Source organism: Manis pentadactyla, chromosome 3 (genome assembly GCF_030020395.1).
Source record: "Manis pentadactyla isolate mManPen7 chromosome 3, mManPen7.hap1, whole genome shotgun sequence".
NCBI classification, from domain to species: domain Eukaryota; kingdom Metazoa; phylum Chordata; class Mammalia; order Pholidota; family Manidae; genus Manis; species Manis pentadactyla.
Window position 1 is genome coordinate 136,562,965 of NC_080021.1, and position 288,358 is coordinate 136,851,322.

At 41.9% G+C, this 288,358-nt stretch overlaps 2 protein-coding genes and 2 pseudogenes across 9 annotated transcripts; 1 reads left to right on the forward strand and 3 right to left on the reverse strand.

The window, feature by feature from the left end:
* Window positions 1-31,592: 31,592 nt before the first annotated feature.
* Window positions 31,593-32,339, reverse strand: LOC118922044 (Y-box-binding protein 1-like; annotated as a pseudogene).
* A 25,965-nt stretch (window positions 32,340-58,304) lies between these two features.
* Window positions 58,305-152,871, reverse strand: LOC118922063 (procathepsin L-like). 4 transcript variants are annotated; one of them, XM_036904352.2, is made up of 7 exons: window positions 61,393-61,518; window positions 60,975-61,097; window positions 60,723-60,869; window positions 60,306-60,530; window positions 59,706-59,868; window positions 58,940-59,057; window positions 58,305-58,468 (listed from the first exon to the last, which is right to left on the reverse strand). In XM_036904352.2, exons 1-7 carry the CDS (start codon window positions 61,516-61,518, stop codon window positions 58,369-58,371), a joined length of 1,002 nt encoding a protein of 333 aa, XP_036760247.1. In that variant the 3' UTR covers window positions 58,305-58,368. The 4 variants fall into 4 exon arrangements, with proteins under 4 accessions (XP_036760247.1, XP_036760250.2, XP_036760249.2 ...); XM_036904355.2 differs by lacking the exons at window positions 58,305-58,468; window positions 58,940-59,057; window positions 59,706-59,868; ... (2 more) ...; window positions 60,975-61,097; window positions 61,393-61,518 and adding exons at window positions 149,739-149,870; window positions 150,350-150,467; window positions 151,097-151,259; ... (2 more) ...; window positions 152,337-152,459; window positions 152,746-152,871; XM_036904354.2 differs by lacking the exons at window positions 58,305-58,468; window positions 58,940-59,057; window positions 59,706-59,868; ... (2 more) ...; window positions 60,975-61,097; window positions 61,393-61,518 and adding exons at window positions 149,739-149,870; window positions 150,350-150,467; window positions 151,097-151,259; ... (1 more) ...; window positions 152,097-152,243; window positions 152,337-152,527.
* On the reverse strand, window positions 114,081-115,040 carry LOC130682778 (Y-box-binding protein 1-like; annotated as a pseudogene).
* LOC118922043 (serine/arginine repetitive matrix protein 1-like) lies at window positions 138,695-226,819 on the forward strand. 5 transcript variants are annotated; one of them, XM_057498510.1, is made up of 4 exons: window positions 138,695-139,588; window positions 142,288-142,407; window positions 180,331-180,391; window positions 226,497-226,819. In XM_057498510.1, exons 1-3 carry the CDS (start codon window positions 138,983-138,985, stop codon window positions 180,373-180,375), a joined length of 771 nt encoding a protein of 256 aa, XP_057354493.1. In that variant the 5' UTR covers window positions 138,695-138,982; the 3' UTR covers window positions 180,376-180,391; window positions 226,497-226,819. The 5 variants fall into 5 exon arrangements, with proteins under 5 accessions (XP_057354493.1, XP_057354492.1, XP_057354495.1 ...); XM_057498509.1 differs by lacking the exons at window positions 180,331-180,391; window positions 226,497-226,819 and adding an exon at window positions 147,059-147,655 and having other exon boundaries at window positions 138,697-139,588; XM_036904319.2 differs by lacking the exons at window positions 180,331-180,391; window positions 226,497-226,819 and adding an exon at window positions 152,534-156,778 and having other exon boundaries at window positions 138,798-139,588.
* The last annotated feature ends 61,539 nt before the right edge of the window (window positions 226,820-288,358 follow it).

Below are 288,358 nucleotides of genomic sequence, written 5' to 3' on the forward strand. Positions count from 1 at the left end.
CATTCTGCTTATAAACCCTTCCAGAGTTTGTTTCATTTCTGCGATCTCCTTTCTGGCATCTGTGATCTCCCTCCGGACTTCATCCCATTTCTCTTGCGTATTTCTCTGCATCTCTGTCAGCATGTTTATGATTCTTATTTTGAATTCTTTTTCAGGAAGACTGGTTAGGTCTGTCCTCTTCTCTGGTGGTGTCTCTGTAGTTTTGCCTTTTCATGGTGATAGGAATAGTTTGCAGAGCTGGGACTAGTGACGGCTGGAAGAACTTCCTTTCTTGTTGGTTTGTGGCCCTCCTCTCCTGGGAGAACAGCGACCTCTAGTGGCTTGTGCTGGGCAGCTGTGCACAGACAGGGTTTCTGCTTCCTGCCCGGCTGCTATGGAGTTTATCTCCGCTGTTGCTGTGGGCGTGGCCTGGCTCGGGCAGCTGCTCCAAAGTGGTGGAGTCGCGTTGGAGGGGGAGCGGCTGGGAGGCTATTTATCTCTGTAAGGGGCCTCCCTGCTCCCTGCAGCCCAGGGGTTAGGGTGCCCAGAGATCCCCGGATTCCCTACCTCTGGATTAAGTGTCCCGCCCTGTCCCTTTAAGACTTCCAATAAGCACCCGCCAAAACAAAACAACGACCACAGGAAAAAAAAAAAAATTTAAATTAAAAGAAAATTTTTTTAATTAAACAAAAAAAAAAGAAAAAAAAAGGTGGCCGCTTGTTTTTCTTTATTCTCCGGCACCAGCCTCAGGCATCTGCTCAGTGGTCTTGCTGCCCTGTTTCCCTAGTATTGGGGTCCCTATCCCTTTAAGACTTCCACAAAGCGCTCGCCAAAACAAAAGAGAAAAAAAAAATGGTCATTCGCTTTTCTGGTGTCCTCCAGCGCCAGGCCACCCGTGCCCACTCACTGTTCTTGCTGCCCTGTTTCCCTAGTATTGGGGTCCCTATCCCTTTAAGAATTCCAAAAAGCACTGGCAAAAACAAAACGGAAAAAAAAAGAAAATTGGTCGCTCGCTTTTCTTATGTCCTCCGGCGCCCGGCCTCCGGTGCCCGCTCACTGTTCTTGCTGCCCTGTTTCCCTAGCATCCAGGGCCCCCTGGGCACATACTGTGTCTGCGCTCTGGCCCGGATGGCTGGGGCTGGGTGCTCAGCAGTCCTGGGCTCCGTCTCCCTCCCGCTCTGCCTATTCTTCTCCCACCGGAAGCGGGGGGGAGGGGCGCTCAGGTCCCGCCGGGCCGGGGCTTGTATCTTACCCCCTTCGCGAGGTGCTGGGTTCTCGCAGGTGCGGATGTGGTCTGGATATTGTCCTGTGTCCTCTGGTCTTTATTCTAGGAAGGGTTGTCTTTGTTTTTTGTTTTTTTTTCTTTGTTTTTTTTTTTTTTAGGAGAGCAAGGTGAAGGCTTTTATTTAGCGATAAGGTGAAAGGACAGAGCTCCTGGCTCATGCCAGGAGGGGACAAGAGAGCCCCAGGGTTGTCTTTGTTATATTTTCATAGATATATGTGGTTTGGGGAGGAGATTTCCGCTGCTCTACTCACGCCGCCATCTTCTGCCCATCTGGTATGTATAATTTTTGAGGGAATAACAAACTTTTCCACAGTGACTATATCATTTGAATTTCCCACCAGCAACATATGAGGGTTCTAATTTCTCCACATCCTCACTAGTCCATCTTATTGTCCATTTAAAGTGATATACATGCTGGTAGGCAGAGGTGACATCACTGAGGCTTTGATTTGCATCGTCCCTAAGGAAGTGTGGTGTTGAATATTTTTGACATACTTATCAGTTATGTGTATATATTCTTTGAAGAAATGTCAGTTCAGATCATTTGCCAATTTTTATTGTCCTCTTATCATTGAATATTAAGAGTTCTTTAATATATTTTGGGTATTATGCATTTATGACAGGAATACCAGCAAAACAAAATCATTTGGTGTAACACTGTTGCAGATACTCCTGTTGAGCAATCTGAAGCATTGCACCCAACAGGCAACAAAACCTTCCTGGGAGTTGACCCCTCACAATAAATTGCTCCTTTTGCCCAATTGATGAAAGGTGAGAAAATTGGGACTTGTCTGAACTTCCATTCTGTTTCATCTTTTTAGTTTTCCTTTTGGATTTGAGATGCATGAAGTCATTTACGCCTTCTTTTCTTTCTCTTTATTATTTTGATTGAGATGGAGGAAAGCTATTGACATAATCATGTTTTGCTACAAATAGTAAATTTTGATAATCAAGATAACAGAATATCTCAAAGCTTTTGTTTTAAAGACTTTCTATGGAACTGCCCTGTCTGCATTAAAACAGGGGAAAAGTGACAAACCAAGAGAAACAACAGTTTTCTTACCTCTGACTTCATGGTCTGACTACTCAATTGCATGGCTTGGATGTGTAGATACTCCAGTGTCATCTTTGGTGACATTAACTTTGGGCCTATAACTTACCCCCTCCAAGGCTTGGCTTCACACACTAAAAATTCAGGTAATGCCAATGACTTCACAAGGTTGTGTTAAAAATTATGTGAGGTAACACCACCTGTGATAGAAGCAGACATTTCCAGAATTGCTTCCTCAGAAATGGACATTCCCTTGAGCAATGACATTCCATCCAAATGTGAGTTAACAAGGCAGTGACTGCTGCTGCCATTGAGATACTGTCCGTTGATCCTGTTGATTGCCCTTACCATTTGTCTAGAATCCTACTGTGAGGCATTAGGACATTTTGTAACTTGATTCAAGGAAACAGCATTCAATCACCATAAAACCATGGAGCTGGCATTTTTCTCATTCAGCATGGTCCTCTGCCAGATCACTTCCAATTTCATCTCATTGTCCTCGGAAGCTCCTGTCTCCAGGGATTCATTTGGACATTTGTATGGATTTGAAATCCTCTATGAAGGGTTTTGGTATTGTAGATTATGCTTCCCATTCCAACTGAAGAAATGTGGTGGGTGTGAGATGGCAGTTTTGTGGAATTTATGCTTCATTCTCATGACACTGGGCTAGATTCCAGGCCTAAGTCCAGAGTGACATGAGTGAATGGCCTTGCTCTTACCCATAGCCATTCAGTCAGATCTGTGGGACCAGGGGCGGGGGGTGGGGCTCCATTTCTTCCTTTGCAAATTATCTCTACTCTTTTCTTCCAAGGGGAATCTGTAGGTGTTGGAGTGGGAAGGGCAGGGGCTTTGGGATAATGACAGCACAATGGTGGGATTCAGGACATGATGTTTTATCATTGGTCCATTCTGCTGATCCTTATTGAGTCCCTTTTATGTCAGGCCCTGTGCTGAAGAATCAATGATGCACAAACACTAGTACATCCCTGGAGCTTTGGAGCTGACATTCAATGGAGCACAAATCCATGGAGATAATATATAGATTTGTTCCTCCTTTCTTCCACATTGACCTAATTATCTTGGAAGCGTCTCATTTTGTGGATTCCAAGTGGTGAGGTTTCCTTGTAACCATCCCATCTCCTGATGAAGGGAGTCTCAGAAAGCACAGGAGCCTTCTCTTCTTCAGATTTCATCAGGAAAAGAAGTCCTGAGCAACATTAAATACAAGCCATTCCATCCAAGGCTAATGTGCCCTTCATCATGAATCAAATGTGCCTGGTTGATCCAGGTGTCTCTCTCTGACCACACAGCCCTCCTGCTGCTGCCTGGCTCTGCTCTGGCTCAGCCAATTGGGACCTGCTGTGTGGTCTCAATCAAGGAGGTGTCTTGCTGCACCTTGACCCAGCCTTGAGGCTGTCAGCACAGTGAATTCCTAGGGAGACCTCACTATTAACTTTTGTGTGTACTCTTGTGTTTAACAGTAAGACAGGGCTGACATTCATATCAGAGAAGACAAGTAATGGCAGAGTGGTGCAGATTTTGAAGGTTTAACCAAAATGACATAAGCATGTTACAGTTGTTTCTAAAGAGGCAAAATGTTCACTCTAACAGAATAAGTACAGATGTCCACCCTTGAGGGAGTTAACAAAGTGTCTGGCATCATAAATGTCATCAAAGAATACAAACACCTCTGTTTTAGCTCCAGTGCTATTCTGTGGACATTTGTCCTTCTCAACATGGAGAACATTCCCTCATCCAATCATTTAAAAATTCTTTTAACCCTCTCCTTTTCACCCGCTAATGAACATTAAGATTATCTTTTGTTTTCATGCTCAAAACTGCAGAAAACGTCTCTGCACATATATCTTTGTAAATGTGTACAAATTTTAAAATGTAAAAATTTTAAAATTTTAAGATTAATTCCTAGAAGGACAACTCCTTGCTGAAAATAGTTATTCCAATGTGTACTCTGACCTATATTGAATGAGAATGTCCATGTCCTGAAAGTAATCAATCAGCTCATTTTTTATGCAAAATATATGTAACTTGCATATCTTTTCTGAAGTGCTCAATTTCACCTTTACCATTTATAAAATCAAAGTATTATCTTCACCATCCTGTTTCTCATTATCATGATCATTACCATAACTAATTGATGTTAACAGTATTTACCATGTATTGAGATCCACTCACCAGGCGCCTTACCTGCAGAGGCAATTTCATTTAAGTCACTTGTCACAACAACCATATGAGGAAAAAATTAGCCACTTTGCAACTGAAGAGCAAGTGTGTGTTACTTGCATGTCCTCAGGCAAGTAATTTGAGTGTCCTTGCTTCCACTCTTCCAATACGAAAATGGGAATAATACCATCCTAGCATGTTACCCTTACCTATTACTTTAACTTGTGTAAAAAATTAAACTAGTAGCTATCTGCAAGTTAATTTTTGGTGCCTGTGAATTAGTCAGGGTACAACCTGAGACCTGATGTGCTGTTTCACTGGGCTGGGAAGGATGGCAGAACCAAAAGAAGCCGAAGATGACACCAGGCCTGGGTGCCGGGATGTCTCCCTCAGCAGCAGCTGTGGGATTTTGAGTCAGTCATGTAACCTTTCTCTGGGCTTCAGTTTCCTCATTTATAGAACATTAAATATAAGAGGAAGAGTCAAACTTGATGGAGTTCAACCTTTTCTGGGTTTAAACACCTAGAATGATGAGTTTGTTGAATCTACAATTAGGCTTTAAAATCTTTTGTTTTGTATTGTCAGATTTACTGAGGTCTCATTACATCCAAAAAAATTCACCAAATGTAAGTGCAGCGCGATGAGTCTTGACAAATGCCTCTAGTTGTATAACCAGCACCACCACAATCATGGCAGAGAACATTCCCGTCACCCACAGGAGTCCCCTCCAGCCCCTTTGTCACCCTCCCTGCCCCAGCAATCACTGAGCTGCTCTCTGTCACTACAGCTTTTCTTTTATTAGAATTTCATACACAGGGACTCATAAACTATGTATTCGCTATGTCTGGCTTCTTTATTTGAGCAGAATGCTTTTGAGATCCTTATCATCGATTATTAGTTCATTTTGTTATACTTTCATATTGGCTATTGGTATTTCTTCTAAAACAGACTGTTTACATCCTTGTGCGTTTTCTATTGGGGCATTGATATATTCATTATAAATCTTTAGAATCACATTTTTTGAGTCAGTGAATAATACGGAATGGCACAAGCCACGCTACTCATGCTGTTTTCCTGAAAGTCAGGAAACCTCCTAGCTGGCTCCTGCTACTCCCTACTTTGATTTTTGCTGTTATGTTGTTAATAATTGGACTTATGTATGGGAAACATTATGCACGAAATAACTTGACCCTCCTGAAAAAGGACAACTTGACCCAGGGCTATACCTAGAACAGTGATTCTGAGAATAAAAGTAATATTATGGGACCTACCATTCCAGGCGTTCTGCCACAAGTAAATGAAGCAGAACAATCCCAGCTTCCCATAAAACCAGATGCAGCTTGTCCTTCTTTTTGTAATAATACAAACATGACAATGATGAATTTTTTACAGAATTAGCTAACAAAGAGTTATGGGAACCCGGTTCATGGAAAAACACAGCTTCCCCAGAAATCTATATGAAGCAACAAAGCAATAAAAAGAGACTGGTAGTCCCACCGCCCAAGGCCCCCCTAATGTTGCTTATAATATGGGAGGGTGTCTCTGCTATCCTCCTCAAGGAAAAATTTCTATGAGTAAGATAGGGAGATTTACATTTACCAATATTCCCTATACAGGAATTTATGATGAAAATATGATAAAATATTATGATATTAATGGAAAAGTAGTAAGAGCAGATTCTGTGTCATTGTTTGAAAGGATAAAGAGAGCTAGGAAATCATACTGCTTATGGACATGGGAGGAGAGATGCAAGGAATTAAAAATGTGGAATGAATATTATGATAGAATAAGATGCTCATATTGCATCCATAAGATGGATGAAGATTGTGGAGACCCAGGTGTCAGCCATTTTTATCCATCAATTTATTTTGGGTATAAACCTAAAAAACAGACACAGAGTATAGGATAGTATTAGAGAATAGTTTAAAGATGAATCATGTAGCCTGAATTCTATATAACCTTAGATATAAGTCTTGAGCTTTGTATAACCTCACACGCTTAAAAGCAAAAATGTAACCCACACCTGGCCGCACGTCATATTCTGTCTAGCACCTAGCATGTAGCTCACATGAATCACTAATCAAAGCAGACAGAGGGAAAGTTAAAAATTAAATGTTGGAAGGAAAGTGCAAGAGGAAAATATCTGATCATTCTTAAGGGTAATGAGCTGGAATTATGCAGAAATTGAAAGGAAAGAGGATTATATCATCAGTGATCAAAGAAAGACATTTTGCAATATTTGGAATTAAAATACTATAAAAATAAAGACACTGCTGGCTTATGCTAGGAGATGACTCAACCTGATCTTGAGTCTCATTTCTTCATTCACTGCCGCTGTCCTTTCCTTCATCATTTCCACCCTGGTTGGAGCTGGACTCTGACAATGGAAGTTGATTTAATTTTTTTCTAAAGCTTCTTGGGGTTTTTTTTCCAACTAAATGGCCCACTTGGGGCTACAGATGGCCGTACATACCACCATTCTTTCTCTCTTCTACCCTTGGCTGTGCTTCCTCCCTTCCCCCTCTCAGCCAGGTGTGCAGGATCACACACTGGCTATTTCTCAAGGTGCCCCCCACCATGGAACTGAAGGGCCATGGGAGGGAAAGGAGAGGACAGAACACTTGCTTCCAACCCCCACTCCCGGCACCCATCTGAAGAAGAGGTTTACCAGCCTCAGAGTCACAGCCCTGCCCTGCTCAATGTCCCCGAGCCTGTGCACCCAGTTTTGGGACCAGAGACTCACAGGACCAAGGCCTGGATTTGCTCTGACCTGAGGCCACAACTCATTTTAGTCCTGTGCACTAGGACGTACAAAGGAGCAGAGGGGAGAGTGCCACTCTCATCACATTCTGTCTACTTACCACCTTAAACAGTCAGAAACCCCTCACAGGTTAGGCATTCTACACACCGGCCACTTCCACATGCCTGGAAGAAAGTGGTGCTGGGTATGTGTGTAGGGTTTGGGCAGCAAAGGGTGATGGGGACCTCCTGGGACAGACAAGGTCATTCCTGCCCCACTTAGCCCCAGATGGGACCTGGATGCCACCCCCATATCGTCTCTTGCCTAAGCTGCACTATAAGGTCATGTGCTGGTACAAGCCCACACCGCTCCCTGTCTTGCACTAGGAGGCTAGGAGGACAACCTTGATCTAGTTGATCTGTAACTGTGTGCCTGGCTTCCATGGGGACATATCTATTGGCCTGGCATCAATTGCTTATTTCCTATGATATATGTACAAAAAAAATATTTTTGTTCATTTGTGTGGTTGATTATGTAGATTCCTGAGAAACTTACTACATGAATTAGTATGTCCATGAAAACTTCTGTAAACATGTTCAGTTGCCCTCCAAAAATACTGAACTAATTTATAATCTGGGAGACAGAGTGAGAATCTTCCCCACCTTTATCACCTGGCCCATAATGGATGTGTTCATGAAGAATTTATAGATTCAAACTGTCCTGGGGATTCTCGCTGACAGTAGTCAGTGCATGGGGACAGGTGATGTTTTTGTCTTTAATATTAAAAATAGTTTAGCACCATCTATAAGGATCTGTAGAGCATCATTAATTTGTAAAAACAGAATCATGTGGCATTTCACTTACTTCTATGGATGTTTATAATACAAATCAGTATGAGTAAATAGCAAATTTTCTTCCTCTTTTCTGCCTTATATCTATTTTATTAATGTATAGGGGTTCAGTGAAGAACAATTCTTGAATAGTCTCTAAAAATATTAACTTGTGTCATTCCTCCCACATGTTTCATTCACATGATTTTTTTCTGAACACAAACATATAATTGGCTGTTTATTATTAAAATCCCAGTGTTGTAGTCAGAAACCAGAATGCCAAGCAATAACTACACAGTGCAGGCAACAATTACAGTCATGTTCAGCTACATGATGGCCGTATGCCTATCACACAAGACACAGTCCCCTCCCAACACCGGAGCTGGAGATAGCAGTGACCAGAGGGCCTGGGGACAGCAGCTGGGTGGCAGGAGGGCTGCAGTAGTGGCAGCACAGGGGGTAATGGTCCTTGAAGCCAGTCTCCCCTGCATGTTTGTAACACAACAAACTTCTGTCTACTATGGCTGAGCACAAGGGGTGTGAGACCCAAAATGTGTGCCCCAGGGCAGGAGTGCTTTCTGGAATATGAGGTAAGAGGGTAGAAATGGGAAATCTGTGAGTGCTGTGCAGGTGAATAGGATGAGATCCAAATAGTAATGGGTCCTGAATATTTGACACCAATTTGTCCTGTTTACTCTATACCTTGTGGGTGAATACTGACCACTAAAGCTCCTAGGGCAGGGCTTCCTAATCTGATGTCCACAGACCTCTTGGGTTCATGGATAGACTTCAGGAAGCCCTTATTAGTCATGGTTCTTTAAAGAAAAAGAGCAAATAGGATGTATATATAGAGAAAGGGAATTACTATAAGGAATTGGCTCAAAAAGTTAGGGAGACTGAGAAGTCCCAAGATTTGCAGTCAGCAAGCTGGAGACCCAGGGGAGATGATGGTTCAAGTCAATCCAACTATAAAGGCCTAAGAAATAGGCTGGGGAACCAGACTTATCAAGAAAAAAAGAGAGTTTACACACAAACACCATCAGAAATGAGAAAGGAAAAATCACTATGGACACCACAAAAATACAAGTAATTATGAGAGAATACTATGAAAAATTATATGCTAACAAACTGGATAACCTAGAAGAAATGGGCAACTTTCCAGAAAAATACAATCTTCCAAGGCTGACCTAGGAAGAAACAGAAAATCTGAATAGACCAATTACCAGCAATGAAATTGAATTGGTAACCAAAAAACTACCTAAGAACAAAACTCCTGGACCAGATGGTTTCATCGCTGAATTTTATCAAACATTTAGTGAAGACTTAATACCCATCCTCTTAAAGTTTTCCAAAATGTAGAAGAGGAGGAAATATTCCCTAAATCATCCTACAAGGCCAGCATCACTCTAATACCAAAACCAGACAAAGACACCACAAAAAAAGAAAACTACAGACAATATCCCTGATGAACATAGACGCAAAAAATATTCAACAAAATATTAGCAAACCAAATTAAAAAATACATCAAAAAGATCATTCATCATGATCAAGTAGGATTCATCCCAGGGATGCAAGGATGGTACATTTGAAAATCCATCAACATCATCCACCACATGAACAAAAAGAAGGACAAAAACCACATGATTATCTCCATAGATGCTGAAAAGGCATTTGACAAAATTCAACATCTATTCATGATAACAAGCCTCAACAAAGTGGTTATAGAGGGCAAGTACCTCAACATAAAAAAGGCCATATATGTCAAACCCACAGCCAACATTATACTTAACAGAGAGAAGCTGAAAGATTTTCCTTTAAGATCAGGAACAAGACAAGGATGCTCACTCTCCCCACTTCTATTCAACATAGTACTGGAGGTCCTAGCCATGGCAATCGGACAACATAAAGAGAAAAAGGCATCCAGATTGGCAAGGATGAAGTTAAACAGTCCTTGTTTGCAGATGACATGATTTTGTATATAAAAAACCCTAAATAATCCATTCCAAAACTACTAGATCTAATATATGAATTCAGCAAAGTTGCAGGATAGAAAATTAATAAACAGAAATTTGTTGCATTCCTATACACTAACGAACTAGCAGAAAGAGAAATCAGAAAAACAATTCCATTCACAATTACATCAGAAAGAATAAAATACCTAGGAATAAACCTAACCAAGGAAGTGAAAGACCTATACTCGGGAACTACAAGACACTCATGAGAGAAATTAAAGAAGGTACTAATAAGTGGAAATAAAGTGCTCATGAATAGGAAGAATTAATATTGTCAAAATGGCCATCCTGCCTACAACAATCTACAAATTCAATGAAATCCCTATCAAAATGCCAACAGTATTCTCCAATGAACTAGAGCAAATAGTTCTAATATTCATATGGAAACACAAAAGACTCCAAATAGCCAAAGCAATCCTGAGAAAGAAGAATAAAGTGGTGGTGGTAGAGGGGGTGGATTACGGTCCCTGACTTCAAGCTCTACTACAAAGCCACAGTAATCAAGACAATTTGGTACTGGCACAAGAACAGACCCATAGGCCAAAGGAAAAGACTAGAGAGCCCAGATATAAACACAGGCATATATGCTCAATTAATATATGATGGAGGAGCCATGGACATACAATGGGGAAACGACAGCCTCTTCAACAACTGGTGTTGGCAAAACTGGACAGCTATATGCAAGAGAATGAAACTGGATCATTACCTAACCCCATACACAAAAGTAAACTCAAAATGATCAGAGACCTGAATGTAAGTCATGAAACAATAAAACTCTTAGAAGAAAACATAGGCAAAACTCTCTTGGACATAAACATGACCAACTTCATCATGAACATATCTCCCTTGTCAAGGGAAACAAAAACAAAAATGAACAAATGGGACTACATCATGCTGAAAAGCTTCTGTACAGCAGAGGACAACATCAACAGAACAAAAAGGCATCCTACAGTATGGAAGAATATATTTGTAAATGATATATCTGATAAGGGGTTAACATCTAAAATATATAAAGAACTCACACACCTCAACACTCAAAAAGCAAATAACCATATTAAAAAATGGAAAGAAGATCTGAACAGACACTTCTCCAAAGAAGAAATTCAGATGGCCAACAGGCACATGAAAAGATGCTCCACATCACCAATTATCAGGGAAATGCAAATTAAAACCACAATGAAATATCACCTCACACCAGTTAGGATGGCCAACATAGAAAAGACTAGGAACAACAAACACTGCCGAGGATGCAGAGCAAGGGGTACCCTCTTACACTGCTGGTGGGAATGTAAACTAGTTCAACCATTGTGGAAAGCAGTATGGAGATTCCTCAAAAAACTCAAAATAGAAATACCATTTGACCCAGGAATTCCACTCCTAGGAATTTACCCTAAGAATGCAGGATCCCATTTCAAAAAGACTTATGCGCCCCTATGTCTATCACAGCACTATTTACAATAGCCAAGAAATGGAAGCAACCTAAGTGTCCATCAGTAGATGAAAGGATAAAGAAGACGTGGTACATATACACAATGGAATGTTATTCAGACATAAGAAGAAAACAAATCCTACCATTTGCAACAACATGGATGGAGCTAGAGGGTATTATGTTCAGTGAAATAAACCAGGCAGAGAAAGACAAGTACCAAATGATTTCACTCATCTGTGGAGCATAAGAACAATGCAAAAACTGAAGGAACAAAACAGCAGCAGAATCACAGAACCCAAGAACGGACTCACAGTTGCCAAAGGGAAAGGGACTGGAGAGGATGGGTGGGAAGGGAGGGACAAGGGGAATAAGGGGCATTACAATTAGCACACATAATGTGGGGGGGGGGCAGGGAATGCAGTATAGCACAGAGAAGGCAAGTAGTGACTCTATAGCATCTTACTACACTGATGGACAGTGACTATAATGGGGTATGTGGTGGGGACTTGATGGTGAGGGGAATCTAATAAGCACAATGTTGCTCATGTGATTGTATATTAATGATATAAGAAAAAAGATTCAAAAGAAAAATTAACCATCACAAGCCCACACCTTGTCAACTTGGCTCTCATATACATCTCCTAAAACCATACCTAACCTCCAAATAAGGACAATAACAATGCCATAGTTTTGTCTAACATGATACAACTATCCTGGTGTAACCAAAGAACAACTCTACCCTCCTTAGAAGAGGGGGCAAGGTTCCTGAGTGATATCTACTCCACCTGATATCCCACAACTTAAGTACTATGATGTAAGCTCAACAATATTTAAATACTATGATATAAAGTCAATATGTCTTATGTTACACAATAAGCAAATAATACAGGGGAAAAGTAAGATATTTAGTGCTTGCACATCCACACATCCACACACACACACACACACACACACACACACACACACACACACACATATTTGTAACAAAAGAGGGAGGAGACGCTCATCATAATTGCAATTCACATTTCTGTAATGGGTCACATGGTTGCACATATCTGGTATTTATAATGACTTTCTCCCACTATCCATTTGATGTTCCCTCTGCCTTCAGCACCTCAGCAGCTTGTTGTCTTTACATGGGGTGGTATCCAAACCTTCATTGTTGAAGAGACAAAGCAATACTAGTCCTACCTGGACTGGCCCACTGTAATTTTTCCACTGACTTTCATTACAGGACACCATAGGGATCTCCTGTATTTCAGACCTACTCATCCTCACCTCACTTGTGGAGTAGTAGCCCAACTCCCCCTGGCAGTGAGGATCAGTCCACTCTGCCAGCACCATAACTACTCACTTTCCTATGGGATCAGAGGCATGAGGAGCCCAAAGAGTTGGGCAGCTGTCTCACATAAATGGACTCATGGTATGTCTTCTGGTGGAAGCATCCTTCCTTAGCAACTAAGACCTCTAAGCAGGCAGAGCATATGGCTGTGGGAACAGGAAGCAAAGAAAAGCTGTTGGTGGGTCACTAGGGTAATAGTGAGTGGTGTCACTCCCATTGCCCACATACCTTTGCCACAAAAATCCTTGTCACCAGTTTTCCACTTAGGTCCTTCCAACTCCCTCTCAATTCCACTGATTGACCACAGCTCATGAATCAATATAATTGCATGTCTGGCAATTTCTCCTTCCAGGCAGAGTAAACAACCAGATGCACTGCTGATGTATTGCCCACTGGGAGGATTTCCTTCACCATAGTCCTGCGGTTGTTCCAGAAAGAGCCTTTGTGCTACAACTGTTCGCCTTTAGGTGGTGTCTGTGTATCATGCTGCACCAGCTGTAAACCAGGCCCAAGTCTTCTCTTTGTCTACAGATTGTGGAGAACTCCATGGAGGTCATAGGTGTAGGCTGCGAGAGACAAAGCAGGTGTGGGGGCCATGAGTTTTTTGGCCCCTTCCTAAGGTAACTTACATTTGCTGTCAGGGCATGATTACATCTCATCATGCACAGACCACTTCCATTTGATGATGGAGTGTTGCTTTGTATGTCAAACTTTGTGGCTTGCTCAGTTAGATAACACCCAGTTCATGATGGCAGCTCAAGGTACATGATAACTTAATGACCGGTGGCTAAGCTTTCATTCTACTATGAGCCAATAGCAGGCCAAGAAGAGTTTCTCAAAAGGAAAATAGATTTGTTCCAAATCCTAAGGGCCTGTGCTTCACCTGTGGGTTCCTGCCACAGGCTCTGAGCAGCCTCCCTGTCTGCCACGGTCACTTCAAGCACCACCGATTATGCCCCATGTGGCAGAGCAGCCACACAGCAGCCTGGGCCTGCTGCACAGCCTCCTCCTCTGGCCTCAATCAAACTAGCAGGATTTCTTGTCAGTCAGTAAATAGGCTAGAGTACCATGTCCAAATGAGGAATATGTGGGCTCCAAATTTCAAAGATGTCCAGGAATGGTAGTACCACTCTTTGGCTGTAGAAGGGACCAGGTGCAAGAACATGCACTGGCCCTTAGAAGGAATATTTCAATCTGCCCCACACCTCTGGCTCCCTGGAAACTTTACTGAAGTAAAAGACCCTTGAGTTTTGTCTGGTTTATTTCCTACCCTCTAACACGTAAGTGTCTTATCAGTAAGCCTAGAGTGGTTGCTACTCTTTGCTCACTAGGTCCTGTGGGTGTAATGTCATCATTGTAATGGACCACTGTGCTGTCCTGTGGGAGGGGAAGGTGGTCAAACTGCCTGCAAACTAAATTAGGACATAGAGCTGGAGGGTTGATATTTAGTGGGCTTCTTGTCTATTTCACTCCTAGCAACATGGCACTCAACCATCCAACACAACAGTTTGCACGGGTCAGACTATTTTGATTGCTGCTTTCAGTCTGCTGTCCGTTATGGAATCCTTTCCTTCGGTGGTGAGGGCCCTCACTTGGCCGCTGCTCCCAGGATCCAGTTACTCCCGTCACATTTAGGTTTCCAATTCGGTGGCCACAATTCTTACTATGAGGTGCGGCTTACAGGGAAGAGAGATCACAGGGCTCCCCTTGAAAATGTATTTCACTCACGGTGAGAGCCCTGTCTTTTGAACTCTCCCAGTCTGGGTCAGTAGGTCTTAAATGACAAACACACTTTAACCTTCCCATCTCCCTATGCCTTGACTTCCTTCATCTACATAAACCAAGGCAGGTCTGGCATTTCCAGCTCATTCACTCAGGGCCACCTTTTCATCCAGGTTTCAGCCAACAAACCAGATCAGCTATTAGTGCCCTTTCTAACTCCCTGAGCTGCACCATGAAAGGCAGAGTCTCTTTTCATGAGCCCACCCCAATAATTTCATCCTGACCCAACTTAATGTTCTGTCTCCTCTCCATTATCTCTCACCCTCACTATCCATTCCAACGCATGTTCCTGTCTGTGTAAGTTAGAAAACTCCGGTCATTCTTTCAGAGTGCATGCACCTGCTCGTGGATCACCTGTGCACCTCCTGGTAGGAGCTGCTGGATTTGAGTCTAGTTATAGGTGTAGAAACACAGAGGGGGTGGGCAGGCCCTGTCTTAGTCTGCCTTACTCTATCTCAACCTGTCTTTTTCTGCTCCAGTGGCCATAACAAAATACCATAGACTGGATGACTTAAACAGCAGAAATGTATTTCTTACAGCTCTGGAGGCTGGGAAGTCTCAGATCAACGTGCTTGTTAACTAGGTTTCTGGTGAGGGCTCTCTCCCTGGGTTACAGGTGCTGCCCCCTTGTTATGTCCTTACATGGCTTTTCCTTGGTGTTTGTGCCTAGAAGAGACAGAGATATAGGTAGATGGATAGATAGAATATAGATAGATAGACAATAGATAGATAGATAGATAATAGATAGATAGATAATTGATAGATGATAGATGATAGATAGATAGGTAGATAATTGATAGATAATTGATAGATAATTGATAGATAGATAGATAGATAGATAAATAGATATAGATAGATAATAGATTGATACATAGATAGATAGATGAAGTAAGAAAGAAAGCTGATGCTCTTTTCCTATAAGGTCACAAATCTTACTGGATCAGGGCCCTAATCTTATGAGCTCGTTTAACAATAATTACCTTCTAAAGCCCTATATACAAATATAGTCACATTGGGGACTAGGTTCTCAATATACAAATTTTAGTGTGACACAATTTAGAGCAGTGCCTATGAATTTATAGGCATAGGGGAAATTACATCTTTATTTTCACTAATCTTGACCAACATCAGGGAAAATTAGAAGGACCCATGATTTTGTCATCATAAAAAATAAGATACTTCACATTACATTATGATTGGTTTAGGTGGCTTATAAAATTGTTATACTTGTCACTATTTCAAAATCACAGCAAAATATTTCCCCAATGGAGAGACATATATCATCATTTTACCAATGTGATTTTTTATATTTTTATAAATACATTTGGGTGTTTAAGCACCTTGCAATTTTGTGTCTGTTGTACTAGACATTTGGAAGCATTATATCCAGTGGCTCAGGACCCATGGGCATCCTCAGATGGCTAGAGGTGTCAGGGCTGACAGGCTTCTGCTGCAGAGACACCTGTGTACTCAGGTGGTTCGACTTTGGGTCATACTGCATGAGTTAAAAGTTATTAGAGTCACCCAGGGATGTCTCAGAGGTGAAGTGTTCAAAGTTGAGCTGACATTTAAACCTTCAGGTCCCAGTGACAAGAGAGGTGTCCAGTGACCAAGGCCTCAAAATACACTCACAGGGCAGTATGCTGCAGGCCAGTACAGCACAGTCATGGTCAAGAATTCTGGAACAATGTCAAGAAGTACTAATGCCTTCAAAATACATAGAAAATGAGCAGACTACAGACAGAATGATTTGCAACCTCCCTTTCCTTATAGACTTAAGCCCCATGGTTTTCTTTTGTTCTTATCTGACATTCATGGAAACTGGTTCTAAAATAGACTAGTGATTATTTTCTAGATTGTGCATTAAAGGTTAAAAACTTTTCCCTGTTGAACAGATATGTCTCAAAACAAGATAAGAAAGAGACTAATAACCAACCACATGACAAGGCACCCAACATTATTAGTCATTAAGAAAATACAAACTGAAACACTGAGATCTCCAATTACATTCACTAAGGTAGCTACATTACAATGACTGACAGCAGCAAATTTTGCTGAGGATACAGGGAAACTGGAACTCTTTTACACTGCTAGGCAAGATTTAAAACAGTATAATTACTTTGGAAATTTGCTTGTTTTTTAATAAAATTAAGTTATGTATGTCCCACATGTCTCAGAAATTCACTCTCAGGTATTTACCCAAGAGAAATGAGAACATATGGCAACAGAACAACTTGTCTAGAATGTGAATAGCAGTTTTATTGGTAATAGTGAAAAGGGAGAAACAATCAAATGGGCATCAGCAGGAGAATGGATGGATTAATGCTGATCAATCGGAGCAGTGGAATCCTATTCAGCAATGAAAAGGCTGAACCACTGACAGGCACCAGCATGGATGAGGCTCAGTGACATTCTGAGTGAAAGAAGCAAGATGCATACAGAGTGCCTACTGCAGAATTCCACTGGTATGAATTCAAAACAACACAAAACTTGTTTATGGAGAAAGAAATCAGGACACGGTGGCCTCGGATGGTGCAGGGGGTGGGGTGCTGCCAGGAAAAGCAGCTCAGTGGGTCTGGCTGTATTCAAGTGGGCTGTATCCTGAGTCTGGTTTTGTTCACACAAGTGAATATATTCATCAAAAGTCAAATGTAAGATACAGACATTTTATCTCGATTTAAAGCATACCTGCACTAAAAAACAGGTTAATCTAGTTTCTCTCAAATTAGAAATATATGGGAACATGTCTCATGCCTCAATTTTTTGTTCTGTAAAATCATATTAATATACCCCCTTCCTCTTTCACACTTATTGGGAAAGTGGACTGAATGATGTATATTTACATCCGTTGCGAGATGAACAACAAATATGGGGTCATCAGCTTATGAAAGGGTGGCTCTCAAATCCCACACAGCTGCACCACGTATCTTCAGTGACTCTTCAGCTTCTTTACACATTTCTTCTCTATGGAACTAGTCAGAACACATAGGCTACAGTTTAACTATGATGTTTGTATTTCTGTTTCTATGGAAGAAAATCTACACACCTGTGGGGTCCTGTGAGTAGAGGACTAAAATGTGGTACAATCTGGGGGCATGGAAGCCAGATCTTCTTCTTGACCATGAAACATGTGGTGTGTCAGGAGGATGTGGGGTGCAGTGGCCCCACACCCACAGTGACTCCCTCTGCTTGTGCCTTCTGCCCTGGGAACCTTCAGCTTCCAAAAGATCAGACTAGAATGAAAAGCAAATAGAACTCTAGAACCAGACCAGTTCCTGGGACTCTGTGTGAGGACTGAGGGGCACAGTAGGCCTTCCGTTTGTCACAGCCCTGTGCCCAGAGAGGAGGACCGGGAGCCAACACTCGGGCGCCCTCTGGTCCCTGGTCTTTGGTATCTCACTCCCCCACCTTCTAATGCTCATTATTTTTTTCCCTCCCCTTGGAAGATTCCTGCTTAGTACTCACTTCCTGGCTACTGGGGCCAAAATTCACCTTGGTTCTGGCATCAAAGATGCAGGATTTTGAGTGCTTCATGGAACAATTCAGATTTTCCTCTGGGGGCTTGGGCCTTACCTGGTCCATAAGGGTTTCACTAAAGGGGGCATGAGAGAAACTTCTGATATTGTCCCTCTGTCCCCAACACATACAGACAGAAAATTTAAGAGATGAGGAGATTGAGAGGGAGAGACTAAAAGAGAAAGATGGAGAGTAAGGGAAAAAAGAGGGAGTGAGAAAAATAGAAGGAAGAGGGAAAGTTGGCCTTGCTCTGCAGCATCCGCCTGGCCGACGCGTCTCAGAAGCTGGACTCCACCCTCCCAGCTGTCAGCATCACACCTGCAGCCTGCAGGGGGAGCATACGACCCTATTATCCATGGAGAAAGCAGAATACGAACCTGGAGATACGTGGAGAGCTGGAAGAACTGGTCGCCCCGCTGTGGGCCTGAGCAGCCCCCAGGCTGGGCTTTGGAGGAGAGTGGCTGTCAAGCCTCTGGTACCCATGCCAGGGGAGCTGCTGGCACCTGGAGGTGCTGTACACACGTGCTGTGAGCTCGGAGCTGACCTGCCACCTGCCAAAACAAGCCCTGGTGCTTGTCAGCTTCTTGGGAGTGGAGCACAGGCCAGGTTCTTGCTCTGGGAAGAAACCTCCAGCACCAGAAGGGCTCAGTGAGTCAGTGAGCGTTAGGCCAGCCAGCCTGAGCCTGGGGGGAAGAACCAGGGCCAGTGTCCCGACCCGGAGCCTGCGGACACAGAGCCACTGCTGACCTGCCCAGACAGACTCATGCCCACATGCTGGGCTGTAGCCATGAGGCTCCCTGTGACCATTTCAAACTTCCTCCAACAGAGGCCTGGGCTGGTGGTCTCAGTTCTCATGTCCTTTTTCATGCCAGCTCTGCATAACGTCTCCCACACTTGGAAGAGTTGCTGTAACAAAACTTTCCAACAGTAACGTGCACTGTAACGGTGAACTCAGGGAACAGGAAGGCTGATAACCTCAACTTCTTTGGAACCATTTTGTTTATACTTTTTACTTAATCAGATTTTCCAGCTTTAAAACAACATGGTCTGATTGATCTAGCTTATAGGATATTAAAAATGATAAAAGGAAATCCTACAGATGTCTCAACATGAAGTGTTTCTGCAGTACAACAAGGGGTTCCCACTCCTGTACCAGGGGGCCATGAGTTGTCTGGACTCCTTAGGGCCACAAGGCAGAACTGGTCCTGATGTTTCGATAAACTATGACACATAACAATGACCTGCCATTCTGCCATTGTGTCCCAATCCTTAGGTCTGGAGGGAAGAGAGAATTCATTCATTCAATAAATATTTATAACCTTCCACATGCCAGGTGCATGGTGAACATCATGGCTGGCAGACGAGAAAGCCAATAATCAAATAAACAATTATGTGCTGATTTAGGAAATTTATGCTGGAATCGAGTAGTTCTGCATCCAAATCTAGGTTCTGCTTCTTAACAGCCATGTAACTTTGCACAAGACCCTTAACCTTGTACGTCCTTCATTTTCTCATCTGTGAAAGGGAATTAAAACTCTTGAATTCTTGGGGGAAATAGTGAGGCTTATAGAGGAGAAGTTACATAGTACTTTGCATACATCCCTAGCAATTAAATACTATAATTCTTTATAATGCTCTGGAATTTAAGAGTAGCTTTTATCACCAAAATACCATTATTGAGGTCATACCACAAGATGTATCACTGAAGATTTTACAGCTGTCAGAACAAAGAAAAATAGTGGGCATGTGACAATCCCTTGAGGTCTGGGGAAGGTAAGACACCTGGCATCTTAGGACACAGTAAAGATGGACAGATTAGAAACACAAGGCCTCTCACATGGAGCTGTTCCAGCATGTTGCCTCAGGTGTGCTCTGTCCTCACGGTTCTATGTAGAGTTTAAGAATTATTGTGCCCTTGAGGGTCTTCAGCCAAATCAGGGCCCATCCTCTTTACTCTATCCCTTGTTGAGCCTCCTTGCTTGCTGAGACCTGAAATATGCACAATGCAGTGAAATAGGTCAACTGTGGGCAGATCTTGTGACAAAATGCAAGGCTGAATCTAGGCTTTGCCTTGGTGAACCTGACGACCAATGATCCATCTGAGAAGCTGGGCTGCTTCATCTTCTTCACTTTCAGATTCTCAGAAAAATAAGAAGCAAGTCAAAGACAATTTCCTTGACCTTTGATGGACTGACTCTCCAACTGGTCACATTTAAGTGGGTCTGTCAGCAGGGCAAGTCCCTTAAAATTTCAGTCTCTAGGTGCTTTACCTATTCATGATATTTTGAAAAAGGTATTGATTTGTTCTAAAACTATAGAGTAGGTGAAGTTTAATTACCACATTGACCAATTAACCTAACCAGCTCCTGGATCATGAGCAACCATGTCACATGTTCCTAGTGTCCTGCTCCTGGGGACGGGACAGGAAGCTCATTCTCTCCCTGGCTCACCTCCTCCCATTAGAGTTTTCAGTGAATAACTTGGTAGTGGCTGCTTTCAAGGATTCTCAGAGACCCTGTCCATTGTTCTTCCAGCAGTTTCTTCTGTACTTATTATTTATTTTACTTAAAAAACTAATAGAGTAATCATTATGAAATATTAAAAGTACAAATCAATAAAAATGGGGAAACTGCATCCAAGTGCTATCTTGCTTCCTTGTGGCTTCTTGGAGCCTGTAGAAAATCTGGGATGTGTTGCCACTCACAAACTCTGCTTGCATCACAGACTTTCATCACCATAAAACATGAATCCCCATCTTACAGGTGAATTAACTGAAGCTTGGAGAGGTTTGGGAAGTTCCTTAGCTGGTATGCATGGAAACCAGGATTCGTCCTCATACGGTATAACTGGACAATCCAGCAGGCAGTGCCACAGAGCTGTGCCAGACCTCCGATTGAGACTGTCAATCATCAAACTCATTAAGGGAATTACAGAAGGACAACACTGATGCTTTATGCTGAATACGACCTTCTCCAAGTCCAGAGGAGCAGGAACCAAGAGACCACATGCCTCCCAGTGACCCCACACAAGGTTGTTCCCCTCAGCTCAGCCCCTAACCCTCTGCCACTGTCTCCATTTAAGCGTTTTTCCAATGGACTCCCTGTGCTCTGTGACTCTCCCTGCAGTGAGGGGATCCCATCTTCTTCCTGCAGGAACCGCATCTACCCTCTTCCCCTAGCAGAATATTTCCCCACTTCTCAGTCATTTCTTCTAGAGCAGGCCCAGAGCAGGGTGAGTGGAGTGAGGGGAGACATCATTCAAATACAGAGGCTGCCCTGTAGCCACCCAGACCTGTGGTGGGCACCACACAGTGATACCTTCTTGAAAATGTTAGTGTTCTTTTCTTTTCTGTGTTCTTTTTATAGGGACCTTTCCTCTTCACAGGAAAGCATATGCTTTTTTCACAGACAATCAGGACTTAAACAAAAGGAGTGAACAAGGAGTCAATGCTCAGCATTTGACATCCCCCCAGAATTCTTGAGTCCACAGTGGACCTGAGAGCCAAACTCTGAAGGGAGTGAAGGATCATCTAACTTAACCATGACTGACTAGGCTCTCTAGTAGGTTTCCAGAGGAGACAGGCAGGGACCCAGCTGAAGGTCTGGCTTCGAAGCACAGTTATATTTGAAGGCTGGAGAAATGGGAACCTTGGCCTGAATACATGTGTTGGTGAAAAAATTTCTGCTACCCTTCAAGGTTCTCCTAACTGGTCTAAGAATCAAGTTAAAATGAGACAGATTTACAGGAGAAAAAATGAAAATGTAATTACATACATATGGAGAACTCACAGACAGATTCCAAGCACAGTCAGGGTTGATACCATATGTCATCCTGAGTTAAAGGGAAGAGGGTAGGTGTTGGGACTTCAAAGGAAAAAGAGAAATAATTTACAGGAATATAAAAGAATAAAAGGCAAACAAATGTTTGTTGGAGCCCATGAAAACGATGGGACAGAGAGAGGCATTTTGACAGGCTTTGCCAGCCCCTCTCCGTCTCCCCTCCCTGACGGCCTCACTGTGCAGCCATCTGTGGTGACGGCATTCCTCCCCTGCAGGCCCTCCCTCTGTGTCCTTTTCCTGCAGTTAGTGGTGGTGGAGGAGTGGTCTCTAAGGCCAAAGAAAAAAAACAAACAAAAAAGAAATGGACCCATATATACTGACAGCAGATTTTTGGTTACCAGTGTTTGGGGGGTGCACATGTGATATAGGTGAAGGGTTAAAGAGGTACAAAATTCAACTTATAAAATAAATTAGTCATATGAATGGAAGTACAATGTACAGAATATTACCAATAATATTGTATTACCTTGGCATTTAGTAATGTATATAATAATTGAGTCACCATATTGTACATCTGAAAAAATATAATATTGTATATCAACTATATGCCAATTTTAAAAAGTTATTATTCCACTCTTTTGAGACTTGATTGTTTTCAGCTCTGATGCAATGCCCATGCCACAGCGGCATACAGTGGGGAGGCCTGTCCTTGGCCCACACCCAGTGGAGCCCCACAGAAAGCTGAGCCAAGCCTTAGTGCGGCTGCCTCCCAGGGAGGGAACTGCACGCAGCTCAGGACATCGGCCCAGATGGACAAGCGCTTTGACCACACCAAACTGTCTAAGAGTGTTGACTATTCAGCAAGCCTCTCCCTTTCTCCTCCCATCCTGAAATCAGTGAGTGTTTAAAGTAAGTCTCAAGATGAGACTATTGATATGTCCTGATACCCTACAGGTTAGATATTAAAAAAGTGAAACCTGATGGAGGTTCCCAAGATTGGAAAGCATTCTTAAAGTTTACATGGCATTACTCTGAGCGAGTTTTGAAGATTAATGTTCTCTGTCGGTAAATGTAACTATTAACTATTAACACTTTTGCCTCCTGTGATGTTTGGTGGAAATATTTAAAATTTTTTGCTCTTGCCCAAAGAGTGATATCCTAATAGCTAGTAAGTATAGCAAAATAAAGTATAGTAAGAAAGTAATAATATAAGGCCTTTCAACAGTTAATGAATAAAAAATGTTCATAGTAAAAAAAAAAAATGAAAGTCTCACATCCAAAATACATTTTTAAAGAAGTGCATAAAGATGTCTTTCCCAGCTTAATTTATAAAGGGGAACAATTATGTGTCTAATTGTTTCATGGAGAACAGTGAAGTCAACGTGGATATGACGGCATGATTATAGGATTCTGCAGCCATCAAAACTGATGTTTCCAAAGACCTTCTAATAACATGAAAAATAGCTCTCTTAATATTAGATTAGAGAAAGCAGGACAGAAAGTTGTACATTTAGTATGATTTCAGTTACATTAAAACATGTTTGGAAAAGAGTTGAAGGGAATAAAAGCTTCCATTGCATTGAATCACACTGATGGGCAAGTGGGCCGCTGCCCGAGCTCCAGGAGGGGGGCACTGAAAGGGCTTGGGTTGGCCGGCTCTCCAGGCAGAGGCAGGACTAGGGACTGTCAGCAAGAAATGCCTAACTTCTACCACTCATTCAGATTTTTTTTCACAAAATCATGTGATTTAGAGGAAGCAGCCCTGCCCTCCATCCTAGTGACTGGCCCTCTCTCCTTGGAGGGCAGACAGATTGTCATCAGTGCTCACGTGATACAACCCAGAGGGCTCTGCAGACCCCATGGGGCTCACACAGGGAGAAGCCCTGGATGTTTGGGGAGGGGGCAATTCTCATGTGCTGTTAGTCACCCTGATGGTAGAAATGGGTGCTCAGGGCTGACCTGGGAGGATCAAGGCTCTTGGGCAGAAGAACAAAACCAATCTTCACAATTTGTCCAATAAGAGAACAACATTTTCCTTATGGCCACAGAATCCCTCACCTCATGAAACACACACACAGATACACACTTATACACAATACACATGTACACACATACACATATGCACACAAGCATACACTCACACATCACACACATATACATATATGCATACAGAAACCTACACATAGGTACACATACACATGGCACACATACACAAATACACAATTGTACACATATACTATTGCACACATATGCATACATACACACATATGCAATATACACATATGCATCAGCATACTCACACATACACACACACATTACAATATAAATGCTTAACAGAGGAGCATAAAGGGACCCAGCTGTGATCAGATGGCCTGCCACTCAAGCTGAAGGTTAATAACTGAACATTACAATTCTGTCTAAATCCCTTGAACTCTTTCCAGCCCCCAGAGACTATGGTTGAACCAACCCATCTGTAAGTCCTTTTGGTAGCCAGATTCTGTGATTTCAGGGGGACCTACATTCACCACCAAGAACTGATCTGTATACCCTCTCTGTGTCTCTGACAGGAGTCCCAGCCCTGGGTGCCTGGCCAGGTGCCCTCCAAAAGTATCAGCACCAAGAATGAGGACATTACAGCCAGTCTCAGGGTATCTCTGCTGTATATATTTGTGACACTTCTTTACTGTCCCTCACCCCTATGCCACACACTTCTTCACTCCTTTCTGAGCCAAGAATTACCCTTGTAAACAATAGTTATGGGCCAGCAGTCATCTAAGTCTGGGTGGTTCTGGGAAGATTGGGAGCTGTCTCTTGGGGTCATTTCCTGTTCTGCCACAAACATTTCCAGGGCTGCAGATGGAAGGGAGCTGACAACTCCTCAGTATCCCCTTTCACGAGCACCTCCCTCACCCACCATTCAGCCAGGGTATTCAGCAGGGACAGACACTCTGTCCCTGTCCTGGCCCTGGTCTGGAAGCTGCTGAGTCCTGGGCCTAAGGAGAGTGAGGCTCGGGCCTCTCTCCAGGGCATGACTTTTGGTTGCAAAGATAAAATCTAACCTCACCATCAGGTGGCTGACCAAATCACGGTTACAACCCTCAAAATAACCCCTGAGAAAAAAATTGTTCAGGAACCTGTTGAGGTGATGCATGTGGCCACATGGGTGAGCAGTCACAGTTCCCCTCAGCTCTGTGACCTGTTGAGATAGGTGCTCAGGAAACACCAGGGAATGAGGAAGGAGAGCATGTTACTCCTCATAAACATTTGATCTGATTAAATCCTCAAGAATCTAAAGTGCTACAAACACTATGGTGCATTCCATCTATGAATTCAAGCCGAAACATAATTTTGAACAGCAGATCGAGAGTAAAGAAGCCAAAAAAATTCTTACTTCTTTCTTTTATGATAACCACTTTAATTTTTTAAAGTAACTAATATCAAATTCTTCCCAAAAAGCAGTCTATCATTTTTGTCCCCCTTTGAGAGGCCCTGTTTTGTTCAGCTGCTTTGAACACAGTGGGGAGCCTTGTATATTGCTCTGCAAGCTTTACACTTATCAAGATACTGTTAGGTTCCACACTGTTTTCCTGGTCTTTTTCAGAAATCATGGTTAGAGAGACATTACAAAAATTTTCATTTTCTCCATTTTTACCTGCTCAGTGCAGTGGCATTAAGTGCATTTACATTTTCTACAACTCTCACCACCATCCATCTCCAGCACATTCTCATTTTGTAAATTGAAACTATATTTTTACTCTTAATGAAGGCCTTCCACTTTCAAGCTCGGATCTCCCCACAGCCCTCTCAGTGTTGCAGCCCAACTGGAATCTAGTCCCTGAGTATGCAGGACCAGCCAGGCACATCCCTGTTAGGGGGCATTGCTTATTTTCCTTGGTTCTTGTCCCCACCACAACAAAGAACTGAAGGGTAGAGACACAGTAGTGAAGCAGAGTAAAAGTTTTATTTAAAGTTACTTATTTAAAAAGAGAAAAAAAGTGGGTGACCTCAGGGAGGAGAGGTGCCCTGAAAGACTGGGAAAAGGCTAAGCACTTACAAAGTGTGGGTGAAAAAAGTGTAAGAGTATGCACTTAGAAAGCGTGGGTGAGCTCAGGGAGAGGAGCCCCCTGAAAGGCTGGGCAGAGGGTGCACACTCAGAGAAAGGGGGGTGCAGGCCACCTCAGAGAAGAGGCGCCCTGAAAGATTGGGGGAAAGTTTTAAGGCAAAAAGTTTATGCACTTAAAAATTGCGGGCAACCTCAGAGAGAGGTGCGTACTGGAAAACTGGTGGTTCCCCCTTCTAAGGATTTTCCAGGAATGTGACACAGGGCTAGGGATGTGGACTTGTTAAGTGGTCTCCACGTGTTTATCTTTGATGAGACATTGTTTCTTTTCTTACTAGTCCTCTGGGTAATTCTGCAAATTAGCTTAACATAAGAAATTTTCTATTCTAATTCCTTCCCAGGATAGCAGCTTCCTGGTCTGGGAGCATATCAATCAAGACTGCCTGCCCTGTCTCCAAGGTGGGCTGAGTTATTGTCTGTTTGCTAAAGAGTATGTTAAGAATCTTAACTTCTTAACTTTCTGGGTTTTAAAATGCAATCTTAGCCTTAAGGTGAAATCTTCTTGTTTTTATTATGCAGTTTACAGCTGTGCCTATAGCAGGCTAACGTAAATCTTACAATGGCATGATCTAATTGACACAATGAAGACTCTCTCGGGCTATGCTGAGATACTTTTCTTTATCTGGGGAATATTCAAACATTTCAAGCCAAGTTGCTCTTGGCCTTTTGAGCTTTAACTGATTAACTCATTTACTCTGAGTTTTTTCTGGCTCTCTAGTTTTAACTGGTTAACTTTGAGTCCCTTGTAGTGGGTTTTACTGGCCTTAATTCTCTCTCCACCCCACTGATATATATTTCCCTGCTTAAAGTCCCTTCCCTTTGGACTGGCAATTCTGGTCTCACACCTTCAGGGTTTAGGAAAACCAGTGTGGAAATTGATGGGCAAATGTAGTTTTACAGTTTCAGAGAACCCTGTGGTTGTAATTAAACCCATTTCTGCAAAAATACCTCCAGAAGACCACCCAGAGTTCTGATTCCTTGTCAAACTTGTGGGATCCAGTTGTTGGCCCCAATCAGAGTTCCGGGAAGTGCCCTCCAGGGCTCCACTGGGGCCCTGGGAAGCTCTTATCCATATGGGGACCTCAGGCACCCAGGGCAGCCCCAGGTTGTAATTTGTGTCAAAGGGCAGCACAGCCCAGAAGGGATGAGGAACATGTCCCATAGGAGGAGAGCTGTGGTCTGGCTTCTTCCCGCAGGAGAGATAACTTCCTACCCATGGGGTCTTCTGTCAGAAAGTCTCAGGCCAACCACAGGTTATGGCATGACTTCTCCATTGAGTGTCTGGAGTGTCCCCCATGGACTTTCCCAGGATGGGGCAGTGAGCTTGGTGGTCCTTAAGCTCTTCACATGGGTTGTAATGAATGACCCCTAAGTGTGGCATCCACATTCAGGACCCAGGTGGCCCCATAACCTCGTGTACAGGTAATGTTAGGGTCCAGGACTCCGGGGTTTCCCCAGAGAACAAACCACACGGACACAGAGATGTAAATCCAAGCAAAGTCTTTATTCAGCCAGCTAGCTGGGGCCGACAGCACCTCCCCTGACACGCAGGCCGAGTCCGAGCTGCCGACCCCCAGGCAACTTTAGGTATGGATTATATAGGGTTTTCACAGCCGTTGCACCGAAGCCCACACATTTCTACAACCAATAAATTTAAAACACATTCTATATTTTAACCAATGGAGTTGAAACGAGAACGCCCCGGTTACCTAACCGCTCCCCGTAATCTCTAGCTCACACAAGCATGTCTTCGCGCCTTATCACGGGTTACGTCCCGAGGCTACTGCCCACCTCTGGTTATCTAACTTAGGGCAGGCGTGTTAGCTTCGGGTAGTTTCTACGAAAACTGGGTGGCTCTTGCTCTAGGGTTTAGCTAGGTTTTATTAGTTCTTTTTCCTGACTTTTGATGCTCTTTGCACTCCTTTACAGTAGATGCCCATCCTGGCTCCTGCACACACAAAAGTACAAAAATGTTGCAGTTTTTTTGCTTGGATTTGCTGACATCCTCCTTTTTTTTGCAGTAGGTTTTCTGTTACTCCCATAGGTCACCATTACCTCCACTTTGTATAGAAATAGGAAGTTTCAGATGCTCCCCTAGTCCCAAGACTAAATGATTCAATTTGGTTTTTAGTGGAAGGGGGCTCTTTTCTTTAAAGTGAGAATAGATGTGAAAATTATCTGACTATTTCTTGCTTCCCTACCATTCCCAATTTTAGAAAAACTAGACAACCTAAACAAGGTGGGTTGTTTTATATCCCTGGGACTTTGTTTAATGACCTTGTGAATTTTAGCTTGGTTGTCTCACTATGTGGGGTATGTGCAAGGACAACAAAAATAGAGGAATTCCTTTTGAATTAAAGACCAACAAACAATGCAACAAGAAATAACTTATTTTTTTAAAAGGAAGAAGAAAAAAGAACAAAAAAAGAAAAACCTTTTACTGCATCTCATAGATTAATTAAAATACCTATACACACACACACACACACCCTGCGTAAATATGCCTATGTGGTATCACATTAAAGTTACGTGATTTTCAGGACATAAAGTTAGGGCATGTCCCCTCTTTTCAGTTCAAACTCTATCACAATTTTAACTCACTGCAGGAAAACTGGCTTCCTTTATTTTTTTCTCTAGCTAGCAGGGACAGGAAGTATTCTGTCTGGGAGCTCTCCTCCTAATAGGAGAAGGGGAGAAAGGGAGGATATGGGCAAATAAAATCATATAAAATAAAACTGGGACCTAAATGTGGGGAACTGAGGAACCACCTGCTGTGCACAAATGACACCAGACTGCCAGGAATCATGAGGCAGGAGTCCTCTCACCCACATTCATGAGCCAACAGCTGCATCAACCTTCTCACTGAGGGGCGAGGGGATGCTGGACCTGACAGGGTGTGGGGTCCCTGTGGACACCCACATGATGTTTAAACAAAAGCAGCAAAAACATGTCTTATCATAGCAACAGCACAGGCCATGAGTTCTGGCTAGAGGAGGACTCCTTCTCCCCTTTCCTGGCCCCCTGAAACACTAAAATTGCCAGAAAAAACTCCAGGTGAAGCGCCACTGGTGATGATCAGTGTACAGCCAGGGACAGAGAGGGAGCTTTTCTTTGCAAAGAGCTCTTGGGTGATGGGTATGATGCCGAACACAACCTCTTCCACAAAAGGCCCTCACAGTATTGTCTGCTTACAATCATACAGCAGGATCCATATGCAGAAGTCTTTCCTACAGATACATAAGGGGTAAGCTGCGGAAATTATGTAACAAAGAAAAGAGTATAAGGAATACACAATGCAGTTAAATAAACAAGTGGTTGTAGGGAGCTGGAAGTCAGTTGGGGCTAATGGAAAAGGAGGCCAAGGTGTGAGACTGGGATGGAGGCAGGGTGGCAGGATGGATGCCTCACTATTCATATCTGGAGGTGATTTCTCTGAGTACACAAAGAACCTTTCCAACACCTTCCCATCAAAAGCCAGCATGTTATGTTGGATGTCGGAGTGTCACATGGCTGTATCTTCCCAAGACCGTGGATTGGGTTGGGTTCTCAGTACTGTGCTTAAAACAAGGGAGGCCCTCGGGGAATGTTTGTTGATGAATAAATGAAAGAATGAATAAATAAATCATGAATTATCCAGAGTTGCAGTGACTCCTGGTCTCGTTGCAGGGCTGAGAAAGAAGAAACTGGAAAGGATATGGTGTCCCCTCCTCCCCTGCATGGCATTTAGCTTTGTTCCTCATGATGCCCCTTCTTCTCAGCACCTGGTCCCATCACAGGGGCATATGCACCCAGACCCACCACCCAGAGAGGAGCAGGTGTCTCTGGCCAGGGGACCGTGGGGTGACCGTGCTTCACTTTTAAATTGATCACTTCACAGGAATGCCTCCCCCCAGTTCATTAAGTATCAAAACACCATGGAAATGGGAAAATCCATTCAGACAGAGAGCAGCTTGGTGGTGCCAGGGCTGGGCAGAGGGGCAGGGAAGTGGCTGCTGCTGGGTGCAGGGCTTCCACTTGGGGTGAGGATAATGCTCCAGAATGAGACACAGTGACAGGTGTAGACACTGTTCATGCACCAAAACTGCAACACTCCAGTTTCAGTTGGTTAAACCGGTGAACTGTATGTCCTCTGCTCTTCACAGCAATGTGCTCTTAATGCAAAGAGTAGAGAACAAAATGCATCTCCTCGTGGGTGATAACTGTAAACCAGGAAGGAGGCAGTGGGGTTCTGAACCATGAGCAGCAGTGCTGGCACTCGGCTCACAGCCTTCTCTCTGTGTGTGCCTGACAGGTCCCTTTTGTCTGTGTCCAGGATGCACACTGAGGACTCTTCATTCAGCAACGGTGGCCCACACTGCACCTGCAGGTGAGAGTCAGGCTGTAGCTGTTGGCCCGCAGAATCTGGGAAAGTGCCCTGGTGGCTTCTCCCAGTGCAGGCTGCTGAAATTATTCAGAAGATGCCAGTCCAGACTCCCCTCCACCAACTGCACCCATTTCCCACCTTATTTCCTGGCCTCCAAGCCTGCAGGTAGGTGCCTCCCCCCTGCTCCTGTCTCTCCACTAGTGGCTTGCTTTGCCCTCTCTCCTGTCGAGGTCTGTGATGAGTGGTGGCTTTACTTTTGGATCCGTGGCTGGCTGTAACTATATCCCACTGCCTTGGTAGCCACCTGGTGTGGTCTACCTGTGGGCCTCACCTCCACCCTCTTAACGGCCTGCACTACAGACTGACCGGGAGACAGCCAGGGAAGGGCCTCACTGAAATCATGGTCACAGACACAAAGGCCACGACCACAAATGCACAGGTAGCAGAACTGTGTTGTTTACTATTCTGGGATGCTGCCCTTGAAGACACAAAGAGCCTGGGCCAACACAGGTGGTACATTGCACAGGTCGCATACTGGTCCCAGGCTGGCACTTCCAATCATCACTAACTTACTGAAAAGTGGCTGTAGAAACCAGCTACCACTTCTTTTATTTTTTGTTTATTTATTCTTATTACCTAATAGCTTTAACAGGTGCTTGATATTTGTTGACTTTTTGAAAAAATCAAGTTGTGAACTTATATTACAAATTAAAAATGAGGTTCTTAAAAATCTCAACTTGATCATATATGAAACAGCTTAAAAACCTTTAAAGATGTATTGAGAAAAATGAGGATTAAAAAAAACATGTTTGTCATTACCAAAAAGAGACATCTTTAGGTAAAAATAATTTTTAAAAACCCTTGCTGCACAGATAATGCAGATAGTTCTGGTTATCTGGTCAATGGGTAAAAAGCAAGCACTTAAGGGCTTTGGCTCCAATCTTTTGTTCATTTCTTCTCGCTAGAATTTCATATTCATTGCCTCTTGTCCGATGACTAAACCGGGTGGTGGTAGGGACGGTCACCGGCACTGACTCAGCCCCGCCCTGCGCGCCTCGGATGGATTCCCAGTTGAGGGATGCGCTGCTTTTGTCTCTGTGCCACCTTGTGGTTTAGGGTGTTCTGGGCATCTGTGTGGGTGATTGAGGCTGTGCAGGTACAGACCTTGAGGTGGCTGCTGGCCTTAGGTCGCACCCCCTTGATTTTCCTCTCCATCGCCGCCCTCTCTAGCCCGTCTGGGCGAGGAGGACCCCTGCAGGCCATGGTCCGTAACCCCAGTACATACTCTGTCTCGCTGGGCTACCTTTTCTCCCGCACCCCGGTTGTCAGCACCCTCCATCTCTTCTCCCTGCGCAGGAGGGCTGGAATGCTGCGGCCAATGCCCATAGGGTCCCGGTGTGTAGCGAGGTGGGAAGGTCCCTTGCGGCGGGGCCGTGCTGTGGGCCTGGGCTTCAGGAGCGCTCTCCGTTCCCTCGTGCTACCCCCACTCTCACTGTTCTGGCGGTTTTGCTGGTGACCGCGGGGAGGGCCCCCACCACACGGACAGTGTCTGTGATGGTTACGGGCTCTCGTGTGGCACTGCCTTACACTGCAGCGCCGCCAGGACCTGCCACAACATCTCCGTCTCTGAGGCTGTGAAGGCACTTCCTGGGGTTATTCTTCCTTATGGCAGTCTGGGGTACATGTACATCTCCCTTTGTGTCATTCCTATTGATGAAACCATATTCATTTCTTGCACTGAGCCATTTTATTCTTCCCCAAACCTGCACTGAGATTACCTTCTTGTCCCCACCAGCTGGCACCACCAAGGTGAGGCCACCAGAGCCACTCTTCCCTGCCCTGCACTGCTGCCCCTGGTGCCAGGCTTGGTGTCAGCAGCGCCGAGGGCAGGGCCAGCAGGTGGCTGCTGGGTCTTAGCCTCACCGCTCATTTTTGCAGTGACGGTGACTTGGGGCGGCAGGGGCAGCCATGGCTCCTCCTGGGGTGTGATGGCAGCTAAGCCAGGGAAACAGTGAGGCTGCTCAGGGCTTTCTAGGGTCTGCTCTCTGTTCCTGCTCCCAAACTACCACTCCTTTCATATGTGACAGATTAATGTATTTTACTGGTATAAGGAAAGGCAAAAAGATCTGAGAAAGAGAACACTAAATCATTGGCAAACTATGCTGTGATTTTCTGAGAAAAGGGTCATGGCCATGGAGGTTACTAACATAAGGTGGAGTTTTGAAGTCCCAGAACCACAGAGGAAGAAAAACAAAAGTTGAGCCCTTCTTTTTTCCACACAATGATATAAATCACAGATAATTTGGTGGAGAGGTAGGGGTTGAAAACAGAAAAAATACATAGGAGAATACTTGTCTTGATGTAGGAGAAATTCTGTCTAAACAGAAAAACAAGAGAAGAAAATATTGACTATAATGAATAATTTTAATTACCAAAAATCTACCCTGCAAAAAGAAAGGATGACACTGTATACAATATTAAAAGGCAGATGGCAATCAAAGAAAATATTTGTAATACATAAAGGAATTAATATCTTTTGTATTCAAAGAACTATTAATATCAGCAAGAGGAAGATGAATACCCTGGTACATCCCTGTCATTTATCTGGGAGTCCTAACTAATAAAGGTCTCCTCTTATTCCACAGAGTCCCTGGCAATCTTGCCCACAACAAATACATAGGAGAATACTTGCCTTGATGTAGGAGAAATTCTGTCTAAACAGAAAAACAAGAGAAGAAAATGAAACAGGCATTTTCAAAGTAAGAAAGAAAAATGGTCAATAAAAGTATAAAAAGTTTACATTGTTAAATGTAGAAAAAAGAAATAAAAACAAATGCATTTTTTCACTTATGAAACTGACTATGTTGTAAAGAAAATACTATGTTTACAAGATTGAATTAAAACAAATGCTCTTATGACTGATGGTAATGGTATAAATTAACGCAAACTTCTGGTGTGTAACCTTTTAATATGAATCTAAAGGCTTTTACCCAAAACTCTATTTGGAATTTCTCCTGGGAAAATAATTAGAGAAACATATTTCTTCACTAGATTGTTCATTTCAGAGTTGTTTTGATGTTTTTTTTAAAAATTGAAAACATCAAATGGATAAAGGAATACCATTACTAACTCTACAGACATAGATTGGATAACTTGGTTGAAATGGAGCAATTCCCAAAAAAACACAATATTATTACTAATCTACTGCAAAATAGCTAACTTGAAAAACCCTATAACTACTAAAAAAAATAGTATTCAAAAAAGAAATCCCAGACCCAGAAGGCATAGGCAGAGGCCTGGAGCTCATATGCAGGGTGGAATGTTCAAGAAGAGAAAAGAAGTTCATTGTTGCTTCAGTGTAGGGCCTGTGGTTAGGGGTCAGATTGTGGAAGACATGGTAAAATGATTTAAGAATGTTGGATATCAGGAGTGGGAAGTAAGTGGAGTGCTGTAAGCATAGAGGTGATATGGATGTGAGAGGGATAAGGATGGAGTCAGGACAAGACCAGGGTTGATGGTCACTGGGACCCAGGGTGGTGGTGAGGAAGGGGAACATGGACCTGTGAAAAATGGATGATAGGACTTACAGGAATTTGTGTCAAGTGGAGCGTGCAGTGAGGGCAAAGAGAGAGGTCGGAGGGTAGGGTGGCTCCCAGCATTCTACTGGGAAATAATGATACCATTTGATGAGACAGGGACCCACAGGAGAAGAGCCATGATTTTCAGGCTGAGGTGAAGCTGAAAAATGACTTCTTAGACCTGCTGAGTCTGAGGCATCTGTGGGAATCCTGAGTAGGGGTGTCTGGTGGGCAGGTGACTCCAAGGCTGGGCTCTCGGAGAAGGTGAAGATGCAGAACTGGGAGACAACTGCACTTGCGTAGGGCTTGAAACTTCGGTTGTGGGCAAGATTGCCAGGGACTCTGTGGAATAAGAGGAGACCTTTATTAGTTAGGACTCCCAGATAAATGACAGGGATGTATCAGGGAACCAGGCCAGCTGCACAGAGGCCTTGTCCAGAGAAGGATCTGACCTTGAGAGATTTTTTTTTCCATTTCTTGTCTTCCCATCATGTGGCTACATCACTCTTTTTTCTGTGTGCCAAGTTTTCTCTGCTTCTTTGACCAGTAGCAGAAAAAAGATGGTCCCCAACAGATTCCAAACTGACATCAACCCAAATGTTTGAGCCCCAAATCCAGATGTTGGGAGCAGATTCAGATTGGGCTAGTTTGCATGAGGAATTTATCCCAGACCCCAGTAAATTTGTGTGTCACAGAGCAGCTGAGAGTCCCCACTCTGGATAGGATGATGATGAAGAAAGTCCATTTTGGGCCAGTTAGACACCTTGAAGGCAGGAGAGGAGCCAGGAAGAGCACTGACATTTAGGAGGGGTTGGCCAAGGGAAATAAGAAGGTGCAATATAAAGTTAGAAAGAAGGCCATGAAAAAGCTCCTGCATAGCACCAAACAATTCTTAAACACAGTATGGTGTTCAAGAAGTCAGCTCAATTCTGCACTATCTACCTGGAGTTAACATCAGATTCCACAGTGCAAGGGGTCAGTCTTACAAAACTGCACCTCCCTGCACCACTTCAGACACCAGTCAAAAGCCCACATTGCCTTTTATTTTGTTTAGTTTTGGGTTTTTTAATATTTTTAATTGAAGTTTGGTTTATATCCAATATTACATTGGTTTCAGGTTTTCAATATAGTGATTCAACAGTTATCTACATTATTAAATGCTCACATCCGACTGGTGTGGTTACTGTCTGTCAACATAGAAAATTTTACATAACTATTGACTATAATCTCTATGTGTACTTGCATCCTTGTGACTAATGTATATTATGATTGAGATTCTGTGTCTCTTAATACCCTTCACCTATTTCAACCATGGTAAGTAATCACCTATCAATTCTCAGTGTCTATGAGTTTACTACTATTTTGTTGATTTTATTTTATTTTGTTTTGCTTTCAGATTCCACACGTAAGTGAGATAATATGGCAGTTGCCTTTGTGTGACTTATTTCACTTCACATAATTTCCTCTAGATCCATCCATGTTGTCAAAATGGCAGGGTTTTGTTACTTTTTGTTGCTGAGTAATATTCCATTGTATATATGTACCACTTCTTTAACCACTCATCTATTGATGGACACTTTGGTTGCTTCCATATCTTGACTACTGTAAATAATGTGGCAATAAAAATAGGGCTGCATACATCACTTCAAATCAGAGATTTTGTTTTCTTAGGACAAATTAATAGAAATGGAGTTACTATGTCATATGGTATTTCATTGTTTTATTTTTGTGGGAACCTCCATACTGATTTCCATAGTGGCTGCACCAATTTACATTCCCACCAACAGTGTAGGAGGGTTCCCTTTTCTCCACGTCCTCACCAATACTTGATATTTCTTGTCTTTGGACTGCCATTTTGACTCATGTGAGGTGATAGCTCATTATGGCTTTGATTTGTTTCTCCCTATGATTAGTGATGTGGAGTGTCTTCTCCTGTGCCTGTTGGCCAACTGTATGTCTTCCTTGTAAAAATGTCTATTCAAGTCTTCTACCCATTTTCTAATTGGGTTTTTTTTTTGGTGTTAATTCATATGAGTTTTTAAATACATTTTGTATGTTAACCCCTATTGGAATATATTATTTATGAATATATTCTCCCATACTGTAGGTTGCCTTTTTGTTTTGTTGATAGTTTCCCTTGCTGTACAGAAACTTTTTAGTTTGATATAGTCCAACTTCAAAATTTTTGCTTTGGTTTCTCTTGCCTGGGAAGATGTATCCAGTAAAAAATTACTCATGCTAAGGTTCAAGAGATTTTTGCCTATGTTTTCTTCTAAGTGTTTTTTGGCTTCATATCTTATCTTTAGGTCTTTAATCTATTTCAAGTTTACCTTTGTGTATGGTGTTGGGGAGTAATCCAGTTTCATTCTCTTGCATGTAGCTGTCCAGTTTTCCCAATACCGTTTATATATTCTTGCCTCTTTGTCATATATTAATTGACCATATATGTGTGGGTTTATTTCTGGGATCTCTACTCTGATCTGTTGATCTATATATCTGTTCTTGTACCAGTATCATAATATTTTGATTACTCTAGCTCTGTAGTATAGTTTGAAATCAGGGAATGTGATACCACTGGATTTGCTCTTCTATCTCTAGATTGGAATGCTCAGGTTGTTAACTGTACTTCTGATTGACTAGATATAAATTTGAGGTTCCCAGGAGCTCTCCCTAGGGTTCAATTAATTTCCTAAAGAGGTGCACAGAACTCAGAAAATCATGTTACTTAACAGATCACAGGTTTATTGTAAAAGGATATAACTCAGGAACAACCATGTAGAATAGATGCATAGGTCAAAGCTGGAGGAAAGAGAATGGGGCCTCCATGACCTCTCCAGGCATGCTGCTTACCCTGAATATTCATGTACTCACTAACCTGGAAGCTCTCTGAAACCATCCCTTTGGGTTTTTCTTGGAAACACCATTATAGAGGCATGCCTGATTAAACCATGGGGCTTTGGTAATACATTCACCATCCATACCCTCCCCACTCCCCAGAAGTCAGAGGTGGGTTGGAAGACTGAAGTTCCAACCCCCTAAAACCTAATTGGCTCCACTGATACCCAGCACCCATCTTTAGGCGCTTTAGAAAATTCACCTCATTAATATAATTTGTCGCTCTCAGCACTTTGGAAATTCTGAGTTTGGGAGCTGTGAGGCAGGAACTGTGGACAGAGACCAAATTTACCTGAAAGGTACATTTTTGTCATCTGAATGACCAAATATAACTTTCTTAACAGTCAGAAAAGAGGAATGTGGACCAGAAGTTCAGGAGAGAAACATCTTAAGAAGGCAGCAGCCAATGGGAACAATGATGCTGAGTGGTCAGGTAAGAGAAAGCTGGGAACATGTGTGCAAAATTTAGGGGGTCAGGCTGCAGTGGGAGCAGGAGAAGAAATATAACTAGTGTAGACAGGCATTCTTGTCTCCAGGATCTAGATGAAGACAGAGATAGGGCAATGGTAGAGGGAAGTCTTGGGATCCAGAAAATATTTTTTATAATTTGTTAGACTGTAGAATTCTACATATAATTTCAAGTCACTGGGGCCAGTCCAGGAGAAATGGACCTCTTCAAGCCACAGTGCAGGATCTGCAGACTAAGGAGAGGGGGTGATGCTGAGCAGAGGCCTCAGGATCGCAGCTCAGAGAAAAGCAAAAGTATCTTGACAGAGAGAGATTGGCAGAGCTCAGAGGAAATGGCCTTTCTGTTGGCTGAATGCAGGGGTTTCGGAAGCTTCAGTGGGGAAGACCAAAGACTTTGATTAAAAACGAGATACTGCCTTTGGCTTCCACTTCTCTGAAGGTTCTTAAGAGATCATGCCTAGAGCAGTGGTTCCCAAGCCTTAGCGTGCACCCCAGTCACCTGGAGCTGGTCCTGGGGGCCCTGAGTTTCTGATTTGTAGGCCTGGAAAGGGACCCAAGAATTTGCATTTCTAACCCCGGGGTAACTGGTGCTACTGGTCCACTTTGAGAGTGACTTTTCTAGGGCCTGGTTCTTGGAATCTGTTTGTGGTTAGAATATGAAGAAAAAGCCAACTTACAGAACACATGCAAGTCAGAAGAAAAGGTAATTAGTTGTCAAAAAGTTTTGAGAAAGAAAGCAAGATTATGGAAATAAGGAAAATTATGAAAAGGAATGGGCCATTTTTAAAGAAGGATAAAGTTTGGTTTTTACATGAGTCATAGGATATCACTAGCAAAGGGCACACTGGCTCCATATACCACAGCAGTACTGAGAAGAATATTGCTCTGCATCCTACTTACATAATCACCAAGTGTGTTTGCACAATTTTAAAGGTTTTCCCTTCAACTCCATCACTTTATAATTTTCTGGAATTTTCTGCTCAGCAGGAAATCTCCATGTAATATTCCTGGACCTGCCTTATAGCCAAGAGCATCTAATTCAATATACAAGGTAGCTGTGCTAGAAAACAACAAACAATGGAGTGACTCAGGAGCAGCAAGCCTGACAATTTTTAATTTAGACCTTGCACACTTACATATCAAAAACTCTAGAGATTGAGAGGTCTCTGCATCAATAAAATTTGTTGAACATTTACAGGTGCAGCAAGATAAGGACTGAGTCCTGGGAAAGGAAGTTTCTGCTTCACTAGCAGCAAGCCCAATTAACAGAAACAACTTGTGTGCCAAACTCAAGAAATGGGGTACATTTATTAAGTCCTCAAGGAAAAAAGTTCTTTAATTTCACTTTGAACTACTGATAAGGAAGGTGGGCTATTTTGAAGTAGGGAAAGTCCTGGGAGAGATGGTTTGTACACACAGAAGGCCAATGGATTGGTTGTTGATGAAGGTCATATACTAATTACAATCAGGGGGGATGCAGTGGTTCTGGGGACCTTGTATATGATTGTTGAAATGGCTTCATCCAGGAGCGTGGCATTTCTGGTTAGGTATGTCCTCCCTTTACCCATGATGACCTTCTATTGTCTCTCTCCCCATTATTCAGCCTTTCTGTCACTTAATTTAAGATGTTTCATATTTTTTCCTTATCATCACTGAGCACTACAATCCTTAGGCCATTTCAAAGTTTCCAGTATTTAGTGAGTTAATTTAATTTTAATTTACCAATGCTTATTGAGCATCTAGTGTGTCCCAAAGCACCACTTTAGGCAGTGGAGATATAACACTGATCAATCAGACAAACATCCCAGCCCACTTGGGGTTTCCACACTGGTGCCCATCTATGGAGGGAAGGGCTTCCAAAAGTTCAGAACAGAGGTGAACTAAACTTTATTGGATGAAAACATGGTACCTTTCAAGTGCCAGCTTTTCTCATATTAAGCCATCAGATCAAAACCCATTGCTGATGCCCAAATTTCTCCTTATTTTCAAAGTGGAAGCAAAACTCAATAAATTCTATAGTTCACAAATATTACTCTCAAACAATAAAATACCCTTTCTAAAATTGTTTTAGAATAATAGCTGTCAGTTATATAGCACTTATTAAATGGTGGGTAAGTACCTGTTCTGAGTGATTTATGGCTACCAAATGCATTCCAGCCTACGATGAAGTAGGCCCTAGTATTACAAATTTTACATGAATGAAGTGAGGCACAGAGAGGGTAAGTAACTTGTCCATTGTTGTGCTTGCTAGTAGCGGTGGGGCCAGGGGTCACACTCAGCCTGTGATGTTGTGATTTATAAGAAAAAAATGTATTTGGTCATTGATTGTCATTGTCCACTGTTCCTGTCCCACAGTTCCCAAAACCCTGGGAATTCCCTCTTGCTGAGGTGACAGAAGTGTCTGTTGTTATGTTAATGAGCTGATTCTCACCTAAGATTGTGGGCTGGATGGCAATGGAGGTGACCTGGGATTAGAGGGTTGGAACATCAACCCCTCTGCCCCTCTCTGACCTCCGGGAGGCAAGCAGGGCTGCAGTTTGATTCAGTCACTAGTGGCCAATGATTTAATCAATCATGCCTATGTAAAGAAGCCTCCAAAAATTCATGTGCCTCCCATCTCGTTAACAGTGATTTCTGGAAACAGTGGTTTTTCACTTTCTATATGTATGAATATGCGCAATGATCATTCATGTGTTACTGAAAATAGATTGTTCCGATTTTCTTTATAGCAATTGTTACAAAACTATTGTCATTTGAAGAGGCAATCAAAATGTATGCAACCTAAACATTTAAGAGGAAAAAGTATATCAGAAGTTAATTAATAAAAATAATGTATTCTCTCATTTGTGGAGTATAACAATGAAGCAAAACTGAAGGAACAGAACAGCAGCAGACTCACAGACTCCAAGAAGGGACTAGTGGTTACCAAAGGGGAGGGTTGGGGGAGGGTGGGTGACAACGGAGGGAGAAGGGGATTGAGGGGTGTCATGATTGGTGCACACGGTGTATGCAGGGTCATGGGGAAAACAGCGTAGCTCAGAGAAGATAAATAGAGACTCTGTGGCATCTTACTACACTGATGGACAGTGACTGCAATGGGGTGTCAGGGGCAACCCGATAATAAGGGTGAATGTAATAACCACATTATTTTTCTTCTGAAACCTTCATAAGAGTGTATGTCAATGATACCTTAATAAAAAATGTATTCTTTTTCTTGGACTTTATGATTTTAGTATTAGCTTTTAAAAGTCTCCATGTCTCTTCTGTTCACTTGTAGAAAATAGAAAGTCTGTTCATCACCTAAACCATTAAGCCCAACATATTAATCAATATTTCAGCACTGAATCAAAGATGAAGTACTGTTTTTTGGTTGGGTTTGATAAATCAATTTATATTTTACCAATTTATTTCCTTTATTATTGTATTAAACTTATACATAAACTACACATATACATATTTTTGTATAAATACAAAATGTGGTTATAAACATGCTTCCTTAAAAAAATAAAAATAAATATGAGATCTTTCTTCTTCCCTTTTTAAAAATCGAATTCTAAACAAAAAGACCTAAAGGAAGGTACACCATTTCCAAAGGAACATACACCATTTCCCAACTAAAAGCAGAATTCTGAATCTCCCAATGATTTTTTAATGTGAAACTTTAGTTTTAAGGTAAATCTGTCCTTAGCATAAAAGGAACTGTTTGATGTCCAGGAGGTATTGGTCTTACTTGCTCGCTTTTACATAAAGTTCATAACAAGTTCCATAAATTGAAGACTAGAGATTAGTTGGTTCTGGCCCCAGAAAGCTAGTGCACATGTCATATATCAAGGCCCTAGTGTGAATGCTGGATAATCTCCACAGGCAACAGTTGAGAGTTCTGGGAAGGATTTTTTTATTTTCATTCAAAAACAGTAATTATTTTGACTGAAGTCCTGGATGGTTTTGGGACTGTCCAGTTTTGACTGATAAGAAAAGCAGAGGTACAAATGAATACAAAGCTGGATCCCAGAATCTAACCTATAGATACAAAAAGGAATTTTTACCTTTAAAAAATAGACTTACCCTTAACAGTGTGGTGGGCAATCCCCTAAACTGTGGGGGAGTTATACATATAATATAAATTCCTTAAGGAATTTAAAGAACATTAAAATAAAATAACTTTAGCCACATTCCTGGAGAAATTCTCTTTGAAGAGAGATGGACCAGAGATCAAAGAAGGAGAGGCTCGCATGTTGGACATTGGCATGAAGTTGCTGCTTTCTTTTATGAAATACATTTTTTTCTTCAAGGTTTGCTTTTTTTATTAAGGTATCATTGATATACAATCTTATGAAGGTTTCACATGAGCAACATTGTGATTACAACATTAACCCCTATTATTAAGTCCCCCCCCACACCTCATTACAGTCACTGTCCATCAGCGTGGTAAGATGCTATAGTCACTGCTCGTCTACCTGTGCTTTACTGACTTACCCATGACCCCCTACATTATGTGTGCTGATCATGATGTCCCTGAATCCCCTTCTCCCTCCCTCCCCACCCACCCTCCCCAACTCCTTCCCTTTGGTCACTGTTAGTCCTTTCTTGGAGTCTATGAGTCTGCTGCTATTTTGTTATTTCAGTTTTGCTTTGTTATATTCCACAAATGAGTGAAATCATTTGATACTTGTCTTTCTCTGCCTGGTTTATTTCACTGAGTATAATCCCATCTAGCTCAATCCATGTTGTTGCAAATGGTAGGATTTGTTTTCTTCTTATGGTTGAGTAATATTCTTTTGTGTATATGTACCACCTCTTTATCCATTGTGTGCTTCCATATCTTGGCTATTGTAAATAGTGCTGTGGTAAACATAGGGGTGCATATGTCTCTTTGAATCAGGAATCTTGTTTTATTTGGGTAAATTCCCAGGAGTGGAATGACTGGGTCAAATGGTGTTTCTATTTTTAGTTTTTTGAGGAACCTCCATAACAGTTTCCACAATGGTTGAACTAATTTACATTCCTATCAACAGTAGAGGAGGGTCCCCCTTTCTCTGCATCCTTCTGAACATGTGTTGATCCTTGTCTGTGGGTGTTGGCCATCCTAAGTGGTATGAGATGACATCTCATTGTGGTTTTAATTTGCATTTCCCTGATAATTAGCAATGTGGAACATCTTTTCATGGGCCTGTTGGCCATCTGAATTTCTTCTTTGGAGAAGTGTGTGTTCAGATCCTCTGCCCATTTTTTAATTGTGTTATTTTTTGCTTTTTGGTGTTGAGGCATGTGAGCTCTTTATATATTTTGGCTGATAACCCTGTATCAGATATGTCATTTACAAATATATTCTCCCATACTGTAGGATGCCTTTTTGTTCTGCTGATGGTATCCTTTGCTGTACAGAAGATTTTTAGCTTGATGTAGTCCCATTTGTTCATTTTTTGCTTTTGATTCCCTTGCCTGAGGAGATGTGTTCAGGAAAGAGTTGCTCGTGTTTATATTCAAGAGATTTTTGCCTGTTTTCTTCTAAGAGTTTTATGGTTCAAGAGTTACATTCAGGTCTTTGATCCATTTAGAGTTTACTTTTGTGTATGGAGTTAGACAATAACCCAGTTTCATTCTCTTACATGGAGTTGTCCAGTTTTGTCAACACCAGTGGTTGAAGAGGCTATCATTTTCCCATTGTATATCCATGGCTCCTTTATCATATATTAATTGGCCATATATGTGTGGGATTACATCTGGGATCTCTATTCTGTTCCAAGGCAGCTTCTTTACTATCTAACAGTCTAACTTAACTTGCTTAGTATGCTGTTTCAAACACAATCTAAAGGTTCTTTTTTTTCTCCCTTCTTTTTCTTCTTCCTCCACTCTTCATATACTAGGCATCATATTCTGTACTCTTTGTGTATCCCTTAACTGATTTTGTGGGCATTTGATTTAATTTTGCATTTGCTTAGTAATTAATTGATCTACTTCCTTTACTGTGGTTTAATTTTCTCTGGTGCCAGCTATTTAGCCTTAGGAGCCCCTCCATCTATACGTTCCTTTAAAATACACTATCCATAGAGCCGTTCCTTTAAAATACACTATACAGATGGTTTGTCAGACGTAAATTCCCTCAACTTTTATTTATCTGGAAATTGTTTAATCCCTGCTTCAAATTTAAATAGTCTTGATAGTATTGTCAGGTAGAGTATTCTTGATTAGAGGCCCTTCTGTTTCATTCCATTAAATACATCATGCCACTCCTCTTCTGGCCTGTAAGGTTTCTGTTGAAAAGTCTGATGGTAGTCTGATGGGTTTTCCTTTCTATGCGATCTTTTTTCCCTCTATGGCTGCTTTCGGTACTCTTTCCTTGTCCTTGATCTTTGCCAGTGTAATTATTATATGTCTTAATGTTGTCCTCCTAGGGTCCCTTGTGTTGGGAGATCTGTGCACCTCCATGGCCTGAGAGACTATTTCCTTTCCCAGATTGGGGACGTTTTCAGCAATTATTTCCTCAAAATGACTTTCTATCCATTTTTCTCTCTTCTTCTTCTTCTGGTACCCCATAATGCAAATATTGTTCTATTTGGATTGGTCACACAGTTCTCTCAATTTTATTTCATTGCTGGAGATCCTTTTTTCTCTCTGTGCCTCTGCTTCTTTGTTTTCCTGTTCTCTAATTTCTATTTCATTTACTCTCTCCTCTACCTCATCTAGTCTGCTTTTAAATCTCCCCATTTTATGTTTCATTTTGAATACTGTATTTTTCAATGTTTCTATCTCTTTCCAAGTCTTCCCTGAGACCTTGAATATTTTTCTGTAGCTGCCTGAGCATGTTTATGATTTTTATTTTGAAATCTTTATCAGGAAGATTGGCGATTTCAGTTTTACTTAGCCCTCTTTCTGGTGTTTGAGGAATTCTGGATCATACAAAATTCTTTTGCTGTTTCATTAGTCTAATGATTACTATGGAATAATAACTTTGCGAAGGCAGTGCCCTCTAGTGCCCAGAAGCTCTACTCTCTGGAGGTGCCCAAATCCTGTAGTGATGGCAGGAGTCACAGGCATGCAGTATCTGTGCCTGCTGGGAGGAAAAAGCTCTTTCTTGCTTCCTGAATCCAGAGCCTTCCTCCACTTCCAGGTTCAGTGGGCTGAGTAGGCAGGGAGGAACCTCTGTATTATCTCCTGTAGGACTGTAGGAGGGGCCTCCATCTGGCTGGCCTGGTGTGATGGTGAGGACAGCTGGAAAAATGGTGGGGCTAGCAGGTGTGTGGACTGGTGCCCACCTGGAAGAAGGTGTGGCAGTCTGTGTATCACAGTGGTGGGCCTTGTTGCTGCATTGCCAGTCAGGGGGATGGAGCATCTTAAGCTCCTGAAAGTTCCCAACCTGCTGGGCTGTGTGTGCTAGGGCAATTTTATCCACCTATCCTTTCTTCTAAGTAACAATCTCTGTGTAATCTTTGCCCCTTTGGCACCCATATCACTGCTGGAGAATCTTTCAAAGTGCCCACCTTTCTTTTGTCCTGGAGTGGTCGGTTTTGGGTAAATATTCTCCACAAGTAGCTGGAATCTAAGCATCCAAGTATTCTGCCTGTCTTTGCTTTCCAACCCCTCTAATCTCCAGAGCACCATATAAAGTGGGTTTGTGCTCTCAGAGCAGATCTCCAGGGGTTGGTGTTTAGCAGTCCTGGGCTTCTACTCCCTGCCCACTCCATTTCTCTTCCTCCCACCTGTGAGCTGGGATGGCTGTAGGGCTTGGGTCCCACAAGACCATGGCTTCACTACTTTACCCTTTTCTGTGAGGTCTTCTCTTTTCCCAAGATGTAGGCAGCCTGTTGCAGTCTTTGGGTCACTCTTTCAGGATTAGTTGTATTTGCTGTATTTTCCTGTTATGTGTGGTTTTGGGAGGAGGTTTCTGTATCCCTTCTCACTTTGCCATCTTGTTCCCCCTCCCCTGAAGTACTTTTAATTACTATTTTAAATACGATAGACCCAAAGAAGAAAACAGTAAATAGTCTATAATATTTCCATTTAATGAAAACTCTAATTTCTATTTCTGTAAACAAAACTTTTACAGTAATATATCTCAAAAAGTTGAAGAAAAATTCCTAGGAACAAACTATTTCATTTCTAGGTATGTATCTCAAATGATTGAAAACAGGCATTCAACAAAATCTTGTTGTTATCAACAAATGCTGATAACAGCATTATTTACAATAGCTTAAGGTAGAAAGAACTCAAATGTCCATTGGCTGATGATTGGATTATATCCATACAGGGGAACATTATTCAGCCTTCAAAAAGAATGAAGTACTGATGCATACTGCCACATGGATGAGTCTCAAAAATCACTATGTTAAGCGGAAGAAGACAGATGCAAGGAAAATATAAACCCATAGAGCCATAAAGGAGATTAATGGTTGCTAGGGCCTTGGGAAGGGGAGAGCAAGGATGCCTAATGGGTATGGGTTTTTCTTTTGGGGTGATAAAAAAAGTTCTGTGACTAGATAGAGGTGATGGCTGCATGTTATGAATGTTCTAAATGCCACTGAATTTGTACACTTAAAAACGGTTGATTTTATGTGATGTGAATTTTATTTCAATGTTAAAATCAATATAAGATTAGGAAGCTTAATAAATACAAAAATATATAAAATTAAAAGTGAGAGTCTTCCACCTCCTCCACTTTCCAGGGATACCCAGTGTTAAGTGTTTCATTCTTTTATTTGGGATGGCAGTGAGGGAATATGAGCACCCATCTCCATATCTACCCCCCTCCACCCTTTTATGCCATAAGTTATAGTACACTAATCTCAACTATTTTTTAATGACCTTGAAGATTGTTGTAGATTGGCACATACACATCTATGGCACTCCTTGAAAGGGCTGCCCAGCCTTGTGTTGAATGGGAATGATGGAGGTAATTCCTTATGCAGAATAGCTTTGGTTGTTTTTGATTTTTCACCATCAGAAACTGAGCTGCAATGGAAATGCCCAAATATATCTACTGGGAACAATTTGCAGGTATTTCTGTAGGGAAAATTTCTTAGTGATGTTTCTGGATCAAAGGGTATGAGCATTTAACATTTTGATATTGCCAAATATTCTTACAGAAAAGTTGCATTGATTTATCCTCTTCAGCACAATGTAAAAGAGTACCCATTTTGCTGCAGCCTCACCAGTGCTGGATATGATTAGTCTTTTGACTGATGGATAAAAAGGTGTACCTTGTGGCTTGATTTGCACATATTTAATCATGATTTAGATTGTAGAAGTTTTCCTTATATTTATTGAGCCTCTGTTTTTGCCTTTGTAAATTGATTGTTTCTATCCTTTCCAATATTTTAGTGTTCATCTTTTTCTTCTTGCTTGTATAAGAGTCATTTACATGTTTGGAAATGAAGAAAACTAGCCTTTTGTCTCTTATTAATATTAAAAGTATGTATATCCTTTCAGATTTTTATGCCATAGAAATGTTTAAAATTGAATGTTATCAGATTTATTTACTTATTTATTTATTTTTAATGGGTTTTGTGTGCCAAAGTATAAGTTAATGTGCTCTTCTGTGTTGTCCAATACAATAGTTACTAGACACATATGGCTAGTTACACATAAATTAATTAAAATCAAATTTCCATCTTCACCAGTCTCTTTGCCAGAGCTCAATAGCCACATGTGGTTCATGCCTACTGAATTGGAAAGTGATGATGAAAAACATTTCCATCATCACAGAGAACTTTATTGGACAGCCTTATCCTTAATTATTTATAATTTCCTACTTTTAAGTCTTTATCCATCTTGAAGTAATTTTGGTGTAAAGAACAAGGTAGGGATTCTTTGTTAGAATCAGAAACAGTTGCTAATTCTTTGTTAAGTAGCTAGCCAGCTATACAATAGTTACTAAATAGTTCCTTTTCCATGCTGACTTGAAATGTCATATTTACCATAAATGAAATTCTCACATATGATTATGCCTATGACTGGACTCTTATCTACTGGTCAGTTTTTGCATTTCTTCCTCACGTTGAATATATTAGTTCACAGTATATTCTTAGACTTGGTGGTTACTCTTTTCCTTTGTTAGTCCTTATTTCTTAAAATGTTAAAGATTATTTTCTCAGGTATATTTAACATCATTTCTCCTAAAATTCCATCGATATTTTCATGAACTATCTTAAAATTATGAATTGATTTAGAAAGAATTAGTATCATTAAAGTAACACTTCCTCTTTTAGAGAAGCATAGAGTGTCCTTTCTTTTGCTTTAATTTTCTTTTATTTACCTCAGAAAGATTTCACTTCATTTACATGGTTTCCACTTCTTAGCTATCATGAATAATGCTGCAATGAACATGAGTGTACAAAAATTTATCTCCTTAAAATGCTGTTCCTAATTCTTTTGGATATACACCAAGAAGTGGGAGGGGTGTTTCCATTTTCAAAAAGCTTTTCTTCTATTTCATTCTCTCTCTGACTCACTTTACTTAGTTTCTGTCCTTTTTACGCCTCTGTAACTGTCCTGGCAAAAGTCATCCACATGTTTGGAAATGTTTCCAAGTTCAGGGGCCATGTTTTCACCTCATTTTACATGACCTCTCCATGACCTGTATCACTGTTTATCACTTCCTCCATGAAACTCTGTCTTCCTTCATCTTGAATCTGGCTTTCCACCTCCCTTCCTCTCTTCTGAGCCTTTTATGGGGGCTCCCACACCTGTGCCTGCCCTTAAATTTGGTATGCTACTAGACTCCATTCCAAGAGGTCTTCTGGCTCACACTTGGTGTCCCCATGGTGACCTCATCCGGTCCTTTCTAGGAACTCCTGTTCTCCAGCTTTCTCATGGGCTTCCAGTCTGTTTGCTCCTCATGATGTCATGTTGACCTTCCTATTGCCCACCCTGCAAAGCCCGCACCCCATGCTTGCTCCTTCCTGTTTTCTTAATTTTTTTGACAGACTGTCTTTACTCTCTTACATATTCCCAAAAAGAAAGGTTCTAGAAACAAGCCAAGGGACTTCTTCTTTCTCATGCCCATGTCTAATCAATCAGTAGGTGTTATCAGCTATACTTCTCAACTGTCTCTCAAGTAAATCCATTCTCTTATCTTGCAGCCATTGGTCTAATTCAGTCCATTCTCTTACCTACTGAGAATCTCTTAGTTGGCATCTGAAGGTGTTTTTATTTGCTTAATATCATTATGTGCAAAAAATATAGGAGACATACAAATTCTCCCATGTAATTTTTAAGGTAACAACCTGAGTAGTGCTTTCTGGAAATCTCATGTAAATGCAATGCAGTAAGTATTTTCCCACCATCTGCTCTGTGCCTTCACCAAACTGGGCCAGGGAATTAAGAGATCAACTGGACAGTCTCTTTCTGTAATGATGTCACAAACTAATGGACGGGCCTGGCATATGAATGCTTACAAAAACAAATGCATTTTCACTGATGGACAGTGACTGTAATGGGGTATGTGGTGGTGACTTGATAATGGGGAGGGGAAATCTAGTAACCACAGTGTTGCTCATGTGATTGTAAATTAATAATACCAAAATAAATAAGTAAAAAAAGAAAGTAATCCCTCCCTCGAAAAAACAACAAAAAACAAATGCATTTTATTGAAGCTGATACTAAGTATAGTGGACAATGCAGGAAACAGTGAATACCCAATTATCTCCGATCCAGCCTTTTTTCTGGTGGCAGAGGAATCTTTCTAGATCAAAACTGGTATAGGATAATGGCTAAACTACCTGAACTTCACATAGCCAGTATCCCTATTACCTGGCATTTCATCCCCTAGTTTGTCCTTTTTCCACCCTATTCTTCAGCCATAGTAAAAGCTTATGAACATTCCCATCTTTGCATGTTCCAGGTCTTTGTGTTAGCTTTTCTGCCAAAAAAGATTTTCCCATGCCTGTGTGTGTCTGGTGAACTCCTCCTGAAGCCTTCCCTGTCCTCACAGGATAGAGAGTCACATTCCTTCTTTTGTTGTCCCATTATACTTGGAGCCCACAACCATATGCATTGGCTCATTTATTTTATAACAGCTTTATTGAGATATAATTCATATACCACAAAATTCTCCATTTCAAAGTGTACAACTGGGTGGTTTTTATTATAGTCACATACTTTTACATCCACCACCATTATCAGTTTTAAAACACTTTCATTACCTCAAAGAGAAACCTCACATCCTTTAGCCATCACCCCTCAATCTCCTCATAAACCTCAGCCCTTGGCACCTTTGATTTCTACACTATATCTCTATAGATTTGTCTATGTCTATAGACATAGATTTGTCTATATCTCTTTGTCTCTTCTGGACATTTTATATAAATGAAGTCATGTAACATGTGGTCTTTTCTGTCTGATTCTTTCTCCAGCATAATGTTTTTAAGGGTCATGCATGTTGTAGCATGTATCAGGTCTTCATTCATTTTTATGGCTGAACAGTATGCTATTTTATGGATATCCCATATTTGTCCAGTTCATCAGTTTGATGGACATTTGGATTTTTTCCATTTTTTGGATGCTGCTAGGAACATTTGTGTGCAAGGTTTGGTGCAGGCATATGTTTTCATTTCTCTTAAGTGTATAACTAGGAATGGTAAAACAGATCTTATAGTAGCTGTGTGTATTTAGCTTTTTAAGGAATTGCCAGACTGTTTTCCACAACAGATGCATCATTTTACAATCCTACAAGCAGTTATTGAGGTACCAATTTCTATATATCCTTGCCAACATTTAAACTATCTTTTTACAATAGCCATCCTAATAAATGTAAAGTGTGGGGTGAGAGCTTTGGGGTGTGGGGAACATGATGAGGAGCAAACAGACTGGAAGCCCATGAGAAAGCTGGAGAACAGGAGTTCCTAGAAGGCACCGGATAAGGTCACTATGGGGACACCAAGTGTGAGCCAGAAGACCGCTTGGAATGGAATCTAGTAGCATACCAAATTTAAGTGTAAAATGGTATCTCATTGTGCTTTTGATTTGCAAATCATTGATAGCTAATGATGCTGAATACATTTGCATGTGTTACTGGCCATCTGTATAACTACATTGGAGAAATGTGTATTCAAATCCTTTCTCCATTTCATAATTAGGTTGTCTGGGTTTTTGTTGTTGAGTTGCAAGTATTCTTTATATCATGGATATTAATCCATTATCATCATGTGATTCCCAAATATTTTTTCCTATTCTGTGTGTTGCTTTTCTATTCTGGTGGTGGTGCTCTTTGCACAAAATTTTTTAATTTTGATGGAACCAATTCATCCATTCTTTCTGTTGTTGTCTGTGCTTTAGGTATCATATCAAAGAAATCATTGCCAAATCCAAAACATGCTTTTTTCTAGTGTTTTCTAGGAGTTGAATAAATTTACCTATTATGTTTAGTCTTTAATCCACTTGGAGCTAATTTTTTTTTATGTGGCATAAAGTAAGTCCTTTGTCATTTTATAATTAGGCTATTTGTCTATTTATTATAGAATTATGAATTCACTTATTTTTACACATTTATATATGCTAGTATCCTGCTTTAGTTTGTGACATCCTTGGGGCACTAACTGTATTCCCAGTTTTAGCATCCTCAGAGCCTAACTGGTTCTAGACATGAATAAGATGCTGAAAAATTGTTATTGAATTGAGTTTATACAAGATTTCTACACTGTACTACTCATGTTTTACCTAGGAAAGTACATGGCAGATTTTGCACTCCATCTAATATTCAGTGCTTGAAATCACCTAGAATGCCTGCTTTTATTGCATTTCCTTGATGTCATTCAGTGTCTTGTGTTGGGTGAATTTCTCTTACTGGTCCTAGTGAAGCCTAAATCCTGCTTGATTCTCCGTCTTTGCTTAGAAGCCTTTACTGGTCAATTTCCTTTCCTCTGCAATCCTCTTAAACCAGGATTGGTGGGTAAGGGAGTATCTAATTCAGGTGAAACCAGGCCCATGCGTATAGGGATGGCAGGCCTCTGACAACCTGGAGAGCATCTTCTCTCACTGATGGTCACTCCTGTGCCCACACATACCCAACACTGCCTGGTCTTTTTATTTGGGTGCATATGAGAAATTGCCCAACTTTTAAGTTGGTAACTCATTAAAAATACAGTATTTGTAAACATTACTATATGTATGGTATTCCCATATGAAATATGAGACTTAAAGAAGTGACTAAAGCAGGCAGCATTTATGTGTTTTAGACAAAGAAACAATACAGAATTATACAGCCTTCTGGGCTTTCACTTCCTGTCTCCAGGGAAAGGGAAAAGGACATCTCTCTCTCTCTCTCTCTCTCTCTCTCTCTCCCCACCCTCTCTCCCCTTGCAGGGATGTCTGTGTTCTGGGTGTATAAAAGGGTCTTTATTTCATCAGCTGTTTCTCAGGTGACTTTAATTCAAAATAATCAATATGCCAAAGTAGTATATTTTGGGGTGGCATTTCTGCTCCCTTCCAGTATATTCTTCCTCTTTTTGTGTGTTAAGCTTCTCTCTTAAGGTTGCTACAGGGTACCGTCTCCTCCTTCAAGGAGTCATACATTGAATGAGCTCAATCACTGGGCAAGAGTTGGGAGCTCTTAATGGATGAAACATTCAACCCCAAATGCTGTCATGTCCTGAGCTGTGTGTGTGTTGGTGGGGGGGAGGCAGGAGGGTAGAGGGCCTAGAATGCAGAGGTTGCAGCAGCTGTGTTTGTGTCTCTGACCTGGAGCTGGTACTTGCTGAATTCATTGCCCTCATCTTCCCCTCTCACCCTCTATGGTGCTCCCTATGGTACCAAGTAATTGGGCTCCATGGTGGCTGATGTGCACCACACCCTGGTCTATGGAGGGATCATTTTGTACTCAGTCAACCAGAAGAGTCCTTAGAACAAGGCAGTTGTCCTTGTCCACTGTACCTGGTCAGGGGGCCAGGGGGCAGAGTTCCCTTTCTCCTTACGTCTGCTTCTGACTGCTGCCTGGGCCTTAGCATGTCTGTCTGTGAGTGGGTCAATGAAAGGGAAATAAAGTTTCACACTAGTGAAGTTTGAGGCTGTGGTGGAATGTTTGGAGAAGTCTGAAGATGCTGTTAGCACCTTATGGTGGCCTCAGTTCCTCTGGCCTCATTCCCATACTAAACCCTGAGTCATCCATGTGTTTCCCCCACTTTGTAGTTGCTCAGTCTGACTTTTACCTGCAGCACCCCTGACTGTGGACCACAAACCCCTTTGGGAATCTAATGAAACTTATGGACCCACTTCTAAGAAAAAAAAATGCACATGAGCACACACATCACATTTTGCAGATTTGATGTCCATCCAAGAAAACCCTGGGGAGCCCCCATGCCTCAGAAGAAGAGCTGCTGCTCAGAAATCTATTTCTGGAGAGGTAGGTCCTGGAAGATCTTACTGCAGCTTCATGACACAAAACCAAAAATACTTGTATTATCAACAGGGAATTTTATAATCTAAATGCATGTATATTCAATAGACCCTTCTATGGAACAGTGTCTGATATTTAGTCAAGCACAGAAATCATAGGTAAGTAGGCAAATCAAAACAAAGACCTGCCGTTCTCTGCCACCCCAAGAGCTAGCCATGCATATGGACATCTCTCTGTGTGGGAGATTTGAGTTATTAGAATTCAATCCATGGTAAGAGATCGAACAGTCCATGAGACCAGAGAGATTTTTAAAATGCAGATTGGTGTATCAGGTATTTCTCCTCATGTGAGTGTTTAGCTTATGTATGTTAACCTGGTGAACTGAGAATCATGGGAGGTCTGCTTGAAAGGTGCTGGAGGAAGGAAAGGGTCATGAGTATTAAATGAGATCAATGAGCTGTGGAAGTTCTTAAGTAGAACCATTCTTACCACCTACTCAATTGCAACAGAGAGAACATTAAGATTAATTACTACTAATTATTAAAGTAACTTGAAATGAGTCAGAAAATACCCACATATAACTAAGCTTTTCCATAAGCATTTTAAATTGCATAAGTAGATCTATATTCATAGCACCTAGACCTTAAGGAAAGTGCCATTGGCTTCTGGATTCCCATGTTTTACACATGGCCTCTGTGACCACATGTGTGTGGGTGTAGGTGTGTATGCCTCTCTGTTCCTGTATTACTGCAGAAAAATGATACATCACACCTTCAAAATGGATTTGAAGAAAAGAATAAAAAGGCCACAGAGAGCCGGGTCAATTACTTTGGAAGCTGATTACTGAAAGGGAACTTTTTTTTTAGTTAACAATTTTGCCCAGTGATGTAAGAAAGGAGCAGATAGTATGACACAGAGTCAGCCATGCAGCTGGAATGCCACCATGTACATAATGTGATGTGTGTGTGCCCAGTGTGTGGGGGGAGGGAGTCACACTTAATCACAGAAACAGACCCACAAAGGACATTCAGTCCCACCCATTTCAATTCAGTTCCTATGTACTTTCTGAATGCAGGGCGGGCACCTGACAGTTCTCCTGGTGCTTTGAAAAAAGGCAGTCCTTCCTCAGAACACGCTCCACGCTGGCTCATGTGCACAGCTTGTCAAGCAAGGTACTGGCTGCCTGTATGCCCCTTCCTGCCCCGAAGGGGAGCCCCTGTGCTGGCTTTTCAGTAGCCTTGCCTGGACACTCCCCCTGGGTCAGGCAGTGCTGGGGTGGAGAAGCTGCCTTGATCAGCCAAGATAGACACTGTCCCCGCCCTGATGAGAGGAGTCTAAGGAGGAAGGCAGATGATACAGGATCCTCAGTGTCATGGCTGTTAAGAACGGGGACACACAGAACACCGTGGGTGTGCACACCATAGGGTACTTCCTCTGTCAAAGGGAAAGAGCAAAGGCCACTGAAATATCAGAAAGCCAGTTGCCCAGTCTACCCAGGAGGTGTGGAGGTTCTCACCACAGTCCCAGACATGCAAGTGCTCCTTAGAGACCTCAAGAACTCTGAGGAGATCCTTCATCATATGGAGGAGATCCTCATCAGCCATAATGCCTCCCATCCAGCAGCTCCTAACCAGGCCTCGTGGCTGAGCCAGTGGGAAATGTGTGCCCCAGTGTCCTGCTCTGAAGTGAGAGGCAGGTCCCTCCCTGAGCGCAGAGGCCCCGAGACAGGTGGATTCTGACCAGAAGTGCTCCTCTAGCACAGTGATGTTCATGAGCCGGGGCACCCAGCCTCCTGAGGCTCCTGATCTTGCAGGCCACTCTGCTGAGGAGCGTGGGCCTCCTCTCCTCACGCTGACAGGAGGGACAGAAGCTCATCAGGTGAAATTCCTCAGCCAGATTCAGGCCATGGCTCTGGTCTTTGGCCCCCTGCTCTGCTTGTGCACCTGCCTCTGTTTCCCCACAGCTCCGGCTCCTGTACCTGTGTGATCCTGCGGCCATCATCATCAAGCAGGCAGGAGGCCTGGTGACCACTGTCACCAGCCCATGCTGGATACGAGGCCTGAGGCCCCCCACCAGCACATCCCCTGGTGATAGGGTCCCCAGATGATGTGTGTACAGAGCAACCAGGCAGGCAGGTAGTGAGTGCGTTCCACAAGACACCCTCTTTTTGCCTTGTACCTTCTGTTCAGGTTCCTGGGAGAAGGGGGAGTGGAGACAGAGGTGCTGAGTATTAAAGGCAGACCCACCCAGTCACTCCCAGGGCTTGCAGCAGATTACTTGGGGTCAATAGGGGAGAGGATCTGGTCAGGGTGGAAGGCTGAAAATAAAATCCACATATGAAAGAACAACTTTGATTTGTCTTCTGTCATGAATAGTGCAAACAGTAATTCTAAGTCTGGGGGCCCCAGTAATCAGCATCTATCTGCTGGTGGGCAAAAAGCCCAGATATTAAGTATTTGTCTGGGTTGCCTTAAAATTTGAACACAGTGTCTTATCATGTGGTGTATTTCCTTTCTTGAGAAAGAGATACATACATTTAATATATATATATTTGTATGTTTATATACATATAAATGTATCTATACATATATTTAAAAATATAAATTTAAAGATATATTTAAACATAAAGCTCATATATTCATATTTATTCATATATTTAAATACCTGACAATTTCTTAGAAGACTTTTTGTTTCATTTTGGATGTTTCTGAGTTAGAAATCTCATGGCTTACAAGTTCCAATGTTTTGGATTGATCCTCTTTGGGGAGCAACTGTTTAAATGGAAAAAATGTGGTCACCTACTGACAAAGCCATATAACAAATAGAGTATATATTTAAAAATTTATAAATACTTTTCTCAACCTCTTAACTTCACATTTTATTTTTTGGTGGGAAATGTTTTAATCTATTTTAAGGCCTAAGCCATAGTATACTGGTTAAATGACTCTTCATTTTATTAAATCATGTCAATGTTTGGATAGGGGTGCAAATTGCTATATGTGTATATGGATCTAAAGGCCAAAAGTCCTTAATGAAATATTGTCAAATCAAACCCAGTAATATTTAAAGCAAATGCACTGGGGCAAAGTCAGGCTTAACCCCAAAACCGAGAATGGTTCAGCATCAGAAAATCCGCCTGAGTGACGCATTAGACGGAGGCGAAGGCAGGGGGGGCGGGGCGGGGCGGGGAGAAGCGCGGAGGAGGCGGGGCCTGGAGAAGCGCGGAGGAGGCGGGGCCGGGAGAAGCGCGGAGGAGGCGGGGCTCTCCTTCCCACCGCAGCTTTGGGCAGGTGGTTCACACAAGCCAAAGGCAGGTTTCGACTTGGGTGCAGGTCAGGGCTCAACATTGTTCCTAGTCCACATGGCATGGCAGCAGTGCTTGGAGCAGCAACATTTTAATACATAGTAACAAATTTGCACTCTCCCAAAAAGGAACAAAGGTATTTTTCCTGTGTGGGAAATTCCAATTCTTACCAGAGGGCCATCAATGCTTTATTAATCACTTCCCCTGGAACTTGTATATCGAATACTCAGACTGAATCTTCACTGCAGCATCTCCTAGGAGTGCCTTGATTTAGTGAGTTTACAGCATGCGGCCTAAAGACTACACAGCCTAGAGGAGAAGGCTCTGTTGGGAACAAAGCTGAGCAAATACACCTGTAGTCACAGTGGTGAGGCTTAGATGAATGTGGTGGTCACTCAGAGGGAAACCCGCTCACCCTTCATGTGCCTCCTTCTTCAGGCTGAGATTCTGGGTCCCTGCCTGTCAAACCAAAGTTTCACTTCCCCTATGCCCTCCCAGTTTAAGTGTCTGTGTCTCGGGAGGGGCACAGTTGTTTCCATTTCCAAGCATTCGTTGCCACAGCTCTCTGGGTGCTCATCGCCTACATTCTCTACAGAAAGAAGGTGTTCTGGAAGGTCTGACGCGACCGCTGAAATGTGCTGCCGATAGACTCTCGTGGGCCTTGGGGGAGAAGCAGTGCAGACCCGCAAAGGGAGGCCCTAGTCCCGCAGGGATGGCGCGCACTCCAGGTTCCCGGGGAGAGTGCCGTGGTGGGCGGGACTTGGCCCGCCTGGGCTCCGCCAGGGTCCAGACCCTGCTTGCTGGGAATCACCTTTTTTCCTCACTTTCTGTAAACGTGGACAAATGTGGAAGAAAAAAAAAAAAGTTCTGGCTCCGCTTGGGGAAGGTGGGAACTTTCACTGGTTTCCCTTGTGCTGGTAGGCTTCAGCAACTGGGAGGCAGAGCCTCTGCTGTTCCCAGCACCTCCCTCTCCTCCAGCACCAGCTCCTGCTTGAGGTCGGGAAGGTCTCTTCACAAAGCGGCGAGGGCTGAGGAGCAGTGGCTGCTATATCAAATCTGGCTGTTTCAATCCACAGTCCACAGACAGAAGGGGTTCAGCTCAGATCCTCCCAAATCCTCCTGTGGCTCCACCTGACAGGACTGTCTCAGAATCACATAATTCCACTCCAATCAGAGCACTCATCATGTTAAGTCAAAAAGAAGTAAATTTGAATACCTACGAGGGTAGGTCACGTTGAGTGTTCAGAAGGGTACATGGTGCTGCAAAGACGAACTCAACCAGAAGCTGCTGGGGCCCTGTGGGTAAGACGCCAGGGGTCCTCCACCTCAAAGCCTTGTAAGGAATTACAGGGGCCAGTACCTAAATATTTCCACCTACTCTTAAACTCTCCTTGACTGGGAGATGAGAATTTTAACAGGCAGAAAACAAATAAAAAGTACGGGCTTGTTTAGCCTGCAGAATGTAGGGAGTTTTTTTTTTTTTTCTAATAAATAGAGAGCTTAGGTAGCTGGGTATAAATTTGGCCTCAGACTATCACTTGGATTCTCTCACACATCTCCCCACTCTGAGGCCACAGCTCTATTTTGAAGACCAGCCTCACATCTGGGAGCTGACTCTTCACCCCTTGCGGACCCAACACAAACACTCTTGTGAACCTGCTGTGTCCAGTCCTTCCTTGACTACAAAGTAGCCATGTGGTTTTCACTGGTGATTGGGGAAGAAGTACCAGAAACTGGATCTATGGCATTAGTTCTCTAACTAGGCTGTATTGTACCTATATTGGGTCAAGTGATCATGATCTAAGGCCCTTTTTTAGTTTGGAAATCCTATGTACTGTGCCCTTTCTAAATTGTGAATTTTCTCATTAAAATAATTTGCCTTTGTCTTTATACATTGTCTCTCATATTTTTCTCCACTCAAGGGTTTTTCAGACTCTGCCAATGGGCAGCTGACATACAATCTACACATTATAACCAGAAGTGGAAAAGGTGATACAGCCATTTGCCTAATGGACCTCTGGCACATTTAGTTAGGGGTTTAAAGCTCAATTCATTTTTGGTTTCTCAAAAAATTAATATTTTAAAAGCATAAACAGTACCTTTACTTTGAAATTAAGTTTTATTTTAAAAGCTAAAGACTTTTGCATCCTTTTAAAATAAGACCATTAAAAATTATTAGGTAAGTTTATCATACAAAGCTGTTTATATCAGTAATTAAAGAAATGGTCAGATTTTCCAGGATAAAATGTCACAGAATTCAAATCACAAATTGAATCTTCAATGATTCAAGTGTTTTATTCCACACAAGAAGGTCTGGTCAGTTTTCAGATACAATTCCTCCCAGGGATATTCTGTTCTCAACAAGTCCTTCATTATCACCATCATCTCACACAACAGGATAGCTGGCCACAGAGGCAATTCCACAGTGGTTGTTCTGGTCCTTGGCTATCTTCATGTAGCCATTCATGCCCCAGTCTGTACCCCAGCTGAAAGAATAGAGGAGTTTCCATTTATCACAAAGAATCAAGCAATTTATCTTTATTATCAGTCATACCTGAGACTTAGCAGTTCATTAGAGGCCAAGACAGATTCAGAAAGAATCATTCAGTTCCTGTTCACGGTTGAGTTTTAAACCTGCACATATCTTCTATCCACCAAACCTTTCATAGAATTGCAATCGAAAGGAGCCCCTTGTGGCCAGATGTGTTTCAGAATCACGAAACTTTTCAAATGTAGAAAATGCAATGGTGCCAAAACTATATCAATATGCTAGCAAGTCTGTGAATAGTACTCGATGTTATAATCAATCATTAACATATCTCTGTCTACCCTAAGGCAGCTAAAGATTTCCGGGACCTCAGAACAGTGCTTAAACCTTTGGAGACTTATATCTGACACTGATTCCTTGAAAGGGTTCCTTTACAATTTCCAATAGTAGAATTTTTGGCATTTTATACCTGTTCTTGATAATCCAATATTTATTATTATCTGATTCTTCTCCTTCAAAGCCATAGCCAACCACCACAACAGCGTGACCCAGCTTTTGGCTGCTGCAGTTTGGATCATAATATATGCCTGTGAAATAAAAATTCAGTGCTGTAAAAAGGACCTCCAAGTGACATGTGGCTATAACCCAGTCTATCAACCATAGTAAGGAAGGCATCTCAAAATTCCATTAAATGAAATCAATCCAGATATGACTTGAAAACAAGACTTAAAAATCTAGTCCAGGGATTTAGGCCTTTATGTAATGGTAATAGAAATAGAAATTACCATGATCTCTTTTGTAAACAACTTGTCAAGGAGCATAAAAGGCCACTAGTAAAACTGTGCCATTCTATTTACATGATGTCAGTCAAAGATCAGCACAGAACACAATATTATTTGAGCCAAGGGGTTCTTTCCAGTTTTAATTGCAGGAGTAAAATTCCTTGGAAAATTTTAAAGTTCTAGAAGTTGGAGAAAAAATTAATTAAACTATATCAATCAAATTATGTAGCCATTTAAATATATTTTTGAAGTGCTTAAAATCAAGGGATATGGTCCCAGTAATGACAATGAAAATATAGTCATGCATACTACTTGTACAGAGTCAATAACTGTGTTAAATCCTTACTCCCAAAAAATTTACCTTGAATTCCACATACCAAGGAGTCAATCTTGCTGTATGCATGGTAGTTTTCCAATTTTTCTGCCTAAATTTCTACATACACAAATGCTTACCTTGTTGGTAGAATAGGAATGTTAATGCGCTTGCATCTATAGCAACAGAAATTGGCCCCATGTTTGCCACTGTGACCTCAAGATCCTTCTCCTGAGCAGGGATGTCATAGAAGCCAGTCACATTGGCAGCAGAATACTCAGCTTTGTATTTGCAGGGTTCATCCTTTCAAGATAAAGGGGAAGAAATCTGATTATTGATACCCAGTTCCCAGGGAACATGAGGGCAAGACAGTCTGCAGCTTAATGATTTCCAAGCCAAGTTTATTATGAAGCATCCCAGGAGGTGAAATGCTATGGGTTGTTTGAAATTAAAAATTACAATGTGCTTATTCAACAAGACAGTTGTAGCCATGAGAAATGTTTCGCTCTGGAGAAATTTACTACAATATATAGAAAGCTATGTATATCTTTACATAACACAGAAATAGGGACAGCTGTTCAGTAACCACCTAAAGAGAGAAAGTTACAAGACAAACTTTTTAATGATAGTTAAATGATAGCAGACACAGAATCTTCTATCTAAAATATTAATTTTAAATATGGTAGCTATTTTCTCCAAAAGTATTCAGTTTCGATAACAAGTTAAGGAGCTCAGTTTACCGCTCCATGATAGGGATAGGATTCCTCTGCGTCCAGACCTCTGTTGTCAAGGACATACTGGAAGGCATAATCCATTACACCACCACTGCAGCCACCATTGCCTTGAGGTCCAGAGCAGTCCATCAGGTTCTGCTCACTCAGTGAAACAAGTTTGCCAGTTTTCCGGAACATCTGTCCTTCAAGGGCACCAACTGCACTAAAAGCCCAACAAGAACCACATGGACCCTGAAAATAAAATGGAAAAGCTCTCAGTCTACAAAACAAATAACAAGACTTTCACAACAGCCCTTTTATCAGAAAGCTCTTTTTAAAAAATTAGTGAACTGCATACTGTTCCACAGTGCACCAAGGCAAGGATGCCATTTCCTATTTGACTTGATCATCAGACCTCTAGAGATCTGCTCAGTACTGTCCTACCTGATCCTTCACAGGAGTTACATAGCCTTTCTCTCTCCAGTCCACAGATGGGGGGATCTCTGCAAGGGGATGTTCTTGGAACACTTTCTCCTTCCTGTACTTCTGCTTTTGAAAGCCATTCATCACCTGCCTGAGTTCTTCATTGGTCTTGAATTGGAAAGGAAAAGAGTGTGAGAAACGCAAGAGATTTCTTGTTAAAGTACTTAGGAGAGGAAGCACCACCCACAGTTCAGCAATCTGTGCCACACTCACCAAGTCTCCAAAGGCATTCATTGCCATTGTGAAGCTGTGATTCCCTAGGTTGTATTCTTGATTGTGCTTGTCAATCATTTTCACATTCTTCTCCCACACTGCCCTCCTCCCTATTTCTTCATCCTAGAGGCAAATATATCACCCATCATCTTTATTCCTATTTAAAACCAACTCACGAGTACCACAGGTTAATTGCAGGCAGAGAAGCCATGGCCAGGATCATCTTATACTTCAGGGGGCTGATCTCCAGAGTCAACACAGTGGGATGTACTCCCCTACTGTGCTCAGCCTGCCGTGATTACAGGGAAGATTATTGGGGACAGCCGGCCTCAAGGAGGTACTCTCCACTCCAACTCCCACCAGCACCATCTGACCATTCTCTGCTGGAGCCCTCTGCACAGTTTTAGGAGTCACCAACCACATCATATAGTTTCCCGTGTGTTGCCATCCACTGGGACCACAGTGAGTTCAAACCAACATCAACATGAGGTGCAGGTGAGGCTATTCCCAAGCACAGGACAGTCAGCAGGACTGAAGGAAGCATGTTTCAAAAACCTGGACAGAAAAAAATAGTAATTAGAGCAATCCTTTTAACAAGCCACCGTACTTTCTTCTGAGATGTTAGATCCACTAAGGTGGAGTAAAAGCACTTAATGCATCCTCCCAAGAATTTACACTGGGCTGGGAATGTGGGATGTGCAGGGGACTTAACACCTGCTACCCGCCCTGGGACTCGCCCTCTGCTTCCAGACGCTGATGCCGGCGGCTCAGGGAGCAGCGGGCCACGCAGCACCAGGCTTCAGGACTCAGAAGGCAGTGTGTGGAGCGGCCAGGCTGGGGACGGCTTCCCTTGGTACCCCCACCCTCAACCTCCAAGGCTGGCGGCCGCGTGGTCTCCTGTGGCGGCCCTGCTGTGCCAGGCCAGGACCAAGGTCCCTTACCACACCTGGGCGCAGGTGTGGGGCACGGTCTCAGGGCTGAGGCACGAGGCTGCCTTTTAAGGCCCAGGATTCGTCCTGCCGACCCCGCCCCACCGCCGGACAGCTCTTCGATTGGCTGATCCGGCATGTGGGCGGGGCCTCAGGGCACTCGGCCCCAAGCGCGTGTAGGGATCTGGTCGAGGGTGAGTCGCAGCTGGCCCCAGGGCGGCTCACTCTTGCCTAAGTGGACCCGAGGGGAGGCCAACCGAGAACCCAGGGACAGCGCTGAGGTGAGTTCCCCACCTCCCAGGGGACTGGGATCCTCCAGTTAACTGATTTGCGCACTGTGTGGAGGTTCACCAAGGTTCCAGAGAGGCCTCCAATGGTTTTCGGTGTCACCCCATGTCCTCCAGTCCCTGAGTTTTTGGTTCTGGTCCAGGGAGGGCTGAGACCTGCGTGATCTAGTCTAGAGATCCTGTTCCTCCTCAGCAAAGGCGGGCGGGGTAGGAAAGCAGAGCCCCCGGCAGAGGTGCTCTCACTGTTTCAGGATTCTGTGGGGCGGGGTGGGGTGGCATCCCCCAAACTTGGGCCGTGACAAGGTCCAGATACTCGGAAGGAAGGCGGCGGGGCTGGGTGGTGTCAGAGAAGGTGAGGCATTTTGTAGTGCCCCCTTTTGTATCTTCCCAAGTCAGGGAGTCTTCATCCCTCTCAAGCCTTTCTCAAACTAGCAGTTGTTTACAGAAAAATTTGGCTTAATAAAAGGAGAAAAGGCAGAAAGTAGAAATTGTTTTTCTAAATGCAACTCTGTGTTACGGATAATTGTGTCATCATAAGGGGCCAATGAGATTTTCCTGTGATTTAAGTAATTTGCTTTAATGAGTTTTATTTCAATGATTTGTTTTCTTTTGTCTATATTGAATGTCAGGATTTAGACGACAGCTTATGAAAAGGGTTTTTTTTTTTTTCAGGAGCATGTTTATTGTGTTTGATATGATACATCAGGTGCTCTCTGAAGTACAAAGGGTAAAAGGAAATCCTCCCATTAAAAACTGACAAAGGTAAAAAGGTAAAACATTTTTCACAGTAGCATGAACCACATACTCAGAAATAGATCTGGGTTTAATGCAAATTACATAATTCCTAGTTATCTATGACTACTTTCATAACTTCATACAGATAATGAATTAGGCCAAAATGCACTATAATATTTGTTAGATTTCAGGACCAGTATCCTCAGTACATCACAAAATACATTTTGATATCTCAAAGAAGCAAGATTTGCAAGTAGGCGTTTTAAACATAACAATCTACAGCTACAAAGCTCTACTCTTGATAGCATTTACCTTTTTTGGGAGTCTCCCAGTCTCCAAAGGACAAAAGCAGAAACTAGAGTCAGCATAACATATACACAGAAATCCATATAGTAAAGGCTATAAAGATTTGCAGCACAGTGAGAAGATGCCTTCTGCTCCTTCACACTGCATACAAATTATGTGAATTATACTGCGTATCTCTTGGTCCTCTTTCTGGCTATCCTGTCATGTTCTGCTCTGTTGGTCAAATACTGAGTGGCTATGCTTCCAACCAGAAGATCCGCAGGGTTGCAGTCTGTCAAAAGAGAACAAATCGACAGCAAAACCTTTGAAATAGTCAAAGCAGGACTCCAGTTGTCCGTAAGGTGACTCCCTGACTGTTGATGTTGCAGTGATAGATTCTGGTGCGGAAAGTAACCTAACACGAAGATAATAGCAGAAGTCTTATTTCTTTTTCATCACTTGTCCAACAGATCTGAATAATGATTCATGATACCGTATAAGGTATCTTTGGTGGTTTAAATGGATAATCGGATGAAAATGTGATATCCTAAAACAACAAACCACCTTCATATACAAAACCTGGTGGACCAAGTATAGTTGATCTCCACTCATAAATGTTATCTCCTTTAGGCCCAGCACTGCAGTTAGGAGGAGGATCAAGGGATATTTCAGATAGGTCTTTCTGAATTCTTTTAGTACTAGTAGGTAACTTAGCGGTGGTTTTGCTAGAGTTTGTTGTTTTTCTTCCACTGGGTGGTGGAAGGTTTTCTCTCTTCTTGTTCCTGAGGCTCTGGTGTGGCTGGGTCCCGCTGGTCCGCGTCTGAACTGCCGCTGCTGGTGCTGGGCTCTCATCATGGACCTTTGCCCATCACTGGACATCTTGGTGAGGTTCTTAGTAAAAAGCTGCTCCAGCTTTCCACAGCCAGCAGCGAAGGTTCATCCAGCCAAGACCGAGCTGCCCCCCTCAGCCGCCCGCCCGGCCCGCTCGCCCGCCGCTCCGGTATGGGGGAGGGAGAGAGAGAAAAAACCCTTAAGGAAACGGCTGCAGCGGCGGGGGCGGAGGCGGGGGGAGGAAAAGAAGAAGCCGAGGCGGCTCTGGCCGGGGAGTGGGAACACTGAACGTAGGCGGGGGTTGTGCAGAGCTGGGCTCCGGCCGAGCGTGGCACCGCCCAACGCCTTAGGAAAAAAACGGGGGGTGGGAGCTCCCATCGAGGCGGAGGGGACGCAGAGACCCCCGCGCGCTGTGGCCTCCCGCCGCCGCCGCCGCCGCCGCCACCGCCGCCCAGCTCAGCTCCTCCCGACCGCGCAGCCCGTGGGTTCCGAGGTGAGCGCACTGGGAGGGACGGGCGCGGGGGCGGCGCGCGTGCTCGCTGATTGCCTGGAGGGGGAGGCGGCGCGCGCCGCCACAGCCGCCCTGAAAAGGTTTTAAATGAAAGAAAATATGTTCATATAAAAAATTATGTAATTAAGAATTTAAGGACCATGAATCAGAAACGTTGGGCATGTTTGTTCTTTTTATTCCATAAAAAAATATATTCATAATGGAATACTACTCAGCCATAAGAAAAGGGCAAATCCAACCATTTGCAGCAACATGGATGGAGCTGGAGGGTATTATGCTCAGTGAAACAAGCCAAGCGGAGAAAGAGAAATACCAAATGATTTCACTTATCTGTGGAATATAAGAACAAAGGAAAAACTGAAGGAACAAAACAGCAGCAGAATCACAGAACTCAAGAATGGACTAACAGGTACCAAAGGGAAAGGGACTGGGGAGGATGGGTGGGTAGGGAGGGATAAGGGGGGGGAGAAGTAGGGGGGTATTAAGATTAGCATGCATGGGGGGTAGCAGAAAAGGGAGGGCTGTACAACACAGAGAAGGCAAGTAGTGATTCTACAACATTTTGCTATGCTGATGGACAGTGACTGTAAAGGGGTTTATAGGGGGGACCTGGTATAGGGGAGAGCCTAGTAAACATAATATTCGTCATGTAAATGTAGATTAGTGATACCAAAAAAAAAAAAAAGGGCAGTTCCTGTGTGGTAACCTCCAATGAGTTCTACACAAAAGTATAAAGGGCATATAAAAGTGTAGGCAAAGGGTCTGTTTGTGTTTATACAGAGGATCAAAGCCTAATTGGGCAACCCCGAAAATGAACTAAGATACGATATGAAAAAGAACTTCCAACATCAGCACTCTCTGGAAGACTCATACCAGAAGATGATCATCAAAAAACCCCAACAAAGATCCACGCACTGCTACAGCTGTAGATGCACTCATCCCACCAGTTCCTGGACTTGCCATGGGAATGAGGAAGGAGATATCTAAGCTGGCCTGTGCATACAGTAAAACAACAAATTTGACTGGATCTATACTGTTGGAACTCAATCAAGAATTAGGAGAAGTGCAAATTGTAGCTCTCCAAAATCTTACAACTACAGACTATTTACTGTTAAAAGAACATAAGGGATGTGAGCATTCCCCAGGAATGGGTTGTTTTAATTTGTCTGATTTCTCTCAGACTGTTCAAGTTCAGTTGGACAATATCCACCATATCATAGATAAGTTTTCACAAATGCCTAAGGTGCCTAACTGGTTTTCTTGGTTTCACTGGAGATGGCTGGTAATTACAGGTATGCTTTGGTTATGTAACTATACTCCTATTATGTTAATGTGTGTGTGCAATTTAAGTAGTAGCTTAAAACCTATACATGCTGAAGTTACTTTACAAGAAGATATGTCAAAGAAATAATCAATCTTCCCAGGTTTTCTGCCACCTGCTACTTCTATAGCTTTTCTTCTTCCTTCCTAATTACAACCCTTAAATAGAATTCGTGCCTCATATCAAATTTACCGAGTATCATAATTCTTCCAAGTGGTAAAGATACCTCAAGACAAATGCTGGGCATAGAAGCTACAGGGCATAAATATGCAAAGAAATAAAAAGCTAACCATTTCAAACAATAAGGCTTCTCTCTCACTTACCAACTTTACATTTCCCTGTATGGCCCCGGAAGATGACTGGTTAGCCAGAGACGGGTAAGACTCCTCAAGGGAGGAACAACCTAAGACAGGCACAGTCGCAGGGGGGTCATCAGGTGAGAAATTGGGGATCAACAGAGGTGAGGCTTAGAACCTCACCCCCCCATTCTGAGAGAAATCTTCTGCATACGTGGATGTTTTATTGCCCTTGTCTAGCTTGGATTAACACATAGTCTACAGGCACACACTTGATCATCTACATTTGCTCTCTTACAACAGTAAACTATGTTTTCTACCTTTGTCTTGTATCTACCTACCACTTCAGCATTTTATTAAAAATAATAATAATAAAGAGAGAAATGTGGTATCCACATATAAATCAGGTATAAAAATCAAATGAGTATTCATATTTGAACTGACTGTTTATAGTTCATGATGCATTAGCAAAAGTGAAGGTTTCTGTGATGGCTGCCCTTGTACTGTCCACCATGTAAGAACTTATTCACTATGTAAGAATTTGTTCTCCATGTAAGAACTTGTTTGTTATGCCTCAGAAGATTGGAGACTGACGGAAATTGGGCTTGGGGTGGATTAATGATTGTGCATTGAGCATTGACTCCCCTATACAGAATTTTATTGTTGTTAACAACCATTTGATCAATAAATATGAGAGATGCCCTCACAAAAAAAAAAAAAAAAGTATACACTTCCAATGGTAAAATAATAAGTAACCAGGATGTAATGAATATAGTCAAGATATTGTAACAGCTTGGTATGGTGATAGATGGTACCTAGAATTGTCATGTATATAAATGTTGAATCACTATGTTGTACACCTGAAACTAATGTAATGTAATACCGTGTGTCAACTACCCTTCAATAAAAAAATAATTATCTACAAAAATATATATATATTCATAGTAGATAATTCTTGGTTGAAAAGAATTGTCAATACCCATAACCCATATCTCTTCCAACATTGCCTTTTTATATGTACATTTTGAATTTCTTTATAAAAATGGTGTCAAAGTTCATATAAACATGTAAAACAATTTCCACTTAAGGTTGAACTGAAAACCTTCTAGAAGCACAATGAAATTCATATTTTTTAACAATGATAACGTACAAAATATAAAAATGTCTCTTTTATCCATTTTTATGTGTACAATTCAGTGGCATTCAGTAAATTTAATTATTGTGCAAGTATCACCATCACAATTTCCAGAACTTTTCCATCTTCCCAAACTGTAAACCATTAAAAATAACTCCTTTCTTCTCTCCCCACCAGCCCTGGGCACCCACCATTCTACCTTCTGTCACTATGAATTTGACACATCTAAGTACCTCACGTAAGTGGAAATCTGTGATATTTGTCCTTCGGTGCCTTGTTAGTTCACATCATATCTTTAAGGTCCATCCATGTTGTGGCCTCTGTCAGAATTTCCTCTTCTTTAAAGGATCAATCATATTCCATTGTATGAATGTGCCATATTTGATTTCTCCAGTCCTCCCTGGGTGGATATATGCCTTATTTCCATACTTGGCTAATTTGAATAATGCTGTTTTTGGACAAATGTTTGAGATTCTGTTTTCATTTGTTTGGGCAAACACTCCCAGGTGGAATTGCTGAATAGGATAATTCTAGGTTTAATTTTGTCTACGTTTTTCACAATGATTGCACCATTTTACATTTGTATAAACATTGCACAGATTTCCAACTTGTGTGTTACCTATCATTAAGTTATTAGGGTCCTTTCATGTACCAAGTTTTAGTTTTGATAAAGTCCAATTTGTCTATTCTGTACTTGTTGCCTGTTCTTTTGGTATCCTACCCAAAATACTACTGCAAAATACAAACCCAACATCATGAAGCTGTTCTCTTGTGTTTTCATGTAAAGTTTTATAGTTTTAACTTTTATATTCTCAGTCTTTGATCCATTTTGCATTATTTTTTTCATATGGTACAGATAAGCATTTCTTCAGGAACAATCAATATGTCCCTTTCCCAACAGTTTTCTCAGGTGAGGCCTTTATATTTTAATGTCTAAGATGGTTTGAGTAGGCAGTTAGATAGACAGGAGCAGGAGGGGAGAAAGGAGGACTGCAGGCCACCCAGTCTCCACACAGTTTCCACCCTTTGACCACCCTGTCTCCCTGAGAACAACCCCTTTTGCAGTTGAGCGCAAACTGATAAGCAAAAGATATTGGTGGCAGGGGTCTTACTGATTTTACAGCCTACACACTTAAGGACGGCCTTCTCGCTGATGGCCCTGAGACAGTCGTGCTATCACCATTATGTCATGTACATTATGATTTTGGCCCCATCGTGGGTCACGGGTTTCTTTTAGATGCTCATGAGAAAACTGATGAACACAAACTTGAACAGAGGCTAAGGGCAGAGAACAAGATGATCTGAAAATGTGAGAATGTCAAAATGGGAGGGAGGAAACTGAATCAACCCCATAAAAGGCACAATGTAAAACCCGGGGAGCAGCTACCCACGCTCAGCTCAGCCCCTCTGAGTCTGGAGCTGCTTTCCTTTCACCTTGCTACATAAAATCCCCCTGCAGCCTTAACTCCCTACTGTGTCTTTCCCCTGAATTCTTCCCTTGGAGACAAGAATCAAGGAATTCCACAATCCACCTCTGGGGAACAAGATAACTGTAGTCATCCTGATTTTACAGCAAACAGGCTCTGAACCTCACAGATACAGGTCAATAAGTTATGACAAGCATCCTGGAGCAGAAGGTACAGGGAGCTGCTGTCCTTCTCCCCACATTCCTCCTTCCCATTCCTGAGTCTATAATCCATAAACTCTCTTTTGGAGACTAAAGGATCTCTTCTGCAAATCTGACCTGTGCATCCAGCCAGCAGCCTGACTTCCCCTCCTACACGGGAGAACACCTCAGGGCCCTGGATGCTGTTCATGAAAAAATGCATTTAAAAATAGTTGCTGCTTCCTCGGGTCAGAATGTGTGTTGTATAGTGAAATCTTTCTTAAATGTTACTTGATCTGCCTGTGTTAGCAGTGATCACAGAGAAAGATTAGATTCCTTATTCGGGGGGTGAAAAAGGAGAGGACAAGAAACAATGAAGATAAATCACTAGAGTAGAATCAGTAACTCAGTAAAATGTCCAAAGTGTATATAGCAAAGTTTTCCTTGGTTTGGTTTTTGAGTTTTCTATGAGGAATTGGGGATGCTTGATGATATGGTTCTATTTCCTCAAATTTTTTAAAAGACCATTTTATGTGTATCTTTAGAATTGGTGAATGAATGAATAATGCCTGAGGTTGGCATTTACATGTTGTCATTGGACCTAGACTTAAAATCTGACTTTAATATCACAGGGAAGGTGCAGAGTTTTTGTCTCTGAGTGATGATCAGGCAAGGAAACACCGGGGGTAGATGGGGATCTCACCCTCCTGGGAGCTGGTGGGCAGGAAGGTGTGCCCATCCTTGTCTGTAAAATGGGGCATAAAATAGCACCTAACTCTTAGGGCAGTGGTTCTCAAAGTGGGTCTCCCAACCAATAGCATCAGCAACTTGAGAACTTGGTAGAAAAGCAAGTTCTGGAACTCTATCCCAGAATCACTGAATCAGAAACTTAGGGGTTGGAAATCTGCAGTCTGTTTTCACAAGCCTTGCAGGTGATTCTGACGCTCATGGGTGAGAACTACAGTCACAGGGGTGTTATGGAGAGTGAATGCGGAGCAGGTATGGCACGTGCAGGGCAGCGCTCTTGGCACTGATGTGTTATTAGTCTGTTAGTGTCATCATCATCATCATCATCATCATCATCATAACCACCATCATCATCATTTCTAAAATTGTTCAGTTTCCAGGAGAATGGAGTTGCCGTTCCTCTGCACAACCTCCTTAGCACATACTGAAGCAAGCTGTCTTTATAACCCAAAGGTCTCTCTGTCTTGACCATCTATCATCATGATACAGGGACTGGTATTTTCTTATGCTCCATTTCTTTTTGTTATAGATAACATTGCTCACCATTTAAGTTGTTTCCTGCTCTATTCACTATATTCTGAAACCATTACCATTATCTAATTTCAGAACATGAAAAAGAAACCTCATACTTATTAGTCCCAGTTAGTCCTAATTCCCTCCTACCTGTATTCCCATGATCTAGTTTCTTCCTTCATGGATTTCTCTGTTCTGGACATGTCATATAAATGGAATCATAAATATGTGACCTTATGCACCTGGCTTCTTTCACTTAGTATGATGTCTCCAGGGTTAACTCATATTAGAGCCTGTATCAGAACTGCATTCCTCTTTATGGCTGAGCACTATTTCAATGTGAATACACATTTTTCTAAATTCATTTATCAGGTGAGAAACATTTCTTCCTTTCATTCTTTTGGCTATTATGAATAATGCTGGTGTGAACATTTCTGCACAAGTTTTTTGCATGAATGTATGTTTTCATTTCTCTTGGGTAGGAATTGTTTTTTGAGGAAATACCAGACTGTTTTCCACAGTGACGACATCATTTGACTTTCCCACCAGCAACATATTAGGGTGCTAATTCTGCCACATCCTCAGTAATACATCATATTGTACATTTAAAGTGGTATACATGGTAGTAGGCAGGGGTAACATCTCACTGTGGCTTTGATTTGCATTGTCCCTAAGGATTGGTAATGTTGATTATCTTTGATGTGCTCATCAGCTATGTGTATATATTCTTTGTAGAAACATCAATTCAAATCATTTGCCTTTTTATTGTCCTCTTATTGTTGAGTTTGTAAGAGTTCTTTTATATATTTTGGGTATTATACATTTATGACAGGAATACCAGCATAACAAAATCAGTATAACACTGTTGCAAATACTCCTGTTGAGCAATCTGAAGCATTGCACCCAAAGAGCATCAAAACCTTCCTGGAAGTTGACCCCTCACAGTAGATTGCTTCTTTTGCCCAATTGATAAAAGGGGAGAAAATTGAGTCTTGTCTGAACTTCCTTTCTGTTTAATCTTTTTAAATGAATTTGAGATGCATGAAATCATTTATGCTTTCTCTTCTTTCTGTTTGTTGTTTTGTTTGAGAGGGAATGCAGCTATTGAACGTAATCAGATTTTGCTAGAATAGTAAGTTTTGATAACAAAAATTACAGAATATCTCTAAGCTTCTGTTTTAAAGTCTTTCTACGGTAGTGACATGTCTGCATTATAACACTCAGTAGAAAAATGACAAACCAAGAGAAGCAAACAATTTCCTTACCTCTGACTTCATGGTTTGACCACCCAATTGCACTGGCTTGGACATGTAGACCCTCCAATCTCATCTTTGGTGGACATTAACTTTTTGGTTTCACTCACTAAAAATGGATAATGCCAATGACTTTATAAAGTTGTGTTATATATTAAGTGAGGTAACGCCACTTGTGATAGAAACCACCCTTTCCAGTATTTCTCCCTCATAAATGGCCATTCCTTTGAGCAATGACATTCCATCCAAAGGTGAGCTACCAAGGCAGGGATACTGGTGCCAGTGAGCTATTGTCTTTAGACCTGACTGGGGTATTCTAATTTCACGTTTATATTTATAAAATCAAGGCAGTATCTTCACCATCCTGTTACTCATTATCATGATCATTGCCATAACTTATGGATATTAACATTGTTTACCACCTATCCATATTCGTATCCTAGGCACTTAACACACAGAGTCAATTTCATTTAATTCACTACTCACAACAAACATAGGAGGCAAGAATGACTCACCCAGGGTGCAACTGAAAACCAGAGTGAGAGTTCCCTGTATGTTTTCAGGCAAATAATTTGAGTGTCTGTGCTTCTGTTCTTGCAACAGAAAGTGGAAATAATATCTTTATTATACGTTACCCTTATCTATTACTTTAACTTGTGTAAAATATTAAACTAGCAGCTATCTGCAAGTTAATTTACAGTTCTTGTGAACTGATCAGGGTACAACATGAGACATGACGCGCCCACAGGTTCACTGGGCTGGGAAGGATGGCAGAACAGAAAGAAGCCTAAGATGACATGAGGCCTGGGTGCCGGGATGCCATTCCTCAGCAGCAGCTGTGGGATTTTAGTCAGTCATGTAATCTCCCTCTGGGCCCCAGTTTTCTCATTTATAGATTATGAAATATAATAAGAAGTTGAGATTGATGGAGCCCTAACTTTTCTGGGTTAAAAGACCTTAGAATGATGATCTTGTAAAAATCTACAGTTAGGTTTTAAAATCTTTTTTTTGTATTGTCAGATTTACTGAGGTTTCATTTACATTCAATGAAATTCACCAAATGTAAGGGTGCAGGTGCATGTGTTTTGACAAAGCGTCCAGCCATGTAACCAGCACCACCACAATGATGAGAGAATATACTTCCATCACCCACCTGAGTTCCTTCCTGCCGCTTTGTCATCGACGCCTACCAAAAGCCCGGCCCCTGGCAAGGTCTGGTCTGCTCTCTGCCACTACAGCTTTGCCTTTGTTAGAATTTCACACACAGGGACTCATACAGTATGCATCACTTGTGCCTGGCTTCTTTCTCTGAGTACAGAACATTCAAGATTCTTATCATTGATTATTAGTTAATTTTATTATACTTTCATATTGGCTAGTGGTATTTCTCTAAAACAGACTTTATACCTTATGTGCATTTTCTATTGGGTAATTGATTTTTCTCATTATAAACATGTAGTATTGCATTTTTTAAAAGTCAGTGAATAATACAGAACTTGGTTTAATTTTTTTCTAGACCTTCTTGAGTGTTTTCTTTTTCCCATGAAATATCCCATTTGAAGCTACCAGTGGCCTTAGATGCCACCATTCTTTGTCTCTTCTGCTCTCGTTGGTGCTGGTTTCTCCCTTCGCCCTCCCAGCTTGCTGTATATGAGCGCATGCTGGCCTTCTCCCACAGTGCCCCTGTGGGACCGAGGGGCCTTGGAAAGAAAGGAGAGGACATATCTTCTGCTTCCAGCCCTGGGCTCTGGTGCCCAAATGAGGGGGTGGATTCCAGGCTCACAGTCACAGCCCTGCCCTGCTCATCATCCCTGAGCCTGTGCTCCGGGTCCTGGGACCAGAGACCATGCAAGGCCAAAGCCTGGATTTGCTCTGACTAGAAGCCATGCCTCCTTTCTGTCCTGTGCACTTGGTCATCCCGGGGGGGTGGAGAAGAAACTGTTGCCCAAAGCACATTCTATCTCCTTATCTCCTTAAACACTCAGAAAACCTCCAAAGGGCAGGTGTTCACCACAGTGGCCACATTCACAGTCTTGGAGGAAAGGGAGGCCGCAGGTCTGCAGGGCTTAGAGAACAAAGGGTCATGGTAACCTCCTGGGACAGACAAGGCCATTCCTGCTACACTCATTCTCAGGTGTGCCCCAAATGCCACCCCCATATCTCCTCTTGCCCAGCCTGCACCATCAGGTCATAGTGCTGGCACAAGCCCACACCTCTACCTGTCTTGCACTGGGAAGCTAGAAGAAGGTCAAACTTGATCTACTTGATCTATAGATGTGTGCCTGGCTTCCATGTGAGCATATCTATTGGTGTACATTGGCCTGGCTTCAGATTGTTTGTTTCATATTAACGTACAAAACAAATATTCTTGTACATTTTTTATTAAGGTACCATTGATATACAATCTTATGAAGGTTTCGCATGAGCAACATTGTGGTTACATTCACCCATATTATCAAGATGCCCCCACACCCCACTGTAGTCACTAAGCATCAGTGTAGTAAGATGCTATAGAGTCACTACTTTTCCTCTATGTGCTATACTGCCTTCCCTTTGACCTCCCTACTTTATGTATGTTAATCATAATGCCCTTTAATCCCCTTATCCCTCCCTCCCCACCCACTCTTCCCACCCCCTTCCCTTTGGTAACTGTTAGTCCATTCTTGGAGTCTGTGAGTCTGCTGCTGTTTTGTTCCTTCAGTTATGCTTTGTTGTTATACTCCACAAATGAGTGAAATTGTTTGGTACATGTCTTTCTCCACCTGGCTTATTTTACTGAGCATAATACCCTCTAGCTCCATCATGTTGTTGCAAATGGTAGAATTTTTCTTCTTCTTATGGCTGAGTAATATTCCATTGTGTATATGTACCACCTCTTCTTTATCCATTCATCTACTGATGGACACTTAGGTTATTTCCTTATCTTGGCTATTGTAAATAGTGCTGCCATAAACATAGGGGTGCATATGTCTTTATGAATCAGTGGTCATTTTTTATTTGGATAAATTCCTAGGAGTGAAATAACTGGATCAAAAGGTATTTCTATTTTTAGTCCATTGAGGCACCTCCATACTGCTTTCCACAATGGTTGAACTAATTTACAAGCCCACCAAAAGTGTAGGAGGGTTCCCCTTTCTCTGTCTTTGCCAGCATTTGTTGTTGCTTGTCTTTTGGATGTTGGCCATACCAACCGGTGTGAGGTGATATCTCATTGTGGTTTTAATTTGTATTTCCCTGATAATTAGCAATGTGGAGCATCTTTTCATGTGCCTCTGAATTTCTTCTTTGGAGAAGTGTCTGTTCAGATCCTCTGCCCATTTTTTAATAGAGTTATTTATTTTTTGGGTGTTGAGGCATGTGAGCTCTTTATATATTTTGGATGTTAACCCCTTATCAGATAAGTCACTTACAAATATATATTCTCCCATACTGCAGGATGCCTTTGTGTTGTACTGATGGTGTCCTTTGCTGTACAGAAGGTTTTTAGTTTGTTGTAGTCCCATTTGTTCATTTTTGCTTTTGTTTCCCTTGCCTGAGGAGATGTGTTCAGGAGAAAGTTGCTCATGTTTATATTGAAGAGATTTTTGCCTATGTTTTTTTCTAAGAGTTTTATGGTTTCATGAGTTACATTCAGGTCTTTGATCCATTTTGAGTTTACTTTTTTGTATGGAGTTAGACAATAACCCAGTTTCATTCTCTTACATGTAGCTGTCCAGTTTTGCCAACAACAGTTGTTGAAGAGACTGTCATTTCTCCATTGTATATCCATGGCTTCTTTATTGTATAGTAATTGGCCATACATGTGTGCATTTATATCTGCCTGTCTATTCTGTTCCATTGATCTATGGGTCTGTTCTTGTGCCAGTACCAAATTGTCTTGATTACTGTGGCTTTGTAGTAGAGCTTGAAGTTGGGGAGAGTATTGCCCCAGCTTTATTCTTCCTGCTCAGAATTGCTTTAGCTATTCAGGGTCTTTTGTAGTTCCATATGAATTTTAGAACTATTTGTTCTAGTTTGTTGAAGAAGTCTGTTGGTATTTTTTTAAATTTTATTTTGGTATCATTAATCTACAGTTACATGAAGGACATTATGTTTACTAGGCTCCCCCCTTCACCAAGTCCCCCACACAGCCCCGTTCACAGTCACTGTCCATCAACATAGTAAGATGCTGTAAAATCACTACTTGTCTTCTCTGTGTTGCACAGCTCTCCTCGTGCCCCCCACACACACTATACATGCTAATCGTAATGCCCCCTTTCTTTTTTTCATGCCCTTATCCCTCCCTTCCCACCCATCCTCCCCAGTCCCTTTCCCTTTGGTAACTGTTAGTCCATTCTTGGGTTCTGTGCTTCTTGTGCTGTTTTGTTCCTTCAGTTTTCTTAGTCTGTTGGTATTTTGATAGGGATTGCATTGAATCTGTAGATTGCTTTAGGAAGGATGGTCATTTTGACAATATTTCCTATCATGAGCATGGGATATATTTCCATTTATTGGTGTCTTTGATTTCTCTCATGAATGTCTTGTAGTTTTCAGGGTAAAGGCTTTTTACCTCCTTAGTTAGGTTTATTCCTAGGTATTTTATTCTTTTTGATGCAATTGTAAATGGAATTATTTTCCTGATTTCTCCTTCTTCTAGTTCATAGTTAGTATATAGAAATGCAGCATATTTCTATGTATTTATTTTGTATCCTGCAACATTGCTGAATTCAGTTAGTTCTAGTAGTTTTGGGGTGGATTCTTTAGGGTTTTTTGTGTGCTATATCATGTCATCTGTGAACAGTGACAGTTTAGCTTCTTCCTTAGCAATTTGGATGCCATTTATTTCTTTGGGTTTTCTGATTTTCATGGATAGGACCTCCAGAACTATGTTGAATAAAAATGTATCTTTTATACAGAAACACGACAAATGGGCATCCTTGTCTTGTTTCTGATCTTAAAGGAAAAGCTTTCAGATTTTGCTGTTAAGTATGATGTTGGCTGTGGGTTTGTTGTATATGGCCTTAATTATGTTGAAGTACTTGCCCTCTATTCCCATTTTGTTGAGAGTTTTTTTCATAAATCAATGTTGAATTTTGTCAAGTGCTTTTCCAGCATGTATGGAGATGATCATGTGATTTTTATCTTGTTTGTTGATGTGGTGTATAATGTTGACTAATTTTTTAATATTGTACCATCCTTGCATCCCTGGAATAAATCCCAGTTGATCATGATGGATGATCTTTTTGATGAATTTTTGAACTTGGTTTGCTAATAGTTTGTTGAGGATTTTTTTTTTTGAGAGGGCATCTCTCATATTTATTGATCAAATGGTTGTTAACAACAGTGAAATTCTGTATAGGGGACTCAATGCACAATCATTAATCATTTGAGGATTTTTGCATCTGTGTTTATCAGGGATATTGGTCTGTAATTTCCTTTTTTGTGGTGTCTTTGCCTGGTTTTGGTATTAGAGTGATGCTGGCCTCAGAATGAGTTTGGAAGTATTCCCTCCTCTTCTACGTTTTGGAAAACTTTAAGGAGGATGGGTATTAGTTCTTCTCTAAATGTCTGATGAAATTCAGCAGTGAAGCCAGCTGGTACAGGCATTTTGTTCTTAGGTAGTTTTTTGATTGCCAATTCAATTTCCTTTCTGGTAATTGGTCTATTCAGATTTTCTGTTTCTTCCTGTGTCAGTCATGGAAGGTTGTATTATTCCATAAAGTTGTCCCTTCCTTCTAAGTTATCCAGTTTATTAGCATATAATTTTTCATAATATTCTCTAATAATTCTTTGTATTTCTGTGGTGTCTGTAGTGATTTTTCCTTTCTTATTTCCGATTCTGTTTATGTGTGTAGACGCTCTTTTTTTCTTGATGCGTCTGGCTAGCAGTATATCTATTTTGTTTACTTTCTTGAAAAACCAGCTCCTGGTTTCATTGATCCTTTCTATTGTTTTATTCTCAGTTTTATTTATTTCTACTCTGATTTTTATTATGTCCCTCCTTCTACTGACTTTGGGCCTCATTCATTCTTCTCTTTTTAATTTCATTAATAGTGAGGTTAGACTGTTCATTTGTGATTGTTCTCCTTTCTTGGGGTAAGACTGTGTTGCAATATATGTTCCTCTTAGAATGGCCTTTGCTGCATCCACAGATTTTGGAGCATTGTTGTTTTCATTTGTCTCCATATATTGCTTGCTCTCTTTTTATTTGATCATTGATCCATTGATTATTTAGGAGCATGTGTTTGTGAGCTTTTTGTTTCCTTTGCATAATTTATTTTTAGTTACATACCTTTGTGGTCTGAGAAGCTGTTTAGTACAATTTCAATCTTTTTGAATTTACTGAGGCTCTTTTTGTTGCTTAGTATTTCATCTATTCTGGAAAATGTTCCAGGTGCATTGGAGAGGAATGTGTATCCTGCTGCTTTTGGGTGGAGTGTTTTGTAGATGTCTATTAGGTCCATCTGTTCTAATGCGTTGTTCAATGACTCTGTCACCTTACTTATTTTCTGTCTGGTTGATCTGTCCTTTGGAGTGAATGGTGTGTTGAAGTCTCCTTAAATGAATGCATTGTGTTCTATTTCCCTCTTTAATTGTGTTAGTATTTATTTCATATATTTAAGTGCTCCTATGTTGGGTGTATAGATATTTATAATGGTTATATTCTCTTGTTGGACTGACCCTTTTATTATTATGTAATGTCCTTCTCTGTCTCTTGTTCCTTTGTTTTGAAGGCTACTCTGAGTACTGCTTATTTCTCCCTATTAGTTGCATGAAATATCTTTTTCCATCCCTTCACTTTCAGTCTGTGTGTGTCTGTGGGTTTGAAGTGAGTCTCTTGTAGGCAGCATATAGATGGGTATCGTTTTTTTTTAACCATTCAGTAACTCTGTGTCTTTTGATTGGTGCATTCATTCCATTTACATTTAGAGTGATTATCAATAGATACGTACTTATTGCCATTGCAGGCTTTAGATTCATGGTTACCAAAGTTTCAAGGGTAGCTTTTTTACTATCTAAAAGTCTATCTTAACTCCCTTATTATACTATATCAAACACAATCTTAAGGGTTTTTTCTCCCTTCTTTTTCTTCCTCCTCCATTCTTTTTATATTAGGTGTCATATTCTGCACTCTTTGTGTATCCTTTGAATGACTTTATGGGTATTTGATTTAATTTTGCATTTGTTTGGTAATTAATTAGTGCACTTCCTTTTCTGTGGTTTTATTTTCTCTGGTGACAGCTATTTAGCCTTAGGAGCACTGCCTTCTAGAGTAGTCCATTTAAAATACACGTTAGAGATGGTTTGTTGGAGGTAAATTCCCTCAACTTTTGCTTATCTGGAAATCGTTTAATCCATGCTTCAAATTTAAATGATAATCTTGCTAGGTAGAGTATTCTTGGTTGGAGGCTTTTCTGTTTCATTGCATTAAATATATCATGCTACTCCTTTCTGGCCTGTAAGGTTTCTGTGCTAAGAAGTCTGATGATAGTCTGATGGGTTTTCTTTTGTATGTGAACTTTTTTCTCTCTCTGGCTGCTTTTAATACTCTCTCCTTGTTCTTGATCTTTGCCATTTTAATTATTATATGTCTTGTTGTCTTCCTTGGGTCCCTTGTGTTGGGAGATCTGTGCAGTTCTGTGACCTAAGAAACTATTTCCTTCCCCAGATTGGGGAAGTTTTCAGCAATTATTTCCTCAGAGACTTTCTATCCCTTTTTCCTTCTCTTCTTCTTCTGATACCCCTATAATGCTAATATTGTTCCGTTTGGATTGGTCTCACAGTCCTCTTATTATTCTTTCATTCCTAGAGATCCTTTTTTCTCTCTGTGCCCCATCTTCTTTGTATTCCTGTTTTCTAATATCTATTTCACTTACTATCTCCTCCACCTCATGTAATCTACTGTTAAATCCCTCCATTGTATATTTCATTTGATACTATACCGTATTTTTTCAAAGTTTCCCTTTCTTAAAGTTCTACCTGAGATCTTGAATATTTTTCTGTAGCTCTGTGAGCATGTTTATGATTTTTATATTGAAGTGTTTTTAAAGAAGTTCACTTAGCCCTTTTTCTGGTGTGGGAGGGATTTTGGTTTGTACAAGATTCTTTTGCCATTTCATATTCATAATGTTTACTATGGAATAATAACTTTGTGTAGATGGTGTCTTTTAGGGCCCAGAAGCTCTACACTCTGGATCTGCCCAGTACCTGGAGTGATGGCATGGGTCACAGGCAAGCAGTGATGGTGTCTGCTCTTTCCTGCTTCCTGGATTCTGTGCCTGCCTCCAGTGCCACAACCAGTAGGCCAAGCATGCAGGGAGGGTCCTCTGCATTACACCCTTGTAGCTGCCATAGGTGGGTCCACCTTCCGGCTGGCCTGGCTTGATGGTGGGGGCAGCAGTTTTGTGAACAAGCCTGTCCAGGTGGGAAAAGCAGCAGGCTGTGTATTGCAGTGTGCGGGCCTTGGTGTGCTTCGCCAGCCAGGAGGATGGAGCGCTGAAGCTCCTGAAGTTCCCAACCTGCTGGGCTAAGTGTGTGGGATGACTTTGTCCCCCTCTCCTTTCTCCTCAGAAGCAAGCTCTGTGTAATCTGTGCCCCTTTAGCAGCCCTCTCGCTATTGGGAAGTCTTTCAGTTTGCCCACCTTTCTTTTGTCCTAGAGTGGCCTGTTGTGGATACCTGTTCTCCACAAACAGCTGGAATCTCAGTCTCTCCAAGTATTCTGCCTGTCTTTGCTTCCCAACCCCACTCATCTCCAGAGCACCATGTAGTGTGGTTTGTGCTCACATAGCAGATCCCCAGGGGTGGTTGTTTAGCAGGCCTGGGCTTCTACTCCCTCCCAACTCTGTTTCACTTCCTCCCACGAGTGAGCTGGGGAAGGTTGGGGGGAGAGGAGTATCCGGTCTTCTCTTTCACCCATTGGTAGACCATATGTTGCAGTTTTCTTTCTGGTTGCTCTTTCAGCATTAATTGTATTTGCTGTATTTTCATGTTATATATGGTTTTGGGAGGAGGTTTCTGCCTCACTTCTCACATCATCATCTTTTTCCACCCATTCCTCCTACACATTTTTTTTATTTTTACCTCCGCGTGGCCACAGCAACCACGGACCTGGCGCGCCGCCTTGCCTCCTGCACCACGCCCTCCCACTGCTGCCCCGGAGTCCAGGCCAAGCCAATCCGAGCTCCGAGCGCCGCCGGGCCACTCCCAGACACCCGCTCTTTCTGCCCACCGACCAGCGAGCAGACTCCACCCACCGCCGGCCTGGCCCGCGCCTTGCGCCCGGCACTCCACTCCCCACCCGCTCCCGGGGCACATGGCCAGCGGGCGCGGAGCGCGGGGCTGGCAGCAGCCGCGAGTGTGCTCAGGGCTTTGGTTACATAGACTTTTGCTGCCTTGTCAGGAGGGGACTCACCACCTTAAGGTGGCTGCTTTGATTGCAGCGCTCTCGCGCAGGCACGCAGTTGGGCTGGCTTGTGCTCCCCTGCTGGTGTTGCATAATGTCTCCTGATTTCAGGAAAATTGATATTTTGGTAGAGAAGCGCGCCCGGGAGGCTGAGCCCTCTCGAGCGGGAAGGGCAATGCGCCTTCCTTTCTGGTCCCTGCTGCGGGGCCGGGGCAGGAGCGGGGGGCTGAGTAATGGGGAGTAGTCTCAGGTTTTTCGTTGAGACCGCGTTGGTAGCGCTAGCGGTGACGGCATTCAGAGGATGCCTTTGCCACACTTGTTTGTGTCTGCACAGAGGTTTTCCATCCACCCTGTTTGTCATCAGCGTGTTTTAGCAGCGCTCGGGAAGGCTGTGGGATTTGTCCTTGCGTCTAATTGCATAATCTGTCCACGGTGAAACATTGGCAAGGATTATGGACCGATGTGGGAATGTACGTCTACGTGTGCAATGACTTGGTAATTTTAGCACAGCGTCGGATTGTAGGTCGTTACATCTATACCTCGTCCCAGATTTTTTAAAAAGATAGGTTTTTTAAACACTCCTACAAAACATGAAGACTTCCTCGGGTTCAATTCTCATGTTGGATATTAGCGGGGTTCGCCCCTTAGGTTTTCTGAGCTATCATTTTTAAATCTGGGCAAACCATTGTGACGTTTACCTCCCCACCTTCCTAATTTTATGCATTCCATTCGATCAGCCCTCTTTCTCCCCTTGTCATCACTGCTTCAGACACGAGAAGACAGATCACAGAAGTTTCCTGGAAATGTTGCATTATGTAACTGCCCAATTTGCTGGCAGTGAGCATAGGAAGAGGGAGCTAATTACGTGGTTTTATAATCCTGCTACAAAGAAAATAGGACAGCCTCAGCCTTTAAAATGTCACTAATAAGTTTTTTTTTAAAGGACATTTTAAAAAGGAAAGTAGACAACCGAATAAGCGACCGAGTTTGCTCCTGCTGCCGAATGTTTGTCTTTTGCCCCAAATGAAAGGTGCTTTCTTCTAAATTTAGCTCTAACTCTCACATTTTAACAATAGTGGCTTCACAGCACTATTTTTGGTGTTTTCTCCAGGGCTGTATGCAAATACAAGTTCAAGGCCATTTGCTGTAGTTTTAACTCCACGCCTTCGGAGACCTTTGATAAGTTTGCATTTTTAGGAAGGCATTTTGCAGAGCTGTGATCTGCTGGATGCTGACTCCCATTTATCTTTGTAAACGACACTTTAGGAAAGTGCTGTTCTCTGAGAACAGCGTGGTTGGCCAGGTGTCTTATGCTCTTGGTTTTTGTAAATAACTACAGTGAATGAGGTCACAAGTGTTTGTTTCACGTCATATTTTTTTCTCCAGAACAGATATGATTTATGGGAAACAGATAATAGGTTAAGAGATTATGTTTTGGTGTGGATGCCCTAGTTTTATTGATGTGAGAATATGTGAATATACAGTGTACCCAGATTTTACATTTCTTCCTGGACTCTTACACGTAGTGTACTTGCGTGTGAAAATACACACACACACACACACACACATCTATCTATCTATCTATCTATCTATCTACCTATCTATATCTATCATCTATCTACCTATATATGATGGTGTGTATATGTCAGATTTTTCCTCCTAAAGGAACATTTAACTAAAGTGCAGGATTGGGGTTTTTTTGGGGTGTGTGTGTGTGGGGGTTATAGAGTTATAGAGTTATAGAGATTCAACTCTGGAACGAATTATATTACCTCAAATAATTGCAGTCGCTTTCCAAGAAGCTGATACTGCTCTAGGGCCCCCGCTGTCAGACCCTGATCTACTTTGGACCTCGGGCCTGGCTCCCGGCGCCTGCAGGGGGCCGCATAGCGCCATCTTCCCAACGCGACCTCTAGTGGCGCGCCCCTTTCCTCCCAAAGGCTGGTGCGGGATGGGGGGTGGGGGATGACCCGGCGGGGGCCTCGGGTTGGGCCCGAGAAGCGCCCTGGGCGGCTCTTGGGCTGGGGCTGCAAGGCGGCCTGCGCTCCTTGCCCCTCCCCGCATTCCTTTGTTCTGGCACCGGGTGTCCTGGCCCTCTTACACATTTTTAAAATAATTCTGTAGATTCTTAAGAAACTGACTACATCAATCTATATGTCCATGAAAACTTTTATAAATAGGTTCAATTGCCCTCCAAAAATGCTGAACCAATTTATAGTCTGGCGAACAGAGTGAGAGTCTTCCCCTCCCTTACCTTGTAGCCACACTTGGTGTGTTCATGGAGTTACAGGTTCAAATTGCTCTGCGGAGTTCTCCATGGTAGAAGTCAGTTCACTGCAAGAGTTTCTGCTTTTGTCTGTAATGTTAAAAATAGTTTAGTACATCTGTAAGGATTTGTACAGCATCAATTCATAAAAACAGAATCACATTATTTCCATGGATGTCCATATACAAATCAGCATGAGTAAATACAGAGCAATTTTCCCCCTTTTTTCTGCCTTACGTCTATTTTATTATGTATATAGGTTCAATGAAGAACAATGTCTAAAACATTGATTTGTGTCGTTCCCCCTCATGTCCCATTCATGTGATTTTTGTGTGTGTGTGTGAACATAAACATATAACTGCTTATTTATTATTAAAATCCAAGTTTTGTAGTCCAGAAGTCAGAATGTCAAGCAATAACTCCACCGCTGCAGGCAGTAATTACAGTCCTTTGCACATGCCTCATGGCCGTATACCTAGTACACAAGACACTGTCCTCTCCCAACACTTGAGTGGAGACAACAGTGAACAGAGGGGGCCTGGGGACAGCAGCTGGGTGACAGGAGGTCAGAAATGGTGGCAGTGCCAGGTGAAATGTTCCCCAAAGCCAGTCCCTCCTGAAGGTTTATTTCATCACAATCTTCTGTCTCCTATGGCTGAGCACCAGGTGTGTGAAACATGAAATGTATGCATCAGGGCAGGAGTGCTTTCTGGAATATGAGGCAAGAGGGTATAAATGGAAAGTCTATGAGTGCTGTGCAGGTGAACAGGGTGAGAACTAAATAGTATCGGGTCCAGAACGTATGAGACCATATTTGTCCTATATATTCTGTGTTGGTGGGTGAATACTGACCACTAAAACCTCTAGGACAGGGCTTCTTAATCTGATGTCCACATGCATTTTGAGTTCATGAATGGACTTCAGAAGCCATTATTAGTCATGGTTCTTCAGAAAAACAGAACCAATAGGATGTATACATAGGGAAAGAGATTTGTTATCAGGAAATTACTAAGGAGAATTCCCAAGATTTTCAGTCAGCATGCTTGATTTCCAGGAGAGGTGATGGTGCAGTTCAGTCTAACTATAAAACCTTGGGAACCAGAAAAGCTGAGGGTGTAAGTTCCAGCCAAAAAGCTAGCAGGCTCCAGCCCAAGAGGAGCCAATGATTCAGCGTGAGTCCAAAGACAGGAAAAGAAAAATTTCCCAGCTCAAAGGGGGTCATGCTGAAGTTCCCCCTTCCTCACAGGACGTCAGCCTTTTGATCTCTTTAGGAACTCCACTGATCGGATGCAGGCAGCACCTTTAGAGGAGGTGACCTGCTTTGTGGGCATGGCCTGTTTGTTGTGCTTTGCAGGTATTGTGCTGTACACAAAGGCTTGTGGTAGCTCTACGTTGAGCAAGTCTGTTGGCGTCATTATTCCAACAGTGTTTGTTCACTTCATGTCTCTGTGTCACACTTTGGTAGTCCACAAAACATTTTAAACTTTTTCGTTATCATTGTATATGTTATGGTGATCTGTGATCAGTGATTATGACTTGCTTTAAAGTCAGATTGTGGTTAGAATTTTTTAGTTACAAAGTTATGTTTTAATTAAGGTATTGCATAGTTTTCTAGACATAATGATACTGCACATTTAATAGGCTACGGTATAGTGAGAACATAATTCTTATGTGTGCTGGGAAACCAATAAATTTGACTCACTTGATTGTGATACTGGCTTTGTTATGCTGCCCTGGAACTGAACCCACAGTATCTCCTAGGCATGCCTGTGCTCAACCTACTGATTCAAAAGCTAACCTCATACAAAGCACCCTCACAGACATACTCAGAATAATGTTTGACTTAAATAGCTGGACAGCCTGTGGCCCAATGAAACTGACACATATATTAACTATCACAAGCCCACACCTTGTCAACTTGGCACCCATACACATTTCCTTAAACCATAGTTAATCTCCAGACATAGACGATTAAAAAGGTCATACTTTTGTCAAATGTGATACAGCTATCCTAGTATAACCAAAGACCAACTATCCCCTCCTAGAAGTGGAAGGTTCCTGAGTGATGTGCTCTACTTGATATCCCACAACTTAAGTACTATGATGTAAAATAACAATATTTAACTACTATGATATAAAGTCAGTACATCTTATGTTACATGATAAGGGAATAAGACGGGATAAAAACGAATGATATTTTGTTCTCGCACATACACACATTTATGCACGTGCACATATTCATAACAAAAGGGGGAAGAAATAGAAATACTCATCATAATTATAATTCACATTTCTCTAACTGGTCACATGGTCACACATACCTGGTATTTATAGTGACTTTCTTCCACTATCCATTTGGTGTTCCTTCTGCCGTCAGCAAGCACTTCAGCTGCTTTTTTGGAGGTTACTTGTTCTGGTCTCAAAACCTTCATTCTTGAAGAGCTAGAAAAATACCAGACCTGCCTATATTGGGTCATCATAATTTTTCCATTGACTTTAATCACAGGACACCCTAAGGGATCTCCTGTACTGCAGACATACTCTTCCTTGCTTCACTCATGGAGTAGCAGGCCAACTTCCCCCTGGCCGTGAGGATCAATCCACCCAACAGCACCGTACCTCTCTTTCCTGTGGGGTCAGAAGCATGAGGATCCCAAAGTGGATGGATAGCAGTCTCAAACTCCCCATCAGTGGAATGATTGTTACATCTCCTGGTGGAAGCATCCTCCCTTAGCAACCAAGAACTTTATGGGAAGCAGAGCATGAGGTTGTGTGAACAGGAAGCAAAAAAAACAAACCTGCTTGTGGGTCATGAGGGAAACAGTGAATGGTGCCACTCCCATTATCCCTATACCATTTCCACAAATTTACTTATCACTAGTTTTCCACTCAGGTCCTTCCAAATCCCTGATCATCCCACCAAAGCATTGGCCACAGCTCATGAATCAGAATATAATTGCATGTCTGGCCATTTCTCCTTCCAGGCAAAGTAAACAACCAGGTGCATGGCTGACGTCCTCCCAGTGGGAAGATTTCCCTCCACCACAGTCCTGTGGGTTTTCCAGAAGGAGGCTTCAGTGCCGCAACTGTCTGCCTTCAGGCAGCGCCTGTGTACCATGCCGCACTAGCTTTAAACTGAGTGCACATCTGCTCTTTCTGTCAGTGGATTCTAGAAAACTGCCAGTGAGGCAACAGTTTCAGGCTGAGAGAGAGATGGCAGGGTGAGGGCCATGGCACTTGGGCCCTTTCCTAAGGGCCGCTCACTTGTGCTGTCAGGGCACATTTGGAGTTTATAATGCACATTACATTTCCTTTTGATGATGGAGGGTTGCTTTGTATGTCAAACTTTGTGGCTTGCTGAGTTGGATAACACCAAGTTCATGATGGCAGCTGAAGTTGCATGATAACTAATGACCAGTGGCTAAGCTTTCATTCTGCTAAGCACCGATAGCAGGCCAATAACTGTTTCTCAAAAGGAATAGAGCCTTGCTCTCCAACCCTAAGGACCTGTGCTGTGATTCATCTGTGGAATCCTGCCACAGGCTCTGAGCAGCACCCCTATCTGCCACGGCCACTTCAAGCACCACCACTTATGACCCAAGTGGCAGAGCAGCCACACAGCAGCCTGGGCCTGCTGTACAACCTCCTCCTCTGGCCTCACTCAAACTAGCAGGGTTTCTTGTCACTCAGTTAATAGGCTGGAGAAACGTGTCCAAATGAGGAATATGTGGGCTCCAAAATCCAAAGATACCCAGGAATCATAGTGCCTCTCTAGTTATAGGAGGGACTACATGCAAGGTCCTTAGAAGTATTTGTCTTTAGAAGGGATATCTCAACTTGCTTCACACATATGGATCCCTGGAAATGTCACTGAAGTAGAAGGACCTTGATTTCTTTTCTGATTTATTTCCCACCTTCTAACTCATAATCATCTTACCAGTAAGTCTTGAATGGTTGCTACTCTTTGCTCACTAGGTCTTACCAGCGTAATGTTATCATTGTAACAAAGCACTGTCCTAACCTGTGCAAAGAAAGCTGATCAAGATGTCTGCAAACTAAATTAGGACATAGTGCTGGAGAGCTGATATTCAGTGGGCTTCTTGTCTATTTCAGTCCCAGCAGCACCACACCCAATCAGCCAATACCTTAGGTTGCGCGAATCAGACTATTTTGGTTGCTGCTTTGATCTGTTCCCCATACTGCAACCTTGCCTGTGGTAGTGAGGGCCCTCACTTGTCCACTGCCCCCCAGAATCCAATTACTCCCATTGCACTTAGATTTCCAGTTCAGTGGCCCCACTTCTTACTGTGAGGTCTGGCCTCAGGAGCAGTGATCACAGAGCTCTGCCAGGATGCCACAGCCCCCCTCACGATGTATCCCTCACACGTGGTGAGAGCTCTGCCTTCTGAGCTCTCCCAGTCTGGGTGGATAGGTCTTACCTGACAAATCCACTTAAACCTTACAGTCTTTGAATCCCTTCATTTATATTAAACCAACCCAGATCTGGCATTTCCAGCTCACTCACTCCAGGCCACCTGTGAAGCCAGGTTTCAGCCAGCCAAGCAAATCAGCTGCAAGAGCCCTTTCTAACTCCCTGAGCGGCAACATGAAAGGTAGAGTCTTTTTTCTTGAGCCCACACCAAAATTTTCATTCTTATACAACTTTATGTTCTCCTCACCATTATCTCACACCCTCAGTATCATTCCAATTCATGTTTCTTTCTGTATAAGTTAGAAAACTCAGGTAGTTCTTTTAGAGTGCATGCACCTCTGTGTGGGTCACTGTGTACCTCCCGGTTAGGAGCTGCTTGGTTTGTAGATATAGTTGTAGATATAGAAGCCAAGAAGGGGTGGGCGGGCCCCGTCTTAGTCTACCTTAGTCTACCGCAACCTGTCTTAGTCTGCTCCAGTGGCCATAATAAAATACCTTAGACTGGGTTTCTTAAACAGCACAAATTTATTACTTACAGCTCTGGAGCCAGAAGTCCAAGGTCAAGGTGCTTGTTGAGTAGGTTTCTGGTGAGCGTTCTCTCCCTGGCTTGCAGATGCTGCCCCCTAGTGTTCTTATATGGCCTTTCCTTGAAATGTGTGCCTGAAAGAGACAGTTTTAAATGTATGTATGTATTTGGAGAGAGAAAGGAAGGAAGGAAGAAATGATTCTCTTCCTAATCCTTTAAGGTCACCAATCTTATTGGACTAGGGCCCCAATCATGTGACTTCATTTAACATTAATTACCTTCTAAAGCCCTGTATCCAGATATATAACCCTGGGGGTTATACTCTCAACATATGAATTTTTTGTTTTTTGGGGTAACACAATTCATAGCAGTACCTGTGAATTTATAGCTATGAGTGAAATTACATCTGTATCTTCACTAATCTTTGACCAAAATTAACATTTCCTTCAACTATGTATGTTACCAAAACACCAGGGTAATGATAGAAGTACACATGACTTTGTTATCATAAGGAATCAGTTGTTTCATATCATGTTACAGTTGTTTTATAAAGCTTATAAAACTGTTATGCTTGTCACTATTTCAAAATTATGACATTTATAGATTCCCCACTGGAGGCATATATACTACTAATACAGTTTTTTAATATTTTGATAAATATATTTGGGTGTTTAAGCACCTTTTAATTTTATGTCTGTTATTGTAGACATTTACAAGCATTATCCTGAGGCAGGATCCACGGGCATCCTCAGATAGCCAGAGGTGCCAGGGCTGACAGGCTCCTGCTGTAGGGAGTCCTGTATATTCAGGTGGCTGGAATTTGGGTCATACTTCTCTGGTTGAAAGTTATCAGAATCACCCAGGAACGTCTGAGAGGTGAGGTGAGGAAAGTAGAGGTGATATTTAGACCATAAGGTCCCAGTGGCAAGGAAGGAGTTCAGTGACCAAGGCCTCAAATGTAAACTCACAGGGCAGTATGCCGCAGGCCAGCACAGCACAGTCACGGTCAAGAACTCTGGGATGATATCAAGGAGTACTGAAGTATTGAAATAAGCATAAAATGAGCAGATTGCAGACAGAATGATTTGCAACCTCTCTTTCCTTATAGACTTAAGTTCCATGGATTTCTTTTGTTCTTATCTGCCATTCATGGAAACTGGTTCTAAAGTAGACAGGTGATTATTTTCTTGATTGTGTATTCATAGTTAAAAAGTTTTCCCCTTTGAAGAGATATTTCTCAAAAGAAGATAAGGGCCAATAACCACATGACAAAGTACCCAACATTATTAGTCATTAGGAAAACACCAACCAGAAGACTCTGATCCCCATTTACATCCACTAAGATAGCTAACATTAAAATGACTGACAGTAACAAGTGTCAGTGAGGATACAGAGAAATGGGGACTCTATTACACTGCTAGTCAGGATTTAAAAGAGTATATCCACTTTGGAAAATTGGTTGTTTTTTATAAAATTAAGTTATATATGTCCTTCATGACCCAGAAATTCATTCACTCCTAGGTATTTATCCAAGAGAAATGAGAGCATATGGCCATAGAACAATTTGTATAGGATGTGAAATAGCAGCTTGATAATAGTGAAAAGGTAGAAACAGTTAAATGGGCATCAGCAGGAGAAGAGATGGGTGGATGGTGGTGAATCCAGGCAATGGAATCCTATTCAGCAATGAAAAGGGTGAACCACTGATACAGATCACAGCAAGGATGAGACTCAGGGACATTGTTTTGAGTGAAAGAATCCAGAAACACAAAGTACCTCTTGCATGTTCCATGGATGTGAATTCAAGAGCGCACAGAACTCATTTGTGGAGATAGAAATCAGGACACGGTGGCCTCGGATGGTGCGGAGGGTGGGGCACTGCCTGGAAAAGCAGCACAGTGGGTCTGGCTGGTTGAATACAAGTGGGCTGTATCTTGAGTCTGGTGTTCACACAATTGAATACATTTATCAGAACTCATCTATCTGTAAGATACAGACATTTTTACCTTAACTTAAAGTATACCTACATGAAAAAATTACAAGGCGAACCTAGTTGCTCCCATGTGGGAAATATGGAATATTTCTCATGCCACAATTTTTTTGTTCTGTAAAATTGAATTAATATACCCCTCCCTTTTTCACATATATTTGGGAAAATGTATTGGATAGTATATGTTTACATCTCTTTGGGAGATGAGCAACAACTATGCCTTCATTACTTTATCCGAGGGTGGCTTTCAAAGCCCACACCGCTGCACCGTGCAACTTTGGTGACTCTTGTGCTTCTTTTACACATGCCTTTCCCGGAGGACCAGTCAGGACACTAGGCACAGCATTCCATGAGCTTTACATTTCTGCTCTTAGGGAAGAAAAGCTATAATCTTATGGCATTATGTGACTAGAGGACTGAAATACAGTATAAATTGGGGGCATGCAAGCCATACTGAATTATTGATCATGAAGCATGTGGAGGGTCAGGAGCGTGTGGTGTGCAGGGAGCCCACACCCATGAGCACTCTTTCTCCAAGCACCTTCTGCCAGTGGAACCTCCTGGCTCTCCTTGTCCTTATGGGCCTGAGAATCAGACTAGAACCACAAGCAAGCAGAACTTCTAGGACCAGACCAGTTCCTGGGACTGTGGGTGGGAACTAAAGGACATAGCAGGCTTTCCACCTGGGGAATCCCCGTCAGACCCCTTTGCCCAGAGAGAAGAACAGGGAGCTAATGCTGGGGCACTCTTTGGTCCCTGGTCTTTGGTTTCTCACTCCCCACACCTTCCACCCCTCACTCTTTGCTTCCCTTCCCTTGAAAGAGTCCTGCTGAGCCCTAACTTCCTGGTGAATGGGGCCAAGATTCAACCTGACTCCTTCCAGCTTTGAAGATGCAGGTTTCTGAGTGGTCCTTGGGACAGTGCAGATGTTCCTCTGGGGGATGCAGCTTACCTGGTCCATGAGGGGTTCCCTAATGTGGATAGACGAGAAATTTCTAGATGATCTGCCCCTCCCCAACACAGAGAGACAGACTGAGAGACAAAGAGATTGAGAGGGAGAGACAGAAAGAAACAGAAGGACAGTGAGGAAGAAAGAGAGAGAGAGAAGGAAGAGGGAAAGTTGGCCTTGCTCTGTGCCTGGCTGAGGAGTCTCAGAAGCTGGACTCTGTCCCCTCAGCTGTCAGGATCGCAGCCTGCAGCCTGCAGGGGGACACATGACCCTGTTATCCATGGAGGAAGTAGAATACCTACCTGAGGTATATTAGTTCAAGAATTTCTGCACCCGTTGGTGTCTTTAGACAAATCAGTGCCATCCACATTGCTCTCTCCCCTACCTCTCCTTGCTTGTTAAGTCCACAAATATACACAAATATGTTAGCTGGAGAGCTGAAAGAACTGGTTGCCCCACTGTGGGCCTGAGCAGCCACCAGGCTGGGCTTTGGAGGAGAGTGGCTGTCAGACCACTGGTACACACGCCAGGGGAGCTGCTGGCACCTGGAAGTGCTGTGAACTCAGAGCTGTTCTGCCACCCACCAAAACAAGCCCTGGTGTTTGTTAGCTTCTTGGGATTGGATTCCAGACCAGCTTCTTGCTGTGGGAGGAAAACTCCAGCACCAGGAGGGCTCAGTGAGTCAGTGAGCGTTAGGCCAGCCAGCCTGAGCCTGGGGGGAAGAACCAGGGCCAGTGTCCCGACCCGGAGCCTGCGGACACAGAGCCACTGCTGACCTGCCCAGAGAGAAGATTGGAAACACAAAGCCTCTCACGTGGAGACATTCCAGCATTTGCTTCAGGTGTGCTCTGTCCTCATAGTTCTACACAGAGTTAAAGAATTTCTGTGCCCTTGGGTGTCTTCAGCCAAATCAGTGCCATCCACATTGCTCTCTCCCCTATCTCTCCTTTCTTGTTAAGTCCACAAATATACACAATTCAGTGAAATAGGTCAGCTGGGTGCAGAACTCTGGCAAATTGTAATGGTGATCCCAGGCCTTGCCTTGGTGAACTTGCTGACCAGTAATCCATCTGGGAAGCTGGGCTGCTTCACCTTCTTCTCTTTTGGATTCTCAGGAAACTAAGAAATAGGTCAAAAACAACTTTCTTGACTTCTGGTGGACTGACTCTCCAAGTGGCCCCATCTAACTGGGCTTGCCAGCAGAATAGTTCCCTTAAAATTTCGGTCTCTAGCTCCTGGCCTTTTCCTGATCTATTGTAAAGAGCATTGTAATGTTCTAAAACTACAGAGTATATTGATGTTTAATTACCACATTGAGCAATAACCTAACCAGCTACCTGTTTCACGAGCAATCATGTCACACATTCCTCATGTTGTGCTCCTGAGGATGGCAGGAGAAGCTTGTTCTCTACCTGCTCACCTTTTCCCTTTAAAATTTCAGTGGATAACTTGGTAGTGGCTGTTTTCATGGATTCTCAAAGGCCCTGGCATTGTCCTTCCAGAAATTTCTTCCTCACTTATTATTTATTTTACTTAAACAGTTAATTGATTTTTAATCATTATGAAATCTTAAGAAGTGCAGGTCAACAAAAATGGAGAAATATGCATCCAAATGCCACCTCACTTCCTTGTGGCCTCTTGGAGCCAGTAGATAATTGGAATGTGATGCCCACTCACAAACTCTGCTTGTGTTATAGCCTTTCATTGCCATGCAACATGTATCTCTATTGTAAAGGTGAATACACTAAAGGAGAGGTTTGGGAAGTTCCCTACCTGGTATGGAAACCAGGATTTGTCCTCAGGTGGTGTAACTGGACAAGCCAGCAATCAGAACCACAGGTTGTCAATCATTAAATATTAAGGGAATTGCAGGAGGACAACATTGATGCTTTATGCTAGATATGACCTACCCACAGTCCAGAGGAGCAGGCACCAAGAGACCACATGCCTCCCATTGTCTCCACACAAGGTAATGACCCTCTGCACAGTCCCTAATCCTCTGTCACTGTGACTCTCCCTGCAGTGGGGAGATCCCATCTTCTCCATGTGGGAATGGCATCCACCTTCTTTCCCTAGCAGAATATCTCCCCACTTCTTGGTCATTTCTTCTACAACAGGCCCAGAGTAGGGTGGGTGGAGTGAAGGGAAACTTGATTCACATACAGATACAGTTGGTGCCCTGTAGCCACCCAGACTTGTGGTGGGCATGAGACAATGACTCCTTTTTGAAAATGCTTGTGTTCTTTTCTTTTCTGAGTTCTTTTTATGTGGACCTTTCCTCTTCACAGGAAAGAACATCCTTTTTCCCCAGATGATTAGGATTTTAACAAAAAGAATGAACAAATAGTCAATATGCAGCATTTGACCTACCCACTGGAATTCTTGAGTCCACTATGGACCTGAAATCCAATCTTTGAAGGGAGTGGAAGGTTATCTAATCTCACATTGACTGACAAGGTCTTCCAGTAGGTTTCCAGGAGGAGGTAGGCTGGGACCCTGCTGAGGTTTGGCTTCCAAGCACAGTAATGTTTGAAGACTAGAGATTTGGGAATCATGGCCGGGAAGGTAGGTGTCAGTGAAGAAATTTCCTCTACCATTCAAGGTTCTTCTAACTGGTGAGAATCAAGTTGACATGAGACAGATTAACTGGAGGAAAAAAACAAAATTTAGTTACACACATATGGAGAATCCACAGACATGAGATTCCAAGGGCAGTCAGGGGTGATACCATATGTCATCCTGACCAAGGAAAAGAGGGCAGGTGTTGGGACTTCAAAGGTAAATGGAAGCAATTCACAGGAATATGGAAGAGTGAGTGTTAGGTAAACAAAGGTTTTCTGGGCCCCATGGAAACAATGGGACAGAGAGAGGCAATCTAATAGGCTTTGCCAATCCCTCCCTGTCCCCCAGCCCTTGTTCACATCACAGTGCAGCCATCTATGGTGACAGCTCTCCTCCTCCACAGATCCTCCCTCTGTATTCTTTGTATGCATTTAGTAGTGGGGCAGGTGGTGTCTAGAACAAAGGAAACCAACAAACAAAAAGGAAATAGACCCATGTACGTTCACAACAGACTGTTGGTTACCATGGGTGGTTGTGTGTTGTGTGTGTGATATAGGCGAGGCATTAAAGTGGTACCAACTTCAAATTATACAATGAATTAGTCTTAGAAATGGAAGTGCAATGTTTAGAATATTACCAATAATATTATATATCTTGGCATGGTAAAAGGCAGTAACTGTCTTATTGTGGTGAGCATTTAGTAATGTATATAGCATGATTCAGTAATTATGTTGTACATCTGAAAACAACGTAATATTGTGTATTAACTATATGCCAATAAAAATGTTTATCTTTGAGCCTTTGGGACTTGATTGTTTCAGCTCTGACATAATATGCATGTCACAGTGGCACACCTTGGGGAGGCCTGCCTTTTTCCCCTACTCAGGGAAGCCCCACAAAAAGATGAGCCAACCTTTAGAGCAACTGCTTCCCAGGGAGGGAACTGCATACAACTCAAGACATCAGTTCAGATGGTGGGGGGCATGAACCATGCCAACCTGGTTAAGAGTGTTGACTATTCAATGAGTATTTCTTTTCTTCCCCCACCCCAAAGTCGATGAGCATTTAAAGTAAGTCCCTTGATGAGAGTATTGATGTCCCAATGTCATAGGAAAAACTAACAGGTGATGAAAGTTCCCAAGGTCTAAAAGCAGTCCTAAAATCTACACGGAGTTATTCTGAGTGAATTTTGAAGCTGAAACTTTTCTGTCAGTAAATGTAACTATTAACTATTAATGTTTTTGTTTGTTGCTCATGATGGTTGGTAGAAAGATTACATTTTTTTGCTCTTGCCCAAAGAGTAATATTCTAAAAATTATTAGCTACAGCAAAAGAAAATGTAGTAAGAAAGTAAAAAAAGTCATTTCAACAGTTAATAAATAAAATAATGTTTCCAGGTAAAAAGAATCCAGAGAGAGAACAACACAACTGCAATCTTTCCTTAGCAATAAATGCTGCTCTCCTTGGATTTTGTCATTGATAAAAGCCAAGAAAAAAGTTTCATGACAAAAATACACTTTTTTTTTTGGTATCATTAATCTACAATTACATGAAGAACATTATGTTTACTAGGCTCCCCCCTTCACCAAGTCCCCCACACATACCCCTTCACAGTCACTGTCCAGTGTAAGGTGTGTAGTAAGATGCTGTAAAATCACTACTTGTCTTCTCTGTGTTGCGGAGCCCTCCCCGTGTCCCACACACACTATACATGCTAATCGTAATGCCCCCTTTCTTTTTCCCCGCCCTTATCCTTCCCTTCCCACCCATCCTCCCCAGTCCCTTTCCCTTTGGTAACTATTAGTCCATTCTTGGGTTCTGTGATTCTGCTGCTGTTTTGTTCCTTCAGTTTTCCTTTGTTCTTATACTCCACATATGAGTGAAATCATTTGATACTTGTCTTTCTCCACCTGGCTTATTTCACTGAGCATAATACCCTCTAGCTCCATCCATGTTGTTGCGAATGGTAGGATCTATTTTTTTCTTATGACTGAGTAATATTCCATTGTGTATATGTACCACATCTTCTTTATCCATTCATCTACTGATGGACATTTAGGTTGCTTCCATGTCTTGGCTATTGTAAATAGTGCAGCAATAAACATAGGGCTGCATCTGTCTTTTTCAAACTGGAGTGCTGCATTCTTAGGGTAAATTCCTAGAAGTGGAATTCCTGGGTCAAATGGTAAAAATACACTTTTAAGAAGTGCATAAAGATGTCTTTCCCAGCTTTGTTTATAATGGGGAACAATGTCTAACTGTATCATGGTCAACAGTTAACTCAATGGGGGTGTGATGGCATTTTCCAGCCATTTAAACTGAAAACAAAAGTTTCTGAAAAGCTTCTGATAACATGAAAAACAGATATCTTAATATGAAGTTGGAAAAAGCTGCATATTAAAGTATACATTTTGTATGATTTCAGTTACATTAAAATATATCTAGAAAAAGAGTTGAAGGGAATAAAAACTTCCATAGCATTGAATCACACTGAAAGCCAGGGCATTTGTTGTCCGAGCCCCAGGAGGGGGACATGGAAAGGGCTTGGGTTTGCTGGCTTTCAGTGCAGAGGCAGGACTATAGACTGTCAGCGAGAAATGCCTGGCTTCTCCTGCCAATTCAGGTATGGTCACAAAATCACCTAGTTTATAGGAATGAGGCATGGTCTCCCTCTAGAGTAAATGTCCATCTCTTATTGGAAGACAGACAGATTGTCTTCAGTGCTGGTGTGATGCAGCCCCGAGGGCTCTGCAGGACCCCACGGGGCTCACACAGTGGTGAGAAGCCCTGGAGGTTTGGGAAAGCACCCAGCTCTCATATGCTGTTAGCCACCCTGATGGGGGAAGCAGGCCCTCAGGGCTGACCTGGGAGGATCAAGGCTCTTGAACAGAAGAACAATACCAGTCTTCAAGATTTGTCCAATAAGAGTAGAAGACTTTATGGGCAGAGAACCCCTCACCTTCATGAAACACACACAGATGCACACACTTAAACATAATACATATGTCACACACACAAGCATACACTCATATAACAATACACACTTGTGTACATATATACACGTAAACTTACACATAAGCATATATACAGTTACATGTAAGCACACAAACATCACTCACATATACACATGTATTTATATACATATACACTTATGCACACATATGCAATATACACCTATGTATAAGCACACACACACACATACAACATTACAATATAAATACTTAGCAGAGGAGCATAAAGGGGCCCAGCTGTGATCAGATGGCCTGACGCTCAGGCCAAGGGTTAATAACTGAACATTACAATTCTGTCTAAATCCCTTGAACTCTTGTTTCCAGTCCCCAGAGACTATTGTTGAACCAACCCATCTGTAAGTCCCTCTGGTAGCCAGATTCTGTGATTTCAGGGGACCTGCACTCACCCAGAGCTGATCTGCATGCCCTCTCTGCACCTCTGACAGGAGCCCTGCAGGCTGGAGTCCCGGGCCTGGGTGCGGGCTGGGGGGCCTCCTCAAGTGTCAGCTCCGAGAGTGAGGTCACCACACCTGGTCCCAGGGCGCATCTGCCGTAGATTGTAACACTTTTAACCACCCCTCTCTCCATGCCACACACTTCTTCACTTCTTTCTGACCAAAGAATAGGCCTTGTGAGCAATACTCATGGGACAGAGTGGTTCTGGGAAGGTTCTGGGTGGTTCTGGGAAGATAGGAGCTGTTTCCTGGGGTCATGTCCTGCTCTGCCATGAGCATTTCCAGGGGTGCAGATGGGAGGGGGCTGACTACGGCTCAAAAACCCTTTCAGGGGCACCTTCCTGGCCCACCATCCAGCCAGCATGTTCAGCTGGGACAGACACTTGTCCCTGTCCTGGCCCAGGTCTGGAAGCCTGAGAGGTTTGAGGCTCAGGCCTCTATTTAGGGCATGACTTTTGGTTGCAAAAGATAAAGCATGACCTCATGATCAAGTGGCCAATTAAATCACATTTACAGTCCTCAATATAACCCCTGAGAAAAAATTGTTCAGGAACCTGTTGAGCTGACCTGTGTGGCCACCTGGGTGAGCAGTCACAGTTCCCCTCGGCTCTGTGACCTGTTGAGGTAGGTGCTCAGGAAACACTGGGGACTGAGGAAGGAGGGCATGTTACTCCTCATAAGCATTTGATCTGATTAAATCCTCAAGAATCTAAAGTGATGAAAACACTATGGTGCATCCCATCTATGAATTCAAGCAGAAAAATAATTTTGAACAGCAGATCAGAGAGTAGAGGAGCCAAAAAATGTCTTACTTCTTCCTTTTATGATAACCACTTTAAAGATGTTTCTTAGGTAACAAATAAAAATTTCTTCCCATAAGACAATCCATCATTTTTTATGCCCCTTCTGAGAGACCCCGTTTTGTTCAGCTGCTCTGAACACAGTGGGGAGCCTTGTACGTTGCTCTGCAAACTTTATTGTTCTGTTCCCTGGATATCGTTCGGTTCCATAATGTTTTTTCTGATATTTTTCAGAAATTGTGGTTAGAAACATTTTTTTTTTCATTTTAACCACTTGTTCACCTCATAGTGTGGTGGCACTGAGTGCGCTCCCAGCGCTCTGCAGCCCTCACTGCCGGCCATCTCCAGCACTATTTTCATCTAGTGACCTGAACGTATCTTTTTACTCTTAATGAAGGCCTTCCACTTTCAAGCTCAGATCTCCACACAGCCCTCTGATTTTTACAGACCTGACCGGAATCTAGTCCCTGATTATGCAGGAATAGCCAGACCCAGCCCTTCCCTTTGGAGAGGCAATTCTGGGCTCACACCTTCAGGGTTTAGGAAAACCACTGTGGACACTGATGGGGCAAATGTAATTTTACAACTTCAGAGAATTCTTTGGTTGTAATTAAAAACCCTTCCTGCAAAAAAAACCTCTGGAATCGCACTCAGAGTTATGATTCCTTGTCAGAGATGTGGGATCCAGATGTTGGCACAAATAAGAGCTCCCAGAAGTGCCCTCCAGGCCCGGAGACCCTGGGTTCCTGTGAAGAAGCTCTTGTCCGTAGGGGGACCTCAGGCCCCCAGGGCAGCCCCCGGATGAAATATTTGTACCAATAAGCAACACAGCCAGAGGGGATGAGGAACATGTCCTCAAGAGCATTTCACAGTAACTCTAAAAGGTCCTGTGACAGGCTTTTTATGGCTCCTAAGAACATGCACATTTTGATTCTTGTTGCAGCCATCAGGAGAGAGCTATGGTGTGGCTTCCTCCTCTTGCTGGAGAGACAGCCAGCTGCCCACAGGTCAGTTTAGTCAGACAGTCTCAGGCCAACCACAGGTTATGGCATGACTTCTCCATTGAGTGTCTGGAGTGTCCCCCATGGCCTTTCCCAGGATGGGGCAGTGAGCTTGGTGGTCCTTAAGCTCTTCACGTGGGTTGTAATGAATGACCCCTAAGTGTGGCTTCGACATTCAGGACCCACGTGGCCCCATAACCTCATGGACAGGTGCCCATCCTGGCTGCTGCACAAACAAAAGTACAAAGATGCTACAGTTCTTTGTTTGGATTTGCCAGCATCCTCCCTCTGCCCCTTCTGCTGTTAACAGAACAACCTCTGTGGGGAGAGCTGTTAACATGGATGCAGGCTCACTGGGGCCAGGCCAGGCAGGAAACTCTCTCCCCAAGCTCACATGTGCCCAAGGTGCTCCAGGGCCAAAACTGGACAAGTAGGAATCCCTGTCCGGAATCTGATACAGAGATGCTGCCAGAGGCAACCCCTGTCTCTGGGTTCTTGAAGCCGGTGCTGTGTCCCTGTGACATGAAGTCTCCTGGAGGTGGGGGAGGGGAAGGAAGTTGACAGTCAGAAGGGAGTGGGCACAAGAAAAGGTTCCACTGTTCTAAGGTGGCCTCAAGTTCAATTTCAGTGCTCTGCTTTCTAGGCACGTCTAGGTGTAGTGTTTAGTTTTACTTCCATAACATTACTTACCTTATTAAGTAAATCATTTCTATTGTGGACAGTTTGATCAAAACAAAATTGAACTGTCTTCCTAGTACCACAAAGAAACCATTATTAGCATTTTAGTATCTTTATTTCCAATCTTTTATCTTTCACCAATTGTTTAAAGCAGTTTTGAGTTTGTATTAAATACAGGTTATGTCACTTAGACCTTTTTTAACTTATGGCCACCCTGCAGGTCAGAAATAGAGTTTCTACTTGCTGGCTGGAGGCAGTGTAGCTCCATGTAAGGATGTGCGGGAAGATATTCTTTTGCAGTAGGTTTTCTCTTGCTCTTGTAGGTCACCATTCCCTCCACCTTGGTAAAGAGGTAGAAAGTTTTGTGTGTTCCCCTATGCCCAAGACAAAATGATTCAATTTTGCTTTTAGTTCCTTCTAAGGAAAACAGAAGGAAGCTGTTTTCTTTAACGTTAGAACAAATGTGAAATCATCTGGGCATTTTTTGTATCCCCATACCATTCCCAATATTAGAAAAGAACTAGGCAACTTAAGAAAGCTGGGTTGTTTTACATCCTTGGGACTTTATTTAGTGACCTTGAGATTTTTAGCTTGGTTGTATGATTCTTGGGAAAAAAAACAAAGAAAAAGAGTTCCTTTTGAGTTAAGACCAATGAACTGCAAAAATGAATAGTTAATTTTTAAAAAGGGAAAAGGTCAAAAGAGGAAAAGTATTTTACTACATCTTACAGATTTATTAAAATACCTATATTGATATATATGTCTATGCATCCTGCATAAATACGTCTGTGTGGTATCACATTAAAGTTACATGCTTCTCAGGACATAAAAGTTAGGGCGTGTCCCCTCATGTCAGTTCAAACTCTGTCACAATTTAAACTCATTGCAGGAACACTGGCTTCCTTTACTTTCTCCTTTAGCCTTTGAATACAAGAAGTACTCTGCTTCGGAGTTCTGCTAATAGGAGAAAGGGGCGGAGAGGGAGGATCTGGGAAAATAAAATCACAAAAATTGAAACTGAGACCCAAATGTGGGAACCACCCACTGGGCATAAATGACAATGGACTGCCAGGTCCTCTCACCCAAATGCATGAGCCTACAGCTGTGTCAACCTTCTCACTGAGGGGCGAGGGACGCTGGGCCTGACAAGGTGTGGGGTCCCTGTGGACACCCACATGATGTTTAAACAAAAGCAGCAAAACATGTCTTACCATAGCGGCAGCACTGGCTATGCGTTCTGGCTAGAGGAGGACTCCTCCCCTTTCCCTGCCACATGGAACACCAAAATTGCTGGAAAAAAAAACCTCCAAGTGAAGCACCACTGGTCTTGATCAGCAAGGGGCAGAGAGGGAGCATTTCCTTGCAGACAGCTCCACCTGATGGGAATGAGGTCAAACACACTCCCTTTTTCAAAGGTACTCATGTATTGTCTGCTTATATTCATACAGTGGGATCCCATACACAGAAATCTTTCCTACAGATATATAAGGGATAAGTTGATGAGCTAATGTAACAAAGAAAAGAGTGTAAGAAATACACATTTCAGATAAATAGTGCTTTTTAAAAAACTTTTTATTAAGGTATTATTGATATATACTCTTATGAAGGTTTCACATGAAAAAACAATGTGGTTACTACATTTACCCATATTATCAAGTCCCCACCCATACCCCAATGCAGTCACTGTCCATCAGTGCAGCAAGATGCCACAGATCCACTATTTGCCTTCTCTTGTGCTACACTGTTCTCCCCATGATCCCCCACACCATGTGTACTAAACATAATACTCCTCAATCTCCTTCTCCCTCCCTCCCCACCCTCCCTCCCACACCCCTCCCCTTTGGTAACCACTAGTCCCTTCTTGGAGTCTCTGAGTCTGCTGCTATTTCATTCCTTCAGTTTTGCTTTGTTGTTATACTCCACAAATGAGGGAAATAATTTGGCACTTATCTTTCTCCACCTGGCTTATTTCACTGATATAATATCCTCCAGTTCCATCCATGTTGTTGCAAATGGTTGGATTTGTTTCTTTCTTATGGCTGAATAGTATTCCATTGAGTATCTGTACCACATCTTCTTTATCCATTCATCTACTGATGGACACTTAGGTTGCTTCCATATCTTGGCTATTGTAAATAGTGCTGCAATAAACATAGGGGTGCGTATGTCTTTTTGAATCTGAGAAGTTGAATTCTTTGGGTAAATTCCAAGGAGTGGGAGTCTCAGGTCAAATGGTATTTCTATTTTTAGTTTTTTGAGGAACCTCCATATTGCTTTCCATAATGGTTGAACTAGCTTACATTCCCACTGGCAGTGTAGGAGGGTTCCCCTTTCTCTGCATCCTTGCCAGCATTTGTTGCTCTTAATCTTTTCGATGCTGGCCATCCTTACTGGTGTGAGGTGATATCTCATTGTGGTTTTAATTTGCATTTCAATGATGATTAGTGATGTGGAGCATCTTTTCATGTGTCTGTTGGCCATCTTAATTTCTTCTTTGGAGAACTGTCTCTTCACATCCTCTGCCCATTTTTTTATTGGGTTATTTACTTTTTGGGTGTGGAGGTATGTGAGTTCTTTATATATTTTGGATGTTAACCCCTTGTCAGATATGTCATTTACAAATATATTCTCCCATACTGTAGGATGCCTTTTTATTCTGTTGATGGTGTCCTTTGCAATACAGAAACTTTTTAGTTTGATGTAGTCCCATGAGTACATTTTTGCTTTTGTTTCCCTTGCTCGAGGAGATGCGTTCAGAAAGAAGTTGCTCATGCTTATATTCAGGAGATTTTTGCCTATGTTGTCTTCTATGAGTTTTATGGTTTCATGACTTTTGTTCAGGTCTTTGATCCATTTTGAGTTCACTTTTGTGTATGGGTTTAAACAATCATCCAGTTTCATTCTCCTACATGTAGCTGTCCAGTTTTGCCAACACCAGCTGTTTAAGAGGCTATCATTTCCCCATTGTATGTCCATGGCTCCTTTATCATATATTAATTGACCATATATGGTTGGATTTATATCAGGGCTCTCTAGTCTGTTCCATTGGTCTATGGGTCAATTGTCTTGATTACTGTGGCTTTGTAGTAGAGCTTGAAATTGGGGAGCATAACCCCTCCAGCTTTATTCTTCCTTCTCAGGATTGCTTTGGCTATTCAGGGTCTTTTGTGGTTCCATATGAATTTTAGAATGATTTTCTCTAGTTCATTGAAGAATGCTGTTGGTATTTTGATAGGAATTGCCTTGAGTCTGTAGATTGCTTTAGGCAGGATGGCCATTTTGACAGTATTAATTCTTCCTATCCATGAGCACAGTATGTGCTTTAATTTCTCTCATGAGTGTAGCTTTCAGAATACAGATCTTTCACTTCCTTGGTTAGGTTTATTCCTAGGTATTTTATTCTTTTGATGCAATTGTGAATGGAATTGTTTTCCTGATTTCTCTTTCTGCTAGTTCATTGTTAGTGTATAGGAATGCCACAGATTTCTGTGTATTAATTTTGTATCCTGCAACTTTGCTGAATTTAGATATTAGATCTAGTAGTTTTGGAGTGGATTCTTTAGGTTTTTTATGTACACTATCATATCATCTGTAAACAGGGACAGTTTAACTTCTTCCTTGCCAATCTGAATGCCTTTTATTTCTTTGTGTTGTCTGATTGCCGTGGCTAGGACCTCCAGTACTACGTTGAATAGAAGTGGGGAGAGTGGGCATCCTTGTCTTGTTCCCAATCTTAAAGTAAAAGCTTTCAGCTTCTTACTAGTTAAGTATAATGTTGGCTGTGAGTTTGTCATATATAGCCTTTATTATGTTGAGGTACTTAAATAGTGCTTTAAAAAAAATAATAAGGGACAATAGTAATGGAGTTTAAACAAATTTGATTTAAAAAGTAGGAATTCCAATAAAATTATCAGTAAGAAGCAAGGTACTGGAAGATGTGAAATGGAACCCACAACACAGAGAGGAGGGACTCTCACTCTTCAAATAGCCAATAAAAGGGTGGGGTCTGCTCTTGAACTAGAAAGACCATTCACACAACAGCATGTCTGAGCAAGAGGGAGGCAGTGGCAGAGAAGTAGGTGAAGCAGGAGGGAGGGTGATGTCCCACAGGATATGGGAGAGGAAGGGATGCACCTCAATTGTCACATGGAAAGATGCACTGCATCCCCCTTGCTTCTGCAGTCTGAAGAGACCCTGCCCAACTGCCCTCCCAGGGACACAATGGAGCTGAAGGGATTATATGCCACTGTTGCAGCTTGAGCCTGAGGCCTCCTGACCATTGCCATGCAGGCTGATTGTGAGCAGAAGACCCCTTCAGTACAGAGGTCTGGGCACCCCAGCTCCCACAGTTTGGGCATGAGGATGCACACCTGCTCCCAGGTAAGGAAGCCATTCCTAGAGCAGTACATGGATGGGGCTCAGAAGAAACCACTTGGTAACCAGGTTATTGGAAGTGAGCTTTGCCACAGGGGTGGGGAGACCCAGGTTCATGGTGAGAAGGCACCAGTCCTTCCACACTGGGTCAGGCATTTCCAGCAGGCAACAGAGTTTCTTCCAGGTCAGGTGCAGATCTGATGTGAGAATTATATCCCCAGGCTGGCCTGCGAGTAAATGTCCTGACACCTGAAGTCCATGGTGCTGCTGAAGCCTTCCTGGCACCCACCCATGGTGCCAATCAGCGAGGTCTCCTTCAAGGTCTGAGCCTGGAAAAAGTCCTGTGGCTTGTGGTGTCCCTCAGCTGGTGGATCTCAGGTCCTGCTTCTTAGTCAACAAACAGCCCCTGCAGCGTGGTGGGTAGGACACCCTTAGTGGTGCAGCACGCTGTGTCCAGCAGGGGGCAGCATTGGTCTTCCCCATCTCTAGACCACAGCCCTGAACCTGGGTGCCCTGGCTGTGCTTGACCAGGAGCATCTGCAACTTTGCCCCGTGGATGGCAACCTTACAGCCCTTCACTTACAGTCAGATGTCACATCCCCCTCGGCTCTGCTGGTGGATCCACTGGTTCGGGTGCCCCTGGACGCTGTGAAAGCTGCAACTTGGGCAGAGGTCAGGTGTCCACAGTAACAGTTCCATACTCTGGAACCCTCCCCTAGACGAATCATCTGGGAATGGTGCATGTTGTCTGTCTTGATCAGGCAGGGATGTCCACCATCTGCTTGGGTTCCTGCACAGATGTTCATGGCATGTAGGATCTGCAGCATCTCCTCCATGTGGGTGTGGTTCTCCAGGTGCTGTATGTCCTCCCTGGTGTAGTGACCCTGTAATAGTGCAGGGACTATGGGGTCTGGATAAAAACAAAGCCTCCCAAGAACCTTCGTGCAGAGCCTGCCGGGCTCCAGGAGCAGCGCAGACTGCACAGCTTCACTCTGCATGATGTTGACCTGGCAGAGGGCATGTTACACAGCCAGGGCTGTGACACAGGGGCTGCTACATCCATTCTGGCTGATTCAACATGGCCCAGCTGGCAGAAAGGGATCAGCCCAGAGCCTCCCAAATCTTCCTGTGGCCACAAATGATAAAACTGTCAGAAACCCACACAATTCCATTCCAAACACAATGCCTGTCATCGTTAAGTCAAAAAGAAGTGAATTTTATCACCGAGGAGGGAGAGTCACATTGAGGACCTTCTCAGGACACATGGTCCAGCACAGATGGACTCAGCCAGGGGCTGCGGGCGGCCTTGTAGGCGAGACCCCAGGTGTCCTCCTCCTCATGGCCGCACAAGGACTTATAGGCACAACTAACTAAATACATCCACAAACTCTTCACACCTCCTTGACTGTGAGCATGAGAATTTTAACACAGAGAGAGCAAATGAAAGTATGTGCTTATTTAGCCTGCTGAATGTAGGGAGTTTTTCTCTTTTTTTTTCCTGATAACTAGAGACCTTAGGTAGTTGGGTATAAATTCGGCCTCAGATTGTCACTTGGTTGCCCTCACACATCTCCCCACCTCTGAGCCCACAGCTCTACTTTGAAGAATAGCCACAAATCTGGGAGTCGACCCTTCATCTCTCATGGACCCAACACATTCTGGGCAATCCACTGTGTCCAGTCCCTCCTTGGGCACAAAGTGGCCACATTGTCTCCGCTGGTACTTGGGGAAGATGGACCAGATACTGCCTCAGTGACACTGATGTTGTACCTTGGCTGGGATGTAACCACTGAATTAAATGATCATGATCTCTAAGGCCCTTTTATATTTGGAATTCATAATACACATGGTCTCTTTTATAAAGTGTGCATTTTTAATTCACTAAAATAATTTACCTTTGTCTGTATATGGTTTATCATATTTTGCCCCATACAAGACTGGAGTCAAACTCAGCCAATGTACAGCTGGCATAAGATCTGCATTTTTATAACAAGAATAGTCAGATGTCACTCAGCCATGTGCCTAATGGATCACTGGCACAAATAGTTATGTCTGTTGAGTCTATTTATGTTTTGAGGATAAGAAAAGTTAATGTAGTAAAGCCAGAAAAAAACAACCTCTGCATATGAAATGAAGTTTTATATTAAAAGGTGAAGATTTACCACCCATTTAAAACATTATAGTTTAAACAAGAGAATCTTACAAAGCTGATTACCAAGTAATTAGAGAAGAGGTACTGAATTAAAGTCACAAACCAGACCTCAATGAGTCAAGTGTTTTGTCCCACACACAGTAAGGACTGGTCAGTTTGAAGACAAATTCCTCCCAGCAGGGATGTTCTGCTCTCAGTGAAGTCCTTCTTTATCACCATCATCTCATACAACTGAAAAGCTGGCCATGGTGACAATTCCAGGGTGTCTCTTCTGGCTCCTGGCCATCTTTATGCAGCCACTCACTTTCCAGTCTTCACCCAGCTGCAAGAAGGGAGGGTTTCCAACTATGCAAAGACACATTTATCTTTATTAACAGTAATACCTGAGACTTAGCAGTGCACTAGAGGGCAGACAGATTCAGAAAGAATCAGGCAGTTCTTCCTAAAGGTTGAATTATAATCCTGCACATAACTTCTACACCCAAACCTTCGACAGAAATGCAAAATGAGAGATAGGAAAAGAAATTCTTGGGGCAAGATGTGTTTTGAAAATAGGGAACTTTTCAAATTTAGAAATGCAGTGGTACCAAAACTATATCAATACCCAGGCAAGCTTGAGAACAGTAACTTAATGTTAAAATCCAACAAAATATCCTATGTTCATTCTACATAGGATAAAGATTTCTGGGATTGCAGAAGTGTGTTCAGGGTTTGAAGACCTTTTTCTAAATACTGACTCCTAAAAGGAGTTCCTTTCCAATTGCAAAGACAAGAATTGTTGGCATTTTATATCTGCTCTTGACAATCCAGTATTTATTATCATCTGATTTTACTCCTTCAGAGCCAGAGCCAACCACCAGAATACTGTGATCAAGGTCTTTGCTGCTGCACCATGAATCATAATAAATGCCTGGGAAAGTAAAGTTCAGTGCTTGTGTGAAGACCTCCAGGTGACACTATGTGGTTTCCCTACCATCTGCAGTCAGGGAGGCATCTCAAAATCCTGTTAAAGACATAAATCTCAGTAAGATTTAAAATCAAGGTCTTATTTTATTTAGGCTAGGGTATTATGATCTCATCTAACTAACACAAATGTAAAACGGTACAATTATTTTTGTAATCAACTTTTCAGGAAGCATAAAAAGACCACTTAATGAAACCTTGTCATTGTACTTTTAGGATGTCAGCCCAAGGAAACAGTACTGAACACATTACATGAGCCAAGGGGTTCTACATAGTCAAAAATGGAAGGACTCCAGGCTTGTATCTAAACCAACAGAGCTGGGTCCCAGCAATACCACTCCCTTCATAATGGCCTCATCCTGCTTCTTGACCTCCAGGATGCCAGGGACTTGGGCAAAAGCAAGCTCATGCTACTATTGGCAAGATCCAGCTTTTCAGAGGGAAAATGGAAGAGAATGGAGTACTCCCATCCACCTCCTGGGGAAAGTGAGGGAAAGATAGTTTGCAGCTTAATGATTTTAGAGTCAAGTTTGTCATAAAGCATACCAGGAAGTGAAATGATATCAGTTGTTTTGAAGGTGAAATATTAGCTGGTGTTTACTCAGACACTTTTGGTGTGCTTTTCCATAAGAAATTTTTCACTCTGGAGAAATCTTCACTGTATGTGGAAAGATATATACATCTGCACATAATAAAGAAATAGGGACAACTAAAGAGAGAACTGTGTAAGACTAGTAAACTTGAGACAGTTCTGACAGTTTGCAGATATAGAATACAATCTAAAGTGTGATTTGTAAATACAGTATCTGTTTTCCCTGAATGTGCTCAACTTTTGAAAGCAGAGCTGCAACAGTAACAAGATAAGGAGACCCATTCATCCTTGCATGACATGGATGGAACTGCTCTGAGTGCAGGCCTGCACTGCGGTTAACACACCAGAAGGCACTATCCATTAGGCCACCAGAAGGCACTATCCGATAGGCCACCATGACAGTCCTTGTTGCCTAAAGGTCCAGAGCAGTCCCCCAGGTTCTGCTCACTCAGTGAAACAAGTTTACCAGTTTTTGAGAGCATCATTCCTTCAAGGGCAACAGTTGCACTAAATGCACAACCAGAAGCACAATGTCCCTGGAAACGAAATGAAAAAGCTCTTCATCTGCAGAACAAATAGCAGGACTTTCACAACAGCCCATTTATCTGAAAACTCTTTTTAGAATAGCAAACTGTATACTGTTTCACAGTCTTCCATAGCAAGGATGCCAATTCCTTTTTGCTTTATTCTTGGAAGGAGACCTGCTCAATACTGTCCTACCTAGTTGTTCACAGAAGTTACATAGCCTTTCTCTCTCCAGTCCCCAGATGGTGGGGGTGGGGGTGGGGTTGGGGGGGAGGTACTGGGAACACTTTCCCTGTCTTGTGCTTCTGCTCTTGAAGGCCATTCCTCACCTGTCTGATTTCTTCCTTGGTCTTCAAGGAAAAGGAAATAGAATGTGAGAAAAAGAAGAGGGGTTTGCTGATAAAGTACTGAGGAGAGGAAGCACCCCAAGGTCAGCAATGCATGCCACACTCACTATGTCACAAAGGCATTCATTGCCATTGTGAAGCTGTGGTTTCCTTATCTGTATTCCTGACTATGCTGGTCAATCATTTTCATATTCTTCTTGACAGTGGCCTCCTCCCTACTTCATTCTAGAGTACAGTATATCACCCATCATTTTTATTTCTATCTAAAATATACTCACCAGTACCACGTGTACTTGCAGACAGGAAGAGAAACCATGGCCAGGATGGCTTTATACTTCTGACCTCCAGCACCCACACAACAGGGATGTACCTGCACATTCTGCTCAGCAATGGTTGCTGTGACTACTGCTGCCTTTGTGAGAGGCGGCCTCATTAAGCTGCTGTCCTCTATAAACTCCCAACGGCACCAACCATTCTCTTCCGGGTCACTCTAGACATTTCCCGATGTTATCAACTTTGCCGTATAGTTTCCCTTGTGTTGCCTTCCACTGGGACCATAGTGCATCTAAGCCACCGGCCACTTGTGGAGCAGCCAAGGCCATACTCAAGCCCAGGACAGTCGGGAGGAGGGAAGGATGCACGTTTAAAAATCTAAGAAACAAAAGTAAATGAGTATCTGATAAAGCAATCCTTCTAACAAGCCACACTACTTTCTTCTGAGATGTTAAGAGCCACAAGGTGGAGTAAAAACACTTACTGCATCCTCTCCAGTATTTACACATGGCCGTAGAGGCGGTCGGGATGTAGGATGTGCAGAGGGCGCGTGGTGCAGGTCCCCGCAGCTTCCAGACGCTTTTGCCTCTGGCGCGGTGAGGGGCAGGCACTGCAGCTTGAGGTGCTGAGCTCAAGGTGCCCAGTGCGGCGCGGCCGGCCCGGGGGCGGGGACTCTTGGGACCCCCTCCTCAACCCCCAAGGCTGGCAAAGGCGCGGTCCCCTGAGAGGCATCGCCGCGTCGAGCCCTGGCTCTGTATGCTCCCCCGCGGCGGGCGCAGGTGCTCAGGTGCCACTGGCAGGTAAGGCTCTTGGATCACTGAGGCTGCGTCCCGGAGTTCACTATTTAAATGGGAGTCAGCCTGCCGTCCACGCCCCACCGCCGGGCCGTGCTTCGATTGGCTTCCCAGGCCTGTGGGCGGGGCTGTCGGGAGCGGGGGCGAGGCCTGTGTGGGGCTTAGTCCAGGCTGCCGCTCAGCTCCTCTAGGGGTGGGTCGGCCTGTTTCAGTCTACTGAGGGGGAAGCCCGCCCTGACAAGGAGGGTCCCGCGCCTCCCTGCGGACCCAGAGCCATCAATTACCCAATTTGTGCGCTGGAGGGAGGTTCACAGAGAAGCTTTAAAGCGAGTCTCCCAGTGGGTTTTCAGCTTCACCCCGCGTCTTTCAGTCCGTGAGTTTTCGGTTCGAGTTCTCGTGAATCCTGAGACCAGCATAATCTAATCTAGTGGTTCCTGTTCGTCCTCAGCGAAGGTGGGTGGGCGAGGAGTGCAGAGCCCTGGCAGAGGTGTGCTCTCACTGTTTCAGGAGGGCGGCAGCACGTTGTGGAAGAATGTGGGGTGAAGTGGCACCCCCAAAACTCAGGCCAAGGCAAGGCCCAAGTCTTCAGAAGGAAATGGCAGGGCTGGGTGGGGTCCAGGGAAGGTGCAGTACTGTGAGGCTCTCTTCCTGTCTCCCCAGTCAGGGAGTCTTCATCCCTCTGAAGCCTTTCTCCAACCCATAGAAATGGGTTATTTTCACCAACTTTGGCTTAATAAAGGAGGAAGTGTGGAAAGTAGAAACTGCTTTTACCTCCCCACTCTGCATCATGGATTGTTATGCCTTTCTCAGTATTGACCATATTTTTCTTGAAGTTTTCTTTGTCATTTACTTCAACCTTTCTTTATACTTTATGTCAAGTTAAATGACAGTTTGTGAAACCCTTTCACATAGAGAAAAATATACCTATACATTAGATATTAATTTGTATAAGCAGAATTTACAGAACAAAAGCCATATACTGTTGTACATGTGAATCTCTTTTTTACTGTAGCAACTATAAATTTATTGTAGAAAATGCGTTTTAGAACAAATCCTCATCACCACATCTCCATGTAGCCTCATCTATGCTCAGTGTGAATATGTTTGGTGAGACAGTCATAGTCCATGTGGACTGGTGAACTTCGCTGTCAGAATTCCTGCTTAGGGACACAGACATAGAAGACTGCCCTTCCCCCTAATACTGTTAGGTGCCAAAATGCATATTGGACCCAGCCTTTCTTTTTTTAGCATCACATGTATTATGTAAATAGAATGCATCCCTTTTGAAATTCTGTCTTTCTTGCCTGTCTCTCCAAGAGTTTAGAAACCTTTGTATGACTTGGGCTCCTTGATACATTTCTCCTGTCCGTGGGAGTTAATATTTCCAGGCTTATAAGTCCTTAGCCAGGCTCAAATAAAACTCCATCTTTATTTCAAGATTCTTTTATTGAAATTTCATCAAGACATAGTGAACTGGCAGAAATGTGGGCCCAACAGCAGAAGCTCAGAACATATCACCTGCAGACACCCATGGATATCGGAGGGCTGGACAACAGTACACACTGCAGCTGTGTGCTGACATGATTTCAGAAGTGACGGTTGAGTTCATGAACAATCAAATATATATACACTTACATCAATTTATGAATAGTTGTTCTGTTGAAAAAGCAAGTATGCATAAAACCATGCCCCCAAAATCCTTCTGAGTCAATTGTACAATACAGTTCAGTCCTAAGGTCAGATGGTCACAAACAGGTTTTGCTCATGTACAGACCTCCTCATCAGACACTCAGAAGTCAGGTGGACCCAGGAGCACTCTGCTGCTCTGGTCATTCTGTGTAAAGTTGGGATACCTGGCACACACTCAGTAGGATACCCCTCCTCCCCCACCCTATTGAGAAAGAAAATCAATGCCATCAATTTCCAAAGTGCCCACTAAGGGGCAGTGTTCCAAAGGGAAAGTGGTCAGAGTTCAGCAGAGAAGGTGGGTAGGAACTTCAGAGCCTTCAGGAGAGCTGTGTTTGTTGCATGGTGGTTATTGGAAAAAGTTAAAGAGTAAGTAAATAAGCTAAGAAAAGCACTTAGCTGGGAGAGATCAGCAATAAATCAGCACCTCCAGGGTTTAGAACTGGAAGCAGTGGTCCCCCAGGTCTGAAATCACACTGAGATATAGAGGCAGGTGGGCGCCCCTGTGAAATGGTCTTGCACGGCTCACCTCTGAGTCCAGTTATTTGTACAACACCTCTTCCTTGAGTTTGCTGCCTGTACCTGGTGCTAGGGACACCGTGTGCTCCTCAAGTGGGCTCCTAGTCCAGAGGGTAAGAGCCTCACTCAGTCACCCTACAGTTGGTGAGGTCAGGATGGAAACCTACATGTGTGAGCCTGCTGGAGAGGGAACTTCAGGACAGATCACAGCAATATGGTCTCATGGATGCATGGAAGTTACCAGGCTACAGCCATGAGGCTTCTCCTGGGTGAGGGAGAAGGGGCCACCTCAGGCTGCATGCCACAGCCCCAAGAAGTTGTTGTAGGAAGCTGGAAGTCAGTCGGGGCTGATGGAAAAGGAGGCCAGGGTGTGAGACCGGGATGGAGGCAGGGTGGCAGGATGGATGCCTCACTATTCATATCTGGAGGTGGTTTCTCTGGGTCCACAAAGAACCTTTCCAACACCTGCCCTTTAAAAGCCAGCACGTTATTTTGAATGTCAGTGTCACATGGTTGTATCTCCCCAAGACCCTGAACTGGGGGCCTGTCCAGACCTTCCTCTTCCCAGCATTGTGATTAGCACAGGGGAGGCCCTGTGTGAATGTTTGTTGATGTGTAAATGAAGAAATGAATAAGTGAATCATGAATTATCCAGAGTTGTGGAGACTCCTGTTCTCCTTGCAAGGCTGAAAAAGAAGAAAGTGGAAAGGCTATCATGTCCCCCCACCCTTGCATGGCATTTAGCTGTGTTCCTCATGATGCCCATTATTCTCAGTACCTGGTCTCTCACAGGATTATGTGTGCTCACACCCACCACCCAGAGAGGAGTAGGTGCCTCTGGCCAGGTAACGGGGTAAACTTGCTTCACTTTTAAATTGATCACTTCACAGGAATAGCTTCACCCAGTTCATTAAGCATCAAAACACCATGGAAATGTGCACATGCATGGAGACAGGCAGCAGCTTGGTGGTACATGGGGCTGGGCCAAGGGAGAGGGAAGTGACTGCTGCTGGGTGCAGGGCCTCCTCTTGGGGTGATGGTAATGCTCTGGAATGAGACACAGTGACAGGTGTAAACATTATTCATGCACCAAAAGCTGCAACAGCCCACTTTCAGTTTGTTAAACTGCTGAATTGTATATTCTGTGCAGTTTACATCAATGAGCTCATACTGTGAATGGAGAAAATGAAATGTATGTGCTCGTGGGTTATAATCGCGGACCAGAAAGGAGGTAGTGGGGGTGCTGAAGTCAGCTCGGGACCTTCTCTCTGTGTCTGACAGACCCCTTTCATCTGTGTCCAAGATGCGCACTGAAGACTCTATCAAGCAACAGCGACCCACTCTGCACCTGCAGGTGAGAGTCAGGCTATAGCTCTTGGTCTCCAGGGGTTGGCGAGCCCATGCTGGTGGCCTCTCCCAGTGCAGGCTGCTTAGATTATTCAGAAGATGCCAGTCCAGACTCCCCTCCACCAACTGCACCCAGGTCCCACCTTATCTCCTGGCCTCCAAGCCTGCAGGTAGGTGCCACCCCCCTGCTCCTGTCTCTCCACTAGTGGCTTGCTTTGCCCTCTCTCCTGTCAAGGTCTGGGATGAGTGGTGGCTTTATTTTGGATCCATGGCTGGCTGTAACTGTATCCCACTGCCTTGGTAGCCACCTGGTGTGGTCTACCTGGCTGTGGGCCTCATCTCCACCCCCTTCACGGCCTGCAGTGCAGATGCCCCAGTGACAGTAAGGAAGGGACCTCACTGACATCACAGTCACAGACACAAAGGCCACAACCACAAATGCACTGATAGCAGTTGTGTCGTGTTCTACTCGGGGGCTCTACCATTGAAGACACAAAGAGTCTGGGCTAACATGGGTGGCACATTGCACAGGTCGCATATTAGCCTCCAGGCTGACCCTTGCAATCATCACTAACTTTACTCATAGGGGGCCATAAAAAACAGCCACCGCTTCTTTTATTTTTATTTATTTATTTATATTATCTAAGACCTTTATTCACAGGTGTTTGCCCTTTGTAGACTTTTCGGAAAATCAAATGTAAATTTATTACAAATTAAAAATGAGGATCGTAAAAATCTCAACTTGACCATATTTGAAACAATTTAAAAAACTTTTAAAATGTATTGAGAAAAACAAGGTTTTAAAGAAAAAAAATTTTGTCATTACCAAAAAGAGACATATTTAGGCGAAAATAGTAAAATAGTAAAAACCCCTTGCTGCAAGATAATGCAGATAGTTCTGGTTATCTGGTCAATGGGTAAAAAGCAAGCACTTAAGGGCTTTGGCTCCAATCTTTTGTTCATTTCTTCTCGCTAGAATTTCATATTCATTGCCTCTTGTCCGATGACTAAACCGGGTGGTGGTAGGGACGGTCACCGGCACTGACTCAGCCCCGCCCTGCGCGCCTCGGATGGATTCCCAGTTGAGGGATGCGCTGCTTTTGTCTCTGTGCCACCTTGTGGTTTAGGGTGTTCTGGGCATCTGTGTGGGTGATTGAGGCTGTGCAGGTACAGACCTTGAGGTGGCTGCTAACCTTGGGTCTCACCTCCTTGATTTTCCTCTGCTCTTCAAAGTCGCCCTCTCTAGGCTGTCTGGGCGAGGAGGACCCCTGCAGGCCATGGTCCGTAACCCCAGTACATACTCTGTCTCGCTGGGCTACCTTTTCTCCCGCACCCCGGTTGTCAGCACCCTCCATCTCTTCTCCCTGCGCAGGAGGGCTGGAATGCTGCGGCCAATGCCCATAGGGTCCCGGTGTGTAGCGAGGTGGGAAGGTCCCTTGCGGCGGGGCCGTGCTGTGGGCCTGGGCTTCAGGAGCGCTCTCCGATCCCTCGTGCTACCCCCACTCTCACTGTTCTGGCGGTTCTGCTGGTGACCGCGGGGAGGGCCCCCACCATACGGACAGTGTCTGTGATGGTTACGGGCTGCCGCGTGGCACTGCCTTGCACTGCAGCTCCGCCAGGGCCTGTAACATTCGCTGCCTCTGCACTCTTTTTTCCATCAACATCAGATTCCACAGCATCTCCGTCTCTGAGGCTGTGAAGGCACTTCCTGGGGTTATTCTTCCTTATGGCAGTCTGGGGTACAGGTACATCTCCCTTTGTGTCATTCCTATTGATGAAACCATATTCGTTTCTTGCACTGAGCCATTTTACTCTTCCCCAAACCTGCACTGGGATGACCTTCTTGTCTCCACCAGTGGGCTCTGCCGATGTGAGAGGCCGCCAGGGCCACTGCTCCCTGCCCTGCACTGCTGCCCCTGGTGCCAGGCTTGGTGTCAGTAGTGCCGAGGGCAGGGCCAGCAGTGGCTGCTGGGTCTTAGCCTCACTGCTCATTTTTGCAGTGACAGTGACTTGTGGCGGCAGTGGCAGCTGTGGCTCCTCCTGGGATGTGATGACAGCTAAGCCAGGGTGGAGGTAGGGTTGCTTAGGGCTCCTGGGCTCCACTCCCTGATCCTGCTACCAATTAAACTACTGCTTCTTTTATATGTGACAAATTCGAATATTTCACTGGTGTAGCGAAAGGCAAAAAACAAAACAAAAACAAAAGCACCTGAGAAAGAGAACACTAAATCATTGGCAAACTACTCAGATTTTCTGAGAAAAGGATCATGGTCATGGAGGTTACTAATATAAGATGGATTTTTGAAGTTCCAGACCATATTGGAAGAAAAACAAAAGTTGAGCCTTCTTTTTCCATGCACTGAAATAAACGACAGATGGGTTCAAAAGTTTGGTGGTGCAGTAGGGGTTGAAAACAGAAAAAATATGTAGAAAATACTTGTTTGATGTTGTCTAGATGGAGAAATTCTGTGTAAACATAAAGACAAGAGAAGAAAATATTAAGGACTACAATGAATAACCAAAAATCTATACTGAGAAAAAAAGAGATACTGAAAATAAAATTAAAGGGCAAATGACAAAGAAAATATTTGTAACACATACAAGGAATTAATATCTTTTGTACTATAAAGAGCTATTAATACCAGCAAGAAGATAAATACCCTAGTAGAAAAAAATAGCAAAGACATGACAAGACAATTACAAAGTAAGAAATAAAAAGTTCACATTGTTTATTCTAGAAAAAAATTTAAACACATGTCAATTTTTATGCCTATCAATTTGGCTATGTTTCAAATAAAATATTATTATGTTTATAATAGTGAATTAAAATAAATGGTCTATGTCTGATGGCAAATGTATAAATTAATGTACCTTCTGGGAGGCAACTTTTAAATATGTATCAAAAGTCTTATACTGAGTGTGGGTAAAATTGCAATATTTCCAGAATCTCTTGCCTGGTTTTAGTGCATCGCCATATTAACAGGCGTTTCCAAGAGGTGGAGAGTAGTTCATCTCCATATCAGTGGGTAATTACCTGGGCAACCAAGGGCTTATCTGAGCCTGAGAGTTTGGGGGGAGGACTCGCTTGCTTCTGCCAGAGCAGGAAAGAGAGAGACGCCGGATGGCTTTTTTGTAAGCAATAAACAAGTTTTAAACTATTTCTCCCTTTGACTGATTGTGGTTTCAGCTAGGTATTTTGCCCTAGGGTTTCCTCTCCCCGGATTTACACCCAATAATCTCTTATTTGGCATTTCTCCTGAGAAAATAGAGAAACAGAGAGGGCGGAGCCAACATGGCGGCGTGAGTAGGACAGTGGGAATCGCCTCCCAAAAACATATATACTTTTGAAAATACAACAAACACAACTAGCCCTAAAAGAGAGACCAGAAGACGCAGGAGAGTGGCCAGACTGCAGCTACACCAGCGAGAACCCAGCGACTGGTGAAAGGGGTAAGATACAAGCCCCGGGCCCGGCGGGACCCGAGCGCCCCTCCCCCCAGCTCCCGGCGGGAGAAGAATAGGCAGAGCGGGAGGGAGACGGAGCCCAGGACTGCCGAACACCCAGCCCCAGCCACCCCCACCAGAGCACAGACACAGTGCATGGTTGGGGGCCCTGGATACTGGGGGAGCAGGGCAGTAAGACCTCTGAGCGGGTGCCGAAGCTGATGCCCCTGTGACAAAGAAAAGCGGGGGATTTTTGAAAGTCTTAAAGGGACAGGGACTTAACAGCTTGACGGAAACAACCCAGGTCACAGTACAGCAGCTGGAAATTACAGGGAAAACCGGGTGCACTAACCCCCTGGGCAACAGCTCTGAGACCCCTCACGGAGGAAAACAGTCAAGCAGCCCCCCCATCCATTACCCCACCGGGCGCTGCGAAAGCAGAGAAGCAGCCTGAGACAAATTCCGCCCACAGAAAGGGAAATTTCTCCCTTCCGGCCAGGCAAGACACAAAGACCCACTCTACATGCAATTACCCAACACAAGCCACTAGGGGTCGCAGTTGTCCCAGTAAAGAAAGGCCAGTAGCAAGTGAAAATTTTGGCCCTCCCAGCTGACCGTCAATAGCACCTGTCAACATGAAAAGGCAAAAAAATATGATCCAGACAAGACTAACCCAGACAGCTTCGGCATCTGCTACATCTTCCCCTGAGAAGGAATCTGGGGAGATAGATTTAGCCAGTCTTCCTGAAAAAGAATTCAAAACAAAAGTCATAACCATGCTGATGGACTTGCAGAGAAATATGCAAGAACTAAGGAAGGAGAATTCAGAAATAAAACAAGCTCTGGAAGGACTTCAAAACAGAATGGATGAGATGCAAGAGACCATTAATGGACTAGAAAACAGAGAACAGGAACACAGAGAAGCTGATGCAGAGAGAGATAAAAGGATCTCCAGGAATGAAAGAATTTTAAGAGAGCTGAGTGACCAAATGAAAAGGAACAATATACGAATTATAGGTATTCCAGAAGAAGAAGAGAGAGAAAAAGGGATAGAAAATGTCTTTGAAGAAATAATTGCTGAAAACTTCCCCAAACTAGGGGAAGAAATGGCCTCTCAGACCACAGAGGTACACAGAACTCCCATGACAAGGGATCCAAGGAGGGCAACACCAAGACACATAATAATTAAAATGGCAAAGATCAAAGACAAGGACAAAGTATTAAAGGCAGCCAGAGAGAAAAAAAAAGGTTACCTACAAAGGAAAACCCATCAGGCTATCATCAGACTTCTCAACAGAAACCCTACAGGCCAGAAGAGAATGGCATGATATACTTAATACAATGAAACAGAAGGGCCTCGAACCAAGACTACTGTATCCAGCACGAATATCATTTAAATATGAAGGAGGGATTAAACAATTCCCAGACGAGCAAAAGTTGAGGGAATTTGCCTCCCACAAACCACCTCTACAGAGCATCCTACAGGGACTGCTCTAGATGGGAGCACTCCTAAAAAGAGCACAGAACAAAACACCCAACATATGAAGAAAGGAGGAGGAGGAATAAGAAGGGAGAGAAATAAAGAATCATCAGACTGTGTTTATAATAGCTCAACAAGCGAGTTAAGTTAGACAGTAAGACAGTAAAGAAGCTAACCCTAAACCTTTGGTAACCATGAACTTAAAGCCTGCAATGGCAATAAATTCATACCTTTCAATAATCACCCTAAATGTAAATGGACTGAATGCACCAATCAAAAGACACAGAGTAATAGAATGGATAAAAAAGCAAGATCCATCCATATGCTGCTTACAAGAGACTCACCTCAAACCCAAAGACGCGCACAGACTTAAAGTCAAGGGATGGAAAAAGATATTTCAAGCAAACAACAGAGAGAAGAAAGCAGGTGTTGCAATTCTGGTATCAGACAAAACAGACTTCAAAATAAAGAAAGTAACAAAAGACAAAGAAGGACATTACATAATGATAAAGGGCTCAGTCCATCAAGACGATATAACCATTATAAATATATATGCACCCAATACAGGAGCACCAACATACCTGAAACAAATATTAACAGAACTAAAGGAGGAAATAGAATGCAATGCATTCACTCTAGGAGACTTCAACACACCACTCACTCCAAAGGACAGATCCACCAGTCAGAAAATAAGTAAGGACACGGAAGCACTGAACAACACACTAGAACAGATGGACCTAATAGACATCTACAGAACTCTACATCCAAAAGCAACAGGATACACATTCTTCTCAAGTGCACATGGAACATTCTCCAGAATAGACCACATACTAGGACACAAAAAGAGCCTCAGTAAATTCCAAAAGATTGAAATCCTACCAACCAACTTTTCAGACCACAAAGGCATTAAACTAGAAATAAACTGTTCAAAGAAAGCAAAAAGGCTCACAAACACATGGAGGCTAAACAACACGCTCCTAAATAATCAATGGATCAATGACCAAATCAAAATGGAGATCCAGCAATATATGGAAACAAATGACAACAACACTAAGCCCCAACTTCTGTGGGACACAGCAAAAGCAGTCTTAAGAGGAAAGTATATAGCAGTCCAAGCATATTTAAAAAAGGAAGAACAAGCCCAAATGAACGGTCTAATGTCACAATTATTGAAATTGGAAAAAGAAGAACAAATGAGGCCTAAGGTCAGCAGAAGGAGGGACATAATAAAGATCAGAGAAGAAATAGAAAATAGAGAAACATATTTATTCACTAAATTGTTCATTTCAGAGTTGTTTTGATATTTTTAAAAAATTGGAAACATCAAATGGATAAGGGAATGCCATTAACAACTCTACAGACATAGATTGGATAACTTGGATGAAATGGGCCAATTCCCCCAAAAACACATTTATTATTACTAACCCACTGTAAAATAGCTAATTTGAAAAGCCCTATAACTACCAAAAAAAAAAAAAAATTCAAAAAGAAATCTCCAGAATAAGCCAGGCAGAGAAAGACAAATGCCAAATGATTTCCCTCATTTGTGGAGTATAAAATGATTTCCCTCATATGTGAAGCAAAACTGAAGGAACAAAATGGCAGCAGACTCAGAGACTCCAAGAAGGGACTAGTGGTTACCAAAGGGGAGGGGTGTGGGAGGGCGGGTGGCGAGGGAGGGTAGAAGGGGACTGGGGGGTATTATGTTTAGAGCACATGGTATGGGGGATCACAGGGAGAACAGTGTATCACAGAGAAGGAACATAGTGGATCTCTGGCAACTTGCTGCACTGATGGACAGTGACTGCATTGGGGTATGGGTGGGGACTTGATAATATGGGTAAATGTAGTAACCGCATTGTTTTTTCATGTGAAACCTTCGTAAGAGTGTATATCAATCATACCTTAATAAAAAAATAATAATAATAAAATAATGGTCACTGGAAAAAAAAAAAATCTCCAGGCCCAAATGGTTTCACTGAAGAATTATTGCAAATATCTGAAGATTACTCAATCTCTTCCAGAAAAGAGAAGGGGAAGTAACACTTGTCAACTCATTTTAGGAAGCTAGCATTATTCTGATACCCTAAACAGAAAAAAACAGTTCAAAAAAGGAAAACTGCAGACCAATATGTCTACTGAATAGATGCAAGGCCTTCAATAAAATATTAGCAAATAAAATTTAGCAATCCATAATTCAAATTATACATCATGACTAAGTGAGTTTATTCCAGTGATGGAAAACTGGTTCAATATTGAAAAGTCAATGTAATCCACCACATCAACAGGCTAAGGAAGAAAAATCATATAATCATATTGATGGATGAAAAAATATCACTTGACAAAATTCACTCATTTATGATAAAAAGCAATTCTTAAGATATGGAGAAGGAACTAACCTCAACTTAATATAGAACACTGACAAAAAGTCAACAACTAACCTCAAATTTAGTGGTGAAAACTGAATATGCTTCCTTTAAAATCAAGAACAAGGCAAAAATGTTCAATCTGTTATTCAAGGGCTGGGAGATGTAGCCAGGGCAGTAAGATAAGAAAAAGAAATAAAAGGTAAACAGATTGGAAAGAAAGTAATAAAACTTTCCCTCTTTGCAGACAACATGGTGGTCTATGTGGAAATTCCCAAAGAATCAACAAAAAACAAAATACAAACCAACTTCAGCAAGGTCACAGGGTACAAAATTAACAACAAAAATCAACTAGATTTGTGGCGATGGAATATCTTTATGTGGTGGTGTGTATGTGATCTACACTTGCAAAAAAATGGTATAAAGCACACAATACCAATTTCAATTTCCTGGTTTTGATATTACAGTATAGTAAAATACATGAAATATGACTATTAGGGGAAATTGGGTAAAATGTACATAGGATCAATCTACTATCTGTGCAACCTCCTGTGAATCAATAATTATTTTTAAATAAAAAAGTGTAAAAATTAAGGAAGAACCTAAACTTTCAACAACAGAGTTTGACTAAATTTGGGGGTGCAATAGACTATCCAGCATGTTCATGAAAACATGTGTATGCATGTATATATGTGCATAATATAAAATTGTATGTGTACGTATGTATGTAGATCAATTGAATGCAAAAGCATGGGCCAGATTGTGCTAGGTGGTAGGAAAACAGATATGAACAAGACAGTCAGCATATGTCCACCATGGTGCTTATGGTCTATTTAGGAAGTCAGCATTTAACACTCTTATGAAGCTGTTTCAGGAGCTTTAGAGAAACACCAAATACCTGAAAAACAAAATCATGAGGTCAGATGGCCTCTGTTCTGATGCAAATGTTTTGTCTGATACTTGAGGACTAACTGAGTTCCACAGGCACAGGTCATGAAGAGAAAGGAAAGGGCCATTCTGGCTGGAAAGAAGGACATAGGCAGAGGCCTGGAGCTCAGATGCAGAGTGGAATGTTCAAGAAGAGAAGAGAAGCTCAGTGTTGCCTCACTGGAGGGTCTGTGGTTGGGGATCATATTGTGGAAGACATGGTAAAATGAATTAAGAATGTTAGACATCAGGGCAGTGCGAGGTCAGTAGAGTGTTGTAAGCAGAGAGGTGACATAGATCTGAGCCGGGCATGGATGGAGTGGGGACAAGACAGGAGTTGATGGTCACTGGGACCAAGGGGTGGTGGTGAGGATGGGGAAGATGGACCTGTGAAGAGTGGGTGCTAGGACTTACTGGCATTTGCTTTGAGTGGAGGGTAAAGGTGAGGGTGAGGAGGGAGTTCAGGGGTAGGGGAGGATGGCTCCAAGCATTCTACTGGGAATTAATGATGCCATTTGACAAGCCAGGAACCCACAGGAGAAGAGCGAGGATCTTGGGGGTGAGATGGAGCAAAAAATTTACATCTTAGGCACATTGAGCCTGAGGCGTCTGTGGGAAACCTGAGCAGGGATGTCTGGTGGGCAGGTGGCTCCACGGCTGGGCTCTCAGGGGAGATGGAGATGCATGACTGCACCTGTATAAGGCTTGAAACTCAAGATTGCCAGGGACTGTGTGGAATGAGAAGAGATCTGTATTAGCTAGGACTTCTGGATAAATGGCAGGGATGGGTCAGGAAACCAGGCCAGCCTCAGAGAGCCCAGAGAAGCATCAGGCCCTGAGAGCCATTTCCCCAGCCTCTTCACTTACCACCACATGGCCACATCTCTCCTCCTCTCTCTGTAGACGAAGCTTTCTCTGACTCTCTGGCCAACAGCAGAAGAAAGATGGTCCCCCCAACCACATCTCCCAAACTGACAGAAAATTGAATATTTTAACCCAAAATACAGATTTCTGATTTGGACAGGATGCATGAGGAATTTATCCCAGACCCTATTAAATTGTGTGTCACACAGAAGCTGGGAGTTCCTGCTTTAGAGGGTGGTGATTAAGAAAGTACATTTTGAGCTGGTTAGATACACTTAAGAGAAGGGAGGAGCCAGGAGGAGCACTGACATTTGAAAGGGGTTGACAAAAGCAAAGAAGGCACACTCTAATGTTAGAAAGAAGGCCATGTAAAAGGTCTCACATAGCACCAAGCAATTCTCAGACACAGTGGGATATTTAAGAATTCAGTCAATTCTGACACTACCTACCTGGAGTTAGCATCAGACCCCACAGCAATGGGTCATTCCTACAAAAGTACACCTCCCAACCCCAAATCCAGATGCCAGTCAAAAACCCAGGTTGTTTTTTGTTCTGTTAAGGGTTTTTTTTTATATTTTTATTGAAGTTTAGTTGATACACAATATTATATTGGCTTCAATTATATAATATAGTTATTTGACAGTTATCTACATTATTAAATGTTCAACACAACTGGAGTAGTTACTTCTGTCAACATAGAAAGATGTTATAGAACTATTGACTATAATCTTTTTGCTATACCTTCATCCCTGTGACTAATGTATGTTATCTTTGAGATTTTGTGCCTCTTTACACCCTTCACCTATTTCACCAACTCATGTCAACCCCTCCCCTATGGTAACCACCTATCACTTCTCAATGTCAATGAGTCTACTGTTATTTTGTTCATTTTGTTTTGTTTCATTTTTAGATTCCATATATAAGTGAAATCATAATGCATTTGTCTTTCTTTTCTTGGCTTATTTCACTGAGCATAGTAACCTCTAGGTTGATCCATGCTGTTGCAGATACCACAATTTCATTCTTTTTTTGTTGCTGAGTAATATTCCATTGTATATATGTATGACTTCTTTATCCATTCATCTATTGACAGATACTTTAGTTACTTCCATATCTTGGCTATTGAAAACAATGTGGAATAAACACAGGGTTGCATATATCTTTTCAAATCATAGATTTTGTTTTCTTTGATTAAATTCCTAAAATTGAATTACTGGATTGTATGGTATTTCAATTTTTTCATTTTGTGAGGAACCTCCATATGTAATCCCATAGGGTTACATCAATTTGTCTTCCTACCAACAGTGTAGGAGGGTTCCCTTTTCTTCACATCCTCACTAACTCTTGTTATTTCTTGTCTTTGGGTAGCGGCCATTCTGATTGGTGTGAGGTGACAGCTAATTGTGGTTTGGCTTTGCATCTTCCTATGATTAATGATACAGAGCATCTTCTCATGTACCTGTTGGCCCTCTGTATGTCATTTTGGAAAAATGTCTATTCAAGTCCTCTGTGCATTTTCTAATTGGGTTATTTATTTATTAATTTTGGTGTTGACTCATATGAGTTCTTTATGTTAATTTTGGATGTTAACCCTTATGAAGTATATCATTAATGAATATAGTCTCCTATATTATACATAGCCTTTTTGTTTGTTCAGAGTTTCCTTCGCTGTACATAAGTTTTTTAGTTTGATGTAGACTCACTTGTTTATTTTTGCTTTTGTTTCTATTACCTAGGGAGATATATCCAGTAAAAAGTTATGCTTGCTTTGGTTCAAGAACTTTCTGCCTATGTTTTCTTCTAAGTGTTTTTATGGTTTCATGCCTTATATTTAGGTCTTTAATCTATTTCATGTTACTTTGGTGTGGTGTTGGGAACTAATCCAGTTTCATTCTCTTGCATGGAGCTGTCCAGTTTTCCCAAAAAAATTTATTGAAAAGAATGTCTTTTTCTCATTTTATGTTCTTGTCTCCTTTGTCATATATTACTTGAACATATATATGTGGATTTTTCTCTGAGCTCTCTACTCTATTCCGTTGATCTATGTGTTACTAATTGTGCCAGTGCCATACTGTTCTGATTACTATACCTTTGTAGTATAGCTTGAAGTCAGGGAGCATGATACCCTCCACTTTGCTCTTCTTCCTCAAGATTGGAAAGCCCAGGTTTTTAACAGTTCTTCTGATTGACTAGATATAAATCAGAGGTGGCCAGAAACCCTTCCATGGGTTCCATTAACTTGCTAAAGAAGCTCACAGAACTCAGGGAAACATATTACGTACTAGATCACCTGATTTATATAGAGGGATATAACTCAAGAATAGCCAGATGGAACAGAAGAATAGGAAAAGCTGGAGGAAAGTCATGGGACTTCCATATCATCTCCAGGCATGCTGCTCTCCCAAATCTCCACATGATCACCAACCTGGAAGCCCTCTGAAACCATCCCTTTGGGGTTTTGTTGAGGCTTCATTACACAGACATGACTGATTAAATCACATGCCTTTAGTAATGCATTCAACTTCCGGTGCCTCCCCAGTCTCCAGAGGTCAGAGAAGTTCCAACTCTCCAGTCCCCTGGTTGGCTCCACTGACACCCAGTACCCATCCTTATGGGATTTTCAAAAGTCACCTGTTCTAATGTGTTGTTCAGTGCCTCTCTCTCCTTACTTATTTTCTGTCTGGTTGATCTGTCCTTCAGAGTGAGTGGAGTGTTGAAGTCTCCTAGAATGAATGCATTGCATTCCATTTTCCCTTTTAATTCTGTTAGTATTTGTTTCACATATGTAGGTGCCCCTGTGTTGGGTGCATAGATGTATATAATAGTTATATCTTCTTGTTGGATTGACCCTTTTATCATTATGTAATGCCCTTCTTTGTCTCTTGTGACTTTCTTTGTTTTGAAGTCTATTTTGTCTGATACAAGTACTGCAACTCCTGCTTTTTTCTCCCTATTAGTTGCATGAATTATCTTTTTCCATCCCTTCACTTTTACTCTGTGTATGTCTTTGGGTTTGAAGTGAGTCCCTTGTAGGCAGCATATAGATGGGTCTCATTTTTTTATCCATTCAGTGACTCTATGTCTTTTGATTGGTGTATTCAGTCCGTTTACATTTAGGGTGATTATCGATAGGTGTGTACTTATTGCCATTGCAGGCTTTAGATTTGTGGTTACCAAAGGTTCAAGGTTAACTTCCTTATTATCTAAGAATCTAACTTAGCTCACTTAATATACTATTACAAACACAATCTAAAGGTTCTTGTTTTTTTCTCCTCCTTTTTCTTCCTCCTCCATTCTTTATATATTAGGTATCATATTCTGCACTTTGTCAATCCCTTGATTGACTTTAGCGATAGTTAATTTAGTTTTGCATTTGCTTAGTAATTAGCTGTTCTACTTTATTTACTGTGGTTTTATTACCTCTGGTGACAGCTATTAAACCTTAGGAACACTTCCATCTATAGCAGTCCCTCCAAAATACACTGTAGAGACCGTTTGTGGGAGATAAATTCTCTCAGCTTTTGTTCATCTGGAAATTGTTTAATCCCGCCTTCAAATTTAAATGATAATCTTACCAGATAAAGTAATCTTGGTTCAAGGCCCTTCTGCTTCATTGCATTAAATACATCATGCCACTCCCTTCTGGCCTGTTAAGGTTTCTGCTGAGAAGTCTGATGATAGCCTAGTGGGCTTTCCCTTGTATGTGATCTTATTTCTCTCTCCATCTGCTTTTAAAGTCTGTTCTTATCCTTGATCTTTGCCATTTTAATTATTATATGTCTTGGTGGTGTCTTCCTTGGGTCCCTTGTGTTGGGAGATCTGTGCACCTCCATGGCCTGAGAGACTGTCTCCTTCCCCAGATTGGGGAAGTTTTCAGCAATTACCTCCTCAAGGACACTTTCTATCCCTTTTTCTCTCTCTTCTTCTTCTGGTACCTGTATAATGCAAGTATTATTCCATTTGGATTGGACACGCAGTTCTCTCAATATTTATTCATTCCTAGAGATCCTTTTCTCTCTATGTGCCTCAGCTTCTTTGTATTCCTCTTCTCTAATTTCTATGCTATTTACTGTCTCCTGTACTACATCTAATCTGCTTTTAAATCCCTCCATTGTATGTTTCATTTCAGATACTGTATTCTTCAACTTTGTATCTCTTTTTTTTAATTCCTCCCTGAGTTCTTGAATATTTTTCTGTAGCTCCATGAGCATGTTTATGATTTTTGTTTGGAAATTTCTTTCAGGAAAATTGATAAGTTCAGTTTCACTTTGCCCTCTTTCTGGTGTTTGTGGGATTTTGGTGTCAACCAGGTTCCTTTGACGTTTCATATTTGTAGGTGGCACCCTCTAGTGCCCAGAAGCTCTAGACTCTGGAGTTTCTCAGCATCCAGAGTGATGGCAGGAGGTCGGAGGCAAGTGATGCTGGTGCCTGTCAGGAGGAAAGAGCTCTTTCCTGCTTCCCAACTTCAGTGCCTTCCTCCACTGCCAGGGCCAGTGGGCTGAGCAGAGAGCTCTATGCATTTCACTTGTAGCTGCTGTAGGTAGGGTTACCCTCTGGCTGGCCTGGCACAATGGTGGGGTCAGACAGTTTGTGAGCTGGTGCCAGCTACACAGCAGGATATGTATTGCTGTGGGGGGCCTCATAGCTGTGTAGCCAGCCAGGGAGATAGAGCACCTGAAGCTCCTGAAAGTTCCCAACCTTCTGGGCAGAGTGCACCCAAACAATTTTGTCCACTTGTTCTATCCCCTGAGCAGCAAACTCTGTGCAATCCTTGCCCCTTTAGCAGCCCACTCACTCTTAGGGAGTCTCTCCGACTGCCTGCCTTTATTTTGACCCAGAGCAGCCAGTTGTGGATACATGTTTTCTACAAGCAGCTGGAATCTCAGTCTGTCAAAGTATTCTGCCTGTCTTAGCTTTCCAACCCCACTAATCTTCAGAGCACCATTTAATGTAGGTTCGTGCTCCCAGAGCAGATCTCCAGGGCTGGGTGTTCAGCAGTCTTAGGCCTCCAACCTCTCCCTGATCCATTTCTCTTCTTCCCTCCAGTGAACTGGGGTTGGGGAAGGGCTTGGGTCCCTCCAGATTATGGCTTTGGTACTTTACCTTCTTCCTTGAGGTCTGCTGTTTTCCCCAGTTGTAGGCAGTCTGCTGCAGCCTTCTTTCCTGTTGCTCTTTCAGGATTAGTGTATTTGCTATATTTTCATATTATATGTGGTTTTTGGAGGAGGTTTCTGTCTCACCTCTCATGCTGCCATCTTTAAGCCTCCCTTCCATGTAATTCTTAAGGTAACAACCTAAGTAGTGCTTTCTAGAAACCTCATGCAAATGCAATGCAGTATTTTCCCAGCACCTGCTGTATGCCTTCACCAAGCTGGGCCAGGAATTCCTACATCAAGACAGTCTCTTTGTACAATGATGTCACAAACTAATGGAAGGTCCAGACAAATGCTTACAAAAAACAAGTGCATTTTATTGATGCTGATGCCAAGTGTCATGGACAATGCAGAAAACAGTGAATATCCAATTGTCTCCAATCCATTCCCTATACTGGTGCCAGAGAGATCTTTCTAGATTGAATCTGTTATAAAATAATAGCCAAACTCCCTAATCTCACTTAGCCAGGTGTACTATGACCTGGCCTTTCATCCCCTGCTTTTCCCTTTCAGCCATACTAAATGCTTGTAAACATTCCCACTTTTGCCATGTTCCAGGTCTCTGTGTTTTCTTTTCTTCCAGAAAGGGTTTTCTCATGCCTGTGTGTGTCTGGTGAACCTCTGATTTAAGCATCACCTGTGCTATGAAACCTTCCCTGTCCTCACAGGTGAGAGTCACACTCCTTCCCATGTTTTCCCATTATACTTGGGAACTGCCTTTACTGAGGCACCTGCAACAGCCAAATGCATTGATTCATTTATTTTATAACAGCTTTATTGAGATGTAATTTTTATACCATACAATTCACCTATTAAAAGTGTACAACCCAGTGGCTTTTATTATAGTCACAGAATTTTTTCATCCATCACCATTATTATTTTTTTTATATCTGCTATTCTAATCCAACATCTCAGTGTTCTTTCTAGCCTTACCCCTTTCCATACTTGTATTTTCTCCAACAGTGGGAAATCTGGCCATCATTACTCTCAATATTTTTACTTAATTACTCAATGTAATCAACTGTCCAACAACTGTCTATCAGTCTTCTCAGTCTGCCACCTGCATGCCTCTCCTTTCAGTCCCCATGTTCTTGTCCACTTGCCATTGTGTCTCACTCAGGAAGGTAAGAGAAACAGGAAAGAAAGATGGGAGGGAAAGGAAGATGGGATGAGTAGGGAAGATGAAAAGGGAAGAGAAAATAGGAAAGGAAGGGAAGAGTAATATTAAGATCATGACATCAATTGCCTTCAATAACTTAATGTTAATAATTTTCATAATTAGTTATGCTTATTCAGCAGCAATTCTGTGCAACTGTGGCAAAGTCATGGGTTTCTATATAAATGGGCTCATTTATGGGCTCATAAATAGTTGACAGTTTAATGACAGTGTTAAGAAGGTGACTGCCAACGGTAAACTGATGAAGTTTAAAACTTGGAGGCCTGGAATCAGACAGACCTGTGCTTTAATTCTGGTTCTTCTTCTATGTGTACGGCCAACAGCTAGTTATTTACCAACTGCGGGTGTCAGATTATTCACCTGTAAAATGGGTATACTATTTAATTCACAGGATTGCAATTGATGTTTATGGGACATAATAGTCAGTTTGGTTAATTATTGTTGTTGTTAATTTGTTATTGTTATGGTTAGTGTTCAAAATATTATATTGTCGGGGAAGGGGCGGAAGATGGCGGCGTGAGTAGAGCAGCGGAAATCTCCTCCCAAAACCACATATATCTATGAAAATATAACAAAGACAACCCTTCCTAGAATAAAGACCAGAGGACACAGGACAATATCCAGACCACATCCGCACCTGAGAGAACCCAGCGCCTCACGAAGGGGGTAAGATACAAGCCCCGGCCCCGCGGGAGCCGAGCGCCCCTACCCCCAGCTCCCGGCGGGAGAAGAGCAGGCAGAGCGGGAGGGAGACGGAGCCCAGGGCTGCCGAACACCCAGCCCCAGCCATCCGGGCCAGAGCGCAGGGCGCTAGATACTAGGAAAACAGGGCAGCAAGAACAGTGAGCAGGCACTGGAGGCTGGGCGACAGAGGACATAAGAAAAGCGCACGACCATTTTTTTTTTGCTTTTTTGCTGTTTTGTTTTGGCGAGCGCTTTTTGGAAGTCTTAAAGGGATAGGGACCCCAATACTAGGGAAACAGGGCAGAAAGACCGACCGGTGAGCAGAGGCCTGAGGCTGGCACCGGAGAATAAAGAAAAACGAACGACCACCTTTTTTTTTAATTAAAAACTTTTTTTTTTTTTAATTAAAAAAATTTTTTTTCTTTTTTTTTGGTGGGCGTTGTTTTGTTTTGGCGGGTGCTTTTTGGAAGTCTTAAAGGGGCAGGGTGGGTCACTTAATCCAGAGGTAGGGAATCCGGGGATCTCTGGGCACCCTAACCCCTGGGCTGCAGGGAGCAGGGAGGCCCCTTACGGACATAAATAGCCTCCCAGCCGCTCCTGCTCCAACGCGACTCCACCATTTTGGAGTAGCTGCCCGAGCCAGGCCACGCCCACAGCAACAGCGGAGATTAACTCCATAGCAGCCGGGCAGGAAGCAGAAGCCCTGTCTGTGCGCAGCTGCACAGCACAAGCCACTAGAGGTCGCTGTTCTCCCAGGAGAGGAGGGCCACAAACCAACAAGAAAGGAAGTCCTTCCAGCCGTCACTCGTCCCAGTTCTGCAGACTATTCCTATCACCATGAAAAGGCAAAGCTACAGGCAGACAAAGATCACAGAGACAACACCAGAGAAGGAGACAGACCTAACCAGTCTCCCTGAAAAAGAATTCAAAATAAGAATCATAAACATGCTGACAGAGATGCAGAGAAATACGCAAGAGAAATGGGATGAAGTCCGGAAGGAGATCACAGATGCCAGAAAGGAGATCGCAGAAATGAAACAAACTCTGGAAGGGTTTATAAGCAGAATGGATAGAATGCAAGAGGCCATTGATGGAATTGAAATCAGAGAACAGGAATGCATAGAAGCTGACATAGAGAGAGACAAAAGGATCTCCAGGAATGAAACAATATTAAGAGAACTGTGTGACCAATCCAAAAGGAACAATATCCGTATTATAGGGGTCCCAGAAGAAGAAGAGAGAGGAAAAGGGATGGAAAGTATCTTAGAAGAAATAATTGCTGAAAACTTCCCCACACTGGGGGAGGAAGTAATCGAACAGACCACGGAAATACACAGAACCCCCAACAGAAAGGATCCAAGAAGGGCAACACCAAGACACATAATAATTAAAATGGCAAAGATCAAGGACAAGGAAAGAGTGTTAAAGGCAGCTAGAGAGAAAAAGGTCACCTATAAAGGGAAACCCATCAGGCTAACGTCAGATTTCTCAACAGAAACCCTACAGGCCAGAAGAGAATGGCATGATATATTTAATACAATGAAACAGAAGGGCCTTGAACCAAGGATACTGTATCCAGCACGACTATCATTCAAATATGACGGTGGGATTAAACAATTCCCAGACAAACAAAAGCTGAGGGAATTTGCTTTCCACAAACCACCTCTACAGAACATCTTACAGGGACTGCTCTAGATGGGAGCACTCCTAGAAAGAGCACAGCACAAAACACCCAACATATGAAGAATCGAGGAGGAGGAACAAGAAGGGAGAGAAGAAAAGAATCTCCAGACAGTGTATATAACAGCTCAATAAGCGAGCTAAGTTAGGCAGTAAGATACTAAAGAGGCTAACCTTGAACCTTTGGTAACCACGAATTTAAAGCCTGCAATGGCAATAAGTACATATCTTTTAATACTCACCCTAAATGTTAATGGGTTGAATGCACCAATCAAAAGACACAGAGTAACAGAATGGATAAAAAAGCAAGACCCATCTATATGCTGCTTACAAGAAACTCACCTCAAACCCAAAGACATGTACAGACTAAAAGTCAAGGGATGGAAAAACATATTTCAAGCAAACAACAGTGAGAAGAAAGCAGGGGTTGCAGTACTAATATCAGACAAAATAGACTTCAAAACAAAGAAAGTAACAAGAGATAAAGAAGGACACTACATAATGATAAAGGGCTCAGTCAAACAAGAGGATATAACCATTCTAAATATATATGCACCCAACACAGGAGCACCAGCATATGTGAAACAAATACTAACAGAACTAAAGGGGGATATAGACTGCAATGCATTCATTCTAGGAGACTTCAACACACCACTCACCCCAAAGGATAGATCCACTGGGCAGAAAATAAGTAAGGACACGGAAGCACTGAACAACACAGTAGAACAGATGGACCTAATAGACATCTATAGAACTCTACATCCAAAAGCAGCGGGATATACATTCTTCTCAAGTGCACATGGAATATTCTCCAGAATAGACCACATACTAGGACACAAAAAGAGCCTCAGAAAATTCCAAAAGATTGAAATCCTACCAACCAACTTTTCAGACCACAAAGGCATAAAACTAGAAATAAACTGTACAAAGAAAGCAAAGAGGCTCACAAACACATGGAGGCTTAACAACACGCTCCTAAATAATCAATGGATCAATGACCAAATCAGAATGGAGATCCAGCAATATATGGAAACAAATGACAACAACAACACTAAGCCCCAACTTCTGTGGGACACAGCAAAAGCAGTCTTAAGAGGAAAGTATATAGCAATTCAAGCATATTTAAAAAAGGAAGTGCAATCCCAAATGAATGGTCTAATGTCACAATTATCGAAATTGGAAAAAGAAGAACAGATGAGGCCTAAGGTCAGCAGAAGGAGGGACATAATAAAGATCAGAGAAGAAATAAATAAAATTGAGAAGAATAAAACAATAGCAAAAATCAATGAAACCAAGAGCTGGTTCTTCGAGAAAATAAACAAAATAGATAAGCCTCTAGCCAGACTTATTAAGAAGAAAAGAGAGTCAACACAAATCAACAGTATCAGAAACGAGAAAGGAAAAATCACGACGGACCCCACGGAAATGCAAAGAATTATTGGAGAATACTATGAAAACCTATATGCTAACAAGCTGGGAAACCTAGGAGAAATGGACAACTTCCTAGAAAAATATAACCTTCCAAGATTGACCCAGGAAGAAACAGAAAATCTAAACAGACCAATTACCAGCAACGAAATTGAAGCGGTAATCCAAAAACTACCAAAGAACAAAACCCCCAGGCCAGATGGATTTACCTCGGAATTTTATCAGACATACAGGGAAGGCATAATACCCATTCTCCTTAAAGTTTTCCAAAAAATAGAGGAGGAGGGGATACTCCCAAACTCATTCTATGAAGCTAACATCACCCTAATACCAAAACCAGGCAAAGACCCCACCAAAAAAGAAAACTACAGACCAATATCCCTGATGAACGTAGATGCAAAAATACTCAACAAAATATTAGCAAACCGAATTCAAAAATACATCAAAAGGATCATACACCATGACCAAGTGGGATTCATTCCAGGGATGCAAGGATGGTACAACATTCGAAAGTCCATCAACATCATCCACCACATCAACAAAAAGAAAGACAAAAACCACATGATCATCTCCATAGATGCTGAAAAAGCATTTGACAAAGTTCAACATCCATTCATGATAAAAACTCTCAGCAAAATGGGAATAGAGGGCAAGTACCTCAACATAATAAAGGCCATCTATGATAAACCCACAGCCAACATTATATTGAACAGCGAGAAGCTGAAAGCATTTCCGCTGAGATCGGGAACTAGACAGGGATGCCCACTCTCTCCACTGTTATTTAACATAGTACTGGAGGTCCTAGCCACGGCAATCAGACAAAATAAAGAAATACAAGGAATCCAGATTGGTAAAGAAGAAGTTAAACTGTCACTATTTGCAGATGACATGATACTGTACATAAAAAACCCTAAAGACTCCACCCCAAAACTACTAGAACTGATATCGGAATACAGCAAAGTTGCAGGATACAAAATCAACACACAGAAATCTGTGGCTTTCCTATATACTAACAATGAACGAACAGAAAGAAAAATCAGGAAAACAACTCAATTCACAATTGCATCAAAAAAAATAAAATACCTAGGAATAAACCTAACCAAAGAAGTGAAAGACTTATACTCTGAAAACTACAAGTCACTCTTAAGAGAAATTAAAGGGGACACTAACAGATGGAAACTCATCCCATGCTCGTGGCTAGGAAGAATTAATATCGTCAAAATGGCCATCCTGCCCAAAGCAATATACAGATTTGATGCAATCCCTATGAAACTACCAGCAACATTCTTCAATGAACTGGAACAAATAATTCAAAAATTCATATGGAAACACCAAAGACCCCGAATAGCCAAAGCAATCCTGAGAAAGAAGAATAAAGTAGGGGGGATCTCACTCCCCAACTTCAAGCTCTACTATAAAGCCATAGTAATCAAGACAATTTGGTACTGGCACAAGAGCAGAGCCACAGACCAATGGAACAGACTAGAGAATCCAGACATTAACCCAGACATATATGGTCAATTAATATTTGATAAAGGAGCCATGGACATACAATGGCGAAATGACAGTCTCTTCAACAGGTGGTGCTGGCAAAACTGGACAGCTACATGTAGGAGAATGAAACTGGACCATTGTCTAACCCCATATACAAAAGTAAACTCAAAATGGATCAAAGACCTGAATGTAAGTCATGAAACCATTAAACTCTTGGAAGAAAGCATAGGCAAAAACCTCTTAGACATAAACATGAGTGACCTCTTCTTGAACATATCTCCCCGGGCAAGGAAAACAACAGCAAAAATGAGTAAGTGGGACTATATTAAGCTGAAAAGCTTCTGTACAGCAAAAGACACCATCAATAGAACAAGAAGGATCCCTACAGTATGGGAGAATATATTTGAAAATGACACATCCGATAAAGGCTTGACGTCCAGAATATATAAGGAGCTCACACGCCTCAACAAACAAAAAACAAATAACCCAATTAAAAAATGGGCAGAGGAAGTGAACAGACAGTTCTCCAAAAAAGAAATACAGATGGCCAACAGACACATGAAAAGATGCTCCACATCGCTAATTATCAGAGAAATGCAAATTAAAACTACAATGAGGTATCACCTCACACCAGTAAGGATGGCTGCCATCCAAAAGACAAACAACAACAAATGTTGGCGAGGCTGTGGAGAAAGGGGAACCCTCCTACACTGCTGGTGGGAATGTAAGTTAGTTCAACCATTGTGGAAAGCAGTATGGAGGTATATCAAAATGCTCAAAACAGACTTACCATTTGACCCAGGAATTGCACTCCTAGGAATTTACCCTAAGAACGCAGCAATCAAGTTTGAGAAAGACAGATGCACCCCTATGTTTATTGCAGCACTATTTACAATAGCCAAGAATTGGAAGCAACCTAAATGTCCATCAATAGATGAATGGATAAAGAAGATGTGGTACATATACACAATGGAATACTACTCAGCCATAAGAAAAGGGCAAATCCAATCATTTGCAGCAACATGGATGGAGCTGGAGGGTATTATGCTCAGTGAAACAAGCCAAGTGGAGAAAGAGAAATACCAAATGATTTCACTTATCTGTGGAATATAAGAACAAAGGAAAAACTGAAGGAACAAAACAGCACCAGAATCACAGAACTCAACAATGGACTAACAGGTACCAAAGGGAAAGGGACTGGGGAGGATGGGTGGGTAGGGAGGGATAAGGGGGGGAGAAGTAGGGGGGTATTAAGATTAACATGCATGGGGGGGGGTAGGAGAAAAGGGAGGGCTGTACAACACAGAGAAGGCAAGTAGTGATTCTACAACATTTTGCTATGCTGATGGACAGTGACTGTAAAGGGGTTTATAGGGGGGACCTGGTATAGGGGAGAGCCTAGTAAACATAATATTCGTCATGTAAGTGTAGATTAGTGATACCAAAAACAAAGCAAAAAAAAAAAAAAAGGGCAGTTCCTGTGTGGTAACCTCCAACGAGTTCTACACAAGGGTATAAAGGGCATATAAAAGTGTAGGCAAAGGGTCTGTTTGTGTTTATACAGAGGATCAAAGCCTAATTGGGCTACCCCGAAAATGAACTAAGATACGATATGAAAAAGAACTTCCAACATCTGCACTCTCTGGAAGACTCATGCCAGAAGATGATCATCAAAAAACCCCAACAAAGATCCACGCACTGCTACAGCTGTAGATGCACTCATCCCACCAGTTCCTGGACTTGCCATGGGAATGAAGGAGATATCTAAGCTGGCCTGTGCATACAGTAAAACAACAAATTTGACTGGATCTATACTGTTGGAACTCAACCAAGAATTTGGAGAAGTGCAAATTGTAGCGCTCCAAAGTCTTACAACTACAGACTATTTACTGTTAAAAGAACATATGGCATGTGAACAGTCCCCAGGAATGGGTTGTTTTAATTTGTCTGATTTCTCTCAGACTGTTCAAGTTCAGTTGGACAATATCCACCATATCATAGATAAGTTTTCACAAATGCCTAAGGTGCCTTAATGGTTTTCTTGGTTTCACTGGAGATGGCTGGTAATTACAGATATGCTTTGGTTATGTAACTATACTCCTATTATGTTAATGTGTGTGCACAATTTAAGTAGTAGCTTAAAATCTATATATGCTGAAGTTACTCTACAAGAAGATTTGTCAAAGAAATAATCAATCTTCCCATGTTTTCTTCCGCCTGCTACTTCTATAGCTTTTCTTCTTCCTTCCTAATTACAACCCTTAAATAGAATTCGTGCCTCATATCAAATTTACCGAGTATCATAACTCCTCCAACTGGTAAAGATACCTCAAGACAAATGCTGGGCATAGAAGCCACAGGGCATAAATATGCAAAGAAGTAAAAAGCTAACCTTTTCAAACAATAAGGCTTCCCTCTCACTTACCAACTTCACATTTCCCTGTATGGCCCCGGAAGATGACTGGTTAGCCAGAGACGGGTAAGATTCCTCAAGGGAGGAACAACCTAAGACAGGCACAGTCGCAGGGGGGCCATCAGGTGAGAAATTGGGGATCAAAAGAGGTGAGGCTTAGAACCTCATCCCCCCCGTTCTGAGAGAAATCTTCTGCATATGTGGATGTTTTATTGCCCTGGTCTAGCTTGGATTAACACATAGTCTACAGGCACACACCTGATCATCTACATGTGCTCTCTTACAACACTAAACTATGTTTTCTACCTTTATCTTGCATCTACCTACCACTTCAGCATTTTATTAAAAATAATAATAATAAAGAGAGAAATGTGGTATCCACATATAAATCAAGTATAAAAACCAAATGAGTATTCATATTTGAACTGTTTAGAGTTCATAATGCATGAGCAAAACCGAAAGTTTCTGTGATGACTGCCCTTGTACTGTTCACTATGTAACTTATTCATTATGTAAGAATTTGTTCTACATGTAAGAACTTGTTTGTTATGCCTCAGAAGATTGGAGACTGACGAAAATTAGGCTTGGGGTGGATTAATGATTGTGCATTGAGCACTGACTCCCCTATACAGAATTTTATTGTCGTTAACAACCATTTGATCAATAAATATGAGAGATGCCCTCACAAAAAAAAAAAAAAAAAAAAAAAAAGGACAGACTTCCAATGGTAAAATAAATAAGTAACCGGGATGTAATGTATAGCATAAGGAATATAGTCAAGATATTGTAACAGCTTGGTAGGGTGATAGCTGGAACCTAGAATTATGTATATAAATGTTCTACCACTGTGTTGTACACTTGAAACTAATGTAATGTAATACTGTGCGTCAACTACCCTTCAATAAAAAATAATTATTTAAAAAAAAAAAAATTATATTGTCACCCTATACATCCTCTCTTGCTCATTTTATTGTCATATGGAAACCTACCATTACTATAGTATCTTCATGGCAGAGTAGACACACACACACATACACACACATAAATGAGGCTGCAACCATGTCGTTGCTATACTTTTAAGTGTCTCTTTTAATCAAAATAACATTTTTTCCAGATTGAAATTCTGTGCCAACTTAAACATTGGTTTCCTTGGATAAAAGTGTGGCAAATGAAAATATCTCTAGATAATATTGGTTTTCTCATTTGAAAATAATGAAAATTCTAATATAAGAAGCCACTATTGTTCTGTCCTCTCTGTTCTTGTGGGAAATGTTCTCTCTCCAGTTGAATAATGTGTTTCAATAGCAGTGTCCATGTTCTTATAGAACCTGGCTCCTTGGCACAAACATTTGGTTCAGGCAGGGTATCTAGCTAGGCCAATTACCTGTCCTTCCCCAAGAATTTTTAACTTGGGACCAGAGATCATCACCCTCAGTCTGATAGTGAGGCTGAAGATGTGACCTTGAGAGGTATCTGTGGCCTTCTCTCCAGCCACGTGGAGGAAGCTGGTCTGACAGCTTGAAGCTAATGTGCTGAGAGCAGCAGAGTTTAGGGTTGGACACAGAGAGAGGGCCTCTGTTTCTAGCAGTCCCTGAGGCCTGGTGGACCACTACCCTTGCCACACTTTGTTCCTATCAGGAGTACGTCCTTGCACACCAGCTTAGTTGGCTTCTGGTCAATGGCAGCCTAGTGAAGTGTGACTGCCGTATGTATCTCAAAGAGCTGTTACAATGATCAGTGTACATAGCAGTGACTCAACAAATGTTGGCTTATTATTCTTACATTTAACCTCCAAAGGCGGACTGAAAAAGAATGGGGCAATCTCAATTATAGAAGTAGCTTTCCTTTGAGCATCACTAAGGAAGACAACTCAAGACAGAAGGCTGGAGCTCTCCTCCCACACCACACATGTACACGCACACACACACACATATCGTCTACTCATAACCTGGCTTTGCGATCCTGAGTTTCACATACCTGCCCCGAAACCCTACTAAGTACTTCATTCAGCATATCTCAGTCTGTCTCTCAGAATCCTTCCCACTTATGATATACAACATTTTAGACTGGGTCTGATGGTCCTGAACTGTACTCTAGTCTAAGCTGGGGGATAGGTGCCCAACACAGGCCTTACAACGGGTGTAAGCTCATGGGGGAGAGGGGTGAGCTCATGTCCGGGTTGTGGGCTGGGAATGACCCTCCTTCAAATTCAGCTTCTTAGGAGACAGTGTAAACATTTTTAAGTTAAGTTTTAAATATACTCAGTTGTTTAGGTCAGTCCTTGAAATCAGTGGGTCTCCAGGATTGTGTCAAGAATTTGCTTTCCTGCCCTGGGCAACCCAAGTGACTGTTAAAATCAGTGACATTACTCTTCAAGGGCTGCTCTTTCTGGAGGACTCCATTTCATTATTTTTATAAGCCCCACTTTGATGAGGCTTGAGGGAGGAGGTTCCCAATTCCTTCATTCACACAGATTGAGATTGCTAGCATTCTTGCATCTATTTTTGTAAGCCGTCTGCGTATTGTTTAAAATATTCCTTATTGGGGTGGAGACATCTTTGCTTCTACTCAGGCAATTCCAAGGTGAGGTCTTTTCTGATCTGACGTTTCTAAATAGTTCTCCATTTAGAGAAGGGTTATGACAAGAGGGGAAAGGTGGAGTACTGATGGAGGCAGAGCTCGGCCTTTCGTGGGCGGAAACAGTTCTCCAGCCAGGTAGGCGTCCTTAACTCACGTTATCAACCCCTGTCCGCAACTGAACAGGTTTTCCCTATTGACGCAGTGCTTCCAACTGCGTCCAACTGGAGGGATTTTGGAGAAGTTAATGTTTGTCTTCCTACATTTCAGTGATGTTTCAGTACTTCCTCAAAATGTGCCTCAGAACTACGCGGAGGACGAACAAAGGGCACATTCCTGGGCCCGCTCCAGACGCTCGGCACCAGCATTGGCGCTCAGGGATTCTTGGGCACCCGAAGCAGGGCCGGCCTGCGCTCGCCGCCTCAGGCAGGCGCTCGCTCACGCTGCTCACCCGGCTCGGAGCGGCCGCAGGGACAGTACCTGCTCAGGCGGCCGGCCGCTGGCAGCTGAGGTTCCGCACTCACGGCCCGGGACCGACAGCCGCCCGAGCCCCGCGTCCCCGCCGGCGGAAGTAACGGCGCGGGAGCTCCCGCCCCCACGCCCGCCTAGGCTCCCTCTCCGCGCTGCCGCCTCTCCCCCTCGCGCGCTCCGTCAGCCACCCCCTCTCCCTTCCCGTCTCCTTCCTGTCCTGCACCTGAGCTCACGCACCTGCCCCGCCCTGCTCCGCTCCCGCCTCCCTCCTTCCCCTCCCGCCCGGCTCCGCCCCGGCCGGAAGGGTCCGGCCTCGGCCGCGGGAGCCTCGCGGCTGCGTCACCGCCGCGCCTCCCAGACAAGATGGACACCGCCGAGGAAGGTAAGTTGGCGGCGCCCGCGCCCTTGCAGGGGCGCCCGGGGTGGCCCCGAGTCCCGCGTCCGCTCCGTGTCGACTGAGCTCCGGACGTGCGGCGGGGCCCGGGCGGCGCAGCAGGGGCGCCTCACCCCGGTCCGGGCGCGCGGTGGCAGCGGCGGGGCCCGGAGGGCGGTGCCGGCGCCCGGGCCGTTTGTCGCCGAGCAGCCGGCGCGAGGCCCATTATTAATTTAAAACACTTTCATTACTTCAAAGAGAAACCTCATATCCCTTAGCCATCACACCTCAATCTCCCCTATATGCCTCAGGCCTTGACACCTTTAATCTCTACTTCTAGTCTCTATAAATATGCCTCTTCTGGAAATTTTATGTAAAAGAAATCAAATATTTGGTCTTTTGTGACTGAATTCGTCTCCAGCATAATGTCTTTTAAGGTTCATTCATATTCTAATGTGTATTTCATTCCATTTTATTACTGAATATCATGCTATTGTGTGGGTATCCCATATTTTATTGATCCACTTCATCATTTGATGCACATCTTGGTGGTTTCCACTTTTTGGCTGCTGCTAGGAACATCTGTGTGCAAGTTTTTGTGTAGAAATATATTTCTCTTGGATGTGTACATAGGAGTGGTAACCTGGATCACATAGTAGCTCTTTATTTAGCTGTTTGAGGAACTGCCAGACTGTTTACCACAGCAGCTGCATCATTTTTCAGTTCTACCAGCAGTTTATGAGGGTTCCAGTTTCCCACATCCTTACCAACACTTACTATTTATGTTTTTACAGTACCCATACTGACAAGTGTAAGGTGGTATCTCATTGTGGTTTTGATTGCAATTCCCTGAGAGCTAATAATGTTGAATATATTTGCATGTGTTATTGCCCATCTATATAACTTCATTGGAGAAATGTGTTTAAATCCTTTCTCCATTTCTTAATTTGGTTGGTTGGGGTTTTGTTGTTGAGTTGTAACTATTCTTTATATTCTGGATATTAATCCATTCTCAGATAATTGATTTGAAAATATTTCCCCCTATTCTATGTGTTGCTTTTTTGTTCTGCTCATAGTGTTCATCTATGAACAAAAGTTTTTAATTTTGATGGAGTCAGTTTATCCATTCTTTTTTTGTTGGCTGTATTTTTGGTATCATATCAAAGAAGCCATTGCCAGGTCCAAAAACTTGATGGATATTTCTTTAAAGTTTCCCAAGAGATGTATACCCTTAGCCATTATGGTTAGGTTTTCAATCCATTCTGAATTAATGTTTTGTACATGGTGTGAGTTAAGTCCTCTGCCACTTTTTATTAGGTATTTGTCTTTTTATTATAAATTACAAATTCACTTATTTTTCTGCATTTACATATGCTAGTCTCCCCTTTTATGTTGTGACTTCCTTAGGCCAATTTTGACTGTTTTCCCAATTTCAGTGTCCTCTGGGCCTAACCTACTGCTAGGCATAAATAAGATGCTAAAAAATTATTTATTTAATTGAGCTTATACAAGATTTCTACACTGTACTACTCATGTTTCATCTAGGCAAGTATATATATTTTCCATTCCAATATTCAGTGCTTGTAATCACCTGCAGTGTCCAGCTTTATTACCTTTCTTTTATGTCATCCAGTGTCTTTTGTTGGGTGAATTTCTCACTGGTCTAAGTCAAGCCTGAATCCTACTTGTGCTTCTCCTTCTTTCCTTAGAAGGTTTTACTCACCAACTTTCTTTTCTATGCAAGTGTCTTAAACCAGGATTGGTGTGTAAGGGAGTATCAGGTGAAGCCAGGATTCCGTGTTCAGTGTTCAGGTGAAGCCAGCCCCGTGGGTACAGGGATGGCAGGCCCCTGACAACCTACCTGGAGAGCATCTTCTCTCACTGATGGCCAGTTCTCTGCCCGCACATCCCAGCACCACCTGGTCTTTTTATTTAGGTGCATATGAGAAATTGCCTAACTTTTAAGTGTTGGTAACTCATATAAAAATACATTATTTGTTAAAAATTTCATATGAATGGGAGTTCCACATAAAATATGAGACTCAAAGAAATGACCAAAGTAGGCGACTTTTATGTCTTTTAGACAAAGAAACAATATATTCTGAAGAATTGACAAAAACAACAATTCTGCACTGGGCTAGGAAATTAGTGAGAAAGTAACAAGTTTGTTTATAAAGTTAGTGAGAAACTAACAGGTTTGTTTATATAGTCTGCGGGCTTTAATTTTCTCTCTCAAATGATAAGGACATCTCTCCCTGCGCAGGGAGGGCGTCTTTCACATGGGAGATTAGTCTCTGCCTTCAGGGGATACAAAAGAGTCAGAGGGTCTTTATTTCATCAGCTGTTTGTCAAGTGGTTTTACTTCAAAATAAATAATATGTCAAAATGGCATATTTTGGGGTGGCATTTTTGCTCCCTTACAGTGTATATTTCCCTTTTTTTGTGTTGTTAGATGCTCTCTTAAGGTTGCTACAGGGTACTGTCTCTTCCTTTAAGGAGTCATACATTGAATGAGCTCAATCATTGGGCGAGAGTTGAGAGCTCTTAATGGATGAAACATTCGACCACATAATGCTGTTTTATCCTAAGCTGTGGGTGGATGATAGAGGAGCTAGAATGCAGAGGCTGCGGCAGGTGGATTTGAGTCCCCGACCTGGAGCTGATACTTGCCAAATTCACTGCCCTCATCTTCCCCTCTCACCCTCTAGGATGGCAGTGCTTCCTGTGGGGCCAGGTATGCGGGCTCCATGGTGGCTGATCTGCATGACACACTGGTCTGCGGAGAGATCTTCCTGTACCCAGCCACCCAGAAAAATCCTAAGGGCAAGGTAATTATCTTTGTCCACAGCCTGTACTCATCAGAGAGACAGCCAGTGGAGTTCCCCTTCTCCTTACACCTGCCTCTGGCTACTGCTGGTCCTTGGCATGTCTGTCTGTGAGTGGGCAGCGAAAGCAAAGGCAGTAAATTCCCCACCAGTGAATTTGAGGCTGTAGTGGAAGTTTAGGAGAAGAAGTCTGTGGATGTTGTTAGCACCTTACAGTAGCCTCACTTCCTCTGGCCTCATGTCTGTCCAAAACCATGAGTCATCCATGGGTATCCCCCACTTGGTAATTGCTCAGTCTGACTTTTAGCTGCAAATTCACTGATTTTACCACAGACCCCTTTGACAAGCTAATGAAACTTACTGACCCACTTCTCAGGAAAAAATGCACATCACCGTACCCATTATGTATGTTTTCAGGGCTTCACAGATGATTTGAAGTCCATCCAAGAATTCCCTGGGGTTCACACACACACACACACACACACACACACGCACACACACACACACACACACACACACACACACACACAGAATGAGGACTGCTCAGAAATATGTCAATTTCTAGAAAGATAGGTCCTGGAAGATTTTATTGTAATTTTATGACATAAAACCAAAAATACTTATATTATCAAATGAGAATCTTATGAACCAAATGCATCTATATTGAATAGACCCTTCCATGGAAATGTGTCTGATTTTATAGCAAATCACAGAAATCGTAGGAAAACAGGCAAATCAAAACAAAGACCTGCTGTTCTCTTACATGCCAACAAGAAGCCACAAGTGTGGATGTCTCTCTGGGTGGGAGAATTACTCCATGTTGAATTACTGAATGGCAGATTCAAGCCATGATAAGAACTCTTAACTGCCCAGGAGACCAGAGAGATTTTTTTTTGTCAGTATTTAAAAATTTTTATTTTTATTTTTTATTGAGGTATAATTGACATTATATTAGTTTCAGGTGTAGAAAATAATGGTTCTAAATTTTAAATACTGCCAAATGATTACAACAATAAATCCAGTTAACACCGGTCCCCACACAAGGCCTTTTATTTATTTATTTATTTGTTTGATATCATTAATGTACACAAGGCCTTTTTTTTTAACATTTTAAATTATTATTTTAAAATTAAAATACAATTAAGCTTTTCAAAGAGCTAGAATTAAATTTAAATCCTCTAGCTATATTTTAATGCTCCAATATCTGATTTTCACTGGAACAAGAAAAAATATAAATCATTAGTTCACATTTAATCCATTTTTTTTTTTAGCTTTTAAGCCTTAGTTTCATGTTTATTTTTATTTTTATGTATTTATTTATTGTTTTTTTTTCCCTTTGGAGGGCTTACATTTTAATGTATTAAAATATTTTTTTGAGGTCTTTTTTTCATTTTGTTTTCATTAATGTACAATTACATGAAGAACATTATGTTTACTAGACTCCCCCCTTCACCAAGTCCCTCCCACAAACCCCATTACAGTCACTGTCCATCAGCATAGTAAGATGTTGTAGAATCACTGCTTGTCTTCTCTGTGTTGCACAGCCCTCCCCATGCCCCCCCCACATTATACATGCTAATCATAATGCCCCCTTTCTTTTTCCCCCCACCCTTATCCCTCCCTTCCCACGCATCCTCCCCAGTCCCGTTCCCTTTGGTAACTGTTAGTCATTCTTGGGTTCTGTGATTCTGCTGCTGTTTTGTTCCTTCAGTTTTTCTTTGTTCTTATACTCCACATATGAGTGAAATCATTTGGTACTTGTCTTTCTCCGCCTGGCTTATTTCACTGAGCATAATACCCTCTAGCTCCATCTATGTTGTTGCAAATGGTAGGATTTGTTTTCTTCTTATGGCTGAATAATATTCCATTGTATATATGTACCACATCTTCTTTATCCATTCATCTACTGATGGACACTTAAGTTGCTTCCATTTCTTGGCTATTGTAAATAGTGCTGCAATAAACATAGGGGTGCATCTGTCTTTTTCAAACTGGGCTGCTGCATTCTTAGGGTAAATTCCTAGAAATGGAATTCCTGGGTCAAATGGTATTTCTATTTTGAGCTTTTTGAGGAACCTCCATACTGCTTTCCACAATGGTTGAACTAATTTACATTCCCACCAGCAGTGTAGGAGGGTTCCCCTTTCTCCACAACCTCGCCAACATTTGTTGTTGTTTGTCTTTTGGATGGTGGCGATCCTTACTGGTGTGAGGTGATATCTCATTGTGGTTTTAATTTGCATTTCTCTGATGACTAGTGATGTGGAGCATCTTTTCATGTGTCTGTTGTCCATCTGAATTTCTTCTTTGGAGAACTGTCTGTTCAGCTCCTCTGCCCATTTTTTAATTGGATTATTTGCTTTTTGTTTGATGAGGTGCGTGAGCTCTTTATATATTTTGGATGTCAAGCCTTTATCGGACTTGTCATTTATGAATATATTCTCCCATACTGTAGGGTACCTTTTTGTTCTATTGATGGTGTCCTTTGCTTAACAGAAGCTTTTCAGCTTGATATAGTCCCACTTGTTCATTTTTGCTTTTGTTTCCCTTGCCCGGGGAGATAATGTTCATGAAGAAGAGATTTTTAATATGCAGGTTGGTGTATCAGGCATTTCTCTTCACGTGAGGTTTAGCTCATGTTTATGTCCAAGAGATTTTTGCCTATGTTTTTTTCTAAGAGTTTTATGGATTCATGACTTACATTCAGGTCTTCGATCCATTTCGAATTTACTTTTGTGTAAGGGCTTAGACAGTGATCCAGTTTCATTCTCTTACATATAGCTGTCCAGTTTTGCCAGCACCATCTGTTGAAGAGACTGTCATTTTCCCATTGTATGTCGGCTCCTTTATCATATATTAATTGACCATATGTGTTTGGGTTAATGTCTGGAGTCTCTATTCTGTTCCATTGGTCTGTGGCTCTGTTCTTGTGCCAGTACCAAACTGTCTTGATTACTGTGTCTTTGTAGTAGAGCTTGAAGTTGGGGAGCGAGATCCCCACCACTTTATTCTTCCTTCTCAGAATTGCTTTAGCTATTCGGGGTCTTCAGAGAGATTTTTAATATGCAGATTAGTGTATCAGGCATTCTCTTCTCTACATTTAGCTCATGTATATTAACCCGCTGAACCATGAATCACGGGGAGGTCTGCATGAGTGCTGCTGGGGGAAGGAGGTGTCCTGCATATTAAATGAGGTTGAGAGAAGCCGTGGGAGTTCTTAATTAAAACTACTCTTGCCACCCACTAAACTCCAACATGGAGAACAATAAAATTAATTATTTCTATTATTAAAGTTACCTAAAATCAGTCAAAATACCCACATATAATTAAGCATTTCCATAAATATGTAAAAATTCCATATGTCGATCTATATTCACAGCACCTAGGCCATCACCCTTCTGGAAAGTACCATTGGTTTCTCAACTCCCATGTTTTACACATGGTCTCTGTGACTACATGTGTTTGGGTGAAGGTGTATACACCTCTCCATCCCTATATAGCTGTAGAAAAATGATATATCACCTTCAAAATGGATTTGAAGAAAAGAATGTAGTAAAAGGCCACAGAGAGCTGGATCAACCACTTTGTAAGGTGATCACTGAAAGGGTTTTTGCACAGTGGGGTAAGAAAGGGGCAATAGTATGATACAGAGTCAGCCATGCTGCTGGAACGTCACCCTGCATGTAATGTGATGTATGTGTGCCCAGTGTGGATGGGGAGGGAGTCACACATAGCTCCGGAAAGAGACCTGCAAAGGAAATTCATCCTGCCCATTTCAATTAAATTCCTGTGTACTTGTTGGACACAGAGTGGACACCTGTTAGAGTTCCTTCCTCAGAGCAGGCTCTTCCCTGGCCTGTGTACACAGCGTGGCAAGCAGGGTGCAGGCTGACTACGCACCTTCCAGCCCCTGACTGGCTTCTCTTGTGCGTGCTTCATGGTGGCTTTGTGCAGACACTTTCCCTGGGTCAGGCAGTGCTGGGATAGAGATGCCGCCATGACAAGCCAAGACAGACACTGTCCCTGCCCTGAAGGGAGGCATCTAAGGAGGAAGGCAGATAATACAGAATCCTCAGTGTCATGGCTGTTATGAACAGGGACATGCAGGACACAGTTGGGTGCACACCACAGAGGGCCTTCCTCTCAGGGGCCAAGAGTGAAGGCCACTGAGACACCAGCAGCCCAGCTGCTCAGTCCACCCTGCAGGTGTGGAGTTGCTTCCCATAATGCTGGACACAGGTGCTCCTGAGAGACCCCAAGCATTCTGAAGAGACCCTTCCTGTCCCACCAAACCTGCCTTCTCACCAGCCATAAGGCCTCCCATCCAGCGGCTCCTAAACATGCCTCCTGGCTGAGCCAGTGGGAAATGCGTGCCCTGGTGTCCTGCACCCAGGTGAGAGGCAAGCCCCCCCATGTGCACAGAGGCCAGTTCTGACCACGGGTGCCCCTACAGCACAGTGATGTGCATGGGCTGGGGCACCCAGCCTCCTGAGGCTACTGCTCTTGCATCCCAGTCTGCTGAGGAGCATGGGCCTCCTCGTGCTGACAAGAGGAACAGAAGCTCAGCAGCTGGAATTTCTCAGCCAGCTTTGGCCCATGACTCGGGTCTTTGACCACCCACTCGGCTTATCCGCCTCCCTCTGTTGCCCCACAGCTGTGGCTCCTGTATGAATGCAGTCCTGTGGCCTACCATCGAGCAGGCAGAAGGCACAGCGACCATGGGCTGTGGTCATGTGTGTTGGACACGAGCCCTGAGGCCCTCCACTAGCAGGTCTCCCTTGTCCTTGGATCTCCAGATGATGTGCAGGACTATCTCACCTGTGTGCAGAGTAACTAGGCCAGCAGATAGAGAAGGTCCCACAAGCCCTCCACTCTCCATCTTGTACATTATATTCAGGACACTGAGAGAAGGGAGAGTGGAGACAGCAGTGCTGAGTACAAAAGGCAAACCCGCCCAGTCACTCCCGGGGCAAATCAGCAGATGCTCGAGGCCCAAAACAAAGATGGGTGGGTGGTCAGGGTGGACGACCGAAAATAAAACCACACGTGAAAGAACAACTTTGATTTGTCTTATGTCATGAACAGTGCAAATAGTAATTTTAAGCCTGGGAGCCCAAGTAATCAGCAGCTGTTTACTTGTGGGAAAAAAAAGCACAGATATTAAAAATTTGTCTTGGTTGGCTTAAAATTTGAGCCTAGTGCCTTAATGTATAGGGATTAATTCCTTTCTTGAGAAATAGATACATAATTTAATATATATATTTATAGGCTTACATATCTAAATGTATTTTCTATCTATACATATATTAAAATATAAAACATATATTTAAATGGATGAGAATTTCCTAGAAGAATTTTTATTTCATTTTGGATGTTTTGAGTGAGAAATCTCATGGCTACAAATTCCAATGTTTTGGATTAAGCATTTTTGAGGTAGCAACTGTTTGAATGTTGAAATGTGGTCACCACTGACAAAGACATATAGTAAATGAAGTATATATTTAAAACTTGATACGTATTTTTCTTAACCTCTTTACATTTTCATTTTATTGGGGGAAATATTTTAATCTATTCTAGGGCTTAACCAAAGCATAATGGTTAAATGACTCTTCGTTTGTCTAAGTTACGTCAAGATTCAGATGGGATGTGAATTGTTATATATGTATATGGATCTGGTGGCCAAAAATCCTCAATGAAGTATTAACAAACCACATCCAGAAGTATTTTAAAGAAATGCACCGGAGCAAATTCAGGCTTAACCCCATAACCAACAATGGTTCAACATCAGAAAATCCTCCAGAGTGACGCATTAGACGGAGGCGAAGGCAGGAGGCGGGGCGGGGCTGGGAGAAGCGCGGAGGAGGCGGGGCTCCCCTTCCCACCGCATCTTTGGGCAGGTGAAAGGGATTCAGGAACTGGGAGACAGACACTGCGCTGTTCTCAGCACCTCCCTCTCCCCACAGCACCAGCTCCTGCTTGAAGTCGTGAAGGTCTCTTCCACAGGGTAGTGAGGGCTGAGGCACAGTGGCTACTACATCTATTCCAGCTGTTTTGATACAGCGTCCAACCAGCAGAATGGGTTCAGCTCAGGGCCTCCCAAATCTCCCTGTGGCTACCTGACAGGACTGTCTCAGACACACAATTCTACTCCAAACACAACACTTGTCATGTTAGGTCAAAAAGCAGTAAATTTGAGCACCTACAAGGGAAGTTCACATGGAGGGTCAAGAAGGGCACATGGTACAGCAGCAGAGACAGACTTGACCAGAGGCCTTTGGGGGCCATATGGGTGAGACCCCAGGTGTCCTCCACGTCATAGCCTCATAAGTATTTATGGGCACCAGTGACTAAATACTCCCACCTACTCTCTACACCTCCTTGACTGAGAGGGTGAGAATTTTAACAGACAGAAAAGAAATTAAAATATGGTCTTCTTTAGACTGCAGAATGTAGGGATTTTCTTTTTTTCTCTATTAAATAGAGAGCTTGGTACTGGGTGCAGATTCTGCCATAGACTATCACTTGGATGCTATCACACATCTCCCCACTCTGAGGCCACAGCTCTATTTTGAAGGCCAGCCTCACGTCTGGGAGCTGACTCTTCACCCCTTGTGGAACCAACACAAACACTGTTGTGAACCTGCTGTGTCCAGTCCTTCCTTGACAAGAAAGTGGCCATGTGGTCTTCACTGGTAATAGGGGAACATGCACCAGAAACTGGCTCCATGACATTAGTTCTGTAACTAGGCTGGGTTGTCCCCAGTTGGGCCAAATGATCATGATCTAAGGCCCCTTTTTAGTTTAGAAATCCTATGCATCTGTGCACTTTCTAAATTGTGAATTTTTTCCTCATTAAAATAATTTACTTTTGTCTTTATACATTGTCTTTCATATTTTGCTCCATTCAAGGGTTGTTCAGACTCTGCTAATGGGCAGCTGACATGAGATCTGCACATAATTCCCAGAAGTATATATAGAAGGAGACCCAGCCATTCTCCTAATGGACCACTGGCATGTTCACTTATGGGTTTGCAGCTAAATTAATATTTGACTTTACAAAAAAAGCAATGTATTAAAAACATAAATACCACCTCTACTTTGAAATTAAGTTTTATTTTTAAATTTAAAAACATGCATCCTTTCAAACATGAACTTTTTGTTAGGTAAGTTAATCATACAAACTGTTTATAACAGTAATAGGAGAAGTGGTCGGTTTTCCAGGGCAAAATGTCACAGAATTCAAATCACAACTTGGATTTTCAATGATTCAAGTATTTTTAAGCCACACAAAAAGGTCTGGTCCATTTAAAACAAATTTCCTCCCAGGGATATTATGTTCTCGATTAAGTCCTTCATTATTACCATCTCACACAGTAGGATAGCTGGCTGCGGAGGCAATTCCACAGTGGTTGTTCCGGTCCTTGGCCATCTTTACATAGCCATTCGTGCCCCAGCCTGTACCCCAGCTGAAAGAAAAGAGGGGTTTCTTGTTATTACAAAAAATCCAACAATTTATCTTTATTATCGTTAACACCTGAGACTTAGTAATTCACCAGAGGCCAAGACAGATTCAGAAAGAATCACTCAGTTCCTGTTCATGGTTGATTTGTAAACCTGCACATAACTTCTATCCACTAAACCTTTCACAGAACTGCAAAATGAGAGGCAGGGAAAGGAAACTCTTGGGGCCAGATGTACTTCAGAATTATGAAGCTTTTTGAATTTAGAAAATGATTTAGTAACAAAACCATATCAATATGCTAGCAGTATTGAGAACAGTAACTCAAATGTTATAATCCAACATTAATATATCTGTCTGCTGTACAGGGGATAAAGATTTCTGGGATTTCAGAAGTGTGCTTAAAGTTTTGGGGACTTGTGTCTAACACTGATTCAAAAAAGGATTCTTTTTACAATTTCTTATAGATATTTTGGTATTTTATACCTGTTCTTGACAATCCAATATTTATTATCATCTGATTCTTCTCCTTCAAAGCCATAGCCAACCACCAAAACGGCGTGATCCCGGTTTTGGCTGCTGCAGTTTGCATCATAATATATGCCTGGGAAAGAATAATTCATTGCTGTGGGGAGAACCACCAAGTGACACATGGCTATAACCCAGCCTATCAACCACAGTAAAGAAGGCATTCTGTCAAAGGACATCAATCCAGATATTTAAAAACAAGATTTAAAAATCTAGGCTAGGGGCTTAACACAGTCTCTTTTGTAAATGACTTGTCAAGGGGCATAAAACAGCACTGGTGAAATTCTATTTTTGTAGAATCTGTTTCTATAGAATTCTATTTGCAGGATATCAGCCTAAGGTATCAGCACAGAACACAGTATTAAGTGAGCCAAGGGTTTTTTCCCAGCTTTAATTACAGGAGTAAAATTCCTTGAAAAATTTTAAAGATCTCACAATTGGGGAAAAAGTAAATTCAGCTATATCAGTTGACTTATGGAGCCAATTAAATATATTTTTGAAGCACTTAAAATCATGGGGATATGATCCAAGCAGTGGCAATGAAAATATCAGTCACATATATTAATGTACATAGTGGACAACTGTGTTAAATCCACACTCCCAATAAATCTACCTTGAATTCCACATACCAAAGAGTAATGCTTGCTGTATGTCATAGGGTTTTCCAATTTTTCTGTCTAAATCTCTACATAGACAAATGCTTACCTTCTTTATAGAACTGGAATGTTTGCTTGCTTGCATCTATACTAACAGAAATGGGCCCCACATTTGCCACTGTGAACTCTAGGTCCTTCTCTTGGGCAGGGATTCCGTGGAATCCAGTCACATTGGCAGCAGAATACTCAGGTTTGTATTTGCACGGTTCATTCTTTGAAGATAAAGGGGAAGAAATTTGATTAATACCCAGTTCCCAGGGAACATGAGGGCAAGACAGTCTGCAGCTTAATGATTTCCAAGTCATTTATTATGAAGCATTCCAGGAGGTGAAATGTTGGTGTTTTGACATTTAAAAATTACAGTGTATCTGTTGAATGAGACATTTGTAGTCTACCTGTCCATAAGAAATTTTTCACTCTGAAGAAATTTGTTAGAGTATATAGAAAGATATATAACATAGATTTGAGGACAACTATATAGTAACCACCTGAACAGAGAAAGTTACAAGATGAACAAATTTTAGTGACAGTTCTGACAATATAAAAATCTTCAATCCAAATAGTGAATTTTAAATATGGTAGCTGTTTTCTCTGAAAGTGTTCAACTTTGGTACCAGTCTAAGGAGCTCAGTTTACCTTTCCATGGTATGGATAGGATTGCTCCGAGTCCAGGCCTCTGTTGTCAATAACATACTGGAAGGCAAAATTCGCTGCACCCCCTCTGCAGCCACCGTTGCCTTGACGTCCAGAGCAGTCCACCAGGTTCTGCTCACTCAGGGGAACAAGTTTGCCAGTTTTCCGGAACATCTGCCCTTCAAGGGCACCAGTTGCACTAAAAGCCCAACAAGAACCACACCAACCCTGAAACCAAAATGAAAATGTTCTCAGTCTACAAAACAAATAGCAAGACTTTCACAACAACCCTTTGAACTGAAAAAATCTTTTAAAAAATTAGTGAACTGCATAATGTTCCACAGTGTACCAAGGCAAGGAGGCCAATTCCTTTTTGGCTTTATTCTTGGAGAGAGAGATGATGAACACTGTCCTACCTGGTTCTTCACAGGAGTTACATAGCCTTTCTCTCTCCAGTCCACAGATGGGGGGATCTCAGCCAGGGAAGGCACTGGGAAAACTTCCCCTGTCTCGTACCTCTGCTTTTGAACGGTATTCATCGCCTGTCTGAATTCTTCATTGGTCTTCAAGGGAAAGGGAAAAGAATGTGAGAAAAAGATTTGATGATAAAGTACTGAGGAGAAAAAGCAAAATTCAGCAATCCATACCACACTCACCATGTCACCAAAGGCATTCATTGCCATTGTGAAGCTGTGTTTCCCTAGGGCGTATTCCTCATTGTGCTTGTCAATCATTTCTAGATTCTTCTCCCACACTGCTTGTCTCCACCCTTCTTCATTCTGGAGGCAAACATATCACCTATCATCTTTATTTCTATTTAAAACTAACTCACCAGTACTGCATGTGTTTGCAGAGAGCAAGAGGAACCATGGCCAGGATGGTGTTATACTTCAGTGACCTGATCTCCACCTTCCACACACGTGATGAACACCTCTATTATGTTCAGCATGCCATGATTATAGCCTTGGTGAGACCAGCCTCAACAAGTTAATCTCTGCTATAAATTCCCACCAGCACCAACCGTTATCTAAGGGGACCCTCTGGACAGTATCAAATGTTACCAACTTTGCCGTATAGCTTCCCGTGTGTTGCCGTCCACTGGGACCATAATGCACTTAAACCAACATCAACTGATGGAGCAGCTGAGGCTATTGCCAAGCTGAGGACAGTCAGGAGGAGCGAAGGATGCATATTTCAAAAACCTAGGAAAGAAACCGAGTATCTGATTAGACCAGCCTTTCTAACAAGCCACCCTACTTCCTTCTGAGATGTTAGAACCACTAAAGTGGAGTAAAAACACTTAACGCATCCTCCCAAGTATTTACACAGGTCTGGGGAAGCAATCAAGATGTGGGTCATGCACCAGACGTGCTTCCGGTTACCCGCTCTGCGACCCGCCAGCCACTTCCATATGCTGATGCCCTGGCCGCAGGTAGCAACAGTCCCGCACCCCGCGATGAGGGGCTCAGGAGGCTGAGTGCAACGCGGCCTGGCCCGGGGACCGCCCTTCCTGGGATCCCCACCCTCCACCGCCAAGACCGATGGCAGCGCAGGCTCTCGGGGTAGCCTCGCCCGGCCAGGCCCTGGCGGGGATTGGGGCGCTCACCTTTGGTGGCCGCAGGTGCTCAGGGTCAGCAGGCAGGTTCGGGTCCCGGGTCTCTGTGGCAGTGGCCCGAAGGTCTCCATTTAAGGTCCGGAATTCGGCCCAACGACCACGCCCCACAGCCGGACCGCGTGGCGATTGGATGGGCCGGCCTGTGGGCGGTGCCACCGAAGCTGGGTCGCAGGCGCACGTGGGGACCTGATTAATGCTGACCCCCAAGCTTGTCCGGAGGCAGGTGGACCTGCCTCAGCGGACCTGAGGCGGGGAGGACAGCTTGGGCCCATTGACACTGGGGAGGAGGGTCCCGCGCTTCCCTGGGTGCACCAGTGGTATACCCAGTTCGCCTGCTGGGTGGCAGTTCAGAGAGAAGCTTCCAGCGCGACTCCAGTGGGTTTTCTGTGTCACCCCGTGCCCTCCTTTACCGGAGTTTTTTGTTATGGTCCCGGGAGGGCTGAAACCACCGTCATCTAGTCTAGGGGTTTCTGTTCCTCAGGAACAGGTGGGGGAGAGTGCAGAGCCCCCGGCAGAGGTGCTTTCACTGTTTCAGAATGGGGTGCGGCGGGTTGTGGAGGAATGTGGGGTGGGGTGGGGTGGCATCCCCCAGTACCCGGTCCGTGACAAGGCCAAAAGCCGCGGAAGGAAAGGGGCTGGGCTGGGTGGTGCCTAGGGAAGGCCGGCATTTTATGATGCTCCCTGCCTGTCAGAGATCCTTCATGCTTCTCAAGTCTTTCTCCAATCAACAGAAACGAGTTATTTATAGAAAAAAATATATAAATGGAGAAAAGGGGGATAGTAGAAACTGCTTTTCCTGCCAACTGTGTTAATGATATTCTATCTTCCTCTGAGTCCAATGAGCTTTTCCTGTGATTTATGTTAATTGCTTTAATGACTTACTTCAATGACTTTTTTCTTTAATCTGTATTTAATGTGAGTATTTAAATGACAGCTTATGAAAACGTTTTAAATGGAGGAGAATATATTCATGTATTAATTTATATAATTAAGACTTTAAGGAACATGAATCAGAAATGTGTAAGTTCACTTTAATGTTAGGTAAAAATATACTCATTGTAGAAAATACTTCATAGAAAAAAATCATCAATACCCAAGTGACTTCCCACATATATATATATGTATATATATATATATTTGAATTCTTTTTATAAAAATGGAATCATAGTTCATGTGGACTTGTAAGCTAATTTCCACTTAGCATGAAACTGAAAACCTTCTAGAAGCACAATGAAATTCATGTATTTTTACTGTGTTAATATGTACAAAACATTAAAGTACCATTTTTATGTGTACAATTCAAGGGCATTAAGTAAATTTACATTGTCCTGCAAATATCAATACCATCAGTTTCCAGAAATCTTTCATCTCCCCATACTGAAATCCATTAAAAACAGCACTCCAGTCCTCCCTACCACCAGCCCCCGGCCCCCACCATTCTCCTTTCTGTCACTATGAACCTGACACGTCTAAGTTCCTCACATAAGGGGCATCAGCTGCCCTTTGGGGCCTCTGTTTCATGTTACATCATGTCTTCTAGGTCCATCCATGTGGTGTGGCCTGTGTCATAACTTCTTCTTTAAAGGTGAGTCATATTCATTGTATGAAGGAGCTATGTTTGGTTTCTCCAGTTCTCCATGGATGGATATATGGGCACTTGGCTAATTTTGATAATGCTGCTGTTGAACAAATGTTTGAGATTCTGTTTTCCTTGTTTTTGGCATAGAGTTGTGAAATTGTGGAATACAAAAGTAGAAGTGCTGGAGAGGGTAATTCTAGGTTTAATTTTGTCTATGTTTTTCAAAATGACTGCACCATTTCACATTTCTATAAGCATTGCACAGGTTTTTGACCTGACATGTTTTGCAAATACATATTTTTTAATTTTGTGAGTTGCCTTTTCATTAAGTTAATAGTGTCCTTTCATGAAAAAATTTTTATTTTTGATAAAGTCCAATATCTATTCTGTATTTGTTGGCTGTTCTTTCTGTACCACACCCAAAACACCACTGCAAAATAAAATTCAGTATCATGAAGCTCTTCCCTTCTGTTTTCATATAAACTTTTATAGATTTCTCTCACGTGTTTTATTTTGATCCATTTAATATTAATTTTTACATGTAGTGCAGACTAGCATTTCTTAAGGAACAACCAATATGTCCCTTTCCCAACAGTTTTCTCAGGTGAGGGAACTATTTTAAAGTCTAAGATTGTTAGAGTAGGCGGTTAGATAGACATGGGCAGGAGGGGAGAAGAGGACAGCAGGCAGCCTCCAACCGCATTCCCTGCTGTGACCGCCCTGTCTCCCTTAGACCGCTTTTGCAGTTCAGCACAAACTGATAAGCAAGAGATAAGAGTTACAGGGATCTTCCTGATTTTACAGCCCATGCACTTAAGGATGGCCTTGTCATTAATGGCATTAGGCCATCATAATGTCACTATTACATCATGTACATCATGGTTCTGGTCCCACCATGGGTTTCTCTAGGACAATCAGGAGAATGTGGAACACAAACTTGCATAGAGGCTGAAGGGGAGGAACAAGACAATCTGAAAGATAGTAAGAGAATGACAAAATGGGAGGGAGGAATCCAAATAACCTCCCATAAAAAACACAGTGTAAAACCCAGGGAGTGGCTACCCACCCTCAGGTAAGCCACTCCCCTGTCTCTGGAGCTTACTTTCCTTTTGCTTTGGCTAAATAAAACTCCCCTGCGGCTTTAATTCTCCATCTTGTCTCTCCACTGAATTTTTCCATTGGAGACAAGAAAGGAAGGATTCCACAGTCCATTGCCAAGGAACAAGATGACTGCAGTCATCCTGATTTTACAGAAAATGGGTCCTGAAGCTCACTGATAAAAGTCAATAAGTTTATGGCAAGCATCCTGCAGCAGTAGGTACAGGGAGAAGCCCTTGTGGCCTTCTCCCCACATTCCTCCTTCCCACCAGAGTCTATAATCCATAACCTCTCTTTGGAGACCAGAGCATCTTCTCTGCAAATCTGACCTGCGCATTTAGCCATCAGCCTGACTTCTCCGCCTACGTGGGAGAACACCTCAGGACACTGTATGCTGCTCATAGAAAAATGGATTTTTAAAGACATGGTTGTTTTGCTTGCTTCCTTCGGTCAGAATGTGTTGTCTACTGAACTCTTTCTTACGTACCACTTGATCTGGCTGTGTTCAACAGCAGTGATCCCAGAGAAAGACTAGATTCCTTATTCAGAGGGTGAGAAGGGAGAGGACACACAGGTCATGGGACATAACAAACATAAATCACTGGAGTGGAGTTACTAACTTAGTAAAATTTCCAAACTGTATGTGGAGAAGTTTTCCTTGATTTGTTCTTTTTATTTTCTTTTATAGGGAATCTAGGATGCTTGATTATACAATTCTCTTTCTTTTTTGTGTTCTCAAAAATTTTAAAGAATTTATGTGTGTCTTTAGAACTGGTGAATAAATGAACCTCACTGTTGTTACTATCTGAAGTTGGCATTTAAACATTGTCATTGGAGCTAGGTTTACAATCTTACTTTTAATGATCACAGGGAAGGAGCAGAATTTTTGTCTCTGAGAAATGATCAAGCAGGGAAAGACCCAGGGGCATGGGGAAAACACCCTCCTGGGGCAGGAAGGTGTGGAGGACCACCCAGTGCAGGCAGCATATTTTACCCTCCCTGTAACTCACATGTCTTCATTCAACAAGACTTCGGCACTGAAGTGGAGAGCCTGGCCCTGGGGAGAGTCTCGTCTTTATCTCACAGTGGCCTCAGGGCCCACATTTCACTTCTCCTGGTCCCTCTGGCAGCCAGAGTTCAGTTAGCCAAGTAAGTGGTGGGGGCTGTGGAGGGACGAGGGCAGAGTCCCCAGAGATCAGCTTCCTTTTCTAAGTCCTGCTGGCCTGACCCACATTTATGTCATGTCTTCACTTTAGAGAGGAACCTGGCACCACCCTTGATCTTGTATACCCACTGTCATGGGGTATGGCATACCTGTAAAATGGGACATACCATAACACCCATGATCTAGGGCAGTGGCTCTCAAAGTGGGTACCCTGACCAGGAGCATCAGCAATGCTCGAGAACTTGTTAGAAAAAACAAGTTCCTGAACCCCATCCCAGACTCAGAGTCAGAAACTTGGGAGATGGAGGTCAACAGTCTCTTTTCACAAGCCCTGCAGGTTATTCTAATGCAAGTGTGAGAACCACGGTCATAGGGGTGTCATAGGGGTGTCATGGAGGGTGAGTGAAGGAGCAGGTGTGGCATACTCTGGGAAGCACCTGGCACTGACATGTTATTTAGCTATTAGTATCGCTATCATCATTACTGCAAGAACACTTTCTAATAATTCTTTAATTTCCAGGAATGCCAGGTACTCACCAATGGAGATGTGTTTCCTTGGAAAAGACCCCTAGGGACATATATGCAAGCCAAATGTCTTGAGCATCTACTATCATGATACAGGGGCTTATTTTCCCTTATGCCCCATTTCTTTTTTTATAGATAGTGTTATTTTTATTGAAATATACTTCATCATTTATGAGTATTTACCATAGTCACTATGTTCTGAAAGCATTACCATTATCTAATTCCAGAACACCAAAAAGAAACCTCATGCTTATTAGTTCCCAGTTAATCATAATTATTTCTTACTCATTACCCATTATTCCCATAATCTAGTTTCTATCTTTATGGATTTGTCTATTCTGGACATATCATATGAATGGAATCAAAATATGTGACCTTATGCACCTGGCTTCTCTCACTTAGTGTGATGTCTTCAGGGTTGGCTCATATTACAGCCTGTCCCAGAAATTCATTCCTCTTTATAGCTGAGCACTATTTCAACAAGAATACACCCTTTTCTAAATTCATTCATCAATTGAAAGATGTTTCTTGCTTTCACTCTGTTGGCTATTATGAATAATGCTGGTATGAACATTTTTGCACAAGTTTTTTGTAGGAATGTATGTTTTCATTTCTCTTGGGTAGGAATTGGTATTCATACATGTTTGAGGAAATACCAGACTGTTTTCCACAGTGACTACTACCATTTGACCTTCCCACCAGCAACATATGAGGGTTCAGATTTCTCTACATCCTCACTAATACATTTATTGATCACTTAAAGTTCTGTACATGCCAATAGGCAGAGGTGACATCTCACTATGGTTTTGATTTCAATGTCCCTAAGGAATGATGATGTTGAATATATTTTGATGTGCTTCTCAGCTATGTGTATGTATATTCTTTGGAGAAATGCCTACTCAAATCATTTGCCCATTTTCATTGTCCTCTTAGTGTTCAGTTGTAAGAGTTCTTTAATATATTTTGGGTATTTTACATTTATGACAAGGGTAGCAGCAAAACAAAATCGTTTGGCATAATACTGCTGCATTTAACCCTGTTGAGCAATCTGAAGATCCAGACATTGCACCCAACAGGCAACAAACTTTCCTGGAGTTGCCCCTCAGAATGGATAGTTTCATCCTTTTTCCCAATTGATGAAAGGGGAGGAAACTGGGTCTTGTCTGAACTTTCTTTCTGTTTTATCCTCCTGGTTTTCCTATTGGATTGGAGATGCATGAAAATCATTTATCCTTTCTCTTCTTTCTCTTTATCATTTTGATTGAGAGGAAAGAAAGCTATTGAAATAACCATGTTTTATAGGAATACTAAATTTTGATAACCAAAATTATAGAATATCTCAAAGTTTTTGTAGTAAAGACTTTCTATGGAACTGCCATGTCTGCATTAAAGTGCTCAGTGGAAAAATGACAAATCAAGAAAAACAATAATTTTCTTACCTGTTGACTTCATCATTTGACTACCAAACTGCACTGGCTTGGACATGTAAACCCTCCAGTGTCATCTTTGGTGGACATTAACTTTGAGCAAATATCTTACCCCCTCCAGCAATTGGCTTCACTCACGAGAAATGCAGATAATTCCAATGACTTCATAAGGCGGTGTTACAAATTAAGTGAGGCAAAACCAGTTGTGAGAGAAGCAGACATCTCCAGGATTTCTCCCTCACACATGGCCATTCCCCTGAGCAATGGCATTCCATCCAAATGTGAGCTAACAAGGCAGTGACTGCTGCTGCCATTGAGATACTGTCTGTAGATCTTGATGATTGCTCTTACCATTCATCTAGGATCTATTGTGAGGCATTAGGAAAGTTTGTGAATTAATTCAAGGAAATAGCTTCCAATCACTGTAAAACCATGGAAACCTGCATCTCTCCCACTCAGTGTGGTCTTCTGCCAGATTGCTCCCATTTTTCACCTCATTGTCCTAGGAAGCTCCTGCCACCAGGGATTCAGTTGGAACCATGGGTAGATTTGAAATCCTCTGAGAGGGGTATTAGCATTGTTGAATATGCCTCTGATTCCATCTGGGGAAACATAATAGGTGTGAGATGAGGGCCTTGAAGAGTTTAGGCCTCATTCTCATGACCCTGCCCTGGATGCCAGGCCCACGCTCAGTGTGACGTGAGTGGCTGTCCTTGTCCTTACTCTCAGCTCATGGCCAGATCTGCAGGAGTGTGGGGAGGGTGGTTTCAATTCTCCCTGTGTAGATGATCTCCTCTCTGTTCCTCCCAAGGTATCTGTAGATTATTGAATCTCTTTTATATCAGGCCCTGTGCTTACAAATGTTGATGCACAAACACTGGTCCATCCCCTGAGATGGGGAGCTGACATCCACTGGAGCATGAATCCATGTGGGTAATATGTAGACTTGTGCTTCCTTCCTTCCGCACTGCCCTAACAATCTTGGCAGCTTCTCATACTGGATTCCAGGTGGTGAGGTTTCTGTGTAGCCAACCCACCCCATGATAGAGGGAGTCTCAGAAAGTACAGCAGTCCCCCTTCTTCAGATTTCATCAAGAAAAAGAGAAGTCCTAAATGACACTAAATAAAAGACTTTCTGACCAAGGCTACCTATGCCCTAAAGAGTCAGCTTCTCGTTGTCTTTCCCTGGGGTGGTGTCTGCAGGTTTGCTCCTGAAGAGCTAGACCAATACCAGCCCTGCCCGGACTGGGTCATCGTAATTCTACCACTGACCTTCATCACAAGACACCCTAGGGATCTCCTGTATTGCAGACCTCCTCTTCCTCACCTTGCTCGTGTGGAGTAGCAGCCCAACTCCCCCTGGCAGTGAGGATCCACCCACCCCACCAGCACCATAACTCCCTCCCTTCTGGGTCAGAGGCATGAGGAGCCCAAAGTGGTGAATAGTTGTCTCACCTTCCACGTAAATGAAATCATTGTTATGTCTCCTGGTGGAAGCATCCTCCCTAAGCAACTAAGACCTCCAGGCAGGCACAGCATAAAGTTTTGGAATAAGAAGAAAAAAAAAAATGCTGGTGGGTCATGAGGGAAATAGTGCGTGGTGCCACTCCCATTATCCACACACCTCCACAAATTTCCTTTCACCAGTTTTCTACTGAGGTCATTCCAAGCCCTGGACCATCCCGCTAAAATATTGGCCACAGCTCATGAATCGATATAATTGCAAGTCTGGCCATTTCTCATTCCAGGTAAGGTAAACAACCAGGGGCACTGCTGACGTTTTGCCCACGGGCAGGATTTCCCTTCATCACAGTCCTGAGGGTGTTACAGAAAGAGGCTTCATGCCACAGCTGTCTGCCTTCAGCTGGTCCCTGTATATCATGCTGCAGCAGATGTAAACTGGGCCCAAGTCTTCTCTTTTTCTTTCAAAGTATTCTGGAGAACTTCCAGTGAGGCCAGGGGTGCAGGCTGGGAAACAGAAGGCAGGAGCAGAGGCCATAGCATATGGACCCCTTCCTAAGGTAACTTATTTGTGCTGTCAGTGCATGGTTGAGTCTCACTATGCACATTCCACTTCCATTTGATGATGGAGGGTTTCTGTGTATGCTGAAGTTTATAGCTTGCTGAGTTTGATAGCACCCAGTTCATGATGGCAGCTTAAGGTGCACGATAACTTCATGAGCAGTGGTTAAGCTACTAAGAGCCAAAAGCAGAACAGTATGGTTTCTCAAAATGAGAAAAGAGCCTTGCTCCGAAATCCTAAGGGCCTGTGTTTCACCTGTGGGTTCCTGCCACAGGCTCTGAGCAGCCTCCCTGTCTGCCACGGCCACTTCAAGCACCACCGATTATGCCCCATGTGGCAGAGCAGCCACACAGCAGCCTGGGCCTGCTGCACAGCCGCCTCCTCTGGCCTCACTCAAACTAGCAGAGTTTCTTGTCACTCAATAGGCTGGAGTAACATGTCCAAACGTGGGATATGTTGCTCCCAAAATGCAAAGATGCCCAGGAATTGTAGTGCCTCTCTTTGGTTGTAGGAGGGACCGGATCCAAGAACATGTATTTGTCCTCAGAAGGGTTATCTCAACCTGCCCCACATCTCTGCCCATGGAAATTTCACTGAAGTAGAAAGTCCTTAAATTTTTGTATAAGTCATTTCCTATTCTCTAACACATAAATGCCTTACCAGTAAGTCTAGAGAGATTACTACTCTTTGTTCACTAGGTCTTACAGGCATATGTCAACATTGTAATGGACCACTGTGATACCCTGTGGGAGGGGAAGATGATCAAGATGCCTGCAAACTAAGTTAGGACATAGGACTGGAGGGTTGAAATTGAGTGGGCTTCTTGTCTATTTCACTCCTAGCAATGCCATGATCAACAGGCCAACACCATAAGTTACACGGCTCAGACTATTTTGATTGCTGCTTTCACTCTGCTGTCCATTATGGCTTTCCTTGGGTAGCCGAAGGCCCTCACTTGGCCACTGCCCCCAGGATCCAGTTACTCCCATTGCATTTAGGTTTCCAGTCAATGGCCCCAATTCTTACTGTGAGGTCTGCCCTACAGGAAAGCGAGATCACAGAGCTCTTTTAGGACACCAGGGCTCCTCTCACAATGTATCTCTCACACACAGTGAGAGCTCTGTCTTTTGAACTCTCCAAGACTGGATGAGTAGGTCTTACACGACAAGTCCACTTCAACCTTCTAGTATCCCTGGGTCTTGAATCCCTTCATCTACATAAAACCAAGGCAGGTCTGGCATTTCCATCTCACTCACTCTAGGCCACCTATGTTACATTTTTCAGCCATTAACGGATCCTGGCTTTTAGAGCCCTTTCTACCTCCCTGAGCAGCAACATGAAAGGTGGAGTCTCTTTTTGTGAGCCCACAACAATACTTTCATTCTGATTCAACTTTGTGTTCTTCTCACCATTATCTCACACCCTTAGTATCCAGCCCAACACATGTTTCTGTCTGTATCAGTTAGAAAACTCAGGTCATTCTTTTGGAGTGCATGCACCTCCTCATGGATTACCCTGCGTACCTCCCAGTAGGAGCTGCTGGGTTTGAGTCTAGTTATAGGCATAGAAGCAAAGAAGGGGTGGGGCAGCCCTGTCTTAGTCTGCCTTAGTCTATCTCGGCCTGTCTTTTTCTGCTTCACTGCCCATAATAAAATACCATAGACTGGGTGGCAGAAATTTATTTCTTACAGTTCTAGAGCCTGGGAAGTCCAAGAACAAGGTGCTTATTGATTAGGTTCCTGGTGAGAGCTCTCTTCCTGTTTTACAGGTGCCACCCTCTTGTGTCCTCACATGGCCTTTACTTGGTGTGTGTGCCTGGAAGAGACAGAAAGAGAGAGAGTTATATAAATAAATAGATGGTTGATTGGTAGATGGTAGATAGGTAGGTAGATGAAGGAAGAAAGAAAGATGATTTTCTTCCTCTTTCTATAAGGCCACCAATCTTATTGTATTAAGACTCCAATCTTACAACCTCATTTAAGATTAATTACCTTTTTAAAGACCTTTATCCAAACATAGTCACACTGGGGGTTAGATTCTCAACATACAAATTTGGGGATGACACAATTCATAGCAATGCATATGAATTTATAGGCACGGAAAAAGTTATACCTATTTTCACTAATCTTTGACCAAAATTAGCATTCCCTTTAACTGTATGTTACTAACACACCAGTGTAATATCGGAAGTACCCATGATTTCACCATAAGAAATCAGGTATTTCACATCACGTTATGATTGTTTTACATAGCTTATAAATTTGTTATACTTGTCACTATCTCAAAATTACAGCACTTAAAGATTTCTCACTGGCAACACATATATTATCATATTACCAATGTGATTTTTTACATTTTGATAAACATTTGAATGTTTAATCACCTTGTAATTTTATGTCATTTAAAGCATTATCTTGCAGAAGGACCCACAGGCATCCTCAGAGAGCCAGAGGTGCCAGGGCTGCAGGGAAACCTGTGTGAATGCAGGTGGCTGGACTTCGGGTCATGCTCCACTGGTTGAAAGTTACCAGGACCACTGAGATGTCTCAGAGGTGAGGTGTGCAAAGTTGAGCTGACACTGAAAGTATCAGGTCCCGGTGACAAGAAAGGAGGTCAGTGACCAAGGCCTCTAAATACAAACTTGCAGGGCAGAATGCTACAGGTTGGTATGGCACAGACACAGTGAAAAACTCTGGAACGAATACAAGGAGTATTGAAGCCTTAAAATAAGCATAAAATGAGCAGATTGCAGATAGAATTAATCACAATCTCCCTTTCCTTATAGACTTACACTCTATGGCTTTCTTTTGTTCTTATGTGACATTCATGGAAACTGGTTCTAAAATAGAAAATGATTATTTTATAGATTGTGCATTAAAGGTTGAAAAGGTTTCCCTTTTGAATGTATATTTCTCAAAAGAAGATATGAAAGTGACTAAGAACCACATGAAAAAGTACCCAATGTCATTAGTCATTAGGAAAATACAAATGAAACACTGAGATTTCTGTTTACATTCACCAAGATAGCTAACATTAAAATGACTGACAATAGCAGGTTTTGGTGAGGTTACAGAGAAACTGGGATTCTTTTACATTGGTAGTCAGTATTTGAAAGAGTATATCCATTTTGGAAAATTGTTTTTTTATAAAATTAACTGATTCTCTCCCCCATGACCCAGCAATTCACTCCTAGGTATTTCCCCAAGAGAACTGAGAGCATGTGGCCACAGAACGACTTGTATAGTATATGAATAGCACTTTTATGGATGATAGTGAAAAGGTGGATTAAATACAATTTCAGCAATGGAAAGGGTGAACCACTGATACAGGCAAAGCATGGATGAAGCTCAGAGACATTGCTTTCAGTGAAAGAAGCAAGACACACACAAGAGTATCTAATACATGATGTCACTGGTGTGAATTCAGGAGCACACAATACTCATTTGTGGAGAAATAAAGCAGGACAGGGGTGGCCTCGATGGTGCAGGGGGTGGGGCGCTGCCTGGAAAACCCGCACAGTGGGTCTGGCTGGCTGGATTCAAATGTGCTGTACCCTGAGTTTGGTGGTGTTCACCCAAGTGAACACATTCATCAAATATCATTTATCTGAAAGATACAGACATTTTATCTGAATTCAAAGTATACATACATGAAAAAAAGGTGAAAGTTTCTCCCATATGGGAAATATATGGGCACACTTCTCATGCCTCAATTTTCTGTTCTGTAAAGTGGAATTAATATACCCCTCTGTCTTTCACAGTTTTGGGAAAATGGATTGGATTATGTAGATTTACATCCCTTTGAGAAATGAGCAAAGGGTATCAAACACGGTATCATTAGCTTATCAGAGGGTGGCTTTCAAATCCCACCCAGCTGCGCCCTGTATCTTTAGAGACTCTTCTGCTTGTTTACACACTCCTTCCCTGGAGGACCAGTCAGAACACGTAAGACAGTTTCCCTATGCTGTTCACATGTACACTCTTATGGAGAAAAGCTCTACCCTTGAGGGGTTATGTGACTAGAGGACTAAAATACAGTACAAACTGGGGACAAGGAAGCAACACTGACTTCTTGACCATGAAATGTCTGGAGGGTCAGGAGGATGAGGTGTGCAGTGGCCCCACACCCGTGACCACGCCCTCTCCTCAGCACCTTCTGCCCTGGGAAACTACTTTCTGTCTTTGACTTTATGGGCCAGAAAATCAGACTAGAACCAAGAGCAAGAAGAACTTCTAGAACCAGGCCGGTTCCTGGGACTGTGTGGGATCTGAGGGACACAGTGGGCTTTCCATGTGGAGAGTCCCCGTCAGACCCCTCTGCCCAGAGAGGAGGACAGAGCTAATGCTGGGGCACTCTTTGGTCTCTGGTTTCTCATCCTTCAACCCCTAGGTCTTTGCTTCCCTCCTGTTGGAAGATTCCTGCTTAATATTCACTTCCTGGCTATTGGTGCCAATATTCCCCTTGGTTCTCACCCTAAGGTGCTCTTTGAACAGCCCAGATTTTCCTTTGGGGCCTTGAAACTTAACTGGTCCCTGTGGGCTTCCCTAAGAGGAGTGTGAGAGAAACTACTGAGATCGACCCTCCCTCCCAACACAGAGACACAGAGAGATTGAGGGGGAGAAGGAGGGAAAAAGAGGAAAGAGAAGGAGAGACAGGAAGGAAGGGGAACGCTGGCCTTGCTCTGCAGCTTCCGCCTGGCTGACGTGTCTCAGAAGCTGGACTCCGCCCTCCCAGCTGTCAGCATCATAGTCTGCAGCCTGCGGCGGGGGCACATGACCCTGTTATCCCTGGAGGAAGCAGAATACAAACCTGGAGATACGTGGAGAGCTGGGAGAACTGGTTGCCCCACTGTGGGCCTGAGCAGCCCCCAGGCTGGGCTTTGGAGGAGAGTGGCTGTCAAGCCTCTGGTACCCATGCCAGGGGAGCTGCTGGCACCTGGAGGTGCTGTACACACGTGCTGTGAGCTCGGAGCTGACCTGCCACCTGCCAAAACAAGCCCTGGTGCTTGTCAGCTTCTTGGGAGTGGAGCCCAGGCCAGGTTCTTGCTCTGGGAAGAAAACTCCAGCACCAGAAGGGCTCAGTGAGTCAGTGAGCGTTAGGCCAGCCAGCCTGAGCCTGGGGGGAAGAACCAGGGCCAGTGTCCCGACCCGGTGCCTGCGGACACAGAGCCACTGCTGACCTGCCCAGACAGACTTCTGCCTGGGTGCTGGGCTGTAGCCACAGGACTTTCTGTGGCCATTTCCAGCCTCCTCCCTCAGAGGCCTGGGCCAGTGGCCTTCATTCATGCCCACGTTTGTGCCAGCTCTGCGTGACATCTCCCACACTTGGGGGAGTTGATGTAACAACACCTTCTAACAATAACATGGATGGAAACGGGGAGCTCGGGGAACTGGAAGGCTAAGAACCTCACCTTCTAGGGAATCATTCTTCTGGCTGCTCAGCCCCAGCAGGTAGCTGGTGATTAGCACCTTTCTCGGTATGAGAAGGCTTTCCTAAAAAGTGTTTCCACCTTTCTCAGTGATGAGAAGGCTTTCCTAGTTTAGCCAGAGGAACCAACAGCCACAGGGCCAGCCCAAATGCGCCAGAGCAGTCCCTGGGACACTCAGCACGCCCGAGGGTCTTTCCACCACTTAAGAGGAATAACAACTCTGCTCTCTGGAAGGAAGGTCAAGGGCCCTCTCCTGAGACACAGGGTCTGATGGGCCAGGCCCTGCTGCTCACCTCCCCTGATGCCTACAGGTGGTGCCTTCTCACCACACTGGCCCCCACATGCAGACCACTGCAGGGCTTCTCACTTCTGCCAGTGCCCTCCCCAGACCCTGAACACTGACGCTCCCAGTGGTTCATCAGTTCCTTCCTGAGTGGCTAAAATAAATGTTCAAAAACCCTTCTTAGAACAATCTAGATGGCATTGTAATTCTTCACCACTGAAAACATCTTTATAATATCAGACATAGTAACTCCTTTCCTGAGAGACTTTAAAAGACCCCTAGTCACCTGGATGTTCTCTCGACAATGTCTTCCATGGCAAAGTGCTTCCAGGAAATGGAAGCACTAATGCCTTCCCTGGAGTCCGCACTGTAGGTGCCCTCAGGATCACTGGGCCTTATTTTGAGAGAGAGCTTAGTATTTAGCACCAAATCAGTTCATTATTGCCAGAGACATTGGGAAGGCATTCAGGAGAGAGAGATGGGCAGAGGTAGAGGCATCTGCCCAGTGTAGTCAGACTTTCCCTGGGGAAAAAGTGCTGGGTAGACAAAAAAGGTAAGGGCAAGTGGTTGTTGGAGGAAAGGGGGTGCAGATGGAAGGGGCAAGGTCCTGAAAAGCAACCTACTGTGAAGAGAAAGGACCAAATCAAACAGGAGAAGAGGGGACATAAGACTGGTTGCTGGCTCTTCAAAAAGAAGTCATATCATGTCACTCAAACTGTGCAGTGGCTTTACTTTCCTATAGGAGAAACAATGATAGCCATATTTTTAGAGACCTTGATATTTGAGGGAAGACTTCCCATATGAGGATAGAGTTAGTTTTTCCCTATTGAAAAATGTTTTGTTCATGCTTTCTCCTTATTTCAGATTTTCCAGCTTTAAAACAACTTGATCTGATTGATCTAGATTGAAGGATATTAAAAAATGAAAAAAGGCATTTCTATAAAAGTCTTCAAATAAAGTGTTTCTGCAGTACAGCAAGGGGTTCCAGCTCCTGTACCAGGGGGGCCATGAGTTGACTGGACTCCTTAGAGCCACAAGGCAGAAACGGTCCTGATGTTTCAATGAACTATGACACATAACAATGACCTGCCATTCTGCCACTGTGCTCCACTCCATAGGTCTGGAAGGGAGAAAGCATTCACTCATTCAGTAACGAATGGGACTGCCTGCCAGGTGTGCGGCGAACTTGCTGGTTGGCAGACAAGACAATAATCAAGTAAACAATTATGTAGTGATGCAGGCCACTTTTGTTGGAAACAGTTCTAGGTACAAATTTTGGTCTGCTTCTTAACTGCCACGTAAGCCTTGCACAAGGTACTTAGCCTTGTATAGCCTCCATTTTCTCATCTGTGAAAGGGGATTAAAATTCTTGAATTCTTGAGAGTATAGTGAGGATTATAGAGGAAAAGTTATATAGCACTTTGCATATATCTCTAGCAATTATCTACTATGATTCTTCTTTATGATGCTCTGGAATTTACAGAGGCCTTTATCAAAATACCCTTGCTGTGATCATACCATACCATAAGATATATCACTGACGGTTTCACAATTGTCAGAAAAAAGAAAAATAATGGATATGTGATAAGCCCTTGAGGTCTGGGTAGGGCCAAGCACTTATCATCATCTTAGGACACAGCAGATATGACAGAAGATTAGGGACACAAGGAATCTCAAGGGAAGCCGTTTCAGTGTGTTGCCTCAGGTGTGCTCTGTCCTCTTGGTTCTTCATAGAGTTAAAGAATTATTGTGCCCTTGTGTGTCTTCAGCCAAATTAACACCCACCCTCATTGCTCTCTCCCGTGCTTTCATTGCTTGTTAAGCCTGAAATGCATGGTGCCATGAAATAGGTCAACTGTGGACAGAATCTCTTGGGAAACGCAATGCTGAGCGCAGGCCTAGCCTTGGTGAACCTGCTGACCAGTTATCCATCTGGGAAGCTGGGCTGCTTCATCTTCTCTTCTTTCAGATTCTCATACAAATAAGAATGTTAAAACCAACTTTATTTCTGGTGGGCTGAATCTTCAATTGGTCCCATCTAAATGAAATCAGTAGCAAAACAGTTCCCTTAAAATTTCAGTCTCTAGGTCCTGACCTCTTCACAGTATGTTGTAAAAGGCATTGGTTTCTTCTAAAACTATAGAACATGTGAATGTTAACTGCCACAGGGAACAATAACCTAACCAGCTCCTGGATCAGGAGAAATGATGTCATACATTCCTAATGTCCTGCTCCTGGGAACGGGACAGGAAGCTCATCCTCCACCTGGATCACCTCCTCCCATTAGAATTTTCAGTAAATACTTGGCAGTGGCTGCTTTCAAGGATTCTCAGAGACCCTGCCCATTGTCTTTCTAGCAGTTTATTCTGCACTTATTATTTATTTCACTTAAAAAGTTATCCAAGTAATCGTTATGAAATCTTAACAAGTACAGATCAACAAAAATGGGAAAAATGCATCCAAGTGCTACCTTGCCTCCTTGTGGCCTCTTGGAGCAAGCAGAAAATCTGGAATGTGTTGCCCACTCAAAACTCTGCTTGCATCACAGCCTTCCATCTGCTTGTAACAAGTATCCCCATCTTCCAGATAAATAAACTGAAGCTTGGAGAGGTTTCGGGCGTTCCTTAGTTGATATGTGTGGAAACCAAGCTTTGTCCTCAGGACAAGGCAGCAGGCATCCCCACAGGGCTATGCCAAACAAGGGATGACAAACTGTCAATCATCAAACATCACTAAAGGAATTTTAGGACACAACATTGTTGCTTTATGCTATGACCTTCCCACCATCAAGGGGAGCAGGAACCAAGAGACACACTGCCTCCTAGTGGCCGTATACAAGGTCATTACCCTCAGTTGAGTTCTTAACCCTCTGTCAATGTTTCCATTCAAACATTTCTTTAAAGGGCTTCCCCCACTCTGTGACTCTCCATGACTTATGGGGAAATCTTATCTTTTAGTTTTCTGAGGAACCTTCATACTGCTTTCCACAATGGTTGAACCAATTTAAATTTACATTCCCACCAGCTCCAGCTGTGTAGGAGGGTTCTCCCTTCTCCGCAACCTTGCCAGCATTTGTTGTTGCTTCTCTTTTGGATGTGGCCATTCTAAATGGTGTGAGATGATATCTCATTGTGGTTTTAATTTGCTTTACTTTGATGATTAGTCATGTGGAGCATCTTTTCATGTGCCTGTTGGTCATCTGAATTTCTTCTTTAGAGAAGTGTGTGTTTAGATCCTCTGCCCATTTTTAATCAGGTTATTTACTTTTTGGGTATTGAGGCATGTGAGCTCTTTATATATTTTGGATGTTAACCCCTTATCACATATATCACTTATGAATATATTCTCTCATACAGTAGAATGCCTTTTTGTTCTACTGATGGTGTTCTTTGCTGTACAGAAGCTTTTTAGTTTGATGTAGTCCCATTTGTTCATTTTTGCTTTTGTTTCCCTTGCCTGAGGAGATAGGTTCATGAAAAAGTTGCTCATGTTTATATTCAAGAGATTTTTGCCTATGTTTTCTTCTAAAAGTTTTATGGTTTCATGACTTAGATTCATGTCTTTGATCCATTTTGAGTTTACTTTTGGGTGTGGAGTTAGACAGTAATCCAGTTTCATTCTCTTACATGTAGCTATGCAGTTTTGCCAATACCAGCTGTTGAAGAGGCTGTCATTTTCCCATTGTATGTCCATGGCTCTTTTATCAATAATTAGCCATATATGTATGGGCTTATATCAGGGATCTGTACTCTATTCCATTGATCTATGGCTCTGTTCTTGTGCCAGTACCAAACTGTCTTGATTACTGTGGCTTTGTAGTAGAGCTTGAAGTCGGGGAGTGTAATCCCACTTTATTCTTCTTTCTCAGGATTGCTTTGGCTATTTGGGGTCTTTTGTGGTTCCATGTGAATTTTAGAACTATTTGTTCTAGTTTGTTAAAGAATGTTGTTGGTATTTTGATAGGGACTGCATTGAATCTATAGATTGCTTTAGGCAGGATGGCCATTTTGACAATATTAATTCTTCCTACCCAAGAGCATGGAATGTATTTCCATTTATTAGTGTCCTCTTTAATTTCTCTCAGTGGTTTCTTATAGTTTTCATGGTACAGGTCTTTCACTTCCTTGGTTAGGTTTATTCTTAGGTGTTTTATTCTTTTTGATGCCATTGTGAATGGAATTGTTTTCCTGATTTCTCTTTCTGCTAGGTCATCGTTAGTGTATAGGAAAGCAACAGATTTATGTGTATTAATTTTGTATCCTGAAACACTGCTGAATGCAGATATTAGTTCTAATAGTTTTGGAGTGAATTCTTTAGGGATTTTAATGTACAATATCATGTCATCTGCAAACAATGACAGTTTAACTTCCTCCTTACCAATCTGTATGCCTTTTATTTCTTTGTGTTGTCTGATTGCCATGTATAGGACCTCCAGTACTATGTTGAATAAAAGTGGGGAGAGTGGGCATCCTTATCTCTTTCCTGATCTTAGAGGAAAAGCTTTCAGCTTTTCACTATTTAGTATGATGATGGCTGTTGGTTTGTTATATATGGCCTTTACTTACGTTGAGGTACTTGCCCTCTATACCCATTTTGTTGAGTTTTTATCATGAATGGATGTTGAATCTTGTCAAGTGCTTTTTCAGCATCTATGGAGATGATCTTGTTATTTTTGTCCTTTTTATTGATACAGTGAATGATGTTGATGCATTTTTGAATGTTGTACCACCCTTGCATCCCTTATTCCCTACTTCTTAATCATTTCTTCTAGAACATGTCCAGAGCAGGGTGAGTTGAGTGCAGGGAGACTTTATTCACGTACTGAGGGTGCCCTGTAGCCACCCAGTCCTGTAATGTACATGATGAAGTGATGGTTTTCTGGAAATATTAGTGTTCTTTTCTTTCTGGACTTCCTTTTATAGGGATGTTTCCCCTTTACAGGAAAGCAGATCCTTTTCTCACAGATTATCTGGATTTCAACAAAAGGAATACACAGAGGAAAGGGTCAGTGCTCAGCATCTGACATCCACACCAGAATTCCTGAGCCCACAGTGGAACTGAAAAGCAAGCTTAGAAGGGACTGAAAGGTCATCTAATCTCACCTGGCCTGACAAGTAGGTTCCCATGTCCTCCTACAGGTTCCGAGGAAGAGCTGGGCAGGGACCCAGCTGAAGTCTGGCTTCCAAGCACAGTAATGTTTGAAGACTAGAAAAATGATAACAATGACCCAAATGGCAGGTGTTGGTGAAGAAATTTCCTTTACCTCTCAAGGTTTATCTAACTAGTCTACAAATCAATTTGACATGAGGCAGACTAACAGAAGAAGAAAAAAACCCAAAATTTAATTACATTTGTGTGGAGAATCAACAGCAGGAGATTCCAAGGACAGTCAGTGACAATAATGTATGTCATTCTGAGTTAAGGAGAAGAGGGTAGGGTTTGGGACTTCAAAGGAAAAAGAGAAACAATTCACAGGAATATGAGGGAGTCAAAGTTAGTTAAATAAATGTTTTCTGTGCCCCATGAAAATGATGGGACAGAGAGGTACCATAGCACACTCTGCCAGGTCCTCCCCGTCTCCCACCCCTTGTTCACATTATGGTGCAGTTAGCTATGGTGGCTGCTCTCCTCATGCAGCAGGGCCTCCCGCTCTAATCTTTTCATGCAGTTAGTGGCGGTGGATCTGTGGTCTCTAAGACAAAAGAAAACAAACGAATAATAAATAGACCCATAAATATTGACAACAGACTTTTTGGTACCATAAAGTGTTAGTTGGGGGGTGGGTGATAAAGGTGAGGGGATAAAGAGGTACAACCTCCATATTATAAAATGAATTAGTCATAGGAATGGAAGTACTATGTAGAGAATATTACCAATATTGTAATATCTTGCTTGGCATGGTAACAGAGGTTAACTATCTTACTGTGGTGAGCATTTAGTAATATATATATATTTATTGAGCCACCATATTATACATCTGAAACCAATATAAGATTGTGTATCAACTATATACAAACAAAAAAATTCTCTCAGTCTCTTGAGCCTTGACTGTTTTCAGCTCAGTGACACATCTTGGAGAAGCCTGCCCTTGGCCCCTACACACAGCAGCCACACACAGAGATGAGCCAAGCTTAGTGAGGTTGCCTCCTAGTGAGGGGACTGCGTACAATTCAGGGCAGTGGCCCAGATGGACAAGAGCATGATCATGCCGAACTAGTTAAGAATTCTGACTATTCAATGAGCATTTCCTTTTCTCCCCCCATCCTGAACTCAATGAGCACTTCAAGAAAATCACTAGATGAGGATACTTGACATGTCTTAACATCCTGCAGCTTAGATATGAAAAAAAATAAAACTTGATGGCGGTTCCCCAGATTTGAAAGCAATCCTAAAGGTTTATACAGCATTACTCAGAGTGAGTTTTGAAGCTGAAAGTTTTCTTGGTAAATATAATGATTAATTTACATTTTTGTCTCTCATGATGTTTGTTGGAAAGATTAATTTTTTTGCTCTTGCCCAAAGAGTAGTGTTCTAAAAGCTATTGAGTATAGAAAAAAAGGTAGTAGGAAAGTGATATAAGACATCTCAACAGTTAATGAATAAAATAACGATTCCAGGAAAAAAAGAAAACAGAGAGACAGCAACACAACTGTAATTTTTTGCTTAGCAATAAGTGCTGCTCGCCTCAGATTTTGTCATGTGATAAAAGCAAAAGCAAATTTCATGTCCAAAATACATTTCTTAAGAAGGCCATAACTTGTCTATCCCAGCTTTATTTATAATAGGAAAGATGTCTAAGTGTTTCATGGTAGAGAACACTTAAGTCAGTGGGGATATGATGACACTAGTACAGGATTCTGCAGCTATCAAAACTGATGTTTCTGAATACCTAGTAACATTACAAAACTCTCTTAATGTTAGGTTAGAAAAAGCAGGGTATAAAATTATACATTTTGTATGATTTCAGTTACATTAAAGTATGTCTAGAAAAAAGCTGAAACATTCATTGCCACCAATTGCACCAAAAGTCAAGGAGGTGATTGCTACCAAACCCAAGCCCCAGGAGTGGCGGGGGGGCACCAAAAGGATTTGGTTTGCTGACTTTCCCTGCAGATGATGGATAATGCATGGTCAGCATGAAATGCATGGCTTCTTATGCCGATTCAGATTTTGGTCACAGAACCACATGATTTAGAGGAAGCAGCACTGGCCTCCCTTTAGAGTGACTCACCCTCTTTTATTGGAGGACAGATTGTCATCAGTGCTGGTTTGATGAAACACTGAGGGGTCTGCACAACCCCACGGGGCTCACACGGCAGGAAGCCCTCAAGGTGTGGGAAGGAATACAGTGGTCATAATGCCATTAGTCACCCTGATGGTGGAAATGGGTGCTCCAGGCTGTTCTAGGAGGATCATGTCTTTTGGGCAGAAGAACAGAACAAATCTTCAAGATTTTTCCAACAAGACAAGATTTTTGTTTTGGCAAGAGATCCTCATCTCATGAAACACAGACAAATGAACATATTTACATACAATACACACACACACACACAAACTTACTTTCACACATATGCACAAAAGCATACGCTCACACAATACACACTTAGGTACATATATGCAGACATACATAAGCATAGTTACATGTAAGAACATATACATGACACATATACACATACACTTACACATATACACTAATGCAAACACGTATACAATATATGCACACACACACACACACATATATATAAGCACACACATCACACACATACACATGCACTACATTACAATATAAATACATAACAGAGGAGTGTAAAAGGGCCCAGCTGTGATCAGATGGCCTGACACTGAGGCTACTTGTTAATAATTGAATGTTACAATTTTGTCTAAATCCCTTAAACTCTGTTTCCAGCCACCAGAGAATGTGGTTAACCATTTATAGCCAAATCCTGATTTCAGTGGGACCAACCTCACCACCAAGGCTGGTCTGGGTCCCCTCTCTGTGCCTGAGAGGAGCCTTGCAGGCTGAAGTCCCATCCCTGGGCACCTGGCCATCTGCCATCCCCAAGCATCAGCCCTGAGAGTGAGGTCACCACACTTAGTTCCAGGGCATCTCTGCTGCAGATATTTGTGACACTTCTTTCCAGCACCTTACATTGTGACACATATATCTTCAATCCCTTTTGACCAAAGAATTGGCCTTGTGAACAACAGTCATGAGCCAGCAGCCATCTAAGGCTGGATACTTCTGGGAAGATGGGAGCTATCTGCTGTGGTCATTTCCTGCTCTGCCACAAGCATTTCCAGGGGTACAAATGGAAGAGGGCTGACTACTCCTCAAAATCCCCTTTCAGGGCCACCTCCCTGGCCTACCATCCAGCCAGGGTGTTCATCTGGGACAGAAACTCTGTCCCTGTCCTGGCCCATGTCTAGAAGTTGCTGAGTCCTGGGCTTGAGAGGTTTGAGGCTCAGGTCTCTCTCCAGGGCATGAATTCTTATTGCAAAGATAAAGTCTGATCTCACCATCAGGTGGCTTCCTAAAACATGGTTACAACATCAAAATAGCCCCTGAGAACAAATTATTCAGGAACCTGACCACCTGGCTGAGCAGTCACAGTTCTCCTCAGCTAGTGGCCTGTTGAGATAGGTGCTCAGCAAATGTTGGGGAATGAGGAAGCAGAGCATGTCACCCCTCATAAACATTTACCTGAGTAAATCCTCAAGAATCTACGGTCCTGAAAGCACTACATCATATCACATCTATGATTTCAAGCTGAAAATAATTTTGAACAACAAAGAGCATAGAAGCCAAACAAAATTTTTACTTCTTCCTTTTATGATAACCACTTAAAGATTTTTAGAACTAACAAATACCAACTTTTTCCCAATAAGCAGGGGATCATTTTTTTTATCCCCCTTTTTGGAGGACCTGCTTTGTGTGGCTGCTTTGAACACAGTGGGGAGTCCTGTACATTGCTCTCCAAACTTTACTGTTCCCTGGATATTGATTATGGTCCACAACATTTTCTTGTCATTTTCAGAAATTGTGGTTAGAAAGACATAACATAAAAATTTTTATTTTATCGATTTTTATCTTCACAATGCAGTGGCACTAAGTGCATTTACATTTTCTGCAGCCCTCACCACCATCCATCTCCAACACTTTTGTCATATTGTAAACTGAAACTATCTTTTTACACTAAATGACGGCCTTCCACTTTCAAGATCTCCACACAGCCCAGTAAGTTTTACAACCTGAGTGGAATCTGCCCCAGACTATGCAGGAATAGCCAGTCACAGCTCTTCCCTTTGGAGGGGCAATTCTGGGCTCATACCTTCAGGGTTCAGGAAAACCAGTGTGGACATTGATGGAGTAAATGTAGTTATACAGTTTCAGAGGACCCTGTGGTTGTAATTAAACCCATTTCTGCAAAAAGACCCCCAGAATCCCACTCAGAGTTCTGGTTCCTTGTCACAGGTGTGGGATCCTGATATTGGTACAAATCAGAGCTCCCAGAAGTGCCCTCCACGTCACAGAGGTCCTGGATCCTTGGAAAGCTTTTGATCCTCAAGAACCCAGGGCAGCTCTAGGATGGACTTTGTGTCAAAGGGCAGCATATCCCAGAAGGGGTGAGAAATATGTCCCCAAGTGCATTTCACAGCAACTCCAAAAAAAAAAGTACCATGACAGGATTTTTTTTTCTGGTTCCTAAGATCATGCAACTTATGACTCTCAAAGTAGCCATAGGAGGAGAGCTATGATCTGGCTTCTTCCTCCTACAGGAGAGACAACCAGCTACCCATGGTAGGCCTTTGCCAAATAGTTTCAAGCCAAACAGGTAATGGCAGAAATGTCCCCAATGCGGTATACGCAGTGTCCCCAATAGCCTTTCCAAGGTTGGGGCAGTAGGCTCAGTGGTCCTTAACCTCCTCACATAGGTTGCAATGAATGATCCCTAAGTGGGGCTTCCACATTTAGGATGCCAGTGGCCCTATAACCTCATGAAGAGGTGCCTATCTTGGCTGCTACACAAACGAATGCACAAAGATGTTACAGTTCCTTGCTCAGATTTGCTGTCAGTCTTCTTTTGCCTCTTCTGCTATTAACAGAAGCCCTCTGTGGGGAGATCTTGTCCTTCCTGACATGGATCCTGGGTAATTGGGGCCAGGCAAGGCAGGGAATTCTCTCCCCAAATTCACATGTTCCCAGAGAGTTCCAGGACCCAAGCTGGACCAGTCAGAATCCCTGTCTGGGATCTGACACACAGGTGCTGCTGGAGGCACCCCTGCCCCTGGGTTCCAGTGGCTGGAGCTGTGTCCATGTGATGGGAAGTCTCCTGAAGATAGAAGTGAAGAAATTAAACAATTAGGAGGGAGTTGGCAGAAGAAAATCAGGTTCCACTATTCTAAGGCACCCTCAATTTCAATTTTAGTGCCCTCCTCTATAGGTATGTCTAGATGGAGTATTTAGTTCTATTTTCTTAACATTACTTCCTTATTAAGTAAATAATTTTTATTGTGGGAAATTTGACCAAAACAATATTGAACTGTCTTCCCAGGGCCACAGAGAAACCATTGTTAGCGTTTTAGTCTCTTTCTTTCCAATCTTTTATCTTTACATAATTGTTTAAAGTAGTCTTGAGATTGTACTAAATACATGTTTTGTCACTTAGCCCTTTTGTCATTTATGGCCACCATGCAGGTCAGAAGTAGAGTTTCTAGTTGTTGGCCAGAAGGAGTTTAGCTATATGTAAAGAAGATCAGGGAGGGAGAGAGGAAAAAGCAACATGAGAAGTGAGGCAGAATCCTCCTCCCAAAACCACATAAAACACAAAAATACAGCAAATACAACTAATCCTGAAAGAGTGAGCTGAAGACTGCAACAGACTGCTTACATCTGGGGAAAAGAGAAGACATCACAGAAAAGGGTAAAGTAGCAAAGCTGTGATCTGGCGAGACTAAAGCCCACCCACTAACCCAGCTCACAGGCTGCAGGAAGAAAAATGGAGCAGGGAGTGAGCAGAAGCCCAGGACTGCTAAACACCCATCTCTGGAGATCTTCTCCAGGAGCATAAACCCACATTACATGGTGCTCTGGAGCTTAGTGGGGTTGGAGAGCAAAGACAGGTAGAATACTTGGAGAGAGTGAGATTCCAATTGCTTGTGAAGAACAGGTACCCACAACCAGCCTCTCAGAGAAAAAGGAAAGGGGGATACATTGAAAGACTTTCCATCAGTGAGATGGGTGCTAACGGGGCAAAGATTACACAGAGCTTGCTGCTCATGAGAAAGGACAGATGGACAAGATCATCCCAGCACACTCAACACAGCAGGTTGGGAACTTTCAGGAGCTTCGGATGCTCCATACCCCTGGCTGGCAATGCACTGCTGAGGCCCACCACTGCGATACGGAGCCTGCCACTATTTCATCCCAGCAGTCACTGGTCCACACACTTGCTGCTCCCACTATTGTGCCATGCCATCTGGAAGGTGGCTCTAACTATGGTAGCTACAGGGGCATAATGCAGAGGCTCCTCTCTGCATACTTGGCCCACTGGACCTGGAAGTGGAAGCAGGCACTGCAGCCATGAAGCAGGAAAGATCTCTTTCATCCCAGCAGGTGCCACTGCCATGCACCTGCGACCCCTGCCATTGTTCCAGGTGTTGGGAAGCTACAGGGAGTAGAGCTTCTGGGCACTAGAGTGTGCCATCTAACCAAAGTTGTTATTCCATAGAAATCACTAAAAATATGAAACAGCAAAAAAATCTTATATAAACAAGAATCCAACAGACACCAGAAAGAGGGCTAAGTGAAACTGAAATCAACAGTCTTCTTGATAAAGATTTCACAATAAAAATCGAAAACATGCACATGGAGCCACAGAAAAATATTCAAGGTCTCAGGGATGACTTTAAGAGATACAAACTTTGAAAAATATAGTATCTGAAATAATATATACAATGGAGGGATTTAAAAGCAGATTAGATGAGGCAGAAGAGATGGTAAATGAAATAAAAAAGAGAATATGAAAACAAAGAGGCTGAGGCATAGAAAAAAATTTCTAGGAATGAAAGAAAAAGAATAATCCAAATGGAACAATATTCTCATTATAAGGGTACCAGAAGAAGAGAGAGAAAAAGGGATAGAAAGTGTTTTTGAGGAAATAATTGCTGAAAACTTCCCCAATCTGGGAAAGGAAATAGTCTCTCAGGTTATGGAAGTGCACAGATGTCCCAACACAAGGGATCCTAGGAAGACAACACCAAGACATATAATAAGACATATAATAGTTAAAATGCTAAAGATCAAAGACAAGGACAGAATATTAAAAGCAGCCAGAGAAAAAAAGATCACGTATAAAAGAAAGACTATCATCAGACTTCTCAGCAGAAAACTTACAGGCCAGACAGGAATGTCATGATATATTTAATGCAATGTAACAGAAGGGCCTCCAACCAAGAATACTCTACCCAACAAGACAATCATTTAAATTTAAAGCAGGGATTAAACAATTCCAGATAAGCAAAAGTTGAGGGAATTTTCCACCCATAAACTGTTTTTACAGTGTATTTTAAAGGGACTGCTCTAGATAGAAGTGCTCCTAAGGCTAAATAACTGTCACTAGAGAAAATAAAACCACATTAAAGGAAGCAGACCAATTAATTACTAAGCAAATGCAAAATTAAATCAAGTACCCACAAACTCAGTCAAAGGATACACAATGAGTATAGAATATTACACCTAATATGTAAAGAGTGGAGGAGGAAGAAAAAGAAGGGAGCAAAAAAGACTATTTAGATTGTGTTTGAAATAGTGTAATAAGCAAGTTAAGTTAGACTGTTAGATAGGAAAGAAGCTGCCTTGAACTTTTTGTAACCATGAATCTAAAGCTTTCAATGGCAAAAGTACATATCTATTGATAATCACCATAAAATGTAAATGGACTGAATGCAACATTCAAAAGACATAGAGTTACAAAATGGATAAAAAATCAAGATCCATCTATATGCTGTCTACAAGAGACTCACTTCAAACCATACAAAGACATACATAGACTAAAAGTGAAGGGATGGAAAAAGACATTTCATGCAAATAATAGGAAGAAAAAAGCAGGAGTTGTGGTAATTGTATCAAATAAAATAGATTTCAAAACAATGTAATAGAAGACAAAGAGTGCCTGGATTGGGAGGGGGCACTCCAGGTCCACGTGTGGACAAGGTGTTGAATTTCCCTCAGGTGCCTCTGTGCAGTGGCCCTCGGCTTGTCTCCCCCAGAGGGTGGCTCTGAGGGCCGCAGTGGGTAACGGATGTAGAAGCACTTGGCAAATGACAAAGCGTTCCCCATCATGAGCCTTGCCGTCACCATCAGGGATCCTGCGGCCTTGGACACTGAGGCTTGGGCTCCAGACTCTAAGCTCCCCAGTGTCTCCCGTAAAGGGACATGGCACTCAGGCTCCTATAAGACCCCTAGGTCCCTGCCTTGCCCACCATGACCGTGTCTTCTGCTTTCCAGCTTGCAGAGGTTGCCTGTGAGAACCAGAGGAGGAGCACAGCCTGATTCCACTTCGGCCAAGGTAAAGAATCTCTCTTCTTTGCTGGGTCCTCCTTCCTCCAAGAGCCTGTAATGGGCCAGCCTGGGGCTGCCTTGGGAGGGGGAGCCAAGGGAAAAGCTGTGGCTAAAGGCCAGGGGTGAGGGACAGCAGGAGCACCGTGAAGTCACACTCTGGAGCCAAGGAGGGCTACAGGCCCTTAGCTTCCTGGGTATTAAAATACAATCTTTAAGATGGAATCCTTCCTGCCTTTTACTATGTTGTTTAAGGCTGGGCCTGCATGCTAAATTAGTTGCCTAGGTTACAAACTACTTAATTAGGGCCAGAAGGAGAAAAAAAATAGTATATACACAAAGATAAAACAATAAGCTGGGCCTGCATGATTAACACAGTAAAGCCATGGGCTATGCTGAGGTACCCTCCTTTATCTGGGGAGTATTCAAACATTCCAGGCCAAGTGGCTTCTGGCTTTTTGAGCTTTAATTGATTAACTCTGGGTCTTTCCAATGGACTTTTCCTGGCCTTTTCTCTTTCCACCCCGCTCATATCTATTTTCCTGCCTAACAGTATCCCAAACTAACAGGCACTTGGATCTGTGACACAGTTTTCTTACCGTGACCTAATGCCGCTGCATCTCACTGGTGAGTTTCTCACATTCCAGCTTCAGGCTGTTCAAGACAGAAGTAATTAAGATCTTGACTTACATCCTTCAAACATAAAGACACATTCCCTCCCTTAAACCATCACGTACACAATGCCAAACCAATTATCGTAAATACCACCCTCATTAGATTAAAGGAGAGAGGAGAGAAGACCGTGATTGGCCATCTGGACTTGCTGTAAAATTATAGCATTTCCAGAATATCTCACCTGGCTTTAGTGCATTTCAATATCCTCATGGGTGGAAAGAAGTTCATCTCAATATCAATGGGTAATTACTGGGCAATGGAGGGTGTGTCTGAACCTGACAGGTTAAGGGGAGGGGCTGGCTTGCTTGTGGGTTGGCTTATTCCAGAGAAGAGGAGAGACAGACTGCCCGGGACTGCAGTTTGTGAGCAATAAACGGGTTAAAGGGGTTTTAAACTTTATTTCTCCCTTTGACTGATTTCGGTTTTTAGAGGTATTTTGACCCGGGATTACCTTTCCCTGGACCTACACCTGGCGCAGTTGGCAGGGTGCCTCTGAACCTGAAATCTGTCATAATGGGTGCCACATTTAGGAGAGCTGCTCCTGTGGATGGTGGGGAGGCCCCAGTGGATGCAGCGACAGAGGGTGCCTCTTCACTTGTTATTATCCCTCCAGCTGTGGCGCTTCCAACTTAGGAACCCCTAGTGGGGAACTGGTCTAAGGTAAAGTACCTCCTAGAGGGGTGGGGCCTTCCCCAGAACTGGGGAAGGATGGAAACACCAGAAGCTGCAGAATTAGCCCTCCGTGAGTTGGAAGACTGCTTGGAGACCTTAGGGGGCTGGCTGGCATTGTAGGGTCTCTTTTCTTTTTTAAAAAAATTTTTATTAAGGTATTTAATACTCTTATAATAAACTCTTATGAAGGTTTCACATGAAAAAACAATGTGGTTACTACATATACCCATATTATCAATTCCCCACCCATACCCAATGCAGTCACTGTCCCATCAGTGCAGCAAGATGCCACAGATCCACTATGTCCCTTCTCTGTGCTACACTGTTCTCCCCGTGATCCCCCACACCATGTGTACTAAACATAATATGTAGGGTCTCTTTTCATTGAGATAGTGGAAAATGTTATACAGGAGAAAGAGAATTATTGAGGGACTCAGGCAGGAGAGAGACACACTTCAGCATCGCTTGGAGGAGCTGGGCAATAACCTATGGGATGCTGTTAAAGAAGAGGTACAGTTACTGAAAAGGCAGGTTACACTCCTAGAAGATTCTTTGCAGCCGCAAGGGGGAAGACAGCCGGAGAAGCCGAGTTGCAGGAGGCTGTGGGTGGTGTGGGGAGGAAAGAGTAGTGCCTTCAGCCTCAGAAATGGTGGAGGAGGAGCCTTTGGTGGGAGCCCGAGGGAGAAGAGGAGGAGGCGGGGCCATTGGCAGATCTGCTACCCAGGCCACCACTGGTGGTGCCCCGTCTCCTGTTTTAAAGGCCCACTGAGCTGTAATTAAGAAAATATGAACAAAATAATTGTGGGCTCTTGAGGGGGAGGAGCTGTGCTCTCTCCAGGTTGTGGAGCACTCCATGCTCAGCCCTTATACCCAGGTGGACATGAGCGCTGGTTATAGGTAGAGGCCATCGGAATCTCTGCCTACATGGCTTTTACCTCTCTGGGATATGAGGGTGGAAAACGTTGCTGTGTCGGGTACTGAGATGAGTAGACTGGCTTCCCTGACAACTCACCCTTCCCTCAAGTAGCAGTTGCAAAATGCCCATCATGCCTCAGGGGATCAAACACTCCTGGAATGGCTGACAGCTGCCATCAGGATAGTTTGACCTAATTAGGGTGATTTACCATATTTTCCCAGTAGTTGGAGAACGTATGCAGATCTCCAAAAGGTGCTGTGGGAATTGGGTATGAAAAATGTCATCTATAATATGGACCCCCAGGGCCCTGATGAGGAGGTGTTCACTGTAGGAATGAGAAATCTGGTGCTGCATAAGCTCCCACATGTCTCTTTGGGCCCCTAGTGACTACTCTTGCCCCACACCTAGGGCAACTCATAAGAGACTATACTTGTACTTTAGTAGATCTGGGGAAGGTTGAAACAATAAGGGCACGGAGGGAAGTACAGGCCACGACTGAAAGGAGAAGTGCAAAAGGCCCCATGGAAGTCTTGAGGACCCTGATGTGGGTTGATTTGGTAAAGGCCTGGTTAGTGAAAGAAAAATTCGATGGGCAACCCAGTAGAATATTGTTAGAACTGTGGCACCAATTAAAGCCAGAGCAGCAGCTCCAGCCACTGAGGGCCAGGACACAGAAACCAGAGTCAAGGCCTCATGCCCGGCCTGTATCCCTGCAAAACTTACTGGGTGATAGTATTCAGGATTCACCTGAGCCCTCACCCCATAGGAAGATGATTGGGCATCGCGGTTTGACTGAGGTGGGGCCAAAGTTCCCACCTTGGGGGACATGGGACCAGAGGCCACATGTAGAATTAGGAATTCATTGGTCCCTGTGAATGTACAACATGGCCTGGTGCTGGTGGACACAAGAGCTGACTGTTCTTTGATTCATGGCAACCCTGAGCATTTTCCTGGGACCCCTGCTGTGATAGATGGCTAAGGGGGTAAGGCAATTAAGAGTGAAGAAAGCCAAATCCCACTGGGGATAGGGCATTTGCCCCCAAGGAGTATACCGTGTACATTTCTCCCATCCCTGAATGTATTTGGGGGTAGATATCCTGCAGGGCCTGTGGTTACAGACCACTGCAGGTGAGTTCCGACTGAGGGTATGTGTGGTAAAAGCAGTTCTGCGGGGACATGCTAAGCACCCACCTGTAGCTCTGTACCTTGGTGGGTGAAATATTAAGTAGTATAAATTGCTTGGGGGGCACAAGGAAATTGAAGAACCTCTACAGGAGTTGGAGAGGGTAGGCATCATAAAGCCCAATCATAGTCCTTTTAATTCCTCAGTGTGGCCAGTGAGAAAGACAGATGGCTCCTGGCGTATGACTGTGGACTACAGGGAATTGAATAAAGTCACACCTGCTTTGCATGCTGCTGTCCCCTCTATAGCAGACATTTTGGACACCCTCAGCCATGAACTGGGAACGTATCATTATGTACTAGACCTTGCTAATGCTTTCTTCTCTATTGACATAGCACAGGAAAGCAAGGAACAGTTTGCCTTCACATGGGAAGGCTGGCAGAGGACATTTACTGTCTTTCCACAGGAATATCTCCACAGTCCCACCATCTGTCAGGGACTTGTAGCCCAGGACTTGGCCACATGGAAGAAACTGCAAACAATGCAGTTGTATCACTACATTGATGCTATTATGCTCACATCTGATCCTCTTTCAGATTTAGAAGGGGCAGTTTCTAGATTGTTGCGACATCTACAGGAAAAAAGGATGGGCTGCGAACAGCACCAAGGTTCAGGGACCCCATTTGTCTGTGAAATTCTTGGGGGGTTGTCTGATTGAGTAAAACTAAAGTTCCTGAAGCAGTTATTGACAAGGTCCAGGCTTTCACCACCCCTACCACTGTGGCAGTATTACAAGAGTTTTTGGGTCTTTTGAGCTACTGGAGAGTGTTTATCCCACATTTGGCACAATTTCTGAAGCCCTTATACCAGTTGGTATGAAAGGGCATCAGGTGGGACTAGGATGAGGCATGTGCAGCTGCTTTTACTGCTACCAAGTGGGCAGCCAAGGCCATACAGGCCTTGAGTGTAATGGACTCATCAAGGCCCCGTGAACTACATGTTCATGTAATTGAAGATGGTTATGGATGGGGTCTTTAGCGGTGGCTTGAATGGATATGCCAACCTGTTGGATTCTGGTCATAACTATGGAAAGGAGCAGGGGTCCAATACACCTTGATAGAAAAGCAAATGGCTGCTATGTACCACGCCATGCTGGCTACGGAGCCCATTGCTGGAACAGCCCTGACCAAGGTAATAACGACCTATCCCATCGCAGCATGAGTGCGAGACTGGACACAAAGGCCACGGACTGGCGTGGTATAGACACCTACACTGGCCAATTGGGGTGCATATTTACAGCAGCACAGTGCCCTCTCTACTAGCCTCTTAAGTGAAGAACTTCAACGCTTATTGGGGCCAGTGACCTACACCAGTGGAAAGCAGGAAGAGCTTGGTTTTCAGCCCTTGGTAGCTGAGACTCCTTATCAGGAAAGAAAAGCCCCTAAGCCCCTATACCTGAACTTGCTTGGTACACAGATGGCTCCAGTCGTGGGCAGCCCCTGAGGTGGAGGGCTGTCGCTTTCCATCCTAAAACTGAGACAATATGGATGGAGGATGGAGAGGGGAAGAGCAGCCAATGGGCTGAGTTACGGGCAGTATAGCTTGTGATCACCCAGGAGCCCTCCCCCATAGTTGTCTGCACTGAAAGCTGGGCCGTCTTTTGGGGCTTGACCCTGTGGCTACCGACATGGTATCATGCCAACTGGATGGTTGTTCACTGGCCCCGTTGGGGGCAAGAGTTGTGGCAAGACCTATGGGCCTCTGTCAGATGAAGACTGTTACCGTATATCATGTGACTGGCCATTTGCCTTTGGCATCCCCAGGGAATGATGAAGCAGACACTTTGGCCCAGGTGCACTGGCTAGAAGGAAAGCCTGCCTCTGATGTGGCCCAATGGCTACACCAGCATTTGTTGCACACGGGGCAAAAGACAGTGTGGGCTGTAGCCCACCAGTGGGGCTTGCCACTGACCTTTGAAAAAGTCAGCAGAGCCCAGAAGGAGTGCCTTGTGTGCTCTAAGAGGGACTTACCGAGTCCCACAGCAATATGGGGCAATAGTAAGGGGGCCAATACTCCTTGTCAGGTGGCAAATAGACTATATTGGGCCTCTGCCCATATCAGAAGGATATCTGTATGCCATGACATGTGTGGACACAGCTACTGGACTATTGGTTGCTTTTCCTGCATGTTGTGCAGATCAGCAAACCACCAGGAGGGGCCTAGAGCATCTCTTTGCAGTCTGTGGCCAGCCACAGGTGATTGAAAGCGAACAAGGCACACACTTTACTGGACATGCATTACAAGAATGGGTGCAGCAATTAGGAATAAAGTGGAAATTTCATGTACCATATAATCCTACCAGGGCAGGCATGAGAGGTACAATGGTTTGTCAAAATCTGGCCTGAAGTCAGACACCAATAGTCTACGGGGTTGGTCAGTTCGCCTATGGACGGTGCTGCGGCATCTAAATGAGAAGCCGCGTAAAGGAGCTCTTGAGCCCTGTGGATATGCTCACACACCTTGCTGCCTCTCCTATACAATTGTACGTCCAAACCAAAGAAGAGCTATTGAAGCCAGAATATGACCAGCGGAGCAACATCCTGCTGCCAGCCCCTACTGCATTAAGCTCTGGAGACACTGTTGAATGGCCCTGGCCCTGGACATTTTGACACATGGAGCAGCGATGGCTGGCCCTTCTGGCACCTTAGGGGAAAGGCCTGGCAGCTGGCCTCCTGTGTATTCCTGGAGTCACAGCTGAATGGCCCCCAAAGGTCATGGCAGTGTACCCAAAACATCCAGGAGGTAAGAGCATCTTGTGGGGAAGTTTTATCTTTATGGCCAGTGCATGTACCTCCCATAGCCCTATATATCAACCCATCTGTAACTCCCACAGGGAGTGGGGTGAAAGTGTGGTATACTAGACCAGGACGAGATCCCATTCCTGCCACTGTCTTATCACAGGACTGTTCTCTTGCATGTATCCTACCTGATGGACAAGATTTGCCTATGCTGGTGTCATTAAAACAACATGTGTCTTATCGCCCTTAAGGTTATTTTCTCCTACAGTCCTTGTGGCCTGAATGCGCCCCCTGGCTGCAGCTGCCGCATGATGATTGCTCTCGGATACTGCCTGCCTATGGAATGGAGCAGCTATGGACTTAATCTGAATGGACTTTGAACCTAGCTGAATCCTCTGGCTTGAGGATTGTCATGATTTTATTGCTGTTGCTACTGTGTGTCATTAGTCTGGTCACAATGCTCCAGTTTTCTCGCCCAGGGACCTTTTTGGAAGAAGTAGATTGTAAAGTGAGATTTCTAGAGGGGTGGCCTGTGGGTAAAATTGTAACATTTCCAGAATATCTCTCCTGCTTTACTGTATTTGCATATCCTCAGGGGTGGAGAAGTGCATCTCCATATCAATGGGTAATTACCTGTGCAACCGATGGCGTGTGTGAACCTAAGAGGTTAAGGGGAGGGGCTTACTTGCTTGTGGGTTGGCTTCTTCCAGAGCAGAGGAAAAGAGCCTGGGACTGCAGTTTGTGGGCCATAAACAGATTTAAACCTTATTTCTCCTTTTGACTGATTTCGGTATTTAGAGGTATTTTTGCCCAGGGATTTCCTTTCCCCGGATTTACCCTTGCCCTTTTGATTCCCCCCAAGTGTGGGTTTTTTTTTCTGTTTTAAAATAAAAAAAAAACCTAGCCAATTCAAATAACCGAACCTCTTCCAGAAATAAATACTAAATGCATTTAATTAAACAAGAACAAAGAAGTAAACATTAATAACGTCTACATATCCAAGCACAAGTATGTCCCCCAAAAAGTCACAAGGGAGTTTTTTCTTTAATAGTCTACAAAGACATTAATGAAAATATGAATCAAGTCCATCTTATGTCTTATTTTTTTTCCCTCCACAACACAGACTCAAGTTGAGTAGCACCACCCAGGGGCACAGTGTGGATCGGGCTCAGTGTTTTGCTTTTTTGGTCCTTGCATTTCTGAAAGAATTACACGTTGTAAAAAAGCCAGTGAAAGAAAAATATTTCAAAGGCACTCCAATGGTCGTCTCTAACATAAAAACATTTTTCCATCATAGAAGTAATGAAAATGCTCGCTTGTGACTTCCCAGGACCCTCGCTCAGTTCTTGGTGTTTCAGTGAACGGCAGGAATAAGTGAGAAGGAATCAAGACCGCAGTCACAGAGAACCAAGGAGGTCAAAAGGCCCCAGACCCTTCCCAGCCTTCCATCCTCCTGGCCCCAGTAAATCAATGATAGAAAGTTTGGCCTCAGCGTTTTCCAAGTCTCCCCAGTTGCAATTGTTGTGCCTTCTTTTTTTTCTCTTATTTAAGGGAGAAGAGAGGAATGCTTGGTTTCTTTGCACCTGACTAAGGAAAAAAGGCCTTGACTTGCCCTTTCAGCCACGAGGAAAAGAGACAATCCCTTTGTGGTGGCCAAAAAAGGGGAGGTGTCTGTATGTGTCTGTGGGGGAAGACAAGAGCTAAGCAATAGGACGATCAGCTAAAGTCAACATCGCTACCTGTGGTATTGAGCCTGTGCAAACTGAAACTCTTCCTTAATCCGATCACAGGACTCGGAAGTTGTACATTTTAAGGGTTGAGCAGGCTGAGGCGGTGCCTAAAGAACAGTAACATATTTATTTAGGCCACATCACAAGCGGGGCGGGGGGATGGAGAAAACAAACCGCGTGGCGCTGGCGGCGGCGGAGGGCCGGTCATTGAGCAGGCAGGCAGAGCGCGAGGAAAACTCTCCTCCCGCTCCTCCGACCCCACGCCGCACGGCCGGCAAGGGCTGGTTTCGGGGTAGCCCCGAGCCCTCCTCCTACGCCGGACCCCGCGGGCTCGAGAGGCCGGGGCGCCGCGCCCACTCCCTCCCTGCCAGGAGTGGAAACGGCCCATGAGAAGCACTCGCGCCGCGGCGTCGGGCCGCAGTCACGTCGGGGATCGGGGATGCGGCCGCGGCCGCCTGGCTCGCCCGCTGCTGCCCGGAGCCCGCGGCGCGAGGGGCCGATGGCCCGCTCTCCCGAGCCACATACGGAGCAGGCCGCGCCGCCGCCGCCGAGGGCGCTCTCCTCGCTCCAGCGCGTAGTCGCGCCGCCTCCACCGCCCGCCACCCCCACCACCCCCAGCAGTCGCGCCGCGGGGACAATGAACGGCTCCGCCCCGCTTCCAGGGGCTCCAAAGCCAACAACAGGAAGACAGCCGCCCCTCAACAGCCCCCCCGCACTCCCTCCTCGGGAGCGCCGCCGCGCCGGGGGCGGAGGCCGGGCGGCTCCCCGAGCGGGGCGCGGGCGCCCTCCCTGCACCTCCGGCCCAAGACACACCTCGGCGCGCAGGGGGCGACGGGGAACCCCCCAGCTTGCGCCGCCCCCGCCGCCCGCACTCTCCGGTGTCTGCCCTGCGGGTCCAGCGGACTCCGGCCGCGGCCCATCCAGTGCGGCTTCCTTGGCTGCGCTGGGCCAAGGCGCTCTACTCATTGGCTTTAAAGGCCACGAGACGGCGGCTGCGGCGGCCGGCTCTGAGGGGCGGCTCCTGCCCCCCGCCGGCTCTCGCGGGACGCGGGCAGGAATGCGCGGCGGCGACAGCGGCTGCGTGAAGGTGGAAGGGCCGTCCCGCATTGCCCGCGGGCGTCACCGGCCCGCCGTGGGCGTCGTCTGGCGCGCATCTGCTGCGGGTACGCTCCGACGTTTCCTGGGCGGAGGCGCGCCCGCCGAATACCATTGTCAAATACAAGTAGTTATAAATCATTTACCTCTTGAGGACCTTTTATCTAAATTACATAGAAACTTTTACAACTTAATGAAAAGACAAATAACCCAATTAAAAATGGGCAAATTGTTGGTGGAGCGTTGTGTGTTTTCCTAGGTCCTTGTCCCCACCACGACAAGAATTGAAGGGCAGAGACACAGTGGTGAAGCAGAGTGAAAGTTTTATTTAGTTACTTAAAGAGAGAAGTGCAGCAGGCAGCCTCAGCAAGGAGAGGCTTCTGAAAGGGTGGAGAGAGAAAGTTTAAGATTAAAAGGTTAGTGCGGGCGACTTCAGAGAGAGGAGCGCCCGAAAGGTTAGGGGTTCCCCCTTTTAAGGATTCTTTAGGAATGTGCAAAGGGATGGGGGTGCAGACCTGTTAGGTGGTCTTTGAATACTTGGAAGTAACAACACAAGGAAATTCCTGCTCTGATTTCTCCCTGGGATACCCTGAGCCTTGGTCTGGGAACATACCAAACAGGCTGCCTGCCCAGCCCCCAAGGTGGGCTGACTTAATTGTCTGCTAAAGAGTAAGTTAAGAATCTTAAATTAACTTCCTGGGTAATAAAATACAGTCTTTAAGATGGAATCCTTCCTGCCTTTTCCTATGTTGTTTATGGCTGGGCCTGCATGCTAAATTAGTTGCCTAGGTTACAAACTACTTGATTAGGGCCAGAAGGAGAAAAACAGCATATAGGTAAAGGTAGAGAGTAAACTGGGCCTGCATGGATTAACACAATAGAGACATGGGCTATGCTGAGGTACCTTCCTTTGGGAAATATTCAAACATTCCAGGCCAAGTTGCTCTTGGGTTTTTGAGCTTTAATTGATTAATTTTGGGTCTTTTTTAGTGGACTTTCTGGTCTTTTTCTCTTCCACCCCACCCATATCTATTTTCCTGCCTAACAAAATAATCTGATTAGATGTTTTTCTAAAGAAAATATACAAATGGCCAATACATACGTGAAAAGGTGTTCAATATCATTAGCAAAATAGGAAACAAATAAAAACCACAACTAGATACTTAACAACGACTAGTATTGATAGGGAAAATTTACAAGGACAGCAACCTAGCGGGTGGCTCCACTCTGTCTCGCACCCCTCCCTCCTCAACATAAACAACACTACAAGGACAATAATTTAAGAGGTGGCTCCCCTCTGCCTCGCCCCACTCCTCAACCCAAACAAAAAAATACACTCCCTTGATTTCCCACTCCGCCAAGCTCCAGTTCCCAAGGTTCACTCCCTCAACTCCCTCCCCCTTGCCTGCTCCCTTGCTGCTCATGTAAGACTGTTACAGATAAGGAAGCAGAAGGGTATAAATTGCACCCTTTGCCTTTGTTAGGGGCTCAGACTTTTTGGGAGATTACACCCCTCTGAGCCCAACGGTCTGAAATAAAGCCTCAGCACTCCAAGATCGCAGAGTGCCGCTTGGTTTTTCCATCCGTGATCCAGTCCAGGCTTTTTTTTCAGTATTTTCCATAACAGTATGACTATAATCAAAAGTTGGTAAGGCTACAGAGAAATTAGAATCTTCATAGACAGCTTCTAGGAATGGAATGGGTGAATTTTATGTATGTGAATTATATCTCAAGCTATTACGAATAAATTATTAGACTAAAAAATGTTAGGACTTGTACATTCATCTCCAATGTGTAAAGAGCTGGAAAGGCATCATTCCCATCCTAAAACCAAAAATGCTGAAGAAGCTTAAAATCAACAACTTTTCTCACAGATATCAGACAGCTGATCTTACAGGCAATCCATTAGCCCAAAATCTGGGGAGACAGCAGATGACAAGAGAATCACAGACAAGATCAAACAATTGGGAACAGGAACACTTGGAGACAGTAACTGATAGGTACACTTAAATGGTTAATGTTGATGAATTGCTGAAGGCTGAATATGGACTACATGGTTAGAACTTGTGGGAATATCTTCTGACATTTTTAACTCTCAACCTAACCCTCAGCCTTTAGCAATTCATCAGAAATTACCATTTGAGTGTTCCTTAGCAGTTACTGCCTCTGGGTAGAGGGGGAAATGAGGAGTTGCTGATCAACGGGTGTTTCAGTTTTGCAAGATGAATAGAGTCTGGTGGTTTGCTGTACATGTGTCTACAGTTAAGAACACTGTATTGCACAGTTGAAACTGTCAAGAGGATAGATCTCATGTTAAGTGTTCTTATCACAATAAAATAAATTGGCAAGAATGAACTTTTAAAATATATTTAGAGACATCTTTTTGGTGAGTATCCTATTTATGTCCAATTTTCATTGAAATTATTAGCATTCTTTATAATAAATCCTGCAGTATATGAATTACAAATATGTTTTGTAATTTATCAAATGCCTTTAAAATTAAAAATAAAAAATTCTGGAGGCTCAGTCTTTGTGGGGATCTCCATGCTTTTGTGAATCTTACCTCCAGAAGCACTTGCAGATCCTCAAAGTGAAGATCCGAGCAAAACCCTCTCCTGTTTTAGGCAGGAGGAGGAACATTACTATGCACCTTGCATCTTCCATGCATTTCTAGCATCTTGCCCTTTGACAAAACAGTTTTAATTTTATCTGGATTCCTCATCAGTGTACTTCTCGTGAGAGGAAGACAGTAGATTCAATAGCAAGGCTAAGATTTACAGCAGGGCCCTTGCCAAGAAGAAACTAGCCAGCTAGTCTGTTAAGAGGATCTGACATTTTAGTTTCCTGAAATCCTTTTTTTTTACTTTATAGATCAGTTGTCTTTATGAAAAAATAGGAACCCAAGAAAACATCAAAATTTTTACATTTTAAGTAAAAGGATAGTCACATTAGGCCAGTTCACTTGAAGAGTTCAATTACTTTTGAAATGGAACTTTGCTGCTTATGACAATTAAATAAATCAAAAATAAAGTACCAAATGTCTTGTGCTCATCCTTTCATAGAAGAAATATGGTACAGTATTGTTCTAAGATATCTTTACCTATTCTTTATAAAATCAATAATTGAATAAGAGGCCCATGATTAATATTTGAATACAGTTGAGGATTTTTACTTGAAATAGAAGTACTTTCCTACTCTACACACATCTCCTTTTCTATGTCTTTTTCTTCTCTGAAGTTTCAAGAATGATATTGAAATTCCTACTTAAGAACTGAAATAAACAAATCACCCCCAAATTCATAGTACCAAACTAGTAATACAAGTGTCGGTACACCTGTTCTTGTTATTTGTATAACACTTAATCATTTATGCTTCCTTATATATTGACTTATGCAATACCTTCAACAGCATCCATGTATAGGAGCAACAGGTATTCCAGACTGGTATTCAATAGAGAAGGAAAACAAGACTTTGGAAGATTCTTGTCCAGAATCACAAAACTGGTGAGAGGTATTTCCTCACCTCCCATTCTTAAACATCAAACTTTATGTACAACTCGCACAGATGACCATGGAATGTTAGCATTTCTGCCCAATAAATCTTAGTAAATACAGGAGGAGAAGCTTTTCAAAGATTATGCAGCACCCTTTAGATTTCTCTTTTGTGACCTATACTAGGCAAATGAAATCAAGCCATAAAAGAATATTAGAAGCAATTGGTGACTCTGTTAACTCTCACTAAGAATAATCACTTAGGAGTTCTTCCTTGGACAATGTAAAAGAAACATTCATATATGAACCTTTACAACAGTCTCTTGTTATACTTATGATTAGAGGCATATATTTGAAGCTTCAAAGCTATCACACAAACTGTAAGGCAGTTAACTTTAATCAACTCAAAATGGAAAGCTGGGGTAATATTTATACATACAAATTTGTATGTGAAGGGTTAACAACTGATAACTCCCACACTTGGAAAAGAAGCATAGTATCATTTAGGAGAAAACTGTTAATGTCACAGTTAAAACCACACACACACACACATTCACACACACACACACACACACACCTCTTTAAAAATGCCAGGAAATGGCATTTAATTTTTATTAATTCACTCTAAAAATTTTTAAGATCAAACTAACCTATCATAAACTGAGAATTGAGCATGTAAGTTGCTATTTTTTTTATTGAAATTTAGCTGACATACAGTATGATACTGGTTTCAAGTGTGTAACATAGTGATTCAACATTTACCTAACATTATTAAATGCTCACCCCAATAAATGTAGCTACTATCTGACAATATAAAGATATATTACAATATTAACTATATTCCCTATGCTGTACTTTTATATCCCAATAACTAGTTTATATTATAATTGGGATTTTGTGCTTTATCCCTTTCACCACCTATTTTATCCACCCACCCATTCCTCTCCCCCATGGCAACCAACAGTCTCTTCTCTGTGTCTTTGAGGCTACTTCTGTTTTTTGTTTTGTTTTATTAGATTCCACATGTAAGTAAAACCATATGGTATTTGCCTTTCTCTGCTTTATTTCACTTAGTGTAATACCCTCTAGATACATCTTTGTTGTTGCAAATAGCAGAATTTCTCTTTTATGTCTGAATAATACTCCATTGCATATATGTACCACTTCTCCTTTACACATTCTTCAATCAATGGACACTAAGGTTATTTCTATATCTTGCCTATTGTAAATAATGCAGCAGTGAACATCAGGAGTGCATGTATCTTTTCGAATCAGAGATTTTGTTTTCTGGGTAAATTCCAAGAAGTGGAATTGCTAGTTTGTATGTTTCTATTTTTACTTTTTGAGGAACCTCCATACTGCTTTCTATAATGGCTGGACCCAACATTCCCACCAACAGTGTAGGAGGCATTCCTTTTTCTCTACATCCTTGCCAATGCTTGTTTTCTTGTTTTTTGGATAGTAATCATTCTGACTGGTGTGAGGGGATATAACATTGTGGTTTTGATTTGAATTTTCCTGATGTTGAGTGATGTGGAGCATCTTTTCTGTGCTTGTTGGCCATTGGTATGTCTTCTTTTGGAAAATGTCTATGTAGGTCCTCTGTTCATTTTTTAATTTGGTTGAGGTTTTTCTGGTGTGCAGTTGCATGAGTTCTTTATATAGTTATTAGACTCTTCTTGGATGGATCATTTGATAATATATTAGCCCATAAAGTAGGTGCCTTTTCATTTTGTTGATGTTTTCCTTTGCTGTACAGAAGTTTTTTAGTTTGATATAGTGCCACTTGTTTATTTTTGCTTGTGTTTCTCTTTCTCAGGGAGACATATCCAGAAAAAAATTACTAATGCCATTTTAAAGAGATTCCTACCTGTTTTCTTCTATGTGTTTTATGGTTTCATGTCTTACACTTAGGTCTTTAGTCCATTTCAAGTTTATTTTTGTGTATGGTGTAAGATAGTGATCCAGTTTCATTCTTTTGCATGTAGCCATCTGGTTTTCCCAATACCATTTACTAAAGAGACAGTCTTTTCCCCATTTATATTCTTGCCTTCTATGTCATATATTAATTGACAATACATGCATGGGTTTATTTCTGGGCTCTATATGTTGTCCCACTGATCCATGTATCTAGTCTTGTGCCAGTGCCATACTGTTTTAATCACTGTAGCTTTGTAATATAATTTGAAATCAAGGAGCATGATACCCACAGCTTTATTTTTCTTTCTCAAGATTGCTTTGGCTACTTGAGGTCTTTTGTGGTTCCATACAAACTTCAGAATTACTCACCCTAGTTCAGTGGAAAAAGCCATTGGTATTTTGGTAGGTATTGCACTGAATCTGTAAATCACTTTGAGCAGGATGGCGATTTTGACAATATTAATTTTTCTGTCCATGAGCATGGGATAGCTTTCCATTTATGTGTGTCTTTTTCAATTTCTTTCATTAATGTTTTACAGTGTTCAGAGTACAGGTCTTTCACCTCCTTGGTTAGATTTATTCATAAGTGTTTTATCCTTTTTGATGCAATTATAAATGGAATTGTTTTCTTCATTTCTCTTTCTGCTAGCTCATTATTAGTATATAAAAATGTAACATACTTCTGTATATTGATTTTCTATCCTGCAACTTTACTGTATTCATTTATTAGTTGTAATCATTTTTTAGTGGAATCTTTAGGTTGTTATTCAAATCAGCACATAATAGAGGAGGCCCTGATACTATGGAAGGAAGGAGCCTACAGTTCAAGCCAGGCCTTTGCTCTGCTATGTGCTAAGTAGCCTTAGGAAAGTCACTTCTTTTATATATATTAGAAATCAGAATCCTTATTAGGTATACATGGGAAGTACATACAGGATGGGAGTTAAGAGACTGGGCCTAGGAGTAGGGAAATTTTTGGCTCTGCCACTTATAAGCCATATGACCTTAAATAGATTACTTAACTTCAGTGTGCTTTAATTTTCTCATCTGTGATATAGTAATAATATCAGTTGATATAGGAAGTTGTTTTAAATAAGGGAATATAAAGACCACTTACTAAACTGTTTGACACCTACTAAGTTCTTATTAACTATTACTAGCGTATTTATATTTATGGTTTTATTTTCATGTAACACCATGCCTAACTCAGTAAATGCTTGCTCTTTAACTAACCTGAGTTTTTTTCAGTGGAAAAAAAGAAAAACTAATTATATATGAGAGTTTCTTTGTATTCACCAGCATTGCCAAAAATAACAGTTTGTGCATTTTGGGGGGCCCTATACAATAGACAAAAATGGTATGAAGAATAAACATTTCTTGAAATATAAGAGAGCTACTTATAAGGCTGCATTGAATGCACAACATTAACTTCTTGGTGGAAAATCCAGCTGATAAAAACAATTCCAAAGCACTGTTAATGCAGGAACCAATAAAGCTACGTAGGAACATCTTATTAAACTAAGGCTTGTTCTGAATATTCTTAGAAAATAGATATGTAGATAGATCATTCTGGTTATAATGAGTCAAATTCTAACATTCTTTAGGGCTAGGAATATGCTAAAGGAACCCACAATTACCTACATATTTTTCCAGATAATTGCATAATTTGTTCTGTGTGCGTGAATAGTTCTTTTGTGTCAAGACTCTAGTGAACTTTCTACCATGACCAGGAAATCAAAACAATTTTCTCCAAAATGTATATTTTGCAATTACCAACATATTAGCTGCTCCAGAATTAATCATAGATCATTAATATATTTTTAATTCCAAATAGAAAAAAAATTAAGAGAATTTAGTAAACTAGCAAGTAAATAAAATATTTTTAAAAACAATTTGGAGGCTAAAATTATCACAGTACACTGAACACAAATGTCTTCTACACAAATGGCACACAAGTGAAAATTTATAAAAGTAACGAAGATTGTGGATGGGAAATCTATAGCCACTGCTGTTAGTTTCTACTAACATCTCATCATAGAGCTATTGAATGCTTGTGAGATTTTTAAATATATATATTTTTAAACAGAAGGCAAGTGTTCCTCTATTTCCAGAGCTGTCTTAGCAAGAGAGGATCTATCCTCAAGTTAACACAACCTGCCAGTTGAGTTTATTGTGGAGATTTCTATTTATTTCCAGTGGTCCAGTTTAATAACCAACATTTTAAAAAGAAATCATTGTTTTCAACATCTTGAGTTAATGCTTTACAAGCCATGGTATATTTGATTTGATTATCTCTTTATGTCTGTGTGATTCATATAAGAATGCTTAAAAAACATGGATTTGGGGAGGTGAGAATTATTCATACTAATTTTTTCAACAATTTATGAAAGCCAACAGTTAGTGTGTCAGTCCAATAGTTAGTGCTTCAACCTCCATAATCTGATTCAAACCTTCCAACAACCATGACAAGGGAGCATATTCACAGAGACAGATGTGACCTCGGCCAAAACTGGATCACATGCTCAGGGTAATCTCATAGTAAGCAGAGCCGATGATGTTTATGTCTGCAGCCTTGAAGTTATTCTCACACATACCTTAAAATTTGGTCTCATAAAGATTTCCATTTCGAAACATGATAGACTAGACACCTTGATCTGAAAACAACAAAGCCCTGGGAAAAAATACACAAAGAAAAAAAAGAAAGAAGAAAAGACAGTTTAAATTACTGAGTTGGTAAGAAAGTTAGGGAAATTCCAAAGTCAATAATGAAGTAAAATCAGAATCTGGAAAGACAAGAAATCAAAGCAGTTTTCACCCTGAGGACATGTACTCAACCCTGAGCACACTGAGCTACGGTTTTGGTGACTAAATAGAGTGCTGGGAACAGAAGACAAATCACAGGACCAGCTCAAGATAGGAGATCTAGTAAGCCATGTCTACATAAAATAATTCTCTTAAAGGGCTATACCAGGGTATAGCAATGGACCAAAATAAATAAGACCTTTAGAAAAAGACAAAACTCATCTTCACTCTCAATCTTGACACTGAGGGGAATGAAAATTTCCTTCAAGAATTCATTATTATGAGCCAGCCATATCAGCAGAATAATCCCGAAGATCTTAAACTGAGATTTATATTGAACTTTTCCTGGATTATTGGTAGCCCTGGGCTTCTAGCAGAAGCAAATCATCTGGATGAACATACCTTCAGGAATACCTCATAGAATTAATGTAGAGTTCCATTAAATAGGAGTTCCAAGCCAAAAATCTCAACACTCACAAGGAAAGAAGCACAAAAGGAGAAAGCTAGCACAAAGGACAAGACTATCAAAATAGAAAATATGAGGCATAAAAGCAAATATGTCCAATCCATTTAAAGGAATCAGAGAGAAAAGTGACATGTAAGCAAGGAAAACACCTATAAAGTGACTAAGTTGATTTGTTAGAGAAAGAACTTTTAGAAATTCTACAGAAATACTACTGGAGAAGGAAAACAGGGTCGAGGGACTGGTCCTTCCCAGATATTAAGAATTATAATAGATCTATAAAAATTAAACATTTGTTATTAATGCAAGATTAATCAAACTGAAGAGTGGAGAAGAACAGATATCCCAAAAAAAGAGCTACTTCTGTAAATGGGGGAAAAAATTGTTGCTGAAAATCGGTTATTTGTGAAAAAAAAATTTGATAGGATCCCTGCCTTAAATAAAAATAAAAATAAATTATAAGTTGATTCAATAATTAAATGTGAAAGATAAAATTACAAATCTTTTCAAAAGACTATAAAAAAAGTGTATCTTTAGGAACTTAGGGTGATGATTTTCTTAAACAAAACATAGATTGAACAAACCATAAAAGGAAAGATTTATAAAATTAATGACATTAAAATTAATACTTGTTGTTCACCCAGCAATATGGCAAAGAAAATGAATTTATTAGCCACAAACTGGAAGGAAATTCCTTAACATAATCAGTGGCTTTACTGTGCTTTGCTATTACCTTCAGTTCATGGATCTTTTGCTGATATTTACTTCCTAGGAAAGATAGAAAGTATTCATCTTCCCTGAGGAAACCTCTTAATTTTTACATTTTAACTGCCCATAACACATCCTGAGAGTTAGATAAAAAGTTATCCAATTTGTGGATTAATTGTAACTACTACAACACTAGAAGACAAAAAATGCATAACCATAACATAAAGAGTGACAGCAAAACCTTCCTGCCAAGATCCCAAAATGTGTTTTATTAAAGAGATAGGGCAACTGAAAAACACATATAGTGAAAGATACACCAGAAAGGAAGGATGGGCGAGTTGGACAGAGGGGAGAAGGAAGGACTAAGTAGACAAAGCCTAGGACCAGTTCAAGATGGGGTTTCTAAGAAGACACCTCTGCACAAGGTAGGCATCTCAAAGAGCTGTGCCCACAGGGTAGTGGTTTTCTTTACTGCCAGTCTGGCCATTGGCAGGGGCAGCAGCTAGATCACCTTTGGTGAAAACAGGCCCATGCTATTGGATCCATGAACAGCTTCCCCCTCTGATACCGCATTTCCTGTGTATGTAATCTTACCATACAACCATGAGATTGCCAGAAAGAGGCTGGTTGATACTCTCAGGGTATGTCGCTTAATTCATCTGCTCTCAAAGACTCCCTTCTTTGGGAGTCATTCTGTGATATACTTTACTCCCATGCCCGTAGCTCATCTTGCTCCTAGTTGATTATTCAAATAGCACGAGCTGGTTCCACTTTGCAGTGTCTCCCCGCAAGTAGAGACAGCCTTATAGTGCCTTTCCAGAGTTAACAGCACTGCAGCTGGGGCGGCTGCTCGTAGGTCTCAATCCCAGCTCCTCCACTGAGCTCTTAACCATTTACACCAGACAAGCAGGGCCCCTCCAAGGGATCTGAGACCTGACTCCCAAGGGCACCTTGTTCACACCTCTAGGTTCTGATAATCTCAATCTCTTCCCCCAACCCTAGGAGGGATAAATGCTTCCTGTAGTTGCTACTTTTGTGATACTTCGTGTTCCTTTTGCCTTTCTAGTTCTTTCATAACAGATTAACAATTCTCTATATTAACATATCTTCTAAGTAATTAGTATGCTTTTAGTCCCATGAATGGACCCTGACGGATTGAATGATCAAAGTCCCTTCTGACAGGAAGCCGAGGACCTAACCCAGCCCCCAAAACAGTGTCAATGTACGGCTGTCCTTACCAAGTAAAAATTAACTTACGCTATTCTTCCAACTGATAGTGAAGAATTGCCTAAGTGAAGGTAGGGTTCCCTGTCCAACCCCTGAGCTACATAGTCATGTGATGGATTCTCAGATATTACACAGTAATAGATATATTCTCATTTTTCTCATTCCCCTTCCTTCATACCATGCCAAGGAATTTCTGGCATATTAACTCTGTGTAATGGTCACCATTGCTGCTCACAAGGTTCAAGGAACCATCCCAACAAATTATCACAAACCAGCTCCAGGTATCCTTGCAAGAATGCTGAATTCCAAGACAAAGGTGACAATGAATTGTCCCCATCCAGCTTTATAGTCTTCATTCCACCCCTCACAAGTTTAACATTTACACAGGTATAACTTTTCAAGAAAACACAGCTTGTTTGCTCAAGACGTTTGCCATAGAAATCTCTGCATCTTAAGCAATCCATCCAGGGGACAATGGACTAGCAATTTGTTTGCCATTTCCAGTCTCTCATGGGTTAAAGTTGATTTCATGGTAAATTAACTCCCTGTCATTTCTTAATTATGTTATTTCCTCCTCTGAGAAGCTACTGGGATATGAAGCCAGAGTTTCAGTGGGTCTAAAGGCCTTTGTGATCCAGTCCCCCATCCCCCACCCTCATTCCCTCCTAGTATGTATTAGCTATAGACTTAACTGGTTATCTGCCTGCATGAGGGCAGTAGTGATGCATAGTGAGGAGAACAAGCATCATCTTGCTAGATAACTGCTTTATGCAAAAACATTGCAGTATCCAGACACTGTGAGGCCAATCTCTTCTAGAAGGAGAAAGAGAGCTATTTCTGATGGCCAGAGAGATTCTGGGGGTTGAAAGGGTTCAAGTTTATTAGGCTTATCTTCATAAATTCTAGTCTCAGTTTCCTAGTCCTTCCTTATCAGGGCCCTCATTTGACACAGGAGATCTGACAGTTGTTTATTTTGTTTCCTTTGCAAGTGTCTGTCACATTTATAATCCGATCCTAAACCTGAATTTTTTTTTTGAGAGGGCATCTCTCATATTTATTGATCAAATGGTTGTTTACAACAATAAAATTCTGTATAGGGAACTCAATGCACAATCATTAATCAACCCCAAGCCTAATTCTCAACAGTCTCCAATCTTCTGAAGCATAACGAACAAGTTCTTACATGGTGAACAAGTTCTTACATAGTGAATAAGTTCTTACATGGTGAACGGTAGTCCAAGTGCAAGGGCAGTCATATCACAGAAACTTTCGGTTTTGATCATGCATCATGTACTATAAACAATCAAGTCAGATTTGATTTTTATACTTGATTTATATGTGAATCCCACATTTCTCCCTTATTTATTAATTTTTTAAAATAAAATGCTGAAGTAGTAGGTAGATGCAAGATAAAGGTAGAAAACATAATTTAGTGCTGTAAGAGGGCAAATGCAGATGATCAGGTCTGTGCCTATAGACCAAGTATTAATCCAAGCTAGACAAGGGCAACAAAACATCCACGGATGCAGAAGATTTCTCTCAAAACAGGGGGGTTGAGGTTCTAAGCCTCACCTCTGTTGATCCCCAATTTCTCACCTGATGGCCCCCTGCGACTGTGCCTGTCTTAGGTTGTTCCTCCCTTGAGGAATCTTACCCGTCTCTGGCTAACCAGTCATCTTCCGGGGCCATACAGGGAAATGTAAAGTTGGTAAGTGAGAGAGAAGCAATATTCTTTGAAAAGGTTAGCTTTTTACTTCTTTGCAGATTTATGCCCTGTGGCTTCTATGCCCAGCATTTGTCTTGAGGTATCTTTACCACTTGGAAGAATTATGATACTTGGTAATTTTTGATATGAGGCACGAATTCTACTAAAGGGCTGTAATTAGGAAGGAAGAAGGAAAGCTATAGAAATAGCAGATGGAAGAAAACATGGGAAGATTGATTATTTCTTTGACATAACTTCTTGTAGAGTAACATAAGCATGTACAGGTTTTAACAAACTACTAATTAAATTGCGTACACACATTAACAGAATAGGAATACAGATACATAACAAAAGCAGACCTACAATTACAAGCCATATCCAGTGAAACCAAGAAAACCAGTTAGGTACCCTAGGCATTTGTGAAAACTTATCAATAATATGATGAATATTGTCTAACTGAATTTGAATAGTTTGAGAAAAATCAGATAAATTAAAACAACACATTCCTGGGAACTGTTCACATCCCATATGTTCTTTTAACAGTAGATAGTCTATAGTCGCACGATTTTGGAGCACTGCAACTTGCACTTCTAATTCTTGGTTGAATTTTGACCATATAGATCCAGTCAAATTTGTTGTTTTAGTGTATGCACAGGCCAGCTTAGGTATCTCCTTCTTCATTCCAATGGCAAGTCCAGGAACCGGCGGGATGAATGCTGCTACAACTGCAATAGCGCCAGGATCTTTGTTGAAGTTTTTTGATGATCATCTTCTGGAATGACACTTCCAGAGGGTGTTGATGTTGGAAATTCTTCTTCATATCGTATCTTAATTCGCTTTCTGGGTAGCCAAATTAGGCTTTGATCCTCTGTATAAAAACAAACAAACCCTTTGCCCACACTTTGATATGACCTTTATACCATTGTGAAGAACCTATTGGAGACCACCATACAGGAACTGCTTTTTTTTTTAAGAGAAAGAAATATTATCAGAAAAATGTACTTCCATAGCTGATCCTCCGACACCCTTTAAAAGATCAAAATTAAGGATATGTAAAGCATGCATTAATCATTGATTTGCAGTTAATTTTATCCTATCAGGGAGTAATCCCCCCCTTTTTTTGTTATCATTAATCTACAATTACATGAAGAATATTATGTTTACTACGCTCTCCCCTACACCACGTCTCCCCAACAAACCCCATTACAGTCACTGTCCATCAGCATAGCAAAATGTTGTAGAATCACTACTTGTCCTCTCTGTGTTGCACAGCCCTCCCCTTTCCCCCACCCCCCACATTATACATGCTAATCATAATACCCCCTTTCTTCTTCCCCACCCTTATCCCTCCCTACCCTCCCATTCTCCCCAGTCTCTTTTCCTTTGGTAACTGTTAGTCCATTCTTGGGTTCTGTGATTCTGCTGCTGTTTTGTTCCTTCAGTTTTTCCTTTGTTCTTATACTCCACAGATGAGTGAAATCATTTGGTATTTGTCTTTCTCCACTTGGCTTATTTCACTGAGTATAATACCCTTTAGCTCCATCCATGTTGTTGCAAATGGTAGGATTTGCTAAACCTGAATTTTATTCTGCTTTGTTTTATTTGTTTTTTAGTTAGTCTTGTTTAGGGCTACTATAGAAGTTCTCTGGCATTCAAAGCATACCTTATGTAAATAACTATTTGACTTTATATGTCACTTCCTTTTTGCAAGGACCCAATGCCATCCAAAGCAGCCACCTCATGTCACAGTTCTTACATTATCTTTCTGCCATCCCAATCAAGTACAGTAGCCATTTCATTTCCAATGACCTGCCTTTATCTGTACCTCAATTATCACCAATGAAAACTTCAGTAATTATGAGGTCATGCATCATTATTACCACACCCCAATCAGCAGCAATCAGGCCCCTTGTGCTCTGCTACACAGGCAGTCCAGCAGCCTGAGGGTCTGCTTTCTAGGGCCTCTCTTGATAACAGGGTTCTAAGGGAATCTTTCACCTGATTTCCCAGAAAACAGAACTTAATGGAGAAATACCTCTAGTTCAGTAAGATTCAAAAAATATATATACATAAAAATTTGTAATGGTGGTTGTAAGATAAATTCTAACTGATATAAGCAGGTGAAAAGAGGCAACAAAGGGCCAGGCAGTTTATTTGAGTGCAGTCCTGGGTGAGGTTCACCAGTCTGCACTGGGACAGGCTGGAGAAGTCATGCTCAGCAGGGCAGGCAGTGAGTTTTTAAAGAACGTAGGGGGAGGCAGAGCTTAGATTTACAGTGGCACGAGGATTGGCTAGCCTAAGGCATATTTTTCAGGTTGGGAGGGGGCAGCAGCCGAGGACTTTGGCACGTCATCAGTGTCCGATGTGCTCACCCCTCCCTCCGGTGCCTCCAACCTTACAGTGGTTAGATTAATATCATAAGGCAAAGTCATACTCCTATAATTTTTAACCTTGCACTAGGGAATCAGAACAGTGTGTTGTGAAGAAAAACAATTTATAGCTTTTCGACCTTGTCATTCTCCAGGCAAGCTGGCAACTTTATGTGCTTCTAGGTCTCTAGAAGTGCATTATCATAAGCTATTTCACAAACCCCACTCACACTCTAAAATTATTCACTGACTTCCTTCCCACAGAAATAACTAGGACCTTCATTTGGAAACTATAAGCACCCAGTGCCTTAAAAAAAGAAAAAACTAACAAAGGTTAGGTATGAAAAAAATGATTAACATTAACCTTTATATTTAGGAAAATGAGTTTTAGCTCTCTAATTTGAAATAAACTCAAGAGGAGAATTAAGAGTAGTTTCCAAGTGGCAATGATAATCTAGAATTGAATTCTCAAGATCCTCGGGTTCTACCCACAAATTGTCAGCAATCAGCCTCTTGACTATGACAAAGTTCTCCTTCCCAAGTGTGTTTTTTTAATCTATTAATTAGTTAAACTGACCAGGAAAAATTCAGTTCTGACAAAACAAAATGTTCCCTAATTAAAAACATTGAAGCTTTTTACTTGTTTATTGGCATCTGAAATCTGGAAATCTCAAAGCTGAATCCTGTTAAGATGTTATACAAATTCTTCAAGAAGCAACACTGATGTCAAGAAAGAAAATCTGACACTCAAAAATAGGGCCTTTGGTTATATTTTGTCTCTGCTTTGTCTTTGTACATATGGAGAGTGAGGTATAAAATTAACTGTAATGTCAAATGTTTCCTCCAAAAGAGAAGATCTTTTGCTGGTAAAAATAAATTCTGAAAGCTTAGAGTCTGCTTTGAGCACTAATAAAAATTGGATGAAAAAAAGGAATTTGATTAAATTATGTGTGCCTTTTCCTATGCCATTGGAGCTTAACTAAGCAAATGGAAGCAGTGAAGTAAATCAATGTTGGTTTATTAAAAATCAGAATTCAATATCTCAATGGTTGAGGGGCTTATGCACCAGAGTGCTCACTGTTTAGCTTTTCTTCACTAAGAAAGTAAACATGGCAATACCAAGGAGAAAACTTGTAAGGAGAAGGACATTGACTAGCCAGGTTCATCAAGGAGGAGCTTGCCTTGTTCTCAGCAAATATTTTGTAAATAGAACACAAATTTTCTTCTAGTGTTTCTCATGTTTCAACTTCTCTTCAAAAATATTTGTTTTACCTTTTTTAAAACTTATTATTCCTTAGATATTTGTGTATTTCATCAGGGAAAGCTCTTCCACCTCCCAATTAAGAAATGAAAGCTGAAATACCTTCACCTGTTCTCATATGACTCACCAAGTATTTGGTGAAGAATTCAGACTAATTTCTCATTCAGATCCATCCTACAATGAAGTCATAAATAACAGCAAATTTGTAACATCACATTAATCTCCATGGCAGCAGGCTTACTGTGCAAACAGAGGATTATGACTTCAGGAGAGAAATCAGAAAGAGGGAAAGAGAGTGGGTTGCAAGGAAGAAAGCCCATTTTCAAACTCATATAATCTACAGTAATTGTACTGGAAATACAAGCAAAGCCCAGAAAAGCAAATTGTTTTTCATAGAAATAGTTTGTTTTTTCAAGTTTGTTCCACAGTGAAAATCTTTCTCTAAATTGCGTGGAGTGTATGATATAAGGCAATTTGAATACAAGCCAATGTGAGGAAAGCAATCTGGGATAAAGGCTTGAACTGGGACTGACAGCTATCAGGAAAGAAACACTATGTATCCAAAAATAGCATGTCTGGCTGAAGAAAAACAAACACACAATTGCTGCTGATGTGTTTACCACCCAAGCATCTAACATTTTATACAGGAATCCGCCTCTTCATCTTTCCTTTCCCATTTTGCTTCCTCTCAAATGCAATCTGTAAAGGGTATATTTCCCTTTTTGGATTCACTTCCATTTTGGAGAAGTTGCAATACTCTTATACATCCTCAGGGATTATTTGTATGCAAATTCTTTTGAAAGATTTCTTCAACCATTCTTTTTTTCTCCAACTAGTATTCTTCCCTGGACCCTCCTTTCCTTTACAAACGAAAAATCCTGCTCACACCTATCTTTGGGCTTTTACAGAACTTTGTATCCAGGCAATAGTGCTGAGTTCTTTCTGTAAGAAAAAAAATTAGCCAAACCTCATCAAACCAGGCCAATGGATTATATGCTGTTTATTGTTGTTGAATTGAATTGTACTTTATGTCATTTTGTTCAGTTTGCTTTTCTAGAAAAGTGGGTGTAACTTTAAGAACATAAGAAAACAAAATGACCTAAAGTTATCTGTCAGTAACATTCAGAAAAGGGAAGGTTAAAATAATAATTTAACTATAGCCAAAAGAGTGCAAACTCTCCCACATCTTCTAACATTCACATTGACATTGGGCCTGAGTGAAGTGTTCTGAAAACCAGCCTGTTGTGAAACAGTCAAGAATTTTTTACAGGCCAGTATTTTCATGGACTGTCCCACTTAATTCCTATCTGCCTGTGTAGAAAGCCAAAGATGACATACAACTTATGATTAAGGATAACTCAGTGTAAAAACTACTTGTGAGTTGTCAAGGAGCAGACCTCATTATCCACAAATGGTTCAATTAAATATTTGAGGCAAGAAAATGATCTGACCTAATCCTCAAAAAACATTATATCAGGTTGAATGACTTGAGCCTTTAGTATGTTTAAAGTCAAACAATTCCAGGTTCCTGAAGCTCTTATAATTGGATGAACATTGACCAGAAATGGCAAGGTATATATATTTTCCCTCCAACATCTAGTTGATATTACACTTTCAAAAGAGATGTATCATTGAATCTTCCCTCTTCCATCTTCTCACCTGCCTTCAAGATGCACCCAAGTGGCCAATATAAAGTTGACTTAATCAATTTAGTGCCAACTTCAGGACATTCTCTTGAGCCAAGATCAAAGTAGGAACACGGATTTTTGTGGTGTTTTAACAAACATCTGAGCAAGTGAGACTACAATCATTTCCAGACTCTCCACAGGCAAAGCTGGGAAAGTGTCCTTTTTTATTTTTAAGTCTTCCTTTGCATTTCCTATCCGCTACTCTAGGGCTGACTGTAGGTAAATGTAAAAAGATTAGGCTCTGATGGTGATGCCGGAGTGGAGTCAAAGAATTAACTTCGCAAACACTCAAGGTTAGGGTAGCAAGGCAGAGGCTTTTATTTAGAGATAAAGCGGGAGGACAGAGCTCCGAGTCCCGGGTGGTGCACTGTCTAGAGGATTTATAGGCAGTTGAGAGACAAAGGGCTAGGGATGCACACCTGCTAAGTGGTCCCAAAATGTTTATCTCTCAAGAGACATTTAGTTTCTTATTAGTCTTCCCAGTTATTTACAAGAAATTTATTGCTCTGATATCCTCCCAGGATAGCAGCTTCCTGGACTGGGAGCATATCTATCAAGACTGCCTGCTTTGCTCCCAAGGTGGGCTGAGTTATTGTCTGTTTGTTCAAGAGTATGTTAAGAAAGTTACTTTTAAACTAATTGGGTTTTAAATGCAATTTTACCTTTAAGATGGAATCCTTCCTGTTTTTACTAGTTGTTTGAGGCTTGCTAAATTGCCCAGGTTGCAAAACACTTGAATTAGAGCTGGAGGAGGAAAAGCAGCACCTGGGTAAAGTAAAAAAAATAAGCTGGGCCCCCGGAGAAGGCCAAAGCAAATCCCACAATGGATTATCTTTGTATTTTCCGAGGCCCTCACCCTACTCTGTCTACGCCCATGGTCCCTGTCCTAATGGTCTAGCTCCTTTCTTCTCATCCACACTAACTTGTTTATCCTTACCAATGTGGAATAAAATAATAGTCTAGAAAAAATTCTAATTAGGGCCCAGATTAAGAAATATATTTACAAGTAAGCAGTAATCATGCTGCATGTATAGTTTCAAGCACAAGTAAATGCTTAAATAATAATAAAGCCTGTACCTTTTAGTCAATACTTTGCATGATAAATCCCACTCACTCAATACTTTTTATTGTTAGTGGGCGTGGTCATAGTAGAAAAAATAATTGTAACCACTGTCCCTTTGAGCGCTTGTCTGTCATGACCAGCTGCTATGTTATATACTTCTTAATGTATCATCTCATGTAATCCTCACCCCAACCTTAAAGAGTTGATATTATCTATTTCCTCTATTTCACAGATGAAGAAATTCATGCTCAGTAGATTAATAATATCCTGATGTTCACAGAATTAGCAAGTGATGGAATAGGCATTATTAACTAGTCTGTCTGTCAAACTTACTTTACTTTTCAGTGACATCTGCCTACAGAGTTCCGGCTACACAGTGCCAAACGAGACAATTAAATTTGAAAAAGGAACTCTGTTAGATGGGCCCTAAAAATATCTGAAACTCTGAGACTGAGATATACATACATACATACACATATGTATCACATATATACATGTACATACACAATGTGTTATATTTATATGCATATTTGTGTGAGATATGTACATACATACACATATAGCATGCCATGTGTAATAGCATATGTATGTATATATCAAGACTCAGAGTTCCATATATCTAGATACATACATCAACCAATAAATTCTTCCCATCTCAAGGGCAAAATGGTATGACTGCCTTTCCCCAACCCCATCTTCCCTCTTTCTTCAGGGGCTTCCTATGACTTCTTTTATTATTCCATTCTGCCCTTATAGTTGCTGAGAAAAGAGAGAAAAAAGATAAACAGAAGGGGCAGATTTAAGAGTCTGCCACTCTTGAAACTCTCACAGTAAAAATCCTTGGAGAACCCTTAAAATATTTAGATGCCTCAATGGCTCTTGAAAGAAAAAACAAAAAACAAAAACAAAAACAGCATCACAGATCGGACAGCAGCTTTAAGGTCAATGAAATGATTCCAAATGCTTCTACTTGCTAAAGCAAAAAATTTATTTTAAAAATGATCAAATTTCCTTTGATAGCTTTTAAAACTATTTTGACCATTCAAATAATGCCTCCAAATGAACTTAAATTTAAAGTTGTGACTTAAATGTTAATATTTATCATAGCAAGCATCTTAATTTGAGCTAGGCTAGATTTATGACATAGTTTGTTACTTTATCTGCTATATGTAAACTTCATAGTTCATAAAGATCACTTGAATAATCAATGCATAAGATATATTTATGCTTTTATGGGACTTGAAACATTTTACTACTTGAAATTACTACTTAGATTTTACTAAGAGTATCTTCATTTATATTTGCTGATGACACTTTTTGAGTAATTAAATGTGGTGACCTTGGTTGGGATATAACCCGTTATGATGCTACTCTATGCTAGTTAGCTAGTTCATTGGTAATAAAGGCTCCATTTTAAGACAATGGGCTGTTTGACTCATTTGCTCAGAATTTTTCCTGTTCAAATACCAGCAAACTCCCTGGGTTGCAAAGAGCAATAACTTTAAGTGAGAGTTAAACAAATCAGTTAAGACCAAGCCCCATATCTGCTTGGTCTGTGAACAAAGCCTTTACTGTTAATAACGAAGAAAAACTGAAGAAGGCCGGGGGGCAGTGAAAGGCAGGACAAATGAACACTAATCTACTGAGAAAGCTCCAACAAGCATTGGCCTCTCAGAGCACTCAGTTTTCAGGTTGTTAGTGATTTTTTTTCATCAGCATTATATTGGCTCTCAGGAATGAGAAAATACTGGAATCAAAAAGGGCTGCTTTTTCCAAGATGTATGAAGAAGGGTAGGCAAATAAAGATTATGGAAGATCTGTTTTAAAGATCCTTTTCCATCTGGCTTTGTCCATCTGGCTGTGTTCCTCAACACATCATCAGCATCTCTCTTGCCATCTGCAATTTCACCACTACAACATAGTAACACTACCATTAATACTCTGTACTAGACACTGTGCTTAGTTTGCAATATACTTTCATTTTTAATGTCCACAAAAACCTTGTAATTGGGTGTGATTATGCTCATTTTATAGATGATAAAACAGAGGCTGAGAGACAACAGTTAGCTTGCAAAGGTCCTGGCAGGCTAGCTGTCCACTGCACTATCTTGCTTCCACAGCATCCCCAGCCCTTGACTCTTGCAGGCTTCCTCTTGTACCTTCACTAAAACTTACTGTTGATAAGGAGATGTTGTAGCACCAGGAGGCTAGTTTTATAAGTATGAGAACAATATTCATGACTGGGCTTGAAATGGTTAGATCACCAAATCCCAAACTGGTACCTTCAAATTATTGTGATTTAAAGCTAACGATAGCTGTGCAGAGGAGGACTCTTTACTTAAAACCCAAACAGGAAGTTTTACTCTTTCTAAAAGAATCGTGGGAGAGAATGACAGAGCGAGAGCAAGAGGACATGCATGCTAGGGTACCTAGGAATCGTAGCATATTTTGCAGTCTGTACATGCAAGGATGGCAAACCTCTTTGTTTCCATCTTTGCCCAAGGCTGTGCAGTTATACATAGGAATAAGGATAGCAGAAGTTATAAATATATGACCAAACAAATTAGAAACATACTAAAGTCTTAGCAGCATGGACTTTTTTCCCAAAATGTTGCATATTCATACAAATAAACATAATGTAACTACTATCATTAATACTATTTGATATGGAAAAATGCATAAAGGAAAGCAAGCTACAAAATAATATGATTTCAATTTTTAATCCACACACACAAATATACAGAAAGGGAAGTACATATAGCAGTGTGTTAGAAGGGCTTTTTCCAGGGCGGGAGAATTATGATTTTTTTTTTTGGTCATCTGACTTTTCTTTGTGTTTCAACATTGGACATTTGTTTTAAAGGTTATTAAATAAAGTATTCACCTAACAACATTGGGAGACTATTGCAGTTCAGTGATTAATATCTAAACTTGAATAACAACAAAGAGATACAAGGTGTGGACCAAAACAGGGCACGAACTAGGGGGGGAAAAAGCTAAGGAAAGGGTAAAGAAGAAAATATCTAAACAGATCAAACAGAGAGAGGAATTTCTCTTACCATAACCTAGCTAACTATTTTACTAATTCCCTGAACAGTAGGGATGAATTAAATACCTAAGTCACTTTGCATAACATTTGTAGCCTCTTGCATGTATATGTTTGCTAAAATAAAAAATTTCATTAACTATGTATATATAATTCACTTTTGTGTGTGTTACAATTCTCATGTAACAATTTCTCTTGCCACTGTAGTATCCCAAGTAAAAGAGCCCTTTTCGGTATTGTCAACTTGATCAGATAATAGAAAGGACAGTTATCAAGTCTAGCATCCCACGTGGGTATACTGGTAACTAACAAGCCCTCAAGAAAGGAGGAAGCCTGCATAAGACTGGCTTCTCCACAGTAAGTTAAACTACACCGCACATGGTTATACCGGAACAGCTAAGAATTGAACAAACCACTATTACCAATTTGCAGCGTGTGATGGGTATTGTTAGGTGCTAATGAGGGTACCATAGAGTCTGTAATGCTGTTTCAAGGACTTTTTGACATACACACAAAATGCACCTTAAAATTGTCGGCAGGGGATGAGGGGGTTGTCATTTGTAATGCATGGGATGGCACATCCACCTTGATCTCTGCCCTGGATTACTGTAACCTTGTAAGCATTTGTAACATTTAATTTCAACTCTTCAGTCTCTTCCTAATTCCTAATAATGAAATGTTATCCAGGGTTTCAATAGCTCAAGCCAATGTCAGTCTTTATGTATTGCCTTAAGTTTAGTCAATAGCTGACTTCACCATTCCTCGTTGCTTGCTGACAACTGGACGAGAAATTGCCTTATGGACTCAGAGTCATAAATAAATGGCCAGGGACCATGTTGAGCAGCAAGCTTTAGTTTCTGCAGATGTTATAAAACTGAAACAAAAGTCGGTGGACTCACTGAGGTCAGGGACAACAGACCTGACTGACCCTCTCCAAAAAAACATCCACATCTGACTTCCCTTTGTTGGCACTTGTCTTTGTGCTGTTGGCTGTGTTCCAGTTAAGCCCAGGAAGCAGCTTGTTTCTCTGTGTTCTGTTTCATTCTGTCTCTACAGCAGTATCTGGGCATCACCCTGACAGCACCCAACCCCTTCTCCAAAAATATTATAATCTTTTAATAAATAGTGACTATTCCTGCCCCATTGAAACCAATGATTTATATAGTCACAGTGAGATATTATGACTACAGACTGATTTCACCAAAAACTGTGACAAAGAGGATGGGAGGAGGGGAAGAATGTGTGTTGAGGGCAAGAGGTTTAAGAGTTAGATATTCATCTTTCATAATAGAAACTCAATCTACAATTTCAAAAATTAAAGAATCAAGAACCACAGGTATAACTGTGTTATTTAGAAATCGGGTGGCAAATGCCAGGAGAAACAACTAAAAGAATGGAAGGTAGTTGCCTTTGGAAGCAGGACTTCAGGTAGAGAAGAGGCCAAGGGAAGAGAGCTGTTTTTCTTTATAATTATCACAACATTGTTAATCTTTACAAACACACTATTTACATGGCTTACTTTGATTTTAAAAAGTAATTTAAAAAATTGCTAACTTGTCTGCCTATTTAAAGGCTAACTAGTTGGGTGGGGGCTGTCAGGGTGATGCCTAGTTACTTTTACCTTGCACAAAACACTTTTATTAAATAAAATCTTACTACAAATACAGTTATTTGATTTCACCTTGTGCTAAACCTAGTTCTGTCTAACAGTATGAAATCTTGAAACTGTCACACACACTCTAATATTGTCCTTGGTTGACCATGTCTGTCATGCTAATTGCACACCCAATCAGACATCTAAAGTTACCAACTGGCTCCAGAGTTGGTGCCCTGGTTACAAAACACTGACCAGCTGCAGGAAACATATAGGGGAAAAAATTATGCCTTGGCTACTAAGTACAATCCATGCTCAGTGTTAACGATAGTATGTCAGTCCATAAATCATAATAGCTAATGCTAAAACATTAACACCACCCAAAAACACACTCGCAAGCAAGCAAGCCAGCATGACAAAATGAGGTCATGGGGAAGCTTAAATCTATTTTAGGATGTATCTTGAACACCAGATAGCTCCTTTGACACCACCTGCTCTCATTTAGAGAATTGTATATTTAAGTCCCCCAACAGCAACTGGGCTTAAACCCAGTGCTGACTCTACAGTCCAGTTCAGGATAAATGCTGTCCTGTTGTTAGGTGTTGACCTTTAGATGAGACATTTAAATCCCCCTGCCAACACTCCACACCTTCTGCTTAATTGGTACTGTATAGAGGTGGCTGAGAGAAGATTCAACAGTGGTTATAGTCACTTGCATTTTATCATAGCAATAGAAGCATGTGATTTATTCCTTTGAAAAGAGTTGGACAATATAATCCAACATAATAAATCACTCTTGCAATGAGGATCATGTTGTCATCAAGAAAGCAACTTGCATTCACATTAGGAACTTACTTTCTTTTCACAGAACTATTGTTGCTCCATAATGAAAGCAAGAACACTTAACTGTTCTTAGTGTCTGGTATGAATACCTGCCTTCATATATGATGTCTGCCAGTAAACTCCAAAAAAAGAGGAATTTATGTCCAAATTCCTTACAAAACCACAATCCCCAAGTATGAAAAGGTTGGTAAATTTTGGTTTTCAAAGCCATCAAAGATCTTACTAACTTGAAAGTCATTTCAAATAATATGTAATTCCAAATATAATTTACTGATACTATCCTTTGGAGTGGATTGTCTGGATAAAAATCAGAAATTAAAGGCTTTTAACACAATGATTTCCAATCATTCTTTTTTGCTTTATTTCGTGAATGTTTCTGCAGTCTAGAAAAATGAATGTTGTTCTGTAGAGTTGTAAAGCACTTATAATGTGCTCAAAACTGAACAACTGATTTCCGAATCTATTCCTCCCAGCACCTAATACTGCTCCCCCCTCCCCTGTAGTTCACAATAAATGTTGACTACATGAAATTTTGTACAGAGAACAAACATGTGAACATGAATTTGGAGTTCTCCTTACCTTTGATGACATGGACAAGTTCTACAATTATTGAGAAACAGTAGTTCTTTAAACTAACCAATATTAATTGTGCACATCCATTTTCTAGGAAATACATGAAGCAATAGACATATAAGTAGAAGGGCAGATAAGATTAGATGTACTTTCTAAACCAAGAATTTCACTATCTTCACTGCTCTTCCTTGTTACTATTATTTACAGCAACACAAGCTTATTAACATACTCAAATCGCAGTCATCTATTCTATTTCATTTTTCATAGCCCTGAATAGATTGGCTGGTGAATACCAGTGATAAATGCATGAAAAGTATGAAATTAGTAGATTAGACTAAGGTTATAGTCACATATCTATGAGGTTGGAGGACACTTTATTCTGTGTTCTTTATTATTGACAATACAGGGCAAAAATGAAAAAAATACATAAAGACTTCCAAAATATGAGGTATCATTTGCATATCAAGGAAATGCTGTTTAAAAACAAACAAAAATGATGTATTATCTCAAGAAATTTACGTAACTATATAAATTATCTTGACAAACACCACTGAGTTGAATCCCTTCTATAAAACTTCTTTTAAGAGGCTAGTGAGTGAATCCATGCTTGAACATTGCTAGTGAGAAGAAATTTCCTTCAGGCATGTCCCATTTCTCTTACTGGTGCCATTTGGAGACACATTTCTACAGACAGCCCCTTCTACAGCCACCCCACCACTCCAATCAAAGCGAATCTGTAATTCATTCACATTTATCGATAATATCACTGAATTTTGAGTCCACATCTATCTAGAGCTCTCTTCAAAGAACGTACCAGTTTACTTTTGTTCCTCTTAAAGAGTGGTTCATAGAAATGCACCCAAGACTCTAGGCATACCTAAACAAAGAGGTTGATTAGGACCATCACTTCCCTTAGTTGAAATATTTATTATAATGTTACTGATTGATGTAATCTATTACTGTTTTAGGTAGTAGGTTTAGCCATACTCATCCAAAGGAAATTTGAGTTATGACCAGGCTGTCTTCCTTTTATATAAACTCTTTAATTCTATAAGCCTAATTTTATTCTGGTATAGACATAATCACTCCTCAAGAGTCTTGATTAATGCAAAATTATAAATATAAATCCACTGAAAGTCAAAAAACAAGAAAAATGGAACCTGAATGGAATCTTTGTGCTAAAAGAGACTTGTTAGGATGCAAAACCCATAAAACTACCCTCTTCATCTCTAAGTCATATGTACCTTAATTATGACCCCAGGTCCAGCTTCAACATACTCAAACCCAACCCTTCATTTTACAAAGAATGCTAACATTTCTTGAGATTTGGAATTTTCTGCCCTAAATTCAAAAATAATTTCTACTTTTCTTCAATTTCAGACAGAATGTGTCTAAAACACTTAATACATGCTACATATGTTAGAGTATTAATATTTGCATTATAATTTCTCTCTTCACCAGGAAAACTCTCAAAAGATTCTCTAAATTCCTAAAGAGGAAGGGATTTTTTTTCCAATTTATGTATCCAGTATATAGAAAAATACCTGGGATAGAGTACATATCTTCTTAATATCATTTGAATGAATATAAAACATGCACAACTACCGAATATCAAGATATCATAAACCTAAAGTATTAAGAAAGTATGGTATTGGTTAAGATTTAGAGAAATAAACAAATGGAACAGAATAAAGGGCCCAGATATATTGTCACAAATATATCAAACATATATTGCAAAACAGTGCTGATTAATGAAATAGGTTGGATTATTCTTAAATTGGGTTGCTATAACAGACTAATCACGTTTTAAAAAATGCAAAATTGGATCCCTACCTCATATTATACACAAAATATTAATCCCAGGTGGACTAAGGACCTATGTACAAGGAAAAATATCACTTAAATAAAATAGAGAAAAATATCTTTACAATATCAGAATGAGGATTTTTTTAAAGGCACACACAGACACGTACATGAAGAGTCCACAAATCTTAGAAGAAATTTTTGATAAATTTGGCTATAATAAAATTGAAAATTTCTATGCATCAGCTGAAACCACTGATTAGGGAAAGATACTTATAACACCAATAATCATAAGGGATTAACATTTAAAAATAACTGACACACTCCAAAAAATGAATATGGAAAAGATAAGCAATGACAAAAAAATCAAACAAAATACTTTAATACTTAGGTTCCAGAAAAGGGAACCCAAATGGTTAATAAATGCCTGAAAAGATATATCAATTCCTTAATAATAACATAGGTAGATATTATGCAAGTTCCAGTGTATAACTATCAGAATGGCAGAAAATAGTCTGAAGATGCTGATGAGGACACAGCACAAGGATAACTTTTATGCACTGCTAGTGAGTGTGTTAGTTTGTACTACTCTGGAGGGCATTCTGACAATATCCAGGAAAGTTAAAAGGTCTGTAACCCCCATGGCCTGGTGATTCCACTAAATGTACAGCCTTGAGGAGCTTTTACATACGAGCACACAGGAAAGTACATCTGGGTTCATATGAGGATTGGTAGCAAGACAAAACTTTGAAAATAACTTGCGGTTATCATAGAGCTGTTGGCTAATATTATGATTCTCCTCTTTATGGATATATAGCAGGATCTATACAGCTCTAACCTACTCTTTTGAAATTAAGAGTTGCCCATATGACTTTCCATGGCCAATAAAATCTCAACAGAAGGAATATGGGCCAGTCCTGGGTGTAAGTTATTTAGAGACTGTATGATTGACCTCAGTTATTTTCCCTACCATAGTAACATATATTGCAGATGGTGGAAATCCTGTTAGCCTGGGTCCCACCCAAGGTGGACATGTAATATGAACAAAGTCCATATCAATACAAAATGAAATATTTTACTTTAGGCCACTAAGATTTGGGTGTAGCCGCCTGTATTCCATCCTGATGGATACACAATCTAAATGCGCATCAATAGCTTTTATTTGCATCCTTTTTTATGAAATATAAAGGTTTTACTAAGTCACAGAATTATACATTGTTGGCTAATTAATGAGCTCTAAAAGCAAGCTGAAACTTTAAGAATTTAACTAGTTTAGAAAACTGCAGATTTCTCTCAGTCCCTCATTAGAGCTGCTGAATGACAATTGCGGAGACCAGAGTAAAAGATCCGTGACAAAGATCCATGCTGGCTGTTCATTCTCTCCTATCAGTCTTCATCTTCCATAGCCATTGGTGGGGGGGATCCTTGAGGAAACACGTTAAGTTTATTTACTTAGGATACTTGTTGGGGGAGGTGGCTGGTTGGCTAAGAGGACAAGAGAATGCAATGAAAGGAAGATGCTTAATTTGGAAATAAGTGCTCACATTACAAAATTATTTTAATTCCCTGCAACTCATGAAAACACCACTTGGGGGGGATTCCCCTCCCCCAGCAATTCATTGCTCTTCTTCACCATTTTGCTTCCTCTTCACAGAAAGGAGAACGTTTTCACTTAGTGGTACTGGTGGCATATTTGTATCACATTTGTAAGTACAGCTAAGTTATCAAAGAAAACAACAACTAAGCTTTGCTAAGGGTAGCACTGGAAGCCATGAGGCTTGTTCATATCTGAATAAAGGGAAGTATAACAGGTAACTGTTGTCCTAACTTATTCAGTGGCTAAATGTCACCTATGTGTTATTGTGATCTAAGATATATGTTGGAAAAATATAATTGTATAGGTCACTACAAAGAATGGCAACTGACAATATTGAATTGCCTACGATTAGATTTCTTTGGTGCTATTGTTTTCAAAATAACACAGGAGGAAGGCAAATCTGTTGTTCACTTAAAAAAAAACAATGCCCTTAAGTATGTACAATCCTGGGAATGCTGTTATGTAAGACCTTGAATTTAACAAGTACTTCATTTGAAATTCATTTTTTTGAATAAACAAAATATATTTCACCACTATTCACGTCTATAAAGCCTGAAATTTCAGTCTCTTGTGAGAAACACACTCACTGGTCCATATTCAATAAGTGGACACAGAGACAAAGAGAACAGCTGACCGAGGCTTTAATGAGTCTTGGAAGATTGGGTGTCTGGTGGGCAGGCACACCTGGGGAGTTTGGCGCCAATAATTTATCTCCTAGTGCACGAGTCCCTCCCCTGGTTCCTCATTGGCTGAGTACTACAAGGTTCACACTCTTTCCGGGACGTCGCCTAAGCCAGTTATATCTTTCATTTACATTTGTCCTAATCTTATTGGTAGGTTTAAAAAAACTCAAACAGGTATGCCAGGCCCTTATCAATTCCCCCACCCCCACTCAGCCTGAGCAGCTTCCACCACAGGGCCCTTTGTTAATACCTTCCTGTTAAAACGTTTAAACATCCTAGTGGAAATAAATCACATTTAGGCTTCATACTCTTTCCTAACAGTTCCCCCCTCTTTTTATTAAGAATTTCTGATTTTATTCCCAGTAATGTATTTTAATTTACGCTTGGTCCTTTCTCAAATTTCTCTAATCTTGTTTATGGCAGCCTCTATAAGCTTTTGAACAAGGGATGTTAAAACAGAGGCAACCATACCTTTCTACTTTCTAAACTATCTTTCTAACCAATCTGTAAAAGGGTCACTGATGCCAGAGTTTTCAGCTAATTCATTAGCTAAAGTGGTGAATCCTTGTGGCAGTATTATTTGAGATAAAAGTACAATATTTTCCTCCTAACATAACACAGACTTCTTTTTCTGCTATCATTGGGTGTGGAGAGAAATGCCAGGGTAAATGGAATGGCCAATTGGACTAAAGCACAAGTCCCAGTCCAGGTGGGTGGCAATGAGTAGTGCAGGTTCCCCTTTCCACAGCACCACCAAACATCCGCTTGGAGGATGCGTAATTTCGAGAACTTGCCCTCTTTAGAGACATTTAGGACATGGGTACTGTAGAACCTGAAGAATCAAAAGTTAGCATAAGCACAGCCATCTTAAAGGCTCAAACACCATTTTCTAACCTAGAAGGAGAAAAATTACTAGAACTTTGAAAAACAAGTTAGTCAGCCAGTGTTAATTGTAGTGACCTTTAGTTAGCCAACCTCAATCAGTTAAGCTTATCTTGCTAGAACCACCCTAAACATTCCGAAAGTGATTTTATCTAATCAGACCCCCAGGATGAGGCGTCAGCCGAAAATTTATGTGTCTATGAAAAAAAAAACAAAAACTGTATTGTGACTGTAGAAAATACTGCCCCTTTGAAAATGCTATAAAAACTTCTAGCTTTGTGAGTTCGGGGTCCTCGCTGAGACCCGCTGCGTCGGGCTAATGCATGGACCCCAGCTAGCTGGCCTCTGAATTCCTCTTGCTTGTTGCATCAAGAGACGCCTTCCGTGAGTGATTTGGGGCGGCGTCCTCCTCTGGGAGAATCCAACAGTTCAACAGTAACAAACTAGTAAAACGGCTTCTCTAATGATGGGGGTGCCAGGACTGGGGTGGTGACTAAAGATTGCTTTCAATTCCTCTAGAATTTGCAGTTCCCCTGGGGTCCATTGGAGAGTGTCTGGTTCTCCCTCTCACAATCTGAAATACAAGCTTCTAGCCTCTCTTCTAACACTTTTTGAGCTTCACTCAGTAATTCCTCCATAGGCTTCTCATTCCATCCATCTAAATTCTGTAATTTCTTAGCAATATCTGGCCAACTTTTGGTTACAAAATTGACTTTTAAAAGACCTTGTCCTACAAGTCCTGAATACTTTCTCATCTGGTCCCTGAGTCTCTATGAAAATGCAGTTGGGGTTTCTTCCTTTTCCCATTGGACTTCAATCACTTTAGAAACATTTTGAGATCTTGGGGCCGATTCCCTAATTCCCTTTATAATTAGCCCTCGAAGACCTGCATTTTAATTCTATCCCCTACATTATTATTATCCCATCTAGGATCTACATTTGGGAACTTTTGTTCCGCTGACTGGACACCCTGGCCTGGTGGGTGTTTTTGTTCCCAAATGGACACAGTAGCTCTCCTATCACCCCCCCTCACCACCAGGGAATGGGATATTCATGATGGACATCAGTTCAACCTAAGTATATATATATTAGGTCCCTATATATATTTACTAGTTTGTTACTGTTGAACTGTTGGATTCTCCCAGAGGAGGACGCCGCCCCAAATCACTCACGGAAGGCGTCTCTTGATGCAACAAGCAAGAGGAATTCAGAGGCCAGCTAGCTGGGGTCCATGCATTAGCCCGACGCAGCGGGTCTCAGCGAGGACCCCGAACTCACAAAGCCAGAAGTTTTTATAGCATTTTCAAAGGGGCAGTATTTTCTACAGTCACAATACAGTTTTTGTTTTTTTTTTCATAGACACATAAATTTTCGGCTGACGCCTCATCCTGGGGGTCTGATTAGATAAAATCACTTTCGGAATGTTTAGGGTGGTTCTAGCAAGATAAGCTTAACTGATTGAGGTTGGCTAACTAAAGGTCACTACAATTAACACTGGCTGACTAACTTGTTTTTCAAAGTTCTAGTAATTTTTCTCCTTCTAGGTTAGAAAATGGTGTTTGAGCCTTTAAGATGGCTGTGCTTATGCTAACTTTTGATTCTTCAGGTTCTACAGTACCCATGTCCTAAATGTCTCTGAAGAGGGCAAGTTCTCGAAATTACGCATCCTCCAAGCGGATGTTTGGTGGTGCTGTGGAAAGGGGAACCTGCACTACTCATTGCCACCCACCTGGACTGGGACTTGTGCTTTAGTCCAATTGGCCATTCCATTTACCCTGGCATTTCTCTCCACACCCAATGATAGCAGAAAAAGAAGTCTGTGTTATGTTAGGAGGAAAATATTGTACTTTTATCTCAAATAATACTGCCACAAGGATTCACCACTTTAGCTAATGAATTAGCTGAAAACTCTGGCATCAGTGACCCTTTTACAGATTGGTTAGAAAGATAGTTTAGAAAGTAGAAAGGTATGGTTGCCTCTGTTTTAACATCCCTTGTTCAAAAGCTTATAGAGGCTGCCATAAACAAGATTAGAGAAATTTGAGAAAGGACCAAGCGTAAATTAAAATACATTACTGGGAATAAAATCAGAAATTCTTAATAAAAAGAGGGGGGAACTGTTAGGAAAGAGTACGAAGCCTAAATGTGATTTATTTCCACTAGGATGTTTAAACGTTTTAACAGGAAGGTATTAACAAAGGGCCCCGTGGTGGAAGCTGCTCAGGCTGAGTGGGGGTGGGGGAATTGATAAGGGCCTGGCATACCTGTTTGAGTTTTTTTAAACCTACCAATAAGATTAGGACAAATGTAAATGAAAGATATAACTGGCTTAGGCGACGTCCCGGAAAGAGTGTGAACCTTGTAGTACTCAGCCAATGAGGAACCAGGGGAGGGACTCGTGCACTAGGAGATAAATTATTGGCGCCAAACTCCCCAGGTGTGCCTGCCCACCAGACACCCAATCTTCCAAGACTCATTAAAGCCTCGGTCAGCTGTTCTCTTTGTCTCTGTGTCCACTTATTGAATATGGACCAGTGAGTGTGTTTCTCACAAGAGACTGAAATTTCAGGCTTTATAGACGTGAATAGTGGTGAAATATATTTTGTTTATTCAAAAAAATGAATTTCAAATGAAGTACTTGTTAAATTCAAGGTCTTACATAACAGCATTCCCAGGATTGTACATACTTAAGGGCATTGTTTTTTTTTAAGTGAACAACAGATTTGCCTTCCTCCTGTGTTATTTTGAAAACAATAGCACCAAAGAAATCTAATCGTAGGCAATTCAATATTGTCAGTTGCCATTCTTTGTAGTGACCTATACAATTATATTTTTCCAACATATATCTTAGATCACAATAACACATAGGTGACATTTAGCCACTGAATAAGTTAGGACAACAGTTACCTGTTATACTTCCCTTTATTCAGATATGAACAAGCCTCATGGCTTCCAGTGCTACCCTTAGCAAAGCTTAGTTGTTGTTTTCTTTGATAACTTAGCTGTACTTACAAATGTGATACAAATATGCCACCAGTACCACTAAGTGAAAACGTTCTCCTTTCTGTGAAGAGGAAGCAAAATGGTGAAGAGCAATGAATTGCTGGGGGAGGGGAATTGATCTAGTCGGTCCACTAGGCCAAGGGAGCCTTCTAGCAATGCTTAAAATTTCTCACCTCAGTACCTGTGAGGGGAGCATTAACAAATTTCCCCTTATCCTAGCGGGACCTCTCTCAATGGAAACATCTTGGGATTCCTAGTGGAATCCCCAGAAGGCAAGGGGAAACTCTAAGTCCTTCTTACATTGTTAAGTCCAGGGAGAGGAACTCTTGGGGCAAAATACCTCTAAAAACTGAAATCAGTCAAAGGGAGAAATAAAGTTTAAAATCTATTTATTGCTCACAAGCTGCAGTCTGGGGCCATTTCTCTCTTTCAGGTTCTAGCCATCAGCCAAAAACTGGCCCTCCCCCTCACCTCTCAGATACAGAATAGCCCTCCATTGCCCAGGTAATTACCCATTGATATGGAGATGAACTTCTCTCTACCCAAGGAAAGCTGCAAATGCACTAAAGCCATACTTCTTTCCACCTCTGAACGCCTGTTGATATGCAGATATGCCAAAGCCAGGTGAGATATTCTGGAAATGTTACAATTTTATTCACAGGGAGGGAGACAAGAAAGTGGGTCCCAATGTTAAATAGATGAATGGGGTGGAAAGAGAAAAAGGCTAGGAAAGTCTACTAAAAAGACCCAGAGTTAATTAATTAAAGCACAAAAAGACAGGAGCAACTTGGCCTGAAATGTTTGAATATTCTTCAGATAAAGGAGAGGGTACCTCAGCATAGCCTGTCCTTATTATGCTAATCATACAGGCCCAGCCTCTTTTCTTTTTCAACTTTACCTATATGCTGTTTTTTTTCTTTCCAACCCCAATCGAATAGTCTGCAACCCAGGCAATCAATTTAGCATGCAGGCGCAGCCGTAAACAAAATAGCAAAAGGTAGGAAGGATTTCACCCCAAAGATTGCATTTTAATACCCAGGAGGTCAAGAAGCGAGACTCTCAATGTACTCATTTGCAAACAGACAATAACTCTGCCCCCCCTTGGAAGAAGGGCAGCCAGTCCTGATACGCTCCCAAACCAGGAAGCTGCTATCCTGGGAGGGGACTAAAAGCAGTAAATTTCTTGTGTTACCCTAATTTTGCAGAATTACCCAGAGGACTGATAAGAAATATAATGTCTCATCAAAGACACTTGAGACCACCTAACAAGTCTACACCTCCAGGTCCCAGCCACACCCTTAAAGAATCCTTAAAAAGGGAACCCCCAACCCCTGGGGCGTTCCTCTCTTCGAGGCCGCCGGCACCCTCAAAGTGCACAACCTTTTAACTTCAAACTTTCCTTCCAACCTCCCAGGACGCCCCTCCCTGCCAAGGTTGCCTGCACTTTCTCTCTCCCCCGTAACTCCAAACAAAACTCTCACTCCTCACCACCGTGTCCCCGCCTCTCAACTCTCCGCTGCGGCTGTGGCACGGAAAGGGACCGAGGGAAACACACAACGCTCTCCCAACACCAGGGCTTGTCCTGGGCAGTCTCTTATAGTTCCTCCCTAGCTTTCCCTTCTCTGGTGTTAGGGGAAATAGGGGAAGCGCCCTTGGTAACCAACAGATTCCTCAAGTGAACTGGAGGCTTTATTACTATAAAAAAAATAACAAACCTGGCAAAGCCAGTTTTCATCTGATCTAACTTTAATCCAGACAAAACAGCAAAATTTCATTATTTTCTGTTTGTCCTTAACCTGGTACAGGAGGCAGGAGGCGTCCCCCCAGTACCGTCAACTTCACCCCAGCAGGCTATCTGGGGGGAATTCCAAGGGAGCTCATCTGGTTCCCTTTCTCTGCTTCCCTAGGCCTAGAATTTGTATTTCCCATCCTTCAAGAGGTCCCTGTGTCTGAGTTCCCTGTGTACTCAACCCCCCACAACGGGAAGTTTCTTGCACACACCCCGAGATCACACTTCTCAGCCACACACACTCTACCTCTGAAAAATGCCCAACCACCAAGGCAGTACTTATAGCCCAATTTTCCCACCTTGGCTCATACACGAGGTTGCCTGGTTGCTGCGGTGCCTGCATTTTCTCCCCTGCGTTGGTCACGCTGTCTCCGCACAACAGTCTCAGGTCTCCCCTCAGCTTCCATGCGAAGGTGAGATGCCCAGACTGAGCGGGCCGCCCAAAGCCGGGCGGGACGCATCTTCCCACTCCACTTGGGCCCCCACCTCGCACAGGCAAGAGGATCCCGGACAAGCCCCCAAATTGTGAGAAACACACTCACCGGCCATATTCAATAAGTGGACACAGAGACAAAGAGAACAGCGGAGTGAGGCTTTAATGACAGTCTTGCAAGATCGGGTGTCTGGAGGGCAGGCACACCTGGGGAGTTTGGCACCAATAATTTATCTCCTAGTGCACTAGTCCCTCCCCTGGTTCCTCATTGGCTGAGTACTACAGGGTTCACATTCTTTCCCGGACGTCGCCTAAGCCATTTATATCTTTCCTTTACATTTGTCTTAATCTTATCGGTAGGTTAAAAAAAAACTCAAACAGGTATGCCAGGCCCTTATCAATTCCCCCACCCCCACTCAGCCTGAGCAGCTTCCACCACGTGGCCCTTTGTTAATACCTTCCTGTTAAAACGTTTAAACATCCTAGTGGGAATAAATCACATTTAGGTTTTATACTCTTTCCTAACACTCTTACAGAGAGAAAGGTTGCAAAAGCAAATAATACCAGGCTCAGTTGCAGAGCCAGGAATAAAGCTTTTGCTACTCTGACTGTGGTACATAGGCCAGTGGCAGGGGCAATCACCTGGGAGCTTGCTGAAAATGCCACAGCTCATGCCCTATCCTTGAACTACCGAATCCAATCTGCATTCTAATAACATCCCCCAAGGGAGCAGGTACACAAGCAGGTACTCACTGAAGTTTGCCAATCCCTGATCTAAGTGACTTTTACTCCATATGCTGGGCATTCCACTTATCTCTTCAGTAAAGAGTATATCTCAAACCTGTACATTCATGATGTTTAAGAGTGGGCAAGACAGGAATATGTCTTTAACAGTTACAATTACAAAATTTTGTCTGATTCTAGTATTATTTTCCATAAAATAGTTTTCCTAAAAAATTATCCATATTCCTCCTTTTGCAATAATCACTAAAAAAATCCCCTGAGAAAAAGCTGTAAACATTTTTCATATTTCTTTCAACACTGGTTTCCTTTGGCTCTATTTTCTTTAATCTTTCCTACATTGAAAAATGAAATTCAGTAAGAACAATAGCTTTGGATGCTCGTGTTAGGCAGGAAAATAGATATGAGCAGGGTGGAAAGAGAAAAAGGCCAGTAAAGTCCACTAAAAAGAACCAGAATTAATCAATTAAAGCTCAAAAAGCCAGGAGCAGCTTGGCCTGGAATGTTTGAATACTCCCCAGATAAAGGAGGGTACCTCAGCATAGCCCATGGCCTTACTGTGTTAATCATGCAGGCCCAGCTTATTGTTTTGCCTTTACCTGTATGCTGCTTTTTTCTCCTTCCGGCCCTAGTTAAGTAGTTTGTAACCCACGCAATTAATGTAGCATGCCGGCCCAGCCATAAACAACATAGTAAAAAGCAGGAAGGATTCCATCTTAAAGGTTGTATTTTAATACCCAGGAAGTTAAGAAGTAAGATTCTTTAGCAAACAGACAATAATTCCGCCCACCTTGGGGGCTGGGCAGGCAGTCTGTTCGATATGCTCCCAGACCAAGATGCCCTCATGGCAGGGAGAAATCAGAGCAGGAAGTTCCTTGTGTTAGGTTAATTCTAAGTATTCAAAACCACTTAACAGATCTGCACGCCCAGGCCTTAGTCATATTCCTGAAGAATCCTTAAAAGGGGAACCCCAACCTTTCAGGGCACTCCTCTCTCTGAGGTCGCCCGCACTTTCTAAGTGTGTAACCTTTTAATCTTAAACTCTCTCTCTCCAACCTTTCAGGGCGCCTCTCCTTGCTGAGGTTGCTCTGCTTCACCACTGTGTCTCTGCCTTTCAATTCTTTGTTGCGTTGGGTACAAGGACTGAGGAAAATACACAACCTCCCCCAAGAATACCAAGAGCACAAATACGTTCAGATTGCTGGGGGCTGCAAGGTAGGTCACAGTTGCAGTGCCAGTGTACTGAGGTGGTGAGACTGTGACCATTAGCAACCTGTATTCCAGAATGTTATAACTTGGTCTCTGACAACCAGCCTTGATACGAAATTTCAAAAAGTTAAGCTGCCTGGGGTATAATTTTCTGAGGCTTGTTTTCACAGATTGGAAAAAGAAAAAATTTTTAATGTTTTGTGTCACAGGCAGACCCCTTAGCCTGGCAGGATCTGGAGCCAGCACTGATTCCTGAGATGGGGCTGGGGCTGCAAGATGAAAGGCCACCCGCAGGCCTGCCTTTGCATGTACCTTTCCAGACACACAGCCATCCTGGAGCTTTCCAGAGAAGCTCAGGCCAGGAGCCTGGCATACACCTTCTCAGCCTGCCTGGCAGAGCCATTCCTCCAAAGGGGGAGCAAAAATCTGCCTCTCACCACAGCCCGGCCTTATTTAAGTTTGAGTGGTCTCTGTAATCACAACCAGTTGCCCAGCCAGCCCGGGTGGGGCTGCTGGATAACCTTCTGACTCTCAAAGTCCAGGGGGGACCAGCCCAGGAGGTCACTCTGGGGACGGGAGGCTCACTCTGGGGAGGCTGAGTCAAAGGTTGATCTCCACAGAGACACTCCAGGCAGCCCTTTCAGGTGCTCAGGGAAGAGGGAATAAGAGGGGAAGATGCAAAATTAGGAAAATGGTTTCCCAGCTGTCTGGACCAGCGGGTTCATCTTTCGTTCTGCCTAGAGCACATTAACGCACACAGCATCCCTGTGCCTATTTTATGCCCAGCACTCAGCACACCTCATCGCACAGTCTTTATAATCATATGGGAATTAACATAACCAGTCTGGAAGCACCGCCCACTCACTTGGCCATTTGCTGTCCCTTAGAACCCAGCCACAAAGTGCATCCGCCCTAGGTGGGAGGGAGGGGGAAGCACGAGGACGAGGACCAGGAGGGGGAGCCACTGGGGGCGGTCCCACGGCGGCCGCCTCCACACACTGAGGTAGCCACTTGGACCTGAGTCTGAACCTAGTGGAGACCCTGGAATGTGTGTGTCAGAGGGGACCGTGTCTGCATTTCATTTCTCTCACCCTCTGGGGAACTGGGAACAGACAGGAGGGGAGGTGACCCCTAGGTCCCTGAGCGTGCCCAGACCTGTTTGAGTTGCACTCTGGGCTCCCCCTACCCCGCTATGTTGTTATGCCCTTGCTGAGTGTGTGCACGAGCCACAGGTGACAGACAGCAGGTGCTCCAGGAGTGTATGGGTCTGCACACCAGACATCCTAGGAGCATGTGACACAGTGAACCTCTGTGCAGATGGGGACACTGGGGAGGCCCTGAGAGACACAGGCCTTGTGTAAGGGCACATGACGGTACATGTAGATATGAGGAGGAGCTGGGTTAGACTGCAGGTCTGTGTCTTCAAACTGGGGCCCTGGTGGTACCCAGGCTTTCTTGGACAGGGCCCGGGGTGGAGGGCAAGTGTCCAGCATCCAAGGAGGATCCTTGGGGAAGACTTATCTGAGCAGGAAGCCCAGGAAAGGGGACTCCAGGAAGTGACCTCACTTCCCTGACGATAGAGGTCAACAGAACTTGGGACCCAGGTAACCGCGCACCACATTCTAGACACAGCCCAGTCCCCAGCTCACTTGGCTGGAGACGCGAGGACATGACCATGTTCTCATGCTGCCTCCCCTTATCCCGAGGAGAGCCCCCCAGTGAGGGTCTCATCCAGCGCTTCAGGCACTGGGTCAGGGATCAGCACAGATGCCTCAGGCCAAGTGCCCGGAGGGTCCCAAAGGTAACATGGGGTGGTCCGGTCAGGCCTCCACTCTGATCCTCTTGGGGTACCCTGGGTCTCCCCTCCGGTGTGAGTGAGTGTGTGTGTGTGTGTGTGTGTAGACGGGGTTCCTGTGGGGTGTGCCACCCTGAGAAGAAGAGTTTGGTGAGGCTCACAATCCACGGGGGCTGGTCCTGCCCACACTTAAGGTCAAGGTGGGGTGCAGGGAGGTCTTTCTGCTCATGGTTTGTCCTGAGCCCTGGAGGTCATCCCATCTCAACCCATGGGTGTCTGTGTCTGTGTCTGAGGAAGACTGAGGACCTGGTGGACCTGCACCCCTGCTCCCCCTGTGAGAGGCCAGTGTGGCACATCATAGAGGGCTCTCTGGAACCCGGTCCTGAAGATGGCCAGGGAAAGCCACCCGCCCAGAGTCCGGCCCAAGTCTACGTGCAGCTGCACGTTGCCAGCTCTGACCCACTGCACCAGGTTCATCTCCCCCCGAGTGGCCTGGAGGACCTGCAGTCCCTGGAGGCCGAGCCTGAGGGTGAGAAGACCGGGGCTGGGTGTGTGAGAGGGCCTGGGGATGGGGGTGGGGGGGTGCTGGGTCCATGGGGAGGAGGCCTAGAGGTTGCTCCTGGGCCAGGAGCACAGGCAGGCCTCAGACCACGCACTGGTGGATGTAGCTGGGGAGATGTCCCGTGTGGGCTCCTGGCCTGGATTCCCTGGAAGCCTCTAACTGGAAAGGCACGTGCCAAGGCAGGCCTGGGGTGACCACTCGTCCTCTTACAGCTTCGGTCCCGTCTCAGGATCCCGGTGCTGAACCTTCAGAGGAGCTGGGTGTCCGTGCAGGAGCCACAGCAGCTCCAGAGCCTGAGGAAGGTCCACCTCCAGCCACAGAGCCCCCTCCAGAGGCTGCTCTGGCGCTGGGGCTGGCATCTGGGGAGGCCCCTTCAGGGGCCCAGGAGCCGATGCGGAACCCCGCTCCTCTGCAGGCGGGGCTGACCCCCGCTGCTGTTCTGGCACCTGCACGGTGCCCACGGCCCTGTCTGGATCCTCTGACCCTGACCAGAAAGCTGGCTCTGGAACTCACCCTCCTAGCACCTCCCCAGCCACTCTGTCCACCTGATCCCCTATCACATCTTTCCTTTTCCTCCCGTGAGTGTTACTCTTTGGGTTAGTTTCAATTTGCTCTTTCTGTTTTATGTTCTCTATCGTTTTGTTTCTTTTAGATTTTAATTAAATAAATTGAAAGTGGTGCTTTTTACCTTTTTGAACTGTAAGCGTCGCGGGCACTCGGTACAGTCACAGTGTGTGTAGCCGGCACCACCGTCCAAGTCAGAGCATTTCCTTCCCCAGAGAAAACCCAGTGCCAGGGTCCTCGTGCCCCAGGGTCCTCAGCCCTGCCCCCAGCAACCCCCAATCTGCTTTCTGTCTCTGCTCCTTACTCTTAGTCTGGATGCTTCCAATCAACGGAATCAAGCAACTGGTGCCTTTTGTGTCTGCCCACATGCTTTATGAAGGGTCTGGCTAATTTCTGTTTAATATTTGAAGTAGCACTTTTCTTACTGGAATGGGACATCCAGATGAGTTAAAGGTTAAGGGCCTAAAATGAAGACCTCTTAGTAAACACGTGCCCAATCTGTTGGTAGACTCCCGGTCTAAGTGTGACACGAGAGCTAGAAGCCAAAGGGCAAAGTCTGGCTCTTCCCGTGGCCAAAACAATAACAAGAAAAATGTAGAAAGCTGGAAAGACAAATCACAAAGTGCAAAAGCCCCAACCCAAGCCCAGGGACACGTGTGACATCCCAGCGGTCCACTGACTCCCAAAAGCCAATGTTGTGAAAGGGGACAAAGGGCAACCCAGGCAATTCCAAATGAGAGGCAAGGAGCACCGGGAGTGTGTGGCACGATGAGAACGTGCAAATCTACACACTGTGGAGATGGCCCTGGTCCCCAGCAGACTGGAGGCTTTCTAGTTTGGTGACCACCAGCCCTGGTGCCGGTGTGAGCAAGAGGAGGCCGCAAGGGCCCTAGAGAGACGTCCTGGCCCTGCAGGAGGGAGAGCCTGGCTCCAGGGCTCAGAGGGCCCCCAGTGTCCAAGGCCACGCCCCCTGAGCTCAGAGGGGGCTGAAGCCTGAGAGGGTACAGAGGCCAGGGAAGCCAGGTCCCCCACCCCAGGAGGCTGCATGTGGAACAGTGGTTAGAAGTGGTCCAGGGTCAGGGAGATGGGGGGTCCTAGACCCAGCTCACCCTCTCTGGCTGGTCACCCCAGGACAGCTCTGTGCCAACAGATTCCCCACCTGTGAAATGAACCCATCACTGGGTCCTCCTTGTGGGCTGTTGGAAGACTTACCTGAGAAACTAATGTGGAATGACTGGTGCCTGGAGGACATAAAGAGCCATGTGCCAGCTGGTGACAGCAGGCCTGCAGGGCAGGGTCTGTGGTCCCTGTTTAGGAGCCCCTGCTGCTGCCCTGCTCCCAGGAATGCTCAGGGACATTCCAGGAGGGGGTAAGAGGGTCCGGGCCCAAGGTGACAGCAGCCCAGGAGGAGGAGGCTCAGCGCTGGATGGACAGCGGGACACACTCCGGGCCACCATCCAGGGCCTGTGCTGTGACACCCTCTGAGCCCACCCCAAATATAGAGGCCTCTTGGATGGACTCTGGCATCTGGGGCTCCATGCTCTTAGCCACACTCAGCAGACACTCCCCCCTGGGGTACACGGAGCACAGCAGCTTCATGCTGGAGCAGCACGACCTGCCACCTCCCTGCCCACAGGATGCTCGCGACCACAGTGTGATGGGAAAGGGGTGGTCCACGGGGTCAGCAGGGCTGGTGAGTCCCGGGAATCCACACCTGAAAACACGGCCATTCTCTGCAAGAATGACATAGGACATGCATGCTTGGCATCATCTAGAATACAAAGTAACCAGAAGTTATGAAAAGGAAATGTGCCCTGTGTTTAACAAAATGTGGGTGATAATCGCAGGCATACACTGATTCCTAGAACCAGCACAGAGTAAGTCCAGTGCTGGCTGGCTCTCGGGACACAAATGTTCTGACCAAGGGGAGCATTTCAGCAAACAACTTCTAGGGCCTCAGGACTTGGCCAAAGGCTCTGGGATGCCCTGACACTGAACTCTTTCTCCTTGGAAGCCTCTTTCCCCTCCTCCTCCTCCTCTAGTGCCTTGTCTTCCACTGCTCAGGGGCCACCCTGCCGGGCTGCAGGCACATCCACGTCCTCTGCACGCTGCCCACCTCCTACCCTCAGCCCTGGGAACTCCTGTTCCTCCTGCAGGGTCTGCGGGCTCCCTTTGCATCATCGGGCACCTTTCTGTGCAGCATTCTGCATCTTCCTGGGCCACGTCTCCCCTGATGACCATGAGGCAGGTCTTCCGTCCCCATCCTCCAGTGGCGATGCTCAGGTCCGTAAGGCTGGATGGTCTGTGCAGTCACAGCCACTGTGGACCTCCACAGACGCTGGGTCCCCGCAGCAGGAGAGGAGCTGGGGCAGTTGGAGACAAGTGGTATGCTTGCAACAGATCCCAGGAAACCTGAGGAGGGCGGGGAAGAGTGGCCCTGGAGGAGGAGAGCCAGTGTGTGGCATTGAGGGGTGAGCACCAGGGTGGGCATCAGGCTCGGTCTCTCTGGGAACCCACATCCCACCTGGACCAGCTGTGCCTCCACTAGTGGAAGGTCATTCCCAGGGCACAACACTTCTGCACCGAGGTTTGCACCGGCTTGCAGAAGACAGGGTGACACTGGGTTGGAGAGAGCTCTCAGGCAGGCAGGGGAACCCCTGGGGTTCCAGGGGAATGCTGTTGACCTGCTTGGGACCGGCTCACCTGGATTCAGGTGGGATCAGGTGGGCTGAGTGCACAGCAGTGCAACATCAGCAGTGTCCACAGCTAGGGTCTCCGCACGGGTCCCACCCTTCACCCAGAGAAAGGCTTATCTGCTCGGTTTTCTCCCCCAAACACCAAGTATGGCCCCAGACCACCCATCACGTCCCCATTCCCAATCCTTCCCACTCACCTCAAGTCATGGGCATTTCATTTGCTGGGGGATACCCAGAGACATTTGTTTTCTGGCCCAAAGTTAACAAAGATACCAGGGCTGTGCTCCAAAAGCAGCAGGAGCCAGGGGATCCCAGACAACTTTCTGCAAACAAGCTTGGTGTTTTGCACCACTACTGTGTGACCAGCAATTGTCAGAACACCTCGGGCCATATTCACACACCAGGTCCTCAGATGGTTGACATGATGTGCCTTCAAAACATGAGCAGGCTGGGGCAGTAGGACACACCAAATGCAGAAGGAACCTAAAATCCTCTTCCCAGAAAGCGTGATGACCCTGGACAGGCTGTGGGTAGGGGCCAACTCAGGACTCTGGCAAGAGGCTCCATAGGCCTCCAGGGCCATTGGAGTTTCTGGATGAACAGGGAGATCTAAGGTGCTGTGCCCAGGGCAGCTTCTGTCCCCCAGAGCCTGAGGAGGACATCTCTACCAGGTGGAGCAAGCCTGGAGGTGAGGGGCTTCCCTGGCAGGGGTCACAGCCATGATGTGTGTTCAGGTGGGAAAGCCGCAGCCCCTGAGGATTCCTGGGGAAAGTAGCCACCTCTGGGCAAGCCATCTCCTGGAGACAAGCTCTGCAGCCGCCTGAGGTCGGATGGAGCAGCAGCGTAGCCCGTGAGCACGGTGGTCCCAGCCAGAGCCAGAGAGGGATGGAGCGGGCCCAGAGAAGGGCACACACACCCTGGGGCTCCGGAGGCCGTGTGCCTGTACAGCCTCTGCCCCTCAAGAAAGATCCTCCCTCCCAATCCTTATAAAATTGATTTCACTTCTCCACATCTTAAAATCACCCAATATATTGTTGCTGATTTTGCTTTGAACAAACCTACTAGATTGATTAACAATAAGAAAAAAACATATATTTTATTTTACTTTCACTTTTCCCTTTCCTTACACCTTCCCTTTCTTTATGTGGACCAAAGATTCAGGCCTGTACCATGTTCCTTCTCTCAGTGTTTTCTGCATTTCCTGGACCTGTGGTTTGGTGTATGTTGTTAGTTTTAGAAAATTCTCAGCCATCACTACCTCAAATATTTCCTCTGCTCCTTCTGTTTTCTCCTTCCCTTGTTGCCATCACGTGTATGTTACACCTTTTGTAACTGTCCTTCAGTTCTTGGATATTCATTCCCTTGTCCAAAATCCTTTTTTTACTTAGAATTTCAGTTTTGGAAAGCTATTGTTACAGCTCAATGCCACTGCTTCTTTATTGGTTGTGTCCAGCATATTGAAACAGGAATTCGTCCTTTCTGTGACAGTGCTTTTAATTTCTTGATTTCCTCTGGTTCTTCTTTACAGCTTCAAATTTTCTACCTGGGGTACTTACCTGTTCTTCCAGGTTATCTATCTTCCATTAGGGTCCTTAAAATATTTATCATATCTTATAAATATTCCTGTGCGATAATTCCACAATCTGTGTCATAGCTGAGTCTGGCTCTTATGTTTGCTTTGTCTCCTCAGGCTGTTAGCCTTGCCTTTTCGGGCACATTATGATTATTCGTTGAAATCTGGTAATGTATCAGTTAATAAGAACTGGGGTAAATAGGCCTTTACTGTGAAGTTTGAAGCCAGTCAGGCCAGTAGGTAGGCTGTGTTTAGTATTTCTGTAGATGAATGTGACAGAGGATTCAGTTCCCTCTGATTTCCTTGTTTGCTTCCTCTGTTGTGTGTGTGTGTGTCTAAGAGCTTAAATAGGGTCTGTGTCTTGCAGGTCTCTTGATTTTAATCCACTGTCATTATTGATTACATCTCAGGTTTTAGAGGGCCTGGGTTCCTGGGCTCTCTCTTAAGAAGCATTTTTTGGTCTTTGTTTTTCCACCTGTTTGGACAGGAAAGCTAGTGTGAGCTGGAGTTGGATAATTGTGCTTCCTTAGGTCAATAAAGCTCTGTCATAGTAGTTTTTCCTGGAGGACAGACTTCTGTACAGAGAACCTCTGAATGTATTTCAAAATGGTAACTTTTGCCGGCCTCTCCCAGCCCCTCCCCGCCCCCACCACCTAAAACAGGAGAGGGTTTTGCTCGGATCTTCACTTTGAGGATCTGCAAGTGCTTCTGGAGGTAAGATTCACAAAAGCATGGAGATCCCCACAAAGACTGAGCCTCCAGAATTTTTTATTTTAAAAGCATTTGATATATTAGGAAACATATTTGTAATTCATATACTGGAGGACTTATTTTAAAGAATGCTAACAATTGCAATGAAAAATAGACATGAATAGGATATTCACCAAAAAGATATGTCTCTAAATGTATTTTAAAAGTTCATTCTTGCCAATTTATTTTATTGTGATAAGGACACTTAACATGAGATCTATCCTCTTGACAGTTTCAACTGTGCAATACAGTGTCCTTAACTGTAGACACATGTACAGCAAACCACCAGACTCTATTCATCTTACAAAACTGAAACACCCGTTGATCAGCAACTCCTCATTTCCCCCTCTACCCAGAGGCAGTAACTGATAACGAACACTCAAATGGTAATTTCTGATGAATTGCTAAAGGCTGAGGGTTAAGTTGAGAGTTTAAAATGTCAGAAGATATTCCTACAAGTTCTAACTCTCTAGTCCATATTCAGCCTTCAGCAATTCATCAAAATTACCACTTAAGTGTTCCTATCAGTTACTGGCTCTAAGGGTTCCTGTTCCTGATTGGTTGATCTTGTCTGTGATTCTCTTATCATCTGCTGTCTCCCCAGATTTTGGGCTAATGGTTTGCCCTGTGAGATCAATTCTCTGATGGATATGAGAAAAGCTGATTTTCAGCTTCTTCAGCATTTTGTGTTGGAGGATGGGAATGATGCCTTTCCAGCTCTTTACACGTTGGAGCTGAATGTAGAAGTCCTGACATTTTTTAGTCTAATAATTTCTTTGTAATAGCTTGAGATGTAATTCACATATATAAAATTCATCCATTCCATTCCTAGTAGCCGTTTATGACAATTCTAATTTCTCTATATCCTTACCAGCTTTTGTTTTTTTTCTTTTTGATTAGTCATACTAGTGGCTGTGAAGTATCTCATTGTGGTTTTTATTTGTGTTTCCCTTTTTGCTAATGATATTGAACATCTTTTCATGTATGTATTGGCCATTTGTATATTTAGAGAAACATTTAATCAGATTATTTGCCCATTTTCAATTGGGTTATTTGTCTTTTCATTAAGTTGTAAAAGTTTCTATGTAATTTAGATAAAAGGTCCTCAAGAGGTAAATGATTTATAACTACTTGTGTTTGACAATGGTATTCGGCCGGTGCGCCTCCGCCTGGCGAACGACAGAGCGTCTCCGCGGGAGATGCGCGCCAGACGACGCCCATCTTAAATATTTAAGTTTAGAAAAGATTTCCACATCCTTGATTCAGATAAATTTATAGCCTGCTTTTTCAGTTAAAATATATAAACCATGTAATATTTAAATCTTATTTCATTATATAATGTAAGGTATGGTGGGAATTTTTTTGTACTCATTTCTAATTGGCTTCCAGCACCATTATTCATGTAATCTCTGCTTATTATGTGGTTTTTAACATACACTTAGGTCTGTTTCTAGATTTTTATTTTGTTCCATGGATCTATTGGAACACACTGTTTGTAGCTTTATCAATTACTTTAATATTTGATAGTGCAAATATTAAACATATACTCTTTCTAGGTTGTTTCTTTGTTATAGCTGATTATATTTCATAATTTCAAAATCATCTCATCAGATAAAGCCAAAAATGCACTGCACTATTTGTATTATATAATTTGGGGAATTCTGACATCTTTAAAAATCTTGATTCTTTCTGTCTCAGCATGGGATAGGTCTTTCCAATTGTTTAATTCTTCTAAGTCTCTTAGCAAATGTTTTGTGTAATTTTTTTAGGTAGCTCTGTTTAAAGCTGAAATTTATGTATAAGAACTATGTCAATTTCTATATATGTATTTTGTGAGAGGTCCCTTTATTGAACTCTGTTTATATTAGTCTTCAGGGCTTTATTGTCAATTCATTTAGATTTTTCTAGGTAACAAATACTACCATTTAAAAATAATTATATTTCCAGTAGTTTTACAGTTTCTTTTTCTTCTATTATTTAATTGGATAGAAATTCAGAGGCAAACTAAACACTAATAACGATAATGCTTACTCATGATATCAATAGGTATATAATATTTGTCATAGCGATATCAACTCTCTATCATCCTCAGCCCAAACTCCCCAGGCCAGCCTCAAACCTAAAAATCTTAGAATTGAAACTCCCCCCATTCCCTGCCTTGCTAGGTATCCAGTGGTCCTCCTAGAGTTTATTAGCATCCTGGGATATATCACAGAAGCATCTTCCCTAGAAAGCTGAATCATCTGGAATATGATATTTTAAAGCATCAAAATGATATAAAACCACCTCAAATCATAACTGCATGAATATCAGGCAAGATTTCAGGGCACAGACAAAATGATTTTGATTCTCAGACAGTCAGTCCTGCCCGATGAGGTCTGGCCGTACATGCCATGTGCGACGGGGCCACATAAGCCAAGGGGATTCAGTTCTTTGGACTCTCTCACATTAACCCTCAGGACACTTTTTTTTTCTTCTAGTCCACAAACAGCTTTTCTGAGGCCACGGATTAACCATGAGGCACTTCAGTGTCAAGGCTTGGGAATGTGAACCTCTGTATTCAAGCCCTTCCTCCTTAGCTTTGCTCTCCGGGTTCTCTTAACACAGAATCTAATATCACACTCTTTCTGGATGGCAGCCCTTTTCCTTATAAGTTGTCTTAAGTTTCTATACATTGATCATTCAAAATGAAACTACCCCTAATATTTTAATGATGAAGAGGGGAAATAAACACAAATTTAATTGCTGTGTGTTAGATACTGTGTAAAGCTATTTACAAATATTATGATAATAACAACCCCTTAAAGTAAATTCTATTTTGTATCTCCATTTTACAAATGTGAAAATTGAGACTTACAGAGATAAATGTGCTCTCAAATATTACTCTGAACTTTAATTTTTGACACTTAGTTCAAATTTTTGTATCAGGTTTAGAATAGCTTTTATCATGCTAAATGTATTTCCTTCCATCCTTACTTTAAAAAAGTTTTCTTCATACATTGAAGTTGAATTTCTCAAATGCCTTTTTAGCATCAACAGATGATTACATAATTTTTCCACTTTTTGATCTCTTGATATGATGAATTGCTTTAATACACTTTTTACTTGTAAAATTTCTTTGTATGTCTGTGATAAAGCCGTCATGTTCATAGTGTATTAGTATTTTAATATAATCATGCATTTGAGTTGCTATTATTTATTTAGGGTTTTTGAATCTTTATTTTTAAGTGAGCTAGCTATTTTTGCAATTTATAAAATGAATTGGGAATGAATCCATCTTTTTCTAAGCTTAATAAAATGTTCATAGGCATATTATTATTTTAATACAGTCTGTATTTGAGTTGCCATTATTTATTTAAGGGTTTTGAATCTTTATTCTTACATGGATATGGCTATTTTTACAATTCACAAAATGAACTGGGGATCAATTCATCTTTTTCTAAGTTCAATAACATTTTAAATAATATAGGAATTGCTTTTTTCTTGAAGGTCTGAGGAAAAATCATCCTTAAAATATTTTTAGTGTGGTATCCTCTTCAGAATTAGTTCTTTAACGATCTTGTCAATTTATTACATGAGTATTCAGATTTTCTGTTTTCTCTTGAATTAGTTTCAGAAACTCATATTTTCATAAATCGTCCATTTAACTAAGTTTGTGAAATTAATTAGAATAAAAAGTTACTCATAACATTCACTCCAAATGTGATCTTAGAGCCATTTTCTCCATCAATAGCTCCATTGTTGACCATCTGCTCTGTGCCTGACACTGCTCAGAGCACTGAGTAATTACTGATGAACAAAACACACGTGGTCTCAGGCCCTTTAGGACCTTACAGTCTAGTGGGGAAGAACAACAGTAAACAAGTAAGCAAAAAAGTAATTACAAATTATTATAAGTGCTCCAAAGGTAACAAAATATACTAATAGAAATAACTGGAGTAGAACTACAGGGCTAAGGGATGTTGGTCAGATAGAGCTAACAAAGGGAAGATTTAGCTGTGGAGTGACATGTAAATCCAGACCTGGAATATTAGGAACACTCTGTGGGGGAACAGAAGGAAAACTCACAAAATGTTCCAAAGCAGAACAGACCCTGCTGTCTTTGAGGTCATGAAAGAAGTATAAAGTGGCTGAAACACAGCAGATGATATGGAGAAGGCCCTGAGATTTTGGCCAGTTGGGTGAGTAAAGAAGCATATGGTCTTTCAATGGCTGCTGGGAAATTTCTGTAAAGGAGATTAAACACTGGCAATTCAACCAAAAGGGGAAACTGTAACTGATTTTGCAAAATTCTTTATGTAAAATGGGAAATAATTCAGTCATCTGTGTCTAAGAATGGGATAATTTATAATAAGTATTTTGTAGATCATAATACAGAATTTAGATAGCTTTTTAAATTACTAGGCTCTACTTTTAAGCAGTTTTTGATTTACACAAAAATAGAGCAGAAAGTACAGAAAGCTCCCATATCACCCTTTTCTCTTACCCTCATTTGCTCCCCAACTTCACCACCTTGTTCCACCTCCAACCCAGTCTTCCTCATTATTAACATCTTACATATTAGGATGGTGCATTTGTGAAAAAAAGATGAGAGTTTTGGTAGTTAGGAGTAAATTATGATACACTGTTATTAACATCTATAGTTTACAGTAGGGTTCACTCTTGGTGTTACACATACTCTAAATTTTGACAAGCATATAATGTCATCTATCTATCATTACATTATCATACAGGATTAATTTCACCACCCTCAAAATCCCCTGTGCTCCACCTATCTATTTCTTTGTCTGAATGTACCACAGCTTGTTTATGCATTCACCTCTTTAAGATCATCTTAATTGCTTCCAAGTTCTGGCAATTATGAATGAAAGCAACTATAAACATTTGTGCATATTTTTCGACTCGATATTTTATCTGCATTGACAATTCATTGAAAAATTTTGAGCATGTGTTTAGTAAAAAATAAAATGACCCCCTGTCACAGCTGTGTGGAGAAGAGTGTAGAGGAGCATGTGTGGAAGTGAAGCTAGTAAGGCGGCCCCTACAGTCACCCAGTCAAGAGACCCACAGCTTGGACCAGGATAGGGCTGAAGAGATGAGAGAAAAGAATGCACTAGGTTATCTAATATGGAGGGGGAATCAGTAGGATTGTTTTAAGAAGGGAAACAAAAAGGTAAAACAATAAAGAATGAGGTTTTTGGCCTGTGAAACGAAAATAGCATTGCTATTTATTGAGATAGAGAAGAAGAGTTGAGAAGCATGTTTGAAGGAAAAGGGGCAACCAAGAGTTCAATTTTGCATATATTAAAGGTCAAATACCTGTCATATCACCAAGAAGAAATGCAAAACAGAAAGGTGGATATATAAATTTCAAGAGACATATTTGGAGTTGGAATGTAAGGTTGGAGACCGCTGATAAGTGAATACTCTTCAAAGCCATGGAGAAGGGGGCTATGGATTAGCTGTGGTTAGCTCCAGTATTTGGAGGTCCTAGAAGCAAAGCAACCTTCAAAGGAAACAGGGGTGTCCAGGGAACTAGAGGAAATCCAGTGCAGTGGAACATCATAAAGCCAAATGAACAATGTTTTGAGGAAGGAAAATTCAGTCATGAACTGCAAGATGTATGTATTTGAGTGTTTTTCCTTATTTATATTTATCATGCTAGTTAGAAGCTATTATTTTTTCTTGTAGAATAATTTCTTGAACTTATTTCCACTGCTTTTTTCCTTTATAGTCATTAATTCTTAAATTTATTCTTAGTAATTTCTTCTACTGTTCTGTTTTTCTCTACATAGTCCATGCAATGAATTTCTTAAACAAATAATTTACTCTGGATTTTAATCTTTGCCATCTACTAGAAAATATTATGTGAACTACTCATATTATCATTATTTTCTAATTTTATTATTTACTTCTTGACTATAACATACTCGAGAGGATATCTAAATGCCTAAAATTCCTTTTTTTAAGTTAATATTCCTTTTTATTGACATTTTTAGCATTTATATTGTATTTTGGCCAGAAAATACATTCTTACAAAATTTATCATTTGGAAAATTTATTGAGACTGTTTGTTGTATAATACATGATCAATTTTGTAAAAACATTTATTCTCGCCCAGAAGCAAATATATTTTATTTATGTAAGTTGTTGAGTTAGATATGTTTCCATTAAATCAATATCATTGTTTTTATTCATTTCTTCTATTTTCTTATTTTTCCTATGTCATCTGTCACAACTAAAAGTAGTATGGTAATATTTCTGCTACCATCATGATTATATCAACATCTATTTTTATTTCTAACAGTTTTTATTTACATTTAAAGCTCTATATTATTCATGAAATAAAGTTCATGATAGCCATACCTCATTGCAGATTATACCATTATTTCAATGTAAAGTAGTAAGGCTTAATGGTTATTTGCTTTGTATATATATACTCATTTAATCAAATAATAGTTTAAAATTAACACTAATATTAACATTAACTATTCTTTTGCATTCACACATTAACTTTACACAGTCATTACTCTAATTATTCTCTGTAATTTTATTTTAGGTAAAGTTTTTATTTTTAAAGCATAGTATTATTTTTTTAAATCCCAGTTATTTTTAGCAGCAATATTTTACCTAGCTCATCTATTTTCTTGAATAACTAAATTATTTTTGTTTTGTTGTTTTACAGTTTATTTTTTTTGCATTTTAAAAATATTTAATAACCTTTACATTATTTATCTTTTTTCAACTCAAAAGTTTTTTTTCTAAGCATAGTTCAACACATTCTAATTAACAGTATCTATTGATTCCCTTATAAAACAAGGAAATTAACACTTTTAACTATTTCCCATCATTTTGTTTTAATTTATATCTGTCTGATCCTCTAGACCAAAATTTCTTACCTTTTATAACTTCTTTTTCAATAATTATTTATGATATTCATATTCTCATTTGTGATTTATTCATGACAAATAATTTTATTTAATGGTAAATTTACCTGGTCTTAAATTTACTGCTGATCTTCCTCAGAGTATGACCTCCCTATATTTGTTTTCAGTTCATCTGGCAGCTTGACTGCTATTAAGTCCTTGGTTATTCACCCCCACCCCCAACCCACCACTCAGAAAATACTATGTTTAAACTACTCTTTTAGACATTGCCTATCTGATATTTTATGTTCCTCCATGAATGAAAATTTGACTTGTGTGAAATTGGATTAGAACCTTTTTCCCAGGAAACTTTTATTTCATATTCAACCATCACTTAACACTGCTGTAGAGGAAAAGTCTGAAATTCATCTGATAGTTTTTTTTTTATTATTTCTGATGACATATCTCCAGGATGTCTTTATGCTTGAATTTAATAATTTCTTCCAAATATACCTAGAGGTTTCTCTTACTGAACTACATTTTACTGGTTTATAATGAGCCCTTTTGTTTCAGTAGAGGCTTTCACTGGTTAGCACCACTTTCACCTTTTATAGGTATTGTATTTTCTGTTACACTTTTTCTGACCTCCATATGTAGAACCAGCTCTATAGATATTTTGCCTTTTAACCCTGTCCCTCTGTATTTCAGTTGAGCTTTTCAAGTTTGTTCTCCAAAATGCTTGTTTTATTTTCTGCAGATATTAATTCTAGTGTTATACTTTATTTTCTTACCTTTTTAAATTAATCTCACTGGTTCCCTATTTAATTCTCCCTACCCCTTTTTCCCTATTTTTCTTGCCAATGTGTCATTCTCTCTCATCTTTCATATTTACTATTAAAGATCTTTCAACTTTATTGCAGGTACAAAGTGTCTACAATACATCTACCAACAATATTTTTAAATTGTGTACTTTTCCTCTGCATTTAGGATGTCATGTTTTATTGCTCCTAGGCTGAAAAATCTTTCCATAAATACTTATTATCTCTACTTTCCAGATGCAATTTATTTCTCTTTGGTCAGTTTATTGGGTGTTTGGGTAATAAGCAGGAGATGTAAGAGTAAAATCTTAATGAAAAATTAGAACCAGAAAAAATATTTAAAAACTGAAATAAATGAATCCATAAAAAGTATACAAACTTTATGCTAAATTAGGTTGTCTTTCTATTAGGGACAGAGAGAAGAGTATGCCTCTTTACTGAGTGAAGAAGTACAGAACTGATTTTTAATGAGAAACTTAGAATATATTATTTAAATCAGTAAAAACCTGTTAAATTGCTTTTATTATGGTATCATTAATGTACATTCCCATGAGCAACATTGTGGTTACTAGATTTGCCCCATTATCAAGTCCCCACCACATACCCCATTACAGTCACTGTCCATCAGCACAGTAAGATGCTACAGAGTCACAACTTGTCTTCTCTGTGCTATACTGCCTTCCCTGTGCCCCTCCCACATTATGTATGTTAATCATAATGCCCCTTAATCCTCTTATCCCTCACTTCCCACCCACCCTCCAGAGTCCCTTTCCCTTTGGTAACTGTTAGAGGAGCAAAACTTAGAAAAGCTGGGGAATGAGTGCACAGTGATTCAGGAGGGTCTGAATAGAACCCACCAGTTACCTACAGAAACAAACTTTGGATACTACAACATCATTCTTTCTATGGAGGAAAGCTAGAGTTAGCAAATAAAAACACAGGAGGCCTAGTTAAATTTGAATTTTAGGTCACAATAAATAGTTTCTTGGTATAAGTAAGTTCCATGGATCCTGTGTTTTATTTGGAACCCTATCTTTAAGGTTTTTGGCGATTTGTTTTTGCCAAGTGAAAGAGATTTCATTAGTGAGGAGGGTTGTTTCTTAGGTCACCAGGCACCCTATACTACCATCTTTTCAGTTTGAAAATATACTATTGTTGGGTTTATATAATGCCAAATCTCAGGATTAAAAGCAGAGATATTCAAATGTTCCAGTCATTTATTCACAGACCTATATATCCTACAAAGTTTTACTAAGTGCTAACTGCCAGGCACAGCATTCATACTTGTAATAAAACCTGAGCAAAGTTGGACTTCATGTCTCTTCTAGTGTGGTTTATGATTTCAAATATCTAGGCACATGACCATGTCTTAAATTTCCATAGATTCTTAGCATCCTATAAACATATTATGGATCTAGAGGAAGCACCACTTCTGTCATCAAAATTATTTTTATTTGCATTTACTGGAAATGATAGGTAGAAGAGGATATCAGTGTTAAAATATTCAACTCATTTCATTCTATGTGTTATTTGACCTATATGATTTAATCTAATTTTACCAGAAGTGTACAAGTTAATTCCCAAATGTGTACTCAAAGAATTTTCTGGTGTAACTTCTTTTTTTTTGGAATAGATTCTTTTGAGAGCATGCCACAAAGTATGTATTGTAATAATACAATGTATAATTTATTCAGAGAACAACAGTCTGGTGAAAAAATAATTTTCAACTAAAATAGTTAAAGGATCACAGGTATCAGACAAAATAGACTTCAAAACAAAGAAAATAACAAGAAACAAAGAAGGACATTACATAATGATAAAAGGGTCACTACAACAAGAGGATATAGCCATTAAAAACATCTATGCACCTAAAAAGGCAGCACCTACATATGTGAAAAAAAAAACTAACATAATTAAAGGGGGAACTAGAATGCAAGGCATTCATTTTAGGAGACTTCAAAACACCAATCCCTCCACAGGACAGATAAATCAGACACAAAATAAGTAAAGAGACAGAGGCACTGAACAACACATTAGAACAGATGTACCTAAAAGACATTACAAAACACTCCACCCAAAAGAAGCAGGATACACATTCTTCTCAAGTGCACATGGAACATTTTCAAGAATAGATCATATATTAGGCCACAAAAAGAGCCTCAGTAAATTCAAAAAGGTTAAAATTGTACTAGCTAGCTTCTCATACCACAAAGGTATGAAACTAGAAATAAATTACACAAGGAAAACAAAAAAGCCTGCAAACACATGGAGGCTTAACATGACCCTAAATAATCAATGGATCAACAACCAAATAAAAACAGTCAAGCAATATATGGAGACAAATGACAACAATAAGTCAACACCACAAAATCTGTGGGACGCAGTGAAGGCGGTGCTAAGAGGGAAGTATATTGCAATACAGACCTACCTCAGAAAAATGCCATATGAACAGCCTAACTTACAATTAATGAAACTAGAAAAAGAAGAACAAATGACACACAAAGTCAGTAGAAAGAGGGACATAATAAAGATTAGAGCAGAAATAAATAAAATTGAGAAGAATAAAGCAGTAGAAAAGATCAATGAAAGCAGAAGCTAGTTCTTTGAGAAAATTAACAAAATAGGTAGGCCCCTAGCCAGACTTATCAAGAAAAAGAGTCAACACACATAAACAGAACCAGAAATGAGAAAGGAAAAATCATTAAGAACACCACAGAAATACAAAGAATTGTTAGAGAAAACTGTAAAACATTATATGGTAACAAACTGGATAACCTAAAAGAAATGGACAAATTTCAAATAGCATACAACCTTCCAAGGCTGACCCAGGAAGAAACAGGAAATATGAACAGACCAATTACCAGCAATGAAATTGAATCAGTAATCAAAAAACAACCTAAGAACAAAAGGCCTGGACCAGAAGGCTTCACTGCAGATTTTATCAAATACTTAGTGAAGACCTAATAATCATCCTCAGTTTTCCAAAAAGTACAAGAGAAGGGAATATTTCCAAACTCATTCTATGAGGTCAGCATCACTCTAATACCAAAACCAGGCAAAGACACCACAAAAAAAAGAAAATTACAGACCAATATCCCTGATGAACATAGATGCAAAAATACTCAACAAAATATTTGCAAATCAGATTAAAAAATACATCAAAGAGATCATCCATTATGATCAAGTAGGAATTATTTCTGGAATGCAAGGATAATAAAATATTCAAAAATCCATTAACATCATCCAAAAAGGACAAAAACCACATGATCATCTCCATAGAGGCTGAAAAAGCATTGGATAAAATTCAATATCCATTCATGATAAAAACTCTCAACAAAATGGGTATAGAGGGCAAGTACCTCAACATAATAAAGACCATACATGACAAACCCACAGCCAACATCATACTTAACAGCAAAAGCTGAAAGCTTTTCCTCTAAGATTGGGAACAAGACAAGGATGCCCACTCTCACCACTTTTATTCAACATAGTACTGGACATCCTGTACACGGCAAACAGACAACACAAAGAAATAAAAGGCATCTGGATTGGTAAGGAACAAGTTAAACTGTCACTGTTAACAGATGGCATGATATTGTACATAGAAAACCCCAAAGAATCCACCAAAAAACTATTAGAACTAATAATTGAATTCAGCAAAGTTGCAAGAAACAAAATTAATAGGCAAAAATCTGTTGTATTCCTGTATACTAACAATGAACTAGCAGAAAGAGAAATCAGGAAAAAACACACCATTTACAATTGCATAAAAAAAAAACAACCTAGGAATAAACCTAACCAAGGAGATGAAAGATCTATACTCTGAAAACTGTAAGACACTCATGCAAGAAATTAGACAAAAAAATAAATGGACATATACCTGTGCTCATGGATAGGAAGAATTAATATTGTCAAAATGGCTATCCTGCCTAAAGCAATCTATAGATTCAATGCAATCCCTATCAAAATATCAACAGCTTCTTCAAAAAAACTAGAACAAATAGTTCTAAAATTCATATTGAACCACAAGAGACCCCAAATAGCCAAAGCAATCCTGAAAAGGAAGAACAAAACTGGGGAGATTACAAGCTATGCTACAAAGCCACAGTAATCAAAACAACTTGGCACTGGCACAAGAACAGACCCATTGATCGGTGGAACAGAATAGAGAGCCCAGATATAAACTCACACATATATGACCAATTAAGGAGCCATGGATATACAGTGAGAAAAGACAGGCTCTTCAACAACTGGTGTTGGCAAAACTGGACAGCTACATGTAAGAGAATGAAACTGGATTATTGTCTAATTCCACACAAAAGTAAACTCAAAATGGATCAAAGACCTAAATGTCAGGCATGAACTGTAAAACTCATAGAAGAAAACATAGGCAAAAATTTCTTGAATATAAACATGAACAACTTTTACCCGAACACATCTCCTCTGGCAAAGGAAACAAAAGCAAAAATGAACAAATGAGACTACATCAAACTACAAAGCTCCTGTACAGCAAAGGACACCATCAGCAGAATAAAAAGGCATCCTACAACATGGGAGAATATATTCATAAACAACTTATTTGATAAGGGGTTAACATCCAAAATATATAAAGAACTCATATGCCTCAACACCCAAAAAACAAATAATCTGATTAAAAAATGGGTGGAGGATCTGCACAGACACTTCTCCAAAGAAGAAATTTGAATGGCCAACAAGCACATGAAAAGATGCTCCACGTCACTAATCATCAGGGAAATGCAAACTAAAAACCACAATGAGGTATCACTTCACATTATTTAGGATGGCCAACATCCAAAAACAAGGAACAACAAATGCTGGCGAGGATACAGAGAAAGGGGAATGCTCCTACACTGTTGGTGGGAATGTAAATTGATTCAACTCTTATGGAAAGCGATATGGAGGTTCCTCAAAAAACTAAAAATAGAAATACCATTTGAACCAGGAATTTACTCCTAGGAATTTACCTGAATAAAACAAGATTCCTAATTCAAAAAGACATATGCACCCCTATGTTTTTCACTGCACTATTTCCAATAGCCAACATATGGAAGCAGCCTAAGTATCCATCAATAGATGAATGGATAAAGAAGATGTGGTACATACACACAATGGAATACTATTTAGCCATAAGAAGAAAACAAATCCTGCAATTTGCAACAGCATGGATGGAGCCAGAGGGTACTATGCTCCGTGAAATAAGCCAGGTGGGAAAGACAAGTAGCAAATGATTTCACTTATTTCTGGAGTATAAAAAACAAGAAAAACTGAAGTAACAAAACAGCAGCAGAGTCAGACTCCAAGGAGGGACTAGCAGTTACCAAAAGGGAAGGGTTGGGAGAGTGGGTAGGGAGGGAGGGAGAAGGGGATTAAGGGGCGCTACAATTAGCAATAACAACATAGGTATGACATGGGGAAGGTGGTAAAGCTCAGAGAAGACAAGTAATGAGTCTATAGCATCTTACTATGCTTATACACAGTGACTGCAATGGGGTTGGGGGGGATGAGGACTTGATAATACACATGAATGTTGAAATCAGTGTTGTTCATGTGAAACCTTCATAAGATTGTATTTCAATGACACTTTTATATGAAAAAAAGTCTAACAAAAAATCAATACAAGATACATCGGAAAAAATCCCCACTTGTAAATTAAACACACGTGTCTAAATAACCCATGGATCTGAGATGAAATCAAAAGGGAAATTTGAAATATTTTGAACAGGGTGAAAAAAATATATAAAACACAACTGATATTTCTGAGATGAAGTTAAAACAGTGTTGAGAAAAAAATTTGTAGCAACAGATGCCTCTATTAGAAAAGAATGGTTTCAAATCAGTGACCTTAGTTAGCTTCTATCTTAAGCAAAGGCAGGAAGGCAAATTAAACCCAAAGTAAAAGGAAGTGAGGCAGGTGGTGCTGGGATGCAGGCAGATAAAGTTCAGAACCCTTGTAAAAAGCCCCAATCCAACTAAGCCACTTAGATAGACCTCAGCTGCTTTGACAGGTTGTGCCCTATGCAAACGGTTCTCAGCCATTCAAAGGTACATAGACTTCAGCTGCTCTATGCAGACGAAGTATTATATATTCAGCCAATCAGGAGTGAGTTGTGATGTCATTAATTCAGTTCTCTATCTGGCTATGGGGCAAGACTTCCTCCTCTCCAAAGGCAATATAAACCCCAGACAGGACAGCCCTGATGGTCTCCTCTCTTGGAGCCCCTCCTGGTTAAGAGGAGTGATTGCTCTCTCTTTTCACTCATTAAAAAGAGTTTTGTTGGTTCCTCCATACTCTTGTCTTATGGCTTCATTCTGTGTCACCTCTGAGACACAATCCTGGCGACATAAATAGCATTCTGGCTGGTAATAAAAGGAAATTATAAAAACAAGAGAATAAAAGAAATAGAAAACAAAAAATTAGAGAAAAATCAATGAAACCAAAAACTAGTTGCTTGAAAAATATCACAAAATAAAAAATAAATACCAGCTAGAATTACTAAGTGAAATCTAAAGAAGACACAAATAACCAAGCAAATAACTAATAACAAGAATGAGAGTTGATATCACTGAAAAATCCTAAAGACATTTAAAAAATAATAAGGTATTTTAATCAAAAACTTTTCACTAACAAGTCTGAAAATTTAGGTGAGCTAAATTTAAGAAGGACACAGATTATTAGAACTCAACCATTATGAAATAAATGAATAGCTCTATTATTGCAAAGTAAATTAATTTAAAATTTAAAACCTCCCAAAGAAAGATCTTTCCATACCAGTTAGTTGCATTGGAGAACTCAACCAAATATTTAAAGAGGAATTAACACCAATTCTACAAAGTCTGTCCCAGAAATAGAGGAGGAGGGAACATTTTCCCATTCATTTTATGACATCTCACCCCAACACCAAAATGAGACAAAGTCAGTAAAAAAAATAAGAAAACTACAGACCAATATTCTTTAAGAATATATATATGCAAATATCCTTAACAAAATATTAGCAAAGCGAATTCAGCAATATATAAAAAGAATTATACACGTAATTAAACATCATTTATTCCAGGAATGCAAGGCTAGTTCAATATAAGAAAATCAATATAAGCGCCTTATTAGCAGGCTAAAGAAGAGAAATCACAAGATCATATAAATTAATGCAGAAAAACCATTTGACAAAATTCAACACCCATTCATGACTTCAACTCAGGAAAACAACAAAAGAAGGGAACTTCTTCAACTGAATAAAAGCATCTACAAAAAAACTTCCAGTAACATATTTTTGGTGGAAGCCTGAATGCTTCCACCCTAAGATCAGAAACAAGGCAAGGATGTTTGCTCTCACCAATCTCATTAAACACAGTGTTGGAAGTTCTAGCCAGTTTTATTGGTATGGAGATCAGAAAGGAGGAAATAAAACTGCTCCTATTGTAGATGACGTGATTGTCCACAAAAACAACCTAAAGAAATTCACACACACACACACACACACACACCTCCTGGAATTTACATGTGAGTTCAGCAAGGTCATATATATAAAATAAACATAGAAAATCTATTGTATTTCTATATACTATCAATGAGTACACAGATACAAAAATTTAAATGTGCTATACCATCCACAATCACTAAAAAAAATACTTTGGTGTACGAAACATGTAAAGGACTTGTATGATAAGAACTAAACAATGTTGATAAAGATATTCAAGAAGACCTAAATAAACGGAGAGCTAAACTATGTTCATGGGTTAGAAGATTCAAAATATTAAAAGATGTCAATTCTTCCCAAATTGATATACATATTTAACACAATTGCAATCAAAATCCCTGCAGATTTTTGGTAGACAAGATTTTCTACAATTTATATGGAAAGGCAAAGGAGCTAGAATAGATTTTAAAAAATTAAAAAGAGAAATAAGGCAGGAATAAACCCATCAAATTGTAAGACTTAGCTAATTTTAGATAATGTAGTACTGACTATGTGGTATTAACAAATAAATTACAAGATCCTTCAGGTCAGGAGCACTATTTGTGCAATTCATTCTTAATTATATTAGTAACGTGTGGTATTAACAAATAAATTACAAGATCCTTCAGGTCAGGAGCAGTATTTGTGCAATTCATTCTTAATTATATTAGTAACGTGTTTGCATTCCAGATCTGAGACAAAATGAAACCATTCTCATTAAGGTTAAACATCCCATTTCTAAGCAAAAATATCTCATTCATTCTACATTGAATTTTCAATTTATTTATTTACTTATGTCTCCTTACTATTTATAACAATATAGACCCTGGGTTTCCTACTTGATTCAATTCAGTCACTATCAATATTTATTTTGATGCCCAATTGTTATACTTAGCTGGTTACTTCAGTCTGACTTCTGTGTTTTGATTTATCATTTCTTACTTTCTGGCACAAAAAAGACGTTGCAGGCTTTTCCTATGCTTTTCCCTGGATCAGCCCAGCTATTTCTCCAAGTAACCCTGATTCCTTTAATGGAGAATGATATTTAGAAGCTAAGTGCTCATTATTATTAGGATGTCGCTGCTTTTAGGCCCTCTCAGTGATCAGAGCTAGGAAACGTGTACGTTTTCCAAGCAGTTGGTTCACTGGCTTCAAACTCTGAGGAAAACCTAGCGCTGAAACAGGTAATCACGTGAGTGGAGAACTCATCTAAGGGAGCTGAATAAAGAAAAGCACGTGGCCCAGAGCAGAACCCTAGGTTAATCACACATTTGGGAAACACTTTACACTGTTTTGGAATAGGGCTGTATATAAACAAACACAATTGTGACCAAACATGGCAAGCAAATTATTAAAATTTCAAAAAATTATGAACTACCCAAATGTCAACAAAAAAAATGTAATATTCTATCACTTAAAAGGATGTAAACATAAAAAATGTTGTTTCTAATAGTTTATAATATAAAAATATTTATGATAGTGTTTTCCCTTTAAAGTACTTAATATTTAAGCTATGTAAAAAATGCGCATTGTAAAATCTGGAATGAGATGCATCAAAATGTTCATAATAATTGTTTTGAACGTGGGAATCTGTAAGGTTATTCCTTCTACTTTTCCCTATGTTCCAAATTCACTACATACTTCTAATAGAGGAAAGTCACAAAAAGGATTTTCCTCCACCTCTTACTATGATAAATCATGGTGACAATTCCTAATTAACGCATAAATATACTAACACCTGCAACCCGAGATTTTCTGCCCTATAAACAAGCCTGTAGGACTGTCTGCCGGACAGGCTCGGGTCCTGCTTCCCTGGATCCTGCAGGGGCGACCAAAGGTTCTCTTCCCCGCTCTCTGCTCACTGACACTGATGCCTTGACAGGCCCGGCGTTCCCCCAAACCATTCCTACCTCACCCACTGCGGGGTCCCAGGGGCGGTGAGAACTCCTACGGCTCCTCCGAAAACAACCAGCCAGCGGTGCGCATCCGTCCTCTAGTTACGTGTCCTGAGAGAAGAGGAGATTCCGGTCTTAGCGGACAGACCGGCACCTCGGCCTCCCGCTGCCCTGACCAGCCCAGGCGCTTCGAGGCCCTGGAGCCGTGGGGCTGAGACCCTGTGCTGACGACCGGCCCCCAGCAGTGTCGAAAGCTTTTTCCTGCCCCCTTCGGTGCTCAGGACCAGCCCCGCTAGATACTGTGTCCTCACACAGTAGATGAGATGCGGGACTCACATAACCGATGAGATGCGCAAGGCCAGCATCCAGCGCAGGGCGAAGCCTCTACAGTCGTCAGTATCGCTGCTGTGTTGACCGGCGGCGTCATCTCAGCCGAGTTGCTTCCCGCGCGCTTAGGGACGCGCCGGCAACGGCCAGACGCAGCCACGCCCCCTCGCGTGCGTGCGGTCGACCGGTGAGGCCGCGAGGCCGAGCCGTTAGGGTGGAGGTGGCGGACGGAGGGGAGGTTCCGTCTGGCCGGGCAGAGACGGTCACTCCGGGGGCGTATAGAAACCGTCCTCAGGACCTGTCTGTAACGACCCCCGTGCTGCTGCCGTTAAATAAACTCCGGCCTGCCAGGCTCCGCCTCCTGGACGTGCCTCTGGGGCTTGGTGTTGCACAAAGGACGGCATCAGCTTGGTGTTTGGCTGAGAACTTTTTCCCGGTCCTGTGATTTTTCACTTAGAACAAATCCACTGAAAAAAATTGCCTCGTCCTTTTTCTTAAGTAACTTTCAGAAGGACTGTTCATTCTGTGACAGAGATGGGGGAGGGCCCTCTAATTGTCTGTTTTGGGCAGGTGCCTCGTCCTGAGGGCTTTAGCTCTCCCTACTTCTGAGTCCTTATTTCCACATCTTCTACTTTGGATCTCAGAGGTCTCACTTTCTTCCCACTTGCTGGGAAATTCTTATCCTGACCCTTCAGTAAGACATGCTTAGAGACCCAGGGGACAATTATTCTGTACGTAAGATAATCTTTTTCTTAAATACACAATGAAATATTCAAGGCAAAAGTGCATGATGCATTAAATACATTCTAAATATATGGTAACTCTATGTTTAACATTTTCAACTGCCACACAGTTTTCTAGAACAGCTGCCCCATCCTTCATTCCCACTGGCAATATGTAAGGGTTCCAATTTCTCCACATTCTCACCAACACTTGTATTATCTGACTTTTTGATACTAGCCATACTTGTGTGTGTGAAGTCTTATCTCATAGTAGTTTTGATTTGCATTTCCCTGATGGCCAATAATGTTGAGCATATTTTCATTTAATCTTTTACTTTGAATGACATTTCGGGAAGGGGAGGAAATAAGTGTGTTTGATCTACTGTGCTTAATTCAAAACACAATGACTCATTTTATATATGTGACAGAAAAATTTTTTCTTCTATATATTTGAAAACACATAGATTGATGTCGTTTATCTTGTACAGTTTTCTACACCAGTACTTTTTGCATGTTATACTTAGTGTGTGACTCAGGGACAGCAATGTTGTGCATGGAATTTGCTCTTTAAGATTATTTCTTGTATGGACCTGAGGGAGAATTCAAATGACTCATGGTGGACTGAAAGGCAGAACATAATGGATTGCCCAAGCCTCTGCAGCTCAATGCTTTTTTGTTTCAATGCTGCACACATCTGTTAGGGTAAGTGTGTTACACAGATGATGACTATCAAAGAAATGTGAGTGCTTTGACATGTGCACAGGTGAGTGTGTCCATCAAAATGGGTATTTAGTTATCTCTCAGGAAAAAAATCTGAAAAAGTGTAATTCCTTTGAGGTTGAGAAGAAAACCACTTTTCATTAAGAGAAAGAAAGAAGGAATGGGAAAGTGTTATTTTCAGGGTTTTTTGATGAGAAGTCCCCATCTCATAGCTTCTAGCTCCTCTGTGAATGGAGATGGAGCACATCTGCTAAACAAGGAGAGGTGGTCTATAATTTTGAGAAGGTGAAGATGATTTGAAATAGATTTGCATAGAATCTGAGAGAATATTGACTAAGGAAATAGTAACCTAAGTGCCATTTATTTTGGGCACATGTTAGTAATTGGGATAATTGTTTGTGGAATGAATGATTTCCAGGTAGTAATGGGTCCCAATTTATCATGCCATCAGTAGACTTGTAAGATTTATTCCAGTAGTGATCAGTTATTACAGGAAGGATTTCTGAAAAAGGCAGAGTCAGAATTTACCAGAAAGGATGGATTAAAATTAAAAGGGACTAGAGTAGTGGAGCTTTTTCACACGTTGGTTACCTGATAGACATCAAGTCTGCTTTGGAGGAGAGGAAGGAGAAGACAAGAATTTGGTGGTAAACAAGGAGTTAAGTAGAGAAATGAATGACCTGGAGTTGAAAAATTAACAAGGGGCATACAAGCTGGAAGGAAAAAGGGTGTAATGCCAAAGAGTGGAATATCAGGCTGTATTGTTCCAGATGGCAGAATTGTTCCTGGAATAAGCTCTGCAGTGTGGCAGGAACTGCACTGGGATGGAAATAACGGACCCTAAGATGAGATGGTGTGATAACTGTGAGGCTGAGTTATTGGCTGGTCTATCCCCATGCATGTTGGAGCCCTCCACTGCCTGATCACCTCTTCACGTCCCCTGCCCCAGGCCCCATCCCATCTTGGTCCCTCCCTGGGCTTTCACAGAACCTTTATTCTTTCTGTGACCCTAAGCATGAAACATGGTAGGGTCTATGATGGACCTCTGGACAAAAGACCCAAGTGTGGGAGTGAGAGAGGGCTGTGGTTGACATCTGGATTTTTAATAGCCAGCATTCATAAACCGTTTTTGAAAGACTACCTCAAATGCTTTGTAGGACACACACCCCACTGCTGGGTCCCATTCTAGACAAGTGGAGTTACCTTTCTTTACCTCCAGACCCCTATTGTAACTATGCATACATGAGCTGTCTTGGCCAAAAAAAGCATTCCATGCAAGTCCATCGTGAGCCTCCAGATATCTGTAACCCTGATGCATAGTCTAGAATAAACCTCTGGTTCATGAGCAACAGGTGTTCTGGGGGAGATCAGCCAGGATCTACCAAGGCCATGAATATGAAGGGTGGCATGTCCATCCTGATAAATGAACCATACACACTAAGGGAAAGATCCTGTACTTTGCCATCAAGCGTGGAAGACTGAAGGCATCATGATCACATCCCCAAAGGAAGAGGATTTCTGGTCCCCTCCCTGCCTCTGTCCTGCAGATAAGGGAGGAGACAAGTCATCGAAGATCTGAAAGGGCCAACCAGGAGACTAAAGGCTTACCGGTTCAAGAGTAATGCCGAGAAGGCACTTCTCGTATTTATTGAACAAATGAACTTACAATGAACTTAAACATCATTATCTGGCCTTGAGTCTAGCCCAAGGACACGATGCTTATCAGGGATAATGAAGTCATGTGAAGATGGCTCCAAGCCATGAGAACTGCTTTGGTTCTCATCACTTTGTCCCTGATCACACATCAACAGAATATGTGGGAAAAACAATCAAGCCATGTGTATTTGTGCATTTGATTTCTATGTTACTTGATTTATATAGTAATCCCATTAATCTCCCATTTCCCCCTTTTCTTTTAAGTAGTACATACAGTAATATAATAAGTAGATAGTTCCTAACAGAAGGCTTTTTTTTTTTTTGTAGATAATTATTTTTTATTGAAGGGTATTTGACACACAGTATTACATTTATATACATTATAATTCTAGGTACCAGCTATCAGCATACCAAGTTGTTACAATATTTTGACTATATTCCTTATGCTATACATTACATCCCGGTTAGTTATTTATTTTACAATTGGAAGTGTGTACTTTTGTTGTTGTTGTTGTTGTGAGGGCATCTCTCATATTTATTGATCAAATGGTTGTTAACAACAATAAAATTCTGTATAGGGGAGTCAATGCTCAATGCACAATTATTAATCCACCCTAAGCCTAATTTTTGTCAGTCTCCAATCTTCTGAAGCATAACGAACAAGTTCTTACATGGAGAATAAATTCTTACATAGTGAATAAGTTACATGGTGAACAGTACAAGGGCAGTCATCACAGAAACTTTCGGTTTTGCTCATGCATTATGAACTATAAACAGTCAGTTCAAATATGAATACTCATTTGATTTTTATACTTGATTTATATGTGGATACCACATTTCTCTCTTTATTATTATTATTTTTAATAAAATGCTGAAGTGGTAGGTAGATACAAGATAAAGGTAGAAAACATAGTTTAGTGTTGTAAGAGAGCAAATGTAGATGATCAGGTGTGTGCCTGTAGACTATGTGTTAATCCAAGCTAGACAAGGGCAATAAAACATCCACGTATGCAGAAGATTTCTCTCAGAACAGGGGTGTGAGGTTCTAAGCCTCACCTCTGTTGATCTCCAATTTCTCACCTGATGGCCCCCCTGCGACTGTGCCTGTCTTAGGTTGTTCCTCCCTTGAGGAATCTTACCCGTCTCTGGCTAACCAGTCATCTTCCGGGGCCATACAGGGAAATGTAAAGTTGGTAAGTGAGAGAGAAGCCTTATTGTTTGAAAAGGTTAGCTTTTTACTTCTTTGCATATTTATGCCCTGTGGCTTCTATGCCCAGCATTTGTCTTGAGGTATCTTTACCACTTGGAAGAATTATGATACTTGGTAAATTTCATATGAGGCACGAATTCTATTTAAGGGTTGTAATTAGGAAGGAAGAAGAAAAGCTATAGAAGTAGCAGGCAGAAGAAAACATGGGAAGATTCAGAAGGCTTTTTAACAAAGGTTAGTTCTCCACATTCTGCAGTATAAAATAAAAGTCTATGTTTTGAACTTATGTAAAGGAGAGTAAAGATAGAAAATAAATTTTCTAGTATTTAGTAGTGCAATTAGAAGGTAGGTGCAGGTGAGCAGGTCTATGCCTATAGACTACGTTTTGATCTGAGCTGGGCAAAGGCAACAAAACATCCATGGGTGCAGAAGATTTCTCTCAAAACTGGGGGTGGGGGGTGAGGTTCTAAGCCTCACCTCTTTTGGCCCCCAGTCTCTCAACTGATGGCCCCCCTGTGCCTGTCTTAGGTTGTTCCTCCCTTGAGGAATCTTACCCGTCTCTGGCTAACCAGCCATCTTCCAGGGCCATACAGGGAGATGTAAAGTTGGTAAGTGAGAGAGAAGTAATATTCTTTGAAAAGGTTAGTTTTCCACTTTACAGATTTATGCCCCGTGGCCTCTATGTCCAGCACTTGTCTTGAGATATCTTTTTCAGTTGAAAGGATTATGATGCACGGTAATTTTAAGCATGACGCATGAACTCTAGTAAAGAGCTGTATTTAGGAAGGAAGAAAAAAAGTGATAGAAGTAGCAGATGGAAGAGAATATGAGAAGGTTGATTATTTCTTTGACATAATTTCCTGTAGAGCAATGTAAGCATGTATAGGTTTTAACAAACTACTAATTATATTACATATGCACATTAGCAGAACAGGAATACAGATACATAACAAAAGCAGACCTACAATTACTGGCCATATCTAATGAAACTAAGAAAACCAGTCAGGTAACTCAGGCATTTATGAAAACTTATTGACAATATGATGGATATTATCTAATTGATTTTGAATAGTTTGAGAAAAATCAGACAAATTAACACAACACATTCCTGGAAATTGTTCACATCCTACATGTTCTTTTAACAGCAGATAATCTATAGTAGCACGATTTTGAAGTACTGCAACTCGCACTTCTCCCAGTTCTAGGTTGAGCTCAGATAATATAGAAGCAGTCAAATTTGTTGTTTTGCTATATGCACAGGCCAGCTTAGATATCTCTTTCTGCATTCCAGCGACAAGTCCAGGAACCGGCAGGATGAATGCAGCTGCAACTGCAACAGCGGCAGGATCTAAAAGTTTCAAGTTGTTGATCCAATCAGATGGCAGAGCTCGGAGGAGTCTTTTATGCTTATATCTAGGATGGTCTATTAGAGCAGGAAGAATGTGTCCCACACCACAAATACCTCGATAGTGTGAAGAAAGGGCTTGATACATTTTGTTATCACACAAAAATACCCAACCGTTTGGGAGTCTATATCTAGAAGACCATTTTACATTGATTGTAGAATTACAGTAAGAGGGTACATGAGTACAATAAATACATACACAGTCAGTAATTATAGTAGTACTTACAGGTAAATTTAACTGGGCATCAGGAGTAAGCGCCTTAGGGGGAAGAGTGATATTTATGCCTGATATATTAGTGAACACCATAAGAGGAAGTCCTATGCCTATTAAATTCTTCTTCAACAGTCCACTGATAGAGAAATCTCTTGCTGCACAAAAAGATGACTTGAGCAACTCTTGCCTCAAGTTAGGTGAGGAAAAACTATTTTCTGGAATGAGTGATATATTTAAATACACATAACTACTCTTATACAATATGTCCGGAGTTCACTTTTGAAACTTTTCACAGGTATAATTGCCAATATCTTCTCAAGACAAAACTGCTTTATAAATATAATGGTTATTATCTCTAACAGATTGATCAGTAATATTATTCCATCCAAGTTTTCCTCCATCCTTTTGTCTATATATTTATTCACCATTCTTTTTTCCACACTATAGGGCCCACAGGAGTGGAGCAAGTAGATAAGCAATGCAGAACTACACCATGGCTTAAATAAGGGGGTTTACTTAGGCTTGCTGTTATAATGCAAGCTTGTGTAGTATGCACATACATAAGCGCTATTATCGGAAACAAAAAACAAAGATACTATCATTTAGTGGGCTTTAGCTTTCTGTGTCTGACATACAGACTTTTGTTGAGGTTTTTTTGATGGTCATCTTCTGGAATGATTCTTCCAGAGGATGTTGATGCTGGAAGTTCTTCTTCATATTGTATCTTAATTCATTTTCTGGGTGGCTAAATCAAGAGTAGAACCTGTGTAACAACACAAACAAACCCTTTGCCCCACACTTTGATATGACCTTTATACCACTGTGAAGGACCTATTGGAGACCACTATAGAGGAACTGCTGTTGTTTCAGAAAAGGAAATGTTAAAAGAAAAATGCATTTCAATAGCTGATCGTCTGTTACCTTTTAAAAGATCAAAGTTAAGAACATGTAAAGCATGCGTCAATTGTTGATTTGCTGTTAATTTTATCATGTCAGGAAGTAATCCCCTTTTTTGTTTTGATAAATAATGCTTAAGAGTAAGATGACTACGACGTTCAATTAGAGCTTGACCCGTGAAATTGTAAGGAATGCCTGTTTTATGAGTGATGTTATATAGCTGAAAAAATTTTTTTAGTGCAGAGGAGAGGTAAACTGGAGCATTCAGTCAGCTTAAGAGAAAAGTTTAAAACACTTTATCAGCAACATTTGAAACAAAAAGCCACAAAATCATTTTCTTTATTTTACTTAATTTTGCGTAACCAATAGCTGTTTTGCTGAAATCTAGTTCTTTGCTAGTTTAGGAGTAATTAAACAGTGATTATAAATGACAAAAGATTTACAAATGACAATGGTTAAAGATTTGATGAGAGCTTACTGTAAGACAGTGGATATATGGAAATATGGATATTTCTGTAACATAAAACATTCAGTAATAAAGTTTAGCATTATTCCTTTTGACAGTGCTTTCCAGATAAATATATATCAGATAAATAAGCCAAATTAGTCAAATATTTTCCTTGATGAGAAGAAATTCCTCTGACATGTTCCAGGGGCCCTCTGGAAAATATCAGAGTTAACTAGAGATAAAAGTACTTTTAAAAATTTGGTCTTAGGAAGTTGTCAAAAGTTTTTAAGGAACTTGCCTAAATAGAATTATAATTATTAAATAACACTTATTATTTAACCAGAATGATAATAAGAAGGTTTAAAAGCAAATACAGAAGGTTACATAGTTGTCAACAATACTTAGCTTACAGTCTTTTTAATATTAAGCTCTCATTTTCTTAATACTCAGACAATTCATTGAAACTTTAAGCATAAGAAACTTTTAATAAACAATTAGAAAACTTTATAATCTTTCCTTTCACATTCAGTGTTTTCTTTCTTTAAATAAACAGCTGTACTTTTAAAAAGTTACCTTCTTTTACTTTCAATGCAATGCATTTCTATTCCTTACACCTTCTCTTATTAAAACATACATTCTTTAGCATACAGAAACATTATCCTTATTATATTAAGTAGTTTTAATTAGAACTTAAAACCATTTGGTAGTTTAACCTTCAGTGAACACTGAAAAATAGGCCACTGTAAACTGTTACACCAGCATTCTTCAGATCGATACATCTATGAACATATTTTATCATTTTTGGAAATGTGCCTTACAGCACAATTTCTCATTTAGCACAAAATATGCCTAAATAACTTTACAAAACTTTAAGAATTTTGGTTACCACAAAAATTCTCAGGCTGTTTACAGATATATACACTGTTATACATTAATACAGTATTATTATTAAGATGTTCATTTGCTACACTTGTTTACTTATTTTTAGCAACTATGCTAGATTACTTATAAAACTTTTACCAAACATTAGACAAAAAGTCAAGCTTTTCTTTAAGTATCTTCTTGAAATATTTAACAGGTAACACCAACTTAAATGACTTTAAGTAAACTTTGGCAGCTGATAGCTATAAGGGCATGTCTGTTTCAGTTAAACTTAAATTAGCATTAATGCTTAATATTTTTTATTAGATTTTCTGGAAGTTTTAGAATACCCAATTTTCACAAGCGCTTGTCTTTTTTTTTTTTTTTTTTAAATAATTATTTTTTATTGAAGGGTAGTTGACGCACAGTATTACATTACATTAGTTTCAAGTGTACAACACAGTGGTAGAACATTTATATACATAATTCTAGGTTCCAGCTATCACCCTACCAAGCTGTTACAATATCTTGACTATATTCCTTATGCTATACATTACATCCCGGTTACTTATTTATTTTACCATTGGAAGTCTGTCCTTTTTTTTTTTTTTTTTTTTTTTTGTGAGGGCATCTCTCATATTTATTGATCAAATGGTTGTTAACGACAATAAAATTCTGTATAGGGGAGTCAATGCTCAATGCACAATCATTAATCCACCCCAAGCCTAATTTTCGTCAGTCTCCAATCTTCTGAGGCATAACAAACAAGTTCTTACATGTAGAACAAATTCTTACATAATGAATAAGTTACATAGTGAACAGTACAAGGGCAGTCATCACAGAAACTTTCAGTTTTGCTCATGCATTATGAACTATAAATAGTCAGTTCAAATATGAATACTCATTTGGTTTTTATACTTGATTTATATGTGGATACCACATTTCACTCTTTATTATTATTATTTTTAATAAAATGCTGAAGTGGTAGGTAGATACAAGATAAAGGTAGAAAACATAGTTTAGTGTTGTAAGAGAGCAAATGTAGATGATCAGGTGTGTGCCTGTAGACTATGTGTTAATCCAAGCTAGACAAGGGCAATAAAACATCCACGTATGCAGAAGATTTCTCTCAGAACAGGGGGGGTGAGGTTCTAAGCCTCACCTCTGTTGATCCCCAATTTCTCACCTGATGGCCCCCCTGCGACTGTGCCTGTCTTAGGTTGTTCCTCCCTTGAGGAATCTTACCCGTCTCTGGCTAACCAGTCATCTTCCGGGGCATACAGGGAATACAGGGGCATACACATACAGGGAAATGTGAAGTTGGTAAGTGAGAGGGAAGCCTTATTGTTTGAAAAGGTTAGCTTTTTACTTCTTTGCATATTTATGCCCTGTGGCTTCTATGCCCAGCATTTGTCTTGAGGTATCTTTACCACTTGGAAGAATTATGATACTCGGTAAATTTGATATGAGTCACGAATTCTATTTAAGGGTTGTAATTAGGAAGGAAGAAGAAAAGCTATAGAAGTAGCAGGCGGAAGAAAACATGGGAAGATTGATTGTTTCTTTGACATATCTTCTTGTAGAGTAACTTCAGCATGTATAGGTTTTAAGGTACTACTTAAATTGTGCACACACATTAACATAATAGGAGTATAGTTACATAACCAAAGCATATCTGTAATTACCAGCCATCTCCAGTGAAACCAAGAAAACCAGTTAGACACCTTAGGCATTTGTGAAAACTTATCTATGATATGGTGGATATTGTCCAACTGAACTTGAACAGTCTGAGAGAAATCTGACAAATTAAAACAACCCATTCCTGGGGACTGTTCACATCCCATATGTTCTTTTAACAGTACAGAGTCTGTAGTTGTAAGATTTTGGAGCGCTACAATTTGCACTTCTCCAAATTCTTGGTTGAGTTCCAACAGTATAGATCCAGTCAAATTTGTTGTTTTACTGTGTGCACAGGACAGCTTAGATATCTCCTTCCTCATTCCCATGGCAAGTCCAGGAACTGGTGGGATGAGTGCATCTACACCTGTAGCAGTGCGTGGATCTTTGTTGGGGTTTTTTGATGATCATCTTCTGGCATGAGTCTTCCAGAGAGTGCAGATGTTGGAAGTTCTTTTTCATATCGTATCTTAGTTCATTTTCGGAGTAGCCCAATTAGGCTTTGATCCTCTGTATAAACACAAACAGACCCTTTGCCTACACTTTTAAATGCCCTTTATACCCTTGTGTAGAACTCGTTGGAGGTTACCACACAGGAACTGCCCTTTTTTTTTTTTTTTTTTTTGCTTTGTTTTTGGTATCACTAATCTACACTTACATGACGAATATTATGTTTACTAGGCTCTCCCCTATACCAGGTCTCCCCTATAAACCCCTTTACAGTCACTGTCCATCAGCATAGCAAAATGTTGTAGAATCACTACTTGCCTTCTCTGTGTTGTACAGCCCTCCCTTTTCTCCTACCCTCCCATGCCTGTTAATCTTAATGCCCCCCTACTTCTCCCCCCCTTATCCCTCCCTACCCACCCATCCTCCCCAGTCCCTTTCCCTTTGGTACCTGTTAGTCCATTCTTGAGTTCTGTGATTCTGGTGCTGTTTTGTTCCTTCAGTTTTTCCTTTGTTCTTATATTCCACAGATAAGTGAAATCATTTGGTATTTCTCTTTCTCCACTTGGCTTGTTTCACTGAGCATAATACCCTCCAGCTCCATCCATGTTGCTGCAAATGATTGGATTTGCCCTTTTCTTATGGCTGAGTAGTATTCCATTGTGTATATGTACCACATCTTCTTTATCCATTCATCTATTGATGGACATTTAGGTTGCTTCCAATTCTTGGCTATTGTAAATAGTGCTGCAATAAACATAGGGGTGCATCTGTCTTTCTCAAACTTGATTGCTGCGTTCTTAGGGTAAATTCCTAGGAGTGCAATTCCTAGGTCAAATGGTAAGTCTGTTTTCAGCATTTTGATGTACCTCCATACTGCTTTCCACAATGGTTGAACTAACTTACATTCCCACCAGCAGTGTAGGAGGGTTCCCCTTTCTCCACAGCCTCGCCAACATTTGTTGTTGTTTGTCTTTTGGATGGCAGCCATCCTTACTGGTGTGAGGTGATACCTCATTGTAGTTTTAATTTGCATTTCTCTGATAATTAGCGATGTGGAGCATCTTTTCATGTGTCTGTTGGCCATCTGTATTTCTTTTTTGGAGAACTGTCTGTTCAGTTCCTCTGCCCATTTTTTAATTGGGTTATTTGTTTTTTGTTTGTTGAGGCGTGTGAGCTCCTTATATATTCTGGACGTCAAGCCTTTATCGGATGTGTCATTTTGAAATATATTCTCCCATACTGTAGGGATCCTTCTTGTTCTATTGATGGTGTTTTTTGCTGTACAGAAGCTTTTCAGCTTAATATAGTCCCACTTACTCATTTTTGCTGTTGTTTTCCTTGCCCGGGGAGATATGTTCAAGAAGAGGTCACTCATGTTTATGTCTAAGAGGTTTTTGCCTATGTTTTCTTACAAGAGTTTAATGGTTTCATGGCTTACATTCAGGTCTTTGATCCATTTTGAGTTTACTTTTGTATATGGGGTTAGACAATGGTCCAGTTTCATTCTCCTACACGTAGCTGTCCAGTTTTGCCACCACCACCTGTTGAAGAGACTGTCATTTCGCCATTGTATGTCCATGGCTCCTTTATCAAATATTAATTGACCATATATGTCTGGGTTAATGTCTGGATTCTCTAGTCTGTTCCATTGGTCTGTGGCTCTGCCCTTGTGCCAGTACCAAATTGTCTTGATTACTATGGCTTTATAGTAGAGCTTGAAGTTGGGGAGTGAGATACCCCCTACTTTATTCTTCTTTCTCAGGATTGCTTTGGCTATTCGGGGTCTTTGGTGTTTCCATATGAATTTTTGAATTATTTGTTCCAGTTCATTGAAGAATGTTGCTGGTAGTTTCATAGGGATTGCATCAAATCTGTATATTGCTTTGGGCAGGATGGCCATTTTAACGATATTAATTCTTCCTAGCCACGAGCATGGGATGAGTTTCCATCTGTTAGTGTCCCCTTTAATTTCTCTTAAGAGTGACTTGTAGTTTTCAGAGTATAAGTCTTTCACTTCTTTGGTTAGGTTTATTCCTAGGTATTTTATTTTTTTGGATGCAATTGTGAATGGAGTTGTTTTCCTGATTTCTCTTTCTGTTGGTTCATTGTTAGTATATAGGAAAGCCACAGATTTCTGTGTGTTGATTTTGTATCCTGCAACTTTGCTGTATTCCGATATCAGTTCTAGTAGTTTTGGGGTGGAGTCTTTAGGGTTTTTTATGTACAGTATCATGTCATCTGCAAATAGTGACAGTTTAACTTCTTCTTTACCAATCTGGATTCCTTGTATTTCTTTATTTTGTCTGATTGCCGTGGCTAGGACCTCCAGTACTATGTTAAATAACAGTGGAGAGAGTGGGCATCCCTGTCTAGTTCCCGATCTCAGCGGAAATGCTTTCAGCTTCTCGCTGTTCAATATAATGTTGGCTGTGGGTTTATCATAGATGGCCTTTATTATGTTGAGGTACTTGCCCTCTATTCCCATTTTGCTGAGAGTTTTTAACATGAATGGATGTTGAACTTTGTCAAAAGCTTTTTCAGCATCTATGGAGATGATCATGTGGTTTTTGTCTTTCTTTTTGTTGATGTGGTGGATGATGTTGATGGACTTTCGAATGTTGTACCATCCTTGCATCCCTGGGATGAATCCCACTTGGTCATGGTGTATGATCCTTTTGATGTATTTTTGAATTCGGTTTGCTAATATTTTGTTGAGTATTTTTGCATCTACGTTCATCAGGGATATTGGTCTGTAGTTTTCTTTTTTGGTGGGGTCTTTGCCTGGTTTTGGTATTAGGTTGATGTTAGCTTCATAGAATGAGTTTGGGAGTATCCCCTCCTCCTCTATTTTTTGGAAAACTTTAAGGAGAATGGGTATTATGTCTTCCCTGTATGTCTGATAAAATTCCGAGGTAAATCCATCTGGCCCGGGGGTTTTGTTCTTTGGTAGTTTTTGGATTACCGCTTCAATTTCGTTGCTGGTAATTGGTCTGTTTAGATTTTCTGTTTCTTCCTGGGTCAATCTTGGAAGGTTATATTTTTCTAGGAAGTTGTCCATTTCTCCTAGGTTTCCGAGCTTGTTAGCATATAGGTTTTCATAGTATTCTCCAATAATTCTTTGCATTTCCGTGGGGTCCGTCGTGATTTTTCCTTTCTCGTTTCTGATACTGTTGATTTGTGTTGACTCTCTTTTCTTCTTAATAAGTCTGGCTAGAGGCTTATCTATTTTGTTTATTTTCTCGAAGAACCAGCTCTTGGTTTCATTGATTTTTGCTATTGTTTTATTCTTCTCAATTTTATTTATTTCTTCTCTGATCTTTATTATGTCCCTCCTTCTGCTGACCTTAGGCCTCATCTGTTCTTCTTTTTCCAATTTCGATAATTGTGACATTAGACCATTCATTTGGGATTGCTCTTCCTTTTTTAAATATGCTTGGATTGCTATATACTTTCCTCTTAAGACTGCTTTTGCTGTGTCCCACAGAAGTTGGGGCTTAGTGTTGTTGTTGTCATTTGTTTCCATATATTGCTGGATCTCCATTCTGATTTGGTCATTGATCCATTGATTATTTAGGAGCGTGTTGTTAAGCCTCCATGTGTTTGTGAGCCTCTTTGCTTTCTTTGTACAGTTTATTTCTAGTTTTATGCCTTTGTGGTCTGAAAAGTTGGTTGGTAGGATTTCAATCTTTTGGAATTTTCTGAGGCTCTTTTTGTGTCCTAGTATGTGGTCTATTCTGGAGAATGTTCCATGTGCACTTGAGAAGAATGTATATCCCGCTGCTTTTGGATGTAGAGTTCTATAGATGTCTATTAGGTCCATCTGTTCTACTGTGTTGTTCAGTGCTTCCGTGTCCTTACTTATTTTCTGCCCAGTGGATCTATCCTTTGGGGTGAGTGGTGTGTTGAAGTCTCCTAGAATGAATGCATTGCAGTCTATATCCCCCTTTAGTTCTGTTAGTATTTGTTTCACATATGCTGGTGCTCCTGTGTTGGGTGCATATATATTTAGAATGGTTATATCCTCTTGTTTGACTGAGCCCTTTATCATTATGTAGTGTCCTTCTTTATCTCTTGTTACTTTCTTTGTTTTGAAGTCTATTTTGTCTGATATTAGTACTGCAACCCCTGCTTTCTTCTCACTGTTGTTTGCTTGAAATATGTTTTTCCATCCCTTGACTTTTAGTCTGTACATGTCTTTGGGTTTGAGGTGAGTTTCTTGTAAGCAGCATATAGATGGGTCTTGCTTTTTTATCCATTCTGTTACTCTGTGTCTTTTGATTGGTGCATTCAACCCATTAACATTTAGGGTGAGTATTAAAAGATATGTACTTATTGCCATTGCAGGCTTTAAATTCGTGGTTACCAAAGGTTCAAGGTTAGCCTCTTTAGTATCTTACTGCCTAACTTAGCTCACTTATTGAGCTTTTATATACACTGTCTGGAGATTCTTTTCTTCTCTCCCTTCTTGTTCCTCCTCCTCGATTCTTCATATGTTGGATGTTTTGTGCTGTGCTCTTTCTAGGAGTGCTCCCATCTAGAGCAGTCCCTGTAAGATGTTCTGTAGAGGTGGTTTGTGGAAAGCAAATTCCCTCAGCTTTTGTTTGTCTGGGAATTGTTTAATCCCACCATCATATTTGAATGATAGTCGTGCTGGATACAGTATCCTTGGTTCAAGGCCCTTCTGTTTCATTGTATTAAATATATCATGCCATTCTCTTCTGGCCTGTAGGGTTTCTGTTGAGAAATCTGACGTTAGCCTGATGGGTTTCCCTTTATAGGTGACCTTTTTCTCTCTAGCTGCCTTTAACACTCTTTCCTTGTCTTTGATCTTTGCCATTTTAATTATTATGTGTCTTGGTGTTGCCCTTCTTGGATCCTTTCTGTTGGGGGTTCTGTGTATTTCCGTGGTCTGTTCGATTACTTCCTCCCCCAGGGTGGGGAAGTTTTCAGCAATTATTTCTTCTAAGATACTTTCCATCTCTTTTCCTCTCTCCTCTTCTTCTGGGACCCCTATAATACGGATATTGTTCCTTTTGGATTGATCACACAGTTCTCTTAATATTGTTTCATTCCTGGAGATCCTTTTGTCTCTCTCTATGTCAGCTTCTATGTGTTCCTGTTCTCTGATTTCAATTCCATCAATGGCCTCTTGCATTCTATCCATTCTGCTTATAAACCCTTCCGGAGTTTGTTTCATTTCTGCGATCTCCTTTCTGGCATCTGTGATCTCCTTCCGGACTTCATCCCATTTCTCTTGCGTATTTCTCTTCATCTCTGTCAGCATGTTTATGATTCTTATTTTGAATTCTTTTTCAGGGAGACTGGTTAGGTCTGTCTCCTTCTCTGGTGTTGTCTCTGTGATCTTTGTCTGCCTGTAGCTTTGCCTTTTCATGGTGATAGGAATAGTCTGCAGAACTGGGACGAGTGACGGCTGGAAGGACTTCCTTTCTTGTTGGTTTGTGGCCCTCCTCTCCTGGGAGAACAGCGACCTCTAGTGGCTTGTGCTGCGCAGCTGCGCACAGACAGGGTTTCTGCTTCCTGCCCGGCTGCTATGGAGTTAATCTCCGCTGTTGCTGTGGGCGTGGCCTGGCTCGGGCAGCTACTCCTAAATGGTGGAGTCCCGTTGGAGCAGGAGCTGCTGGGAAGCTATTGATCTCCGTAAGGGGCCTCCCTGCTCCCTGCAGCCCAGGGGTTAGGGTGCCCAGAGATCCCGGATTCCCTACCTCTGGATTAAGTGACCCGCCCTGCCCCTTTAAGACTTCCAAAAAGCACCCGCCAAAACAAAACAACCCCCACCAAAAAAAAAAAGAGAAAAAAAAATTTTGAATTAAAAAAAAAAAAAAAGTTTTTAATTAAAAAAAAAAAAAAAAAAGGTGGTCGTTCGTTTTTCTTTATTCTCCGGTGCCAGCCTCAGGCCTCTGCTCACTGGTCTTTCTGCCGTTTCCCTAGTATTGGGGTCCCTATCCCTTTAAGACTTCCAAAAAGCGCTCGCCAAAACAAAACAGCAAAAAAGCAAAAAAAAAATGGTCGCGCGCTTTTCTTATGTCCTCTGTCGCCCAGCCTCCAGTGCCCGCTCACTGTTCTTGCTGCCCTGTTTTCCTTGTATCGAGCGCCCTGCACTCTGGCCTGGATGGCTGGGGCTGGGTGTTCGGCAGCCCTGGGCTCCGTCTCCCTCCCGCTCTGCCTGCTCTTCTCCCGCCGGGAGCTGGGGGTAGGGGCGCTCGGCTCCCGCGGGGCCGGGGCTTGTATCTTACCCCCTTCGCGAGGCGCTGGGTTCTCTCAGGTGCGGATGTGGTCTGGATATTGTCCTGTGTCCTCTGGTCTTTATTCTAGGAAGGGTTGTCTTTGTTATATTTTCATAGATATATGTTGTTTTGGGAGGAGATTTCTGCTGCTCTACTCACGCCGCCATCTTCCGCCCCCCTACCTAAGCGCTTGTCTTTAAATCAATTTTTACTAATACCATCTGGGGAAAATATTTTTCATTTACACAGACACACAAACATAAAGATTGAGACATAATGACTACAGTTAGCAACACTTTTCATATAAAAACATATACACAGACAGACAAACTGATATAAAGATTTGAGTTACTAATATTCAATTGCCTTCTTTCTTTTCAGCTTACTTGATTAAAAGTACTTCAGTTTTCAAGAATACACTGTAAGGGCGAGCAGTTTACATAACTGGGTTAAGGTTTAGATGGCCCCAGACTAAAACGGCCAATGAAGGTTCTGAACTGATAGGGACTGTGTGCATCCTGGGGGCTGGAAATGAAATGCAAGTACAATTCTAGCACAAGTCATTTAAAGCCAGGCTGTATTGCAGAAGAAAAATTTCTTCTATCTCAGGGAGTCTAGTTTAAGACTTCCCAGTTTTCAAAGATAATGATGAACCCACTAAGTAGAATAGATTTTCACTAAAAGAATTTAGAAAACCAATTCCATATTGTAGTAGTTCACGGGACTTTTGACTATTTTCTTTCCTTGTGGCAAAATACATTACGCTGCATAACATTATATTGCATACTTCTTTCAGGGGCCAAGTCTCTCTAATCAGAGAGTTTGTACCAAGGCCAGGTTTGTGTGCAGAAGATAAGACACTTCGTTTTTAGAGTTTAGGGATTGAATTACTCCCAGTTAGTTTTTCTAGTTTTTCTGCCCAAGCTTTAGTCATTACTTGAGAGCCCCCTGCCTGTCTGGTAAGTGCAGGGACTGTGTGACCTCTCGCTGCTAGAGCCTTGATCCGAGTCACAAGATTGTTTTGCTTCTCTGGGGCTGCAGACAAGGAAAGGCCTAGCTCCAGGACGACTGCCTCTAAGGAAAGGAGTTAAAAGAATAGAGCCATTTACATGTTGGTCTGAGGGTTCAGCTTGATTACTTTACAGGTTCCATTTACATTACACAGGAGAAAGTGGCGCAAGCCTAAGAGGACTGCTTTGAAATGGAGCAGAGGAACTTTTGCTAAGGCCAGAGATAAAATTCAGAGGCTGCCACGGACATTTATGGTGGGGTTTATACCCTTAAATACCAGTTTCTCTCACTGCTTGGGAATTATCCTGCTAGTCACCTACTGTAAGAAATCTGATCTGTGAGATAAGAGGCCCGGGGTCATCTGCATCTTTCGCATAGGCAGCAGCCTAGCTGGAGGTTCACTCAGCGCCATCGGATCTATCAGCCAGAGCAGAGATCCAAGGACCATGGTCTACTGGTCCAGTTTGCCCTTAGAGTCCACAGATGAGAATAGGAAAGTAGGAAATCGGCTCAGCCACTCCCTGACATTCCTGTCCATCTGGAGGTGGGGAATCAAGGAGCGGCAGACACCGGGAAACCTTTCACCTGAGACTTAAGACTGGTAGCTGACACTAATCATCTTTTAAGTGGCTAATGGGTGCCCAGACACACTGTGATGAGATAAAAAAGTGCAGTATTAAGTCAGGAATAAGAGCGAAGCATAGGTCTCCTACCTTGCGGTGGTGAGCATCCAGTTCCGTGAAAGCTAGAAGAGAGTTAGGGACGCCCCCTGCCTCACTCAGAGGCCAGGGTGGCCTGAAGAAGCAGGCTGGAAGTCGGAGACAGAGACAGAGAGATACTCCAAGTCACAGATACCCAGTCAGGCTATAGGGGTCTGATTCTAGACACGTGGGCCTTTGAGAAGCCGCTGAAGTGTTGCCTCAGCTTAGACTCTCGCAGTTGCCCACAGCTTTCCTCAGTCCCTCACATCCAAGGAGACGCCTCTGAAAGGGAATCCTGGCCTCCACTCAGGAGACTTTTCCGACTCCCAAGGGAGACAGGGGATCCACTGAGGGAGATGCAGGGGAGCCTGTTGCTCGAGACTTTGAGATCGGCAGCCGGGCTAGTCCCATTTAAGTGGCTGACAAGCGCCTGATGTTGTGTGCCATAGACGGCTTCCTTCTATAAGTAAAGTGAAAGAAAAGGCAGGCTTAGATGCTGATACTCACCTCTGAGGTTATCCCGGACAAGGCCCCCAAAAGGAGGAGTTTGTAAAGGTTGCAAAGCGAGAGTGATGAAATTACATAAAGACCAGACAGGTACAGGAATAGCATCACCCTGTCTATGAGCTTTCTTAAAGTCTCTCATAATATTAGCCCAATCAGTCTGTTTGAGGGTTCCCTGTGGTGGCAACCAATAACAATATTTTTTAATGTATTTATGCAATTGGGCAAAATCCTTCTTAGAAGTTTTCACTCCTGATGTTTTTAGGAGGGCATGGAGCAATTTTAAATAATCCTCCGGTTTAGCTGCTTTAGTTTCAGTTTGGCACATAGTGTCCCTGATGTCTCCATCCTGTCCCTTTGTATGCTTTCCTGGGAGCCTTACCGGATCGATGATCTTTGGAGCTTCCCCGCTCTGCGTTTCAAGGGTCCCTGTTCGGGTGCCACTTGCCGGTCCCCTCCCTGCCTCTGTCCCACAGATAAGGGAGGAGACACAATGAGATATTGAAGATCTGAAAGGGCCAGCCAGGGGACTGGGGGCGTACCAGCTCAAGGGTAATGCTGAGAAGGCACTTCTCATATTTATTGAACAAATGAACTTACAATGAACTTAAACATCATTATCTGGCCTTGCGTCTAGCCTAAGGATGTGACGCTTCTCAGGTTTATCGAAATAATGTGAAGGCGGCTCCAAGCCATGAGAACTGCTTTGGTTCTCATCACTTTGTCCTTGATCACACAACAGAATATGTGGGAAAAACAATCAAGCCATGTGTATTTGTACATTAGATTTCTATGTTACTTGATTTCTATAGTAATTCCATTAATCCCACAGAGGATGACATCCCTCTACATACTGTTTTGTACTCAGCCCAGCACCCTTTTGGTAAAAAGCATCAGTATGCTGTGCAGTGGTCTGATCAGCCTCAAGGAAGTGGAGCCTGGATTGATTGGAGGAGGTGGGGAGCAGGTCAGGATCACAATATAGGGATGATAAGATGTATACCTTTTTCCACCCACAAGGTCATTCTTTCCCCTCAACATCTTTTGTTGATTTCCAACTCATGCGTGGGCCTCTTTCGTTACTCTCAGCTTTATTTTACCCTCAGAGGTAGGTGGCTGCCTGGTCAACATTCCTACCACTGACAGCTGGCCCATGCTTTTGCTCTGCAAAAGAATGTCATCAATCAGGCAGCCTGAAGAAATACCCAGGAAAGGGGAACCACCACTTCTCCAAGGTGCCTTTCCAGTAGGGAAACCTCAGTGTCAAGGTGAAAGTATGCATCCCCAACACAATAACGTCCATGTGACAGAAGCTTAAGCAGCATCTATACAGTTTCCAGACCCTAACCCAACTATCTCAGGATCCATCGCAGCAATGTCCACCCCAGACACTCCCATTCAGGGTTTACCCACATGTGGGATCCTCAGGTTCCTCAGTTTTAAATGATGATTAAGCCACTGCTTCTTCTTGAATGTTATTTTCTGAAAAATATACCTGTCCCTGACCCTCTTCAGATATAAAAGACCTGTCCTCCCTAGCTCTCTAAGGGACATAAAACATTCAATGAGGGGAAGCTGTGGACTGCCGTGCATTTTCAATAAGGCTAAGCTAAGAGACGGGAGACAGAACTCATCTCTTCAAACTTCATCAGGGAGGAAATGGGCATTTGGGAACACATGAGATCTATTTCTCAACAAGAGCAACAGGGGTCATGTCACCTTTTAGAAGCCAAAGGAAGCAATCACTGAGGCTGAACTCCTTCCTTTCCCTAAGTACAGGTCCAGAGTAACCCAAAACCATGCCAACACAGAATGTGGAATTCACTATTATTAGAAAAACATTTATTGGGGAGAATCAATATTATCCACAAGGGAAGAATTATTTGGGGGAAGGAAATTCTCATTTCTGGAAAATCTGGAGAATTGTCTTCTGTCTAAACTGTAGAGACAGATCTCTGCATGCAGTATTTTCAGCAGTGGTGAGAGCAGCTGGAGGCCCCTGTGGCAGGCTTGATGCCTGCTGGTGGGGCATGCATGGAGCACAGGATCCTTGTGGGGCATGGATGAGGGGTGCTTCTGAACCAAGAGCTAGGTACATGTCTTACTCTCTGATCTGTAAAATACTTGTAGGGTAACTGTGGTCAGCAGAGATACCTTCTTAGTGGCCACATTGGTTATTTGCCAGTTTACAGGAGGGAGCCTTGTGGTTGAAAGATTGCCCCCGAGTGGGATCTGCTGGGCCTGCCTTTCTGCCTTCTGCTGAGTTTTCACAAATTTTACTTGGGGCTGATGGGGCTTTTCAGGGTGGGTGCTACCTATTGCTTGCTGACGCCCCATTTTGTTCTTTAAGAACTTTCCAGTGTCATGATTTTCTGAGCTTCAGTCATTCCACTAAAGGCATCTCTACTTTGAACTACACCTTGGCTCTGCACTGATGATATGCAGCTGCTCTTTTCCTGGGTATTTTCTTTGCCATGACAAATCCATTTTAAAAAGTGTTCATTTTTTGGCTGAAACAGCTTTTGGCAGGCTGAACCTTCTGGGACAGTGTGTGTGAAGACTTGCTCCCAAGTATCACCTTTGCTGGGGAACTCTTCTTTCCTGATTGGGATGTTCCCAACCCTGCATTCCCTCCTCCATGCCCTTTAGCTTTAGAGCCTGGAGGACTTGCTTTCTTTGCACCTGGAGGGAAATTCTTACCCTGGCACTTCCTTAAGATATGCTTAGGGACACAAGGCTCTTGCTGATGCTTCATGCTATTTCCCCTGCCCTCCACATGGACATGTAGCACCTAGAAAGGTCCCATGTCCCCACTGGAAATAACCTGAGCATGAGCCAGTGAGGCCTTAGACATCAAATTATCTGAGGCAAGGGACATGTCAGTGGGTTGACCTTCAGCCTGGGCATGTTTCTCACTGTCCGGTTTTACCATTAACACAACTGTTGAGTTGTCATCTCAGGTCTGTTGATTTAAGATCTTGGGGACCTGAAATATTTGGTGGAGGTGTTCAGTTGTCACTGAACCATTACATTTTTCATTTGGGAGCTTTCTAGCTTGCTGGTAGTCAAGATGTCACTAATTTGTCCTTGAAGAGTATCCACCTCTGCAACCCTAAATATATCCCTGGACATGCTGAGCTCAGACACAGGTTTTAAAATCTTCTTTGTCTTCTTGCCCTGTCGCATCTCTAGTTTATTACTACCCCTCACAGTCTTATGCTCTCGCTCATATAGATGCCCAGCTTGCTTTGGGGGCAGCTCTGAGAGGCTCCTGTTGGCTGGTAGAGTCTGACTCTGAGTAGCTTGGCCTTTGATGCTGTGTATGACAGGCCCAAGAGTCTGTCCGGCCTCCTTAATTCCCTGAATATCCTTGGCAATCTCATGGTTAATATCAGGGGGTGACTGTCTCAGTTTCCCTTGTCCTTCATTAGCCACAAGTGAGGTAGCAGGGAGAGGCTGCTGTAGTACAGGGGCTGAACTTCCTGTCCCCACTCATCTCCATCAGGAGATTTAGAGCTTCCTCTCAGGGGCTTGCTTTGGAGCCTCTCAGATTTGGAGTTTGCCCCAGACACCAAGTTGGCCAAGGAAGGACAGTTGGAATAGGACAAGGAATAGGATGAGACATTTTTCAATTTAAAAATCTCTATGGAATCAAGGACCTTGTGGGGAGTCCCCACACCATCCTCATAAGAAACTTTTTAATATGAGCTTCCAGTGCCTGTTTTACACTGGAATCAAAGAAGGAAAGTTCCTGGAAGGTATTCTCTTTGTAGTCTTCATCCACTGATGGTGGCAAACTACTCTGTTTTAATTGGATGTGGGATTTCTCAGGAAGTAGTGTCTGCTTCATATATTCCCATGAATTCTGCACAGCCCCAGGGAGCTGACCCTCACTGATTTCCTCAGACTTCTTGTTCAAATGTACTTTTAGGATGTTCACAAGTTCTCTCCCGCCTTCATATTTCCCTAACCCTCTTGAGAGACTCACCGTGTCACTGTCTAGTTCTTTCTCAGAGTCATATCCCAGGTCCTCATATGAAGAGCCATCTGAATCACACGACAGAATATCTTTTCGACCACTCTCTGGGCTCTGTCCCTGCCCTTCCCCACATCCTTCTCTAGCTGAAGTATTTCTGAGGCCCACTTTTGGAAGCTACCAGGTTGGCTCAATCTAACATTAAGATTCTTGCTACTCTTATCATTAAGCTCAAATCTCTGTGAGAGTCCATGATTTCTCTTTGACCCAGATATCTCTGAAGAATCACTCGGTGGCATCATCTGTGAGAGATTCTAGAACCCTGTGGGGCAGACCCCACTGGTGTTGAATGAGCCTCTTTTGAAGATGCTGTTCTAGTTTCTTCTGAATCTCATCACTAAGAGGAAATGCTCAAGGAAGGATAGAGACTGAAGCATGGGGCTGGGAGGCCTTGCAGTTGGGAAAGGAGCCCAGAGGACAAAATTTCACCTGAGATCTTTGGGCCACAGCAGGTAAACCCCACAAATATTCTTGTTGCTTCTGCAACACATTCCATTCCAGCTTTTGAATTTTAGATGAGCTAAGAGAGCCTAAATCATTCTGGGGTCCACGGAAACACACTCCACAGATCCTAGTCTGGGATAGAGGACCAGATGGTGGGATTCAGGGTGGAGATGGAAGATGGGCCTGGGACTGGCCATGAGAGAGAGCTAGGGGCTGAGTTTGTGGCAGTGCTTGAAGCTGGGGCTAAGGGTGCTTCTCAGGCAAGGACAGAGGTATGAGATGAGGAAGTACTGGGGATTCTTGGCCTGCAGAAGCATTTAAGATTACATTGAATATAAAGACTGTGGAATAGTCACCCAAGCCATGGGCAGCAGAGGACAAGGACTCACTGTGTAGAGATGGGGGGTCCCCAAAGAGCTGGATACCTTCTTGCTGTAATTGGCTCCCCAAGGTCTTAGAATATGGAGGCTGCTCGTGCACATGCAGCTCCTTTGGTTTGCCTTTGCTGTTCCAAAAAGGAAGGGAAACTGCTGAGTCATGCTTATCAGTAACTAACATTTTTCCAGGGGAATTTAGTTGGTACTCTGGCCTAAGTTGTTTTGGAAAAGAACCCCCTTTCTTTTCCTTTTCCTTCCATCACAGGAAATCACTCCTCTTTCGGACTTGCCTCTCCAGAAGTGCCAGGCGATCATGGCTGAGAAATGAAAGGGTACCAGACTCTAGGGATGGCTGCAGGGTCTCCCCTGAAAGAGTTCTCTGAAGAGTGGAGGGCAAGAAACTCTTGATTGAAATCATATCGAGACAAGTCTTTGGGATGAGCTTGCCCCCGAGAACAGTCTGAAGTTGACAAGCTTGAATGGTGAAAACCTCTGATTCTTGGGTCAAACGTGAACCCACCAGGGCTACCTGGAGATGAGTTCTCTGGAATAGGCATCGATGGGATGGAAATCGATTTAGATGGAGTCACAGTCAAATTGCAGTCTGGTGGTGGTGCAACAGACATGCTTGGTAGCACATGAGGACAAGGAATGAATCCATGGGATTCATTGTCTGGGACAAATCTGGTAAGGGGTCGATGTCTTGGAGAAGTGGGAAGATGGTATTCACAGACAAGGTAGCCTCTGGGTGGAGAACAGGATCCACTGTCTGAGTGTCATATGGTGGGGGAGGGGGAAAGGCAAGGGTTTGGGTTTGGGAACAATCCACACGGTATTTAGAATCCAAGGAAGGAAAAGGTTCTGGTGTGACACACAGGTGCAGGTGAGGAAAAGCCTGCTAAGGAGGTCATTGGGTTAGGTGAGAGAATGCAGGGAGGTGGTGGGGAAGGCTCAGATAGAGAGGCTGGTGTTAGGTCTCCTGGAGGGACTGCTGAGTCAGCAGGGGACACAGTGTCTGGTGACTCAGTCACAGGAGCTATGGAAGCCAAAGGGGACACAGAGGGAGTAGCATCTTCCAGGACTTCCGGGCACAGCAGCCGATTGACCTCAACAGTTGTGCTATTACACACTTTACAGAAGGGGTCTGGACATAACAGTTAACAAAAGCGGGTAGTATTGTAATTCTGGCCCAGGGGGCTGCAGGAGACAGGAAGTACAAAGCTGCTGCCAGGACCAGCTTAGGAGAGGGGCTACCTGCAGCCTGCTGCCCCTTCACATTACCCCACAACTATGACTTCACAAGAAGCTCAACACCCCCCACACCAAGACTTCCATTCCCATACTCTTTCCTATGCCTACCTTCCCCCGTGTGTATGACAGGCTACACTGAATCCCCAGAGTTGCATAGAACATACTAAAGAGGGATTGGGAAGGAAAGGGAAAGATCTTTTTAGAAGAGCAATCAGCTGCTATTCCTCCTCTTCTTCTGTTGGCTAATAACTGCAACCTGGGATACCAGAAGTGTGGATTATATGTAATGAAGGTAGAAGCATAAGTTTTGTGTAGAAATCCCTTTACAAGAGCCACTTGGAATGTTAGACTCTGAAAGCCCCAAGATTCAATAGGTGAGGTCAAAGGGCCCTGATGAGTTGTTCACCATAGGAATGAGAAATCTGGTGCTGCATACACTTCCTACATTTCTCTTTGGGTCCCTAGTGACTATTCTTGCCCCCTGCATAGGGCAACTCATAAGTGAGGCTGCTCGTACTTTAGCAAATCGGGGGAAGTTGAAACAATATGGGCACAGAGGAAGGTATGGGCTACGACTGAAAGGAGAAGTGCAAAAGGCCCCGTGAAGATCTCGAAGACCCAGATGTGGGTTGATTTGATAAAGGCCGGGGCCGGGGTAGTGAAAGAAAAACCTGCCCCACTGGAACTTTTATTACTAGAATCAAAGCCTTCGAATGGCTTTCCTAAACCATTAAGAGAAAAACAACTTTGAGCTAGACCAGCACAAGGTAATTACTAGATGGAGCCAAATTCCTTTGCCCTGCTCTTGGCACTGTACTATGGAAACCTGAGTCCTGTAAGAGGTCTGAGGGAAAAAAATGTTTAAGTCAAATTTCAGGGATCTAAGTTTCTCATTAAAAATACATTTTAGAAAATTGTTTTAGGCACATTTCTAGGGCAATTGTATGGCAAGGAAATGTGTGCAGTAATTTGGCAAATTGTTGCTTTCGTTTCTCTAAAATAAAATGGAAACAATAAAAACACAATTAAAAATAAAATTACAAAAACATAATCTGAAAGAGCATTTTGACTCTTTTTCTAATTAAAGCTCTGCAATTACAGTTTTGCTGGAGGACAACCTGGTTCTTTAATCTCACTGTCCACAAAAGGCTAATACAGGCATAGGATGTGAGATGTCTTCTGCACTCAGAGCTAGAAGTGATACTGGAGAACCTTCTAGTCTGGCTTTCTCATTTTCCAAATTAGAAACTGAGGCCAGGGCAGATTTCTTTCTTTTCTCCTTATTTCGTGTGTGTGTGTATGTGCATGTTTGCGTGTTTTCCTCACTTGGCTTGGAAATGGTGTCTTCAGAGCTTCAACATAATTCAGACACACAATAGGGGACATCTTTCTTCCCAGGGCCCCAAATCACCTTCCACTATCAAGGCAGGGCCTTTACAACTGCAAAATTTTATCCAATACTGCTCAAAATATGCAGTTTTTGCCTAGGTGAACTTTACAAACAATTGAGGCAGTAATGCTTTTGAGATAGTAATGCTTTTTAGTGAAAATCTTATGGAACTCTAGTATATGTCTTTGTGTCTTCTGCAATAAAATAAGCTGAAAATAAGGTCAATGTTCCTTGATGACCCAAACTTAGTCTACTAGAATACTGTGGTACTCCAGTGAAGCAGGTATGGATTGTCTGGGACAGAGACATAAATGTGCATTTACTCCAGCAGTGGCCCCCATCCTGCCATCATTGAAAAAAAATCCACCACTTGTATTTGAGGAGTTTACCACTTTTTCATCTATAAACCAGTGATTGTTTATCAACTACACTCAGCGTGTAAAGCTCACCTATAACAGACACCCTTTAGCCAGTCACAGGCGGACCCTTATGAGTTCATGTAATATAGAACACTTTATCCTCTCAGAGGATGAGGGGTCTGCAAGGAGGGAAGGAACTATAACTAACATTTGGTGAGCACTTAATACATTCCCCCAAGCCCATTCTGACTAACTGGTAGTGGGTACTTGAAACATCTTAAGAAGGATGCTGAGGCTCTGTCTGATGAAAGAATGCAAGGTCTATTATTGATGCCTGACAGTAGAAGAGTAAGAAGGGCCTGTGTATAATAAACTTAGTACCTATTTACCACATCTCATTTGGTTATTAAGGAATCTAGCCAAGAGTATTTTCCTGAGCTCTTTCCAGCACCTACTCAAACAAGGTATTAGATCTATGATTAAAAAAAAAAAACAAATTTATATTCTAGTTATTTCCAAGATTTACATATGTAAGGAAAGTCAGCAGGGAGCATTTAAACAAAGGTAGAAAGAGTACAGAGAACAGTCTACATTTTTTTCCAACACCTCCTTTTTCAAGTATCAAATGTCATGATAGAATTTGCCCTCTGGGATGAGTGAATGGGTCATGAAAATAACCCCACATCCCAGTTTTGCTTTGCCTTGGTTCCGCTGCCCAGCACCTGATACTGAGACATCCTGATAAATACCTTTGGGAAGTCATCAGGTATGAAAATTCTCTTTGTGCAGCAAAAGTTGCTTGAGTCCCTCCCTCACATCCTCCTCTCTTCCCATCCTTGGTTTGCTGCAATGACACCGTGGGGCATGGTTATTTATACAGCTGGATTAGGTTACTTTTATTCATTCTGAATTTGAACACTTCTTTCCAACAAGACAGTGTGACAGGAACTGAAGATTCAAAGACAAATTGTAGTTGTCTGTACTTTCACGGAGTTGCTAGCTTATTATAGTTAAAGAATATTTAGAAACATATATTAGACCAGGTCGAGCAAACCTTTTCTATAAGAAGCCAGATAGTAAATGTTTGCAGCATTGCGAGCCATGTGTTCTCTGTTGCAACTACTCAACTGCTGTTGTCACACAAAAACAGTACTAAAATGGATCACTGTGGCTATATTCCAATAAAACTTTATTTCCAGAAAAAGGCTGATGGCCAGACTTGGCCTATAGTTTGTTGATCCTCAACTTAGACTTACTAGACAAATTAAGACTTGAGATGAGCATCTCTCAGAGGAAGTGGTAAGAAATGGGAGGGCAGTCTGGTTAGTGTGGTGGCTTGAATAATCAGAACCTTATTCCTTGGTGGTGATGCTTTAAAATTTATTAAAACTGCAAATAAGACCTATGGAATCTCTTGTGCATATGTAAGGAAATAAAGCAGTTATACTGAATAATGGCTTTATTCCTTTAAAAATATTTTAATAAAAGAATTGCTGTAGTCATAATTCATTTGATGAGTTGCCAAGTATGAAAGGGATGTGGTAGAAATCCACAGGGCAGAGTGGAGAAAGCCCTTCAGGGAAATAAGAAAAATCTCATAGAACATGTCCAGTGGAAATGTGCCCCTGTCATGCACAGAGTTCTTAATTTTTCAAATCATCATGGAATATTCTGAAAAAACCACCCTCGCCCCAAAACCTCAACAAAGGCTCTCTTTGTCACTCACATCCCCTCCAGCAACTAGAAATTTATTGAGCAATGGAGCAAATAAAGAAGTCTGGAAAAATCTGATGGAAGATCAGAAAGCACTATTTTAATTTTAGGCACACTGATGTTTTGATGAAATACTAGCCTTAAAAAAAGAACTTGGTTCTGAAAAGTTGGCTTGAGAAATCCACTGAAACACAAGGACTTAGGGTAAATAGTGCCATCAGCTCAGCTTGTATGACAGAGCAACTTGTCTCCAAAAGTTCAGAGAACATTTCCTTATACCATTAAAGTACACAGGGTCCTAGAGGTTAGGAAGAAAAGTATTCTTCATTTTATTGTGAAACCAATGTCCAGACAGATTGAGCTACAATCAGTAACACAATCATTGCCATCATTCACAAAATGACTTTCATTTCTAGAGGCGACAACAGAAGCAAAAACCACAGAACTGGCCACCTGGCAAACATCAGCTCCACATCACCAGTGCCCCTGCTCTATCCTCAAATGTACTTATTTCCTTTATATTTGAATTCCCATCAAACTATCCCAAAGATGTCAGTTGATAAATATTGATATATGTTACCCCCAATTAGTTATTTACATTTTCAAAAAGGACTCTTAAATACCAAAGCAACCTTAAGGCTTTGGTATTGATTACATAATAGTAAAACTTCAAGCACCAATATTTCTATGAGAAAGGGAAATTCTAGGTTTTCAAAAACTGACAAATTCACTTTTAAAAAGTAAATTGTTTGAAATTTGTCTATATTTCATTTTAATGTCACAAAAATCTATGCGAGGCAAATAGTAACAGTTTTTAAAATTCTTATTCTTGTACAATAAAATTAAAAGCAGGAAAGGATTAAATGCCTCAGATGATGGCAAACCTCTAGGGTAAGAAAGTCAGGACTGGCAGAGGGATTAGGAGATGGTGACCAGAGCAGGCAGGGCAAAAATAAATCCTACCAATTCAGCAGAAAACACATAATCTACACACAACTTAGCGTATCCCACTATATCTCAATGCATATTTATATAGATGACACAAGGGTGGATGGTAGATAGGGGCAGTTAAATATATATGGTCCAACCTCTCAGACATAATGATTTAAGAAATTGAAGAACAGGACATATACAATTATATTCAGATAAGCCAATGTTGCTGCAAACACTAAATCAACATACACTTACATACTGTTTCATTTACCTATTGATGCATGGCAAAAACCCACAAGCTGGTGGTTTAACACAACAATCATTGTAATTCCTGCCAATTTTGTGAGATAATGGGCTCAGCTAGGAGGCTTTTCAGCAGTTCTTGCTGAGCTCTTTCATGCAGTTACAGTCAAGTGGCAGCTAGACCTGAATTGTCCAAAATGGCTTCAATCACATGTCGTGGCTTGGCTGAAAATCTTTAAATGGAAGCTGGGTCCTCAATGTAGAAGTGTTTTTTTCAATCCTCTGCTTGCATGACACTTGTTAATGCCAGATTTGCAGACCCCAGAGTCTATTGGGAGAAAGTCTTGACTACCAGGAGACAAATATATTACTGATGGTATTAATTAATGCATAATTAACATATTTCTTTATCTCCAGTTGTTGGAAAACATAGGACCCAAGTGATCAAAGCATCAGACTTATAGTAATATTCAACCTAAGTTAAAAGAAAGAAGAGGTTATAATACTTGGGTAATTTGGCCAAAATGTGCTTTAAGTTACTAGGAATTTAAGAAATAGGAAAAGCAATATATGGTAGATAAGTAAAGTTAGGCTGAGATTTAGGAAACTTGGGTGAACATCCTGACTGGCATTCATACATGTTTTATAACCCTGCTGTAATAAGGAGAGACTCGGAAAAATCTTTTATATAAAGGCAGAGGCCCCCCACCAAATGTCCAAAAAATTACTTCCCTCAAGAAAAACACATAGAATTAATAGATAATGACTACTGTTCAAAGCAAAGTATGCCAAGATTCTCTGTGTCCCTTCCAAGAAAAAGGCTACATGCAATGCCTGCAAATCCTCCATCAAATGGCAACTCATTCCCTTAAAAATCTTACTTGATTATTTTATAAGTTTCTATGAAAAATTGTGGAGAAATTTTGTCATCAGTATCCCAAATAAAGAAGGAGGAAAAAGAGAAGAGGGTATAGGGAAGCCAGAGGTGGGTGTGTAAGAGAAGGGGAGAGGAAGAGGGGAAAAGGAAGAAGAGGACAAGGACAACTGATGAGGACAGGTAGAAATTGTCTGCTCTGAAACCACCCTGATTATTTGGTGGCCCTCCAAGAGCCAGAAGGAAAGCCATGGTAGGCCCTCTTGCTGCCTGCCCCACTGCCAAGTAAGCTCACTGTGTACCAGCTCCAGGACTCTGGAGTTTGTTCAGGCAGAGAATTCCACCTTCAGGCAGGGAGCAGGATGATTACACCTGCCACTGCAGCGGATGGGTAATTAACAGGCTCTGCCTCATGGTGGCCTACAGCTTACGGGTCATTGCTATCAAATAATCAAGATGTGGTCTTCTTCAGAGAGGAGAGAGACTCATATTTGGCAGAATAAGGTAAGTCACTCCACTGGGCAAGTTACTATACTTTATAAAAGTAGTTTTCTCATCTGCTAGAAAGGAGAAGAATGGTGGGAAGGGTGTTCTCTATAACCCCTTCTAGCTCTAAAATTATTTTTCTAATTATCATTTTCTTACTGTAGATCTATTTAGTTGGTAACTTGAGGATTATTTCTAAAATTATAATTTTTGGGACACTGTGTTCAGCAAGGTATTAACAGGTTTTATTCAAAAGACGTATTCCATGGTAAAAATAAGCTTGGGAAACATTGGGACAGTGATGGCTAAACAAGTTTATTTCTGACAGGCCTTCTCCTCCCTACCGATACGCTAACATGCCTGGCGACTATCCAGAAAGAACACTCCACAGTCCACAGCACTTACAGATTTTATCATCAAGCACATTTATCTAGAAATTCTGTCATTCTAGTAAAAGATGATGGATAGATATGTATAACAGATACCTCCTCTCTTTTCTGAGAGTTCACTTAAATTATCGTAAAAGAAAAAAATGAGGTTAAAGCTTCAATGAAAAAGAAAATAGAAGGGCCAATAATATGAGTTCTTAACAAATTTGTGGAATACAATCAAAGCAGTTCCAGAAATAGGAGGAAAGGTTAGGGAAAGTCACAAGCTGGACAATGGATGAAGAGTAATCCAGTGGAGAATTATGTCTGTGATCTAAGAGAAGCACAAAAAGGCTCTGGACTCAGAAATATACATACCATGGTGTAGGGTAGGATGAGTGAACTCAGAAGTGAAATATAGAGATGAAAACAGAATATTAATTGAAAATGTTGATATGAAATAATTAACAGCCCTACCTCCCATTCTCACAATATAATACAAATTTGGGTTGGTAATAATGTGATTTATGATAAGAAATACATATTTGGTCTTTACCCCTTTTTTCAGGCATAGATGTTCTAAAACCCTTGAAATTTCCTAAGTGACTAGAGCATCCTTAAAGTTGTCTTTTGTTATTGATAACAAACTTCTTTCAACCACACCTAAGTTTATGTCATGAATATTAAAAAAAAAAGTTTAAGTGATCTTTAGAAAGCCTCTAAGTAACCTAAGTATGGAGGCTGGTTGCCAGGACAACCTACCAAGTTTAGAGAGCTAAAACTTTCAGCTTTTGCCCCATTTCCCCTGCTGCCTCCAGGGAGGGGAAGGGCTGAAGGTTGAATCAATCAGCAATTTCCAGTAATTTACTCTATCATGCCTACACAGTGAAATCTCCATACAAATCCATGAACAATAGGGTTTAGAGAGCTTAAGGGTTGGTGAACAAGCCCACATCCATGTGCTAGAAGGGTGGCACACCAAGAGGGGACAGAAAGAAACTCTGGAACTTGGGGCCCTTCTGGGCCTTGCCCTAGTTTTCTCTTCATCTGGCTGTTCATTTGTATCCTTTAATATCCTTTGTAATAACTCCCCCCACTCCCCACCCCCTCCACCCAGTAATCTAGTTAGGTAAATAAACAGTTCTCCTGAGTTTTGTACATTGCTCTAGCTAATTAATTGTCTTGGAGAAAGTTCTTGTTATCAATCTAATCTTTTCCCCCTTCACGTCTTATATTCTACTTGCTAAACTTCATACTCACTGTTCCATGTACCCACAGATCTATATATCCATCAGTACAGTGCTGACCATCAACTATACATGAGGCACTGTAGCAGTTGCTAAGAGGAACAGGCTGTCATTTCCCCATTGTATATCACTGGCTCCTTTATAGTATATTAATTGGCCATATATGTGTGGGTTTATATCTGGGCTCTCTATTTTGTTCCATTGATCAATGGGTCTGTTCTTGTTACAGTGCCAAGTTGTACTGTGGCCTTCTAGTATAGTTTGAAGTTAGGGAGTTTAATCTCCTCAGCTTTGTTCTTCCTTCTCAGGATTGCTTTGGCTATTTGGGGTCTCTTGTGGTTCCATGTGAATTTTAGAACTATTTGTTCTAGTTTTTTGAAGAATAATGTTGGTATTTTGATAGGGATTGCATTGAATCTGTAGATTGCTTTAGGCAGGATGGCCATTTTGACAGTATTAATTTTTCCGATCCATGAGCACAGAATGTATTTACATTTATTGGTGTCTTCTTTAATTTCTTTCATGAGTGTCTCGTAGTTTTCAGAGCATAGATTTTTCACCTCCTTGGTTAGATTTATTCCTAGGTGTTTGATGCAATTGTAAATGTTTTTTTTTTCCTGATTTCTCTTTCTGCTAGTTCATTGTTAGTGTATAGGAATGCAACAGAGTTCTGTATATTAATTTTGTATCCTGCAACTTTGCTGAATTCACTTATTAGTTCTGATAGTTTTGGGGTGGATTCTTTAGGTTTTTTAATGTACAATATCATGTCATCTGCAAACAGTGACAGTTTAACTTGTTCCTTACCAATCCAGATGCCTTTTATTTTTTTGTGTTGTCTGATTGTCATGGCTAGGACCTCAACTATGTTGAATAAAAGTGAGGAGAGTGGGCATCCTTGTCTTGTTACCTATCTTAGAAGAAAAGCTTTCAGCTTTTCACTGTTAAGTGTGATGTTGGCTGTGAATTTGTCATACATGGCTTTTATTATATTGAGATACATACCCTCTGTACCCATTTTGTTGAGAGTTTTTATCATGAATGGATGCTGAATTTTGTCAAATGCTTTTTCAGCTTCTTACAAGATCATCAGGTGATTTTTGTCCTTCTTTTTGTTGATGTGGTGTACGATGTTAATGGATTTTTGAATATTGTATCATCCTTGCATCTGGAATAAATCCTACATGATCATGATGGATGATCTTTTGATGTATTTTTTAATTTGGTTTGCTAATATTTCATTTAGTGTTTTTGCATCTATGTTCATCAGGGACACTGGTCTGTAGTTTTATTTTTTTTGTGGTTTCTTTGTCTGGTTTTGCTATTAGAGTGATGCTGACCTCACAGAAAGAGCTTGGAAGTATTCCCTCCTCTTTTATTTTTTGGAAAACTTTAAGGAGGATGGGTATTAGGTTTTCTCTAAATGTTTGATAAAATTCAGTGGTGAAGCCATGTGGTCCAAGAGTTTTGTTTTTAGGTAGTTTTTTGATTACCAACTGGGTTTCATTGCTGGTAATTGGTCTGCTCAGATTTTCTGTTTCTTCCTGGGTCAGTTTTAGAAGGTTGTATTTTTCTAGCAAGTTGTCCATTTCTTCTAGGTTATCCAGTTTGTTAGCATATTATTTTTCATAGTATTTTCTAATAATTCTTTATGTTTTTGTGGTTTCATAGTGATTTTTCCTTTCTCGTTTCTGATTCTGCTTATCTGTGTACACTCTCTTTTTTTTTTGATAAGTGCAGTTAGGGATTTATTTATTTTGTTTATTTTCTCAAAGAACCAGCTTCTGCTTTCATTGAGAAGAATAAAATAACAGAAAGAATCAATTTTATTTATTTCTGCTCTGATCTTTATTATATCCCTCCTTCTACTGACTTTGGGCCTCATTTGCTGTTCTTTTTCTAGTTTCATCAATTGTGAGTTTAGACTGTTCATATGGGATTGTTCTTCTTCCCTAAGGTAGGCCTGTATTGCAATATACTTCCCTCTTAGCATGGCCTTCATGGCATCCCACAGATTTTTGGGGTGTTGAGTTGTTGTTTTCCTTTGTCTCCATATGTTGCTTGATCTCTGTTTTTATTTGGTCATTGATCCACTGATTATTTAGGAGCATGTTGTTAAGCCTCCATGTGCTTGTGGGCTTTTTTGTTTTCTTTGCATAATTTATTTCTAGTTTCATACTTTTGTGGTCTGAGAAGCTAGCTGGTACAATTTAAATCCTTCTGAATTTACTGAGGCTCTTTTTGTGGCCTAATATGTGATCTATTCTGGAAAATGTTCCATGTGCACTTGAGAAGTATGTGTATCCTACTGCTTTACCTCAGGTACTCTTTACAGTGAAGTCTATAGTTCTTGCCAGACCCTCACTACTGCCCTATTGTTTAGCCTTGAATTAGTCCTATCCCATCCAATGGAACTTTCATGAAGGTAACAAACATTTGGGGAGGGCAAGGAGGGAAGCTGTTGGAACCACATTTCCTTTTTTTCCTTACTATTTATTAACATAGAATGGTCTCTAAAACTTAGAAGCAATGTTTTTGAAATGAAATCAACAAGTACTATTTCACAGTGCAAAAAAAGTGATTTCAAGAAAAACTGCAAAGTTAAAAATTAAGTTAACGATTCACAACAATGCATTAGGATCATAAAGCATGCTGCTTGATGTTGTCTGAGATAAGAAAAGGCATTGATATTTGAGGTTCTGGACCCAGTGAGGTGAATTGAGATGGGTGAGCTAGAATGTAGCCAATGTTTTGTACTTCAAGTTTTTACACTGAATCAAGGTGGTTTTAATGCTTTTATTTGGGCTAAACAACAACAACAAAAAACAAAATATAAATTTTCTAAAATACTTTAGGCATCGAAGAGCAGTATTTTTCAAAATCTAATGCTGGAGTTCTGATCTACTTGCATCAGAATTACCTCTGTGATTTGTTAAGAGAACAGATTCTTGAGTCCCCCATCAAACTTAGTAAATTAGAATCTTAAGGGCAAAGATACGGAAAGATACATTTTAATAAGAATATCTGGTGAATATTTTTGTACACTACAGGTTAAGAATCAGGGTACTAAAGTAATCAATTTAGGGAAAGAAAATGACAAACAAGGTTAGGATAGGCAACTAGGTAAAACATCACAAAACATGTCAGAGAGGTCAACTAAGCATAGGCAGTTAGGGGACTGTAAACATCCGTGACAGGAAATTTAATGTCCAAAGAAAGAAAAATAAGCAAGTAGATCACTGGAAATACTGAGGGATGGATTAAATGGACAAAAGTGGCAATAGCAAGCACAATGTAGCATCATAAATGAATGACTACAGAACCTCACTGAAAAAAAAATAGTTTGAGATATCTGGAACTCTGATGTAAGGCACTGTACAGCTGGCTCCTATGACAGTAAAAATATTTTTGAGATGCCAACATCATTGTCTCAAAACCTCTGCTTAACCCTAATCACTGAACATTACTCAGGGACGTGATCTGGACAGTTAAAACAAGTCTCCCTCTCATCTTCAAAACAACAGGTGCAGCTCTAGCATTATTCTCTGGCTTGATGGACATCAAGACAGCAAGGTAAACATCCTATTGTTTTCTTTGCTAATTTCTGCTGAGTCTAGTTACCATCTTTTACTCTGTGGATACAAAGCTTTAAATTACCCAGGTGAATAAGGAATCATAGGCAAATTAGTACAGCAGCTAAAAAAGTGAGAGAAGGCTGTGTCAAATGGGGATTTTATAAAGCTTTCTACACTCAAGTGTACAGAAAAAGAAAAAGGGAAAGTACATTTTAAAACTGTGCACTGGTGGGAAAAGACCTATTTTAAAATTTCTACCAGATAGCAGGGAGATAAAACAAACTTGAGTACTGAAAAATTTCAGGGGTACAGGTGAAATCCAGGTCTCTAATCATTTAATGTTCTTAAGACAGCTTTTTCATCACCAAATGGTTTATAAGAAATGTACAAGCTTACCTTCAATAATGACGTGCACTCCTCTCAGAGACAGTCGGCAGCCTAGGAACTAGAGCCTCCAACCTAGGCTCACAGCAGGCATTAGTAATTAATCATAACTTCTTCACACTGAGGCCAGTGGAGCCTCCCAAACCTCAATACAGACCTTTCAGTGCCCCACTCCAAATAAGACACATGACATAACACCTTCTGCCAAACTGGCCAAATTTTCCCATTTATCTAGATTTTCTTTCAAGGGAGCCCATATTTCTATATAAATTATGCAACAGCTTTAAAACCTCAGCACTGGTCCCAGAATCAGACTCCAGCTTTCCCTTTGCCTTCTATCAGGATGCTACCTT

Excerpts from the sequence above, each read along its gene's own strand:
- LOC118922063 (XM_036904352.2), bottom strand. The coding sequence starts at position 61,518 with ATGCTTCCTTCAGTCCTGCTGACTGTCCTGTGCTTGGGAATAGCCTCA. Across the intron at positions 61,098-61,392 it reads ACGGGAAACTATATGATGTG|GATGAAGAAATAGGGAGGAG; the intron begins GTTGGTGACTCC and ends ATTTGCCTCTAG. Across the intron at positions 60,870-60,974 it reads TGAATGCCTTTGGAGACTTG|ACCAATGAAGAACTCAGGCA; the intron begins GTGAGTGTGGCA and ends TTCCAATTCAAG.
- LOC118922043 (XM_036904319.2), top strand. The coding sequence starts at position 138,983 with ATGTTTGTCTTCCTACATTTCAGTGATGTTTCAGTACTTCCTCAAAAT. Across the intron at positions 139,589-142,287 it reads GATGGACACCGCCGAGGAAG|GATGGCAGTGCTTCCTGTGG; the intron begins GTAAGTTGGCGG and ends CTCACCCTCTAG. Across the intron at positions 142,408-152,533 it reads AGAAAAATCCTAAGGGCAAG|AGAGCAAGAGGAACCATGGC; the intron begins GTAATTATCTTT and ends ATGTGTTTGCAG.